General features: G+C 39.7%; 4 protein-coding genes across 18 annotated transcripts; 3 read left to right on the forward strand and 1 right to left on the reverse strand.

Annotated features, from left to right (window-relative positions):
• Positions 1–51,218: 51,218 nt before the first annotated feature.
• Positions 51,219–121,981, reverse strand: LOC127583067 (breast cancer type 1 susceptibility protein homolog). 6 transcript variants are annotated; one of them, XM_052038798.1, is made up of 24 exons: positions 121,849–121,941; positions 118,069–118,174; positions 116,735–116,788; positions 112,465–112,542; positions 111,133–111,221; positions 109,642–109,781; positions 107,007–107,106; positions 105,934–105,982; positions 105,087–105,235; positions 93,666–96,221; positions 92,586–93,326; positions 87,689–87,774; positions 83,958–84,138; positions 80,445–80,586; positions 79,270–79,442; positions 77,582–77,928; positions 75,111–75,198; positions 74,193–74,270; positions 73,545–73,585; positions 70,119–70,202; positions 68,736–68,793; positions 55,877–55,950; positions 54,682–54,742; positions 51,219–53,943 (listed from the first exon to the last, which is right to left on the reverse strand). In XM_052038798.1, the coding sequence occupies exons 2-24, from the start codon at positions 118,146–118,148 to the stop codon at positions 53,831–53,833; spliced, it is 5,562 nt and encodes a 1,853-aa protein (XP_051894758.1). In that variant the 5' UTR covers positions 118,149–118,174; positions 121,849–121,941; the 3' UTR covers positions 51,219–53,830. The 6 variants fall into 6 exon arrangements, with proteins under 6 accessions (XP_051894758.1, XP_051894755.1, XP_051894760.1 ...); XM_052038795.1 differs by having other exon boundaries at positions 92,586–96,221; positions 121,849–121,981; XM_052038800.1 differs by lacking the exon at positions 92,586–93,326.
• Positions 121,982–122,313: 332 nt separating this feature from the next.
• On the forward strand, positions 122,314–171,765 carry nbr1a (NBR1 autophagy cargo receptor a). Of its 3 annotated transcripts, none has more exons than XM_052038353.1 (22): positions 122,314–122,554; positions 130,745–130,807; positions 131,582–131,600; positions 133,048–133,070; positions 135,061–135,276; positions 136,764–136,841; positions 139,010–139,227; positions 140,333–140,491; positions 141,660–141,869; positions 143,051–143,189; positions 144,187–144,480; positions 145,033–145,107; positions 148,664–148,831; positions 149,811–149,886; positions 152,219–152,326; positions 154,610–154,738; positions 155,950–156,087; positions 157,540–157,900; positions 159,809–159,915; positions 161,324–161,402; positions 162,789–162,888; positions 167,292–171,765. In XM_052038353.1, exons 1-22 carry the CDS (start codon positions 122,453–122,455, stop codon positions 167,463–167,465), a joined length of 3,036 nt encoding a protein of 1,011 aa, XP_051894313.1. In that variant the 5' UTR covers positions 122,314–122,452; the 3' UTR covers positions 167,466–171,765. The 3 variants fall into 3 exon arrangements, with proteins under 3 accessions (XP_051894313.1, XP_051894314.1, XP_051894315.1); XM_052038354.1 differs by having other exon boundaries at positions 145,033–145,092; XM_052038355.1 differs by lacking the exons at positions 122,314–122,554; positions 130,745–130,807; positions 131,582–131,600; positions 133,048–133,070 and having other exon boundaries at positions 135,136–135,275; positions 136,762–136,841.
• A 2,862-nt stretch (positions 171,766–174,627) lies between these two features.
• Positions 174,628–220,020, forward strand: tmem106a (transmembrane protein 106A). 8 transcript variants are annotated; one of them, XM_052038360.1, is made up of 10 exons: positions 174,897–175,028; positions 183,366–183,467; positions 184,022–184,136; positions 192,074–192,319; positions 204,260–204,323; positions 204,426–204,585; positions 205,043–205,183; positions 208,978–209,021; positions 213,019–213,072; positions 213,832–220,020. In XM_052038360.1, the coding sequence occupies exons 4-10, from the start codon at positions 192,100–192,102 to the stop codon at positions 213,977–213,979; spliced, it is 831 nt and encodes a 276-aa protein (XP_051894320.1). In that variant the 5' UTR covers positions 174,897–175,028; positions 183,366–183,467; positions 184,022–184,136; positions 192,074–192,099; the 3' UTR covers positions 213,980–220,020. The 8 variants fall into 8 exon arrangements, with proteins under 8 accessions (XP_051894323.1, XP_051894321.1, XP_051894318.1 ...); XM_052038359.1 differs by lacking the exon at positions 183,366–183,467 and adding an exon at positions 185,899–185,963 and having other exon boundaries at positions 174,898–175,028; XM_052038361.1 differs by lacking the exon at positions 183,366–183,467 and having other exon boundaries at positions 174,888–175,028.
• Positions 220,021–249,802: 29,782 nt separating this feature from the next.
• Positions 249,803–253,664, forward strand: arl4d (ADP-ribosylation factor-like 4D). Its single transcript, XM_052038835.1, has 2 exons — positions 249,803–250,088; positions 251,401–253,664. The coding sequence occupies exon 2, from the start codon at positions 251,545–251,547 to the stop codon at positions 252,145–252,147; it is 603 nt and encodes a 200-aa protein (XP_051894795.1). The 5' UTR covers positions 249,803–250,088; positions 251,401–251,544; the 3' UTR covers positions 252,148–253,664.
• The last annotated feature ends 34,694 nt before the right edge of the window (positions 253,665–288,358 follow it).

The following is a 288,358-nucleotide window of genomic DNA, read 5'->3' on the forward strand; positions in this document are numbered from 1 at the left end:
TCTGCTGCCTCCTGGCACACTGCACCTCAGAGATGCACAGTTTTTGAGCTGCCAGATTACCTCTGAATCAATTCAATCATCACAGTGGTAGCACCACAGGCATGATAGGAAGTGCCCTCTGTGTGACAAAGAAACTTTGTCTCTGCAGAGTCCAAGCAATGGTCATTCCTTCCAATGGTTTCATGAGCTGATCCATCCAGGTTGATGAGGACAGGAATAAGTTGTCTTTTCCCTCATGTTGATGCTCTTACTATTGCTGCAGGCACAATCTGACTGCTTTTTACTACAGGACAGCTCAGTTGGAGAATAATAATCAAAAGACTACAGTTGTCAAAAATCCAGAATAAAAATAGAAAATTCTGGAAATAGTCAACAGGTCAGGTAGCATCTGTGGAAAGAGGAACAGAGATAAGTTTGAGGTCAAAGATCCTTCATCAGAACTGGAAAATTACTTCTAAATATCCCTTAGAACTGATCATATTGGTGGTTTTGGAGTCACATATATGTCAGAAATCATAAGGGTGGTGAAGAAAGTTTACGGCATGCTGGCCTTCATCAGTCAGGACATTATAGATGTTGGGGTGTTATGTTGCAGTTGTAAAGATGTTGGTGAGGCCACATTTGGAATATTGTGTTCAGTTTTGGTCACCCTGCTATAAGAAAGATGCCATTAAGCTGGAAATAATGCAGAAAAGATTAATGAGGGACTGAGTTATAGAGAGAGATTGAGCAGACTAGAACTTTATCCATTGGAGCATAGGAGAATGAGGAGTGATCTTACACAGGTGTATAAAATCATGAGGGGATAAAGATAGGGTGGATGCACAGTCTTTTTCCCAGGGTTGGGGAACAAAGAACTAGAGGGCAGAAGTTTAAGGTGAGAGGGAGAGACTTGATAGGAACCTGAGGGACAACTTTTTCACCCATACTGTATATGGAATGGGCTGCCAGAGGAAGTGGTTGAGGCAGATACGTTATCATCATTTGGAAGACCCTTGGACAGGTCTTTTAGAGGGATATGGGCCAAACATAGGCAAGTGGAATTAGCTTAGATGGGCATCTTGGTCAGCATGGACCAGTTGGGTTGAAGGGCCTGTTTCCATGCTGTGTGACTCTATGACTCTACTTCCTTCCCTGAATAGCATTAACGAACCAAATGAATGTTTACAACAATCTGACAGTTTCATGGTTACTGTTAGCAAGACAAGCTTTATTAAAAAATAAATCCAGATTTAGTGAATTACTTGAATTTCGCTTCCACCATTCTGATGAAGGGTCTTTGTCCTGAAATATCAACTCTGTTTCCGTTTCCCCAGATGCTGCCTGAATCGCTGAGTGTTTTGCTTCAGTTCAGGCTATGGTGGTGCTCCCAAGCCACTCTTGATAATGGACATCAAAGTCCTTCAAAAAGAGTAAACACACTTCCCTGAATGACAGTATTGAACCAAATAAAGTTTTACAACAATCTTGTCGTTACATTGTTACTGCTGCTAAGACAAGCTTTTTTATTAAAACCTGTATTTAGTTAATTATGTGAATTTCATCTCTTAGCTACCACAGAGGGATTCGAACCTAAGTACAGGAAGGATGTGGAGGCTTTGGAGAAGAGGTTTGCCAGGATGTTGCCTGGATTAGAGAGTATTAGCTGTACGGAGGGATTGGACAAACTTGGTGTGTCGGAGGCTGAGGGGTGACCTGACAGAAGTATATAAGATTATGAAAGGCACGGATGGGGTAGATACTCAGAGTCTTTTACCTAGGGTGGAAATGTCAAATACTAGAGGGCATAGATTTAAGGTGAGAGGGGGAAATTTTAAAGGAGATTTGAGAGGCAAGTCTTTTGCACAGAATGTGGTAGGTGCCTGGAACATGCTTCCAGGGGAGGTGGTGGAAGCAGGTACGATAGTGACATTTAAGAGACATTCAGACAGGCACGTGAACAGGCAGGGAATGGAGGAATATAGACTGTGTGCAGACAGATGAGATTAGTTTAATTTGGCATCAGGGTCAACAGAGACATTGTAGACCAAAGAGCCTGTTCTTGTGCTGTACTGTTCTATGTTCGATGTAAGTCTCTATATCAATGGTCCAGTAACTTAACCCTAATGTTATCATGCATTGAAGTGCTGGGCTAGACTGTGTGTCAGCTCCCATAGCTAGACATGTCAACAATACTCAAACATCACAACACTAAGACATTACAGGTTCAAACAAGATTGGTTTCCTTTCCCATTTCTGAACCTGATGCCTTAGTTGATGATGGGTCGTCCATCCAGTTTGTTTTATGCTGATTTGTTGTGGCGATTTCACTTCAGCTCCCACAGCTAGACATGTCAACAATACTCAAACGTCACAATACTAAGACATTACAGTTTAGTTTCTTGCTAAGTCATTTCGGGAACAGCAGAGAATCAAGTGGGCCAGACAAAGATAGGATGACACACTTTCTTCCCTGAAGGATGTTATGAAACAAAACATATTTTTACAAAAATCTGGTGGTTTATGGTCACTATCACCGATGCTTGCATTTTATTCCAGTTTATTTAATTCACTGAATTTAAATTTAAATGGGATTTGAATTTACATCCCTGGATCACTAGACTAGCATCTGATCCAATAATGTAACCACTATGTTCCTGTTAGTTGTAATCCATGCTTAGTTTACTAGCTCAGTAAATAGCAATATAAAAATAATTTTAAGCTGGAGAAAAGCAGTACATGTCTGGCTGTTGAAGTATCTACTTTTTTTTATATTTAACCGATGTTTAGCTTTCAGTAAGATTCCCAGAATGAACCTGGTTAGTCTGAGGGAGCTAAGTAATTGAACAGTCATTGAAAATTTAAACAAAAACCAGAAACCGGAAACCTGAAACAAAAACAGAAAGTGCTGGAAATATTCAGCAGACCAGCCAGTTCTGATGAAGGGTCAATGACTTGTTAGCTCCGTTTCCCTCTCCATAGATGCTGCCTGACCTGCAGAAAGCAGCTTCTTCACAGTGAGGAGAATAAGGGGGAAATTCTTCAGAAAGGGAGTGCACCAATGTTATCACAAGACATGACAGACAAGTGATTCATCTCATTTTTTAAATCATTGGTAATCATGTTGTGTTCATGATTATTAAATATCTTAAGTCAAAATATCTTAAAGTGTGTCATAACAAATCATCCTTAATTATTTTATGACAGTATTGTTGAGGAGGGTTTTAATGTTTTGGGAGAGGCAATGGGAGATCTCCCTCATTATGGTGTAAAAGCAAATCAAGCACATTTTCACCATTAAGTCAACATTTCGAAAGCTACTGTAACTGAAAAGCAAAAGCTGGATGGTGGAACTGAAATAAAAACAGAAAATGTGGCAGATGCTCAGCAGCCCAGGTGGCATCTATGGAGAGCGAAACAGTTAACGTTTCAGTTCGATGACTTTTCATCAGAACAGTGAATGGTCACCGCATTGAAACATTAATTCTGCTTCTCTCACAATGGACACCGCCTGATCTGCTGAGTATCTCCATTTTTATTTCTAAAGTGTTTATTTGATTATCAGACTGATGGTTGTGGGAGCTTGCTGTGTACAAATATACTACTGTGCTTCTTATATTAGTGACCACAGTTCACATCACCTCATTGGCTGTAAAGCAAAAGGCATGCAAAAGGTATTACATAAATAAAAGATTTTCTTTCTCTTTATGACCATCCTCTGTGAAAACTCACAGTGGAGGGCTGCTTTGTCTACTTATGCTGAATGCAGAAACCTTTAGTGATGAGTTCAGTGGTTTCTGAATCAAAGTGTTTGCTTTCTTCTTCCTAATAATCTGCCCTAACCTATAGGTGGGATCCTTCTGGTAAAATTGATATCAGCTGAGAGTTTCAAAAAAATTCTCAATGGTCTTTGTCAAAAGTGGAATGAGCTGATTAAGTGCTGACCTCATTTTGGGATGTCTCCTTGCATTTTCCAGTTGCCTTTCAAAATTAAGCATTTTATTCCAGCACATTTCTTGGGGACGTGAATGAATGGGTTTTTCTGAATGTTTAAGTTGCAATTGTTAATTTACTTCTGACTTATTAAATAGTAATGTCCAAATTATCTCAAAAACCCTATGCATAGCTTCAAAAATAGTCACAATGCCTATTTTAATCCATAACCCCGGAACTACTTTCACATCTTAGACAGGGCTCAAAATTTCACCTTACCTATCATACCATTTCTTTCTTATTCATCTTCATTCGCTTTCATTTGTCGTCCTTTCAGGGCAGAAGGACATTCAATCTTTCCTCACTTTGGATTTCAGACATAAGATACATAGTGTGTGAGGCAGGAGTGAATTAGGGCTGGTGGGCAGGAGTGAAATTGCTCAGGAGGGCATTCATGGCTATGGCATTATAATATTGCTTTGGTCCACAAATTCCCTCCTCCAGTTAACAATTCCATCTCATTCCTTAGCAACAAGGCCGAACCAAGCCACTCATGAAAAACCATGTCATATTTGACCCAAGATAAGCTTTCTTCCACATATCCCTGCCTCTAGCTATCTGCCGCCAAGACTTTCATCCATGCTTTATACTTCCAAAATGTTGCTGCCTGTTTCATATGTTGTGCCACCTTGTTCAACCATTTCTACTTTGCTTGTGAATGTACATTGGGCCCCAGCTGACTAATGCTTTTACCTTAATACTCTTTCCTGTGTTAAGAAATTTCTCTCCCCCTTTTCCCTTTAACATTCTCCAGCCCTCTAAACTTTTGAGACACCTTCATTGGTCTCTGGAGTGTCCTTAATTTTAATTTCCACCATTGGTGGCTCTGCCTTCAACATTGGTGTCCTGAGCTCTGGAATTCTGTCTCTAAACCTGCCTGTCTCTCTATCAATCTTTTTCCTTTAAGACGTTCTTTAAAACCACTCTTTCTTGACCAAGCATCTCCGCTAATAATTCCCTATGAGCCTTGGTGTCAAATTTAGTTTGATAGTGCTCCTATGAAAGACTTTGGGACCTTTTACTAAATTAGAGGTGCTATATGGTCTGCTGTTATTACACCATTCTCTGTGCATAACTGCTCTATGGTGAATGGAAGTATTAAGTGACAAATATGTCTTACTTGGTCTCAATTAGGCAACGATTATAAAGTACATTTGTTGAGTATTTTTAATCCTCTTCACCGTACTTTGTTCTTAACACTTTTGTTTCATCTGCAACATCATTAATTTACAATTTTACTGAAATATTGCATAAAGATGATGGTTAGTTTTTATCAGAAAACCCCTTAGTTTAATATCAGCTCCCAGCACAATCTTTCCTGTCTTCATATTATGTGTGAAATTCTAGTTCTCTCTCTTAATCCTTATTCCTGTAAATTTTAACCTTTCAGTTGGGATTTCTCAAAGACAAATGAGTTACCAGGACCTAGACTTAAAATGCTAAATAGCTGGATTTCAAAGATCCAATGTTTTACTAAAGAGGTGATTTTCCAAGATTGGGAAACAATATGGAAAGAGAAATCCAGACAAATATTTCCATTTAAACTGTGACAATTACAGAACTAATTCAAACTATTGTAGAATGAATTTAAAACAGATGTCAAATGACCCCTGCACACAGGCAGTGTTTTCTGCATGGAATAATGGAAATCAATATTAACAGATCATTCAGGAAACTGTTCAGTGCCTCAGTAAAGAGGATGACTGGATCATTTTATGTGAAGGAGGTTCTTTCATTGGCTGCTGTAGAGCAACAACTAGAATTTCATATTTAAGTGCTAAAGTTACATAATTGCTTCAGGGGTGGGAAAAAATTCTTTTTCTGAGGCAGTCCCTTGGGATTGAGGTTGACTTGCTTCCACTTTGGGTTTATGGGTTCTGAGATGGCTAATGAGGACAAGTGGGAGAGTGCAAGAGGTGGTCCCCAGGTGAGTGGGGAGCTTGTGAAGTGGTCCATTCCTACCATTGCTTACACAGGGCTTCTGTGTGCTCCTGATGCATGGCCTCAAGGTTCTCAATACCTTCATGAGTGCTTCTACTCCACTTTGAGTGGTCATGGGTCAGAGGTTCCCAGGAGTCAATGGGGATGTTGCACTTCTTCAAAGAAGTTTTGAGCACATCCATGTATCTTTTTTTCTGTCCAAATGGTAATCTCCTCCCACAGTAGAGCCTGGAGTAGAGTGTCTGTTTCAGGAGTCTGGTATCATGCATGTGAACCACATGGCCCACCCAGTATAGACAACTGAAAGCCCCAGTGCGAGGGATGTTGGACCGGGAGAGAATGCTGACATTGGTTCACATCTCCTTCCACTGAATCTGAGAGAGTGTATGTTATGATAAGTAAGGTGGCAATAAGAGACCTTCATTATTGAACTTGTTTTGAGAACTATATTGTCCCTTTAGGGGGTGCAAAATGTCATGTAAAAAAATTAAAATATAATTTTATTTTCAAATGTTTATGTTTTATAAATGAGCACCTGGGGAAAATGGCAGTGTGTGACCTGATTCTGCAGAATTGCTTTAATGGCATTTTGTTGTTTAGCTGAGAGCAGCTGAGAAGTGAGAGCTGTGGGCTGAGACTCAGTCCAATGCTAATCAGAAGTTCCCTTAAACAACAATCACAATTCACCAAGGTCGTTAAGGAATCTTAACCATGGAGAAAGAGAAAGGCAAGCCTGTATTTTCTCTGTAAAGAGAATTTATCTGAGGTTCTTTGCAATTCTATTCATTTTCTGCACTTGTTCCATATTTTGCTTCTACACAGTTTTATCTTGGTATTAATTATCATGCGGCACATTGAAAAGCACGTGCACCTAGTCCTGAGATAGTTGGCAAAGTCCCGGTGGTTTACCTACCACACATGCAGCATTTCCATTCCCTCAGTCTACCTCCCTGCACTGTCACTCCCTAGCAGCTGTTGTTTATGTGACTGCCTGTGTCCTTGTATGGGCAGCAAGGTGTAGGAGTTTGGTAGCTGCCTGCCAGGCTGAAGCGATAAGGAAGCATTGTGTGTGCACAGCTAGATATGCAGTTCATCAATTAAAATTTCATTATCTCAGAAGTCATTGGAAATAAAGTATATTCCAGGACACTGACTGGTTCCAAGATTGCAATTAGTAAAGGCTGCAGGGTTTGCATTCTTCAGCCTCAGAACTGAAATACACTGTCTTTATGCTGATAGAAATAGAACTACAATCCACACAGTTTAATAGAAATGTTTGGTTTGAAGGAATATTTGCTTTAGGACCAATTGATTGCTCAAGCATTTTATATTGCATGCTTAATGGATTAGATATGGGAAATACTTTGCTTGCTGTTGGGTCTTTCCTTTAAAACAGTGCTGTGTTCAAATCTTCAAACCCTTCTCTTAGAGAATAGTGTGAAATAGTGGGAAGACTTGAGGACAGATTAACAGCCTTTTGCTACTGTGCAGTTTCCTTCCATGACCTTCATAACAGCCAATAAGTTCACACGAGCACAAAAGTAGCATTGTGGTGCAGTTTGTAGAGCTACTGCCTCACAGCGCTAGAGACCTGGGTTCAATCCTGACCTCGGCTGCTGGCCATGTAGAGTTTGCACATTCTTCCTCTGACCTTGAAGGCTTCCTCCAGGTGCTCTGGTTTCCTCCCATATCCCAATGACATGTTGGTGGGTAGGTTAATACGGCAACTATAAATTGCCCCTAGTGTGCAGGTGAGTGATGGAATCTGAAGGGAGTTGGTGGGAATGTGGGGAGAAGAAAATGGGATTAGTATAAAATGAGTGCTTGTTGGTTAGTGCAGACTTATAGTCATACAGCACAGAAACAGGCCTTTGACTCATTCCTTTACTACATTTGTGTGCCTAGTTTTAACCTCGCCCACTGTCAGTCTGCTGAGATCAGAGCATTTCACCTCTCCCCAAAGAAAAAACAAACTGGTGGAGGAACTTGGCATGTCGAGTAGCATCGGTGGAGGCAGAGGGAAGGTTGACATTTCAGGTCGAGACCCTGCATCAGGACTGAGAGTGTAGAGGGGAGACAACCAGTATAAAGAGGTGAGAGGGAGGGGTGAGGCAGGAGCTGACAGGTGATAGGGGGCACCAGATGAGGAGGGGAACGATAGGCAGATGGAGCCAGCATCTGCAGTCCCCTGTGTCTCCATCTTACCTCCCTCCTTGGACTCTACCTATTTCCTATCATTTGCAAGTTAGTTTTGTAGGCTTTTCAGACTAATACTGTGTCTTCCTAAAGTTGCATCCTTAGTGCATGTAAATCAATGTCTTATTATATTAGTAGGACTCCTGGTACAATTTTAAGCAGGACCTGAATGGAAAAATCATTGTGTCTCTCAATGTCTCATTATTGTGTGTGTCACAGAAGAAGGAATCAACAAGGGCTCCCTTCCCTGAGCACTCTCCAGTCAACTGGAAGCAGGTATTAAGGCAATGGAGTGAGGACAGGGTTACAAATGTCCTCAGTGCTGAATAGCTATCCAACTGCCACACGTGTAGTACAGTTACACGGCCAAGACGTGAAAGGCCGACTGTTCGTTTCAACATGTTTTAACTCCCTTTGGATATTCCATTAGGTGACACTGTAAGTACTTCTTAAGTAAAGCATATTGCTTTTATTGTTTAGTCGGGTTTCTATCTGATTATTCATGATAAGCAGGTGCTGAGGCCATGGACCATGCAAGAAATATCCCAGCAGGGAGTCAAATATCTTCAGGAAAGGAGAGTGCTCAGGAAAGGGGCCTGTGCAATAGAATACTCTTAACCCCAAAGATGTATCTATTTGCATTAAAACATCTTAGGTACTGTTTTAATAACAATACCGTTGCTCCTACAGATTGATGGATGTCAGGCATTATTTACTTGTAACGTGACCTGGAACAAGAGCTGCAATGGAAGCATTTACAATCAACTGAAAATTATTCGGTTCTGTTTAACTTCAAGTTGTGTGCAGCCTGCGTTAAACACCAGGTGGCCAAGCTCCTGAAGCACAGCATCACACACTTTGACCTGCTGCAGACAACCCCACAGTGAGCACATGTCCTTGTGGCTCAGCGGTGAGTGTGAGCTGGCATCTCACCCCAGCTTCTCTAGCACAACAGATGTTGGTTTAGTTACCAACCACCATCACAGCTGTTCCGCAAGGGCCCCAACTGACAGTTCTTTGCTCGTTTATGACACCATGCCAGCCCGTATTACCGTGGAATTTTGAGACAAAGAACAGTTTTATCAGCCTTGAATCAAGAACTGTTAATTGTATAACATAGCTGCCAGATACGAAGCAAATATATTTGACTTCCAAGGCGCAAATTTAAATTCATTCATCAGAAAGTTAATTAAATTTAAAGCTGTGCACAGTTGGAAGCAGTGACCCAGCCAGTAATTCACTGCATCTGATACTCGCTCGATCATTGTTTTCCATTCAAGATGTAATGTTGAATGACATCACCCTTATCCCTCCCCTTTGCAGGGATACGTACACATTAACTTGAGTTAAAACAGCCTCTTGCTTCCAACAGCTGATGCTGGCTACTTGTTTCCAGGTACTGAGCCCTAGAGAGGAATAACACAGAGGAAAACATATTGTACAAGTACCAGAGCACAGCTTAAACATATAATGATGTGAGGGAGGTGTGATTATTCGATCAGATAACGTTTTAAATTTAATGCAGTTATTACTGTTCCTCGAGATAAATTGCTTTGAAATTCAACAATATGTTACCTTAAAGCTGTCGATCACACACTATCATTTATGCATCTTAGTTAAAGATACAGATCTAGAGACTGTAGAGTGGGTGGTAGCACGCTCTACGAAGGATCTTATAGCTTATTACAAGAGCATGAGGAAGAAATTTCCTTTCATATATGAAGTGCAGAATAAACACTGACGCTGCATTTTCAGCAAAGAAACAGCACTCAATTTCAAGAGTTATATAAGAAACACCATCTTACTTTTGCATATGGCAGAAGTTTTAAAAGCAGCAGTTCTCAGGGTGGTTGACGGTCAGCATGGACTCAATGGGTTGAAGGGTCTGCTTCCATGCTTTGTGGCTATATGACTCAATAGGAGCTGCTGCTTCAATGTGTGGGTCTGAATTGGAACCCCAAAAATTAATGGGAAGCTAGAGGATTGCGAAGCATTTAAAAACCAACAGAAGGCCACTGAAAAAGAGATAAGGGAAAGAAAAGATGAAATATGAAGGTAAACTAGCCAATAATATAAAAGAGGATACCAAAAGTTTTTTCAGATATATAAAGAGTGAAAGAGAGGCAAGAGTGGACATTGGACCGCTGGAAAATGATGCTGGAGAGCTAGTAATGGGGAACAAAGAAATGGTGGACGAACTGAATAAGTATTTTGCGTCAGTCTTCACTGTGCCAGAAATTTGAGAGAGTCAGGGGGCAGAAGTGAGTGTAGTCGCTATCACTAAGGAGAAGGTGCTTGGGAAGCTGCAAGGTCTGAAGGTGGATAAGTCACCTGGATTGGATGGATTACATCCCAGGGTTCTGAAAGAGGTAGCTGAAGAGATTGTGGAGGCATTAGTAGTGATCTTTCAAGAATCACTAGAGTTAGGAATGGTTCCAGAGGACTAGAAAATCACAAATGTCATGCCACTCTTTAAGAAGGTGGGGGGGGGGGGGGGGGGAGACAAAAGACAGGAAATTATAGGCCAGTTAGCCTGACTTCAGTGGTTGGTAAGATTTTAGAGTCCATTATTGAGGTTGAGGTTTCAGGGTACTTTGAAGCACATGATAAAATAGGCTGAAGTCAGCATGGTTTCCTTAAGGGGAGATCTTGTCTGTCAAATTTGTTGGAATTCTTTGAGGAAGTAACAGGCAGGATAGACAAAGGAGAGAGAGTGGATGTTGTTTACTTGGAGTTTCAGAAGGCCTTGGACAAGATGCCACACATGAGGCTGCTAAACAAGATACAAGCCCATGGTACTACAGGAAAGGCACCAGCATGGATAGAAGATTGGCTGACATGCAGAAGGCAAAAGGTGAGAAGAAAGGGGCCCTTTTCTGGTTGGCTGCTGCTAACTAGTGGTGTTCCGCAGGGGTCAGTGTTGGGTCTGCTTCTTTTCACGTCATATGTTAATGATCTGGATTACAGAATTAATGGCTTTGTGGCCAAGTTTGTGGATGATACAAAGATAGGTGGAGGGGCAGGTAGTGTTGAGGAAGCAGGGAGTCTGCAGAAGGACTTGGACAGGTTGGGAGAATGGACAAAGAAGCGGTAGATGGGAAGTGTCGGGAAGTGTACGGCCATGCACTTTGGTAGAAGGAATAAAGGTGTAGACTATTTTCTAAACAGGTAGCGAATTCAGAAATCAGAGGTGAAAAGGGATTTGGGAGTCCTAGTGCAGGATTCCCTAGTGGTTAACTTGCAGGTTGAGTTGGTCGTAGGGAAGGCAAATGCAATGTTAGCATTCATTTCAAGAGGACTAGACTATAAAAGCAAGGGTGTAATGCTGAGGCTTTATAAGGCATTGTCAGACCACATTTGGAGTATTTGGTGCAGTTTTGGGCCCCATATCTAAGGAAGGATGTGCTGGCATTGGAGAGGGTCCAGAGGAGGTTTACGTGAATGATCCCGGGAATGAAAGGGTTAATGTATGAGGAGCGTTTGATGGCTCTGGACCTGTACTCGCTGGAGTTTAGAAAGATGAAGGGGGATCTCATTGAAACCTACCGAATATTGAAAGGCCTGGATAGAGTGGATGTGGAGAGGATGTTTCTAGTAGTGGGAGAGTCTAGGACCAGAGGTCACAGCCTAAGAATAGAAGGACGTCCCTTTAGAACTGAGATGAGAAGGAATTTCTTTAGCCAGAGAGTGGTGAATCTGTGGAATTCATTGCTGCAGACAGCTGTGGAGGCCAAGTCATTGGGTATACTTAAAGCGGATGTTGATAGGTTCTCGATTAGCAAGGGCATCGAAGGTTATGGGGGGAAGGCAGGAAAATGGGGTTGAGAGGGAAAAATAAATCAGCCATAATTGAATGGTGGAGCAGACTCGATGGGCTGAATGGCCTAATTCTGCTCCTATGTCTTATGGTCTTATGGTCTAAATGAGTGAGAGGACAGAGATGGGAGTCAATACTTCCTTACCCCCATTGCCACATCTGACGGAAGACCTGGGATTGTGGCAGCAGTAGACAGCCAGGGGTAGTATTAGAGCAGTCAGGCCTCTGCACCTCCCTAGCCACTGCTCCCTTTCCCCTCCACACACTAAATTCTCCTTTCAGGATCAGACAAGGGTAGGTCCTATAACCTTCCTCAAACAGGCTTCTATCTTCCATTGCAGGCCTGCTGATATTGTTGAGGTCCATATAGTTTCTTCAGTCAAGAACACGGGTATCTGTAAACCCTTGTGTGCTGGCTCTGACCATCACACTTTCTGTACCCTTGATACCTGATGAGATCCATAAGTTGTTAAAAAGATGGTAACATAATAAACTACTATAAATGAACATACGCACTGTAGTGATACTTTAAGGAACATTCAGTTTATCATGCTATTGTTCCTCATTGAATATTCTGTTTAAGCCACAGATAAAGTAGAGATGCACAAATAACCTATTTAAATACACTGAAAATCAAAAAAAACCTGCAGATGCTGGAAATCTAAAATAAAAACAAAAAATGCTGGAAACACTCAGCAGGTCAGTCTGCAACTGTGGGAAGAGAAACAGAGTTAACATTTTAGATCGAAGACCTTTCATCGGGAAGGTATTAATAGGTTGGAAGAGCCCTACTAATGGTTAGGGCTGTAACAGTGTTCACTACCACTTTCCTGCACTCTCTTGCACTCATCGTTTAGTCTGTGCTGTGCAGCATGTCCAGGCTGAACTTGCATTAGAAGTAGTCAAGTGGTTAAAGACTGAATTGTCTCAGACTCAATCACTAGTTGTTGGTGATGTCAGCTGGAGCGTTGGTGGGGATATTATGTATAATACTAGCCTAAGGAAGATCTTCTGCTCTTGAATGCAACCCAGTGACCCCATTGCCAGAAGCAGTGTGTGTATGAATGTCGGGTAATGAGCAAATGTGGCTCAGCTGGAATATTATCCATTGATGGAAAGCAGGATGAGTAATTACCAGTGGTTGCTTTATTGAGGCACTAATGGATGCAGGATTCATGGAATCACATCCCAGCAGGAATTTCAATGCTTTCAAAAAAGGATAAGGGAACACTCTGTCAAACGAGTACCTGGAGAAAATCTCATGGAGATGGATAAGCAACATTTCAGTCGTCGTTGCCATGGTGACATCCTTTCACTTCCAGACTGGTGTCTTATATAGGAATCAGTTAGTAATTTATATTGATAGAAGTTCTATGTCTGAGAGCCCTATTAAAATTAATCCAATGCTTTTATTTTGCATTACTTTCACAAAGGTAAATAGTCAAACCACACACGCAATATGTGGTTGTCAGAGAACTAAATGAGTGTATGTCTGGTGGTGCAATAAACCACATTACTGAAGCTCAAGCACTTTATGAAGTTTGATTGAACTGGGAACCCCAAACATTCCTTCATTCATTGACAGGTTCAGGGCATCTTTGGCTTGGCCAAATTTCATTACCCATTGTGCTTGCCCTTCAGAAGGTGAGTGATGAGCCACCCTTTTATACTGCTGCAGTTCTTCTGGAGAAGATACCTGCAAAATGTGTTGGGTAGGAAGTTCCAGGATTTAGACCCAGTGGCGGGAAATTGCCAGTGATATATTTCTAGCTCAGGACAGAATGTGATTTGGAGGGAAACCTGTAGGTGGTGGTGTTCCTGTTCCCCTGCTACCCATGTCCTTCTTAGTGGTAGAGGTTGAGACATGAAAGGTGCTTTCGGAATAGCATTAATGGGTTACTGCTGTGCATTCTATAGATGGTAAGCACTGCAGACACAGTAAGCCAGCAGCGAAAGGAGTGTATGTTTACAGTGGTGTCAGTCAAGCAAACTACTTTATCCTGGATACTGCTAATTTTCTTGACTGTTGTTGGATTTGCACTCATCTGGGTAAGTGAATCGTATTCCACCATGCTCCTGACTTGATGCCCAGCAATTGACCTGCTCCTGGGTTCAACTCACTCCCACTTTATTTCTAGTCTGCATTACATGATCTTATAAAGTATTGTACAAACAGATCTTTAGAGGTGAGCCCTATCTTTAACAGAGCAATTCAGAATCGAACTGGCATTTGGTAGTCAGTTGTTCTGATCATGACTTTGCAGAATTTAAATGTATTAAGCAGACATGTGTCTTGCTTTGGCAATTTCAGATAATGATTCTGCTTCTTCTCTCCGATCCTCTGACAGACTGATCTTTTTCTCCCCTTTCTTTTTCCTCTGCTATCTCGTTCACGTTGCACTGTCATCAATTTTTGTCATCCAGTCTCTCCTGCCTTCCATTTATCATAGATTTTCCCTTTGTTTTCTTTTCCCCCCGCCACTTTCTTTTCTATGGTAGCTGAAGCATAGAATATAAGAGCGGGGAGGTTAAGCTGGATCTGCATACAATGCTGGTTAGGCTGCAGTTTGAGTATTGCACGCAGTCCCAGTTGCAACTTTACAGGGAAGGTATGATTGCCCTGGAAAGGGTGCAGAGGGTATAGGCAGGACTGGAACATTGTAGCTATGAGGAAAGGTTGGATAAACTGAGGTTGCTTTCTTTGGAACAAAGAAGCCTGAGGGGAGACTTAATTGGGAAATATAAAATTATAAGGGAGACACAAGAGACTGCAGATGCTGGAATCTGGAGCAACAAACAGGGTTTCAACCTGAAAGGTCAACATTTCCTTTCCTCCCACAGATGCTGTTCGACCCACTAAAATTATAATGGGTCTAGGAATAGAGTAAATAGGAAGGAACTATTTCTCTTTGCAGTGGAATCAAAAACAGATCACATGGTATAATGTAATTAGTGGAAGAATTAAAGGAAAGATGAGGAAAAATCTTTTTCACACACGAGATTGTCTGGGACTCAATGCCTGAGAGGGTGATAAAGGCAGAAACCGTCATCATATTTAAGCAGTAATTACTTGGATATGTACTTGAAAGGCTGTGAGTGACAGGGCGGCAGACCAAGTGCTGGATGGAGGGATTAGGCTGGATCCTCTTCCACCAGCACAGACACGATGAGCTGAATGACCTATTTTTGTGTGGTAAATTTTCCTTAAAACTTGTTATTTTTCCCAGTTCTGATGAAAGGTGATTAATGTGAAACATTAACCCTGTTTTTCTCTCTGCACAAATGCTACCTAACATGCCAAGTATTTTTAGCATTGTCTGTTTTATTTCAGATTTCCAGTATCTGCAGTATTTCACTTCAAGATGTTGTATTACCTTGAAGATCCTTTAGGATCCTATTTAATTGCTTCTCATTGATTTCTCATTACTAAGAGTCTTGGATGTTATAATAAGTCAAATTATAAATACACATTCACCAAAAAAAAACTTAAGGTAGCCATAAAGAATTGCAGGATAATGCTTTGTGGTGTTAAGTCATCAGGGAAAATTGACTTTACTTCCATGTTATTTATCCCTGATTATCACAATGTTAATTAAGGAGAGTTTTATGATTATGCCTTATCCGAATTACATTTTATAATATTCAGCATCTGCTATTTCCTGCCAGCTTCATATAATGGAAAAGACATGTACATTTTAAAAAAATTGAATGGGCCATTGCTAGTTTCTTTCCACACTAAAATTCCTTTGAGGCATTTGTTCCCTATACCTCTCATTCTTCTTGGGCAGTTATATTAGATTTAACAAAAAAAACCACAATTACCTTATTCATTTTTAACACCAAATTCACATTAGTAAAAGAACAAGCATTTTGAGAACATTACCGCTAATTCAGACAATCACACACAATTAAAAGTACAACTAAAATAGAGAGAGGTTGCCAAGACCCTACTTATTAAACTGGAGTTGAAAATTTCCTTTTATTTTGCAAACCTCACTCTCTAATGAAGCAACTGAGCTCAGATTGTCCACAGCATTTATTTCTCTAATGGTGTTTGGGCTTTGTGATGTCAGCTGCGGTTCCTGAGCACATAATCCTAGGCTGAATTTCCAATGCGATACTGGAGGAGAGCTGCATTGTTGGAGCTGCTGGCTTTCAGATGAAGTGATCAGCTGAGGCCCTCTGCTCCCTCAATGAGATGTAAAAGATCCATGGCACCAATTCAATGAAGAACAGAGATGCTATCTCCAGATTAGCTGGCCGTAATTTCTTTCCTATATTGTATGAGTGACTTCACTTCAAAAGTATGTTAATGGCTGCAAGGTGCTTTAGGACAGCCTGAAGTACTGAAGAATGTTATTTATGGCTTTCCTTTCTATTTTAAAAAGGAAAGGCCTCTTAAGCACAGTCATACATCAGACTTGTACATTGTACATAATACAAGGAGTAATGTTCCAATCATTCCAAAATATCATATTATCTGACTCACTGTGAGCAATACACAGGAGCCCTGCTGGTAATTGTGGACGACTTCAAGCTCCTTGTACTTCTGAACAGCTGCCAAAAGTGTTGGGATAACCACAGTACCCCAGTAAACTGGAAAGGTTTGGACCATGCCTTTACTAGTGGCTCACTGGTTGAATATTAGAAACAGAAATGTAACAGCAACAGAAGTAAAAGACGATAAATTTAGTGTAGAGTCTGTCTCAGTATATCAGATGATCCATACCACTCACCTTGTTTAGAGCATTTTGAATTGGCACGTTTTGCGTTCAACAAAATATTCCTCCATCTAAGTATTGGGAAGATTGAAGCCATACTCCTTGGTTCCCTTCACACACTCCAGTCTTTAGCCACCAATGTCATGCCCCTCTCCTGAAACTGTCTGAGATTTAGCCAAGCTGGTCACAAGCTTTGTGTCATATTTGACCCTGGGTTGAGCTTCAGACCACATATCCACATCATCATTTAGAATGAAAATTGCCCACCCCAAGCCTTGCCTCAGCTCATCTCCACCTATGCCCTCGTTACTTCCAGTCTCAGTTATTTAATAACATCCTGGGCAACTTTCCTTTCTCTATTCTCTGTAAATTCAGTTATCCAAAAACTCTGCCCATGCCCTAATTTGTATCAGGTTCCTTTCACCCATCACTCTGAGTCTGCTGAGTGACATTAGTCCCTGGATAAACAATGCCTTGATTTGTAAAATGCTCTCAGCTAATGTTTCAGGTCTGGGACCCTTCACCAGAACTGTTTCTCTTTCTACAGTTGCTTCCTGATCGTCCTGTTTTTATTTTAGATTTCTAGTATCTGCAGCTTTTTGATTATTTATTGTAAAATTCTCATCTTGCTTTCAAATCCTCACCCTTCCCTATTGCTCTGACTTCCTATAATTCTTTAAAATTTCTGTATTTCCCTAATTCTGGTCTCTTGCTTACTTTCACCTGAAAACGCTCTATTACAGGACTCCATGCCTTTAGCTACCAGGGCCCAAAGGCATTGAGTTCTCTCTCTAAACCTCTACCTTTCTTATCTTCTTTTAGATACTCCTTTGAACTACACGTTGAGCAAGATTTCAGCATGTCTTTATGTGGCTTGGTAATTTTTGAACAACAGTACTTTTGTGGAGTGCCTTGGGATGTTTTCACTACCTTAAAGGTGATATATAAATGGAAGTGGTTGTTGCAGACAAAGTCACAGGTCTGAGATGCAAGTGACTTTTACAAACACTTGCAATCTTCACCTGACCTACCCCAACACCAGATCACATCCCCAACTTGACTGCCAACCTCTACCACACCTCTGTTAGTTCTCACCAGCCAAACCTTGGGCTGACCCCTCTGACAACCCTTGACTTGACATCTCTGCCTACAAGCCTGCTCCCTGACCTTCTTCTCCACCCTTATGATTCTCTTCCAAACACAATCTCCCCACCTGCCCCAGCCCCAGATTTACCAGATTTCTTTTGTGCAATCTGGACTAACAAGTGAAAGTTTTGACTTGGTCTTTGTGGTTTACATAATTTCCTAGCTGTGGGCCCAGGACCTATCACACAGCGATCACTTAACATGGTTTTGTGGGGCTCAACCAAAGTCTGGGTCAGTGCGGCACAGAGAGAGACAGCAAGGGGGAGAAGGAAGAGCGATTGGAGAGAGGCAACAATTCTGACCTACTGCTGTAGTGTAAAATGGATGAAAACACATTAGCAGCTGTTTTTATTCTTTCCCATTGAAGTCAATGGAAATAAAAATCAGCAGCCAATGCACTGGCATCCATTTCAAACAGCCAGGCAAGGACAATAATGTTTGAAATAGATTGAAAGGTTAATAATTAATGCATTTGTAACCTAATCTGAAAGTAATGTAACAAAGAACTGTAACTACATTTTAACACTTCCAGTTGTTAAATTGTTTTGCTTCCAAAGCTTCCAGGTATGACTTAAACTGATTCTTTCTTTCAGTATAACAAGTTTGAGTGCTTGTTAACACAGATGTGCCAGCTGTTTGCACTGGGCCTATGAGACCAGCTGTCAATCAGGGTCATAATACATTGCAGCATTACTATTTTTCATAGGCAGGCACGACCCCAAGAATTAAATGAAGTTCAAAATAATCGTTGATTGAGTGGATAAGCAACTTCCACTTTACAAGGAGTGAGATGTTAGCAATACTTTAACATTCCTTTACATAATATGAATGAGGACAAACAAGATTGCTGCTCTGACTCATCCTATATTACAGTTGTATAACATATGCATTTTCTACCCCACCCAAAATGATGTAGTAAAATAAATGTCTCCAAATCCTAGGAATTGTTCCAAAAGCTTGTGATAAAACATTATCTAAGTGGCCTGCATTTCTTTGCTTCAGAACAGCTGACGGGATTTGTACTTCTCTCAAAAAAATTCAATTTTTTTTTAAAGACAGATTAAGAGTGTCTGATGAATTGCTGCCCTGTGAGATCTTCTCTGAACATAACAGAATGGTATTAAAGGCAAAAAAAAGTGCAGACTCTCCTAATTCATGCTACTGCTGTTGTCGGGTATTTCATACATGTATGAAAAGATCTAAATATACAAATTAATTTTGCAAAATAAAAGACTGAAGTGAAAGCATCTCATCAAAGGGTATTGAAATTGTAGAGATTGTTCTCCTGTCAGCACCACAGCTTGCAGTGAAAGGACAGTAATTGCACCCTACGAAGAAAAAAATTATAGTCAGCAGCTTCTGTCACTGTCAGGGCTATCAGTAGATCCAGCTGTTGGCCCCTGGTCCATGAAGCTTCCTGTAGATGGTAAACAGGTCGGTCCCTCTATTAAACAAAATCTCACTGGAGCTAATTTAAGGGTGCATGTTATATGTGCATGTGGCTTGGGTACTAGGTTTTCATTGATAAAAAGTAAAAAAGTATTGAATACAGATGTATGAAGATCATAAAAATAATGATCAGTTTGGATACACTTGTGAGCACTGTATTTCTTTCCAAGGAAGAATTGAGTTATATATGTTTAAAGTAGCTTATCTGCACTAAAATATGATTGGATGATTATTTGATCAATTCTCAGTACTCCCACTGTTAGGGTGGACTATTTCTTAAGAACGTCTCTTTTCTGTGAGTTTATATAAACAGAAGTTTAAAAAAAATTAAGGCACAGTGTACAGTGTACCTTGAGCTGCAAGGTGATGGCCTGCTGACAACTGATGCCCACCCCACAGCATGCAACAGTTCTAGTAAATGTAGGTTAATGCATTATCTGTGATGTATTATGTCATGTTTATATGGCTTTATGCATGGACAGTCCGTGAACAATTCTTGAATAAACTACACATATCTTATCTGAGCTCCTTCTGTCTCCTGCGTCTCAGCCTGTACCCTGCAGGACTTTGAAATTAAAAAAGGCATTGAGCACACATACTTTACATTGGTGACAACAATGGCATGGTAAAGAATCACAGCCGCTGAATGTGACAAAGTCATTGAGGACATCAAGCAACTTTCTATCCCACATGACTTTTAGGTGAGACTGAGAAGATCAAGATTAATCACGGCATCCAAAGTGCAGACTTGAGCTCGAGGCAAAAAAGCACCAGCAAAATTTGTTGCAATAAGAAGACAAGGTGAGAACTGTTAGCATGGAAACCAGTAGAAAATGGCAGTCCAGTCCCAGACCAATTACACTGGAAGTCTCAGTAGATACAACAAAAAACAGAAGTCCTTCCATTCAGAGGGACCTAGGAGTGCAAGCACGTGGTTCGCTGAAAGTGCGTCACAGGTGGACAGGGTGGTGAAGAAGGCATTTGGCACACTGGCCTTCATCAGTCAGGGCACTGAGTATAGGAGTTGGGATGTTATACTGCAGTTGTAGATGTTGGTGAGGCTGATCTTGGAATATTGTGTACAGTTTTGGTCACCCTGTTATAGGAAAGACGTCATTAAGCTGGAAAGAGTGCAAAGAAGATTTACAAGAATGTTGCGAGAACTCAAGGGTCTGAGTTATAGGGAGAGGTTGGGTAGGCTAGGATTTTATTTCTTGGAATGCAGGAGACTGTAGGGTGATTTTATAGAGGTGCATAAAACCATGAGGGGCATAGACAGGGTGAATGCACACAGTCTTTTTCCTAGGGAAAGGGAACCATAAACTAGAGAACATTGGTTTAAGGTGAGAGGGGAAAGATTTAAAAGGGACCTGAGGAGAAACTTCTTCACGCAGAGGGTGGCGTGTATATGGAACGAGCTGCCAGGGGATGTAGTAGAGCAGGTACAATAACAACATTTAAAAGACATTTGGGTAATTACATGGGTAGGAAAGGTTTAGAGTGATATGGGCCAAACCGGACAAATGGGACTAGCTTAGGTGGGTACCTTGATCGGAATGGATAAGTTGGGCTGAAGGGCCTGTCTCCATGCTATATTAATTTATGACTCTATGACTCAATTCATACATAAAGCAGATCAAAATGTTTTTGAGTAAATAGCATCATCAGAGTAGAGGGTGAGGGTAAGTGAGGCCAAATGCAAACCATGAAGGCAAGCTTGTTGGTAGAAAATGGGCAAAGTAATTACGTGATTTCAGCAAACAAGCACAGCCGACAGGATGGTTGATGTCCCATTTAACAAAGTAATGAAAACCTGCAAAACCATTTCAACACAGTGCTGTCAGAGATTGTAGAGAGAATTCATAATCAGAGGTTGGGAGTTAGTGATTACATTTTAAAAAATAGCTGCAACATTACAACTTTGAGAGTTTTTGTATTGTGTGCTACGAAACATCTTTGTGTGTGGACTATCTATGAGCATGTCCAATCCAAATTACCAGTCACAATAGATCCAATAGATGCAAGTTGGCTACATCTATGATAAATCTGTATCAATCTGTAGAAGAAATGCCTCTTCAATGAATGCTTCTTGATGGTCTATTGCATCAACAGTAGCTGAATATAAGTTTCACCAATGGAACAATGTTTCACATGGATTAGAATCAGTTTTTAAAATAGGAAAAAGTACTAAGACAATCAAAGTTCAGAATTTTATAGGACAAATTACTTGTAGCATGGAAAACAATGATTACTTGAAATTTTTATAGTTTCACAATTTTTGTAGTGCACTATCAATGATGTGTAATGGAACAATTTTCTACTTGAAATACTTACTGTCAAGATCAGACACCTGGGTACAGCATAGGCCAAATGTGGAGTTAATGTTAAAAGCTTCCTTAGAACATACTCTGATCCTAACTTCAGAAAACTGCTCCTTAATGCACCAGAGTGATTGCTTTCCATCACCTACACAATACACTGTGATGGTCTGTCTGAGAGGCAATCTGAATGTCTTCCAGAATTGTAGGCAGTAGTGAGCTGCTCTCACAATAAGCCTGACCCCAAGTGAATTAATAAGCTGGTCAAAGATAAAATAAAATGGGAAAGCATTCTTTACAAATCCTTAGGGATAAAGGGCAAGTGTTCAGGGTAAAAGAATATAGCAACACAAGGAAACAGAAGATAAAGGAGGTCAGAGGCAAAGAGACCCAGAAAAAAGCATCAGCAGGAAGAAATTCTTTCAACGCTATAGTAGGAAGACAGCAGCTCAAGAATAGGTAAGAAATATAAGTGATACAAACCAGGCAGCAAACCAAGGTAGTTGATCTTGTAAGTGATAACTTCCATGGTGTATTCACTGGGAAAGGCCTGGAGAACAATTCATTTCTAATCAGAGAAAATCTAAGCAAAATTAGCCACATTGAGATAAATGAGATGGATGTCCCAGCAAAGTTATATGTCCTCAAAAAATAAATATATCCCCTGGGGAAGCCAGTATTTATTCTAAAGTGCTGAGGGATATAGGGAGTAGATTTGTGAACCATTAGCAGAGCTGTTAAGAATCATTATGAAGGGTCACAGGGCACTAGGGAAGATATTAATAGATTGCAAACAGACTAATTTTCAAAAGAGGCCACAAAAACCCTATAATACAAGCTATCAATCCATTTCTCTTGCTCCTGTTCACTGCACCAAAGAAATTCAGACTCCTCAATTACAACTCAAGTTCTACACAGCAACAAGCACATGAAAAACAGTCAACATCAATTTGGAATGGAAGATTGTGAATGAAACTTCTTTCAGGAAATGAATGGTGGAAATCCTTACGAAGTGCCATTCCTGAACAAGGTACCACACCAACAGCAGTTTACTAATCTGAAAGCTGTAGGAACTCAAGATAAACCTTAACATGAATAAGAAAATAAATGGAGGTTGGTAAACCTCAGATACTCAATACAACAGTGGGGGAGTCTCAGAGGTTGGTGTCATTCACATTCACGCCAATTAGGATTCAGAAACTCCGTGCAAGCTGGTGAAAGCTGCAGTGTGGGAATGAAGGAAGCAGCTCAGAAGTTAAGTGATTTGTCGGACAAAGTAAGAAGGCAAATGGAATTTAACACAACAAGTGCAAGTCGCTGAATGATGGGATGAACTTGAAGAGGTACATAAAATCATAAGGGGCAGAGATAAGGTGCATGGTCACAGTCTTTTTTCCAGGGTAGGCGAGTCTAAAACTAGAGGACATAGATTTAAAGAGCGGGAAAAGATTCAAAAAGGACCTGAAGTGCAACTTTTTCACACAGAGGGTGGGAGGGATGTGAAACAAGCTGCCAGAGGAAGCTGTAGAGGAGGTAAAATTATGATGATTAAAAGGCATTTGGACAGGTAAATGGAGAGGAAAGTTTTAGAGGGATATGGGCCAGATGCAGGCAAATAGAACTAGCTCAGATAGACGCCTTGGTCCACGAAGATGAGTTGAGCCAAAGGGCTTGTTTCTTTGCTGTATGACTCTATGACTGTATGGGCAGTGAATATTTGTGAGTGCCTACAGATGAAGCTGTTAGACGTCCCGAAGCTCCGCAAACTTGCTGCTCCACATTTCCAAACTGTGTAGAAAGGAAACAATCAGAAGTCAACAAGTTAATAAAATCTTAATGAGTTTACAAAAGAATATCATTCCTGGCCCACTGTTACCATTGACATCCCATTCTGTGGCATCTTTGCATACATGTGGAGATGAAGCACCTGACATTTTTTTTGATAGGATAAGATTTCTTTATTAGTCACATGTACATCGAAACACACAGTGAAGTGTGTTCTGCGTAGAGGGTTCTGGGAGCAGCCCGCAAGTGTCACCACGTTTCCAGTGCCAACATAGCATGCCCACAACTTCCTATCCCGTACGTCTTTGGAATGTGGGAAGAAACTGGAGCACCCAGAGGAAATCCATGCAGACACGGAGAGAACGTACAAACTCCTTACAGACAGCAGCGGGAATGGAACCCAGGTCGTTGGTGCTGTAATAGCGTTACGCTAACCGCTACACGACCGTGCTTGCCCTCCTTTCCGACTAACCAAAGCCGTGAAATGTATACCCAGATAAAAGAGTGATTTCCTTGTAAATCTGTTAATTCAGTGTCCTGTGTTTGTTACTTAGGGATCTCTTCCACAATGAAGAGACCAGACGCGGATTAGGTGACTACTTTGCCGAACATATCTGCTCAGTCTTGCAACACTGAGCCCCAGATTCTGGGCTCCGTCACTTTAATTCTCCACCTCCGGCCTCTCTGTCCTCAACCTCCTACACTGTTCCAATGAAGCTCAATGTAAACGTGAAGAACTGCACCTTATCTTTTGACCAGGTAAATCACTACCTTCCAGACTCAGTATTGATCTTAGGGATTACAGATAATGATCCTGCTATTCCAGTTTTCACCTCTTCACCACCATCATTGCCTGGCCCAATTGCACATTGTCCTTGTTGCAAATGTCACAGACTTTCCCCTTTATTCTCCCCTCTCTGCTTTCTCTGTATTTTAAAACTTGTTTTATCCCCTATCCACTTCCCGGTTCGGAACTTCTCTCAACAAATGTAACCTGGCCTGCTGAGTATCTCTCACATATTCTGTAATTTCAAACTAAGTTGCAAGAGCAGGATGAGGGGTGCTGGGTTCAAGCAGTCACTGCCTTTGTGCATTTCTTTATAGGTTCTCCCACTCAGACCTCATGTGCAGGAAAAACAGGGTCGTCTGGCTCACAGACTTCATTTGTTGCAGCAGTTAGTGCCTGCAAAATAAACAGGGCTTGCATGAGTAACAATGCAACTCCTCCTCTGCACCTCTGACAACTCAACACTCCATTGCTATTCAATGGAGTAAGCATGGGTTAAGTTTAACCCAAGACTGTTGCTTGTTCCTAGCTGCACCTTTGCTGAGATGAGTGGAAGGGGCAGGAGTCCATAAGAACAGGCAGAATAATGAGAATTGGAATTAAGATAAGATAAGATAAGATATCTTTATTAGTCACATGTACAGCGAAACACACAGTGAAATACATCTTTTTGCGTAGTGTTCTGGGGGCAGCCCGCACGTGTCGCCACGCTTCCAGCGCCAACATAGCATGGCCACAACTTCCTAACCCGTACGTCTTTGGAATGTGGGAGGAAACCAGAGCACCCAGAGGAAACCCACACAGACACAGGGAGAACATACAAACTCCTCACAGACAGTGGTCGGATTTGAACCCGGGTCGCTGGCACTGTAATAGCGTTACGCTAACCGCTACACTGCCGTGCCTGATTGATTTATCAAAGTATATCCAAATTGTATTTTAAATGTCCCCTGTAATTCTTGCCTTTACATCCTTACCTGGAAGATTATTCCAAACATTTGTCATAAGAGAAAGAACATCTCCTTGATGCTACTTTTAAATGTACTCTTCACTCATTTCCATTTATGGACTCAGATTCTGTTCTCTTGGCCCCTGGCTCCCTGCACACAAGCCTGTTGGCAGCTGCAGTGTTGGCAAGGGCCAGAACCAGGGTGTCCATCGCTTGACAGGCTGATCTGTGGCATAATCTGCACAGAATGAGAAATAAACAATAACTCTATTAAAGAGAAATGAATAATTATCCATTTTGATACACTGAGGTTGAAGACATTAACAAACAGGTTCTGGCTGAATTTGTATCTGTTGTCACTTTCTCAGGTTTCATATAAAGTCTTGTCATAGCTATAGCCTCGTTGTCACAGTCAGTGCAGACACTTAGCCTCTCGCTGAAGGAGCTCTTCTTGTATTGAAAGTGACGAATGGTGGAACCAGTGGGAAGTGCAAAATGTTTCAGCTCTATGTCGTTGTGTTGGATCTGGATGGAACAATAAGGAAATGTGTCTGAATCAACCCAGTGAAGTGCCTCAGCTGCAGTATCAGTTGGGCACCTCTGGTTTATTGATTCTTTCACTCCTCCCACTTGGTGGAGCACGGCTGTATTACTATTAATTAGTGCCAAATGTACAGGCTGCTTTGCGCAGTAGAAACTGGCTTCAAAGTACCTAAATGCATTGCACTTGTGATCCTTAACAGCCGAGAGCAAGAGGAAACCATTATCCACCCATCTGTCTGAGTTAAATTTGAACCTAGGCCCCCCAAGGTGAAAAGGCTGTTCCAACACATTGGGCTACCCAGCCCTTTCAGAGAGGAAATTGGATTATACTGTGTCAAATCGCTGCAACAGTGACACTAAATCTGACCCACAGCATGCAAAAATGCCACAATCTCTTTTCAACCACTCACAGAATAACAATTAATTGACAGCTTTTCTGCTTGTTTGGTTTTGAGATCAGTCAGTAAGTCCCTGATCTTAGTGTGAATGTGGATTCTGAGCTGGGTGGAAGGGGAGAGACAGTGCGGGGTTAGTGTGATGGTGCTGGGGTGGCATGCAGAAAACAGGGAAGTTAAGTCGGTGTGTCAGATTTTCCGGATTCAGCCTGATTGAAGCATTAAATTTTATCTTCTACTATTCCCATCTCCAGCAGAGCAGACACAAACTAATATGAAGCATATACAGTAAAACTCCAATAATTCCACTGAGTCAGAAATCCCAATGGCTTGGCATCTGATTCAATGTATGATAGAACATAGAACTTTACATCACAAGAACAGGCCCTTCGGCCCGCTATGTCTGTGCTGAACACGATGCTGAATTAAACTAAATCTCTTCTGCATGTACATAATTCCTATCCCACCATTCCCTGCACATACATGTGTCCATCTGACAGCCTCTTAAATGCCCCTATTGTATCTGCTTCCGCCACCACCCCTGGCAGCCCATTCCAGGTACCTACCACTCTCTGTGTAAAAAACTTGCCCCGCACATCTCCCCTAAACGTTTCCCTCTCTCACCTTAAATGCATGTCCTCCAGTACTTGACGTTTCTACCCTTGGAAAAAGATTTTGACCACCTACCATATCTATGCTCAACACTGGTACACTACAAGGCTGTGTCCTCAACCCTCTAGTCTACTCCCTATACACTCACGACTGTGTGGCCAGATTCTGCTCTAACTCCATCTACAAGTTTGCAGATGATACCACCATTGTAGGCCGTATCTCAAAGAGCGATGAGTCGGAGTACAGGAAGGAGATAGAGAGCTTAGTGGAATGGTGTCATGACAACAACCTTTCCCTTAATGTCAACAAAACAAAAGAGCTGGTCATTGACTTCAGGAAAGGGGGCAGTGTACATGCACCTGTCTACATCGATGGTGTTAAGGTCGAGAGGGTTGAGAGCTTCAAGTTCCTGGGTGTGAACATCACCAACAGCCTGTCCTGGTCAAATCACGTAGATGCCACGGCCAAGAAAGCTCACCAGCACCTCTACTTCCTCAGGAGGCTAAAGAAATTCAGTTTGTCCCCTTTGACTCTCACCAACTTTTATCGATGCACCATAGAAAGCATCCTATCTGGATGTATCACGGCTTGGTACGGCAGCTGCTCTGCCCAGGACTGCAAGAAGCTACAGAGAGTTGTGGACACAGCCCAGCGCATCACGGACACCAGCCTCCCCTCCTTGGACTTTGTCTTTACCTCTCATTGTCTTGGTGTAGCAGCCAGCATAATCAAAGACCCCACCCACCCGGGACATTCTCTCTTCTCTCCTCTTCCATCGGGTAGAAGATACAGGTGCCTGAAGGCACATACCACCACACTTAAGGACAGCTTCTATCCCACTGTGATAAGACTATTGAACGGTTCCCTTAAACAATGAGATGGACTATGACCTCACGATCTACCTTGTTGTGACCTTGCACCTTATTGCACTGCACTTTCTTTGTAGCTGTGACACTTTACTCTGTACTGTTATTGTTTTTACCTGTACTACCTCAATGCACACTGTACTAACCCAATGTAACTGCACTGTGTAATGAATTGACCTGTACGATCGGTTTGTAAGACAAGCTTTTCACTGTACCTCGGTACAAGTGAAATTAATAAACCAATACCAATACCAATACCAAATATGCCTCTCATAATTTTACAGTTTTATAAACTTCTATCAGGGGTGTTTGTCCTGCTCCCTTCCCACTCACTCAGGCTCCAGTTCCCACATTCCCTTCTGACCCAGTGGTGCCCAGGTTTCTGGACTCCTTTCCCATCACAGGGGCCCCAGTATCCACACTCTATTTCCATTCCCTCGAGTGCCAGTTCCCATCCTTCCTTCTCACTTCCCAGTTCCTGCACTCCTTTTCCAGTAAATGGATTCCAGTTCCTGTGTTTCTTTTCCACTCACCTGGGCCCCAGTTCTCGTGCTCCCTTTAAACTTACCTGGTTTTAATATGTAACATCAAATAAAAAAACAATTAAAAGTGTGGCCAGCACTTTAATCCCACTCCCTATTCCCACACCGACATGTCTGTCCATGGCCTCCTCCACTGCCAGGTTGAGGCTGAACGCACATCGGAGGAACAGCATCTCATATTCCGCCGGGGTAGTCTCCAACCTGCCGGCACGAACATCAACTTCTCACATTTCCGGTAACTGCTCCCCCTCTGCCCCCTTTCCCTTTTTTTCTTTTCTCTTTCTCCTCCTGACCCACTTGGCCCCCATCACCCTCTCTCTTTCCCCTCCCCACCCTCTCCATCTGCCCGTCACCCACACACTCCTCCCACTGGTTCCCCTCCCCACCCCCCTCCTTTTGTTCCAGGCCCCACCTTCCTCTCCTATCAGATTCCATCATCTTCAGCCCTTTGTCATTCCCACCGATCACCTCCCAGCTTCTGACGTCATTCCCACTCTCCCAGCTCCTGTTCATCTGCCAGCTCTTGCTCCACCCCTTCCCTCCACCTTTTTATACTGGCTATTTCTTTCAGTCCAGATGAAGGGTCCCACCCCAAAACGTCAACTGTCCATTTCCCTCCATAGATGCTGCTTGACCCACTGAGTTCCTCCTACGCTTTGTGTGTTGCTCCAGATTCCAGCATCTGCGGTCTCTTGTGTCTCAATTAAAAATGCGTTGGGATATAAATAGATTTAACATCCACTAGTCTGGAAAATCTGCTGATCTGGCATGGCCAAATCTCGAGCTTGTTAGATTATCAGAGTTTTACTGTAATGAGCCAATGTAGAGCTAACTTTGAAGGAGATGGTGGTGCAGCAGGAGAGGTGGGGATGGAGACTTGGGATGAACAGACAAGGAGCAAGCATAGAACCTGGTTTGATTGTTCTTCCCTAGATTACAAACTGCCACTGGATTGTGAACAGATTCCATTTTTACAGATATCCGTAAATTGATTTTGTCCATAATACCTTCACAGTACCATAAAGAATCGTGCTGATGAAGGCCAATTAACATGAACATTTATGTATTGTCTTTCCTGCCAAGTTATAGAATCAGGATATCCCACAATCAATGGCTGGTTTCAGTGGGCTTGAAGTGTCAGTAGCTATTTCATTGGTTAATTGAGTATTGTTGCACAAATATCAATAGAAGCGATTGCTTGTCAACTTCCAAAGTAACTCACTTAAGTGGCCTCCCATGGTGAAACTGGCACCCTTTGGTCTTAAGAGACAATGGTGTCTGATCACTGTGAGGAGGTTACAAGCAAACTGTTTTTTTTTCCCAAGCCTGTTTCCGATTTGAATTTAATAGTTATGAGAGCTCGTTTATATGCATGTGGTGTCCATAAGTCAGGTATTCGTAACGCAGAGAGTGCCTGTACTATTAGGTGCACTGGGAGGAAGAAACCCACTGGCCTTAAGAAAGCATGTTGGAGATGGCTGAGGAGGTTAACAGAGAGGACATTCTGCCCGTTTAATGATTTTACAAAATAGTGGAAAGTAAGCACATTTGCTGATCCACCTATACCTTGTGGTTAAACAGCACTGTCTTATCTCCATCCCCTGGGGTTGTGGAGGCTGGCTGACTGGAGTTACCTAGAGAAAAATATATCTTTGAAAGATTGGGGAATTCAGGGCTATGGGGAATTAGCACAGAGGAGGAGATGAGGCCTGGGCAGATCAACCACAATCATATTGAAAGGTGGGCAGGCATGAGATGTAAGGTGGCCTAATCCTGCTCCTATTTCTTGTGTTTCTGCAACCCCACCACCACTTTCACTGGCTTGCCAAGCATAGGCCACGATATCATTCCTCACACACTTGTCTGTTTCAGCTTTATCCATCCTTCACTCTATTTCCATTTGACGTCTACCCACATCTACTTCCACACACACCTTGCATTTGTGCAGTGCTCACCCTCACTGAATGCATCGTCTCTCTCTGGAGATCATGTGAACATAACACTTTTACAAATCTGTTTTCTTGCCCTTAATGCAAGAAAAGATCTTGAAATCTGTTGGGGCACAAAATGAGAAACATTAAACTGGAAGGGGCCCTCAAAATAAATCAGTTAGCAGACATATGGGAAGAGGTCCTAAAGGCTAATGCTTAGAAACTCACCCCTAGTCAGTGATGCTAAACATGCCATAGACCACTGCCTGCGCATTGTACACTGCCTCCTAAACATGATTCCATTGACAATAGAAGGTCTGTCCATTTCTTTGGTTGGAGAATGATACCAAGGCTGAAACAATTTTAAGGATTTTGGAATGATATATATGAGAGAAGGTAGAAAAAGGGGATGCTAAAAATTCTCTTTCATTTGGGCATCCTTCAATGATTGCTGGTTCATAATCCTTCTTGGGAAGATTGTCTCCATGTCTTATATGTAATAAAATCCTAAGGTCTTTTGATGCAACGTTACAGAAGATGTCTGATCCTCTTAGCTGATGTGCACCTCCTGAAGCTTGTATCAGCATAACATCTCAGGATACCTCCAACTTCCACCTAACAACCCAGTTTCTTACTAAAGGGGCTTTTCTTACTGCTGGTTTCATTTTAACTGGCTGTGGGTATTATAGTGCCTTGATGCTGATGTAGCACTGGAGGAGCTTTCCTGCCTCTTGTTCCACAGCTGCTTTTACAGACAATTAACCTCACCAGCACTTTCCCCTGAACTTTTAGCTCTGCAAATGCTTTGTAGAATGGGGTGTGCATTGTCAATTGTCTTAGATCGGCCAGGAGAAGCAAACACACCTACTTTAAAATTCACTGCTAAAAAGAAAAATATTTCTGCAAGGTCCCAGTTTTTTGTAACTCCCAATAAAAGAAATGAATCCTGCAAGACTTTACTTATGCACTTCAGTCAGTAATCTTTGTCACAAACATTTCCACATCTTCAGAATTATATCCACTCTGCCTGCGTCTGTGCACCCGCATTAAAATGTAGCAATAAATTAGAACTGCTGCTAATAACAAGAATATGCTGCAGCCACACGAACAGCAGCAGATATCTTGCGACTGCACTGAGATGTATTAGGTTTATATGTGGAATAAATATGTTGCTAGGCAGCAAGATACGGTGAGGATGTTTGTAATGTCTTGTCTGCATCCAGCTACGGTGAGTATTTTCACGTCTTAGTTAAGCATGATCAAAGACCCCACCCACCCAGGACATTCTCTCTTTTCTCTTTTCTCTCTTCTCTCCTCTTCCATCCAGTAGAAGATACAGGAGCCTGAGGGGCACGTACCACCAGGCTTAATGACAGCTTCTACCCCACTGTGATATGACTATTGAACAGTTCCCTTATACAATGAGATGGACTATGACCTCATGATCTACCTTGTTGTGACCTTGCACCTTGTTGCAGTGCACTTTCTCTGTAGCTGTGACACTTTACTCAGTACTGTTATTGTTTTTGCTTGTACTACATCAATGCACTCTGTACTAACTCAATGTAACTGCACTGTGTAATGAATTGACCTGTATGATCGGTTTGTAAGACAAGCTTTTCACTGTACCTCGGTACAAGTGACAATAATAAACCGATACCAATACCAATACCAAAAAGTACACCATCTACCTTGTATTTGTAATAGCCTGTGAGTTCTTGCCAGTTAAGATATTTTACGACATGACGTTTTTGGTTCTGAGTTGAAACTATGTCTGTAATTTAAATTACTCTGCATAATAAGAAATGTAACATTCAGTTTATTCGGAGAACACTTTTAACTTACACTTGCTGGTTTTATTCTGCTACATGATATTTGACATTAGTGCATAATTGCAATATCAGGAATAGCTAAAAGGGTCATGGTTTCTACACGTGACTTGCTCATAAATCTTGATATAAATTGATAAACCTTAATAACCACAAGGCCAGTCATAAAGCTGCAACTTTCTGGTTCCCTATTAGGTCATGTTATTACATCACTATTAGGAATATTCCTACTGACCACCAATGACCTATTAAATGATAATGGTCTGTCATTATCTTGTGCAGGTACAAGCATTATGAAAATAGTCACCAGACTAGATTGGAGAAGAATAAAAGAGATAACAGAAAAGTAGGCCAATTAGATGGAGTTTTGAAAGCTGGAGAGAGGCTGAGTGATTTAAAGATTCCATAATTAAACAGAAAAAAATGCTAGAAACACACTCAGTAAGTCAGGCAACATTAATAAGGAATGAGAAACAGAGTTAATGCCTCATGTCAAGGTCCTTACATCAAAATTGATCAAACATTCATTTTGTTTCAGAAACTCAATTCACTCAGACTTTGAAGCCTTCTGTCCTGTGGTTTGTCAAACTTTGGCAAGGCCTTGCCTTGCAGTATCTCTCTTGTGCTTTATGGGAAAAAAGTAGCAATGGTTTAAAGTGCAGTTTTTAAAATGGAATTCTGAATAATTTTATTATAATATTGACCCAAGTATCTGATTAAGACGAAAGCAATATATATGATAATTTCAATAATCTGAAATTCACTTTCAACAGGTGAGATGAATAATTACATGATTGGGTCAACTTTTATGTTTATGATTAACTTGAAGTATAGAACACCTTGATAAAAAGAACAATAGACAGTAAAACTCCGATAATCCACTATCTGACTTTTGGAAACTGCCAACAGTTCGGGGTCTGGACTGCCAGGTGCTGATTCCCAAACTTCTTCCGACACACTGGGGCCCCAGTTCCTGTGCACCAGGGCCCTGCTTCCCACATTCCCTCTAACACACCAGAGCCCAGGTTCCCACACCCCCTCTAACCGTCCCATGCCCCCGCTAATGTACAAGGGCCCTGGTATCCACTCTTCCTTTAACACATCAGGTTCCTGGTTCCCACACTCCCATTATACTCATTGGGACCCCAGTTCATGCACTTCCTTTAAACTCTCCTGTGTTTCCTTGAAACTCACTTGGTTTTGTTTCCTGTATTCCCTTGAAACTTAACAGGTTCACTGAAAATGTATTATATTGTTGCACTGTGTAACACTTAAATAAAAAGAGAATTAAAAGGTGCTAGAGTATTAACTGGAATAACGTCCAGTAGTCTGGAACATCTGCCAGTCCAGTACCACCAAAATCCAGAGCATCCTGAGCATGCCAGATTAATAGAGTTTCAGTGTAAATATTTATATTGGCAAACATTTACACTTAACCTACTTATAAGAGGCATAGATTGAGTGGACAGTCAGAGACTTTTTCCCACTGTGACAATGGCTAACACGAGGGGACATAATTTTAAGGTGATTGGAGGAAGGTATAATGGGGATGTCAGGGGTAAATTTTTTACACAGAGAGTGGTGGGTGTGTGGAACGCACTGCCTACAGAGGTTGTGGGAGCAGATACATTGGGGACATTTAAGAGACTCTTAGATAGACACATGAATGATAGAAAAATAGGGGGCTATGTGGGAGGGAAGGGTTAGATAGATCTTAGAGCAGGATAAAGTGTCAGCACAACATTGTGGGCCAAAGGGCCTGTACTGTGCTGTAGTGTTCTATGTTCTATGTATTAAGTTAAATGATCCCCATGTTTGCACACTCTCTCCCCTCACATGCCCCTGTCATAGTCTTTGGGTCCTTCCAAATCACTCAGCCCCTCTTCAGGTGTCTAATTGGCTTGGTTTTCAGATACCGCTCTGAATATTCACTGATCTGGCTTGGTGGCCATTTTCAGTATGATTATATCTGCAGAAGACAATGACAGATGTCATAAGAAGAGGAAGAGGACAGAATCCACCCTTCTGTAATGCATCACTTCCAGTGGACCTTCAAAGGTTGACAGACCTTAAGCAACATTTTTTCAATTAGACTATTGAAAGAAAGAGCTACGTATATAAAGCAGTAAATAAAAATAAAAAGCAGCTGCTAGAAATCTGAAATAAAGACAGAAAATGTTAGAAACACTCAACAGGTCAGGCAGCAGCTGTGAAAAGAGAAATAGAGTTGATGTTAATTCTGTTTCTCTTTCCAAAGATGCAGCTTGACCTGCTGAGTATTCGCGGCATTTTCTGTTTTTATTTTACATTTATATCGTGGCTTTCACAATCTCACAACATGATGAAGGGCTTCACTGTCTACTTTTGAAGTGCAGTCTTATTGTAATGTGGGAAATGGGGCTGCCAATCTACACATATCAACATCCCATAAAAAAAGCAATGCTGGTTGTGAAGTAAGTATTGTCCTGGACACTGGTGAGAGAAGTCTTTTCTTCAAAATAGTGCCACGTAATCATTCACATCAGTGAAGGTCTGTTTAATCCATAAAATGACATGTGCTACAGTACAACAATCCTTCACTATAGCTCTGGTACATCAGTCTAGTGTCTCTGATCTAGGACTTGAACCCACTATCTTCTTAGGTGAGAGCTGATATTATGAACTGAAAGATTAAATGAACAAAAGTAAAACCCATAGATTGGCCATAATTAATCATCATAAATACAAATATATCCAGAGGAAGAATTGGGAAATAGCTCTGGGTCATCCTTTGAAAGCTTCTATTTGCTACTGCCAATGCTTCCAAGAATTAAGATGCGAATAGTGGAAGATATGCTGGTGGTGGCAAATCACAGAGACAACAGAGGCAGAGCTCAGCAAGGGGAGTAAGTAGCACTGATGCAAAGCTGACAGATGAGCAGTGGACCAGGTCCAGCAGAGGACTGAAGAGCAAAAGCATAAGTGAGTATGCGGAGGCAGTCAATTTCTGTTGTGCTGATGTACAGTATAGATTCGTTTTGTTATGTATACGCTTCTCAATTATTGTGGCACAAGGATCCCAGCTCCTGCTATAAAATGCTAGATATCCCATTTCTAAGGTAAAGTAACAAATGTCAACTTACAGAAGTGAAACCACGGGGGAGAGACAAAGAACGAGCCAGAGGGGGAATGACTATAAAGCGGCATTTTGAATTCTCTGCATTGTACAAGTTAAAAGTACAAGTTCATAGAAATCTAAGTGCCTTTTTTTAATATATGCAAATAAGCAATTGAGGTGTGAATCATAAATATTTATACCTCAATAGACTATAGTGATGCACAGCAAGTCTTGACAGAAACATGGACAGATGTATCATGTTTAAATTTAGACTTGTCATGTTCTGACTAGAAGACATTTACCTGAAAATTAGGAATAAGTTGCGCTTAAGATAATGGATGCAACATCAATTATTAGGACGTGAACAAACAATTTCACAAACTGAATGAATGATATTCTAGCCTGTGACTAGTGATATATCAAGTCACATTACATGCTGTAGTAATAGGTCCCTGGAGAGCTTGTGAGATTGAACAGCAAGGGGAAGAATTCAAAGTGACTGCTTGATATGTCTATGTCTTCATCAGAGGCACTTACACATGAAGGAGTAAAATGTACCGGCCGCTCAAGTTGGACTGTGATGATAAAAGAGGAGCTTTAACAATTAACACTTCTATGTTGCTGGCAGTTTGTTTTGGATCAACTGTGAAAATGCAAGGATGTGCAGGAAATGTTCAGTGTTGTTCTGCTCTGCATTTCCCAGTAGTGTCATACGGACAATAGAGCAGAGAACGTATAATAAGCAATCAACATCTCTAGAGAATGAAAACGATAAAAAGAAACAAGGCAGGAAGTCAGAAAGAAACAGTAATAAGAGAAATCAATAAAGTAGCAAAGAAACAGCTGAGAGGAGACAAAGGAATGGTACTGGAGAACAGGGCAAAAACACAAGTGCAAATAACAACAGATTGTGTGAGGGAGGGGACTGGGGAAGAGGACAAGTGAGAGAAATGGGGAGAATAGTTGGGGAAATCAAGGTTAAACCTAATCACACAAACTGGATCCAGATGGAGATTTTGTATTCCATGGAACATATCACTTATTCAGACCACATCTCAGTGAGATACTAAAATGACTTTAAACAAACTGGTTGAACAATGCAGATTTATAGAACATTTTTATATCTGGTGCAATTTAAATGAAACAAATTTGCAGCCTCATTCTGAGATTAATTTTGATTCAATCTTGAAACATGAATCTTCACTTCTATGAAGTACTGTGGAATGGATAGTTACAGGAAGCAACAACAAAAGGTGTGTCTCGCATATAGATGAGATCAGAAGAGCAGACAAGTTATTATGTATTCGGTTAACTCCTATGCTGAATAAATAGAGGCCCAGACAGACAGGCTAATCTTCTGTGAAAACTGGAAACAGCATAATTGCAGAAAAGTTAATATTCATATTTTCCAATTTTCACAAGAACATATAGGGTCACATCTGTAAGCTTGACAGAAATAAGCCTTAGACTGCTACATGCATTATTGGAACATGGGCATTTAATCATAATAAGTTTACATTCCCAATCACTACAGGCACACTGGTTGAAGCTTCCCTGTACGTGGATGAAGTCACCGTCTCCTGTTCAGATCCACTGTTAGTTCACAGATTGATGAACATCTGCCTCAAGCTGGCCTCAAGCTCAAAGGGTGGTTCATAGAAAATGTGAAGAACATGATCTTTAGCAATTGGTCTGACCAGTCTTTTGTTCCCTTCACCATCAGGTCCAGATGTGAAGATGATGGGACTATGGTTCAGTGAACTGAGGGCAGCAGCAAGAACACGGTGGCAAGCATAGGCATTGTGAAGTAGAGATTGGGATTGTTGGAGCAATGCTCCCTCACAATTGAGTCATTGGGTGCAATCTGCTCTTGGTGTTGCTGTGGATGGTGCAGGTGGAGCCCTTACCCTGATCCTCCACTGCAGCAGTCACCTGGGCTGGCTTCCATGTCACCTGGAGATCAAAACAGAGCATTTCCAGAGAGGCACGATACACAAATCTCCAGGGAAAGGGGAGAAGATGTGCCCAACCTCGCCGTCATCTTTGTGGTCAGCTGCATCAAACGGTGTGTAGAGTCTTGTTAGACAACACCAAGTGTCACTCCGGTCTATATCAAGGTCTATCTGTCCCTGGTGTTGTGATGGATGGGCCTGGCCATGTTGCTGTGCAACGTACCATTCAGCTGGACCATGCCATACAACCCCGCCTTTGTGGAAATCCTTGGGCAGAAGAACTACTTAGACCACATCAATCAGGCAGTGGTCTGCATGGAACGTCTTTGAGGACCTATGGGAAAAGATGAAGCTTCTGTTGGATGCTTCCCAGCAGACTGTCAAAGTCATTTGTCAGAATGACACCTTACCAGAACTTTTGGTATTGGCATCGGTATTGGTTTATTATTGTCACTTGTACCGAGGTGCAGTGAAAAACTTATCTTGCATACCAATTGTACAGGTCAATTCATTACACAGTGCAGTTACATTGAGTTAGTACAGTGTGCATTGACGTAGTACAGGTAAAAACAATAACAGTATAGAGTAAAGTGTCACAGCTACAGAGAAAGTGCAGTGCAATAAGATGCAAGGTCACAACAAGGTAGATCGTGAGGTCAGAGTCCATCTCATCATACAAGGGAACTGTTCAATAGTCTTATCACAGTGGGGTAGAAGCTGTCCTTAAGCCTGGTAGTACGTGCCCTGAGGCTCCTGTATCTTCTACCTGATGGAAGAGGAGAGAAGAGAGAATGACCTGGGTGGGTGGGGTCTTTGATTATGCTGGCTGCTTACACTGAGACCTCACTTGGCTGGTGGTGAGATGGGCCCTGCCTGCCAGCTCCTTCATGCACCGCCAAAGTTTCAGTGTCATGGCTGCTGCCCTCAAGGCAGTTGCAGTGGAGATGAGGCTATTGTCCCCAGGGTGTGCCAAGAAGGTCTGGAAAGAGGAGTCCTTTGTTGTGGTCTATCCCATAAGGCTCTATGACACAGGAATCTGTGCTCCATTGTCGATTCCCAGAGACATACACTGAGACAAACATCAATTGCTGCAGAGAGATTATAAGATCAGTGAAAGATGCCCTTTGATCTGGCAAAACCTGCTGTGCAGTGCAAGTAGCTGTACTTAGTACAATATAGTGTTCAGGTGTCTAAAGATGTCAAAAATAAAAATTTAAAGGTGCTGTGCATTGTGCATTATTATGAGAGGGGGTCTCATTGAAACGTAAAAATATTCTGGCAGAGCTAGGCTGGATGCAGGGAGGATATTTCCCATGGCTGGTAGGTGCAGAACAAAGGGTCACAGTATGCGTTGGGAGATTGAGGACCGAGATGGGGAGAAGTTTCCTCACTCATGGGTTGGTGAACTTGTGGGATTCTCTATAACAGAAGCCAATGGAGATCTTGTCACTGAACATATTTCAGAAGCAGATAGGTTTCTTGACACAAAAATTATCAAGGGATCTGGATAGAAAGCAGAAATATTGAAGTAGAGGATCTATTGACTGCATTGAGTAATGGAGCAGGTTAAAATGGCCAAATGGCCTACTTTTGCTGCTATTTTCCACGTCTATTTTATGTTTTCTGTCGATGACCAAATGTTGCAAACTGGCACTTTCCAAGGCCCATGGCTATGTGCAGAAGGGATGCACTGAAGATCGATGCTGCCATTGCAAAGAATGTATAGAAGAGGCCACAGTTTAAGATTCCTGCTATCATTGCATATTCAGGGCCTAGAACCTGTGTAACAACCTCTCCAGCCTATCCCTTGTGGACTGTATATGACAGCAAAATTGAAGCCATGCCATTGTAATGTAAATCTTGTAAGCAAATAGCATGGTATGTTTTGAACTGTGGATGGCCACATATAAATTTACTGTATTACATATTTGCAAATTTTATGAATAAAGTATACGTTTGGAAAAAATGCAATATTGTTTAATTTGTTCTGTCATTCAATAAAATCACGGCTGGTCCTGTACTTCAAATCTGATTGAAACCCTTGGACAAGAGAATGGAGGTGAGGTCATTCCAATATGAGGAAAGAGTAGGTTGAGAGAACATCAACTAAATTTGGACCAATTTTGATTCTTCAACTTGGAAATGGGAAGAGTAACGCTATTACAGCGCCAGTGACCCAGGTTCGATTTCAGCCGCTGTCTGTAAGGAGCTTGTACGTTCTCTCCGTGGGTTTCCTTTGGGTGCTCCGGTTTCCTCCCACATTCCAAAGACGTACGGGTTAGGAAGTTGTGGGCATGCTATGTTGGCACTGGAAACGTGGTGACACTTGCGGACTGCCCCCAGAACACTCTACTGAAAATAGTTGCATTTCACTGTGCGTTTCGATGTACACATGACTAATAATGATATCTTATCTTATGAATCAATGCCTACTTATTTTAAAGTACTACCCAAAATTGAAGTGACTCACATTGATTTTGAATCATAGAAATTTACTGAAGAGACCACTCTGCCCATCTTGTTCAAGTCAGCCAATAAAAATTCTGTTTAGAGTATTCCACTCTTGGCTTTCAGTTTGTGGTCATACAGGTTAGAGCTATTCAAGTGCTCATCCAGGTACTTCTTAAATGCATAGTGTTACTGCAAAGATGGAACATTCCAAATCTTTGCCTTTCTTCTGGATTAGCTTTCCCTCAACCTCCCTCTAATCCATCTATCAGTTACCTTAAACCTGTGCCTCCTGCTTTTTGACCTCTGTTTTCCAGGAAGGGTGGCAGGATGGTGATCAGAAGGGGAATTCGACATTGGATATCTAAGTCTTTCAAGCTAAGAACAGACACTATTGCAGACCCATGCAGTAACTGCTCAACTAACAGAACAGATTGCCAATTAAACTTGTGTATTTTTAAAAGAAAATACATAAGGTTGCAATTTGAAATGCTAATCATTAATTTTTAAATTGTTGCAATAGTCAGAAGTAAATCCCTAGCTGGTTATAATGGTTGATTTTCTCCCAGGTGTTCATTTCTTTAGATTAACCAATTAAACAACCCTAAAGGTGTACCTGGAAGCACCTGAGGAGAGGGTAGGGGAGAAGGGTTCACCAATAAAATATCCCAATAATAAATAGCAGCCATACAGAATTTACATGTGGCTTTCTGAATGCTGCACTTGCACTTATAACCATGCACATACTGGCCAATTGCATGTGTGGGATGCGCTGCTTAATGGTATGGTGGTGGTGAAAAATTATAGAGAAAAGCATGGGCAGAAATGGGGCATAAAACCAAAGAGGTGTATGCTTATGTGAAAGAAAATGAAAATTTTGCAGAAGTTGTTCAGGCCAAGTGATTTCTCTCCACAGTCCAAAAGAAAATTTGTGGGTAGTTTCCAATATTCAACCAAACACCAACAACACTGGTAACACTGACAGGTTTCAGCAAAAGTAATCCCATTTCTTTGCAATCTGCCAAGTTGACTCTCTTAAACTCCAATGCACGTATGAGTATAGCATTAGCATAAATGGAAAACTCCACTGCTTCCTTTAAGAAATAGGGTTAAGGGCAGTTGTATTCACTTGTCCATCAAATGACAGGGATCCTGCAGGTAATCCTCAAAAATCAGGAATGGAGATTTCAGATCTCCAATCAACTTCACCTTGTAGCTTGTAGTATCAGCAGACTAATTTATCACACAGCCCATAACTTTGTTGTTTCAAGTTAGGTGAATTTTTAAGACACCAAAGGCAATCTAAAGTTGATGCATCTTATTGTCTGTTGTTAATATCCAAAATTAACTGATTTTGAATAATAATAAAAAAACACCACAAATTGAAAAATAAAGGCAAAACATTCAAGTTGAATCACCAACAAAATAAAGTTTCTATCTCTACCAAACTATGTTTTAATAATTTAAGATCTAAAAGCATTAAGTGGCCTGCGGATTGACATCCCAATATATCACATTGTGGAGATACATTCAACTATTCAACACAATTTTTATCCACAGAGTAATCTTTCTTCAAGTGGGTTTTTAGTATAGCTATTCTGTGAAGTCATTTAAAGAACTATTAGAGAAGAGACCACCCAGAAAAGATGGTTTCACATAATTTATGTGCTGCACCCTGTTCTTTTATCCAGATCTCTTTGGTGCTATCCTCACATTATTTAATTTGCATTTAAGCATTAATCCAGTATGTTCAGCAGTTTATTGTCCCTGCTTCAGGAGCGAGGAAAATAACTAATGTCTGTCAGCCTAATATCTGAACTGTTAACTTATCTGTACTACACCAACATGCTACGACGTTCCTCCAAATTACCACAGACATCTTTTATGCAGCAAACAATGAGGCCAAATATTATTCATTTTGGAGTCACACCTGCACTACTCAACTTCCCCGGGGAAGAAGAGAGGGGGGAACAGCAGAGCAAATCTAGTGTGACGGATTGCTTCCTAAATTGCAGCTACCGAGTCAAACATCTTCCGCTACACTATTAATTCGAAGCAATCAACAGAGATTAAGATTAATGACAATCACAGATCTGCCGAAAGGCTGGTAATATAATACCAAATGAGTCACGACAGACCTGGCTCAAGTTTGAGGATGCCTGTGACATAAAGTGAAGAAGCAGGTTAATTTTTTTTTAGAGAGACAATTATTGCAGAGCATTCTGGGAATATTGCTTAGATGATTTTAAGGAGAAGGACTTGCATATAGGACACCAATTTGAAAACGTAATTGTCAAATCCTTTAATTAGAGTGGACATACAAAAATAATCCTTTTGAATATTGTGTGGACATGAGCCACAGTATCTGAAACTGTGAAACGTGCAAGATCATTGGATCATTGAATACCTGTCCCTCTAAGGACAGCCCTGCTAGACAGGATGAAAGTGCCATTCTGTTCTACATTTGCCAACTCACTGGCATGCTATTTGTGTGGTAAATTATACTAACAAGTTTTTTTTTCCCTGAGTGCTAACAGCATTTTACACAGCTAACATAGCTCACAGGAAATTAGGACCAAGACCCAACACTATTAATATTTGGCCCACCAAAAGTGCCAAAGAAAGCAATGCAGTCAGCTCATCTAATATCATCCAATAAAAACTCTCACTTTTACCTTTAAATACTATAAAAATTGAGAAAGTCTTACCTCCCACTTGTGATGTGCTCATTTTAAAACCAGTTTGTCTTTAAAAGATCATTTTTTTTTAGCTTTCCCTCTGAAATCCATGCCAGCTCAGCTTTGTCGAAAGAAATTAAGGGAGGTGTGCTACTGAAATCCCAGGTGAGACAACCTTTGATTTTCACAGCTGTCCCTGTGCCATCAACCTGGGTTCTACTTAACACATAACCAAAGCGAATGTGCCTGGAAAAGGTCAGAACAAACTCATTCTGGGGCATTGTACCTTTGCATTCCCTCTCCTTTTATTCTGCTTATAACTTAATGGAAAATGAAAGCTGTAGTTGAACCAGAAGGATAGTCCCTGCAACCATTGAAGGCTTGATGTACAAGGCAACCCTTTGGTATCCTGCTCGAGGACTTTGTGGCAGATGCTTGCTGGAGAAGGGTTAATATTAGCCTTGTTGACCTGGATAGCATCGACTAGGAGAACAAAATGGGCCAAAAGGAAAATAATTAAATCTAAAGGCCACACACACAATTTCCTAAGTGGCCTTTCTTTCCTAAGGGTGTTGTTACAAGGATAACATATGTCAAAGTCATTCAGGCAGCTTGTCAAGTTCAATCAGTCAGAGAAAAGTCCTTCAAGCTTAGTAAGTGAGATGGTGTGATCTTTAACTGGGTTCCTCATTGATTATAAACTTAGCAAACTCACTGCACTGGAACATCAACTGTTCTGACACCTCCCACTCACCAACACCCCAGTACCACATGGAATGGTAGGACTTCCGTTTACCTAGAGTGTGACTCCTTGATTTCTGCCAAGGGGTCATCCCACAGCAGGATGTAAGCAAATAATCCTGGCTAACATCCAGTGCCATGATGCATTTGTGAACAGTACTGTCTTTGAGATGAGACTTCAAGTCTCTCTGCCTGCCCAGTTGGAAATTAAAGTTCCCTAACTGGAGGCAAGTATGTGAGATATTCAATTATTTTGGCTAACTGTTTTGCCACAAAAACCAAAAAAAACACTGCTCATTTTTGATCAGACTATGCTGTACAGAAATTGCGTGCCACAAACCCCACAGCACTGACAGTACACCAATAGGTAAAGGTGTTTTGGTCAGCCTATAATAAATACCAGCTGGTACTTTATAGTGAGCCCATCATTTGTTTATTCAAACTCATTGGTTTACTCGAAGAATGGTAATAAGTGTCATGGAGTCCACCGGCTGTGATTTATTATTATTTGGTTCGAATAAGTCCTTAACATTGAGAATTCATGCATGTCACTTATTTTGTACAAAATGTTCCTGTGCCTATCTGCACATTTTCGAATCACATCAGTCAGATGAAAATGCTCACAGCTAATTCTGAATGAGCATCACATCATAATCAACACAAAATTTCAGTAGCAGTCTTTGTGAAAAGTGACTGACATGTTTCACGAAATTCCAATCTTAATGTACCCCTAAAACAGTTACCCCCCCCCCCTTTGGAGTTAACCTCAATGACAACATTTCTTAGTGGCAATGTAACTCTGATAAAAGAATCCACTGGATCCCTTACTATACAAGACACACTTAAATTACTTATCCATCAAATGATGCCGTTAAAGGTAGGTTGGGTTTTCCCTGACAGTATAATGCTAGGTTACAATATTAAATGATCTGAAAAGAAGTGTAATTTTCATCAGGTCCAGGCCCAGAGAGACAGTGATTGCTTGGCGGTCTCTGGAGACCTGTCATCTTAATACATGGCATATGTATGATGATAAGAAAATAAAACCATTGCAGGAAAAAGCAGTGACAGCAGCATTTTGCACTAATTATATATTCATTGAATTCTGGTTACAAATCAATCCCTGATTGTGTTTTGCAAAATTCAACTTCATTTAAAAAATCATTAAAACTGACAATTGTTGAAATGTCGGTTGGTTGTAAATTACAATTGGCACGTGATACCTTTGTGATGATACATGGTGGATAGGATTGGGAGGTGATTACTGCTTTTTAAGAATACAAGGATGTTTTTTCTCTTGTTTTTAAAGGAAACGATTTTCAAGGGTTGAATTGTGGACATATTGAAGGTTAAATCAGAGTTGTACAATGTAAATTGTGGAAACCCTCCAAAATCCAGAACAAATAAGGGCCTTGCTGTTTTGGGACAGGGCCACCATGAGTTTACAGCACAGGTATTCAAAATCACGACTTCGCCTTTTCATGCATTTAAAACATTGGTTCAGTGAATTATTCTCCATTCAAGGCAGGTGACCTGAGGGGTTTGGGACCTAAGGCAGACTGATGGAAACTCAAATTCCAAACATATTCAGCATGTTATATACTATCAAAACTATTTTAGGATCCATAGGGAAAACAAAGCACATTTGGGTTAAGAGTGGATTTGCCATTGATGAACAGTAAGTTCACAGTCACTCCACAGTGAGTAACAAAATATTTTAATAAGAGATGCTAATCATGTTTGACACTTAATCATGAGAAGAAAAATGAAAATAAACTACTGGATATTTTAAACATAGGCCTGGGAAATGCACAACTGACTGACCAGGATTTCAGAGGATCTGATATAAAAGATCAAGGGATGAAATGTTTTATATACTGAGTTCTACAGGTCAAAAAACATTTTCAAATCTAACTTAATTTTGGACTGAAAGATGCCATTTGCTAATTAGAAGTGTCTTACAAAAAAAATTGCAGACCTATTTCAGTCTCAAATGATTATGGGCCCATAGTATACATTTGGTACTTAAGCACGGCTGATGAAAGAAAATGGTCATAAAGGAGAGATTTTTTAAGACTGAAGGTGCATTGCATTGTCGAGAATCATTGCAGGAAGTTTTATTTTTTGTGTCATGAAACGGTAACTACGATTCTCAAGTGCCATTAAGTGACCAATGGGGGAACATGTTCTATTTTGCAGGTGTCATGTCTTTTGTCTTGATTACTATAATGTATGAGAAAAATTTGCATAATTAAAAGCACTGGCCACAAAATTAGAACCTGTCGGTTGAATGTTATACATGACAAATTGGTTCCAAATTAACCTCAATGTCCCTAATGCCTGATTCTACATAATTCCTAACATTGACCACCATATTATTTCTTCCTGTTGCCTTCTTCGTACTTGTTTGGTGGCCCCAGTTACAAAGTTATTCCTATTGTGAGATAACTATTCCCATGTCAAGATCTGAAAATACAACACAACTTTTTGGGTTCAGAATATTAACTGGAGACCTTTGTTCTGGGATTGCAGTACATTGGAGTTGGAGGAGGAACAAAATAATATATTTTGGGCCATGAATGGCAGTGGAGGTTGGGGGAACGGTGGGGGGGGGGGGGGGTGGTGGAGGGAGTAAGAGAGGAGGCGGCAAGACACAGGTCCCACTCTTTGTCCTCAAGTAAATCTTAAAACAAATTGCATTTGTGAATCAATTTCAGGTGTACAGTGTGCTTCACACACCCCCTCCTAAAGTCATCAAGTTTAATTAACTGAATTGCCCTTAATCAGAATTTACTTTATAAATGATAAGAAAACATTATAAGGGATCACATATGAAATTCCTACTAGTTTCTGATTAGAGTGCAGCAGTAAGGACCCAGAACCAGGAAACATCATCCTATTTCTTGTGGCTGAATTAAAAAACTATTTAAACAAAGTAACAGTGAACAAAACTGTCTTGGTCATTTGCCAGAAAAACTTATATAGTCTCGTCTGCAGACGTCCAACAGTCAATTAATTTTATTTGCATAATTCTAGTTTATCAGTGAAATTAGGAAGAGGACTGTGTAACAGCTGCTACACTGCTCACAGCTCCGTATGCCTTTCCATTCCAATCAACCCATCAAAAGAAAACCCAAACTGGCAATGATTTCTTGTAATTTCCAGCCAAGATTCTGGCCTAAAACAAGCTATAAAATTACACTCAGATACCAAACAAGAAGGAACACCTATGAAAAATTTATAGAACAGGTAAGACAGTTCGCCATCTCCAATTATGGAAGAAGCAACATTTAACAATTATTAAATAGAATACTATACTTTGCAAAGCTCCATAGATAGAATTTTCTTTAAATGTAAGATTTCCTAGAATGAATAAAATATGGACCTTTTAGAACTGAATGCAGTTATTAAACTTGATAAATGATAAATGAGAGCATATAGTGGATTGAATCTGCAAAACTATTACTGAATGGAAGGATCAGCAGTAATCTAGAGAAATTGTCAAAACCGATTAATGTTCACACATATATGCTTGTAAACTACCTATATTAACTTGTACATGTTTTTGAAATTCAGATACCTCCATGAAGCTTGTCTATATTTGTGGGTAGTTTGGAAAAAGTAAACTATCAAATTTGAAAGGCTATACTTGCACATGTTGGAACTCAATCAAAAAGTGCAAGCAATACTTAACAAGCCAGAGGAATTCTGTGGAAAAAAATTCAAAACCTTTGTGTGTCAGAATTTTAATTTAGTGAGCAATGATTACAATCACAGAAATACATCAACTTGTCTTGAATAAAACCCCTTCAAAAATACACCAAGTTTGACGCTTCAGTGGAAAGAGAAAACACTGAGTATTACTGGGGCTTATGCCTCAAACTACTGGAGAAAAAACTGAGACAGGTTTTTAAAATATGTTCAGATGTTCCAGTACAGAACTGAAGAATGAAAGGAAGCCTAGCGAAAATGAAGAGACTAGAATCAAGAAGAAATTGCTGCTTTTTGCAAGTAGGTTTGTGGAAAAGACTCAGAACTCATAAATACAAATGACGTTTATTAATTGTATGGTCTAATAACTGAACATTTATTTAGTTATGAGACAGAAGGTTGCAATGGTAAACACAGAGGAAGGTAATAACTAAATGTAGAGTTCTCTACCACAGATGCAATGAAAAGATGATTCATAGAAAGCAAATGCTGATCTTTGTATAATGCAGAACGTCTCCTCAGGACATTAAACAAGCAGCTTGGAACCTCTGATGGGATAAATTGGCATACTATAACCAAAAGAAAAAGCTGGAATAATGGAACAAATTACATTTTAAAGTTATGATGGCATCAGACTGGAGAATACACATTAATAAGATACTTATTCAGAGTTCTATGGGAAGTTAATGAATTGTACAGATGTTAAGATTATGTCAAATTGTAGCCCCAGATGCTCAGAATCAGCACACTTAATAACACCATTGCCATAATGCAACATTAGTGTTTATCACACACTGATTCTAATCACGCAGGGGTAATTTCATTCCATAACCAGTTGACCATAAAAGATAAAACAATTTCCCCTTTACTGCAATTACATCATAAGCAATTACTTACACTGCAACACATTTCTGGATTGTGTCATTAACTAAGTAGCTTCATTTCAGGACAAAAAACAAAACTGCAATTTCTCTGGTGCCAGACTCCAACTCTTTATCACCACTGTTGCATCAGGCTTCAGTTCAGCCAAGCCTTGCCCCATTCCTCAGTTATCTGAAAAGTAGTTTAAATGAAATAATAATCTCAAAATTGCCACTGTTATTTTTGGTGAACGTACTTAAGCATGCATATCTTTATTCTAAATGTGGCCCTTCTATTCCAACCTTAAATTAAATAAACTAAATTTTCTCTTAATTACTGGACAATAAGGTCTTTATCCAGCCATCAACTAACTGAACATAACTAAAAGCAGGATTAAGCCATCTGGCCCCTTGTGCCTGCTCCAACTTTCAATAAGATCATGGTGGACAATTTACTTCAGCGACTCTTTGGCACTAACCTCACATACTTGTATTAAAATCCAAAACTGTATCATTTTTTCTTAAATATACTCAAGGACCGAGCCTCCACAGCCCACTCAGTGAAAAAAATTACTTATCATCTCTGCCCTGAATGGCCAGCTTATTTGCAGTGACCTCTGGTTTTAGATACCCAAGCCAGGGGAAACATTAACACTGCATCTGCCTTGTCAAGCCTCAAGAATTTTGTATATTTCAATGACAGCATCTCTCATTCTCTAAAATCAAGACAGTAAAGCTCTACAGAAAATGCTGGAAACACTCAGTAGGACAGGCACTTCTATGGAAAGAGAACCAGAGTTACACACAAAAAGCTGGAGGAATTCAGCAGGTCAGGCAGCATCTACGGAGGAAAATGGACTATCGACGTTTCAGGTTGAGACCCTTCATCAGGACTGAGTATCATACATTCTGATGAAGGGTCTCGACCCGAAATGTCAACTGTCCATCTCCCTCCACAGATGCTGCCTTACCCACCAAGTTCCTCCTTTGTGCGTTGCTCCAGATTTCCAGAACCTACAATCTTGAGTCTTCGAGAAACAGAATTAACTGACTTTCTGATGAAGGGTCTCTGACTTGAAGCATTAACTGTCTGACATGCTGAATATTTCCTGTATTTCAGATATCCAGCATCTACACTTTTCTTTTGCTTTACAGAATAAAGATCATGTATGCTTAATGGAGATGCAAGAGAGACTGCAGATGCTGGAAATCTGGAGCAACACACACAAAATGCTGGAGGAACTCAGCAGGTCAGGCAGCATTTGTGTAGGGAAATGAACAGTCGACGTTTCAGGCAGAGACCCTTCATCAGGACTGGAAAGAAAGAGGGCAGAAGCCAGAATAAAAGGGTGGGGGGGGGGGGGGGGGAGGGCGGGCGAGGAGCATGAGCTGGCAGATGTATGCTTAATGCATCCAAGTATGACAAACCTGCCATCCCACATACCAGTCTGATGGATCTTCATTGTACTCCTTCTGTGGAATGTACATCCTTTATTTCAGGTATGGAGACCAAACTTGTACCCAATACTCCACATACAGTCTCACTAGGTCCTATACAATTGCAGCAAGACATCTTGACTCCTGTACTCAAATCCTCTCGCACTAAAAGCCAAAATTGCTTGCTGAACTTGCATACTAACTTTCAATGAGTCATGTACAAGGAAACCCAGATCCCTTGGAATATCAAATTTCAACAGCTCACCATTTAAAAAAATACTTTATTTTTTAACCAAAGTGGACGAAAAGGGTCAATTTTTTTGACCAAACCTCTCATTTTTACCATTTACCACTCAATTTCCCCATTTATGTAGTTTCTCTGTACTCGCAATGACCTTCCATATCCTGCTGACAGCCCACACTGCCACTTAACTTTGTATCATTAGCAAACTTGAAAATATTGCACTTGATCTCCTCATCCACATCACTGTGAATCGCTGGGGCTCCAGCACTGATTCCTGCATCATTTCCTTGGTCAACCTCTGAACCTGAAAATAACCCGTTTATTCTTACTGCTTCTGTCATTTGTTCCAATCCTCAACCCATGCCAGTACATTTACCTCTTCTTCCCATTACAGTGCTCCAATTTTGTTTAATCAAATATATAGCATCTTAATCAAAAGCTTTCTGAAAGTCTACTAGTTCTCTCTTTTTTGCTGGTACCTTCATAAATCCATATTGACTTTGCCCAATCCTGTTTTCTAAGTGCCCTGTTACCACTTCCTCAATTACAGCTTCCAGCTATACAAGTTCCCCCATTTCATCCCTCTAGATTCAAGTTTATAGCCAATAATTCTAAATTCTAACTACACTTTATTTAAGCATTTCTCTTGCCTCTACTTTTGCGGTTAGCCAACACTTGATTACCATCTGTTTAGCTAATTGAGAAAATTTCACTCTTGAAGACCCACAACAGTGGCAAATGCCCCACCTTCATCTCTTCATCCTCCAATATCAAGTACTACCGAATCTATGCTGTGCCTTTTTACTAGTTATTTAATTCTTCCTTTAAAGGGATGTCAAACACAACAAACAGTTGGCTTGCTGACGTATTGCATACGAACATTGCCACCTTTTGCATTCTTTGTCTTAATACAAATATCCTTGACTATTTGCATAGTCTGTAATTAAATGTGACAATCAGCAGATGAAAATACTCCAAAGCTCTTAAATCATACCGTCATTTCCACTCAATTACTCTAATGACCTCCTGTCTAGCCACCCATCCTCTATATCATGAAAAACTGTCTTTATTCTATCCAAGACCAAATCCTGCTCATTAATGACCTAACTTGCCTGTGGTCCCCAATATTTCAAAGTTAAAGCTCTTAATTATTGCAATTTAATAAATGCACTACAACCCTCAAATGCCTCCCTCCTGCCCCTACCCAAACCCTCTCATTGATTTCATCCCAGTACTGGGACAATACTTTTACCTAGATAAGTCAGGTCCACATCAAAATACCATCTCTGTTATTGTTCTCAAACCCTACTGGTCATACTTTGTGACAATTCCCCACTTAGCCTCTATTGTGGGCCAAGCACAGGAAAATTGGACTAGTTCAAATAGACATCTTGGTTAGTATGTACGAGTTGGGCTGAAGGGCCCGTTTCCATGCTGTATGACTCTATTTTAACTTGACCTTCCATAATAAATCAACTCAGGCAACTTTCTATGATGAAAGTGCAACAGCCAATATTCAAGAGAATAGAAAAGGCAGACATAATTTCCAGCTAATTAAATCTTTGAAGAGATTGACCATTTAATAGTTGGAACAATAAACAATCTGCTGGAGGAACTCAGCAGGCTGAGAAGTTGAGCAGCATCTGTGGGGGTGGGGGAAGGAATTGTCAACATTTTGGGTTGAGACCCTGCATCAGGTTTTGACCCAAAACAATGACATTTCCTTTCCCCTCACAGGTGCTGCTCGACCTGCTGAGTTCCTCTAGCAGATCATTTGCTGCTCCAGGTTCCAGCATCTAGCAGTCTCTTGTATCTCCATTTAATAGATGGATTTGTTCCACCATAAAGAGGGAAACAAGCTTTTCCTTGGCACAATGCAATGTGCACAAAAACAATGTCTTTATAAAGCATACCATGTTGCTTGAAAGGATTATTGAGATATAACCTAGTGGCCAAGTCTCATATTTCATCTACACTAATACACCTTTTTTGAAAACAAAAATGTAATAAACTTCTTTACATCTGAAACACTGAAACTAGCCAGCAAGATAGTACTTTACCAATTTTGTTTTTTGGAAATCAAAATAGCAGAAAATCTTAGAAATACTCTGCAGATTAGGTAATATTTGTGTAGAACAAAAGGAGTCTTAATGCTTCAGGTTAATGATCTTGCATCATTGCATTATTGTACTACTGTTATTGAAATGCACACCAGATGTTCATTTAAGTATGCTTTATTTTTAAAGAAAAAGTAGACAGTTTAATAATTTGCACCTTGGGTCACAATCTCATTTTTAATTACATAGCTGCCCCATTCATTTATTTCAAGCAGCTTCTTTCCCACAAGATACACATCTAGAACTGAAAGAAATAGGCAGATAAACAAGTTCAATTTATCTTGCTTGTATGACTTACCTGCAGTTAATTACAGTCTTTTAGCAACAAAACTATAATTGAGTGACTTTACCATGTAAAGTTTTGCAGTATTCAATCAAATTAGTTTGATCCAAATTTATAAAAGGCAGCTCAGTTAGAATGATATCTTTTTGTTTTAATTATCACTGTCGAATGCATTAAAATTTTACAAAGTTTTATAAAGATATTTTACATTTCAGTACAATTGTTATATCATGCACAAAGTGCACCATTATCTTATTTTTCGCACTATACTGGAAATGCACCCAGTGGGTAACCAGTGTCATGGACCAGAATGTTGTGATAGAGACCTGCCTTAGATCTTTGATATACCACCAGCATTCCCAAATTCAGACATATTTCAAAAGGAGGGATTCAGAACTCGGGGACTTTTCAAAGGAAAACACAGCAGCAAATATTGGTAAATAGTTCTTCAGACATTCCTCGAGTTGCATCTTTAAAAACCCAGCTGTTTCTTTGCAGAACTTACTTTGTGGACAGAGGTCAATAAAGCAAGGTGATGCATTTCAATCCACACAAAATCAACAGGAGAAATTCTGGTATTTAATCAATTGCAAACATTCTGAAAACGAATGTGTTTGAAGTTAAACAGACTTTGGAACCAGGGCTATGAACTTCAGCAGATCCATTAGGAAGAAAAAAGTCAAGTTTTTGCATAGTAAATCAACAACTTTTTCTTTTGTTTATAGTCTAAGAATTTATATTCTTCTCCCAACACATCTTCAGTGAATTTTTGACAGTATAAATTAGTCACTGAAGCCTTCAAATGAAAAATTCAATACAGCCCATGGAAGATTTCTGCTGAAGGCAGACAGCAGTTTAAACCAGAGCAAGGGGATCGACTAGATGTAGGCTTTTTTGTAGTTCTGTCAATTTTGTCACCTGTTTAATTACAATGGGTACAGATTGTCACAATGCAATTAGTGAGATTTTGCTGTGGCACAAAAACTCATTACACTAGAATTTAAAAATCAAACTGTTGCCAAATTATTTCAATTACAGAATAGACAAGTCCAAACTTTTCATTTAGACTTTTGCCATAGTCAAACACTTGACTTTAAATTGCTGACAAATGACTAAACAAAATGTAATGGCCCAAGGTCAAAAGCCAAGAGCCAATTGATTGGTAATTAGAGTACAATTAACCATGGAATAAAGCAGAGTTACAAATTTGGAATACAGAAATCATTGAGATCACAGAACACAAAGATTAGTCAGCAGATTAACCAAAGTGAATGTTAGGTTGTAGATCAAATTAGAACAATGTGGAGCCAAAGAAATCTATTACAGGAATGTATCGCATACAGATCCTATTACAACCAACATGAATTTAGATTGGCTATTCCTCCACCATATCAGCAACCTTAACTTCATGTACAAATCAGTTCTTAACTAACTTTGGCACGGCAAGTTTATATTAATAACATGTTCTGCAAAAAGAAACAACTTAGCAAAAAGGGATGGAAATATACCATAATAGCTGCCATTTGTACCAATGAGCTGCAGTACACCAGGGAAGCAAGTGAGATTGTAAATGATTAATAGTTTTCATTGTTTTAACTGGAATTGGGAAAACAAGTAATCTTGCATGTTAAATTTGATGTAGTCTTAAATATATCATTTTGGTGAAGTTAATTATGCATTCAGAACTGTAAGGCTGCATCAAGAAAAAAAAGGTTGATAGATTGAGATCCAAGGAGGAGATTAAAATCAAAACACAGTTTTTAACAGGCCAATAGGAAGACTTCTGGTGAAAAAGATCAGTGAGCATCACTCCTTCCACCTTTTTGGTCAGGGCATGTCAGGGGCAGTAATAGCAGAGCAAATGCACAGATACACAATGGTACAGTAATTGCAGGGTTTCTGGAAGGAAAGAATTCTACAGCTACAGTGCAAATCATAGAAAGCTGGGAAGTACGACAGACTAAATTTATGCTTAAATACAAAGATAAAATACACAATCTTCATTCATACTGGTCAGTAAAACTGTAACTGATAAAAAATACCTGTGCAATTGATTACATACTTTACAGAGTGTAGCTTTTCTTGTGTTTATAAGGGCAATGCACAATATTTTCCTCCATTTCCAAAGCTGAATTTTATCACTATAATGTGCACTAATAGTTGAAGCTTAAATTCTGAACCTGTCATACAACACAAATTTTGTTTTAAAACAATCAAAACGTTTATGACTCAACATCTAGCACTGAATAAGGTGTTAACACTAAGCATTTGCAATTGAACCCAAAGACAATTAAAATGTAACCTTTTGCAATGCATTAATGATCAGAATTTTGCTCTATTTTAATAGAGCTCTGAATCAGTTATTTACATTATACCCAAATAACAAATGTATCTATTTACATTATATACAAATTCAATTTAAATAACAAATACATCCTCAGAATATCCAGGTTGTGCTGACTTTCAGTCCGGAAGGCAGATCTGATAAGCTTTCAGTTGATGGCGTTCATAGCAAGCAATACTATCCAAGATCCATTCCCGGGAAACCACAGTACTATTGTATTGTCTTTCTATTGCTGTAACAAACATACTTATTGTCAATTTTTTTTAAACATTAGGAATTAAATCTTCAACTATTAAATCAAAATAAACATTACTCTTCAGAACAGTAATCAATGAATTGATTTGAGTAGACAGAAATCATGAAAAGCTAAGAGACCGAGCCTTCCTAACCTATATTAAGCTAACCACCATGTCTCCCCATCAAGGAAAGCAGGGTCGCACATGTTTGTAGAAGCTAGTTTAGTTCAGTCCAATGGAATTCAATCTCCAACACCATATTAATAATCAAAGCTAACTATCAGGGTATTCTTTTTTCCCCCCCAAGTATGACAATTTCTAAAATGAAGTACCTAGTTACTTGCAAGACCCCAATTAGATTAGTAAAGTTATAGCAAGCAATTCAATGCAAACAATTTTTGAATTGGGTTGAATAAATGAATCAAGGATTACTTTCTATTCACCCACAAAATTTTCATGTCTCTTAACTGCAAAGCACAAACACACTTCTTGGGCCTACAAGATATCAAATCCGGAAGTGTCTGAAACTATTATATAGATACTGCAGAGAAATCAGAGCATTAGATATTTTTATCTGCAATACTTGCATTTAGTCATTACAGGGAGAGATGTGTTCCAATTAATGGATATCTATCAAATCTTAAACACAGTTTGCTTTAATAGTTTAATGCAAAAAAGCATATCCAGTGCTATAAAGATAGAAGTAACTTTTATATTTAACTCTAGAAACTTACCTCTGTAGTCTGTGTTTATTGGATTAGCATCAGGCTGCACGACCACCACTTCAGTACAGTTCTAGCACACAGAATGCATATGGGATAGAAAGAGATAACGCAATGGTTACAGAAGTCATTACCGAAACCACCCTCATTCATTTGTAAGAGTAATAAAGTAACTATTTAAGGAAAATTTCTTGAATATAATGCAGTATCATTGTGGAACACAAGATATTTGAATTTTGTTGAGAAGGAATTGGTCTTTGGCTGCATGTGTGAACATCAGCTGCTGATTGTATTCAACACACATTTGATTCCATAGACTTTAATGGTGTTGAATGTGCAGGAGTACAAATGGCAGCTAATACTCTGACAAGCACTTAATGCCATGACGAAAGATAAATTTCTCACCTTTTTGTATCAATAAATTCCTCTTTATATTTTGTGCATATCAGGGACATTTGCAGCATGTTTAAATTAAAGTGCTATTGATCATTGTAAAATAAAATAAAAATGCAATAATCCGCAATCTGACCATTCAGAAATCCTAATGGTTCAGTACCTGGCAGTTGAAGCAAGGTTTTTCATGCTCCCCTGAAACTTACTGAGTTCAATGAAGAATTTATTATAATATTGGGTGACATTGTTTAAAAACAAAACTAATTGGAAGTGTGTCGGGGAACTAACATGAAATAACATCCACCAGTCTGAAAAGTCCACCAGTCATCCACCAAGGTCTCAACTGTGCTGGGTTATTGGGAGTTTTATTATATAGAGTTCACACCCAACCTGTGTACAAATAGAAATTTATTTAAATATAAAACAAGATACAAAATCAACTTGTGGCAACCCACTGATTTGCCCCACTAAGTTTCATCTGTGAATGTTTGTGGACTGCTCATAGGATTTGTTACATTAGCATGCCCAGAAATATAATGGAAGTCATCCTCAGACGCATGGGAGTACCCAAGGAGAGGTTAGTGCTGCCTAACAACTTCCAAGGGTTGAATAGGAATTCTTCACTAATGGTAACATTTAGTTGAAAAAGCTTATCCAAATCTTCAAGTCTGAATAGCAGGTGGGGAAAGTGGCAAATGTCTTAGGGAGAAATATTAATATAACATTTAATAACAGAGTTTCAGTTCCTTTCTATTAACAAATCTAATTTTCTCATTTTATAAGTATTATGAGTGAAGCATTTTCTTATACTTACAGGGCTATAGGTGAATAAATAAGGTTCCTTAATTATTGAGGCACCACATAGTTCTATCATCCATTCCAGCTGATCTGTAAGATAAAGCAATATCCACTCGGTAATACCTATGTTTCAGTAATATCAGGACCAGACTTTAATTTGAACTGTGCTGCAAGTTAATTTGTTCAATTCCCAACCTCAGCTGTGCACAAAATAATTGTGGAATAAATTTTATGCATAGAGTATGTGATTTTATGCAGGCATCGGACATTACCATTAATCTTCAACACCATGGAGCACAACCATCCATGGTTTATTTAAAAAAACGGAATATCTTCTAATTTTGCAAAAAGTCTGGCTTGAACTGCAATGCACAGAATTACCAGCACTTTATTTTTCTTAAAGATTACCTCTCACACTGGGCATTCTTAGAATGTTGTGTGGACGCATTCTCCAATTTTCCTTTTAATTTTGATGAGAATAAGTGGTTGTCTACCTGAAACTTTACTCACCACATTAAAGACTTTGCACTGGGAATCAAAAAATAGAAAATTATCCTTTATATCCATAGGAAAATAGAGTAGATTAATACATTGAAGATGGTATAATTTGCCATAATTCAAAAATAACAGCAAAATAAAGAGTTGAAGGTGGTTCTTCAGATAATCTGTTGAGCTTGTGCTTTCTCATTAAACCTAATTTCAATTCCCTATATCCTTTTCAAATACTTATCAGCTTACTTTTAAATGGGCTTGATCCTGCTAGTTAATGCAAATAGTCTCACACAGGACTACTGGGCCACGTGGAGTCAAGCAATGGAGCTCAGTCTTGCTGAGATTCCCCAGCCTTACACTGGGGGAAGAGAAAAATATTATCACTCAGATCTTACGGTAAGTTTAAACCTGGAATAGGACCAATGCTTTTCAATGCGTATTGTAGGGTTATAGATAAGGAGGTAAAAGGAGAAGGTAGGTAAGCTTGGTTTAAAAATTATCTTGCATTACGTTTGTTTTTACTGTATTTAACTATATCTAAAAATATAATGTGAATTATTTACTTCAATGTTAATAGTTGTTGACATGCCTCTGAAGAGGAATTTAAACTATTAGAAATCCACCTTAGCCAAGGGAAGGCTTTCATAGCTGTCAGAATTTTAGGGCCATTCCTCCTCAACACACCATTGGAGTACTGACTTTCTGCCAAGAGCCAGGGCAATAAGGTCTAGTCTATGCAACTACTGGATTGTCCACAAATGTCTGGTCCATTGATGCCCTTCAGAGAAGTGAGTGCGCCAGCCTTACCGGGTCTGATCTATACGTGACTACAATGTGATTGGTTCTTAACTGCCTCCTCAGTCCAGGGGCAACTGGGGATGGCAAAGTCCACGGCCCAGGAATTTAAAACTTCCACCTTCATTCCTCATGGTAATTCATGCCAGTTATCAATTTGCAAATAACTGTAAAAGTTAAAATTGGTTGCCAATCTCAAAACTCATAACTAAGAAACTCCATTTTATAAACTTTGTGTTTAAATTGGTAAAGTTGTTTCCTTTAAAAAAAGGATTTTGAATCAAAACTTATTCACAAAATATCCTGTTGAACCTTCATTACACCCATTTAACGTTTAGCTCAAAAAAATATTATTTAGCTTAAAGAGATTGTAGTTCATCAACAATGGAAGTCACATGAATGGTAGAGAAATAGGGAGCTATGTGGGAGGGAAGGGTTAGCTAGATCTTGGAGCAGGATAAAATGTCGGCACAACATTGTGGGCTGAAGGGCCTGTAATGTGCTGTAGTGTTCTATGTTCTAAATGACATGGGAAGAGATTCTTGCTAGCATAAACGTGGAAGATGACTCTCCAGGTATACATAACATTCAAAGGGGCAACATTTAATCTTAATTTTCTTCCCCAAAAGGATATATACAGCTTTGGTAAAGCCGATATTACCTCACCCCAATTCCCCTCAAACTGACTGACTTGTTAGACCAATGCAGGCCACTGAAGGGTTAATTGTATTGGTGGGCCTGGTGCTACATGGGTCAGGTCGCTGGCTTTCCTCCCCTGAAGGGTACTGGTGTATAAATATGTATACTGTAAAATAAAAAAGCATTTTTACAAATATTTCAGAAAAATTATCACCTGAGCTTTGGTCATATAAAAAGTGAGTTTGGAGAATTAATTATGGAAAATAAGGAGATGGCAGATAAATTAAATAGGTATTTTTACAGTCTTTGCTATAGAGGATACAAGCAGCTGCAAACTGGTGAATTGGATGGAAGAACTCAGGAAAATTACAATCATCAGGGAAGTGGTACTGAGCAAGCTGTTGGAGCTGTGGGCTCACAAATCCAGGATCTTGAGAAATAGCAGTAAGACAGTTATGAACTGGTATAAATTCTCCAAAAATCCCCTCGATTCTGGGAATGTTCCATTAGATTGGAAAACGACAAATGCAAATCCTTTGTTCAAAAAGACAGAAAGCAGGACAATGAGCAGAACATCTGTCAAAAGGAAAATGTTAGAAACCGCTAAAGATTTTGTAGCAGGGTGTTTAGAAATATTCAAGATAATCAGGCAAAGTCAACATGGTTTTATGAAACTAGTAAAGTGCTGTGGATAAAAGAGAATTGGGTTTCACAAAGACATTTAACAGGAATCCACATCAAATACTACAGAATAGCTGATGGTGTAAAGGTAACAATGGCATGAATAGAAGATCCACAAAACATGAAATGAACAGTAGGTTTAAGTGTTTCTTTTCCAGTTGGTACATTATATTAAATGGTGTGTCACAAGGATCAGCGCTGGGGCCTTAACATTTTAAAAGTTTATATAAATGACTTGGATGAAGGCACCAATGTTTGCTCTAATCGCTAATGGGGTAAAGATAGGTTCAAAAGCAGGCTGCACAGACAAAGAAGCCACAAAGGCATATAAAAAGATTAAGTGAGTAAAGATCTGGCAAATGGATTATAATGTGGGAAAATGTGAAACTGTCCATTTGGCAGGAAAACAACAAAAAAAAATCAGCACATTTTCTAAATAGAGAGATTGTGGAGTGCTGAGATGCAAAGGGATCTGGCAAATGCTAATAAAAAAGCACAGTGATTGTCATAGATTATTGAATTCAAAAGAAGGGAAGTTATGCTTCAGTTCCATCAGGCACTGGTAAGAATACACTTGGAGTACTATACTGGTCTCCTTATTTAAGGAAGAATGTAAATGCATTAGAAGCAGTTCAGAAGTTGTACTAGGCCGATACATGGAATGGACAGGTCGCCTATTTAGGCTGGACTCTCTAGGCTTGCATCCACTAAAGTTTAAGATAAACACAGAAGATCCTGAGGGGTCTTGGCAGGTGGATTTGGAGAGGATATTTCCTCCTTTAGAAGAGATTAGAAATAGCAGTCGTCGTTTAAATTTAAGAGATCACCAACTCAAGAGGTGAAACAATTTTTCCCCCTGCAGACAGTCACAAATCTCAGGAATTCTCTTCCTCAAAAGAATGAAGCAGAATCTTTGAATATTCTTAAAGCAGTGGTGGCAAGAGGTGAAGGATTACTGGAAGTAGGCAAGAATGTGGAGCTGAGGTTACAACATTGAATAGCAGAGTAGGAGGGGCTGTGTCCCGTTCCTGTTCTCAATTCATGGTGAACCAGACAGGGTTTTACAACAATCCAGTAGTTTTGTGGTCATAACTGATGACTACTTTATATATACACATATAATTTTACATCATTAACCAAATTAAATTCCACAACTCCAGTGATAGGATTTGAACTCATTCTAATGAAATGTCAGTGACCCAAAGTGTTAACTGTTTCTTTCTTCACAGATGCTGCCTGACCTGCTAAATATTTCCTGCATTTTTCTGTTTTTCCCCCCAAGATTTTCAGCATCTAATTGCTTACCTTTTGAACACATCTCTAGATTGTTAATCTACTAATTTAGTTTCTATGCCAACACCAGAAAAGAGGGACTAAAGTTGGATTTTTAGAGGAATTCAAACAACAAAATCAGTCTGTAAAATCCTGTAGAAATTCTTCTTCAGGAAAAACACCGCAGGAGAAAAAAAAACAGTAATTGTCTTTGCAACTGTTCATCATCATCATCTGAGAAACAAGGATCTTTCGAGTAGATAATTCATCCCCTGTAGCACGTGCTAAATGTGGAATGCATTAACATATGCATGTTGAACTTCATTGCTTAAATTCTGCTCCACTGAAGTCTAAAACTTTCAAAAGTGGAGCCCCATGTATCTATGTTGCAATATTTTGCATTTAATGCATAGAACAAGCAAATTTCAACCTTAAACTTAAAAAGCTAAACCAATATTAAACTGAATCAATACTACATTGCTAGCTGTGCTGAAAATATAACAGAAAACAAATTAATCATTACATCCTGTAGCTTCCCCATGTATTAATGATCCTTTAATTCTACTTTCACTCTTGCATGTGTTTAAGACAACACCTAAACAGCTTCAGATTAACATTCACTTGTGTGTGGTCTCCACATAATGTTATGTTCTTTCATGGAGTGGGGGGAGAAAAAAAACCACATTCAAGACATATGGAAGATAGGTTAGAGGAATACCCAAGAGATCTGTCTGTCTATGCATGGCATGCTCTTGAAATCTCAACAGAACAAGGCAAAAGACCCATAACCTCTAACTGTGATGGCACAGTAGTCACTGCACCCCATCCAAACAAATAACTCAAATACTCCAAAGCTTGCTCTGCAAGATTAACCTATACTTTAGTAATAAGCACATAGCACATTGTGCTCTTAAATTCCCATTTACAAGACTAGGATTAGAGACTTTTTAAATACAGTAAAAAATATTGCAGAGGAACGGTGGTCTTCATAACAGAGGAAAGGTAGCATTCCTAGGGCTACTTCCTATAAATCATCATTGAGATATACTTACAAAACCAATAATTACTTTGGAAGGGAGCCAATACAAAAAAATATTCTACCCAGGAAACTTACCTACTAAACAATGCTATTTTCTTTACAATTACTCTCTTTAAAAACTGTAAAAGATGTTATGAAATTGATAGAGAAAACCTTCAGAGATATTTCTGCAATCTTTTGTATCTGGCAAGATGAGGCTCCAATAAAGAACAACCAAAGAAAACTTAAATGAAGTGCATAAAAATATATTAGCTCATGATCAAGTCCTTACATCAATGAAAGTATTAATTTAACATTCTATTAATACTTTATCAAAAGTTTCAGAACTCATTTGAAGAAATACATAACCTGATAATACACAAATCAACTGTAAATTATGGTACCATTCATTAACTCTGCTGTGTGCAGCAGCAACATGGACTGTGCCAGAATTCGCATTGTTTCAATGGCAAGTATATCCATCATTTACTATCAATGCTCCCTTATTATCAAATCTGTCCAATAGAGACAAGATGAAAGTTTAAGATAAGCTGAGCCCACTGGCAGCGCACGGTATTTAATGATGTAACTGCTAACAGAGTGGAGATTTGTCGGAAAGCTTAGCATATCACAGCTTGTATAGTGGACTTAGAGTATGTGCTGGTGGGGTGGGGAAGTGGTTTTGCAATAAATGGGAAACAAAAAGGGAAAAGTCACTTTGCTCTCAGGTTGAAGGTAATATTAAAAACCTAGGACCAGTTGTAATTTAGGTTATGTTCTGCAATCAGATAACCAGAAGAAAAAGCTCATTCATTCCCACCACTGAGGATATCAGACCTGGATAGTCATTGGGGAAACTAAGCAAATCATTTTCCATTATCAGACACCCAATGATTTCATCATAACTTTGACTAATAATTCTGTAAATAAACCAAAAAGTAAAGCTCTCCAAGTCCTCTCTTGGCAAAATAGCTTAATTCATAACTTCCATGATAGTGAACAGCTCCAATGACCCATACCCTCCAAGAGCTGGAATCCTCAGTTGTAAAGTCTAAAATTACCATTCCATTTCAATTCGATACTGACACAGGGACTGCAAATGGAAAAAAAATACAATTGTTTGCTTGTGAGCTGATCAAAGTTATCTTCATACATTTTATTCCTGCTAGACTTACCATTGATGTCAAAGATTGCTCTTAATTAGCATTTAACATGTATGGAATTCAGTCCAGGGAATTGTGACAATGCAACAAAATGACAAATGAGGACATCAAGAGGGCAAAAATGAAGTCCTTAGAGTGTTTGATCACAATTCCTTAAAAGGCAGAGAAGGTGGATTAAAAGGCATATGGGATGCTTTTTTTAAAAATTAGCTGTAGAATATAAAAACAGGAATATATTAAACTAAATCTGTAAACAATACTAAGTTGACCACAGTTTGAGTATGTCATATATTATAAGCAAAGATGCACTTGCATTTGAGAGGGTACATGGGCCATTAAAAAAGATGTTTTAGAACTGCAAAACTGCAGTAAAGATGATAGGTTGGATAAAATGGGCTTGCTTTAATTGGAACAGTTGTGACCAAGGGAAGACTTGAATTGTGTGTATAACATTATGAGAGGCTCATGTAATGTGTCCTCCTTTAATCTACATAAGAACATACTTTAAATAGGGGCAGGAGTAGGCCATCTGGCCCATTGAGCTTGCTTCGCCATTCAGTAAGGTCATGGCTGATCTTGCTGTGGACTCAGCTCCATCTACCTGCCTTTTCCCCATAACCCTTAATTCCCCAACTATGCAAAAATCTATCTAACTGTTTTAAATATATTTAATGAGGTAGCCTCTGTTTCCTTGGGCAGAGAATTCCACAGATTCACTTCACGCTGCGAAAAGCAGTTTCTCATCTCCTTCCTAAGTCTACTCCCCCAAATCTTGAGGCTATGTCTCCTAATTCTAGTCTCACCTGCCAGTGAAAACAACTTTCCTGCCTCTATCTTATCTATCCCTTTCATAAATAAAATAAAGGCAGGTTCATGTATATCAGTAAAAGTGTCAGAAACTAGGGAACATGATTTTAAAGTAATTGGTGGGAGGATTAGAAGGGAGCTGAGGAAAGTAGTCTTTTCAGCTGGTGGGATCTGGAACTCACTGCTTGAAAGGGTGGATGAAATCCTCAGCACAGTTAGAACACAGAACAGTACAGCACAGGAACAGGCCCTTCAGCCCACGATGTTGTGCCAAACTAATCAAATGCCTAACTAAACTCATCCCTTCTACCCACTATGTCCATTTATCTCCATTCTCTGCACATTCAAGAGCCTCTTGAAAGCCTCTATCGTATTTGCCTCCACCACCACCCCTGACAGTGCATTCCAGGCATGCACCACTGAGTAAAAAAAACAGGGAAGGGGGTGATGGAAATCATTCTTTAACTTTTAGTCTTTGGCATTTAATACTTAAGCAAGAGTTCCAAAATCAAAACAGATGGACTGGTTACTTCCTTCTTTGCCGGCTGCCAGATTTGGCAGCGTGCAAACCAGCTGCTGAGACTGTCTGCATAACAGCAACAGAGCAACAAAATCCTAGCAGTAATTCGCCATTGTAAAGTGCCTCAGGACTTATCCTGAGGACATCAGAAGTACCCACAAAGTTCTGACTCTCCTCCCCCTGATTCACCAAACAAGCTTGAAAGGAGCACAAATACCAACTTTGTGTTAATTGGCTCATCTACACCAAGTAATTAATGTCAAATTTTACATGGGAAAGACATTGGTGAATTGTGCAGTTTTCTTCATGGTATTATACGTAATGCTTCATTTAAAGGACAAGTCCTATATCTACTATGATTTCTATTTCACATTTTGGCTGTTTCAATTTCTGCAGCAGTGAATAATGACCTAGGTATCACTGTGGAATTTGTGCTGTTTGAAAGCAGAGCAACCTTGCCATGCTTCGACTTCGGCACTTAATTTGGTGATATCATTTCACTTGAGAATGCAAGTAGAAAAGTAAAACTATTGGCTTGGAAATGATTTTGTTTGGGTCAGCTGTGTAGCACTGGTGAATTTATTTTATAGTGACATTCCAGAGTGCTTAGAGGTAATTGTAGTTCCCATGGTTGCAGCTGGAATTTAGTGATGATAAGGCCAGATGCACAACTGTTTTGATTTATTTTTAAACTGCTTTTAGCTATCATGAAAGTAGTTTAATAAGGTAGATGAACGTCTTTATTTAAACAAGTGGCAAACTACTCATGGCTGAATTTTTATATATATACACACACACACAATCAGGAAAAATTGCATCTTATTTTTCTCTTCTCCACTACAACACTGACATGGCAGCTTTTTAAAAAAAAATCTGGCAATCAGCACCATTTTTGAAGTAAATAGGTGGAAAGGCAATGCGTTTCCACACCTCTGCCAAGGTGTGAGGCTGCCACAATGGGGTGGACAGCACAGGAACACTTCCTTTAATTCCACTCTCCTTCCCTCACCATGAAGTAGGTCTCCTCTGCTGTTTCTAGCACAGTGCAGGTCACAAACACACACAGAGGATAATCACAAGCTGAAGCCAGTGTCCCTCCCACTGCAGTATGCTGCATAATTACAAGGGCTCTATGACCACGGACAAAAATCAGACATACAGCCAACTTTGAGTACTTTTTAATCCTTTCTTCTCTAATTTCCAATCCTCCAACTCCCCCAGGCAAACATAGGGTTGAGCCCAATTCATCCTCCCCACCAGGTTTTTAAAAACACTTCAGAATCGCTAGCAACTGCAGAAGGTAACAAGTTCAAGTCATGATCTGAAAATATGAATGGAAAAAATCTAAATTGATATCCCAATGCATGACTGAGAGTGTGCTACATCGTCAGAAGTGATGACTTGCAAATAAAATGTTAAACTGGGACTACAAGTATATAAAAGATGTAAAAGATCCTTTCATATTTTGAAAGGCAAGGTACAGGAGCTATTCCCAGTAACTACATTTCACCAATATCCTGAGGTCATGAAAGATGATTCATAAATACTTTCTTTCCAGTGGGAAAAATGAGTTGTAGTCTTAACTTTAAAGCCAGGCAGTTTATAAGTTAATTAAGAACATTGATTTGCACAAGGGGTGGCAGAAATCAGGAACACTCTTTCAAAAAAGCTAGTTAAAGTTTTGCTTTGAAGGCTGTAACAGACTGCACAATGGCAGAAGAACTGAAAATTTTAAAGGTAATGCAGTTGGGGGGGGGGGGGGGGGGGAGAATATCAACCATTATTTAATCCAATGGCCAAATAGGGTCTGAATAGTCTACACCCACTCTGAATTAGTGATAATCCAGATGTACAGACCTTCAGAAATATCAAACTTTGGCAAAATGTACGAAAACAAAAGATATATTAAAATATTAGCTTCCCAGAACCTTAGGCAGATACAAGATCATACTTGTATGTGGTATTTGTGGGAAATCCAGTTGAGTCTCTGGTCACTGGTGACCTACAGGAAGTTTATAGTGGGAGACTTAGCTATAATAATGCCACTGAATGTTAAGGGTAGTTCTGATTCTTTCCTGCTGGAGATGGTCAGTGTACGGCATTTGTCACTTATTTTTTTCATGCCCAAATGCAGTCCAAGTCTTACCACATGTAAGCATGTCCTGCTTCATTTGCTGAGGAATTGTGAATGAGATTGAACATTGTCCAATCATCAGCGAAATCCCCACTTCTGACCTTATCATGGAAGGATGATATCAAGATCATGCCTTGATCTATCCTTGCACAAAGGAAAATAGTTGTGGTTGTAGGAGGTCATTCATCCTTGTACAAGGTAGGACTCCAACCACTGGAGAGTTTTCCTTTTAATACCCATTGTCTTCAGTTTTACCACCATGCCTGATGCCACATTTTGACAAGGAAAGTCACTTTCACATCTCCTCCGAAACTCAGCTCTTTGGTCCATGTACGGGCCAAGGCTGTGTGGCCCTGGCAAAATGCAAACTAGGCATCAGTGAGCAGGTTGATGATGAAGTGCTGTTTGATTAATATTCAACAACAGCTTCTATTACTTTGCTAATAAATGAGAGTATTAATTAATATCCCATTTTTCTGAACAGGAAATACCTGGGGAATTTTCCACATTTTTGGGTATGCCTGTGTTGCAACTGCACTGGAACAACGTAGCTTGAGGCACAGCAAGTTCTGAGCATGGGTCTTCAATGCTATAAGCTGGGTTGTTGTCCGGTCCCATAATCTTTGCTATATCTAATGCTCTCAGCCATTTGTTGACATCACGTGGAGTGAACAGAATTGTCTGGAGACTGACTTCTATGATCGTGGGGCTCTCAGGGAGGAGTCCGAGATGGATAATTTATTCTGCCCATTTGGCTGAACATAGTTGCAAGTGTTTTAGGCTTTTCCTCAGCACTCACACGCTGGGCCCCACCACTGTTCAGGATGGGGACGTTCTTGAAGCCTGCTTCCGTTAGCTGTTCCCCACCATTCACAAACACATATGCAGAGCTCTGATCTGCTAGTTATGAGATCACTTAGTTCTGTCTATCACATGCTGGGGAGCACATATGTCACCCCAAACTGCAGTTCACTAAGCTACTCGCTCTTTTTTTTGAAGAAAGGTATGCCTGGTGCTGCTCCCAGCATGCCCTTCTGAATTCCACATTGAATCAGGATTAATTTCAAGGTTGGACAGTAATGTTAAGAGTGAGGAAAAGCTGGGCAATGAGGTTACAAATTGTAGTAATGTACATTTCCGCTCTTACTATTGGTCCGGACTGCCTCATGGATGACCAGTTCTGAGCTACTAGAGCTATTCTGTGTATAATCCACTTACCACGATTGTAGTGCTGCCAAACAAGATGGAGGGTGTCCTTGGTGTAAATATAGGACATTGTCTCCACAAGGATTAGGCCACAGATAGACTGGAAAGTCAGGTAGGTTTATCCGTAGTGTTGGTTGATTCACGACCTGCTGCAGCCAAGTTCTTCAGAACTCGGTCAGCTCAGTCTTTGGTGGTGTTCCCAAGCCACGCCTGGTGATGGTTATCAAAGCCCTCCTCCAGAGTATATCCTGTGGCCTTGCTACTGTTTTTTCCAAGATTCATCAAGCTGAGGGAGGATAGCAGTGGTAATCAGGTGGTGGTTTTCCTTGCCCACATTTGACCTGATGTCATGAAACTTCATGGGGACTGGAGTCAATGTTGAGGACTCCATGAGCTACTCCCTCCTACTTGTATACAAATATGCCACCACCTCCAATTAGTTGGTCCTGCTGGTAGGACACGATACACCCAGGGATTGTGGCTGAGTCTGGCACATTGTTTACAAAGGACGATTCCATGAGTATGACTACCATAGACTGTTGCTTGGTTAGTCTGTGGGACTGCAATCCAATTTAGATATGAGCTCCAAGCATTTTGAGGAGGACTTTACAAGGTTAATTGGGCAAGAAACAATTTTGCCATGCCTGAATTCTGTGCCTAGGCCAAGACCAGCTTGCCGGTTTTATTCCTTCTCTACCTGAACACCAGGGTGATAGTACAAATTAATGGGTTGCTAGCCCACTTCTGAGGGAACCTAAAAGTCAACTACATGGGTCTGAAATCACCTAAAGGGCAATGTGGGCAAGAGTGGCAGATTTCCTCCCCTTTAGAACATTAGCAAACCCGTTTTCACAACCAATTTTTCCAAGGTCATTGTCACTAAGACAAGTTGGTGGCCCAACACCCCTCCAAAATTCAGATAATTAACATTTTAAATTCCACAGCTGTCATGCTGGGAATTGACTCTGGCCTCCTCATTGTTAGTTCAGGTCTATGGATTACTAACCTGGCAACAGCCACTGCATGACCACTTTATCTACTATATGTGGGAAAATGCGACGTCATCTACTTCAGTGCACAAAACAGATGAGCAGAGTATTTCAAAAGGCAAGAAATTGGGAAATGTTGATGTCCAAGGGGACCTGGGTGTTCTTGCACACAAGTCACTGAAAGCTAATATACAGGCACAGAAAAAAATTTATAAGGCAAATGGTATGTTGGCCTTTATTACAAGAGGATTTATATAAAGAAGTAATGACGTCTTATTTCAATTCTATGGGGCGTGGTGTAATTTTAGTCTCCTTTCCTAACAAAGGATATACTTGCCCTGGAGGGTGTGCAACAAAAATTCATCATACTGATTCCTGGGATATTGCTGTACAAGGAGAGACTATGCAGGCCAAAGCTTTTTTTTTAAGAAGAACGAGGGGTGATCAGATTGAAATTTACAAAATGTTTACATGCTCAATAGGGTAGATACAGGAAGATTGTTTCCCGGGGCTGAGCAGTCTAGAACTGGGGGGTCACCACCTTAGAATATGGGTTGAGAAGACATTTCCTTCAGTCACAGGACTAATCTTCAGGATTTTCTTCCCTGGCTGTGGAGGCTCAGTCTGAATTCATTCAACATCAGAATCAATAGATTTCTGGATATTAAGGGAATGAAGCTGAGGTGGAAGATTAGCCATGACCTTGATGAATGGCAGAGCAGGCTTGAAGGGCCAGATGGTTGACTCCTGCTCCTAATTCTTATGTTCATTCATGTATTAGTTATACTGAACCAAAGCAGCAGCATACTGTACCAGCAATTTGTCTCTGTTGTAACAGTCATTATCCAATGAAAAACAGAAACTCAATCTTGCTGCACTGATCAAATACATATTCATCATCCCAAGGAACACCTGCCAGCACCCAAATCCATTAAGTCCATATTTATTACACCACGAGTGAAACATTAATTTATGGTTAATCTGTGTAAAAGAACTGGATAATATACATTATATAGTAACTAAACCTGATGATTTAGTGTTTTTCTTGCTTGAGAACTAGAGTAATCTACAGAACTTGCTTGGGTCCAAATTTTGGCATTAAATGGTTTTTGCCCTCATTTCTCTCACAAAAGTTTGAGTGGTAATCGAAAGCTCTTACCTCTGCTCATCCCCGTAAAGGAACCATAGCAGCAAATCTCATAATGGCTTAACAGCAGCTGAGAATTAATTATAAACAAATATTAGCTAAAATATGACGACTGATCAAAACCCATAATGTTTCAATATTGAATAGGTAAATAATACTTATGTATAGTATTTTCACTTGACACTATATAGCACTGGCACGCAAAATGCCCCAAGCTACTTTAGGAAAGGAAGGAACATAAAGTTTGGTCACATAGATGAATTTCCCTGTCAATGAACAATATGATCTATGACAGGAATAACAGAGAACAGATCTGAGGAAGTTGCTTTAAACTGTTTACATTGGGCAAGTAGGGAGCCAGCGAGAAAATGTGCAATAGTGGCTAGGACTTACCACAGGCAAAAGACAGGTAGCTGAGTTTTGAAAGAAAGTTTTTGAAGCGAATGGATGACGAACATGGATGTTTGAGATTGGAAGTGACAAAAAACATGGATGAGAATTTCAAAGTTGATGGAGCTGGACAATATTGTAGGGATTGAAATAAGTAGTCTTGGTGATGAGTGCGTAAAATCCCCATTTTCCAAACATGGTAAACGAGGGTTTATTCATCTGGCCTCACAGAAAACAAAGTCAGTAATGAAGTAAACAAAAGCAAATATTTAATTATCTGCATTTGTAATGGATAGGATAAATAAATGCTTCTAAAACCAATCTGTTTGTTTACATTTTATGAGAGTCTGCTCTAAAGAGACATAGTAATAATCTAGTAAATGTGGGATGGTCTTGCAATAAAAATCTTACCAATTTACAATTTAATCAAGAAACTGTAATAAAATTCTCCAGTTATTTGCTAATAACTTAGTAACCCATTTTATAGTCACAAGTGTAAATTGCATTAAAATTGTTATTCATTAATAGAACTCTTTAGGGAGTTTTAGCAACCAGATCCCAATAACAATCATTCTGTCACTGATTAAACTACTTAAATGACATTTGATTTTTTAAGATTATATTGAAGCATTGGAGATAGTTTTCCGGATGCCACATGTCCAGGGCCCATCAGGCTAACAAGGATTCCCTACAGAGTTCTTTGCTCTTCACTTAAAAGATGGCAACCAAACTATAATTCCCTATACACACACTTCACAGCAGTGCAAGAACAGTTTATATTATTCCAGATGACAATTAGTTGCTCAGTTGTTTCGTCAGAAGAAATTAATCAATTGACAAAAAAAAAATCAGCAGAGATAAGTCATCCTGGGGACTCAAATATTTTTTAATTGGAAAGGCAAATACTTGCTTGTTATAAAAATGTGTTCCCTTGAAAGAGGATGGGGGTGGGGGAAAGAGGGGGAAAAAAGAGCAGCTGGTATTACAAGTCACTGGTGATCTTACTTTTCCATCGACTGTTTTTCTTGCTTTTCTTGGGCCACCATGGTTTCTTCCATTGATTACATCACCTCGCACCTCAAACTCAAGCTGAAAAATGTAAGAAAAATATGCAATATTGCAGATTTTTCTGTTCAGTGCCCATTTTCCAGTGGTACATATTTTCAACCATTTTAACTTTACAACATGTATGAAATACAAAGGTGTACTAAAGTTAATGTGTGGCTTGTGTAGTTCAGAAAATAATTTCTGCCTCTGCACTGTATTGTGATGGTTTTCCCTCTCTTGGTAAGGGCCCCAAGGGGAACTTGGACACTGAAGCAGTATAGAGGTTTTATGCTACGTTGAGACAAAATTGAATGTAATATCCAAGGGGAATCAGTTTGAGGCACTCGAAAAATAAAGTTTGCATTGTTAAACTTTCTTTCAATTCATATTAAAGAAAATACATAGTAACATCATAACATTATTTACTTGGACAGTAAATGACAGGGCTCTGTGGAGTGTTGTAGAAGAGAGACCCAAGGGTACAGGTACATAGTTCCCAGGAAGTGATGACACAGGTAAACAAAGTGGTAATGGTGACATATGGCATGCTTGCCTCGATTGGACAGGGCATTGAGTGCAAGACTTGGGACATCATGCTACAGCTGCATAGGACATTGGTGAGACTGCACCTGGAATATTGTGTGCAGTTCTGGTCACCATATTATAACAAGAATGTGATTAAGCTAGAGAGGGTGCAAAAAAGATTCACAGTTGCTGGGACTGGTAGTCCCGAGTTATGAGAGAAGACTGGATAGGCTGCGATTGTTTTCCCTGGAGCAAAGAGGAAAGATGACCTTAGGAGATTTATAAAATCATAAGGGGCATAGATAAGGTGGATCATAACAGTATTTTCCCAGGGTAGGAGAATCTAAAACTAGAGGGCATAGATTTAAGGTGAGAGGGGAAAGATTTAAAGGGGACACGAGAGGCAAGTTTTTCCCTGACACAGAGGGTGGTGGGTATATGGAACAAGCTGCCAGAGGAAGGAAGTGGTAGAGGTGGATACAATTACAACGCTTAAAATGACATTTGGACACGTTAGGGGATAGGAAAGATTTAGAAGGATAGGAGCCAAATGCAAGCAAATGGGACTACCTCACATACGGACACAGGTTGCCATAGATAAGTTGGGCTAAAGGGCCTATTTCCATGCTGTACAACTCTATGACTATTATTTAAGTTAGGATGTTCCGAGCTCAAACAAATGGATTTTGCATACTTGTAGCTATTGTTTTTTTGGAGAACTGGTGGTGGGAGAATTACAAATGCATGACCAAGTAATGATTTACTTCATTTGGCTTGTTTCTCTCCACCGTGATTGCAGCCCTTCAAATTCTATGATCGTGTTAGCTTATTCTCAATTTGTTCACAAACTTTTGCTTAACAAAAGGAAATTATTAGTAAGTAGGTTTTTATTAGATAATATTTCAAATGTACTGGAAGGGTAATTTATCACTCTTAGCTGCAAACTATTGATTTTGTGTTTAGAAGTGGGAAGACAGATGTTCAGATAGCATTTGTGGATGATGACCATACAAAGGACCCTATTCTGCATATGTTAGATGTTAAATAAGTTTAACTTAATTCTCAGACAATACAAAATGTTGGAGTTATGCAAATGGAATGGAAACATCCAAAAGGAACATCAAGGTTGTGCAAGATTACAAAGCAGTCTGTGATATACTCTGACTTCCCATCACAATGCTGCAGCTCAACTCCAGCAAGTTTCCCCACTGCAATGGAATTAATCTGCAAGGCTAATGGAGAACCATTTAACCTGCGTTGACTACTCCCCAGAATTCAGGTCAACCCAGCCTCAAACAGACAACATATGCATAATGGGCATTCGGAGGCAAAGCTCCAAGTCACTACGGACTTTCACTGAAGGATGAGACAATGCACTAAACATCTGCAAAACTAAGTTTCTCCACCAACCTTCCCCCACTGTAAAATATTGCCCTCTGTGGGTGGTTGAAGTCTCAAACACATAGGAGGACAGAGACCACTGCTGCCCAGTGGACCATGACTTTTATGTTGGGTTTGAGACCTTTTCCTCAGGCTACCAAAGGCTGCTGGTTCACTGAAGGTGATGGCAAATGTCATCATTGATGTCTGCCTTCGCTAAAAGGTGGCTCCAGAGAACTGGGAAGAGGTCCACAACAAGGTTCTAGAAAACATTAGTCAGGGGTAGGAGGGAATAGTGTTTAAATTTCTGGATTAATATACAAAGGCCTGGATTACTGATCAAGAGGCACAGTCTTAATTCCACCATGGAAACACAAGAGGGACTGCGATGTTGGAAATCTGGAGCAACGCACACAAAATGCTGGAGGATCTCAGCAGGTCAGGCAGCAACTATGAGGGAAATGAACAGTTGATGTTTCGGGGCGAGACCCTTCATCAGGACTGGAAAGGAAGAGGGCAGAAACTAGAATAAAAGGGGAGGGGGAGGAGCATGGGCTGGCAGGTGATAGGTGAATCCAAGGGGGTAAAAGGGAATTATGTGGGAAGCTGGGAGGTGATAGGTGGAAAAGGCAAAGGGCTTAAGGAGGAATCTGATAGGAGAGGACAGTGGACTATGGAATAAAAAGAGGAGGTGGGCAGGTCGTGAGGGTGGGGGAGGGGAAAGAGAAGGGGTGAAGGAGCCACAAGAATGAGGGAAAACAATAGGGAGTTGGGGGGTGGGGGAGGAAAGCAGGTTACTGGAAGTTAGAGAAATCGATATTGATGTCATCAGGTTGGAGACTACCAAGATGGAATACGAGGTGTTGCTCCTCCAACCTGTGTCTGGCCTCAACATGGCAGTAGAGGAGGCTATGAACAGACATGGGAATGAGGAGTGGAATTAAAACGGCTGGCGGCAAACGGAGTGAAGGTACTCGACAAAGTGGTCCCCAATCTTCGCCAGGTCTTACTGATGTAGAGGCCTCACCAGATGCAATAAATGACACCGTTAATTCCACCACAGTAGTTTGGCATTAGCTCCAAGCAACTACAGAAGTCTGGTTGAAGAAGCTGGCAGCAGATGTGACTATTACACAATGGATTGTTGGAAAATGATATCTAGTTTACCAACTTTCTTCAGCAAAGGAAGTTTGCCATATTTATCTGGTCTAGTGTACAAGCGACTCCAATACATCTGACTCATAACTGCTCATTGAAATGGCCCAGTAATGAAGGATGGGCAATAAAATCTGGTTCAGCAAGCCACATTCACAACCCATAAAAAAAACTGATGAAGGAAACCACTAAATATCTTACCCAGCACCTGTACAGATTGAAATATACAGGTTTCTCCTCTTAGTGCATTAATTTCTGCTTGACCAGAATTATAATGTTCACACCAAATTGCAAACTAAACAGACGATGTTAAAAAAAACTTACCTCATCAATTATTGAGCCGTCTCTAAAACATTCAATGATCCCTGAAAAAAAAATTAGTGTAATTATTTTTCCAAGTGTGATACAGTATCAGTTAAGGTCTCAGCCATGCCGGCTATTTAATGATACTTAGTTTTTAGTTTTAGAGCCAATCATGGTTTTGCAAAGCTGATCTCATGATGCCAATCTTCCAACAGTTTAAATTTCAGATTCACAACCTTTGCAATATTAAGCTCTGCTCTGGAGAAGCGAGTCCATCATCTTGTGCAACGCTACAGATGGAGTGTATTATCAGGAGGTGATTTTTTTTCAGATGGAAGGTTAACCTGAGGCCTTATCGACTCTCATAGATGAATGCAAAAGGATTGAATGCAATACATGCTACAGTGGAATTCTTCCAGTACATTGGCCAACCACAGACCAACAAATAAGGTGAGCATTTCCTTTAGTAATTTATAGGCCTTTTTTAGTGTACTTCATTAGTGGTACAAAGAGGACGTAAAGGATGCTGTGTACATTTAAATTCTATCTGATGTATGTGCATTCCTGCTCAGAAGTTCTTAATTTCTCAGTTTTCAGTCAGAAGTCCCTTTTCAAGATTAGTCACCATCTTCATGTAGTTAATACAACAGTTTCCAATACCATACTTACACTGATAACTGACAACCCATCGCCTCCCTGCTATTCCCATGAAGTACTTTAGTGTCCTCTCACAAACAAAATCTGCATCTGAAATAGCAATCCAAAAATCACAGATTATAATTATATACCAATAAGGCTTTTATAAAAACTGAAACTTAAAAAAAAACAGGTTGTTCAATACATATAGTACATACATACACCCCCACCCCAACAGGCATTATATCAAATATTATAGAGGATAAAAAGGCCAGAAAATGGAGTCAAGGCCAAAGATCAGCCATTATCTTATTGGGTGGTGAAGCTGCCTGGAGGAACTGTATGACTTACTGCTATTATTACTTTCTTATATAGCTGGCTCACAGATCTCCATTTTTTACTATATTCTACTTCAACAGCTAGCTTATAATTTGTCCTATGCTGGAATCCTTAGAGCTGTTTTCCAGAGATGAACATTCATCATTTAAGCCAAAACTATCTGAGCAGCCAAGTTGCTTTTCACTGCCTTGACATGCAAATTTGCGACATATTGGGAGCCCCAGAAGAAATGATAATTAAACAAAATCATAGGTACTCAACTTGGTACAATTGCAATGCAAATCCTGACAAAATTAAAAGTATTTCAACAAATCAAGTTTTTTTTAAAAAAATGCAGCTTAAACAAATCTTCACATCAACATGCAATTTAATATTTTCACTCTTAGCTGTGTGAACATCATAGGAAGAATGTTTTACATATTTGTCTGATCTGAAGGGGCAGGAATTGGCGGGTAGGTTCAGAAGATGTTATTAGAATGGAGGAAGCTCCTGAGCAGCAAAAGCACTGGAATAGTCCAGCTGGGAAACTGTAATTCTATCTAATTCTAAGCTCCCCATATCTTTAAAATTCCGCATTATTGAAAAGATAATGCTAGCAAATTAATACTACACCTGTTTTCATGATGACATGTGTTGTACTGGGTGAAAAGTTACTTCGAAATTCAGCTCCCATTTTTCTTGCAAAAGCTTCAACCAATTGCTGTAATAAGAAAAGCAGTAAGATCAATTTATATACATAGCAAACGATTACTTCAAGTTTGTGCAGCAGGTAGTGCTGCTGCCTCCACTCCCCACCTGCAGTCTCTGTGAATGGAATTTGCACATTTTCCCTGTAATACATGGATTTCCAATTGCTCTAGTGTCCTCTCCCATCTCAAAGAGGTACTGGTGGGTAGATGAGTTAGCCATTGTAAATTACCCCTCGTCAGGAAGGAGAGTGGTAGGCAAATTACGGAAGAGTTGATGGGCGTGCAAGAGAATAAGTTACAGGGAAATGAGTGAGTGAAGTGGAATTGATTAGGATTGTTCTGAGAACCAGCACCGACTCAATGGGCCAAATGTCAAAAAGAAACAGGAGTTCATTATACAACTAAACACAGTACTTCCGCAATTAATGATTTTTTTTAAAAAAAGATATTCAATCCTGATATGTACTAATACTGTTAAACATGGAAGCAAATCAGAAATTTGTCTTCTGAGAAAAAAAAACCTCAGATGATCCATCTAGTCTACATTTAAAGAAATAAACGATCTGGGATTGGCAAACCTCTGTTGTCTAATGAATGATGGCACTTCAGCACTTGTATTGAAACTCAACTCTAAAATTTTATACAATATCACTTTAATACTAAGGTAAATTGATAAGATGGATTTTTTTTTCGAGAAAACTCAAAACCCAGAGGAAGTTCAAGAGTATAAATTGATGAAACTGTTGGTAGCCACTGCAATTACTTCAATTCATTTTTAAACGCTAACAGCAAAGACTGGTACATTTTGTAGATAATTACATCTCAAAGTTTAACAGGGTTACTAGATCAAAGTCAGCTCCCCATCACAAGTGACATTAACACAAAAATGGAGTACTATAATGTCATGGCTGTCAAGCTTTAGAATTTCCCTCATATTTTGCAATAGCAGTATTCAATGATTGAACATGCAGAACCCTTTATGCAGTTTAGTTTCAAAACTGGTTTCCTAGTTTCTGTTGTATCCAAAAGCAAAAATATCAACATGTTCATTCATATAGAGACACCTCAAAAGCTTGAATTCCAGTTTTGGTCCTCTAGCTTTGGTGGTCATGTTTTTTTTTGCGGGTATAGGGTGGTGCTGGAGAAGAAAGGGCTGTGAGAGAGATTCAACAGGTTATATGACACCAAGGTGAACGGTATACTCTTCCCACAAAGTGTGAAGTTGGAATGTTAAACTAACTGGCTTTCCCAAGAGCAAGCTTCAAATACAGTGAACGCCCCACCCTTTTCTACCTTTCATTTGTTTTATTGTAATTTCACTGGCTCCATGAAGAGCCTTTGAAGAATTTTACATAATGTTGACTGGAATGGATCAGTTCAATCTTAGCGTGGACAAAAAGTGGAGCGAAATAAATAACTTACGTATTGTACAAGAGAAAAAGACTAAAGTGAGAAAGGATGTACAGTTATGAACTAATCATCTCAGAAGATGTGTTCAAATTTTGTTTCCTACACTACTTCTTTCTTACTAGAGATCAATTTCCTCTTTCAATGGAACTAAAGCATTTAACTCCTGCCCGTACCTCAAATAGTTAAATGTTTACAAATATATTTTACAGCTAGATATCATTTCAGATGGTTTGGCACATGATAGAGTTAATCAAAGAAACAGGATTGGATTTGACAAGGTAAACTTCTGGAATACAAGTTATAATTAATACCCATCTTTTCATAAACATCTATAAATTACACAGATACTTGAAGCTACCGAAAATAAAATTGGATCCTCTAGTAAACAGAATAAAGCTGGTTTTAATATGGAAGCACCTTCAGCTTTAATTTTACTTCAATTTACTAAAATGCTGGGTTTCATTCCCTATTTTTGGGTTATATGTAATTTCAATGCTGAAACTTAGGCACTATCTAAAAATATCCAAATTTCCTCAGAGCCTTGGCAATGTGAATTTAAACAGCAAATTTCGTTAAACTTGGCAAATGCCACAAAGTCAATTATTAGAATTATTTACCCAAGTGATAACACCATCACCACTCTGCAGTCGGTCTCCACGGAATATCTTTAACAATAGCTCTGGGGAAATTGGTTTGCAGGGGACTGCTGAGCACAACAGTAACAAAAAAGGAGCTGAATTAACATGACAGCTGAACTATTTCCAGGTTAAATGATAACCATTAATTCAGCTCCCTCCTATGGTCAGGTTCAGTAATTCATATGTTAGAAAATGCTCAAGATTTGATCAACAGGCAACACAAAAAAAAGTGAACAGGAAGGTAAAAAAATTCTTTAAAGACTTTGCTAATGGTACTGTATGTCTAAATTGCATGGATTAATCATTCTTTTACTTAATTATTAAAATTGACATAACTTAAGCTTACAATTTCACATTTGTTCAACCCTGAAGCCACAAAAGACATTTTTCTTTGAACTGTTGTAATGGTGCTCTTGGACTTTGAAATCTTGTTGAAAACAGGAGATGAAGCACGAGAAGATCTATTCTGCTTGAAGCTTTTGGACATTGCCTTTCTGTTGGTCTTCTTGGTTTGGAATGGTGGCAGACTTAGGCTGCCAGCTACCCCTTGTGTATGTTGCAATGCTATCCTAGGAGACCAAATGGAAACCCTTTCTTCTGGTACCAGGACACACTCCTCCTTTCCTTCATCGTCCAATTTCTGAATCAGCGTAATGTCTTTCAGTAACTTCTCATTACCAGCACTGACATCTACTTAAAGGGTAAACACATTGTTAACAATGTTTTAAGACACAAGAACTTGTAGGATTTAGACATATTTGCAAACAGCAATGCTTAAAGGAATGCCAGAGAAGGCAAGACTAGGCAATAAATGAAGTTGTGTCATTTTAGTGCTTTAAGAAAGATTGACATTCAAAGTAACCATTAAATTTGCAGAGCATTTGAAGGAATTTGAGAGAGAAAACCGATTCACATGCATTAAACCATTTCCCACTATTGGTCTGAACCCTCCTTTTTCAATTATATATAGAATAATAGGAATAACATTAAAAAAACCTTCAATTTTGTACAACAATTAAAGTAGCAATGCAGAAAAATTGAGGAATGCAAGGGGGAAATTCAATTAAACTTCAAAAGGTAGGAATCCAACATAGCTTCAGCTGGTCAAGAGAATGGCATTATTTTGAAAAATACTGCAATTAAATGACTTCACCCAGCAGTGAGCAGCAGTAAACAAGTTATTACTGAGGGCTTCTAACATTACTTACACTCAAATTTCACTATTCAGTTAGTACTATAAATGGATTGACTACACTGCACTTGAAGAGGACTTAAGAAACACAAGGTGACTTCTTGAAACAGGTCAACTGGGACCTTGCCAAGATTAAATTTTTTTTTCCTATCCAAATTCAGTACCCATTTTACCCAACAGTAAACACTGTGCTATTCTATCTTTGAAGTCATGGGTGAAAACGAATGCTTACTAATGTGAACATTGTTTGTGGTATTTCTCCTGGTCTAGAGAAGGAATGGCAGAACAGGCTAAACAGAGAACGATCAGTTGAAGGGTGTACAGGAAGGTTAGGTGGGCACCTTCATTGTGATAATATAGGACATCTAATATCCATCAAGGAAACTTTAGCTCTGTCAGAACTATCCTTAAAGATCCCACCGAATGCTAACCAGCATTATGTTCAGGCTGTTTTCGTCATTCGACAAAAGTTGCTAACCCTAATCCTTGAGTACTAAATCCACAGTATCCGCTTTTGCAACTGCAGGCATGCTCAAATTATGAAAATCAGTAGTCAGGTCCATTAGATCATAAAGCAGATATTTAAATAGGCACATCACGTGGCACAGCACATCTTATTGCCCACGTTCACCCTTTGCTCAAAATATCTATACTCAAGGCGAGCTCAAAATTTGCAGCTCAGTTGTTCCTGTGAATCAAGACAATAGCACTTGTACCAAGTCACTTTGTTCCATTCCGAGGCAGAACCTTTCCAGGCTATACCGAGTGCTCTGTGCTAGCCATGCTTTTACCGATCATGAATGTTCTGATTCAGCATGTGTTATCTTTTATACAAGAAATACCTTCACTCTCCAAGTCTACTTGCTCTTTCATTTCTTTTTTTCTTTCTGCACTTGAAGGCTCTTTCATTTCCCCTTGAGAGCTTGCTTCAGATTGGAATTGATGGAGCAAGCCATTCACTTCTTGAAATCTCTCTGGTATTTGTCCAATTTCCAAATCCATTACAGGTTTCAGGCTGTTGCAGAAGAAAAAGTTAAAAATATGTTAACAGTAACTGGAATCCACAAGATTGTACAGAGAGAATTAACACAATGTACATACTACATTTATATATTCTTTGTTATTCCCAGGACACAGGAACACATAAATATGAAATTCTTCTAGCTTTTTTTTTGAACCCAGAATTTATTCTTAGCAATATTTAGCAAAGAAACATTTGCAATACCACAGCAAATTGTATGACAGGGATATCATGAAGTACAGCTACTGGCATCATTAAGACTAAAACCAAGAACAATAACAAGGAGATAACAAAACTATCATCCAAATAACTATATCCCCACATATTGAACTTTTTCCAGATGCTGAACATTTGCTGTGAATTTTTAGTTGTTTTATTGTGGAATGATTGAATATTTACCATTGTTTTGTTTCACTCAAGTTACCATTCGGAGCAGCCAATTACAATCAATCAGTTTCTGTAATTTTTAAAATCAAACCTTGGTCAAACTGCAGCCAACCCACTACTGACTGCACACTTATTAAGAAATAAATTTTTATCACAGTAATACACAGTAATCATTCAAGCTCAATAACTTTCAAGATTGCTCTGCATCTGGTGAGAATAAGAACATCTATAATTGCTACGCAAATACCAATAGCAAGATCAAATTCCAATGAACATCTGTGAAACACATACTCCCACATTCGTTATGATTTGGTCTGTTTCAACCCATGTGCCTTCGCAGAATGGATGCACTAAAAACATTTTTAGCTATAAGCGATAGGTACATAATTTATCACAGTACGGGAAAAGGCCACAGACATAGCAGTAACGTTACAGAGTTCAGCAACAGTTAGGTGTGTGTAGATAGTGGGGTGAGGGGAAACAGGAATAACAGTTATACCAAACTCTGCAAATTCAATATCCACATGCTGTTCCTTTAATCAAGGATATATGAAAATTTTAAAAGGTACCTTAGTAACCATTTTACAATTTTGGAAGTTGGAACCTTACCATTCAGTCTCTTCTTTATCCCCATGTGTAAAGGTTATGCTTGTGTTTAGCTGTTGTTGAGGTCTTAAGGCCTCAGTTGCTGGAAGACATTTTGATTTGGTTTGCAAAATCTCAGCATCCACCAGGGGAAAGGCAGCAGTAACTGTTAACATAAGAAACAATGGATTTGCAATTATATATTTTTTCCCTGTTTATACACTCAAGTTCCAACATGGAAGTAGATCTTTCAGTCCAATATTCTGATGTCTGATAAAATTTTAAGATAATGCTGCAATTTTTGATTTGTTACTTAAACAAATTGTCTTCAAGAATTGATTCTGTCCTGAGCCAATTTAACTGAACCGATATAATAAAATAAAATTCATTAATACTTCAAGTGGGTTATGAAGGTTTATCTGAAAACCCAGTGATTCCCCTGCGAACGTGTAGTATTTCATGTTTGTTCTTTAGTTTACACCCACAGGGTTTGGTGCCTTTATACTTCAACATCTTCTCACCAAGATTTTCCATTGTCTGTGATGCAAGTGGAGGTGTGGCAAAATAAAGGGAAATATTTAAGCAATGCAAGAGGGTTTGGATCCTCATCAAAATGATAATACCTTAAGAAAAACATATGCTATTTTAATGTAGCAAGCCAACAATTTGCAGAAAGTTCATTCTTTGAAAAAGCAGTGAGATGCCTTGTAATGCAGAACAAATAAATTATATATGGAAATATTGTATGCAGAAACTTTAAAGTTAAGAAAATTAAAACTAGGTGGCTGGGCAGGTGGGGGATAAGAGACAGAGGAAAGATGAATAAAATGGGAGTCATGGGAAATAATTAAGAATTCAAAAGTTGCAGGATCTTGCCAAAGCACTGGATGAAAACATTTAAATAAGCATTGCTTATATCCTCTCAATGATACGACTCAAGAAGAATTTTAAAATCAACACTTTCTTTACTAAAAATTTCTAGCATACATCTTTAAGATTTATCTTTCACAATCAAAACCAATTTGAAAAAGAACATTCCTCCTCAAAGAAACTGCCAATTGTTAAATCAGATGTCTCGTAATAGAATTGCCCAGCATGAGATTGTACCACATTTACTTTCTTAAAGCAAAAGTCTTCAGTTAAACACAACTTTTAAGAAGTCAATGGAAAAGCTCTTTCCAGATAAGAGATCCTTGTTGGATATAGATATCATAAATGATTAAAAGAACAAAATAATCAAATCATGTATTTGTGGACATGGACAAGATAAACTTGTGGTTACCCACTTGATGGCAATGGTAGAGCCAAAAGCCATGTCTGTAATTATCTGCTTGTTATAATTTATTCCAGATGGAATTTATCTGCAACTACAGAAGTGTTAATGTATTAAGTATATTCAACAACTAAACATCCTCCTGACTCTACAGAGAATTTAGAATAGAATAGAAATGACACCAGTTGCATAAGGAAATGATACGCAGTGCATTATTAGAATCTGAGAGGCTGTCAGGCAAGGCAGGAGCATACATGGATTGGTATTGGTTTATTATTGTCACTTGTACCGAGGTACAGTGAAAAGCTTGTCTTACAAACCGATCATACAGGTCAATTCATTACGCAGTGCAGTTACATTGAGTTAGTACAGAGTGCATTGATGTAGTACAAGTAAAAACAATAACAGTACTGTGTAAAGTGTCACAGCTACAGAGAAAGTGCACTGCAACAAGGTGCAAGGTCACAACAAGGTAGATCGTGAGGTCATAGTCCATCTCATTGTATAAGGGAACCGTTCAATAGTCTTATCACAGTGGGATAGAAGCTGTCCTTAAGACTGGTGGTATGTACCCTCAGGCTTCTGTATCTCCTACCCGATGGAAGAGAGAATGTCCCGGGTGGGTGGGGTCTTTGATTATGCTGGCTGCTACACCGAGACAATGAGAGGTAGAGTCCAAGGAGGGGAGGCTGGTGTCCGTGACGCGCTGGGCTGTGTCCACAACCCTCTGCAGCTTCTTGCGGTCTTGGGCAGAGCAGTTGCCGTACCAAGCCGTGATACATCCAGATAGGATGCTTTCTATGGTGCATCGGTAAAAGTTGGTGAGAGTCAAAGGGGACAAACCAAATTTCTCTAGCCTCCTGAGGATGTAAAGGTGCTGGTGAGCTTTCTTGGCCGTGGCATCTACGTGATTTGACCAGGACAGGTGATGTAATGCCCTTATGGTTAAAAACCATATAGAAACTTAGTGAGGCTCACACTCAAACAATGTTCATTTAGGCAAGGTACTGGAGAGCAAATAGCAACAGAGCTATATCCAGCAAGCACTCACTCTTTATACATAGGGGAAGAAAGTATATAATAAGTGGATCCAATTGCTTTATTCATTGCACGTAGATCCAAATAGTGAAAGCTCAACAATGGCAATAGATCAGGTACATTTGAAAGTTGATTGTTGGAGTGCAGAGCAGAATATTTTTCTCTAGCCTCTTGTATAAGTAGTATCAATAACAAGTGTAAGTGACTTGATCTCTTCTCATTATGCTGTTCTGAGAAAATGGCCCAGAGGCTACCCTGCCATTCAGTAAGATTCTGACAGATCCATTGCCTCATGACTCCCTTGGTCCAAAACTACATTATCAGCCTTAAATATACTCGATGACTGAACACATATACCTCTCTGGAATTGAGAACATCAAAAAATTTAAAAATCACCTGATCTCAATCCAAGATGGCCAAGGTCATATCCTGAAAATACACTTCCTTGTTATAGACTGACCAGCTTCATGAAATAGCTTCTCAACATTGAACCTGTCAACTCCTTTCAGAATCTTACACGTCTCAGTGAGGTAAATCAAAATATTTTTAAATTCCAATGAATCATACTCAACGTCTTTGTTTCAATCTATGGAAACATCAAGTACCTCACTCCCATTACACAAGGTCAGGGCCCCACGTTATTACATTCTGGTTCTACATACATCTATAATTCAGTCAAACATGCGCTGCCCAAATTCAGGCCCACTATCCAAGGGTGTGACTGCTTCCTGTATCAATTTTTTTTTAAGGCAATTCTCTCACTTTAGAATCCTGAATATTTGTCTGCAACTTTGACTCCAGATTAACTCTTGAAGAAGCATACAGAAAATGTGGTTGCTTCAGATATGTATGTGATTTACTGGGATAACATTTAATGTCAAAACTGATAATTAAAGAGATTTCTTGCAATTATTCCAATATAATAAATAGTGTGCACAAGTATATATTATACCGAAGTCCCAGGCTGATCCCAAGAAATTCAGTTTGTAAACTGGTTCATTACATTTTTAGTTTCAGCTTTGCTGAGTCAGCAGTAGCCTTTATTAGAGTGAATGGAAATTGACATCGAGAAGCTGCTGAGTTACCCAATTTAATTCATAAGCCACTTTAATCAGTTAATATTCAACTTGTACAAGTATCAGAAATATAGGAACAAACACCAGTATCTAATAAAACTCAGCATCTGCCAACGTTTTACAGTTTTATTTATGGTTTAAGAACTTTACCCTTTTCTATCAATGAACTGTTTGTTTTCTGGTCACGTTGAAGGCTCTCAGGACAGTCTTCTTGATGGTTCACTAAAAGTAAGTGTTGAGTGTCCTGGCTTCCATGTTGATCCAGGACTGCCTCAAGGACAGCCATTTCATGCTCAAGTTTCTTTATGTTATTCTGCATTGCATTCTTTTGCTTGGGAAGTATGGGGGTGGGGTGAAAACAAAAGTTTCAAATTGAAATAATGTGAACTGTTCTTGCTGAAAACACAGTGCACGAAATGCAGCTTAATTTTAACTTCAAAACATTTTGTACAATGCAACTAAGGGACATTGCATTCTGAAATTATTTTGACATACAATTTCCATGTTTCTTTACGGTAGAATATTACTACAAAAAATATTACCAAAGCAATAGCAGAAACAATTTAAAACTCAAATGTTCACCAAAAAAAATTTCCTAGAGGTACTAAATGAGAACATAAAGGGACACCATTCGATATGTATATTTACTACATAAAAGTTCACTCCTTCTAACCAGTCACAAACAAACTGTACCATGATGGGCTCTATTCAAGTAACATCAGAAATAATGTGACAAGCTGTAGATCAAATTTCTCTGGGAAATTTCTTTTACACTCTCCAAAAAACAAGGCAATGTAGCAATAATTTTTGGCTACTTATTCAATAATAATAGCTCATTTTATTGAATCCTGACCAGTTACATTCCACAAACATTATAATGCTCTATCTTCAGAAACCATGCTCCTCACAGCATTACTTGATTCCAGTTCTGTTTATGCTTATATATTTTTTAAAACTTCTCTTAACCAGATATTTAACAAGCGAGAGAAACAGGATGTTGCTTCAGATGGCTGTCTTGTATCCCATCCCACTGATCAGCTGCAAGGAAAAATATTGCCTCCAATCCCAAACCATGGGTTTTGCAATTTTTTTTAAATAGTGCAATCTAATTGAGATTATTCTGGCAACACACTTCATCATTTTAATTTGATATTAGTTAATACAATTGGCTTCCAAAGTGGATACCGATCCATTTGCAGCTATAAACTCAATTCCTAAAAACCCTCTGCAAATATCAGCATACAAATTCTCAACACATTTCCACATGAAGCCCTGTTGCAGGAATGTTACATGCTTGGAGGCAAAGCAATGCAGAAATATTCTTGCAAACAGAAAAAAAATGTGCTAATATGTCAACAATTCTAAAATTAGAAAGACATCTGATAATCTCAAACTTGTCTCCCCTTGTGGATCCACTGGGCCCAGGCTCTCCCATTTCAAATTCCATGATTTAAACAGACCAAAATGTCATGATCTAAAAATCACGAAATAATATGCAAAATATGTGCAAGGAAAAAATAATATTCAAGACTGAAGAAATACACCCAAATTCTGAACATATCGCAGCCTTTTTCCTGATGTGGGGGAGCTGGGGACTGGAGGGGTGGGTTTGGGGAGGAACCTGGGGACCGGGGGGGGGGTGGGGGTGCAACTTCTTCGTGCAGAAGTTGGTGGATGTGTGGGGCAGGCTGCTGATGGAAGTGGTTGAGGCAGGCACAATGACTGCAATTAAAATAAATTTGGACAGGAAAGGGTTAGAGGGATGTGGGCCAAATGCGGGCAAATAGGACTAGCTTAGATGGGCATCTTGGTCAACAGGAAGAGTTGGGCTGAAGGGCCCATTTCTGCGCTGTATGACTCTATAATTCTATCAATTATCCACCTTCTTATCCACCCCATCCATCTGTCCTGAATTAACTGCTGCAACACAAGGTGCAGTAGTTTGGCCCGTTGCACCAGGTTACAGAAAGATGGTGATTTAGGATGTAATTAGCTGGTGTTTTATCTGTCAGATTATGAACAGATGTATGCAGAGATTAGTATATGGTTCAATAATATCTCCAGCCAGATAGCTTGCTGGCATTCAGTACTAACATTCATGAGTAACAGCTACTGGAGTGAGTTATCACACACAGCCTATGAGGAAACCAATGGACTGAATCTCAATAAATATTTCCCCTGTGCTGAGCCATTTGAAGTCCTGGACTTAAGCTGTGTGCTTCCAAAGATGAGTCTTAGTATTCAGCCTGAGGATCTCCCAGCATTTAAGCGGGGGACAAGCGAAGTTTCTCAGATCCTGCAACACTTGAATCCCCATTGACTTCAATGAGGGAATCCCTGTTCAGAGATCAGAAGACAAAGGACATACCAAATTTCTTTCTTTTAAATGTTTCTTTGCTTTCATTTAATAGTTTGATTTAACTCAATTTTCCCCCCAATACTTCACATTTAAGCTTTAAGTGTCTGGATTTAATCATTAATACATTTCACTGCAAAGCACCATTTGCGGAAACCTTGGAGGCATTTCAGGCTGGATCCTGCAAACTGCACCATCTGTGGTTTAGCCCTCCTTCTGTCCACACTGCTGGATCCAACAGTCTGAAGGGCCAGCGAGATACGTGGGCCAGATGCAGAGGGTGTAAGTGTGGATGACAATTCTGGGCAATGGGCCTGGTTCAGCACAAACCTACCCAATATCTTCAGGTCAGCATGGACAGAAGAATAAAAATATATTTGAAAATGGTTCTAAAATACAGTAAAACTCTGATATTCCAGCATGTTCAGGACTTTGGTGATGTCGGACCAGCAAAGTTTGCAGACCGTTGGATGTTATTCATATTAATACCCCAACAGATATTTTTAATCATACTAGTATTATATATTAAAATACATTTCACAACGAACTTTAAAAGTTTAAAGTGAATGCTGGAACCCAGGCTCTGGGAAACATTATCTGGTAAACCATGTACTGAACCAATGAATTTCTGAAAGTTGGATAGTGGATTATTTGGATCTTTATTGTATCTAAAATTAATTAAATGTTGGTTATAGAACATACTTTGTAGGGCAGAAATAGAGGGGGAAAAAGAAAGCACAATTAAATCAACAAACCGATATCTATTGGGTAGATAGTCAGAGGCTTTTCCCCAGGGCTGAAATTGTGGCCACAAGAGGACGTAGGTTTAAGGTGCTGGGGAGCAGATATAGAGGAGATGTCAGGGGTAAGTTTTTTTTACTCAGAGTGGTGAGTGCGTGGAATGGGCTGCCGGAAACGGTGGTGGAGGCGGATACGATAGGGTCTTTCAAGAGACTGTTAGATAGGTACATGGAGCTGAGTAAAATAGAGGGCTATGGGTAAGCCTAGTAATTTCTAGGGTAAGGACATGTTCAGCACAGCTTTGTGGGCCGAAGGGCCTGAATTGTGCTGTAGTTTTTCTATGTTTCCAAACTAATTTTGTTCCAGTGGTTCCTTCCCCCCACCCCCATCTTTCAGGCTTAGGTGCTTAAGATGCAAAAGAAAAATGCCACTATAGAATCTTTATGCAATGCACTCTTTCTAATGCAACATTTAGGACTTGTCAATAACTTTTCAAGTACATATCACTATTTGTATATACTTGTCCAACAGAAATATTGTTGAACTCTGCAGTTGGAGGTAAACAAGCATTAAGCTAAAAGCAGAAATGAAATCAAACCATGCGTCCAATATTTTATACAACTGCCCTGAAGTCGACAAATCTAAAGGACAAAATTTAAACCTTCAACTAATAAATAAACATTTTATAATAAATTGGCAATATTTGTTTCACTTTGCAAATCATATACAGTATATAAAAAAAATGCAATTTTGACGAATCACAAAATAAAAATTAACATCTTACCTGAGTGGTGAGAAATTCACATTCTGGAGAGAAGGAATCACCCGTATGGCTGGCATCACTGTCATAATCTGGCACTTTTCCAGCTTCTGCAGTCAAACAGAGTTGTATTATCTATCATGGTAACGCTATTATCTGTTATAATCTGAATGCTGACTCCAGGATAGACAAATGCACGATTAAAACAGAAAATGCTAGAAATACTCAGGTCAGGTCAAGCACCCTGTGCTTTCTCTCCAGAATTTATGTTTCAGTAGTGAGGCCAACAGCAGGGTCCAGAGGTACTAGTTAGGTAATCAATGTACGTGGAGCTGGAGGACGTGGTTAATGTTCTTAATATTTTCCCCCCAATCTTCATAAAAGATTATATCAATGTCACACTTATGCTGATGGGAGAAACATAATACAAAGAGGAAGCACTGAGAATTTTAGCACATTTGAAAATGGATTAAAAAAACCCACATCCAGGCTGTTAAAAGTAGCATGGGATGAAACTACAGATGCTTTGACTGCAATTTTCAATGCTACTTGGAAGTTGGTGTGGTCCAGAGGATTGGAGGACTGCCAACATTGGATTATTGTTTAACTAGGAAGTAAAGGATAAACCAACTACACGCCAGCAGTGATGGTCAAATTAATGGAATAATAAAACATTGTGGGACTAAAATGGACAAAATAGGATTCAGTCCATTAGCAGAGGGGTCAAAAGCCAGGAAGCATGGATTTAAAGTAAATGGTCAAAGGATTAGAGGAATGGAAGGAAAGATTTATTCATTCTGAGGGTAACAGGGGTTGGGATTCAGCATCTTAAGAGGGTTTGTAGAGACATCTCATCACATTTAGAAAGTATTTAGATCTGAAGAGCTGACGCCTGCTGGGCTACAAACCCTACGGAAAAAGGTGGGAGTTGGGTAACTCACTTTTGATGGACAAAATGGGCTTGTGTGTTGTAAATCTGTTTGATTGTGTGATGGCCTTTCATAGAAACATAGAAAAACCTAGAGCACAATTCAGGCCCTTCGGCTCACAAAGTCCTGACCCTAGAAATTACTAGGCTTACCCATAGCCCTCTATTTTTCTCAGCTCCATGTACCTATCCAAAAGTCTCTTAAAAGACCCTATCGTATCCGCCTCCACCACCGTTGCCAGCAGCCCATTCCACGCACTCACCACTGAGTAAAAAAAACTTACCCCTGACATCTCTATACCTACTCCCCAGCACCTTAAACCTATGTCCTCTTGTGGCCACCATTTCAGCCCTGGGGAAAAGCCTCTGACTATCCACCCATTCAATGCCTCTCATCATCTTATATACCTCTATCAGGTCCCCCCTCATCCTCCTTCGCTCCAAGGAGAAAAGGCCGACTTCCCTCAACCTGCTTTCATAAGGCATGCTCCGCATTCCAGGCAGCATCCTTGTAAATCTCCTCTGCACCCTTTCTATGGCTTCCACATCCTTCCTGTAGTGAGGTGACCAGAACTGAGCACAGTACTCCAAGTGGCCTATATAACTGCAACAATACCTCCCGGCTCCTATATTCAATTCCATGATTGATAAAGGACAATACACCATATGCCTTCTTAACCACAGAATCAACCTGCGCAGCCGCTTTGAGCCCAAGATCCTGCTGATCCTCCACACTGCCAAGAGTCCTCCCATTAATACTGTACTCTGCCATCATATTTGACCTACCAAAATGAACCACTTCACACTTATCTGGGTTGAACTGCATCTGCCACTTCTCAGCCCAACTCTGCATCCTATGTCCCGCTGTAACCTCTGACAGCCCTCTATACTATCCACAACACATCCAACCTTTGTGTCATCCGCAAACTTACTAACCCATCCCTCCACTTCCTCATCCAGGTTGTTTATAAAAATCACAAAGAGTAAGGGTCCCAGAACAGATCCCTGAGGTACACCACTGGTCACCGACCTCCACGCAGAATACGACCCTTCAACAACCACTCTTTGCCTTCTGTGGGCCAGCCAGTTCTGGATCCACATTGCAATGTCCCCTTGGATCCCATGTCTTTCTCAATAAGCCTTGCATGGGGTACCTTATCAAATGCCTTGCTGAAATCCATATATACTACATCTACTGCTCTCCCTTCATCGATGTGTTTAGTCACATCCTCAAAAAATTCAATCAGGCTCGTAAGGCAGGACCTGCCCTTGACAAAGCCACGTTGACTATTCCTAATCATATTATACCTCTCTAAATGTTCATAAATCCTGCCTCTCAGAATCTTCTCCATCAGCTTACCAACCACTGAGCTAAGACTCACTGGTCTATAATTTTCTGGGCTCTCTCTACTCCCTTTCCTGAATAAGGGAACAACATGCGCAACCCTCCAATCTTCTGGAACCTCTCCCGTCTCCATCGATGATGCAAAGATCATTGTCAGAGGCTCCGCAATCTCCTCCCTCGCCTCCCACAGCAGCCTGGGGTACATCGCATCTGGCCCCAACGACTTATCCAACTTGATGCTTTCCAAAAGTTCCAGCACCTCCTCTTTCCTAATATCTACATGCTCAAGCTTTTCAGCCCACTGCAAGTCCACACTACAATCCCCCAGGTCTTTTTCCGTAGTGAATACTGATGTAAAGTATTCATTAAATACCTCCGCTATTTCTTCCGGATCCATACACACTTGCCCACTGCTGTATTTGATAGGCCCTATTCTTTCGCATCTTATCCTCTTGCTCTTCACATACTTATAGAATGCCTTGGGGTTTTCCTTAATCCTGCCCGCCAAGGCCTTCTCATGTCCCCTCCTGGCTCTCCTAATTTCCTTCTTAAGCTCCTTCCTGTTAGCCTTATACTTCCAGAGTATAAGGTATTTTTTCATTTAAAAAAAACTAGTTTCATTGGAGCATTCTGATGAAAGCTCACCGATCTTGAACGTTAACTCACATTTTTCTCTCTCCACAGATGCTTCTTGACATGTTGAATATTTTCTAGATTTTGTTTTTATTGCAGATTTCCAACATTTGCAGTTTTTTTTAAATATAATGAGTCTAAATCTTTAGATGTGATAAATGAATACAACCTGCACAACTAAAAGTAACTCTCAGTATTATTGCCCCACTAAATCTATGATGTTCTAAACGAAGACAAGTTTCATAGAGAGTATTCTCCCTAAAGAAAGAAACTGGAATTTTCTTTCATGTATTCTCAACAATTTGGCTGGACATGATTTAAGTATGTGAGCTGTAATAAAATTGGCAAAGGCACTTTCGCTATTTCCAGTTTTTAATTCTCCTCTTCCCCCCATAGGAATATCATTTCATTTTAATCAATGGTCAATATTTCCCTTAACTTTACGATTCCAGTACCCCCAACCTTCACTTTAGATTTCTATATTCAGGGTTTATCTTTAACTCTCTTTTCACCTTTGTCATTGACTGCTGGTTTATTCTCCCACCTCCAGAATAAACACATCTATTCATTGTTAATCTGTTCCAAGGAAATCCTCAGTAAACAAGACCCATAGATTTGTTTAGGCTGTGAATGATTTTGATAGGTTACTCCCAGGTTCTCCTTTTACTAAATCCCACAGAAAGGAAAAAACAGCAGATGCTGGTTTAGTTCTGTTTTTTTTCCTTGATGTTCTTTCATTATCTGATGGAAATCCCTGAACACTAAATCACATACATTTTTAATATTAGTGGCAATTACCTATAAAATGAGAAACTAAATCAGCAACGCATCATGAATAGGATCAGGTGCAATGTGCAGCATGCTGATATCCATATCAGTTGCCAAAGGAGATGGTTTAGTTAAATACATTAGTTAATATTTTTTATATATATAAAAAATTTTTGGCCAGCAATTAAATGAAGATGCTTGTTTGCAACTTTCAGTAGGCTGCCAACAAAGATCCAGTGATCTCTGATGCAGGTTTTCCCTTTCCCAAAATCAGTTGCTGTCAGGGAGCAGCTTGGGGGAAATCTCCAACGTCTAACTACACCAAAGAAGGCTGACGGCAAATCAGCATGAAATGAAAAGTGCTAGTTTTCAAGATTATGTCTTTACATATTTGACAGAGAACAAAGATTGGGACACATGGAAAAAGGCGGCAAGACTCTAAATACTAAAAACAAAAACTACCAATGAAAATCAATTATTAGTTTATAAAACAAAAGAATTTTGAAATAATCTGAAGGAATAAAGACAAATAATTTTACATGCAGATTGTTGTGGCCCAGAAAGCTGATTGAGCAGTAAAGTTGACTTACTAAATCTTTAAAACTCAGTTATGTCTCACTTAACAAGATGCAACATTTTCCAGCTTTTAAAAAAAAATGCACACAAAATATAGTAGTGGTGCAGTGGTTAAACTACTGGACTAGTACTTCAGAAACCAGATAAACAGTCCAGAGGCTAGGTTCTAAGCCCATCATGGCAGCTGCAGAATTGAAAATCATTTAATAATCTGACATTTAAAAGAGTTCAGTAATGACCAGCTAAAATACCCATGATAAAAATGCAACTGGTTCACTGATATCTTTCAGAGGACGGAATCTACCATCCTTCTCTTTCAGACTCAATGTGATTGACTTTTAAATACCCTCTCAAATGGCCTAGCAATCCACTCAGTTTAATGGCAATTAACAATGGGCAAAAAAAAGCCACCCTTTATGCCAATGAGCTAATCATGAAAAATGAAGAAATTCATAAAATTGTAAAGTTTTTTCCTCAATGTGTTGATGTTATTAGAGAAAGCTTCAACTGTGCAACTAAGGAGCAAGAATTCATTTATACTCCCAAGTCTTTGCCACATTTCCTCAATTATTATTAGTTCTGAAAGTTATAGTTCATTTTGTCAATCACCTGGAAAATTAACCAGTTCAAATGCCACCTTTGAACCAAACTTAACTCCCAAAATGCCATACCTAAAAGTTGTGGCTGCAGATCTGAAGCAGGTGTGCTTTTCCAAGTTTCTTCATTATTTTCCTCCCAAGTTTCAGATGCAGACAAATTTACAGCATTTTTTTGTTTGTGATGTGCCTTATGGCTCATTTTTGGTTGTGGACTGGGATTAGGGGATGAACCATCAGAATGAGAAGAAAACAAGTCCGGAGATTCTTCAGACCCTTGGCTTGGGGAAAGGGATTCATTTTGTGGACAACTCTTACCTTTGCTCTCATTTAATTTATTTGCTTCAGTGAAAACTGGCTTTCTAACTTCTGTATTATTATTTGGCAAAGAAGAGTTTTGATCCTGGGAGCCTTTTAAAGACAGACAAATTGTATTTAAGGGACTCTGTGATACTGACTTAGTTTTTGAACCCGATTTGTTGAATCCAAATATCTGAAAACAAGGCAAGTCTTCATCACTTGTTTCAGATTCTGAAGTTGACAATTTCACTGGTCGCTTCTTCCAGCCTCTAGTCTGACCTTGAGAATAGCTTTGCAAGCTGCCGTTCAGTTCTTCTGCCATTTCTTTATCCGGTTTTAGCTGTGTGCGATCCTCTCTCATTTCACATTCATTCTGCATTTCATCCAGCTCATTGACTGCATTTTTTGCAATATTTTTATGGAAGCTCGGCTTAGCAGAGTCAAATAGCTCATCAGGAGTTGCAGAGATCATTTGCAAAGTCTCACCAACTTTATTTCCTGCAGCATTGCTTTCGTCTGCATTGGGAAAGACAAACTGAGAATGGTAACTTGCTCCATCAGCTAATTTAACTAACTCACTTTCTACATCCTTAGAAACTCTTTGAGGTAATTCACTGTTTTCATAAAACTCTTTATCTCTTAGCAATTTATCCGATTCTCTCTTTTGGTAAATATCTTTTTCAATCTCTTCAAATTGGTCCCCAGCTGAAAACAATTCCATTTCTGGATGGACATTGGATTCAAGCTCTGGATCCAAAACACTCTGCTGAACAGCTTGGTCAATAAGTCTACCCTTAACTGGATTTGTAGCTTTAAGACAAGAATTGTTGTTTGTGTTGCTACTTAAGTGCTTACCAGTTTGGCTTGATCTATCAGAATCAAATTCTTCTTTCTCTGTAGAGGCCAAAGAACTACTTTTTGATCCTTTTTTTCCGAGCAACCTGTTATTCCTTTTCCCCTTTGTCCTACTTGACAGAGGCACCATCTGCTGGCCATGCTCTGGAAATACAGATGGAAGAGGCAAAGATGCTGTTGGAGGAACAATTTCAACAGAATCTTGATCTGCCCTGTTCATTTGCTGCACGTCATTATCCAACTCCCGAGAGCACTGCTTAGCTTTGGCCTCATTGGCAACCAGAGTTTCTTTGATCCCAGAAGCAGTTTTATCGAAATTCACTTTTCCAGTTTTTTGATGTGTAACAAAGTTTCTGTCATTCTTTCTATTTACTGCAGCTCCTTTATCTATCTCCTTAGATTTACCAGCAGACTCACCCTGGGAAGTTGGAGCTGCTCGGCACCCACCTTCCACAGATCGACGACCTGCAGCTGGCAAAAGAATAAATGATCTCCGTTTTGCTGACTTAAATGATTTTAGAAGCTGTTCAGTGTCCACTTCACTGTCTCCAGCAGTCTCCTTCAATCTGGTCTGTTTTGTAGACACTTTCTCACCACTGCTTTCTTCACTGCTCATGGTTGCTACCTTTGACTGATTCCCAGACAAAAATGTTGTATCATTTGAGCTCAACTTTCCAACTTCTGTACAACTGGAATGGAGATTCTGACCATTATGTTCTCTCTCAGGAACATGCTGTGGTGCCAGCAACAGGACACTGGCCTCTGTACCTGAATCCTGTGAGTATGTGCCAGAAGCTATTGTGACAGGTGAATGATTAGAAGACAGAGGATGTTTAGCCAGCAGTGTAGCATTACCAGTTTCTGCTGTTTTATCACACACCATTAATTGTTCTTCCACATCTCCTGATAACCCAAATGCAGCGCCATCTTCAAGTTTTTCTACTACACAGTTTCCACAAGAAGCTGCAAACTTTTCATTTGAACAATTAACATTAGATAACTGCTCACTGCGGGTTTGGGCTATAATATCCTGCATAGTTAAACTTTCAGTTTCTACACATACATCTATATCAGTGTTTTCCACACTCTGCTCTGAAGGTGCAACATCTACTCCAGTCCCGAGTTGTGAATGCAACCTGGTCAATTCAGTTTTCTTGCTCATGTTTTTGCCTTCCATGATTAACTTTTCATCCAGAAGCTTCAACCTGCTGCTTCTTCTGGTCGTCCTCATTTCCAGTTCTGTTTTCACAGGTTCTTCACTACTGGGGAAACTGTCAATTTTGTTTTCATTCATATCAGTTGGGCTGCTTCTGGGACTTGGTGTTCCAAGATGGTTGACAAGTTGCAAAGGTTTAGATCTTTTCTTGGTCTGTTTTGCCGATGACTTTTTTCCTTTGTTCATGTTTTTCTTGCTTTCAGCATCAGCCTTGGCCACCTTCAGATCAGGCTGTTGCAGATTTTGCATACAGTCTTCCACCAAATGCCCAGTTTCCACCATCTCACTATAAACAGCAGCTTCTACTGGAGTGGCAATAATGGGCTTGTCTTTCTCTTTACTATCAGATGGTTCTTCTCTCAATCCTTCATTTGTCTCAGTTTCAATGATCTGAGGCACAAGAACATGTTCCTGATCAATCTGGATGTTTGCATTCCAAACGCCATCAACATGATAACCATCATTAACTGGCGTTTTTATAAAGTCTTCAGGATACAATCCATTGCTTCTTGTTTTTCTTTTTTGAGTTTTATTGCAACTAATCTCAAAGTCAGGTTCTCTGTGGGCCTGTACATCATCACTTTTGCTTTCAGATCTGAAACTCCAGTTTACAGGAGCACTCTTTCTTTTGTCTCTCTTATAGGTTTTCCCAAATACTTTGTTTTCAACACCAGTTACCAGTGCTTTTGTTACATTTCTGTCATCTTTTAAGGGTGATGCAAGAGGATCATATTCAACTTTTTCAGTATCATCTGAACTAGAAGCTTCTTCACAAGATGCAAAATGGCTCTCTTTTTCTGCTAAAGAATCTGATTCAGTGTTCTGGTCACATGGATTAGATTCAGCACCAAGCCTTGACACCTCATCAACGTTAATTTTGGATAACCATTCACTGACTTTTCTGATAATTCTCTGGCTTTTTCTCTTGGACACTTTTGGAGCTGATGAACAACTAGATTCATTCCTATCTTTCTGAAAATCAGTTTTATCTCCGACTACCCAATTAGAATCTTTCTGATTAACGTCCTCCTGGTTATCCAATATTTCCAAGTCTTTTTTCAACATATTGTTCTCCAAAGGCAATGGCACCGGACTGTCAGTGAAAAGCTCTTTTCCATCAGTGCAATTTTCTGTATTCACCATTTTTGCAGCATGATGCATGATTTTTTCATTGACATTGTCAACTGGAGACCCATGCATCTCTCTGGGTGCCTCTGGGCTACAGAAGCTACTTTCTGATTTGTTCTCAGTCATTTGTTTTAGTCCTGCCACAGATTCAGTTGCACAGGAATAATCGCCAGCATCAGTGTTTGCAGTATCTTCTGACACTTCATTATCATCTACAAATTAAAAGACATTTTCAATCACAATCACTAAGGGTTAGGTTTGATTGACATTTTAGTCTTTAATCTCTTACTTCAGTGTGTACATCCTTAAAGTCAAATTTAAAGCCTCAGACAATATTTTCCCCTTTCACCAATAAAAACAAAATTTAAAGTCATCTGCCAGTTCTCAGCTTGGTGAACATTAACTTAATTTGATGACAGACAGGAACAAGTCATAAAGATCACTGTTTTCAAATGATCATATCTGGAGGATTAGTGCTAACTGACAGCTATGCAACTATAATGAATAGAATCTCTTTATACCTTCCAAGAGCAGAAATCCCTTGGTCTAGCTTTTTGAGTCCAGGCACACAAATGTAATCAAAGTGAATACCTGTGACACTTAAATCCATTATAATTTGATCAAATGCTTTTGTGGATAAAACATTTGTGTTACAATAAACATAACTCATATGAGGGATTTTTTTCTGAAATGTATACTATTGAAACATTTGCCTATACTTTTGCAACCTTCAGGTTAGATGAATGTAATGCTCTGTGTCTCCCTTCCTCCACAAGTTTCAACCTAGTTAGAATTCAGGCAATCGTTATTTCCCATGTTCCACACCAATTCCCCCTTATCAATGATTCCAACCTTCAATGATCCACTAGTTTCTCATTCCCCAAGCTCCAAATCTATCAATCTCAAAGTTGAATACACTGAGAGACAGAACCTCTACAGCCCTCTTGGGTAGACAATTTGTAAGGTTTACTAGCTTCTGGGTGAAATTTCTTCTCATCTATCCCCACTGGCTACTCCCTAATTTTAAGACTGATGGGTCCACACACACCAGCCATGGGAAACATCATCCCTGCATGCAATTAGTCAAGTCCAAAATGGATTCTGTATGTTTCCAAGAATTATATATTATTTTTCTAAACTCTTAGTTGGTCTAGGCTGTTTAATCTCGTCATAGGACATACCCACCATAAAGTTGGTATCAATATGGTGAACTTTTATTACCAATTTTGTTTAATAATTCTGTATGGTACATTAAAGGCCTTTTGAACTCCAAATTCATCGCATCCAATGGTTCCCTATTGCCTATCCTGCTAGTTACAACCTCAAAAAAAACTTGTCAAGTATGATTTTCCCTCCCCAAGCCTATTGTTAGTTTCTAAGTACCCCATTATCACTTCCTTAAAAACAGAAACTTGCAATTTCCCCGCTACTGATACCAGGCTAAAAGTTCCTTCTCTCCTTACTTTCTTCAATAATGGGGTTACATTCGCTATTTTCCAATCTGTAGGAACAGTTCTAGAATCAGAGGAACTTTGGAGATCGACAGCAAGTGTATTCACCACCTCCACAGCCACGTCCCAGAAACTTGGGATGCAAATCATTGGGTCCTGGGGATGCATTAGCTTTCAGTCCCTTAATTTCTCCAATACTATTTCTGATTTTACTAATGTTAATTTCTTAACTCTTCATTCATGCTGGAGCTGTTATTTACCATTTCTAGGTGGTTTTCTGTGAAAACAGAAAAATATCTTTTATTTCTCTGCTATTTCCTTTTCCCCTATAATAATTTCTCAGTTTGTCTGTCTCTGTGGCACCCTTGTTAACCTAACTAATCTTTTCCTTTACCACATTTCTAGCAAAACCTTTATAGCCCGGTTTATATTTCTTGCCAGATTACTCTCATGCTCTATTTCTTCTTTCCTGTTCAGTGACTTAGTTGTACTTTGCCACATCCTGAAATATCTACCAATCCTTAGATTTATTGATTTGACAACATTGTAAGCTTGTTTTCCTTGATCAATACCATCTTTCAGCCATAGCTAGACCACTTTTCTCATGCATTATAAACAATTAACTATTAATAGTACTAACGATATGTTATGACAGTGATCAAGCAATGGCTAAAATTTAATTTAGTTTCCCAATCTACCACTGCCAACTCACACCACATAGCTTGATAGTTTATTTAGATTTGAAACCCTGGTTTCAGATTGCACTAAATCACCTTTAATCTTGATTGAAAATTTTCTCATGAGCACTCTCCCCAAATGGCCCTTTAACTACCAGGATCATTGATAAATGCTGTCAATTGCACAATGCTAGCTTTAAAACAGCTAATTCCAGTGTTGGATCCTGATCTAGGAAACCAACTCTTATACATTATACAAATTCATCTTGCATAATATCACTAACTGGTTTTGCGCATTCTATGCGGATCAAAATTGCCTACGATTATTATCCTTGTTCCACACATTTTCTCCGTGCCGGACAATTACTACAGATGGAGGACCTATAGATAACAATGTTTTCTGAGCCTTGCTGTTTCTGAGCTCTATACACATTGATTCTGATTCCATCTCTCTCGTTTGAGATAAGAGCTTTTCTCTCAACTTCTGTTATCATCAGGGCTACCCCATCTTTTCCATTTGACCCACTTCTTCCAATGAAGTGTCCTGGAATTTTTAATTCCAAAACATTATCACACTGCAATCAGATGGTTATTAGATCTTTATTTATTTCTACTTATGCCATTAATTCATCAGTCTTGTTATCTGAATGTTAGCAGCATCCATAAAGACTCTTCAGTTTTGCCTTTTCAAACAGTGTTCCGATCCTATAAGGAGGTACATTCTTCTGACTGCATGCTCTATCCTTTCCCAGCCAATTCAGGTTTTCATTATTCATTTTGCTCGCTTGCCTTGTCCTTTAAAACTTTCTAAATTTTGGAACGCACATGCTACCAAGATTATGCCAAGTGTTTTTTTTTGGCACATTTATAATTTTTGGGGATCCTAGGAATTCGGGAGATTACAATGGGAATAAGGAAGGTCTTAAATCAAACATTACAGCCATTACACAATCATAAAAATTAAAATCAGAAAACATGAGCAGCTGGCCTTGCAATACGCTTCTTAAAAATGTAAGCCCAATTTAAGTAATTGGTTAGTCTCTTCAAAACGGAACTGATTAATGTCCTTTAAGGCATCCTAAAGGAAGATTAAGTCAGTAAATTTTCACCCTGGCCCTTGAAGTTAATTGAACAAAACCTACAGAATAGCAATCAATTCTATGTGCTTCAATACCAGGTACTTCTGTAAAATATTGATCAGGATACAGCTATCAAAGAAACATTAGAAAGAGGTAGTTATGTACATTACAATGACACCATCAGTGCAGCAGCCATTAGATTCCAAAGACAATTAATCATGTCTCTCTTTCTTAAACTTTAATCAATTTCCCTCCATTTCAAAAAAAAACTGTTCAATAGCAGTAGCAGTTTTCACCAAAAAGATGCTGCAGGTGAGGACAGGAAGGAAGCAAACTCTGGCACTCTGAGATTGTGCAGAAAGACGTAATTAATCAACGAAAGCAATGTTTTGTTCTGATGTATTAGAATAGTGTTTCACAAAACGGGAAAAATAAATGGGAACATGACCCTCGGATTAAGAATCCCATGCCCTACTGAGCTAGCCGAGCACTTAGGTAAAGTACATTTGTATTTATATGGCTACAGGTAAAGCTAATGGAAAAAGAAATCCAGGTGGTTATAGTGCATCAATCTTTAAGAACAATGACATGAGGTTCTTGGCTAAACTGAAGAGGGTGAGACTGGTTGCCAAGATGATTCACTGTTCATGGGACCAACTGATTAACAGATTAATGAGGGCAATTAGAGAGAGAGAAAAAAAACAAAAGGATCTAGCAAACTGTGAAATGCAGGTCAGATTTGTTTGCTGAAGCCAAAAAGAGAATGCTGGAAATGTTCAGCAGATCAGACAGCGCCTTTGTAGTGTGAAAAACTGAGTTACTATTATAGATAGATAGCCTGATAACAGAACCAGTCAATTGTGACAAAAATAGAAAAAGCAAATTATCTAAAACTGTTGAATTGGACAAAGTGCCAAAGGCTGCAATGTGTTCAGATCAAAGATGACGTGCTGCTCCTCACATCAGGCTTCATTGAAATGGTATAGGAGGGAGATCACAAACAGATGTCATTGTTGGAAGAAGAATTACAGGATATTAAAGGATGGAGAATTACAGGCAACTGGAAACTCGGGATCACCTCTGCAGACTCTACAGAGTTGCTCTGCAAAGTAGTCACCCCACCTGCATTTCATTTTCCCTGGTGTAGAGAAGCCCACATTGTGAGCACTGAATGCAGTACACTAAACCAAAAGCTCAAATGAAATCTCTAACTTTTTGTGTTTCTGGATGGTGGAAAGGCAAGAGGTAAAAGAGCATGTGCTCTATCTCAGTTGCATGGGAAAGTGCTGGGGAGGTGGAGGAAAGAATCAGGAAGTAGAGAAGGGAATGGGAGGGGAGGATAGAATCTCATTGAAGGAGTCAAATTGTAGAGGAGGATCCAATGAATGCAAAGGATGATAGGATAGGAGAGGACAAGGAGAACCCTATCCTTGCTCTGGCCGAGGAGAAAGGTTGAATAAAGGTACAGGAAATAGATGAGATGTGGTTGAAAGCTCTATCAACTACAACAGAGGGCAAGCTATGGTTAAGGGGCTAGGCTGACATGTCAGAAGCACCTCTCTCTGCTGATGCTGCACGACTTATTGAGTAATTTTGTTTTTATTTCAGGTTTCCAGCATCTGCAGTATTTTGCTTTCAAATTACTGATTTTAGAGAATGTTTACAATATAGGAGGCCCTTTTGACCCATCAAGTCCATACTAGCTCTATGCAACCAATTACAGGTCGTCCCCAGGTTACAGCACAGTTCACTTCCTGTGAACTGTTTGGATGACGCACAGTTCGCAAGTCATAAATGTGGCTGTAAACCAAGTTCCCAGGACTTCCCACAGTAGCTGGCAAATCCATCCTACCGGTCTCTCAAATGTTCATATGCAGGAGCTGTACATAGGTCAGGCTGCCGTAAACTGGGGAGGACCTGTATCCTACAACCCACACTCTCCCCATATCCCTACAGATTTAATTCTTTTCAGATTATTGTAACTGGATAAACAAGTCTGCCCCTCCTACTATCCCCCACATTCTAGACTCTAATCCCTCACTTCACCAAAAACTTTTCTCCTTATCTTAGTTCTGGTTCTTTTGTCAAATTCATTCGTTCTTTTTCTCTTTTTCCTTGATCACTATGCCATTGGGAACAGCTTCTCTTTATCTACATTGTTCATGTTTTTAAATACTTCCATCTGATTCCCTCACACCCTGGTCTCTTCAGTCTATCCAAGTAACTAAAGTCCCTCTAACATAAAAACAATTTAAAATCTGCAAACTCGTTAAAGCCTCGAACTAGACACAATATTCCAGATGTGGATGAACTAATGTATTACTCTCCCCGTTTTATCGAACACTAACCTAATATTTTGGAACATCACATGGCTGACTTTCAATTCCATCGTGATATCCCGGTATTCTATTCCTTCATTTACAAAGCTCAGAAGCCTCTGTACTTTTTTTTTCCTTAAAAACAAAAATCACTATCAACCTGCCCTGCCATTTTCAACAAGCAATGCACTTATATGGCCAAGTCTCTGTTCTTGTACCCCTCGTAGAGTTGTCTCCTCTGGTTTATATTACAGCTTCTCATTCTTCCTGCCAAACTGTAGCACTTCACATTTCTCAGCTGAGTGTTTCCAGCTTCTTCAGTTTTTATTTCATTTTTCCCCAATATCTGAAGTTTTTTTGATTTTCATAAACCCCAACACCTTATCTCCTTGAAGTCTTTTACTAATCTGCTTTGCAGTTTGCTACATCTTCACGTTTTGCATCATCTGCAAATATGGAAATTGTACCTTCTACACTCAAGTTCAAGTCATTAAAATATATCAAGTAGTTGTCATTGTATCAATTGCTGGGGATCTCTGTTTTCATCTCTGCTATTTCTTGTTATTTTAACCAATTTTCTAACCTTACTGCAAAAACATCCTCTTATTCCATGGGCTTCAAATCTTGATGACCCCACTGAGACACCTTATGAAATACTTCTTGGGAGTCAATAATAAACATCAATCATGTTTCCCTCCCCAAATAACTCCATTTAAGTTATTTAAGCATGATTTGCCTTTAACAAACCCATGATGATTTTCTTCAATCAATCCAGACTTGTCTAAGTCACTGTTAATTCTGTTGCTAATTATTGTTTCAGGAACAAGGTTAAAGTTTCTGATCTATGTTATCAAGTTTATCCCCACACTCTTTTTTTGAACAAGGGTGTACACTATTTGCAATTTTCTGGTGCTCTCTCTGAATCTAAAGATGTTTCAAAGATTACACCTGGGTCTCCACCACTACTTCCCTCAACAACCGAGGAAGCATCCCATCTGGACCAGGTAATTATCTGCTTTCAGAGCAACTGGCCATCTGGTATCTGTTCTATTAATTCTTAGCCCATCCAGAATCTCATCCACATCTCCCTTTACTGAGTCTTCTTTATCACCACTCTATGGTTTTCTTTTTGCACGTCTCTAATTTCCCTGCAAACTCGTTCTTCAATATACTTCCCACTAGCTGGTGGCCTACCAGATAGTCACAGAGTAATTACACCCACTATTGCTTCTCAGTTCTAAACAAAGAAATTCTGTACTTCACTGTTGCAAAACATTTTTGCTTTCCAGCACTGCAATATTCTTCTTAAACAATACTCCCACCCTACTTTCTTTCTTACCTTCCCTGAACATGTATCCAGGAATAACTAGAACCCATTCCCCCCAACACCCCCCCCCCCCCCCCCCCCCCCCACCCTCCAAAAGAAAAGCTGGTCTCTTGATGCCACAACATCATCATTATCATGATTTAGTTTGGAATGACATCAAAATTGGTGGTGTGGTTGACAATCAGGAAGATTGTCCCATGTTACAACAGGATCTAGATCAATAGGGAAAGTGGGTCAAAGAACAGCAAATGGAATTACTCAGGCAAGTGTGAAGTGATGCATTTTGGGAAGTTAAACAAGAGCAGGACATACACAGAGAATGGCAGGGCCCTAGGGAGTGTTGCAGAACAGAGAGATCTAGGGATAAAAGTACATTATTCCCTGAAAGAAACATCACAGGTAGACAGGATGAAGGCAGTGTACAGCATGCTTACCTTCATTGGATGGGGCATTGAGTATTAGAGTAGGGACATCACATTATAGCTGTACAAAACGTTGGTGAGATCGTACTTGGAATATTGTGTGCAGTTCTGGTCGCTATACGATATGAGGGATGCCATTAAGCTAGAACAGGTGCAGAAGAGAATCACAAGGATGTAGCTGGGACTGGTAGGCTTGAGTTATGAGGAGAAGCTCGATAGGCTGGGGTTATTTTCCATGGAATGAAGGAGGCCAAGGGGCGACCTCAAGAGGTATACAAAATCATGAGGGGCACTGATAAGATGGATCGTCACAGTCTTTTTCCCAGGGAAGGAGAGCCTAAAATGAGAAGGCATAGGGTTAAGGTGAGAGGGGAAAGATTTAAAGGGTGTCTGAGAGGCAAGTTTTTCCACACAGAGGGTGGTAGGCATATGAAACAAGCTCCAGGAAGTGGTAGAGGAGGGTACAACTACAACTTTTAAAAGACATTTGGACAGGTACGTGGATAGGAAGGGGTTAGAGGTATATGGGACAAATGCAGGCAAATGCAACTAGCTCAGGAAGAGGCCTTGCTCAGCACGGACAAGTTAGGCTGAAGGTCCTAATTCCATCTGTATAATGTTATGACTATCCCAAAGGGTTAACTGTGCGTGCCGCTCACCATCATTGCTTAATACATTTGAGTTAATGTACATGCAGAATAAACACTGAATTCTCCAATTTCAGGTAACCTGTTCTCCTCTGTCCCTTTCTCTCCAATGATCTACCCAGGTCCTCCTACACAAACCCAACATCCCCCCAGCTGCCTATCACCTAAACCTTCATTGCCTCCACCTATCACCTCCCAGCCTGTTGCAATTTCCATCCTTCCCTCCCCCACCTGACTCCATCTGCCGATCACCCCTCCTCACCTGGATCTGCCTATCACTTGTCAGCTCTGGCCCCACCCCTCACCTCTTCATACTGGCTGTCTCCCCACTACTCTTTCAGTCCAGATGAAGGATCCTGATCCAAAACATCGAATGTAATTTCTCTCTACGATGCTGTCTGACCCAGCGAGTTCCTCCAGCAGTTTGTTTTTTGCTACTGATTCCAGCATCTGTACTCCTCCACAGTAAACCCATCTTAGGTCTTGTATTTACTCTGATCCTGACTAAAAACTTCCCATTTCTTGTTCTGGTGCTATTTATCTCCTCCAATCCTCGTTGCATCTTTTCTTCACCCATCACCTCCCCCATTTTAATTTTACCTGCCAGTGGCCAAAATCCTGCCAAATAAACTCCCCTCTCTGCAGGTTTGTGAAGGTGCAATCCATCTGGCCTATACAGATACCAATTCCTCCTGAGTTCTTATAGCTGGAACAGACAGCATCTTACAAAATATGAGATATTCTTTAATGATAGGTTTTGATCATCTAAGAGAATCAGCACAATTCTCCAGTTTTCTTCTTAGTGTAGCTATGTGCCCAGGGGGATTTTAAAAATCGGGTTTAATCACCTCTCTCGGGAGATTTCATAGTTCTGAATGGATGGGAACTGCAGAAGGCAGCACAGATAAATGGAGAGTACGGAATGACTAACAGGTCTTTTAACAAGCTTATCTGAAGAATGGCAATATAATGAGATCTAATGTCTGTCAAGGATTAAAAACTAAAAAGTTCCTTTGGATAACAACTACATCAACCTCATTCTCAAAACAATCACAACTGTTTCTTGGATCCAATATTTAATAAAGCCTAGTTCTTTGTGGATTCTTGTGCAAAAAGAATCTAAGAAAGAAGTTTTGGCAATACTAATATAACATACCCATTTCTGATGAAAACAGTTCCTCCAACACTGGTTTAGATATTTTTGATTTCTTTTCCTCAGAACCTTTTTCATCATTGTCACATTGATCTGCTTTCTCTTCTTCAGAAGTGGTTTTCTTTTTCACAGTCTTTTGCTGCAACGTTGACCTATGGAAGTAACCAGAATTTTAACTGTGGATTTCTGTCGATGGTGAGTTAATTTTTGAACTGACAATTATTTATTTAAAAAAAGGTTAGATTTTGAAACAACACCTTACCCATACAAAAAAAACCGAAGCAAATAAAACACTAATAGATATGGACTAGAATGACTTAACTGCTGAGGCAGTAGGTTGGTACAGAAGTGTGTTATCCAAGTATACTAACAGGAGTTATACCTATGCCTTCAGACTCTGACTGTTAAACTGTTTAATTTTTTTTTTAATTCCACTGATCATTTTTCTGACCAAAAGAGACGAGTCATTAGATTATCCCCCATCTGGTACTTCACTTTTGTAAATATCACTTACTTAGAAAGGGTTACGTCACCAAAACGGCAACATTAGGCATGCTTAAACAAACCCTCAAAAACCCATATGGATGGCACTCAGTGCAACCCAACTGTAAACAAATATAAATTCTTGCAGAAAGCATGGAAATATAATCAAATTCAAGCATTCAAATCAGGCAACAAGCCCCTAAAATCAACAATTTGTCCAAGTGAAATCATTTCATTAACTTCTTTCTTACTGTAATTCTATTTTAAGGCTGATTGCCACTGTTGCACACCCACAATACAACACCATAGACTGTATGTGAGATAAATTTTATAATATACAACTCCTGACCTGTGCAGACTCACTTACTTTTCTTTAACATGTGCTCCGAACAAAGGCTCATCGGAAGAATCAGAGTCTGTAATACGAAAGACAAACACTAAACAAGTGTAGTACGACAAAACATCTGCCATCATTCAAATGATAACACTCTCCTCCTCTCAGGTTAAATTATAGTCCAGAAGTTAGAGCACATATTTAAACTAACATAAAGGAGTAATATACAATCAGCGTGAGCAACTTCCATGCAAAATGCTAAAGCACTGCCCCATCAGCTGTGCTGGGGAAGCACAGCCAGTAGATAGAATCATAGGGTAATACAGCATGGAAACAGGCTCTACGGTCCAACACAGCCATGCTGACCAGGGTGCCTACCAAGCTAGTCCCATATCCCTCTTAAACCCCCTTCTATCCATGTACTTATCCAAATGTCTTTTAAATATAGATATCTTACAGCATTGGAGATCTGGGTTCAATCCAAACTTCCAGTGCTTTGCATGTGGAGTTTGCACATTCTCTCTATGACTACATGGGTTCCTTCTGGGTTTTCCAATTTCCTCCCACATCCAAAAGACCTGTGGGTTAGGAGGTTGACTGGCCACTCTAAATTGCCCCTGGTGTGCAAGTGGCAGAATCTGAGGGGTGGGTGGTTCAGGAATTTGGGGGCTTTGTCAGGAATGTAGAGAGGTGTGTGCACGCGCACGTGTGTGTGCATGACAGGATTGCTCTGTGAGCTGACAGGGACACAAATGGGCTGAATGACAAGCAGGAAAGTTCCCCAGTCCAGCACTTGTTCTTTAATGAACACCAATTGCACAACTTGCCAGTTCATTCTTTTGTAAACTGATTCTTTAGTAGAACATTTAGTTCACAACCCAAGTTATTGAGGGAAGCAGTGGAGCACTCCATCAGAGCAAGGACATACAAGTAGGAATAGCTCACTGGCCAAATAGTGGCATTGCCAGCACTTCGGAGGCAGTCGAAAATCTATTCCAAAGACATATTTTGCCTCCTGGTTAAATTGAAAGAGATGGGAATTGAGTGACATAGTCAAATAAACAATGCTAAACAAACAAATCATGCTGAACACTTGAAATTCTTACCAATCTCAACATAAGCAGGAGCAACATCTATTTTCTGCCTTTTATTTCTTGTTGAAGCTTTTCTTACAAATTCAGTCAATGGAGGGTCAGTGCAAACATTCTGTATAAGAAAGCAGTTATTTCTTTATGTAACATAGTTAAGAAATTGTGAAGATGTGTGTGATACAGCTATTTCCTGATAAACAATGATAATTATGATGCTGAACTTGCAGTGATTACATCACAATGACCAGTATTCCTGGTAAGTATCATGCCAAGTCCATTGGCTGGCATCTGATGCTATACCTGTTAGTTACAAATCAAGAAAATAAAATCATCTCCAAATTCCAAAGGCAGAAGCATGCGAATTACACGGTAGACATTGCAAAGCTGTTTCAATTCAGTCTTCAAAGGACTTCTTTAAGAAACATGAATCCTACAATATAACTGCTGAAATGCAAATCAGTTGAGATGGGTTTGTGACTTAACAGCATTTTAAAATATAATTTTGATTTTTTAAAGAATAAATTAGAGAGATGGAGGTTTAACTTAGCAAGTGCCAAAAATGTTAAGAATTTCACCACTTTAATAGTCAAAACAAAGTTCTGGATAAAACAGCCATTCTACCAGATTCAAAGTATACTTGCGAAATAGGACTTCAGGTGAATGCAAAAAAAACCTAATAAGGTGGCCCAGAAATTACAGGGAAAATAGTGGCAAGTTTGTGGCATTTGCCATTAGCAAAAAAAAGCAGGAAAAGGTCAGCCTTTGAGATACGCCAGGAGTTGCAAATCACCACCAACTGCTGGATGGCAGAGACAGAGGAAGCAGCATCACAGAGAACTTCCACTGTGTTAGGGCTTCAATCTTCATCCTTAAGAGAGTAATTTGGTAGTGTAACAACAGATATTTGAATGCTGAGGGATTAAGCTGCCAAACTGGGTGCATGGCAGATTATGAGAAACCAAATGCAAGGAATAAGATTTTCTTGTTTTCATCCTACCAGTCTGCATGCTGCAGTTGTGTCTGTTCATGACAGAATTGGTAGGGGTAACCACCACACTAACGTACATAGAAAGATAGAACACTACAGCACAGTACAGGCCCTTCAGCCCACGATGTTGTGCCAACATTTTATCCTGCTCTAAGTTGAGCAGTGGAGACAAATTTTTGTCTTTACATGGAGGATACCTTCCATTGTTTCCTGCCTCTACCACTGTGCAGTGTGGGATGGATTCAGAATAGACTGAGCAATTCAAAACTGATCATTCAAGAATTACTAAAAAGCATCAGTAACAACCAAATTTCTTCTATCATAATCTGTATGCTCATAACGTCAAATCCTTATTTTAATCACCAACTATGAAAGACCAAACAAGAGCATCAGGCACGCCCAAAAGTAAAACACCAACACAAAAGGCTATATGTTGAACTGCAAGTTACTGCATGCAATAGATAGAGGAAAGCAATACTGCATCAAACAGATCAAGTCAAAGCATTGTGTTTCTGCCCTAGTCCCCACTACCTTTGGCTCCTTCATCTATGACCTGCCCTCTAATAGGTCATAAGATGAAGAAGATGTTTGCTGCTGATAACATCAATTTCATTCCTAAATCCTCAGAAAACATGGCAAAGTGCCAGAATGTAGCAATCTGAACATTCAGGAATAGGCTGAAAATGGCAATTAACATTTACCTGATATTTATCATCTCACCTTAATTTCAATGGAATTACTGGTGCTCAGCGCCCATCATCAATATCTTGTTGGTCATTATTGACCAACAACCCAATTGGATTAACTACATAAACACTATGGTTACAAGAAATGGCCACAGTTTAGGTATTCTGCAGTGATTTGCCTCCTAATTATGCAGCCTGTCTGACGAACATCCTATCCATTCACTCCCTCCATTATTAATGCACAGTAGCTGCACCAACTCAAAGTTTTTTTCAAAAGTACATCCCAAAACTGCAACCTCAACCACTTAGTGTGGAGGATAGGAGGCACAGGGGAATGCCACCTCCTACAAATCATACAGTATCAGCATGTGGAAATATATTGGCATTAATTCTTCAATGGGTTTAAATAAAGAAATACTTTCACCATACTAACTGCAGGAACTCAGTAGCAATAAGAGATGGGCAATAAATGCCCACTGTGCCAACCACTACAAACCATTAAGGGAAAAGAACCACCCCCATCAATATCAAAGATTGCTGTATTTGCACTGCGTGTACAAAGGTATCTCACATGGGAACTTAAGGCTGCCATTTCATATTGATAGAATTTATAGGTCATACAGCTTCCACAGGGACTTCTAAATCTGTAATATCTCAATATATGCTGATAATAATTTGATCCAGAGGCAGGTAGAGGCTCTCTTTCTTCCACTCAAATCTACTCTTTCCTTCCGTTAAGGAAGTTTCTTTCTTTGGCCGTAACATTTTAATGTCCAAGGAGACAGACCATTGTTGTTTGTTCTTGCATTTCACACTTTTGTCAATTCACATTTCCAGCAACGTGCAGCTGAAAAATATTGCCTGAAGGGAGAAGATTTAAAATAAATCCAATTCGTAACGCTTGCTGTAAGAGGCACTGCTCCAACAATTTCTGGGCCAATAACACTATAGATATAAAAACAGATTATTGTATTACCAAAGTGCGACATTTAGAGACTCCAGCAGCTACAATTTTCTGTGGGGTATTATTGCACTGGGCACTGTCGTCATCTTTCCATAACTGTCTGTAAGAGTTGACCTCAGCTGGGATTGTTTTCTGTGCGTCACCAATGGAGACTAGTTAAAACATGCACAAAAAAAACTTCAATTACAACTGCATGTATATAGCCACATTTATTCACCAAATTTAAAACAGCTTACTTTTTAAAACTTTCTCCATAAGCATACAGAATGGCAGTCTTGATTCAGTTGGAAGCATTTTCTCCCAGAGTTAAAAGGTTATAGATTTGAGTCCCTCCCCAGAGTCTGTCCAGAAAATGGACACTGTTGTGCCATGCAGTAGCAGGGGATTCTGCATTATTGAAGGTGTTATCTTTGAAATAAAGCATTAAACTGTTCCCTTAGATGGATGCACGGATCCCATAGCACTATTTCTAGGGAGATGCAAGGAGGAGGAGTTCAGAGATATCTCAACCATTATTCAGTGCTTAAATTTATTAAAAACACATTTTCCAGTCCTGGTCACATTGCTATTTGTGTGAACGAAAATTAGTGCTACATTTCCTACATTACTACACCTCAAAATAATTAATTTGGCCATGAAACACTTTGGATAACCCAAGGCAATGGAAGATATTATAAAGATGTATTTTCTTTCTTGACCACTAATTTTTTCCAAAGGGCTCAAAGAAATACTTTAATTCATATTCAACAGATACTGCAGAATTTATGGCGTTCAATACAGGCAAGGTTGCTGCATTTCAAATATAAAGCAGATAACATTCAATCGGTGATTAAAATATTATTGTCTAAGAATTTAATTTTTCAATTTGAGAGGCACCCAACTGAAATGTAAACTATCAATGCATTAGGCATACAGGCCTCAATGTCACAAACAGAACAATTTTGTAATTCCCTGGTTGAATTTAGTGTGTTATTCAGCCAAGGCGATAAAGAAATGCCATTATCCTAATTTTCTCAAAATATAACAAATGATAGGGTCAATAATGAATGACTAGAAGAAAAATCCACATGATTTAAAAACAATGAGAATTCTATAGAACAGTACACTCAATACCAGCAATGTACTGCCATAATTTCAATTCAAAGCACCAAATTATTCATGGTTGTCAAATATTCAATAGTGATGGAGTGAGATGGTAATGTCAATACCAGAACAGTTGGCATTTTTCATTAAACACCTTTCATCCCATCTTTGAGGACATTAACCCATTAATTAGAACACATTAAGTATGTCCAAGGTAATGCAGCACACTGTTTTCATCTCTGTACGTTTGCTTCTTCGAGAAAAAACATCTGAATTTTTAAGCATTGTTCTAATTTATGTACGTTTTCCTGCCTACTTGTCAATAATTCATAGCTAACATATTTAAGTGCTAAACACAATCGCCAAAATAAATTATGCAGTACACGATTAGCATGATGAGTAATACAATTAGATACTTGCATTCATAACCTGTGTCCAATTCAAATGCACGAATTGTTCTCACAATTCCCTCTGCAAGTTGTTTAAATTGGGTGCTTTCCTGGAGACTCCTGAAAAGGATTGTGACATTTAATAAATACTTTTAGGTGTACCATGAGCTACATCTAGCATAATGAAAGTGACTTTAACCTAGACATTTAAGTATATTACACAACATTTACATTAACCACAGTGAAAACCTACAAGGGAAATAAAAAGCAAACATTTAAAAACACAATTGCCACCAGTTTACACTGTCTTTATTAAAAACTATGGGTCAACCAACATACACAAACATTGGACAACTAGAGTTTGTTTCAACCCCATTTCTCAAGTGAATGGGAAATGAGTGCTATAAATTCAATGGTAGCCTCCCATTAAAATTACTGGCACTATACACATACCCAACAGAAGCACAATGCTATAGTACATACAGATTTCATTTGGAGTCAAATTGACTCAGTCAATGAGCTTTCACTAATTGTAGAGTCTTTTCCATGATGAAATTAAAATCTCTTGAATGACCAACGTAGTTTAATTTCTCTATCTGTTACGTTCCTCAAAATTGCCCACTTTGAAGTGGGGAATACAGAATGAGTCATAGTAATTATAAATAATGTACAACCAAAGGATACCAAGTTGGAGGGAAATTTAAATGAAGCAATCCATCGTATTCAATGCATAGATTTGATAATCTAAAATCAGGAGAAAAGTTCAGATGCTAGAAAAATGAACTAAAAATAGTAAGTGCTGGAAAAACTCAGCAGGTTAGGCTACACCAGTGGAAAGACAGTCAATGTTTCAGTTCTGATGAGGGGTCCCCGACCTAGAGAACTCAGTAAGTTCAGGTAGCAGAGAAGGTGGGGGGAGGGGAGGCAATGGTGGAACAAAGGAAATTTCTCCATTTGGGTGGTTTCTCCATATGGCTATGAAGAGGCAGTTAAGCTTCTTTTACTGTGTAAACATTGCCTATACTTAACAACATTTGCAATGTTTAGAGTGGCCTACTGAGATATGCAAACTATACAAATGAAAGAAAAAGGAAAGAAAAGGCTTGGCAAGCAAAAATAACCAGTATGGATATAAACAGAAAGAGCGAGTTACCCAAAATTGGGGAATTACACATCAGGTCCTGCAGGCTGCAGCATGACCAGATGAAAGACGAGGTATTTTTCCTTGAGTTTGTATTGGGCCTTATTGTAACTGTGCAGGAGGCCACTGACCTTTCAAAGAACGCTGTTTTTCTTGGGCTTATGCTTTTCAATCTAAAAAAAAGTTTTCATACTTTTTTTTAAAACCTTAGCACTGACCTACCTCTTGGTAAGTTTGTTCTTGCACAATGGGCACTGTATACTGCTTTTCTTCTTGCCAAAAAGCTTCAATATACAAAACCTTATTAAAATAAATTAACAGTAGTCATCCAGGGAAAAGAAAACACACAAGTACAGATTAAGCGTTTTAATAACTGCACGAGATTATTACCCATTAGTATCCTGCCAATGATAAATCTGCAAAAGAAAGTAGTCATATATTCTATTTTTAAAATCATTTCTAATTCTTGGCTAGTGTTGAAAACTTGCATTAAAAGTGGACAAAGTTTAAAATTCTGGTCTTTCCTCATGATGTACCACAGGGTTATTTCTGGAGTCAAGTTCTAAAATTCAACTACAACTCTGACCTAGCCATTTAAAATTACGGTAGTTAATTGGCAAAATTGTTCATAGCAACTACATGTAAATTGAGATCAGTGGGTTAAGGTGGTTAAATTGAAGATGATACATTCCAAGTTAGGACCTTGTGCAACTTGGAGAGTAACTTGGAACTAGCTCCTAGCGTTCCCAGCTTCTCTTGCCTTCCTTAGTGGGAGAGGCTATCAGAGCAGTCTTGATAAGTAATAGCAGTGCATTTTGTAGATGCATTTAGAGGCCTGCACTAACAAGCCAGAGCTTAAAAAAAATCACACCATAGTAAAGGTAGAATTTAAATTCAGGTCATAATCTGGAATTCAGAGAAAAAAATTCTTGCAAAGTTCTCCTCACAAACATTCAGGAACTGGTTTTAAGTTGAAAGAGTTTGTCCCACAGACCAGTCAAGCAATAGTCTTGTAAATCATATTCAGAGAATCATCACCTACAATGTGCCAGGCTCCTCCATCACAATCAGTTGGTTTCACTAGAAGATCCGACCCATTCGATGAGATGGTACAGTGGTATACTGACAGGATGGAGTTCTGGGACGACTTCAAATTTAATCCAAGACCTCATTGTATCAGGTCAAACAAGGAAATGTCCCCTGGATTACCAATGACCATCCTTTCTCAGCTGATCAGGCAGTGCTACTCCAGGTTGAACAGCAGTTTGAGGTCCTTGACCTTATTCCTTTTCAGAAGTGCTTGCACACCCATCAGCAAGTGCCTTGGTCGCCCTAGTACTAACAGAATCATTCAAGTCCTTAAGAACATCACTGCCAGACTGGATCTGAACCAACATGAGGGATAAACCTACCTGACTTCACAGTCAATCTACCTGCAGCAGATGCATCTGTCTGTGATAGCAATGATAGAAGTGACCAATACAGCTCTTATGGAGACAAAGTCATGCCTTCACATGAATGACACACTCCATCAAGAGTTGCATGATAATGAGTAAACCGAGAACAAATCTGTCAGCTCAGAACTAAGCATCCATGAGATATCAGTGGAACTTCATCAGCTGTTGAAATTTATACTGTTATCTGTAACCTAATGGCCCAGCATCTCTCACTCTACCAAGGAGCAGAAAACATTTGTGGGGTTTAATCAGTAGGCTCCCAGACAGCAGTTATGATGTAGGGAGTGAAATAGCAAATTAGGGACACATGCAAGAAAGGTACAACTGTAATCATGGATGTCTTTAATCTACACAGATCGGTCAAACAAAATTAGCAATAATATTGTGGAGGGATTCCTGGACTAAGAATGATTTTATTTTAAACCAATACGTTAAGCAACCCAACTAGAGTGCAGACAATCCTAGACGAGGTATTGTGCAATGGGAAAGGAATAATTAACAATTTTCGTGTCTGTGGTCCTTTCTGGAAGAGCGACTTTAACATGATAGAATTCTTTATTAAGATGGAGAGTGAGGTAGTATAATCAGAAACTAGGGTCCTGAAACGGAACTGAAAGGAAACAGCAAGGGTATGAAGTGTGAAGTAGCTATTATAGATTGGGGAACGTCACTAAATGGGTTGAGAGGGGATAGAGCAATGACCAATATTTAAAAAGTGTACACACGAGTTACAACAATTATTCATTTCTGTCTAGCACAATAATAAGTAAAGAAAGTTCAACTGTGGCTTGAGGAGGAAATGGGGAATATTAGATCCAACAAGGAGGCACTTAAAATTGCCAGAAAAAGCAGCAGGCCTGAGGATTGGGAGCACATTACAATTCAAATGAAGGTAAAAAGATTAAACAGGGGAAGAAAGAAGGGAGTAAGCTTGCAGAGAACATAAAATCTGACATAAAAAGCTTCTATAAACACGTACAGAAAAAAAGATCAGTGAAGACAAATACAGGTCCCCTCCAGTCAGAAACAGAGGAAATTATAATTGGGAACAATTAAACATATACTTTGGTTGCATCTTCACAAATTGGACGAAGTCGTCCCCAGATGAGTAAAGGAACCAAGGAGGGAAGAGAAGGAAAAATGGATCAAAATCAGTATTAGTAAAGAAAAAAATTGGGTTAATTACACACATGTTCACTGGTCTATGGAAGAAAGATAGGGAATCTCATGGAAACCTATATTTTCTTACAAGACTAATCAGACCAGATATAGGGAGAATGTTCCTGACGAATGGAGAATTCAGAATCAAGTCACAGCCTCAGGACACACAATATGCCAGTTAGAACAAAGCTGAAAAATTTCTTCACCCAGGGAGTAGTGAACCTGTGGAATTCTCTGCCACATAAGGAAGAAGAGGCAAAAATCATCAAATAGATTTAAGCAAGAGGATGATATATTTCTTAACACCAAAGGGATCATAGAACGTGGGGAGAAGGCAAGAATGGGGCACTGAAGTGGATAATCAGCCACGATTGCAGTGCATGCTGAAGCAGGCTCAAAGGGCTGAACTGCCTACTCTTGCTCCAGTTTTCTACGTTTATTATCAAGCCAGTGATCAAGCCTGGTTCAATGAAGAGTGCAGAAGGCCAAACTGGGAGCAGAAGGCAGCACATCTCAAAATGAGGTGCCAACAAATAAGTCTTCAACCAACTCAATTTCACTTTGCATGATTTCTAGAAATGTCTGAGAGCACCGGATACAGCAAAGTCTATAGGACTAGACAGCATTTCAGGCTATAGAAATGAAGACTTGTGCTACAAAACCAGATTTACCTCTATTCACACGAGTCCAATACAGTTAGAACACTGGAGTCGCCCAGCTATGTCCTCGCTACAAAGAGCAGGACAAATCCAATCCAGCTAACTATTGAAATTGTCACATACAGTGCCAACAAGCAGCACTTGCTCACCAATAACCTGCTCACTAATGCTGTTTTGGGTTTCACAAAGATCACTCAACTCTGAACCCCATCACAGCCTTGGTCCAAAGATAGAATTCTAGAGTGTTTAGACTGATTGCCAGTGAAAGTAAGGAAGCAGTTGACTGACTGACTATATATCAAGGAGCCTTGGTTAAAATGAAAGCAATGAGTTGAGGGTAAAACACTTCAATGTTTGTTGTTAAACCTCGCAGAAAGGAATGCAGTTATAGTTGTGGTTGCTGGACATCAATCATTCTAGCCCAGGACAATGCTGCAAGAGTTCTTCAAGACAGTGTCTTAGGCTCAACCATTTTCAGCTGTTTCCTTAATGATCTTCCTTCTATCAAGAGATCAGAAGTAGAGATGCTCGCCGACAATTGCAATGTTCAATTTCATCTGCAACTCTTCAGCAAATGAAGCATCCCATGCCTGCACGAAGCTAGGCCTAGGCAATAATCAGGCACAAGTAACATTTGCAGCACAAAAGCACCAGACAATGACCAACTTCAACAGGAGTCTACTTGGTACACAGGAGTGGACCAACTTCAACAGGAGAGTAACCAACTATGCTTGACATTCAATGGCATTTCCATGGATGTGCTCATTGTCAAACTCTTGTGGGGCGAGGGGAAGTGGGTAATCTCTCTTGACCAGAGAACGTCTGGATTAGTACTATGGTTACAAGATTTTGCCCAATTCTGTGATGAGTGTCCTAATGAATGCAGCACAACACTCAAAGAGTTAAACGACACCCAGGCCAAAGCAGCTCACTTGATTGGTACCCTATCCACTACCCTAAACATTCATTCTCTCCCCAACCACTGCATGGATGCACTGCAGTTACATTCCCAGGCTACTCTGACAGTACCCCCCACCCCCCAAATCCACAGCCTCTATCACTGTGAAGTATAAAGGTTTGTCACATAAGAAAATCACACAACATCTTATCTTAGAAATACTGCATATCTCTGTTCTGTCAACATCGTTGAATATAAATCCTGGAAGTTTCTCCACATAACACTATTTCAGAAATAGAAAGCACCATTTTACTTACCTACAGAACTGATGGTCACATTTTGTTGATACTGGTTCTTTCATCAATTCTAAGCTAAAATAAAAATGGGAGCATTAGTTTTGTACACAAGTATCAAACATAAAACACAGTGAAAAACAATAGCATAAGCAACCAGAAATGACAGACAAGAGTTTTAATTTCTCTATTTAAGCAAGCATATTAGAATGACACAAAAATCAGTGAAACACTGGAATCCACATGGTTAGGTAGAAGTGCATACAATATAAAAAGAAACTAGTTTCTTAAAAGAAATAACAGAAGTAGGCTATTTAGTCTTCCTAGCTTGCTCTGCCATTCAACATACTCATGGATGATCCACCTCAAAACCATTTCTCGCCCAATACCCATATCACTCAATTTCTCCACCATCCAGAAATCCATCAATCTCACTTTTGAATTAAATCAATGATCAAGTCTCCACAGCACTCCAGCATTGATAATTCTAAAGATTCAACATCCACTCAGTGAAAAAAATTTCACCTTATCTCAATCCTAAATGACCTAACATATTTTGGGACTGTAACTCCTAGTTCCCAGCAAATGACCCCAGTGAAATATTCTTCCCATATCCAGTCAGTCATGCTCTAAGAATTTTGTACATTTCAATGAAGTCCCTCGCACTCTTCCAAAGAATAGTTTTAGCCTACTCAATCTTTCCTCATATAACAGACCAGCCATCCCAGAAATTAGTCTGGTGAATCTCTGCAATATTCCTATTTTCTGCACATGTATCTGGACTGTATGATTTACTTTGTTGACCTGAAGCATCCTGGACTTGAATGTGGCCTGAACAACAGTCAGGAATTCAATGCACACCAAAACCACATCCCAAGACCACCCTAAAAGCTTGGTCAAAAATAGAAACCCACCCACCAGTTTTCAAAGCATTGAAGATTTTAATGTACAAAAGCATTTAACTATTTAGTTTTTTAAATTTTTATTAAAATAATTAAAAATCATTACATTAAACCAAAATAATTTTTTAAAAATTGCCTATCTTTGCTTTTATATCCAAGCCCCAAAATGCTCTTTAAAATCAAGGATGCCACACATCATGGCACAGGATTCAATAGCATCTGAAATATAAAATTGTCAAGTCTTGGTAAGATGCACTCTGGCAAGATTCATATCAAAAGGATTTTAAAAATTACTTTGAGAGAAAGTGTAGTCTATTGGCCTATTTGGATGGTACACCAACATTTAGTCCAAAACGACCAACTGGAAATACCTTTCTCATAAGTGAATTCAAAATGGTCAGAAGCTCACATCATTCAAATTCTGCCAATGCAGAAATGTACAAAATTGTGATTTACCATATTGGACATTCCAAATTCTTCAACATTAACGACAAAACCTTGTGCACATGTTCAATTTCTGACGTGCAAAAAGACATTTCTGTTTATTTTGTTTTGTAGATCTCTGCAAAACAACGTGTGCATTAAAGAACTTTACAACTTCTGTTTTTATCCAATATTTAGTATTATATAATTTATTATATTTTACCACTCAACATTTTAATTATATTCTTACAAATTACTCCTTATCATTTTACCATTTGAACTGCTGAGGCACTGTGAAAAGATAATTATACAAATAAAAGTACATTAAAGAAAATTCTGTGCTTGCAATGAAAATGAAACCTTATTTTCAACATAGAGGCATTAAGTAGCTGCCTGCCAACAGAAACTGATCAGATTTAGGTCAGTGTGTTCAGGAATAAAAGAGGGAAAGGGCCAATTCAGATCTTTTGTTTGTAATGAGAAAAGTTCCTTTGATAATATTGTTGTAAAGGGGCCTTTAGGCAAAACGTGATAGTAATATGATAGATATTTTATGTTGAGTTTTAAATCAATTTTGTTTGATCTGAAACTAGGGTCTTAAATTTAAATACAGAAAACCATGAAGATATGAGGAGAGAGTTGGCTGTGGTTAATTGGGAAATACATTGAAGGTACAAATGGACAGGCAAGGCTAGCATTAAATAAAGGCATAATTTGAAAAAATTCTTAAAGCAGAGAAACCAAAAATGCAACAGTACTCCATTTGTGGCTGACAGAAGAAATTAAAGATAGCATTAAATCCAAGGAAGAGTATTGCCAGAAACAGCAGTAGGCCTGAGGATTGGGAGCATTTTAAAACTCAAAATAAAATCCAGAAGTTGATAAAGAAAGGCAAGATAGAATATGAGAGTAAACTAGCAAGAAACAAAAATGGACTGCAAGCTCTTCTATAGCCACATAAAAATAAAAAGCCCAGTGTGCACAAATGTGGTTCCTTACAGACAGAGGTGGGAGAATTTATAACAGGAAATAAGGAAAATCATCGGACAGAAAATACAAAAGCTTGGGAACACGTACCATCAGGCTCAAGGACAGCTTCTGCCCTGCTGTTATAAGACTCTTAAATGGACAGCTTATACACTAATGATGAATTCTTGATAACTCAGTCTGCCTCATCACAGCCCTTCCACTTTATTTACCTACCTGCACTGCACTTTATTTGTAACTGTAGCACTATATCCTGCATTCTGTCTTCTTTTCCATTTTGCACTACCTGGATGTACTTATGTATGAAATGATCTGTCTGGATAGCACACAAAAAGCTTCTCACCATATCACGGTACACATGACAATAATAATTACCAAAATGGTTATGAAATTAAACAAATGTGTTTATGCCATCACAGAAGATAACGAAAACCTGCTGCAAATACCAGAGAATGAGGAATTTTTAACAACAGTTCTGGAAGTTAGCGAGACACAGCTGATGAATTCCTAACACCTGATAATCTACAACTCAAGAGTTTTGAAAGAGGATCTGTGGACGGTGCCAGACCAGCTACACATTTCCAGTTTTATTTCAGATTTCCAGCACCTGCGTTTATTTTTATTGGCTGTGGAGATGGTGGATCCTCTAGTTATCATCTTCCAAAATTTTATAGATTCTGGAATTGTTCCTGAGAGTAATAAGTGGGACCTCATTAGTTATGAAAGGAGGGAAAGAGAAAACAGAATCACTGACATGTTAGCCTAACAGTGGGAAAAAGAATGAACTCTATATTGAAGGATGTGATAAAGAATAAACAGGTCAGCACGGTTCGGGGGAAAATGAGGACATGACCAGTAGGATTGAAGAGGGAGACCAGTGGAAGTGGTGTATCTGGATTTTCAGAATGTTTTGATAAGATCCCAGGCAAGAAGCCAGTCAAGATTAGAGCACAGAGAATTGGGTACAATACGCATTAAGAATTGGTTACTGGACAGAAAATGAAGCATTGAAATAAATAAGTCTTCCTCAGCTTGGCAGGCTGTGATTAGTAGGACACTTCAAGGATCAGTGCTTGGGCACAAGCTATTTACAAACTATACCTAATGAACACTTGCTATAAAAGGTTCCAATGTAATTCATCACTTAATGAAGGTTTCATTTGCTACAAGGAAGAGTTGGGAACACAACTGAATTTTGACTTTCACAGGTCCGTGAAAACCATCAACATTAAACAATCTTTTGGATTGGGTTAATGGGACAGAGTCTGTGAAGTAAACAATGTATTTAAAATGTGTAAAAGCTCGAGCACCTGCGCTCAGCCATCTGGCTACAATCGCAGGTGTTCGAGTTTGGAATGACGTGCAACTTTCAGCTTGTGTGTTTCAGCTTTTCAAAACAAGCTGTTTGCTTTTGATTTACTGCATCCATACTGGACGGAAATTGACTAGCATCCGACTTCCTTCATTACAATTCTGGTATGCCCTGTGAAAGGGTTTAGTATACCTCCGCTTTATAAATTTTTGCGTAGGATTCTTTAGGAACTTAACCCCTTTGTAAACAGGGAGACATCTCAGAGGGAACCAAATGTCATTTTTCTCAAGTTTTCTGATGATACAAAACTGTATGTGATTACGAGTTGTGAGAACACAAAAGGGCTTCAAAGTGATTTAAACAAATTGCGCAAGTGGGCACAAACATGGCTGATCCTCTTCAGTAAGAAAACAGGCAGAGTATAATTTAAATGGTGAGAGATTGGGGAATGTTGAAATACAGAGAGACCTGGGTGTGCATGTACATCGGTCATTGAAAGAAAGCATGCAGATTCAGCAACAGTTAAAGCAGGAAATGCTGGTCCTCATTGCAAGAAGTTTTGAGTACAATCACAAGAATATCTTACAACAATTTATCTAGGGGTTTGACAAGACCATATCTGGAAAACCGTGTGCAGTTTTGGTCTTCTTACCCAAGAAAGGACATACTCGTCATTAAAGCATCAGCTCCTAGGATTATTATGCAAAAATAGATTAGAATCATCCAAGTATCCAAAGGAAAGTATCCGAGTAGAGAAGAATAATATGGAGAAGAGGCAAAGAGGACAATGAATTCAAGAACGTAGACAGCTAATGAGAGGGGAAGTAAGGAAAAGACGAGATATGAGCATGTGGATGAATTTTTTTGTAATTACTCAGGATCCAGGAGTCAATGTACCATTCCAAGATCAGAGGTGATAATTATTGGGGATGTGGCTAAATGTTGATTTTGAACAGCAGACTTTAGGTAATCTAACTAGATAGTATGTAGGATGGTTGCCAAGACAGTATTGAAACGGTTAGGCATGAAAAAAAAGTGTGCGTGGGGCTGGGGGCGGGTTCCCAGGAAGTCATCCTGGTCAGCGAGCATGAGTTGGGCCCAAGTGTCTGTTTACGCGCTTTACAGTACAACTCTATGACACCACGAACACCTTACTCAATAGGCAGGTCCGCTCATCATCTCCGATCTTTCTCCCAACAACATAACACACAACGTACCATAAGCAACTACATGGGGAAAACAGCAGTTTTAAAACGCGCATGGTTTCATGAAGATAAAACTTTAACAGCAAACACAGAAGTCGATTGCACAGCGTATAACAACTTCAGCGCGTTATTTTCCGCACTCAGCGATGTGTCTGCCCGCGGGCCCCACAACTCCTGCAACCCTGGCGCTCCGGCTGAAACTCCTGCGGCTGATGTCGGACCCGCACTGACGGCAAATCCCGAGCTCCGCGACCGGACGCACAACTCATCCCGGAGACTTTTCACCAAAACAAACACCAGCTCTCAGACCTGGGACGAAGTGTAACCCGCACACGCCGGACTGAAGCGGCTCCGACGGCTCCACTCAGACCCAGACCCCCTCCGCCATATTTTGGGTTTCCCGCACTTCTATCGCGTCACGTGACACAAAGCGCGCAGCCGCGTCACGTAACTCAGCGACTGCCGCCTCTCGTCACGTGCGCCCCCGGTGACGTCACATGGTGTGGTTACGTAGGCCGGACGCGGGTGCCGATTGTAAACCAAATACGGCATGACGTCAGACGGGGGGGTTAAGCTTTGAATTTCAATACATAACACTGCGGGGGCAGATTTAACATCACATTGCATTGCATAGTCGCAATTCCAATTATTCTTGATTTAACATCGTTCGTTATCAGAGGTTAACCTAATTCTAATGTTTTATAAGGTGTGGCGAATGGTCAGCTGACGTGCGGCAGCCAATGAGAGGCTGTGTTTACCTCCGGCCGCGGTGGGTGCTGGGGGATGTCAGTGGTGTGAGGTAAACAGAGGAGCGGTGGGCGGCCGGGGATCGGACGCGTTTTCCCGGTGCCGCCAACCGACCGCCGCGCCGTGCCGGCCCCCGGGGGTAGTCCCACCGCCGGCACCGCGCATCATGGAGGAGCAGATCAAACTGTGTGTCACCTGTGGCGGAGAGACGCAAACTTTCCTGATGTGCGACTCGGCGAAGACGACGTGGGCGGACCTGGAGGCGATGGTGAGTGGGAGGAGGCGAGGCTTGGCCGCGGGCCCAGCCTCGGGGCCCGGCATTTCGTGCCTCGGGTTGTTGGAGAGCCGCACCTCAGCCTCCCGGCTCAAGGCAGGCAGTATTTACACGCGTCGATCCATGAGCTGCCAACGTCAAAGCGCAGTCTGGTTTAACTAAACATTTGTGCTTTCGATGTGACATTGCCTGGTGTGGTGATTGGATTATTTTTATTTTATTTAAATTGGGGCTGTTTTCCTTCCACTTGCCCAGATATTTTTCTCTATATGTTGTAATGGTTGCAGTTACTACAAAGATCACAGAAAGGTTACGACACTTCGCGTCCTTATCGGTGGTTTGCAAGAATAATCATCTAGGCTCAACTCACTACTTCACTCTTTCTCCATAGCTCTGCATTCTTCCCCTTTCAAATGCTCATCCATTTTCCCTTGAATGCTACTTTTGAATCTATCTTCACCATTATCCTTAATTACTTCATAAAAGTTTTTCCTCATTTGACCTCTTGTTGTTTTGACATTCACCATTATATGCCTTTTCGTTCTTGACCTTCCCATCAATGGTAACTGTTTCCCTGTCTAGACTCTTCCTGATTTTTAAATACTTTTTTCGGGTCCCCTCAAATTTCTCCGACCTGGGGGAATAATCCCATTGTTGTGGGAGATTTCTTTTGCATGCTCTTTAGCTGATGGGACAGGATACTGCAGTTACGGTTGAAACAATGTTTTATTGTGATTTGTCATGGCTTCTTCAGCACTTATTATTTACCCCTGTTTATAAATCCAGGATCCCATGTGTTTTTAAACTGCTGTTTCAACCTGTCCTGTTGTGTTCTGATAATTTATGCACATATACCTGCAGATCTTTCAGTACTTGTATGCTTTTTTGAATTATTATACCCAGTATTGCTTCTCTTTATTCTTCCTACTTTACATTTTTCTGTTTTTTTTTGCCACATGTCCATTCTATCAGCCTGATTGTACCTCTTGTTTCCACCTATTACTAATCTTAATAAAAAGATAAAAGATAATAAAAAGTTAATTTCTAACTTTTGTGTTATCTGTCAACTTAGAAACTTTGCCCTGTACAGTTTTAAAGCATGCTGCTAATCCCCCTTTTATCCTATGGGCTTTAACCTGGATAACAAATCCAAGATGTAGCACTTTATCAAATGCCTTCTAAAAGTCCATACTTACCACATCAAACACATTGCCCTCCTTGGCCCTCTGCTTCATGACCAAAAAATGTAATTAATTCAGTTAAAGGCAAACCAATGCTGGCTTTCGCTACTGCTAGTGACTGTTAATTGTGCCTCTAATCATCAGTTCTATAAGTTTCTCCACCACTGGGGTGAAACTGATTGTCCATAGGTGTTGGGTTAATTCTTGCATTACCTTTTGATTAAGGATGTAACATTTGCAATTATGTGATCTTCGCAAACTGAGCACAATTGCCCACACAATATCAAGAAGTTTCAACTTCATTTCATAAAGCCAAATTATGTTTATGTTTCCCAAATCTAGATGCAACTTGTCTAGCATTTTTAAGACATTGTTAACATTTCTTTAAGGAATAAAATCATTGAATATAAATCACCTTTTTGAGTTTTTAATTAAAGGAGCCATTTTACTTAAATGAGGTGTATATCAATACATTATTCCCTTGATTCAAAAGCTGCTATCCTACTTATTGCTTTCTGGTGATTCGTTGCCTGCTTGACTGAAATGTATGATGATGTTTTCTAGGCGTACCCATTTTACAATAGAAGCATTGTGATGTGGCATTGCTGTGGTTGTTGCCAAGAATAGTGTACAATTCAATGTCCAGAATTAGTTCATGATGTTGATTATCCTGACTAATTTTGATATGATGGCTCTCTCAGCATGATATTTCCGGCTTTCTGGTGATGCTTGTAAGTGTCACTGATTTGATTTTTGGCTGAAGCTCTGACCCAGAGAGAAAAAAATAGAATGATGGTTGAGGAGCTTGGTAAAGTCCTTCTTCCATATAGGATTTTAGTATTAAATTGAAAACTCTAGAGTGTGGCATTTTAAATAAGTTATCTAATGGAAACTACTTTTGCCTTTCTGTTTAAAAAAAGGCCAGGCCATCCATTCAGTGGTAGTTAATAAATTTTTCAAATTCCAATATGGTTCCCATCAGAAAAGTGTCATTTAAGAGCCAAACTATTTTTTTCTAATATATGAAGTTGCAATGTAAGGAAGGTTTTGAGTTCCTCAACTGTCTTTCTGTTATTATTTTTAAGTGTTAAAATCTGGGGAAAAAAGTCTTCTGATCTTGCTTGGTTTTACAAAGTTTAGCTTTGCTTTTCTTGGGTAGGTTAACATTATGTAGCATAGCGTAGCTTCAGTTTACTTGATCTTGTTGTCCATTTGGATATAGTGCTGCATCTATTCTTTTACTTCAAGTGCTATCATAAAGCATCAGGAGCTGATAATTTAAATGTGATTATTTGGGAAAGATCTATCCATTTGAAGTTTTGTTTCCTTGGGCAATGGTCAAGGGTATGTGCTAAACAATGAAGTGTTCTGTTTTTACTGTAGTTGCATAAAAACAGGGAGCTGTCTGAGACTAAAGAAATGCACCAGTTATAGCATAGAATAATTCCCATAATCTAATGTTTGTTCCAACTATCCTCCTTTAGTAAATGGTTGAATATCTGGGTATTGGGTTTGGGTGTCCTGTCTGGAAAAGAGTTGCAAAGTTGGAAATAGTGGAATATTTTAAAGGAGGACTGTAATTCTTTTAGTAGTTATAAAACGTTAAGGTGCTGTTGCAGCATCTCCTGTCCTCCAGACCTTTTTTTATTTAATATTATTCATGATGTTTGAACAACTCAAAGCCACTTCCAGTGAGGTATTTTTGAAGTGTTGTTACTGATGACCCAGAGAGCTTGCCCAAAGCAAGGTCTGCAAACAACAATGCTAAAATGCTGGCGATCGTGATTATGTGATCATATTGAACAGAGATGGTTTTATTAGAATATCAGTAATAACTCAATGATCGTATTGACATAAGACAACAGTATTTTTTCTGTCAATCCATTTGAATAATCACAAGGGATACTGTGTGGTGTATGAAAGATTGAGGAAAATCTATCACAGTTTTGGCCTTGATTTAATAGTGCAAATCCTAAAGTAGATCTTGAGGAACCCTCTCGTTATGAGTGAGAATGCTTTCAGTGAGTCAGACAAGATGGTTGTGGTGGTTGGAAGCTAGTCATTTCAGCCATAGGACATCTCTGTGGGACTTCTCCAGTCAACTATTAGGTGTCCTAAGCCAACTATTTTCAGCTACTTCATCAATGGCCACCTTCCTTCATAAGGCCAGAAGTTGGGATGTTCTCTGATGATTGCACAATATTGTGATGACTCAAATAATGAAGCAGTCCACAACCAAATGCAGCAAGACCTAAATGATATCCAGGCATGGGCTGTTACGTGGCACAAATGTTATTTGCCACTTAAGTGCCAGGCTCTTTCATTATCCAACGAGAAAATCCTGCTATCGTCCCCTGTCATTTCAATGGCATTGCAATCACTGAATCCCCCACTATCAATATCCCAGGGGCTACCAGAAACTGAACTGGAGTTGCCATATGCACAATGTGGCCTACAAGAGCAGGTCAGAAGTTAGGAATTCTGCAGCGAGTAACTGGCCTCCTAACTCTCCAAAGCCTGTCCACCATCTATAAGGCTCAAGTCAGATGGCATACTCGCCACTTGCTTAGATGAATGCACTTCAACAACACTCGAAAGCTTGACAGTGTACAAGACACAGCAGATTGCTTTAATAAGCACCTGATACACAACCATTCACTCACTTCACCACTGATGCACGGTAGCAGCAATTTGTGCCATCTACGGGATGCACTGCAACATCTCACCAAGACTAAGATACCACCTTTCAAACCCACATCACCACCTGGAAGTAGCCCCCCCAAGCAGCACACCATCTTGACTTGGAAATATATTGCCAATTCTTCAACGTTACAAGGTCAAAATCCTGGAACACTCTTCCTAACAGCATTGTGGGTATACCCACACCACAAGGAGTGCAGTGGTTCAAGAAGAGAGCTCTTCACCATCGTCTCAAGGACAACTAGGGATAGCAATTAAGTGCTAGCTCATCCTGCAAAGCCCACATCCCTTGAATGAATATTTTAAAAAAAATTAATACTTGAATTTAAAATTCAAAAATTTGCTGATCATGCAACATTACACACCCAGTCCATCTGTGGAGCTAGCTCAGCACATGTTGACCATAGCAGTTCTTAATCCTCTTAGATCTGTTGTGTCATTGCTAATGCTGCATCTATTCCATTAATTTTCTAAACCTGTGAATAGGAACACCAAATTTATGAATCTAGGGAATAGGAAAATGAAAATATCTGTCAAGTCAGGCAGCATCTGTGGTGAAGGAGACAGTTACTGTTTCAGCTAATGACCTTTTCATCTGACCTGAGCTATAATTACAAAAGCTTAACTTTCCACTAACGTGCATCGAACTGCTGTCTTTCACTGAATAACTGTGTGGAAGTTTGGGATTCCCATACAATTGTACACAAATGTCAAAGTCCTGAACTTCCACAAGGTTAATTGGTGCTGTCGTTTAAACTACACTGTAATGCACTTATGCTGGGAAATCTGAAATTGCTGAACCCATGCCTGGTCTATTCTAGAGCAATGTGATTAATTGCAATAGAAGGAATGGCTGCAAGCAAGATTGTAAAATTGTGAACTTTTAAATTGTTTTAAGTGCTATAAGTTACAAAACTGAATACTATATTTAATTTTAAAATGTTTTGAATGTTTCGGTATGCCCTGTTCAATTTATTTGACAGCATTGACAGTTGATTCGGTATCAGGGTGTGGCTTAACTGGTTGTCAAAGCATTTTGTTTGGATCAAAAGTCACCAAGACTCTTTGCTGAACTGGGCCTTGCAGAACATTTTGGAATTGACTTCTTTTGGGGAGTTCAGTTCAGGGTAGAGAAGCATTTTATGGCAGCATTTTGAACATTTTGATTAAACATTTTTTGTTGATTCTTGAGGATGCTCAGAACAGAATTTATTGCAGCCTTGAGTTTTGGGCTAGAATTTTTTAATTGCTCAAACTGTATGTTGTTTTATTTAATAAGCAATCTGAAAACAAAATAAGGTTGTTGGCATTTTGGAATCTGGTTCGTTAATCCAGAAGTGGGCATTCTGTATCCTTATTATTGAGTATTGTAAATCTTTCTCAAAATTCTTGTGAAAACATAGTTATGAATCTACAAACTGGATCAAAAATTAGCTCAATGGGAGGAAGCAAAGAACAGTAATTGATTGGTATTTTTCTGACTGGAAGGGATGTTACCAGAGGGGCGCCACAGCTTTTTGTAAAGCATACTAAGACGTTTGCAGATGCTACAAAAATTGGCATTGTGGTTGCCAGTGAGGAGGAAGACCATAGACTGGTGAGAGGGGATTGATGAGAGTGTGGAAGAATAAAGTGGGATTAGTTGAGGATTAGTATAAATGGGTGTTTGATGGTTGGCGTGGATTTGGAAAACTGAAGAACCTGTTTCTGTGCTATATGGCTTTAAAAGTAGCAAATGAAATTTTAATGTGGGGAAGTGTGAGGTAATACATTTAGAGGTGTAATTAGGCTAGGGAATACATAATAAATGGAAGCATATTGAGGGTGAGGAGTTTGCAGTTCAGTAAGGTGGTTCGAAAGGCATATTAGATGCTTTCGTTATAGGGCAATAAGTGAGGGGAGTTGTGTTATATATCAGTAGTTAGATTATGGCTTGAGTATCGCGTACAACTCTGATCACACAGAAAAGATGTGATTGAATTGCATTGGAGAGGATGTAGTGGAGATTTACAAAGATGTTGCTGGAACTGGCAAAAAGTAACTATAAGAAAAGATTGGATAAGTTATGGTTGTTTTGTTCAGAACAGAGGGGACTGAGGAAGGACTTACTTGAGGTGTACAGGAGTGTGAGGTGCCCAGATGGGGTGAATAGGAAAAATTAATTTCCCTTGTTGGAGGGGCCAAGAAACTGTTAGCAAAGTTATTGGGTTAGAGGGAAGTAGATTGCTTTTTGTTTCTCAGCTAAAAAGTACTTCGTCAGTGGCGACAAAGGCCCAACAATATCTTTCCAAATCAAGATGGTGTGTGACATGAAACAAAAACTGCAGGAGATGGTGTTCCCATGTGCCTGCTGCCCTTGTCTTCTTGTGGTAGTGGCTATTGGTTTGAGAAGTGCTGTTGGAGTGGTCAAGGCAAATAACTGGTGCATTTGTGGATGGTCCATACAGTAGCCACTGTGTGCCAGTGGTGCAGGGAATGAATGTTTAGGGTAGTTGATGGGGTAGCAGTAAATATGTCTGCTTTGTCTTGGATGATAATTTTCTTGAGAATTACTGAGATTTGCTCTCAAAATAAGTGGAGAATGTTCCATCACCCTCCTGACTGGTGCATTGTAGATGGTGGAAAGGCGTTTGTGTATCAGCAGCTGTCACTTGCTGCAGAATACCCAGCATATGAACAACTCTTGCAGCTATGGTATGAATCTGGCTGATCCAGTTGAGTTTCTAGTCAATGGTGATAAGGAGCAACTCGGTGATAAGGAGCAACTCGGTGACAGTAATGCCATTGAATGTCAAGGGTGGTCAGACTATCTTTTTTTGGAGGAGATGGTCATTACTTGGCTTTTTTGGCACATGTTCCTCCTTATTAGCCCAAGCTTTAATGTTGCATAGGTTTTGCTGCAGGTGGCATGGGCCTAGTCAATCAGTGGGGAGTTATGAATTGTGTAATCATGAGCAAATGTCCCCTTTCTGACCTTGTAAAGAAAGGAAAATAATTGAAGCAGCTGAAAGTGGTTGGGCCTAGGATGCTGTCCTAAGAAACTCCTGCAGTGATATCCTGGGGCAGGGATGATTGATCTTCAACAACCACAACTATTTTCATTTTTGCAAAGTGTGACTCCAACTATGGGAGTTTTCCCTTTTTGGGCGTCATCTTCACCTTCAGATTGACCTGGGTGCCTTGATGTCAAGAGTAGGTGTTCCCAACTCGCTCTGGAGTTCAGCTATTAGTCCACCTAAGATGGTGTGGTCATGGCAAAACTGAAACTGGGCATTAATGAGCAGGTCATTGGTAATAACACTTTCTGTCACTTTGGTTGAAAGTAAATAGGCTAAGTGTTAATTAGCCTGTTTCAATTTGTCGTGCTATATCCTTCCCTGTTACAAGTTTTCTATGATCAGAAATAATTTCCAATCAGGATCAATTATAAAATTATTTTAACTGAAATATGTGCTCGATAAATGTTAACAAAACTTGCAAAACACAACAGTAGAGATATTTGTATGACAGTTTCTGGAGTATTTATTGCTAGACTTTCATTGCTGGAATAAGAATGATCTCTTTATATCCACTATTTTATTAATTGGTTTCACTCGTAGCACATTGATCAAATATAATTCAGAAGTTTGTAGGTTAATGCCTTTGGACTCTGTGGTGGGGGGGGGGTGGTGTGGGTGGGAATGGAAAGAATAGCAGATGTGCAATATTCAGATATTGTTATCAATGTGGCCTATACTTTTTACTGCAGTTAGGAAACCTGAAATGTGGGTTGAACAGTTGCAACAATATCATTACAGAAAGCTGCTATTTATTAAAGATAGCTTAAGGAGGCTTTTGCTGCCACTGATGGAGAGAATGAAAACGGTGAATTATCGCAGGCCATGCCAAGAGCCCTTCAAGAAGGCCTGCTTTCTTTTAACAGTTAGCACAGATTTGACTTTGTGCAGCTGACTTCATTTGGATTCTTCATGGAGAAGGTAAAGAGAATTACCTATTCAGCTGAAATACAGATTTTTGGAGTTATTCCACATGGTGTGGTGTTTAAAACCCTTCACATTATAGGGCTGCCTGGCTGGTTAGACTTAATATCAAAGATCCAATAATCTAGAAGCAGTTTTTTTTTATTAATCATCATTTTTGCTTGATGATTTCTGGATTTTAATTTGAAATATGAGTACCAAGAAGACCTAAATGGTCTCCTGTAAATCCAACTGTGTACTTTCTGTATGAGGTGAATTTGTCAAAGTTGGATACTGTTATATATGTGTATTACAATGGTTAACTTTTAATTTTATATTCCCAGATAAAAGTGTCATTTGATCTCAACAATGTTCAAATGAAGTACTTTGATGAAGATAATGAAGAGGTAAGTTCCTGTGACATGGCGTAAATCACTGAAGTATTCTGTACAGATTGAATACACTTACTCAAGATCTTCATGTGGTTGGCATTGATAGTTAAACATAATTAACTTTTATGATTCAACATGTAACATTTTAAAAAAAAATTAATTTCTTGTTGTGCAGCTTGGAGTGGAGAGCTCAATGCTACTTAACAGCACATACTAAACCTATGCAGATCTGTTGCTTTAATGATCAACCAATGATTATTCTTTTGGGAGTGGAAGATTAGAACCATTCTGAATTGCTGGCAGATTCAGTGATCTGATAATTGAGCTGGCACTGCAGGGCATGAGAGATGAATGATCAGACAGCCAGGTTTGTTAATGGGATTTGTTGGAATAAATCAATTAGAAGGCCAAGCGAAAGCTGAGAGATAGGATGGTTGGGTATCTAAAGAATGGATGTGTGCCAGAGATCTTTCAAGGTCATCTAGTTAAACTCCAGCACTATTCCTGTGCACACTTGAGGTCTTGTCAATCTGCAGCTAAATTATATGAGCATAAGTAAGTGAGGTTTCTTCAAAACAAGCAGACAGAAACTGCATGTGTAGTTTTCTCAGTACCTTAGATTGGAAGTTCTTGTGATGATTTCTGAAAGAATCAAATGTTCCATTCCCAGTCATATGATTAAGGAGTAAAAGATGACCACTGTCTTAGAGGGCAATCTGTGTTCACTTAATATTTTAGAATTTTGTTTAGGGTATACTTTATTTCATGATTTTTTTTCTCTTATTTTAGGTGTCTGTTAACAGTGCAGGTAGGTGTACATAAGAATCATATTTATACAAATAGGAAATCTGCCATTTAAAAAAATTCCATGCTGATTGTATTTGGCCTCAAACTTGGCTTGCATACAGGATCTTAAAAAGCAGAAAAAAAAGTTACCTGTGCCAAGACGGTATATAATTTTATAAATCTTGTAGGATTCATAAGGTAAAAGAAGCCTGTGCTAATGAGCCATGCACAGTTTTGGGCCCAGCTGCTGATTACTGTAACTAAAACCAGCACCTGCAGATTTCATGCTTAGTATTGATTAGAATTTTTTTTGCAAAGTGGTATATACATGGGCTTTACGGTCCCAAATTTCTCTGAAGATGTGGAGTGTGCTGGCCAAGACGCAGCATCAGTTTTCAGGAGGATAGAGGACGTACAGGTTTTTAGATACCTTCCTGATGGAGGAGGTAAATCCTGCATTTATAGTGAAGATAAACGTCCTAATCTGTCCTCCTCAACACCTTGGTACTGCAGGACAGAGGTACCAATGCTGGTTTGCTGTCCTTTTATTTTTTCAACAAACCAACAGGAGCCTAGCAAACATTTCCCCTTATGACTCCAGTAAGGAGTCATAAGAAGGTAAAATCTTTAGATTCACAAAATAAATGTTGTTCATGTTGAATGTCTGGGGAAAAACTTTGAGCATCTCCCTGTATATTTCAACAAATCCTTTTGAAATATCTCGTGGCAAGTGAATGGTACAGGTCATCCTGTGTTACCAGTGCCCAGTTTGTGAATGAGCTCCCATAATATTATTAAATTCAAAAGTCCAATGTATGTACATGCATTCATTTCTACAAATGGCAGAACTTGTTTCCTCTCTAAACTTTTGGTAATTGTTCTTTCTTATCAGTCTTGTGTGTTTTTGATGCCATTTATTACAATACTGTGGAGGTATGGTTACCATATCGAGTGATTTTTTTTGTGTATTTTCTGACTTGCTGACAAAATCAACCTGTGGGGATCTGAAAAAATAGAACCCATTTGTTACCTGGGGATGGCCTGTATGCCTTTAAGTAATGTTTGAAGTCCTCAGCAATGCCTTGTCCATCTCTAAGTATACCTTGTCCTAATGGCAACCAGCTAGAGTCGAGTGTTTTCCATAAAAATGCCATTTTGCCTCCCTATTGAGTACCACCAGCAAGTTGAGCAGCAGTTTAGCCTCCTAACAATCTTCAAGTAGCTGTTCCTAGCTGCTACTAGATTGAATTAATCATTTGCTGAGTTTGCAACTCAGGATCACATCTTGGCCAAATCAAAAACTCTTCAATGCTTAAATAAGTTTTAAAAAGAAAAACAAAATCACACCCTTAACCTTTTAAATTTGGCTTTGTTATGTAGTTATAGTTGATAAGGTTCACTTTAGACATTTTGGTTTTATCCTTGCCCTCTTCTGTTTGATAGTTTTGTTTTCATTTTCTCTTTCACAGAGGAATATGAAGAACTTTTAAAGGTAATTACCATTAATTCTAATTTAAGATAGCCTTGATATTTAGTTCTGTAACTTAAGTTTGCTTAATTTTCCACATTACTAAATAATTTCATTGACTTTTACACAAAGGAAGATCGTGCACTGATAAATATTATTCACATTATGTATGTGCTGACATGATTCCTTGTAAACAATTATATCAGTAAATTCATCAATTTACATCTCAATCTTCAGTCCTTTTAATATGTGTATGTAGTCAAATAGAACAATTACAGCACAATTCAGGCCCTTCGGCCCACAAAGCTGTGCCGAACATGTCCCTACCCTAGAAATTACTAGACTTACCCATAGCCCTCTATTTTACTCAGCTCCATGTACCTATCTAACAGTCTCTTGAAAGACCCTATTGTATCAGCCTCCATCACTGTTTCCGGCAGCCCATTCCACGCACTCACCACTCTCTGAATAAAAAACTTACCCCTGACATCTCCTCTAGATCTACTCTCCAGCACCTTAAACCTATGTCCTCTTGTGGCCACCAATTCAGCCCTGGGGAAATGAATGGGGAAATGTAATGAATAAATTTGGGTATATTCTCTATCTCGTTCCTTCCAGTCATTGACAGAATTGGCTGCTTAGGCTTCTTGTCCTACTTCCACATCTTTGGCTCTCTCTTGTTTCTCATTGGCTTGGGGTCCCTTGGCAACATCATATGAGGAAAAAGCTACTGTATTTCCACGTATACACCGATACCACGTTCAACTCCAGCACCACCAGTTTTGATCACGCTATTGCTTCCAAATTCCTAAAACTGCTTATCCAACATAAAACGTTGGATGAGCATAAATTTTCTTCAGTTAATTATTAGAAAGACTGAAGGCATTATTTTCAGTATTTGCCAGAGACTCTATCCACCTCCCTGAAAACTGTCTGAAACCAAACAAGTCGAGTTCTAATCTACTGTGCTGCATTTGACAGCAAAATAAATGGCTAACCACATTTGCAGCGTCATCAAAGCATTCTACTTCTACTTCTGTACATTTATTGAACTCCAGCCCTACTTCAATATACCTGTTGCTGAATCCCTCATCAATGTCTTTCTACCTTCCAGACTTTATTATACCACTGCAGAAGTGGTGGTCTCCTGCTTTTTACCTTGCATAAACATCTGAAACCCTGCTGTACAGGTCCCCACTTTCACTAAAACCTGTTCATGGTTAATGCATTGTCCCTGTACTAATAGATGTGAATTGGTTTCTCACTTAAGCAACTATTCTAATTTAAAATTATTATCCTTATTCTTGCATCCCTTTTTGTCCCTTCCTAATTCTTTAGATATCTGTATTTCTCCAATTCTGGCATCTTGTATGCCCCTGATATTAATTATTTGCTCACTGACAGTCATCCCTTTAGCTATCCTGCTCTAAACTCTGAACTTCTGCTCTAAATTCTCTGCCTCTCCTTCCTCCTTTTGAGATGCTCTTTAAAACTTGTCTCTCTATCTTGCCTGTCTTAGGTCATCTTGTATGGGTAAATCTCAGATTTTTTCCGACGTAATCCATTGGAGCACCTTCGGACATTTTGAAGATGCTAGATAAATATAAGTAGTTGTTCCTGCTTTCTTGTGAACAAGACTGTAACATCTGCACCTCGTCAGCTTGCTAAGCTAAACCACAGGGCATTAAGAATTTATAGACCTGGGGTATGATTAAAATCAAGTGTTGGACAGATTGGATAGTGAAGGCATTTTCCTTTCCTCATTCTATTAATAATCAGAATTATTGGATTCACATATACAATTTGTAATTTGAACTTTCCAACCCTGCATTGCTATAATAGTTTAGTGAACATTACGGAATATTCTGTTTGCTATTATTCCACAGTAACTTTTTTAAAAAGAAGTGAATGATGTTTGGTAATAAGTTGTTCTGTTTAATTGAGTGTTGTGTAATATGTTGCTTTTGGTATAATGCGATTTCTATCTTTGTTGTTGTTTTGTCCTCTTAATCAGAGTGCAGTTAAGCAAGGAAAACAGATTCAAATGAATGCTTATGAAGTAAAACTGAAGGATAAAATGGAAAACCATAGTGCAAAGAGAACGTTTGAAAATAATGAGTTGAAAGGGTCTCAGAATAAGAAAGCTAAGAAAAAAGAAATGAAACATTATTCACAGTTAGCAAAAGTCATTGGCCCTGAGATGAAGGTTTCACAAGAAGCTAAAAAAAAGGTAATTTTTTAATATGTATTGTATGAACAATTTATTCTAAAGGATCATCAGCATAGCTTTTTACATTTTCCCACATCATTAATCACAGTAAAACAACACAGAAGCAGGCCTTTTGACCCAACTCGTCCATGCCAACCAAGTTATCTACCTGAACTAGTTCCATTTGGCCCATATCCTTTCAAACCTTTCCTATCAATATACCTGTCAGTGTCTTTTAAACATTGTAACTGTACCCACCTCTACAGCTTCCTCATTCCATACACCCAGTTGCTCCTTGGGTCCCTTTTAAATATTTCCCTTCTCACCTTAAACCTATACCCATGAGTTTTAGATTCCCCTACCCTGGGGAAAAAGGCTGACTGTTCACTTTTTCTATGCCCCTCATGATTTTATATAACCTCTATAAGGTCACCCCTCAGCCTCCTACGCTCCAGGGAAAAGTCCAGCCTATCCAACCTTTTAATTTGAGCTCCCCAGTCCCAGATCATGAATCTTTGTGGCACCCTTTGCAGGTTAATGACCTCCTTTATATAGCTGGGCATCCAGAAATGCACACAACTTTCCAGGTGCAGTCTCACCAACGACTCGTACAGTTGTAACACAACATACCAACTCCTGTATTCATTGCCCTGACTTTTGAAGGCAAGCATGCCAGATGCCTTCTTTACCACCATCTCTACCTGCATCTCCTCTTTCAAGCAACTTTGCGCCTGTACCCCTAAGTCTCTCTGTTCTACAACACTCTACAGAGCTCTGCTATTTACTGTGTGAGTCCTGCCCTGATTTAACTTGCCAACTTAAACACCTTGCCCTTGTCTGAGTTAAATTCCATCTGCCATTCCTTGGATCACTTGTTCAGTTGATCTAGACTGGTTATAAGTGAATTGGAATGATTTGACATCAAAAGATCTGTTTGTATTTACTTCTGTTTACACTTTCTTTAATTGGAAAGCTACTTGTATTTTTTTACAGGGATTTTTTCCTAAGTATTAAGCTACTCTTGCCTCTCATTTGCTTTGTCACCCCAAGCCAATGCCAGTCTCCGATGGAAGGTGCAGATAACCTGTGTCTAGAGTATGATCAGTGTCATTATTAAGCCACCTAGCTGTTGCTGCAAGAAACTGGTGTGGAAGGGAGAACGAAGAGAAATCCTCCTCCCTGTTCCTCTATTTCTACCTGTGAGAAAAGATGCATGACTGTTTTCCTGCTACCTCCATAATCCCATGCTCAATCATTAAATTGTAAGCAGGAGATGGTATTATTGATATAGATATGCGAGCTATTACATGTATTTCATCTTTCACTTAAAGATTCCACAAATGTGGTAGAATTTGTATTGAATGAACCAGCAACAACAATTATAATATGCTGTTGTTTTCTTAATATTCTGGAATATTTTTGTACTAACTTACTGGTTGTACACTGCTTCCAACAGTTCCTTTTGATTTGCACAAATAAAGTAACTTATCCTATCGCTGTTTTTGTAGATAATGCCTAAAGATGCAAATCAAACAAAAGAAAATTGGCAGCTGCCTCCAGTTTGGTTTACAGAATACATGGAAATGGTAAGTAAAGGCATTCCTGGTATTCAAGATGATATTGAAACCTGTTAACTTCTGCCTCACTAGCTTGATGTCTCAAGTTGTGAGTATGTGCGAGATAAAGCAACAACATTGTAGGAATAATTCCATGCACCTGCTTTTATCAGAAACTTTGTGATAACAACAGCCTTGTATTTTTTTGTCCTGTAGTTCTAAAGCATTACGTTACTACTAATTAAAATGAATCTATTTCTGGGTTTATGGTGTGATATTTTGCATTGAGTAACTGATAAGGGATGGTGCTTTTTTTTTATCAGTGTTTTTATTAATCCATGTTAGTACTTTATCTTTTGTAGTTCGTTCATTTTATTCAAAGATGGTAAGGTTTTATAGTTGGTGCTGAATTTGATTTGTTTTTAAAAGTTATAGTCAGACTTTTAGTAGTCTAATGCAATAATATTGCATTATCAAACTGCTGATTTACTGAAAAATGCCCTCCTATTATTTGACTTCTTGCCTATTTTCTTCTTTCTAACAGCAGTCCTCTGTTTTGTTTCATTATGGACATTAACAAAAACTGAATTTGTGACCTCTGGACATTTCAGAACACTTCAGACATTGAAGAAATTACCATTTGCAGGGAAATAGAGCAGCCAATTTGAATGCTGCAATGCTGTAGAATTCTGTCTCCACCCCATGGCTCCTTGCATACTGCTGCAAAATTTTTTTAAATTCAAAATTGAACTAGATTTTCTATTTCTGCAGAGCATGCTGCTGTTAGATTAGATGTTTCTTTGGGGAACATGAATACAAGTAACTGAAGGCTCATAGTTTGAAAACTTTTGAATGTAGGCGGATTCTAGACATTCTCAGTCGTCAATCTTTAACTTGCTATTTTCATCCAACCTGCTGTTTACTTCCAGAGAGTTGCTTAACCTGCAGTGTACCTCAATGCTCCCATGACTAAGAGGACATTGATTTTAAAGAATAAACATGTGGAGATGTATCTTGTTTGGTAATTGGCAAGAAAAGCCTGTGCTTTGATCTATAGTTTGTGATGAGATTGCTTAGTTCATTGAGTTAATTATGTTGATAGTCAGCCAAGCAGGAGTGTTCTTCACTTGTCTTGCATTTCCAAACAGAGTCTGGGGAAGGGCCAACTCCGTGTATATTTCCTGCTGCTCACTCCAGCTTGTGAACCTTGCTGGATACTGCATATACATTGATAGCTAGAGTTGCTGTGATGCCCTACCATGTGAAATGCCCACTGAAGATTCTTGTCTAAGTTGAAGTACAACTATTGTTTCCTGTATTGGGGATGGAAGTGGTTTTCCAAAGCCTAGTATGAGTGAAACCAAAGTTAAAATTGCTGATTTTCAACCCCCCCCTTTTGTACTCCAGGGAAGCGGGGGCAGAGAATTATGTTGGTAAAACAGTGGGATCTATTTTCTGCTGTTGATATTTGCCCACCAGAATGGTAAGCTGATTTAATGCAGACATGTTTATATGATTACATTAATGGCTGCCAATTTATATAATAGTTGTTCATTCTTTTTCTCTGTTTAGATCTTAACCATCTAGTTATGGATGGATGTCAGTGATTTGCAACTCCTGAAGGTCATTTGAGTGCTGAAGTTATATAACCTTCTGTCACATTCATTCAACTTTAATTGAATTGCATAAACCTATCTTGTTTATCTTGCTGGTTGTCCAAATGAAACTCCTTAGCTTGCACGCATATTAAAATCAGAAAGTACTTTGCACTTACTAGCAAAGAACCAGAATATTAGCATTTTTAAATAATGCAATACCATTACCAGAAGTTAAATATTATCAGAAAAAATGGAAATATTTTATTTCTGTTCCCAAAATAGATTTGGAAATATAGTAAGGGTTCATTTCAACACTTTCCTGAATCTCTTGTATCTCTTGTTTCTTTTGGACTAACACCTGACTATTTCAGTTTCTTTTTTCTCTTTTCCATCTAAGGCAAGGGATCAAAAAAAATGGCACTCCAGTTTATTGCACAATTCTGTTGCTTTACCCATTGGTGTCAATGGACAGAATATCAAAGGCAGGTAGAGCAGAGTAGAAGGCTTAGAATTCTGCCCTGTTCATTATAAGCCTATTTCAGTCTTTTGTGTTTTTTTTTTGTCCCTGGAATTTCAGTGTCTGTACATCTTCATTTTCAGTTCAAAGAAACCTTTGTGAGAGAAGCTGTTGACCGGATCTGTTGCGATTTCTTTGAGAAAATGAACATTCAGCAGCGTGTGTGTAATCCTTCCAATGGCTTGGTGGCATGTCCTATCCAAGTTCCAGAAGTGCACACAACACAGGTTAACTGCTACGATTGGCTAATGACTTGTAACAACTGCCAATCTCGAATTCTTGGAATACGCTACCAGTGCAGGTAATGTGAAGTATAAATTTTACTTACCTAGTCGCAGTTAAGTAGTGACTATTACAATTGTCAGAATTTGACCACTGTGGGTAATTAAGTCTAAATGACAGATCAGGGTTTTTGCAGTCAGATTTAAACACTTATAAGGGTACAGGGATACTGGAGTTTCAGTACTGGCACATAGGTGTTTTAATTTGCGCCAATGCTGCAGTCATACTGTACGTGAAAAGTCAAACCAAGAAACAAAGCCTGGTCAGTCACTCATTCAATTACGCACTTGACTTGTAAGTTTCACAGTAGTGCAAAGGGGATTTGGTCTTGCACTTTTAATAAACTTGTGCAGTGTTGAAAGCTTTGTTAGACATTCCTCAAGTGAGTTGGCAGACTGATTTCTGAGTTGCTCCTTATTCAGTGGATCATGGCAGATATTTTTGTACCTAGTTAACTCCACTTAAGTATACTGTTTAAATTTTAATGCGTGGAGAAGACTGTCATTTCAGGAGGCTTTTGAATGTGATTACAGTGTGTGGTACTCTAAGTGGTATTCTGTTGCACCTTGGTGGTGGCATTCACTTTTCTTTCATTACACTTGCAAACTGTGATGTGCTACTTGTGTCAGTAGAAAACCAAAACCACTTTAAGGCTATGCCAACTATGCAGCAAAATTGCAAACAACGCAAGATTTTGATGTAATTTTGCAGAAATATCCTGTACCAAACATGGCATATGGGCAAAAAGTTTTTGCTTAATCATTGGCAGTATTCCTTTCCTCCTCCATTGACTGCTGGTTTATGCATATTCAGGCTAGTTTGTAATTAACTATTTGCAGAGACTGAAACCTTATGAGGTCGGTGGTGGGCCTTTTCCATCCCTATTGGGACTTAATAGGAAGCAGGAGGTAGCCAAAATTTTCTATTTGATTCACTTCCCCAGGTTACTTATTTAAAAATTTTATTTATCTTGAAGCCATCAGTTAAAAAGGAATTACTGCCTTTGGTGAAATAAGCTTGAGGAAACTTATTTATCTTAAATTTTAATTTTCTGTTATTAGAAGCATAAGAATGTATTTTTGGATGTAATTAAAATGATGTGATTTAAATTTTATTTTTCATAGCATTTGCCCTACTTATACCATCTGTGACTCGTGTGAAGCTGGTGATTATAGGCATGATCCTAATCATGCATTGTTGAAATTGAGAAAAGCCTTACCGTCAGCTGAGATCACACCTACGCAGTTCGGAAACTCTCTCCCTGGTGTAGCAGAACAAACAAGGTAATATTAATTTTCACATGCATGAGGATTACAGAATCTAACCACTAATATACCATCCGGTATGAAATGCAAAAAGGTAGAAAGGTGAAACTTTGGGCAGGTAGGTAGACACTGGCAATTTCCAGTAGCTAACGGGTTTAAGAAAAGGGACCACAGGTATGATGCTGAATATTTAAAAAAAAATAGAGTGGAGTGGGCTTAACTTGTTATAATGGCTTGGGGTTGAGGCGGGGGGATTGCAAAATTTACTTTTCTTAGTAGTGGTTGAGGGTGAAAGTGTCCAGAAGGGGGAAAAGGATATGAGAACCAGGCAAGTGAATGTAATTCAAACTAATTACTTTAAGGTTGAGTGTGGACATGGCACTCTATTCTGAGCTCCATCATGGCAAGAGATTCCCAGTTGGACACAGGAAACGATTGTGAGCCTTTCTTAAAATCCTCCATGAAAATGGATAACATCTCCTTCGACTTGTGGGAGTATCATGACAACTCGAGAAGGAGATGTTGCATTCAGGATGGGATTAAGAATCCTCTTGAGATTATTTGTCAGGACACACGCTCATATCCGGTATAAATGGCAGACAGAGACCCACCTGCCCTCTTCAAGCCCCTCCTGCCTTGCATGTGTCTAAGTCTGTGGGTCCTGCATAGGCCATAGCAGCTCCATGGAACTGGAGCGGAAGCAGATCATCCCCTGAGAGAAAAGAGCCAAAATGTTAGAGTAATGTAGTTGAGATGCCAGCTATTTATAGTAGACACAAACTGGTCGTCATAGTAACAAAAATGAAAACTGACTAGATATCTGCAACTTTGGTGATGTTCATGTCCAGTGTTTCACATTCTGTGTACAGTGTGATGTAATTTAATTTCACTATGAGAACTGTGTACGGTTTAATTTTTGAAGGAAGTTTGCTGAAATGTCACATTGTACCTCACTAGTTTCATTGTTGATTTTCCAGTCAGCTTCAAAATGCACATGCCTTTAAAGTCAATTAAAGAAATGTTCTTTGTCTAAAAGCCCATTTAAGATGTGTTTTACTATAATAGGATACAGTGAGATTTGTGTATTAGTATTTCTCCAACATTAATGTTGAGCAGATAACCATATTATTGAAATTTTGGAGAAGTTTCATAGCAAAATGTGAATTAAAATTTTTACTTTAATTAGGTTGCAGAAACAAATAGATAAAACTTTTCTGAAAGCTGAAAAGCAAAGACTGCGAGCTGAAAAGAGACAACGCAAGGCAGAGTTTAAGGAGATTAAAAAGCAGCTAAAACTGCAGAAAAAGCATCTGCAGTGGAATGGTGTACATGTCATGGAACAACTAAGTCAACCCATACAAGAGCCTAAAGGACCCAAGCATGCCACTTCTACAATGTAAGTAAAAGGATCATTAATTCTTTGGGGAACCATTGCAACATTTCCTTGCAGAAAAGACAGCGTGTTAAACATATTTTCGCTTCAATTTTCATGAGCAAATGGTACAAATTTTAATGTTGTGTATATACTTGTCCAGAAATTTGAAGTAATTGGAAATATAAGGTATCCAGGAAATGGAAAAAACAGTATATTGTTTAAATGCAGTGACAACAGAATACTGTGTACAGAAGGATCTGAGTGTCCTTGTACATGAATAACAAAGTTAGTAACCATGTAGTGAGCAACTAAGAAGACAAATGGAATATTGAATACAAATTTAGGGAAGTCTTGTTACAGCTGTATAGGCTATTGGTGAGACCATAATCTGAAGTAATGGCTGCAGATTTGGTCTCCTGATATAAGAAGAGACGTATTTTCATTGGAGACGGTTTAGAAGGAGATTCACTAAGTAGATTCTTATGAGGAATGGTTGAGCAGGTCAAACTTGTACTCCGTAGAGTTTAGAAGAAATGAGAGATGCTCTTGTTGAAGCATCTAGGATTCTCAGGGGTCTTACTGGGTATATAATCATTCCCTACTGAGGAAACTAGAACTAGGGGACATAGTTTCAGAATAAAGGTTTACCATTTAAGATAGAGATGAATCTGGAAGACATTGAAACATTGAATTTATTCAAAACTGGCGTAGACAGATTTGTCGAATACAAGGAAGTTGAGGATTAAGCTAGTAAGGAAATGTTGAGATCGGCTATGGTCGTATTGATGGCAGGGCAGGCTCGAGACCATGTGACTACTACTCTTGTTCCTTGTGTTGTATTAGTTCTTAACTATTCAATACAGTGTAACTTGGGAATCTCTAAGATGTGATTTTGACAATAGATGTGGAGCAATGAAATATTAGTTGTTTATCCAAACATATGCTGAAGGTAATAATTTCCATGTTCTCCATATGTTGATAATAGGCTGCAAGTGGATATCAAAGACCAGCTGTTTATTGAAAATAAATTGTCAAGTGATACTAACTTCATTGCTTGCTTGTGTCAGTGACAGTCTTATTTAGATCTTTAGAAAGTATGCTTAAAGATATTTGAGAATGTTTAAAATATTCTTTCTTAATACCCTTTAATTTCAATTGTGCTTCTTGGTCTGATGACTTCTAACTTTTTTTTTGTTTTGCAGGCCTGTTATGTCAACACTGAGTGCTGAATTTGTGGATGAGAATTTTCCTGATGGTAGTTGTCTTCAGCCAGGATTCAAATTTATCAAGCACTGGCGAATGAAGAACACTGGCACTGCTAATTGGACATCTGCCACAAAAGTGAATAACAGCCTTTCACTTTGCTTTGATTTTAGCCTGCACTCGTAACTAACTGATTCAAATGGAAATAGTGTAATTACTATTCTTTGTAGTTGAGTGGATAATCTCAAGATTTGATGAGATTTTGCTGATGATGCTTAATCAGTTGGGAGCAAGGTATCTGGAAACAAAGGATAGAGTAAAAATGCAGGATTAATGTTGAAATTTATAGTTAATGGCAGAGCACGTTCATGTCAGTATTCTGCCTTCTGAGCAATAAGTTCTAAATGTTCTTTCATAGGTATGCTTAGTCATTTATATAGTTCACACCTGTTCTGTTTATTTGTTATGAATTTTCTGCTTCCTCCTTCCTCTTCTGCTTGCAGCTGAGCCATTTGGTGGACTGTACGGTTCAATGACTCAAAACTTCCTTTACCCATACTAATTTTATGATCACTGAAGGGTGAAGAAAGCAAGAGGCAAAGATATTAAGAATTTGTTGGCTCAGCTTTCAAGGAGCTGATTGATTCTAAGTTTCTACTAGATGTTAGTTCACACGCAGAATAGGCCTAAATTTATTCCTCAAGAGTTTAAAAGAATCATAGTTTTAGAATATAATTTTTTAAGAAGGCTTGGAAGGGTAGATGCTAAGATACTGTTTGCCTTAGCTGGACTGTGTGGAACTTGGGACAGGTAGCAATTTCTTTTATTTTCCACATGTTGATGATAAAGTACAACTGGTTATCAAAGGTGACTCGTGGTTTAATGTTAATAGCAGTTTAAAAAAATCAAAGTCCTAGTCTTTTGTTTCAAGGTTTGTGAAACTAAAGGTTGCAAATTAATTTATAAGGGCAACAATTATTAAAATATGAATGAAGGTCATTGACTTGAAATGTGATTTTTTTCCTCTCTGCTATTATTTGCTTCTATATTTTGTTTTAAAATTTCATGAGTCATTTGGTAATAATTTTAAAAATGCAGGAATTAACTTGTATTTATTCTTTTCATCTTTTTACAGCTCCAGTTCATGTGGGGTAACCTCACCCTGGCTTTCCCTGCAAAAAAGGAAGTATCTGTTCCATTTCTACAACCAGGAGAGATTGGTGTTGTTTCAGTGAAATTTGTTGCACCAAACTTTGAAGGCACTTACACTTCTCATTGGCGCTTGGCTCACAAAGGGGAACAGTTTGGACCTAGAGTATGGTGCAGCATTGTTATTGATGCTCCATTACCCACTGAAGTTGCAGATGTGACCCCAGATGTGAATGCAAACTCTCCTTTTGGCTCCAAGACAAGATTTCCTGAAAATCAGGTAGGTTGAATGAAGTAAATACTTAAGCCCAATGTGGATTGTCTCACTATTACAAAATAGGCTTGGGAGGTTTTTATTTTTGTGCTGCTGGTTTTGTTAGGACTTCTGCATAAAGCAATTTTAATATGGATATTTTTGTAATGCGATTTTATAACTGGAGCATCTGTTTTGCGTTTGGCACCTGAGTGCACTGACACAAAGTAACTCAAGTCTAGGTTGTACTACTCGCTCCTGTTCACACTTACTCCCTGTTTAACTGTATGCAGATTATATTCCGCAACTGTGTCACACTGATAGTTTTACGGTTTTATACCGGACAACCTCTCCATTCTTTCTCACCTGTACGCCGCAGCCATAAGCCTTAGCAAAAATATAGTTTTCTTCCATCCTGCTGTCATTCTGATGGACTGGGCCATTCAGCATAGCAGACGGGGTTAGCACCAAATTTAAATGACAATTCCTGGCTCGGAATAATCCTGAAATTATTTCAGTAAACAATGATGAGGTGGTTGAATTACTCTTGGGTTAATAAATTTGGAATCTCTTCTTCAGGATGAAGTTCCCTTAGCTTCAGAGATCGAAGATCAACCTGTTGCAGAAGAAGAATCCACAGTAATGGCAACTACGGTAGTATTCGGCTATAGATGCATGCTTTAGTGAAATAAGAGTGCAGTGCTTCAAAGAATCTATTTGTTATTTGTTATATAAATTATTTGTTGGCAAAATTCTCATTGCCATGATTCTACAAATAATTTGATATTTCAAAATAGTTCTTTTAGATTGATTTTTTTTCCTTTCCTAATTCTATTCTCCCCAAGTAATTTCAATAAATGGTGGTTTTTCATGAGCTAAGATATGGGGCAAATTTAGCTTTTTTGTTTTTCAGGGGGAGTGAGACAGTTGAATACTCTGCTTTTATTTGACCTGTTTGTTTCTTCCTGTGACCACCCCCCCCCCCCCCCCCCACCCCCCTTGGTTTTACTGAAACCTGGGTGGGTGCTTGCAAATTAATTGGATTCTGAATGAACTTTGGGCACTGGCTGAGTTAATTCAGCATGAGCGTTCATCATTCTATGATTGGTGAAGGAGATTTTGGGGGTTTAAATTCTCAGTGCTCTAAGTGGGCGTCCATGCAAAGTCCCCATTAGCCCCTGTAAAATTCTTCTATTCAAAAGTTCATCCTGTTGTAAGATGGGTTACTGCCTTCTTCCTTTCCTCCTTTCCACTTCCAGTTTAATATTACTTCCTGCTGAAGGTACAACTGCTTTGCTCCTACATTTCAATTATCCTGGTGTTAGAAATTTGCCAGAGATCATGGAGCACCTCCATGATACTTGGAGGTCTGGTCCCTTCAGAGGGAGCCCCATTCGTAATCATCTGGCCATTGATTTGTCAGACTTTTTGAGTTGGGAAGCTTTACAATTGAGACCATTTCTCCTCCAGCAAGGTTCACGTATACTTTGCAGCAAGAAGTAGGAAATAACAATTAAAAGTGATAAGATCACTCTTGTAGACCAGCAATTGAATTAATGTCTTTATTGCCTATGGCAGAGCTTAATTTAATTGGTAATCATTTTTTTTAAATACTGTTTATTGACAACCCATTTTCAGTAATGTAATTAATCAATTTTTTGATTGCCCCATTTTCTTAAGACTGATTAGCCTGGAAATTCTAGTGCATTTGCTGTTGCAAACTCAGTGGCATCAGGGGTCCAAGGTCTCTGGCACCGCAGAAAGGATATTACAAACTTACTGTAAACATGTTGACAAGAGTTAAGCTGCATCCAGGAAACTAAGTGGTTGTCAGGAGAACTGGTTGGCTGGTGGTTTCAAATTTGATTTGGGCATGGAATCAAGTTGGCACTTGGATAAGTGGGTGGGGTGGAGGATGTCAGCAGCCTGGATAATTTGGAGAAGTTTACCAAGACTGCTGAGGGAGCAGTCAGCAAACAAATTTGGAGCTGGGGTAGTTGGTAGAGAGCAAGATTAGAGTAGGGGTGAAGGGAGCAAGTAATATGTGGTGCTATTTGGAGGGGTGGGGGAATGCAGTAGTTGTGGCATGGCAACAGGAGTGGGAGAAAGTGTGAAGGTTGAAGCACAGCTTGATTTAATTTGCCCTGGAATGTTCCAAATTAAGTGCAGCATTGGAAACATGTTATCATGTGTATGGCTGACATAGAAATGGCACTAGGCATACGTGTGAATTGCACCTACAGTGCTTGGTTGAATTTCCAGAGTACCCTGGTTCTGTTTGGAAACGGTTGAAGTCTTCTGTCATTCTTTTTAAAAAAAAAGACTTTTTTCAATCATGCACTGCTGTGTACAAAAAATAATGTGCATCAGAATTTCTAGGCCATTGTTCTTTAGATAATTCTGTGATTGGATCTGTTTCAGAATTTGGCTTGATCTGATCTCAGTTTACTATTGCATATAGTCTAGGACTCTTCTGCTGTAGGGTTTCCACTCCAACCTTCAACAGCTCCAGAGGAAGGGGAATAAGAAAATAGTCATTAAAGGCAATATTTCCATCATAACATCCCATTATATTTGTACAACGTGGCTTTATCATATTGTTTGGCTGATTTTTTTAAAATTCCTGTTACTTATTTGCTTATGATTTCCTTGTGAGGTTTTTTATTTATTCACTACTTTAAATGTAGCCTCCCTTGTTTTATTTCCTTAATGAGGACATCACTAAAGTTTAAAGGTGGGAATTTTTTGGGATCCACTACCACCCTTTTTAAACAGAAGGAAATTTTAGTTTCAAATTTTTTTGTAGCATCTCCAAGTTAAAAATTTTTTCTTGTTCACTGCACCTTAATATTTTGAATGAAATTGCAATTTCATTTAAAAATATTTCCTGGAGTTCCAACCTTTTCACATTTCCCTGGAACCCTTTCTGCACCCTTTGCAAAGAATATTTTTTGCTGCATGAAATGCACTTGGCATCCAGAATAGTATTCATCTGAACAAATGAAATGCTGAACTGTTATATAAAAGAGTACAATTGTGAAGAAACTATGTTGGAACACTGCAGTGCACAGGTCAGGCTACACCTTGAATTCCAATCCTTTTTAAATTATTATGATACAAGGGAGTATTCCAGCCCTAATTTGCATTAGCAAGGATACCTTGCATTGCTTTTACAACCATAAGGGGAAAAAATGCTGCCTTAGGGACTCCATGGCATATGAAAAATGATAGATAAACTGAACAGAGATAAGTAGAAAACAGCTTATTTAAGCCTGTACATGAGGGTAAAGGGTATGGATTCAAACCAAGGAAGGTGAGATTAAGGACTGTGTTCAGGAAATTATTTTGTACAGGCCAGGATCAAGAAACAGATCGAATAGCTCATCAGGAATCTCAACTGTGATCTATTTAAATGTAACATAGGCTTTTTTTAAAAAGAAAAGCCTTAAATTGTTGAGAGGGATTATGGGGTAGATGAAAAGAGGCAGTATTCTCTGGCTGGAGTCTAGAACTAGGGAGCCTAATCTCAGAATGAGAGACTGGTCATTCATTGTGATGAGAAAACCTTTCTATACAGAGTGCTGTTAGATTTTGGAATTCTCTGTTTCCTTGGGGCTGGGGATGTTCAGTTGTTAAATATATTGAAGACTAAAATCAAACCATTTTTCAACTCTTGAGAAGATTAGAGGATATGGACATTGGGCATACGGGTGAATTGCTCCTCCAGTGCTTGGTTGAATTTCCAGAGTGGTGACAGTAAAGTGGCAGAGGATCAGTTAGGGCAGGCTCGGTAGTGTAGCAGTTAGCACAATGCTATTACAGTGCCAGTGACCCGGGTTCAATTCCAGCTGCTGTCTGTAAGGAGTTTGTACGTTCTCTCCATGTCTGCATGGGTTTCCTCCCACATTCCAAAGACTTGCGGGTTAGGAAGTTGTGGGCATTGCTGTGTCGATGCCGGAAACATGGTGACATTTGCGAGCTGTCCCCAGAACACTATGCAAAAGATGCATTTTACTGTGTGTTTTGACATACACGTGACTAATAAAGATGCCTTATGATCTTATTGAATGACAGGGAAGGCTCAGTTGGGCAAATGGCCAAATCCTGGTTTTGATTTGTTTTTTCCTCGTTTGTTTATATTCCATGTCTTAATTAAATGATAGGCAAATGTTTATGTACCCAGACTGACTAAAAGTTGTAATTTCTTTAGAAAAAGACACTTGTGACAGAAGACATTGGGAAGCATCCAGTTGTGTTGGATCTTGAAGAAGCAGAAGCAGCAAAAACAGCAACCATAGCATTGCCTAAATTTCAGCCTAAAGACCAGAATGGGGAATTTTACACATTTATGCCATCTGTAGACCTTCTGACTGCACAGGTATGTATTGTGTGCAGTAAAAACTGGACCAAATAATGCATATTTCTCCTTCTTCATTCAAACTATTCAGTTTATTATTTATTGGGACAGCATTTTGGGCAGGAAATCCAAAGTCTAGGGTTCCTGGGATGCTGTGGAATTTCAACTCTATAGCAGCTACCTTTTGACTCCAGAAAGTTTCCTCAGCTGGAGGTTACTTTGAATCATAGACTTGCCTTCCTATCAGGTGCTAAGTCCTGCAGAGCAGTGAATGAAAAAAGCCTAGCCTACAATGGTGATTTCCTTTTTTTTTGCGGGGAGGAGTGTGGCCAGGGAAAGAAGGACCCACCTGTGACTCAGGTGGGGTAACTGATCTCCAAGGCTGCAGTTTTATTGGGAGGGAGGCATCTGTTAACAGAAGAATTCTGGACATCAGAGAGAAGCCCTTCTTATTCCTACTAGTTTGTAAGCAACATTTATAAAGTCACTTAAAATACTGTAAATAACACAATATCATAAAAGCTGCTCTTGCCTGCCTTCAAAAAAAACAAGTTTCCTAATTCCTGGCAATCTAGCCTTCCCACTGTAAAACCTGCAACTTGAGTAGAAAACCTCACCAACACAATAAAAAAAATACCATGTCATCTCTTGTGAGCAATTTGGTTGTCCATCTCATATGCCATCTCTTTAGAATCCAGACCTTGGTAGCTTGGAGTCAGCTTCCCAACTCATGCTGAATGTTACTCTTTGTAATCCCCAGGTGGTAACTAATCCACAGACTCGCCCATTTTAAAAATTAACCCGCCCCCACATGGTTTCTTGCAGAATAAATTACATATTAGGAATTGATGCCTGGGGCAAGTGGAAGAGTTCACTCTTGAGCCAGGCTTTTCTGCTTTTGCCTACACAATTGTGTGTTCATTCCAATGTTTTAAGTGCCCTATTTCAGATGATGACTGCATGAAAGATTCATTGTGATTATGTTTTCTCAATGTTCCAGGACCTGCTTTCATTTGAACTATTGGACATAAATATTGTTCAGGAAATGGAACATGTACCAAACAACACCCCAGTTGGTAAGATATTAAATTACTGAATATCCTAAAAAGAGTTGGGGATCATTTGCAAAATAGATTATGGGATTTTATGGTTAGCTGTTGTTGTGAAGCGGAAACTGTCTTTTTTTTTAGGGTATTGAATTAATTTTGATCATATTTCAATCCGAAAGTCGATCTAAAACTTCCATGCAAAAGATAGGTGGAATTGGTGGGTTTTGGCTGCTTTATTGGTATAGGTACATTCTTTAGTAAGAGCTTGATCTAAATTTCCCGTACAACAAGTATAATTCTTATTAAAGGAGTACGTGTGGGCATGATTCTTTATCATGCTTTATTGAAGCTGAGAAAAATCTTTAATATTTTTGTAGTAACTTTTTTTTGCAGAATATTCCCTGTATGGTAGCAGAGCAAGCAAGGTTAGGCCAGTGCCTTTCTGAACATGTCAGCTAAGGCCTAGTTGTACCACCTCCATTCACAAGTTGGAAGTTTGTGGACTTCAATTCAGCTCAAGATAATGTAAACAATTCTAGAAAACTCTTCAGTGCAGTTCCAAGCAAGTCCAGCTCTGACAGAGATGCCACCTTTTTGGATAGTTATTAAACTTAATTTATACTCAGATGAACAAAAAAGATCTTATTTTGTGGCATTATTCTGAACAGCAAAATGATATCATGGGCAATATCTGTCCTTCAACTAAAAGATAATATTATTATGATGAGATTTCGCTTGTGTGTTTTTAGATAAAAAGGGATTGCTATTTTCATATTATTTGCAATACTTCAAAAGCCCTTCACTGGTTATAAAGCACTGGAATGTCCCAAGGTTATTAAAGGTGCTATTAAAATATTAGTGCTACGTAAATACATCTTTTTTAAATTAACATTCTAAGAAGAAAGACCTTAAACTGGGTTTGTTTTATTAGAATTATTCAGTTTGTAGAGCTGTGATGTGCTCAAAATTATGAAATCATGTTGCCTAAATAATGTTAAAGACTTGCCCAATTTCATACAGTTCCATTGGAAAACAATTTATTGTTTTATGTCTTTAATGCACATTGCTGCCAGTCATGAACAACTGGCAATTTTGATGTTTTAAAATATGTCAAATGTGCTGTAACCTCTACTGGGCTTTGTACAAAAAATTGAATCTTTGCTTAACAGCAGTGGAGATCAAATGCCTTGGATAATGTGGTTGGAATACTTTCACCTAAACATCAGGATTTTGTTTCTACTAGCATTATTGTATTCATATTTGCCTTGTTCAGTTCTTCATTATTTCATGTAAAGTAGAAGTCTTTAGGCAAGACATCTTTTTATAATGTTCATTGTGGCTTTTGGGTGTATGATTATACCAAGATTGTATGCATAGAAGCACCAAATTATTCACTGGTTTGTATTGATAAAAGATGTACTTGTCTGGTTTCTGCTATTTTAAAAGAAATCATGAAAAAAAAATTCCTTTTTCAAAAAGAAATTAAAATAGTTTTAAATTATTTTTATTTATTGTCTTTAAATTTTGATAAAATGTAACTGGTCCTGACTGGTTTCTAATAAAGATTTCTGGTTTTTGAACTGATGATGGAAAAAGAGAGCAAGTCAAGATAATCGCCCTGCTCTGGATTATCCGGTCACTGTGCCTTTAGGAGCAGATTTCCTGCTGCAAGGAAATGGATTTGAAATGTGAAGAAATAAAATTTAAAAACAAAACAGTGTGTTAAACTTGTATAAATTTTGATTAGGCTGCATAGAGTTCATTAAATTTTTGGTATCTATTATGGACAACATATGGAAAAGCTATAACTAACAGAATGAAAATGGACAGGATTTCTTGCTCTGGAAAAGAGAAGGCTCAGGGGTGACTAAAAATAGAATTCCTTAAAATTATTTCAAAGTTTGGTATTGTGTATGTGGAGAAAATATTATCACATGTCAATGAAATCAAACCTAGTATTGACATTCTCAATATTAATAATTAGGAATTCAGGACAAACATTTACAATATAGAACTTATTACACAGTGGAGTATTTGAGGTCAATTGTATGGATGCATGTAAGAAGTGACTTCAGCACATGAAGAAATGAATAGATGGTTATGAGGATTAGATGAGGTTGAGTGGGGCTCTGCTCACAAGTAACGTAAACATTGGTGTGGAACAGTTGGGCTAAATGACTTAGTTTTCTGCTGTAATCTTGAAGTATTTCTGTAACGAGAATTTTCAAATTTTCGTGAAGTATTTCACTTTTTAAAATGTTCCAAGAAGCTGCACCTTGAATGTTTCTTATTACTTTACGAAGTAACTTCTCTGGATATTGTAGCTTTGCAATTTTAAAATGCTGCTTTTATTTCCAAGATATGACCCCGTGCATGTCACCTTTACCCTATGATGGTCCACTAATTGAGAGGCCTGGTCTTGTTCAGATTGAAGAGGAAAATGAAGCTAACTTCAAGTCACGGTTGGGTATGGAATACTTGATTTTCATTTAGGAATGTTGTACTCAGACTAAAAATAAACAGCAAAATAAAATTGCAATTTAGGAAAAGAACTTCTGGAATTAAATACATCTGAGGTGGAATCTGTCCTCTATAGTAACTATCTAGATTGATTGTAACAAGATTGTATAACCTGATTTGCATTTCCATAACCAGGTGCTGTATGTATTTGAAATTAAAACAGAAAATGCTGGAAACGCTTATCAGGTGAGGTAGCATCCCTTCAAAATTTCTCTTTCTGCGGATGCTGCCCAACCGTTGACTGTTTCCAGCATTTTCTGTTTATTTTGGATTTGCAATATCTATTTCTTTTGTTAAGGCCCTGGTTGCCTCCCTTTATGCACATCTTATTGATTATGTTCCATTTAAGGGTGAAATGCAAACACCAACTTCAACACTTTTACTACTTTTCTCCAATTACACTTGTGAACATCCTTCTCTTCATTCAATTTCTGACTGTGATTTTTGAAGTTCTGGGCCATTTATGAAATTCTAAACACCCAAAAGATGAATTGTAGATAGATACAGCAGTAGAGTATCCCAGGTGCAAGTGATCAGATATGGCACCTTCCAGTGCTGAAAATATGCCAGTTGATTATCATTGTGGAGACTGGACCAGTCAGCACGGTCCAGTCAGTTGGGCCGAAGAGCCTATTTCCGTGTTGTATTGCTCTATGACTGGGTGTGCTGGTTAATGGCCCAACTGGACTCGCTGGACCTGCGATGTGGCTGGAGTTGAGTTCAGGTGGCTATTATGGGTCTGCAGTTTGGAAGAAGTGGAGGTGATAGATTAGACTGGCATTTTGGATATTGTGGGGACTGGTATCAGGAACCAGCAAATTCAACACAAGGGCAATCGAAGACCAGCGTAATTGGTGTGGGAGATCAGGTACTGGCAAAATCACTAGTTGGGATCATTGGATGGTAATGCTGAGCCTTGGACTCTGAGGGTCTGGTTGTGGAATGAGGAATGAAATTGGGGTTGTTGAAGGTTGGATAGGCACCATGTATGTGCAATCCACAGGATGAAAGTAAGTAAATCTAGTTGTTCTGGGAATGCCCAATGATGGGCACTGTGGTGATCACTGTTCCAAGTTTACTTGTGACTATCCAAATACCATCTTCTCCATAGAGATGGTGGTCTGTGCGGTGATGCTGCAGAAGTTGAATCAGGAGTCACCAGGGTGACTGGTGCCCAGAGGTGCCCAACTAAATTCCAAAGGGATGTGAAATGACCCTGAGGTGGTGGTTACCGTGTTTCACTCCAGGAAAAGTTTTTTTTTCAGTTGCATAACTCAGAAAATAAGACACAGCTGTTGAATTTCTAGTCACTCTTCCCACTTGTATTTGCATATGGAGCTAGTATGTATCAGGACATTGAACTGAGTTTCTTCTGGCTACTTTGCCAAATATTTAAATAAAATAACATGATCCAAAAAAAATGTGCTAATCAGTGAAACTAAACCAATGAAGACTGCAATGGGAATACTTAAATTTGCTTGCAATGCTCCAGTTGGATTTCTACCAGTCATAATTTTCCTTCTGCATTTTTTTGAAAAATTGAAATGTTTGAACTGGAAATTTTACTGCATTCACAATTTCTATGGCTTGCAGGCAAATGAAATGTTTTTATTTTAAATCTTGGAGATTTTTTTTGAAACATGTATTCACGTGCTTTTATTTTTTATATTGGTTGTTTTTGCTAGCTTATTCTTAAATGAGGTCTTGACAGAAAATGAACAAAAGGGAGAATATTGAATTCATTTGTGGGCTAACACCTGAAAATATGATGACTATCTCGGTTGCAGTTAAATTTAAAAAAAACGAACACTGGTCTTTATGAAAAGGAGAATTTTCCCTCCCCCTCCAGATGGATGCATTTCCAGTCCACTTTGTAGTTGATTCTTAATACTCTAAAGGCTATTAATGATTGGTAATAAGGAGTTAAAAATAAATTCAATAGATGATTCATTGCCATGAATAACTGTAAATGTTAATCTATCAAGCTAGATATCACTGAACATTTATTAACATGTCAGTGGTTTGAAAAATAATTATAGTAAACAGAATGGCTTTAGCTAACAATGGCTGTTTTTATGGCAATTTTTAAAAAGTTGTTTGCTGTATTTTGAAAAATCTTTACTGAATATTACAACTATATATATAAGCAATCTAGTTTTAATTTTTTAAAATTGAGTTTAAATTAATGTAAACTGTCTTCGATTCTCATCCTACCTTTCCTTGCCAACAGATCATCCTCATTTAGAGGAAGGAGAGGAGGACATCAGCGGGACTCAGTTTGTTTGTGAGACTGTTATCCGTTCTCTAGCTTTAGATGAAGCTCCTGATTTGCTGCCACGCCGCAGGGGTAATCCAGACAGTGAGTATTTGTAAGGGACAAGAGCCTGCTTAAGCAGAAACAATAGTGGCTTAAATGTTGTTGGGATTCTGTAGGAAGTATGATCGTTTGTGGTCTGCAAAATTCAGTTCCTAAAATTGCCTTGGAGGAGGAATTTGCTGTCCTATTTATTTAACTACTTAAAGTGGTTCCTTTTGCTGTCATTTTTCCATGTTTGGCATCAGAATTGTATTTCCAATTGGGGCAAGTGCTGATTTTTTTTTGTGCCATATCCCAGTTTCTTTTGTTTTCCATTTGAGTTGCTGATTGTTTTAAAAAAAGATCAATTAATAAATCATTTAAAAATAAGTATATAAACAGATGGGGTTTCATTTTAAAACAGACCTTTTTTAATAATTTTAGATTTCTAAGTTAAGGGATGTTTTCTTTTGGAGTATTATAGTTTTGACAATTAATAATTTCTACAACTCAAATAAAATGTTTGAGAGTTGCTGTAAAATAGGAATTTTCTGAATTAGTAAGTTAGTACTGTAAAATTTGTTGCTTGTAGTGAGCTGGTCACACAAAATCCAAGAAATCAAATTTTCTCATGAGCTCTCTTTTTGTGGAACTGACCCCTCTCATGTTACATTTTTTTTTAAAGTGAAGAGGAGTAAGAGTACTGCTGTCAAACTAAAATGAATTCCGCCCCCACCAACCTTCATCAAATCATTTTGTCCTTTTATATTTCATGTTGCATGATTTGTCCTGGACTGCTTGTCTGCTCTGGAATGGTGGTTTCCAGTTTATCTCTTCTATAAGTTATTAAATTGTTTCTTAATCGTTTAGTTGTGCTTTGTGATATTTAAGCATAAATATAGAGGAGAGTTCATTCTGTTAACAATGCAGGGTAAATATGTTCTAGAATTACTCACATTTGTAACTTTAGAAATTATTTTTCTTTAAAGAAGAGGTGGGTGGGGAGACCTTTCCTGTATCTACTTCAAACACAGGAAGATTTTAGCACTTTTAAAATAACATTTGCAATTCTCAGCCCGGCGTAAATGTGTTGTACTTTAATAATCAATGAGGAAACATTGAAGCTATTAACATTTTCTATTATATGAGCTGTCATAGACAAATTAAAAGTGAAGAAAAGCAATTAACTAAATTATTATCCCTGTACCCTCAACATGCACACAGTTGTCCATATGTTCTTCAATTATTGCTGTTAATTTCTCTCATTTGAACAGGCACCTCCCAGGAAATGCAAGAAACTTGCAGCTCTGATATTAATAACAGTGAATGGAAAGCTGACAAAATCACTATGATGACAACTACTACAACAGGGCAGACAAAACTTTGCACAGAAGAGGTACTACAGAAGAAAGGTAACTGGAGCAACAATAGATGCCATTTTGATTGCATGTTATTTAGTCCATAACAGAATGTTGCAGTAAAAGGCAAAGCATATTTATTTTGGAAAGCACTGAGAATAAAAGCAAGGTAATCCTTACAAATAAATAAATAAAGCCATAGAAATATTTGTTAAAGGAGAAGGTAGGTCTTGGGATGATTTTCTACTTGGAATAATGCCAGTCCCAATATATATATATCTTTAAGAAAATGACTACATAATTGTTATAAATAGGACATGTCACACTAACTGCATGAGGCCCACTAGAAGTTTCCATCATTTCTTAACTGCTCCATGATGCAAGTTCTGGTGAGTACAGGTATATCATCAGAATGAGCTCATTTAGTGAGTGGAGGCCTGTAGTTTAGATCTACTATGGAGCCAATGCAACAGAGCAACATTAGAAAAAAAATTCTACCAAATTTTGGTGATTTTCTATTACATTTGGTGCTACACTTGCTATTGTTTTGCTCCATTTCCATGAGATGGTACAGCACTGCAGCAGTTAGCGCTGCTGCTTAACAGTCCCACTGATCAAAGTTTAATCTTGACCTCTGGTACGGTCTGTGGAGTTTGCATGTTCTGAGGTTTCTGTGGGTGCTCTAGTTTCCTCTAGTACTGTTCATATTGGTTACTGTAAATTGTTCCTAGTGCAGGTGTGTGACCAGGGTGGGGAGAAATAAATCTGAATATAGTAACTTTCACACTTCTCAGTAAAATATGAACATGCAAACGTGCCAATTAGTATCAAGAGTGGGACGCTCAGTACCTCAAGCCTACTCTGTAATTTAAAAACATCATGACTGAGCTGACCAATAACCTCAACTCCTTGTTCTCATCCCCCAGCAACAACCTTTCAGCCTTTTGCTTGTCAAATATCTGTTTACCTCTGTTTTAAAATATTCAAAGACTCTGCTTCCACTGCTTTTTGAGGGAAGATTGCAGAAGACTCATGACCTTATGAGAGGAAAAAAAATTGTCTCCTCTATCTTAAATGGGTAGCCCCTTATTTTTAAACAGTGACGTCCTAGTACTTAATTCTCTCTCAAGAGCAAGTATATTCTTCACATCCAGCCCACCAAGACCCCTCAAGATCTTGTATGTACCAATCTAGTTGCCTTTTCACTCTTCTAAACGCTAGAGGATACAAGGCTAGCCTGCTCAACCTTTCCAACATAAGATGACCTCACAATTCCATGTATTAGTCCAGTAAATCTCTGAACTACTAAAAAGAGATCAATACTGTATATTGTTGTCCAAGTGTCTCGTCAGTGCCCTTTGTAATGGATCTCTACAATCAAATTAGTGAACAGTATTTTGTAAAGAATTGGTGGTATTGATTTCCTTAGTGTTCACTTTTAAATGTAATTTTAGAAAGATGATGTGATTATTACTGGATTAATGATTATTTGCTTTTGGCCCACAGATGATGTTGAAACTGCAGCTGATGGTGTCAGTGAATGCTTTGAAGAAGAAAAGTATGAAGTAGAAAGTCAGGGGTCCTCTGACTGTTCGGAGGACTACATTATCATCTTACCTGAGTGTTTTGATACAAGTCGCCCTCTGGGAGAATCTATGTACAGCTCTGCCCTTTCCCAACCTGAAGAAATGGAGGAAGAGGAGGAGATAGAAGTGGTATCTGATGCTGACGTCCCTGAGAGTGAAAATGCTGTCGGTGAAAACAAGCCTCAGTTGCATAACATTAATGATATATTATGTATATCTCAGACACTGGAAATGGAGCCCCTTAAACCAGAGGTGGTGTCTGCACCATTGCACCAACAAAGGTAATATTTTATGAATGTTCTTTGTAGCAATTGAGCGAAAGTAATATCAGAAGTTGATTGTGTGGCTCAAAATTTGCTCTGGGACAAATTTGGCTTTTAATCATGAATAATAATAGCAAGAGTCTGTCAGGAAGGAATAAATCATAAAAATGGGAATATGCCACCAATTAAAGTTAAACTCAGAATATAGATTTAAAAAAAAGACTGAATGCACACATTTATTTGTAACAATGAATTAACAATGCAAATAAAAATGGGTACACTCTAATAGCCAATACAGAGATGAGGTTGCAAAGCATTTAAGGTTGGGAATTAAATATTCCAGGATGTGTGGACAAAATGGAAGAAGAGGCAGAATCCTGATAATAAAGGATGTGATAATGGCAGTAGATGGAGAGAATCTTAGCTCAAAATCCAGAAGTAGAATCCGTTTAGGTGGAGTTTAGAACAATAAGGGGCAGAAAGTATAATCATGTGGGATACATTTTCATGAATTGCACAAGAAATGGTTTTCAAGATCACTATTTTGTGGAATGAATGAGCAAACAAGCAATGTTTGATCTAGTATTATGCAATGAAAAGGGGTTACTTTCAACTGGTAGTTAAGGGGCTTTTAGGGAAGAATGCTTAAAACATGATAGAATGTTGTATCAATATTTAAGTGATTCAGTTCAATCTGAAAACAGCTTTAATTTTTTTAAAAAACAAGTTATGAAGTATAAGGTGTGAACTGGCTGTGATAGATTGGAATACTTTATTTAAGAGGTATGGCAGTAAAGGAGCAATGGATGAAATTTAAAGAATTAATTCATAATTTGTAGCAAGTGTAAGCCTATTTTAAGGTGTGACAATCTCAACAAGAAAAGTAGTACAGGCGTGTCTAATGAGGGAAGTCAAAATAGTATTAGGTCAAAGAAAAAGGTTTATAACATTGCCAAAAAGAACAGTAAGCCTTGGGATTAGGACATTTTGAATTTCATTAAAGGGAATCTGGGAATGGGAAAGTAGAACCTGAGCATTACCTAATGAGAAACTTAAACTGGTAAATATTTCTATAGATCTGTAAAAAGGAAAATATTTAAGTCAGCTACTCCTGAGAAAATTATTTGGGAACCAGGGCAATGGCAGAGAAATTAAACACTGGTTTTTGTGATTCTTCCTTGTGGAAGAAGAATACGAGAACTTCCCCAGAAACTGGTCTAAATTGAATGAGGCCAGGCTAGCACACTGCCAGTAAGTTAATTACAAACTGTAGCACCAACCAACTCCCACCCAACATCATTGCCACCACTACTCAAATTCCAGGTGTCCAGACAGGTCCTTGATCCTTCAGCTGCCTGAGGCCAGGTGGTGGGTTCCCAATTTATCACCTTTCCCTAATCCTTGCAATGTAATGTTGATCTTGATTCCAATTGCTTCCAAAACATTGGAGAGCATCATCTTTCTATTCCCCCTCTCCCCCTCCCCATCATATACCACCACCATCTCTTCATGGTATTGGCTCAATTGTGCCTTTTGGGTATTGTACCTCCAGTCCCAACCTCTGAAAGGAGTACCAAATGTTTGCAGTTACTGATCAGTTGAATCTCGCACATCTGAAGTTTTCAGCAGAAGGCTAGCAACAGTTTCTGTCTTTGACACCCTGCTGCTGCACCTGTTTAGTGCACTTAATTTTCTAAACAACGGAAAGACAGACAGTGAGAATTGCATTCTTTGTTACAGTGCAGCCCTGTCATTAAACTTATCAGGACCTTTAACCCTCAGTCTTTCTTGGTTTCCCTGCATTCCTATGAATCTAGAGTTTGAGGTGTTTAACCAACCATAATAAATGAATTTGTTTTCTGGTGAATGAAAGTCACTGGACAGGGGAAAAAAAAATAATCTTGTGTTCTTGCTCTGTTATTTAAGGAATGATGGTGCAACTTTAAATTCAAACGAGGTTCACTCTGATATACTGGAAATGCCTGAGGTAGAGAATCAGCCAGTTAGTTTACCAGTTCATCAACAAAAAAATGGTAATGTATATGATCATGATTTAACAATACATTTCCATTTGCAAGAATGTTTCTATGTTTTGTTGCCCTCATCCTCTTGGTTACTTCTGCGTCAGGTTTTCGGTTTCAGAATAGCTGTTATAGTAAATTTGTTGATGGTATTGCAGTGATAGGAAATCTCAAATACAAAAGAAGATTATTTTGGTGGAAGAGTGAGTTCCATACTAATAATGAAGACCTAAGTACTAAGTTCCGTACTAATAATGAAGACCTGCTTGAATATCTCATTTTAGCTTGAAGTTTTAGTCCTAGTTGCTGATGACAATTATATGAACGTGTCTGGAGGTGCAAAGACAAGCACTTTGTGTTTACCACTTGATGGTTGATTAGATGCAATACCAATACACTGTCATCATGCATATCCTTGGTCTATAAACGTGGAGGTAGCTGGCCCATCACTTAAGATAATTGGGGATGGATTCATGGAAGTAGGTCCTGTTAGAGGAGACACAGAGGAGGTTCAAAGCCTTATACCTACATAGGAAGAGAAGTCCATGTCACACTCTGTCCTTGGTAATAATGCCAGACAGAGCTATGTCAGCCATTGCAGGAACTTTGTACCATTCCTTCTGCAGATTGAGCGTTCCACTGGCAAGATGCCCATAGCCAAATAGTACCTTTCTTCTGAGGTAAGAAGAATGGCAAATAATGTGTTGGTCTTTATTTCAAGGAGGCTGAAATAGAAAAATGAGGAATATTTGCTGAGATTGTGCAGAAGTTTGGTGAAACTTCATTTGGAATGTGTGTAATTTTGGTTTCCATACCTTAAATTTGCCTTTGAGTCCGTACAGTGAATTGATTCCTTGGATGAGGAAGTGAGATCGAGTAAGACTGGTCTATGCCTGTGTTTAGAAGAATGAGTAATTATTATATTGTAACATACAAGGGATTGATAAGGTACATGCTGAAAGGCTGCTTCCTCGAGCTTGGGCAACTTCCTCGGGCAATTTAACATCTGTTTATCAACCCTCCAGTGGCCATTTCTAGTGTCAGCTTCAGATGTTACTATCTTTCTGTGAATGCAGGCTAGGTCAGTGTTTCAACTTAACACCCCATCTTGGCCACTTTGTGTGCAGTTTAATTCTCGAGTTATCTGGTAAAATTTGTCCCCTGAAAATGGTGAAAATACTCAGATTTTATCAGAAAGAAAACTTAAACCTTATCCACTGACCAATCATCAATTCCAGATCTAACAGCTGTACACTTCAGATTTAATTTGAATATATCTTTTAACCTGTGCCCAGTATATTGCATCGATGAGTCATTTAATTCAGACACTTTCAATTTAAAAAAAAATTAAAGCTGCATATTTTATGGCTTTTAATTGTGGTCTTTATTTTAAGATAATTGCCATGTTGTTTGTTCTCAGTGTCCCCAGCTTTGGAAGTGGAATGTGCAGAAGTACCAAGGATGACGAATAATAAACAACTTCAGTGTCCACATTTAAGGTGACAACACTATCTGCTTTGTTTGTTTCTGTTAATCAAAACTTGGCCTATAAATTGGATTCCTTCATTTTGGGGCGTATGGGGGATATGATTTTGTACAACTGAATCCAAAGTTAATCAGTAAGCTTTTTTGTTGTGATTTAATTTTGTAGCTAAAATTCAGTCATGTACTTTTGGAACATTGTAAAGAATATTGAATCATATTTTGGGTATGACTGTTCATTGATGGCTGATGGTTACTCTAGAATAACCATGTTTCATCAATGCTGCATTGAAGAGACACCCAAGAAAGTTGTCCATCTACTTTACTTTGTATCATAGCCTAGCCTTGTGATTCTCCCAGCCTTTCGCTGCACACCCTGGCCACCAACTCCTGAGCACACCCTGCTCTTGACCACCAATGATGAATCCACAATTTGTACCTTTTTTTCCTGCCCCCATTACCTGAAGTCTCTTCAAGAAGTCGATCCATTGATGAGCCATTTTCCTCTCCTACCCCTTACCCCAGTAGTCCCTTGCCACTGAAGCCTTGATCAGTTAAACAGACATCTCCCCACCTCCTCCATTGACTCTGCTTAATTGGGCCTAAGAGCACTGGCCCCACCCCAACAGTTGTTGGCAACACATTTTCAGCTCCTTGGATCATGCAGAAGCCCAGTGATTTTAGCCCTACTCAATGTTACAACAATTGGTCCATGGTCACAGAAAAATACAATGAGCCTGTTTTTATTCTGTTGTAGTAATGGCTTTCTCCATATCTAGACCAATGTATGCTTTTGTAATAGAACAGTAGGGCCTGTTACCTGATTTTAGTGGAGTTGAATTGCTCAAGGTAGTATCTGTTTTTATTGATAACTTTTATATGCCAGAGATCCAAATTCCACTGTGAACCAGCAGAAATATTGCCCACTATTACTCATGGTTCAATTGCTTCCTACCTTAAGCTCTAGCCATTGTGGGTTCAACTAGGTTGAGCATGTAGGTTAGACTAGGCCTTCAGTGCAGAACTAAGATGATGCTGCAGTGCCTGAGGTACCAATGTTAAAATGAAGTCTTCTGTCACATGGACAACTCAGAGGAAGTCAGGATAGGATTCATTAATGATGTTGAATACTCTTCCCAGCATTTGCTGACAGGCCTCCCATGTGAAAAGGCCATTTTGGTGGGTGGGTTGGGGTTGGGGGTGGGGGGGAGCAAACAGATGGTGACTAGATCTTTGGCTATCGGTATGTCTGCAGTCAATCAATGTTTTCCAGGGAAAATATAAGGTTGTGTGAAAAAGGGAGTCTTTTTTTTAATTGCCCAATCTTAAATTTTGAGTAGTAATTCACATTAGAGTCTTTTTACAAACTGAAGTCTGTTTTCTATATTTTTTTTAATTTATAGACACCATAGTGGCATTGCTGGTGACCTAGTGAAGGGAGCCCTGTCTGTGGCGGCTTCTGCCTATAAAGCTCTTTTTGCAGGGGATGCCAATGTGGTACAGGTATATATTTTTAAATATTCTTTAATGAAATCATTTGAGCACTGTTGTGTATTTGCACAATTCAGAATGTCACGAACCAGCAACAAAAGAAACACACTGAGCATGATTCAGTGTTTAAAAACTATTTTACTAATTACTACTTATGATAATATGTAAAATAAAAGTAAAAATGTTAGTATGTTAGAATTCAAAAATGTTAAACCTCGAACGTTAACCCCAAAACTAAACTCTTCGTGTGTGTGTGTGGCAAAGTCCAAAACTCCCAGTTCCAGAATGGTTCTTAAAGTTCAGTTCCGCAAGCCATAAGGTGAAACATGAGCAAGGGCTTCTTCAAACACCACCGTTGTCTGAAGATAAGACGTAGATGTAGAGAACATAGAGAGAGTAAATATGAAATCCAAATGTTCCACGATGGAACCCCAGCGACACTTCAGTGTTTACTCAGTAGTGACTTCCTCACCCCGAAAAGCATCCGAATTGTGGTCGTCCACACACAAATACCTGTTTCCTTTTACAGGTCAGCAACAAAGTGAACTCCACCGGATTACTTCCAACTTCCATACATGGATTTCAGTGGCAAACACAGTTATTGTTTCTCATCCATTGATAGAGAAAACAAGCAGGCTGGTGTCTCTCTCCCTTCTCTCTCTCTCTTTCTTTCTCTCTCTCTCTCTCTCTCTCTCTCTCTCTCTCTCTCTCTCTTTTTTCTTCTTCTAACTTCAACAATGTCATTACGTCCTTTATCTTCTATTGACATAAGCATGCCCCACATACACACACACTCTCTATCTTAAAGGGACTTTCACTGAGTCCGTAACAAGAATATTCGCAAGACTTCATTGTCTTTATGCCCAACGCAAGCATTTATGCAGATAATGAGGTTATACTGGTAATTAAAAGAAATTGGAGTCCTTAAATAACTTCAGGTCTATGCTGGATGTAGTACTTCTACCTGCTTTGTATTTGCATTACCCATTTATATATGATATGGTGGAAGTCAATTGTTCATGGGTCCTTCTTACTCGACCCAAAGCCCCTTTTTGTGTTTTCTTTTGCTATTGGAAAAGTTCAATTCTATCCTGATGATCAACATTCCAAAAATAGTATTCAAAGTTGGACTGGAATTTTCCATTGGTTATGAATTATGTATTAATGCAATGCACTGTGGCTTGATAAAATGTGCATTCGCTCCTGAAATTTACCTTGTCATATAAATTGTTAATTCTAAACATGTCCCTGAGGGAATTGGCATACTGTGACTAAGGAGTTCCATTTATAGAATTGATCTGACTATTATCTGGCACCATTATTGTAGACAATAATAGTCACGTACTATTAGCAGAACCGCAGAACTCTTTGCATGCTTTCTTCTAGACAGATTATGGTATTCGTGGGTAGGAGTAGGGAAAATGAAGGGGAAAATAGTTTGCGGATATTATGACATGACCACAACAGGTTTGTGCGATATATTCAAATACTGATAATCCCAACAAACATGTATGACACAATATTAGCAAAGTCTTTAATGTTTCATAGTATTTTGCCAGAAAGAATTCTGATTTTATTTTTTTTTCCCCGCTAACATATTCTTTCTAACAGTAGAATGTGATCAAAAGAAGGTACAAGCATAGTGACTGGGGATGAGCTGGTGGCTTTATGTACTTGCACTTGATGTTGTCCTCCCTAAAAGGCTGCTTGGTTAGGATAGTATCAAATGCAAGGATGTAAATCTGCTTGTCTGTTGTTTGATGGATGGCTCTAAATTTTAGTGTCTGAGAAATTTTCTTAAAGATACCTGTGCTTTGTGCTTTGGTGTTTAAAATTTTGTGTTTTGTAAGTTTTATCAATAATTTTGAAAGATGGAGTTGTGTCAAGGTGACTAAATTTAAACAAGACTCCAAATGGAGAGCAATGTCAAATGACAGTTTGATCAGTGTACATAGACTCGGAGAAAATCAAGAAATACAGGCTTTGTAGAAAGTAAAGAGGCAGATCCAGTTAAACATGATTACACATTGATGAGATTCTGCACAAGAATTAATATTGTAGCTTGTATTCCAAATAGAAAGGTGACTATGCTTCCTCATCAGGACATGTAATCAGGGGTTTTGGTGATCAGTTATCAAAATAGTTGGTATAATGATAATTCAATAAATTAACCTATAGAAATAACAGGTGCACAGATTGTTGGACTTGTGGCTAGGATTTTAATTTTAGAATTGCTTTTTGGCTTATAGATTATCAGTCCTTGCCAGTATGGAATACTCTGATTAATTTTGGTCTTTATAATTTTATAAGAAAAATTTTAAAAGGATATATAGATTAATTTCAGGACACCAAGCTAGGAGTAGATACTGGCAAAACATCCAAATTGTAGTGCACGTTAATGAATGTGCCAGTCGTACCCATGAATGCTTCAGCCATGGGTGTCACTGAATGGACGTTACATGTTTTCCCAACCAAAAATGTTCTTCAGGGGACCAAGATCAGGTTGAAGTGGAATTCAGGGTTGCTGGTTATTGGCCCATTTGGGGCTTGGGTTCAGTCAGCTTAGAGCAAAGTGGATGGAACAGGAAGGTTTGGGGTGGTGGGAGGGCATGTATTTAAGGTGAGAGAGGGAAAGTACAAAGGAGATGTGCGAGGCAAGTTGTTTTACATAGTGGTAGGGGCCTTAAATGCACTGCTGGGGGTGGTGGTAGAGGCAGATATACCATAGGAGAGTTTAAGAGACTCTTCAGATAGGCATATGAATATGCAATAAAGGGAGGGATGTGGTCAATGTGCGGGGAAGAGGGATTAGCTTAATTAGGAGTCATTGGTTTAATTAGTTTGGCACAACATCATGGGCCGAAGGGCCTGTCCTATACTGTACTGTTTTATGTACCAGTCAGTTAAGGGACATAGAAAGGGGTTGGTCAGCACAAGAGTAAGACAACAGCAGGTGAAGTGGCGATTGTAACCTTTATTGGTGGCTGGAGATCCCATGGTCAGGGGACTGGAAGATTGCAGGGAAATCGGTGGATAGGGAGTTTGTTGGGTCTAGGCTGGTCAGAGAGGGAGGCACGTGGGTAGAGAGGGGGAGGATGAAAGATTTGGGACTTAATGGGGGCTGTTGGCAGTGTATTGGTAAAGCACAAATATCTCAGAGGCCAATAGTATTTGCTACTGAAACAACTTTTGTCTAATTTCTCCTGCAATGTTCCAAAAGAAGTGTTTCTATAGCACAATATAATGTAATTTGATCTGTGTTTGCGTCAGAAGTGTAAGAATAGTCATTACTGCACTTCTCCTTGTGGTAAATACATTTTCAGTCATGTATCCCTGATATTAGCTGTGGTTCATGGTCTTATTTCCAGACCATTATTTTCCCTCAGCCCCACAACACCAAGGATCTGAGTTCAATCTTGACCTTGTGTGCTGTCTGCTTTGAGTTGCATGTTTTCTTTGTGACCATATAAGATTTCCTCGGTGCTCATGTTTTCTTCCATGTCCCAGAGATGTGCTGATAGATGTACTGTATATACCTCTTAGTGTAGGTTATTGGCAAAAAGTCAAAGGGAAGTTGATGGGCATGTTGCTGCAGCACAGGGAGACAAGGAGAGGAGGAATGGGACTAATGGGATTGCCCCCATGGAAGCTGACATGAACTCAGTGGGCTGAATGGCTGCCTGTCTCTTTATGAAAAGATGGAACAAATAAAAGCTGGAAGACCAAGTCTCATTTTGTTTTCATTGAAGGATATTTATGTTTTGTAATGATTTAAATGGAAGGTAAATTGGCAAACTGATTTGCAGATGAATGATGGAAATAATGGAAAAGGTTAAATCTAATGATTTGTAAATAGGCTGAGTAGGAATATATTTAAAGTTTGGCCACCATTACTGTTGAAGTTTAATCAGACTATTCCTTAGAAATTCAACCCCAGTTAGTACTTCTAAGTACACAATATAATAGTAGCCCTATTTGTGAATTTACTGGAACTGAATTTTGAAATCTGTCTAAAACATGGTTGTTATTAGATAGTATGATTCGTGCTGCCAGCAGAGAATGAATTGGTAGGCATAAACAACTTGAATGTAAATGATGATCTACTAATGGTGTTCAGATAATTATGCAATTAGTTAATATTTATGGAAATACAGAGACTGCAGATGCTGGGATTTGTAGCAAAAAACAAACTGTTGGAGGAACCCAGGTCACAGTTGCTACCTGACCCGCTGAGCTCCTCCAGTAGTTAAAATAAATGTTATAAACTAGTTTAGAGAGCTTACATTTAAGTTGATCAGAAAAGCATTTAAATGAAGGTCATCCCATGCTGAATGCTCATGATAAAGATTGGCCTTGAGCTGAATAGGTTGGAAAAAATACTTAACTCTTTATTCAACTTCATTCCCTCTGCATAGGCTGAAGCAGCAGAGAATCAAACAACACCCCTGATGGATATTCTTTTTGAAATGGGATTTTGTGACAGACAACTAAATACGAAGCTCCTCAAAAAGCATAACAACAATCTCATTGAAGTTGTCAACGAACTTCTCCAGATCAATGATAATGACTGGTACACTGGACGCCACTGAATAAACATGAGAGATGTGGACTGCCACTTAGTTAATATGAACCTGTTGCGTGTGCTAAAAGGAAATTGTACACAACAGCTGTAACTGAGGACATCCACAGGACAATGTGATCTGTGAATTCATTTTCAGCAATATGTTTCATTGAATTAACACTGAGTTCAGTTAATATTGGGGAAACTGTATTTCTCCAGTTCATTAATCCACATTATAGATTATGTGGGTTTATATAATGTTTAAAAAAAAAACTTCTGGAATAACAACAAATCCAAAAGAAAAGGGGATCAAGATGTGTCTGAGTCTGTTTGATGAATTTTGGGAAATCCACATTGATGCTGATATCTTGAGTTACACTACACAAAAGACATTAAGTGTCACAATATATTTTGAAATGTAATAATCCATGAGTTGGACTCTGTACAACAAAATACTACAGGGAACCTACAGTGAACCTATATCAATGCAATGAGTATACCTTAAAAGGCTCTATGTCAGGAATATGATTTTATATTGATACCTGCATTGTAGCATATTGTACTTGAGAAAGAAACAATTGAAACTTTATTTTAGATCAGCTTGGAAGTAATGCAAATTATTTCTTCAGTATGATTATATATTGATACTTCATATTATGGTAGCCTGCAGCAGCGAGTTGCCATTAGGCAGACCCTTTGCAGGTCTTCTGTTGGAAATAGAATACTGGATCATGAGAAGTAGAATGTTTGTAATATGTGAGGTTGGTTTGTGTGCTAGATTGTCCTTCCACAGCCAAATTGTGGACAGCATAAAACTGAGTATTATAATCGGATGGCAGTAGGACAAACTTAATTTGATATTTTTCTGCTGAAAGCAAATTTCATGCTTTTACTAGACTTTCATTTGCATTTTCTTCTAATAACTCCTGTAATGGAAAGTGTATGTTTAGAAATGATCACTGCAGCATTTGTTGGCAGTCTCTATATGCTTTGAAGAATTTGGTATCCAGTAAATTAGTTTCAGCTGTATTGCGTAGTTGATATTTTCTTAGGTTCTGACTATGTTTTGTGTCTGGTCAAAAGCTGCACAGAATAATGCTTGGATTGAAATCCATGCAATTGGCCTCTTGAAGCTATGTAGCACCTTTCTTAAAATTCCTGTTATTCTTGAAAGGCTGAGGTAGATTAACAGTTATATATTGATCAGCCACAGAGAATTACAAATTTTAAGAGCTAGAATTTGCAACTGTTGCAATTCATCTGACTATAATTATATTCAACTAAAGAACTTTTTCTTTATCCTGGAAGATATGGTACTACTTTTGCAGTTTTTCATTAAATGCTTCTCAAAACAAAAACTTCAGTGAATACAAGTTTGGACTTGGAATTGTAATGATTTTTTTTAATGCATCCAAGTTGTGTGCTCACTGTGGCAATGGAGCTTTCATTCAACAGTTTAACATTTATACTACATTACAGTCAATGAGCATTAAGTACCAACAACTACACACATGTACAAACATAGAATTCTTCTTGTTATCCAGACCCACAGTATCAAGGATGACTTGTTTCCATTCTAGTTCTGAGGAGCAGAAAATGCCTATGCATTTACATAAAATAACTAAATCCATGGTCACATGTCCTTTTCTGTTTCTTCTCTACTTCACCCTGACCTTCCCTCCCACCACTACAGCTGTTGGATGCTCACTCTCCCAGGATGTCTCCGACTGTCCCACTCTCCCTCTTCAGAAGCCCCACCCCAGTACCAGCAGCCACACTGCGTGGTCTCCAGCCTAGCCAGATCTCCTGGGAGAGGTCTACACTATTCCAGCTAATTTGGTTTACCCAGTCTATATGCAAATTAGTCTCCTGTGATTGTTGTATTGCCTTTTCTGCCCTGAAGAGAATAAAAATAAATACAAATTCTGCCCTTGTATTTACTGTCAAATAATGACTTCTAGAGATTACGTAGTATTATTCATTGTACGTTACAATATCTTGACAATATCAATACCCATAATGTGAGGATAGAAAATGAGGCATCCACAAATTCTTTGAGCACATCAAGAATATCTAAATGTGCATTTTGGATTATCTCTGCTTTCAGTCTAGAAGAATAATTTAACTTAAAAATTGTTCTATACGAGGAATTGGTCTTTTGTTAAAGTTGTGTGTTGTGAGTTGTACGGCACCGAGGGACACTAATGCAGAACAATTATTCAACTATTCCATTGGTGCAGGAATTTCCATTGGAATGGAGTGAAAGGTGTTGTTCACCATATTAATGTTTTTTTTAAATGCAACATTCTACAAAAGACTTAAGAATATTAGTGAGAAATCTGGTTTATATATTTTTTAAAAAATTACAAGAAACTTGGAATTACATGGGTAGTAGTACAACCCAAGCTGCTGCTTGGTGAGAGAAAGTCACGAATAACCCTATAATCTTCACTTTAACAATGTATTTCTCACCCCCCTGGCCCCCCCCCCCCCCCCCCACCACACCTCTTTCTCTGCTGAAACCTTTGATTCTACATTGACTGAACTGAGGCCTCAATGATCGAATCAATTTGCCAAGAACAGATATTGCTTGATTCCTTCATGGACTTAAAATCAAGATAGTGTGCGGGATATTGAAGTGTTGTCCTAATTTTGAATTAACAAACCTATTAGTAATGTGGATGGTCAGTCTTCTCAATAAAATAAACTTTAGCATAAAAACAGCTTGCTGTTTTTTTTTTGCAGTCTTGTCATTGGTAAAAAAACATAAAAAGGAGTACTTTAAACTGATCTAAACACCTGGAAAATTAATAGACAAATTATGCAAAGTTCAAAAATTACTATTTACGATTAATAAAAAAAATGTTTGCGTATGATTTTGCCATAGAAATCCAGCTAACTATCAGTTGTAATTTCTTTGCTGCCAAGGGGGTTTCGTGAGATTTGACCTGATCTGTAAACAAGATTTTGATTTGGAGATTGCACCAATATTTACACATTTACAGTGTTGATGTACATCTTTTTAACTTTGCTCAAAAACAGTTAAAGCAGGGAATTTCTCCTTTAGCTGCCATTGGGATTTGCCATTCAGCAAGTTGCATTGAAGTGTTGTATGGTTATGAAGACCTTTGGTGTTTTGGGTTTGATTTGCAATCTACAGTTTTAGTCTGTGCCCCAGGTTATGAGCGCGATGTACCAAAATGTGTGTTGATGCTTTGTTGAGATAATTTTGTGGTTAACTTAATATCTTTCAAAATGGGTTGCAAGTGTGTTGTGGGTTGCAAGAAAAAAAGTCAGATTTTCTTGAACCTGAAAACCCTTTCACCACAAGCTTAAATTTAGCTACGCTTCAATAATTTTTTAAAAGCCCAGCAGAATAACTTTTTGACAAAAGCATTAATATCAGTTTACTTTAACAGTGTAAGGTTGTTAAATTAGCATCTTATCAGTATTTTAACTGATTATAAAGCTCAGATATATGTTGATCTCGTATTGCACAGGGGTATCTTGGCTCAGCAGATATTTTATATTGACAATAGTCCACAGAGCAAAACTTCAAACCAAACTGGATTCACTGGATGCCAAACTTGCATTTGGCAAATTAACAGGTTCTCTCGGTACCATTTCATCATTGGTATAAGAATCCAAAGAGGGACAGATAATAAACTGGAGTCAAAAATCTATTGCCATGTTTCAAGTGTCTGAAAGATGCACCAAGAAGGGATCCATTGAACCATTTCTGCAGTTCATCTGCATTCTTTTCGTAAATTACATACAAAAAAAGGATTTATGGATTTACTGCAAAATTTACAGTACTTTTAAGATTGAAAATTAACACTTCAGTAACTTCTGATGGCTTCATTTGCACATTGTCTACATTTGCATGTAATTGTCCTCAAACCCATTTTAGAGTATGTATTATTGCATAAAATTACCCCATTCTCTACAAATCTGTATTTTTCTGTTCCTTTGAAATGTGATGTAAATGGAATATGATTCCTTTTTAGATGAATAAAAAATATTGTTTAAATGAAGTTCTCATCATTAATTCTCTTTTCACCATTTTTATGATGACCTAAAACTCAGAATGGTGTTGTGGAAACTGCATTCTGTATCTTCATTAGAGATGTAGGTCAGGATAGATGTGATGCTGACTCTTGACCTCTAGGCAAAATGTCCAGCTGTCAGGCAAAATATTTTCAGATTAATAGGTTTCAATTATATTTGAATAAATTGTGTTCATCTTATTGACCACCTGAAATATTTATGGTCTTTTTTAAAGTATTAATAACTTTGGATTCTGTACTTGTGCAGGGAAATCTGCCAGGACTCTGCCTTTCTCCCATTGCAGAGGTATTCAGTAATATGGGTCGAACCAATATTTACGCTATTACACACTGTTAACCCATTTCCCATATTAGTTAAGGGACAGTTTTGTTAACCAGTCTTAGTTAACATGCCTTCCTGAATTGCATTTTGTTTTGGGTGTTTGAACAATTTTGTTTATGTTGAAATCTGTAGATTCTACTTTGAAAACAGTTCAAAATTAAAACAATACATGGAGGATTCATTAGTATATTAGCAATAAAATGAGGTTAAAACCCACCTTGGACATTTTCATTTGTCTACCAATTATGAATGTATACAACCTGTAGATAATGTTGTTTTTAAGGCACTTTAATATGTTTTAAGTTTAAAATTTTCAAAGTATTTCAAATATTCTCAGATGTTTACAAAATAATTAAGTCTTTAATAGCTCTAAATTGGGGGTGCAACGTGTTTGACTCTGTTCATATTTTGTGGATGGATGTAGTTTATGGCTATAGCACGTGATATCTCTTTTACATAGGCCATCGTGATGTGGAGGGCCTCTTAGCAAAGGATCCTCCCAGCATTTGCTCTTCCAACAAGGAGGATCTTGTTTCCAAAATCTAGGTCAAGTTGACATGTGTGACTGCTCTTTGTGTGGGTGTAGTTTGAAGCTCTGGCCACGTGGTGATGATGCAGAGCATTTGTGAAAGAGCATCCATTATCTGCTTTTGGAGCACAGGAGAAATATAAAGGTGGCATTAACAATACCTTTAGAGATTATATTGCCTCTTGCCTTTATCAGTAGCAGGCTTAAGTGACCACTATGTCCGCTACACTTTGGAATTATGGGTCATAAAAAGCTCAAGATTACAGCAATGCAATTTTTACAATGTAGAACTATACTGTATGTGTTCAACCCATTCTCTTACCCCACCCCCAAATCACCTATCAATAACAACAAACTTGAAAATTCTCTGGATTTGATTTGGAGTTTCAGGCAATTTATGACAATTGCCTGGTCTCTTGGAATTTCGTCTCACAAATGAAGTCTGGGGTACCATTGTCAATTATCCCTTTTACTGCTATTCGAAGTCAAATCTGAGTTTATTGTCACATGCATGAGTATATGAATACACAGGTGCAATGAAAAGCTTACTTGCAGCAGCATCAACAATGCATGTAGAGGAATCTTCCCAGTAATGTCAGTGCACCAGTCATAGGACCATGAATGTATCTAACGGGATGTTTCTTTGGTAGTTGGGAGAAGAGTTTTTTTAAAAAAAACTGGTCTGTACATCAGATTAATTGTTATAGTTTTTAGCCCCTGTGATGTTATCAGTATCCATTTCTCAACTATTCCATGTCCCATTTCATTTGAGCTCATTATAGGTACTACCCTTATCAAATGATAAGTAACTATAAGGACATTTCTTCCATCATCTCACCATTCATTGTGGAATAGAGTTTTGTTGTAACGTCTCAGTGCGGGTATAACAATACTCGATTTCAACAGGAATCTGAAGCAATAACCGATCAGCTGGAGGAATTCAGCAGGTTGAGCAGCATTTGGGGGGCGGGGGGGGGGGAGGGGCGGTAGAACGGAGGTGGGAGAGATTGTCAGTTTTGGGATTGAAACCCTGCATCAAGACATTGACAATTTCTCTCTCCCCCCCCCCCCCCCCCAAACAGATGACCCACTGAGTTCTTCCAGCCAATCGTTGTTGCTCCAGATTTCAGCATCTGCAGTCCCGTGTGTCTCCTTTCAGCAGGAAATATCCCTGTCAACTCTCTGTTCAGGAGGGGTTGTGAAGCTAACAGCGATCAGGAGAATTGCTTGCAGTTGGGATGAAATGTAGCAATTTTTCTTTCAACTAAACTAAATATTTGCTTAATATCTGCTGTAATTTTAAACTAAGGTGGGTTCTAAAACTGCCGCTCTATATAGCAGTTTTATTCCCGCACCTTCAAGATCACTGCATTAAGCTGTGGTTCGCAGAGTGGAACTCCCATCCCTGCTAAGTAGGCTAAAAGAAGCCTATAACCAGGCTGAAAAGGCCAGGACTTTGGGCCTTTTTTGTGGAGGTTAAGAAACCCCATAAGGGGAATTTGAGTCTCCCAGCATACTTGGATACTCTCCAAATTTATTGTTGTTGTTGCTAGAACCTGCGGGTCTTGGCTCGGCTAAATCCAGAAGTTCCCAGGTAAGATATACTGCCTTTAAGATTGGAACTTCATCTACGGTGTGTTACTGAAGAAATTATAAACAAAAACTTAAGGTGCTATTAAGATGTCCTCTAAATTACTGCAAAAGTACATTGTGGAAAAATGATCAATTCCAGGCATTCTTACAGTTCACTTACAGCTGTAGATCCTCTGGTGCGTTCCTGTAAGATTTTGCATTATAGATAAAAGGTGAATGATTTAAATCCTATACTCTTTCGGGTGCCACGGGGACCTACTCAAAGAGACTTTTATTTGCATGGTGTATTCCATTATCTTAAGAAATCGCAAAGAAGTTTCAATGAGATATCCTCTCAGTTACTTAAATTCTAAAGAACACAGAGCTAGTCAATTCAGTCTCTTCAAACGGGAACCCGTCACTCCCGGAACCAGGCTACCCTCCCTCTATGGCAAGTGTGCCCTTTCTAGGTGTGATGTTCAAAACTGTACAATATTCCACGTGTGCTCTCATTAAGCTTCGTTACAATTGCAGTAAGACTTTCTTCCTCCACTATTCAGAACCTTTCCTAATTTAAAAAAAACTAACATATAATTTGCCTTCCTAATCCCTGCATGTTTGATTTTAGTAACTAGTTTGTAAATATTAACATGTGTATACCTTTAAGAACTGTAGTAACGACTTGATACATTGAGGTATCAGCCACTGAGGCTTGTTGACCTGCAGTAGAAGATATTTGTTTAGTAGCTCTATCGTTTATGCGTGCCTTACTTACGGAATATACATTTGAGTAAGTATACACGTGTGCTGTGTACACATTGTTAACCTGATTCATTGCAAATTGCACACAATTAAAATTTCCAACGCATGCTTCGAGGGTTAGCTGGGAAGATTTTATTGTTAAAGGAAGCCACTGCTGGAGCAGTGGGGAGACCTGGTGCTGGAGTATCAGGGGTGCGGGTGCCTAACAGATTGGGAGGCGCTGCAGCTGCGGTTAAGCCGCCCCTCCGGCGGCGGCGCCACTCAGTGAGAACGGGCGGCGACTGGCGACGGAGGCAGGAAGGAGACGGAGAAGGCGAGCGAGAAGCCGATCCCGCGGCCGTGAGTAAACCAGCCCCGCGGGAGGGGCTCCGCCGTTGGACGGGCGACGCGAGTCAATGCGGCCGGGGAGTGGAGGAGATGGCGGCGAGGGCTGACACGGACTCCCGGGCCCACGTCCCCCCACCCCCCGAGGTGACGCTGACTGGGGCCCCGGGGCCGTGTGTGTGGGGTGGGGGTGCCTTGTTTATTGACTCCACGGCCAGGTGCACCTGGGCTCCAGTCACCCTGCAGCGCAGCCCCCTCCTCCCCGGGGTGGGCTTCACGGGGACCCGGGACCCTGAGCTCAGCCCCCTTCCTGCTCAGTGCAGGGAGCGAATGCCTTCATGTTTATTTGCAGGGCTAAAATCCGATGCATTTGTCTTGATTATTAATTATTGACATCATGTTTTAAACGGAAGATACAACCTTCACGCTTCCATTAATAGATACAAGCATATCTTCACCAGCCGCATTTAGTTCCTCATTTTGCTTTTCAGTGCTAGGTGTGAGATTTGCTGTTTTGCAGTCTGGTAGCACCCTACCAAAAGCAATTATCCTTCTTCTAACGCCACCTCATTACTCGTTCTCTACACCATTGAAAGCCGTTCACGTAATCACAATGTTCTGCTTTCAAGAGTTCTTCGTTAAAGCCAGTTTGCACCACTACCCGATTCCTTGCTGTCAAATGTTCTTATTAGAAGCTCTCCCTGCTGTTTTCATGCTCATTATCCAAATTTCCAACTGGGTTAAGGCCCTTTAATGTGATAGAGGCTGTAAGACTATGATAAGGTTTAAGATAGAATGTAGAGGAAAATGTTTTTGTTTGCTTAAGAGCTGAACAATGAGCCATAGTTATAAGATGTTTAATAAATCAAGCACTGGATTCAAGAAATTCTTTATCCAGAGGATGCTTAGAATGTGGAACTTGCTGAGGTGACCAGTACAGGTGCATGAAGGGGACCCAGATAGGTATAAAAGGGAAAGCAGTGGTGCCTTGTGTGGAATATAAGAACAGATGTGGACTTTGGTTTAGTAACTATTATGTAATATTGTGCAGTTTGTTGAATCTGCCTCATCTGTTTACATTTAAGTGATGTTGTTAATGTGGGAAAGATATTCAATGATGTTTGTAGGATCAGATAAATAAAAATGCCTGCTGAGTGAATATTTGTTGAATGAACTTGAGCAGAGTAATTGAAAATATGTTTTAGACTTTTGGAACTTTTTGGAGGTTGGGATAGCAAGGTGAAAAGATGAAGGAGAACAGGTAAGGCAAATGGATCTTGAGAATATTTTGAGAGACCTTGTCAACTGATTCTTGTGATGACGGTGATGCCCTATCGAGAAAGACTAGACAGTTTGGGTCTATTCTGTGGCATTTAGAATAATGACTAGTGATCTTATTCATACATATAAGATCCTAAGGGGGCTTGACAAGGTAGCTGTTGAGATGCTGTCACTAGTGGGAGAGTAATGAACAAGGGAATGTAGCTACAAAATAAGGGGCTGGTCATTTAACGCAAGTGCGTTGAAATTTCTTCTTTCAAAGCTAGTGAATCCCTGGAATTCTCTGCCACTGATGATGGTGGAGGCCAGATCATCAGAGATCTTTAGGTGGACATAGATAAATATTTGAAAGATTGAGGATTATGGGGAGCTGGTACGGAAGAGGAGTTAAAGCCAGCATAGGTCAGCCATGATAATATTGAATGGCAGGGCAAGCTTGATGGACCTGATGGCTTATTCCTGCTTCTACTTTCTTGTGTTCTTGTAGTAATGATTTTTTTTCCTGAATATGTAACTGCAATGCAGATCATGAAATCTCCCAGTCTGTACTTTGTTAGCTAATCTTACCTGCAGCCTTAGCTGGTTCAAACTAGGAAAAGGAAAATTTAGGTGCTATTCAGTTGCGGTAGATTGGAAAGCATTTGGGTGCAACAAAGTTTAATCATTTAAGATGTGAAGCTGAGATAAAATTCTAATTATTCATAACATAACTAGAAATTCATGCTAAGCTTTGCATTTATCAATTGCAGCCTTGAGATTAACTAAAGACTGGCCTGTTGGATTGTAAGAATCTCTTGAGTATTTTAACTTTCATATTGATGTTCCATATTCAAGTTTGCTTTTTGTTATGTGGAGCCTCAGTAACCACTATGTTCCTTGATACTGCAGCGGAAAGTAACAGAGAAATGTAAAACAGCCAAGAATAACCCTTTCTTCTATTCTCTCTGCAGCATGAAGTGACTCATAACCTTCCACGCTTTTTGAAAAAACTTCTGAACAGGAAAATAGGGGAAAGTTTGTTGTGTTTGACTTTCAGGAAGGAAAACAATATGAGTAATGGCAGTTATGATCTTGAGTCTGGATACAGATTTCTTAATTTGGGTTTGGTGATTATCTTTGGAAGAAATCAGTACCACCCTGAGGAGAGATGTTACCTCTGTGTCCAGTGTTCTGAATCGAAGAGCTTCAGAGCTGGCAGCTGGTAACCGTTGATTTTTAGAGGCAGTACTATGATGTTCCAGCTGAAACAACTGAGGTTGTACATGAATAAAGCAAAGCTTTGACATTTTTTATGGCACTTAACCCAACCCCTGAAACATAGAATCATGATTTTTTTTCTTAATTCAAGTATAAACCATAAGTTTTGTTGTAATGTGAAACATAATCAAATGGGTGAGTTGTCAGACGGTTGACATGAAACTTGTTTCCTGAATCAAGTAATCGGATTTCAGAATGCTTAAAATATTAATACATTTAGCACCAGTGTTAAACTGGATCTCTTAAAATAGGTTAAAAATGTTTACATGTTTTTGGATGTAAACCATTGTAAGATGGTTTAAATCCAAAAAGGTGTGTCCAACTGCAACCTACATGGTTCCTGATACTTTGCTGTGCAGCAGTCCATCTTGGTCATCATCCCTTAAAGGCATCGTCCCTAAGTCACACAGCAGCAACACACGTAATGGCAGAAGCAAAAGAAGCAAAGTGCTGGAGGAGCTCAGGGGGTCAAGCAGCATCTGTGGGGGGAGGGGGGTGGAAGGAATTGTCAATGTCTCGGGTACAGTCCATATCTGCAGTTTCTTGTGTACACAGTGTGGCTGCTTTGGGAAAGGGAGAGAGATCCCAGATTAATGTGGAGAGATACAGACATGTTCATAAATGAGATGCATGCCAGGATGGAAGTCCTGTGTCTGGGTGGGAGTGGAAGGAAGGGGGTGGGCCAGGAAACCTGCCAGGACCAATGTACGAAGAGCCTGGTAGGAGTTGATTCAAATGTTCTCCAGAAGTTCAAATTTTTGCACAGTTGAGTGGTACTGTAAAATATTTCATGCCTGAATGTAACATGACAAACTGAGCTGTATGCCACGAAAAAAATTACCCTTTCAATCAGGTGCATTTATTCAGACAGAGACACAGACAAACAGAGACAACAAGAAAGGTCACTCATTGTCATTCACCCCCTCATTTAGGGTAAAACTGGGGAATAATGGGAGGAGACTCACTTAACAGGCAGATGCTCAAGTTAGCAGTCCGCTGGCCTGGAAGAAATGATCCTCCTCCTCATCCTGGTGGGCAGAAGAGCCATAGAAGTGCATACTGCTGGGTATCATCATTAACTCTCTTTCATTGAAATGGTTAATACAAAGGCTTGTATAATTTATGACTAGTTTTGTGTGTTGTCTGGACCCATGCACCTGTGATGCTGCTGCAAGCAGGTTTTTCATTGTACCCGTATCTCACCGTACTTGTGCACTTGACAATAAATTCAATTTGACTCTACAAGATGGTTGGCATGTTGTCAGGCCTTCCTGGCCAAATACAGGAGGCAAAAAGAAGCACAGAGGTTGTGTGGAGCCAGGAGACCATGACTTCCACTCTTTGGAGAATGTGCACACTTCTTTGCAAGGGCTTGGCAGCAATCTCATCACATGGACAGTGGCCACACACTGCTTAAATGCAATCAGCCCATGATCCAGCAAGAGTTGTGGTTTCTTCTGTACAAGAGCAGTTTGAAACCCTTCAGGAAAATCAACTTGGCAGCAGGGAGCAGCTTGATATTCCCATTGAGCAGAGAGGTGCCACTCTTGAGCAATTACTGTCTTTATTGGGCAATGAAATGCCATTGATAAGTAGATTGCTTCCCACAGTGCATACGGGAATGCAACACACAAGCGGCTTGTGATTTTTCAGTTGTAAAGGGATGCTGCACATGGGCAGATTGCTAAGCTGCTTGAGCATAGAAGTGCAACACACAAGCAGGTCACTCTGCTACAGGAGCAAAGATATGGCACATGTGAGCCCATCACTCTTTTACAGGAGCAGACATGTCCTCTCCATTCCCCATTCACACACCTTTTCATTGTGAGTAGAGTCCAGTTGTAATGACACAGAATGCTGACTCAGTAGAAGAGTGAAGACTGAAGGAACCTGACAGCTGTGAGTCAGGGTCTGTCAGCTTCCTTCCAGTCTGGATGTTGAAACAATGGTAGTGGTTTCAACTCTTAGTAAAACCTCTGGGACAGCTCGGTCATCTGTGCCCAACAGCCAGTCATCTATTTCCTCCAGTTGACCGTGGGCAGCAGCTGAATCCAGCCCACTCGGGGCACGAGCTTCTTGTCGATCATCAAGAATTAATGTGGACTCAAAGGGAGCAAACCTCCGCAGCCACATAGAGGACACTGCGGTGTAGCATTAGGACATCGAAACTCACCTATGTGGTTGTCAAAAGGCAAAGGTACATTAAACAACAGTTATGTTTCTCTGATGTCCATACTCTCAGTGCCCTTTTCTATGTACAAGTTTGAACACAATAGGAGTAGGTAAGAGCATTATTGCTTGTGCAGGCGAGTGTGATGCTACATCGATCACATCCAGCTGTGTTATATTCACTGAAGCTGGACAAACGAAGCAAGATGTGAGTGAATATTATACTTCCTAAGTGTGTGGAGAGAGTCACTCGGTTTGCATTGGAGACTGATTTTTGCATGCTTCTTTTGAGAAACATTTCACTATCAGCGAGTCTCTTATTGCTTATGTGGACAATGCCTCCTTCCTCCATTTAGCCAGGAAAAGAGGCTGGTAATGTTAAGCTAGGACATCCCCTTTGGTAGTCTTCATCCATTCCAGCTTTTCCTCCAGCACTCGCTGCTGTCTGCAGTTTATAAGGCTATTCAGCATGCAGCACACTGTGGTGAAACCCCCACACCTGCTTGACCTGTACTAGACTTTGGAATCTCTTCACGAGGACACCACTTGATGCTTTGGTGGCTCTTGGTTTATTAGCTGCTGTGGTTGAAGTGACTAGCTTTAGAATTAGAGGGTTGTCCAGGTCACATAAAAGCCATTCCTCAGGGCAGTGCTGCCTGCTGAAAATGCCCAGTGTTATGGATCCTGTTGGGATGGACCATGGATTAACCAAGAAATGAGAAGTGAGTTTTGTATGCAATCATTACCTTCTAAGCCATTGTTTCTCAAAATGGGGGCCATGATCCTTGTGTGGCATACTTTTTAAAAAAAAGAGTCACTCTCTCTGCTCCTCTAAGTAAAAGCTGGTCCATGATAGTGCACCATGATCTCCAGTCTCATTCATAAAGTTGTAAAGTTATACAGCACAGAAGTGGGCCCTTTGGCCCAGCACATCCATGCCAATCTTTTTGTCCGTCTACAACAATTACATTTGCCCGCAATAGGTCTATATTTTTCTGTGCCTTGTCTATTCAAGTGCCTGTTTAAATGTCTCTTAAATGTAGTCTTTCTGCCTGATTCCACCTCTTGCTCTAAATAGTGAGTTCCAGGTATCAACCACTCACTTTAGTTGGGGGGTGGGGGGGGGGAAGCTTCCCCTCAAATTCCCTTTAAGGTCCTCCCTCCAACCTTAAACCTTGTGCCCTCTTGTTTTTGATACCCCTGTTATGGGAAGAAGATTTTGACCATCTACCCTAATTATGCATCTCATTTTATATACCTCTATCAGGTTACTCCTTGGTCTCCTTCACTTCCAGGGAAAGAAACCTAGTCTTTCCAGTCTCTTCCAAAAACTAAAATCTTCTAATCCAGGCAATATCCTGGTGAATCTCCTCTATACTCTATCTCCAGCGCAACTGCATTCTTTCTATAGCGTGGCAACCGGAACTGCTCCAAGGGTGGTCCAACCAGTATTTTGTAAAGTCGCAAAATGAAGTCTCACCTTTTATATTATGTGCACCAACCTATAAAGGCAAGCATGCTATATGCCTTCTTCTCCACCCTATCTACCATTTAGGACCTTGCCCATATTCCCTGGCTCCACACATAGATGGCCCCTTTGGTCCACTTTTTCCCTGGTTTCCCTCTTGCTTTCTTGATATGGAAAGAATGTCTTGGGATTCTCAGTCTTTAATTTGTTTCTGGCTAATACAGAATAGTCCTGGGTGTTCATGTTATTACAATTTTTTTTTCACCATTAGTAACAATTATCATGAAACATGAGGTGATTAAAATCTCATATTCTAAAGTGAAAAATCGAAAGGCGGAGGTGAGGATAACTTGAGGAAAAATACATTTGCAAAACATTCATTAATTTCTTTCTACTGTTATATACTTAAGGCACTGATATCTCTTCTGAGAAATTGGTTTGTGTATTTTCATGGCATGGCCACATGGATAGAATCATCATTCCAGGCTAAAAGCACCATGAATTATTACATCTGTCTATTAGCTCATTAAAATGAGGGGTCTCCCACAGTAAGCTCCTTCACTTAAAAACACTTTTATAAATTTATTTTAAAATAAGATATATTATCACTGTCTTGTGATGTGAAATGTGTTGTTTTGCAACAGCAGTACAGTACAAGGACATAAGATTACTATAAATTACAAAATAAATAAATAGTGCAAAAAAAGGAACAATGAGGTAGTGTTGATGCGTTCATGGACTGTTCAGAAATCTGATGGTGGAGAAGAAACTTTTCTGAATCAATAAGTGTGGGCCTTATTTCAGAATCATACAGAGACTGAACTGAAGAAGTAGAATAACTCTATTGAAGTTTATTTAGTAAAAAGGTGTGTACTGTAAGAACTCTATTTCAATTTAATCGAAAATAAGGAACTAAAAAGGGAACCACAACTTTGACATTTTTTTTGCTAAAGGCAAAGTTCCACAAAGAAGCTGGATTAAAATTAAAATTTACCGAAGCACAAAGATTACATGGACAATGGGCATATTTTAAAAAAAATAAGTGAAAGGTGACAACAAAAAGGAAGCAGTGGAGAAGGAACTACTGGAAATCAGAGGGAGAAATAGGAAGCTGCAAATTTATGAGAAATGCCACTTTTAATTTATGCTGTTCACCTTATTCCACCCACAGACCTTGCTGGTCTTTTAGTGCACAGCTGTGTACATCAACCCCCTCCACATGATATGGACAGATAGTTCTCTGGCCAAATCCACTCCTACCCAACCATATCCATCTTTAACATGACCACTGTTGTAACTGCAGGCTGATTGAGAAGCACATGACAGTGGTGTGACATTCATTCTCTTTTTCCTTCCTGATATATAGATGTCTCAAAATATAAAGGTAATTTTGAAAGATGTCTTTTTGGTTTATGATTTTTCTCAAATTTTACTTATCAGAAGAAAAGGCAATTATTTTTAATGTGCACCTCTGTGATTTGAAGTCTTGAATCAAGGGAAGATACTACATAGTTTAAAAAGCTGCTTGTACTTGGGTGCAGGTAACAAGAAAGCCAGATCATCTTGGGGCAGTTTGAACACAGCTGGCAGAAAATTTAGCCAATTAATCATGAGTCATGAAATGGCACTTAGGCATCAGAACTCAAAACAAAATTTGATATCAGTACTTTTTTTTTCTAACTTATTTCTAGAATATTGTGAATACATCTCAAGCTCATTTGAAAAATGTGGCAAATCAGGTTTTTGGTGTTGCGTTAAGAAGTGATGTTTTGAAGATGAGGTGGTGTCGGTGAAAGAATAAAAGTGTTATATCCTGAACATAGGAAATGCTGGGAAAAAATAATTTCATCGGTTGGCATTTGTGTTAGGGTCCAACAGAGTTAATTTTTCATTTGAGGTAGAAAAAGTTAGCAATGTAACATACAGTATATAGATACCGTATATATACAGTATCTGCAGTTTTTGTGTTAGCCAAATGTATACAATGCATGACAGTCAATATAATTCTTACATACACTTTTATTCTTCATATTTTAGCCCTGAACCACAGGGGATCTGCAGAGGATTTGATGGCGAGGTTTAGAAGGCCATTGGATTTTTGATAATTTTCTCTATAGGTTTCCAAGTTATTTCTGCTGCTGTAGAATATAGAATTTTCTGTGATTGGTGTATTGCAGACGCACCACATGATTTTGCACTCATGACTATCAGTGAACAGGAAATTGAAGAGAGAAACCATGAAGCTTGTGAATCACCACTGACAATGATAAAACTGAAAGGTATTGTGCAGCTAGCATTGTTTTTTTTCAAAGTGAGAACAAGGTCTTTCCATTTTCATGGCAAAATTTTCTGGTATCTCTTGAAGTGTGTCAATACTTAGAAAGTGTTCCTGAGGATCTGCAGGGGTTTAAAGGTCTGCAAGCTTTTTTTTTTGACATCTTAAAGAGGATCTCCTGACTTCTCAACACTTCTAGATGTTCTCCCACACAGAATAGTTTGAAAGCACAAATTTTTAAATTAAAGAATTTTATTCTCACATTTTCTCCTTACATTTTGTTTTAGTTTTAAATATTATGTTGATTTTTTTTGTCTCTCCCAATAATAACTATTACACCTAAACCAGCTGAGTTCAGCACAGACTGGAAACAGAACAGGCTCTTGTTCTGTGTTGTTAAGCTGTTTTACTGAGTACTTCGAGGTGTTTAACTAGTTTAGCAACCACATCTTTGTAAGTAACTTCTAGACTTGTGTCTACAGGAAATGGACTGTTGGGGTTTTGTCACGACTGATATATTAATCTATTATGTGAACCAACATCTGTGTCCTTTCCCAGGGCAACATCCCTAGTATTGAGGCCTTACTTACATTGAATTGGGTCCTTTGGACAGGACACGTTGTTATTTGCTTGATACCAAACTCCTTAACAAAAAAAGAAACTGAAATAACAGGTAAGTTAAACTAATAAAATGCTTTATTAAGTAACAGCACGAGCTTAAGCATGCTGTTCAATGATAACAACTTCATGATAGTCATGTGGTACTATCCTTAAAGTAGTACACAATCCTGTCGGAGGAAGAGATTACCAGGCAGAGCAATGCACACAAAGTGCTGGGGGAACTCAGCAGGTCAGGCAGCATCTATGGAGAGAAATGAACAGTTGATGTTTTGGGCCAAGGCCCTTCATCAGGACTGGAAAGGTTGAGGGCAGAAGCCAGAATAAAAGGGGAGGGAGAGGAACGTTTGAAATAGTATTGAGTACCTGGAATTTGTGTCTCTGGAACACACAAAAGCCCTGCTTAAATTGTAGATGGAGTGCACTACCTCATAAACTAACACTCATCCACCTCATCTGGAATCTCCTGCCCCATCTGTGGAAGAATCTGCTGTTTCCCACATTGTCCTCATCAGTTATCTGAGAACCCATGAAACTGGAGTGAAAGTAAGTCGTCTTCGATGCCAAGGGGCTGCCGAATAAAAATGTTCATCTATTTTAGGATCAGTTTTCTATTGATGGAATAAATGATTGTTCACCATCTTTTGCTTTCTTGCCAGGAGTAGTGCAGTGATCTGCAGTCATAATGCCACTTGGTTTAAAGCAAGAGTATGGGAAGTACAGTGTTATGTACATAAGCTGTGCCAGCTGTTACAAGTTTTAGTGCACTAATCAGACAACTGCTGGACCAGGCAGGACAGTATTCTGCTTTGACATATGCTATGGCAAGTGTGGTTGTTATGAATGCTTCTGCAGGTGGACCCCATGTTGTGTTAGATGTTAGGGACAGTAATGTTTTCTGATCTCTTCAGAATTATGTGCTTCATTGGTTTATGGATAACACAGGACAAACAGAGAGATCGATAATTCTTTGAATTCACTTGTGATTTAAGAATGGCATTTACATCAGCTTTTCTCCAAATTTTTGGGAGTCTGTTGCTTTATAGACAAATAGACATGGACTATGTAGCTGTTGTTTTCATTGTGATACCAAGCTTGCTAACATGATCTGGATATGGGCTGTCTGGTCCACTGGCCTGCAGTTTTGATCAGTGCGATAACCATGTCAAACTCATTGTCAGAGATGAAGGTGATTAACTTGAGGTTTACAGTATGTGGTTTTATGTTGTTCGTGGATTCATGTCCGGTTATTTCTTTATATTATTTGCTTAAGTGGTTTTATTTATTCTTATTGCATAGTATTTTTAGAGGGGCTTATCTAACACATGACCTAGATTTTGTTTTGGTACCCTTTTCAACAAGGTGGTTAATGGTGTGCCATGCTTGCTTTTTGAATGTGTCAAATACAACCCTTCCATAGAGATGAGCCCTATATCTTTTTTTGATGTAGTTCAAGGTAGCAGCCAACTATGTTACAGTCACATATACTGAAACTCTGATAATCTGCTATCGGATTGTTCAGAAATCCTGATGACTTGGCATCTGGCTCAGAGTCCTGGTTCCCGCGCTCCCTTCAACCACACTGGGGTCCCAGTTCCTGCACTCCCTTTAAACTTGCCATGTTTGCTAGAAATTATTATTATTCTACTGTGTAGCATTTTTCTAAAAGAAAAATGAATTAAAAATGGATTGGAATAATAATTGGAATAACATCTAATAGTCCAGAGAATCTGCTAATCCACTACCAAACTCCTGAAGTTATTAATAAATTTTATTTATTAACAAATTAATAAAGTTTTTTACTCTTGGTATTTAAGGTGGGTCGCCTTTCCACTAGGTAAGAACTGGATTTGTCTGGGTGTTCCGGTATAGAGAGTAGAAGGTATGTTGCTCCTTCAGATCATATGCGAAAGTTATATCACTCTAGTTTAGAATATAGAATAGAACAGTACAGCACAAGAACAGGACCTTTGGCCCACGATGTTGTGCTGAATTAATTAAACACCTTACTAAACTGATCCCTTCTGCTTACACAATATCCATATCCATTCATGTGCCTATCTAAGAGCCTCTTAAACACCTCTGTCGTATTTGCCTCCACTACTACCCCTGGCAGTGCATTCCAGGCACCCACCACTCTCTGTTTTTAAAAAAAACTTGCCCTGCACATCTCCTTTGAACTTGCCTTCTCTCAGTTTAAATGCATGCCCTCTAGTATTAAACATTTTGATCCTGGGGAAAAGATACTGGCTGTCTATCTATGCCTCTATTAATCTTATAAACCTCTATCAGGTCTCCCCTCAACCTCCACTGCTCCAGAGAAAACAACCCTAGTTTGTCCAACTATCACGTCTTCTAATCCAGGCAGCATCCTGGTAAACCTCTTCTGCACCCTCTCTTAAAGCCTCCACATCCTTCCTATAATGGAGCAATCAGAATTGAATGCAGTGGTTTTCCCAGGACACATTGCAGTTGTCAGCGGAATGGCCACAGTCTTGATATTGCCTGCATGTATTTTTACTTTGGCAGGTGGAAAGGGATGTGATTGAGAATTTGACAGGACGTGGCTTGTATACACCTATGATTATTATGCTGTTCAATAGAGTGGAATACTGAACCACATTCCACTCTGTAGCACTCTGGAAGTGTTATATCCTTTGATAATTTATGACAGGTCATGCATACTGAAATTAGCAAACCCAGGAACCCTGCTACCTACAAATTTGTAAGATTGCAGCCAGAGCACCATCTTTTGCTGCTATGTTTCTTGCTAAGGGGAGTGCATGGGGTTTAATTTCCCTTGTGATGCATTTCAGCATTGATTGTTTGAAGGTAATGTGGCCTCCAATCTTGTTGGAGAACGGTTACAATTTCCCTTTGATGATAAGTTGCTTTGGCTTATCATTTTGTGTTAGTATATTGATACTGGGAGATTGAGTCCTTTAGCCTTGGCTGTACCTTTAGCTTTACTTTGCAGCAGCATCCAATAGTTTTGATCTTCACAGAATAGCATAAACTAAGCTGAGCAGACAGATATCTGGATGCAAAAAGAAATATTTAAAAAATACAGCAGATGCTGGGAATCGGAAATAAAAACAGGAAATGCTGGAAACATTCAGTAGGTCGGGCAGCTTTGGTGGAAAAAGAAACAGTCTGGGACCCTTCCTCAATGCAATTCTGAAAATTTCTCTTTTCACAGATCTTGCCTGACCTGCTGAGTGTTTCCAGCATTTTCTGTTTTTATTAGTGATCTGGATATGGTTGCTTTAGAGCGGCCATTTATAAGTTGAATATCAAGAATAGTTCAGATATGAGTGTGATGTCCACCAAAATATGTAGTATTTAGTTAAAAACTGCAGTCTTTAAAATTCCCTTATGCGGTATATTGAATCTACACAAAAGAATGATGACTGCAGAGAATAGCTCATTGATTTGAACATTGATCCCTTTCTAAAGAGGTGTAGACTTGGTGTCATTCAGTGTTTGATTCAGTTCTACAACCTTTGCAGGAGGTCAAGCAGAGTCAAAACCAGAAAGTATAACGTAGGATTGGGTGGTTGATGGCCAGAATGGACTCAGTGGGCCAAAGGGCCTGTTTCTGTGCTGTATCTCTCTCTGACTCAAATGAAAAAAAAGTGTCTCCTCAGTTACCAGGAGACTTAAATCATGCACGGTGAAATAAAGATGGGGGGAAAAGAATCTAGTTAAGAGCGGGAATCAAGAAATAGGAAATATTTTTTTAAATTTTTAAATCTCTAAAATTAAAGGAATGAAAGTTCACACTTATTAAATTGAATATTCAATAGCAGCATGAACGTTTGACAATAATTAGAACTGATCAAGCCATTAAAATTCAATTACAGCTGAACACATCAGCCCTAATTTCTTCTGTCAAGCTTAGTGATTTATTTGGAGTCACACCCTTGACATGCTCCAATACAGTGCTTTCAGGCAAGATACCTGTGGAGAGCAGGATAACATGACTTGCAGATTTTAATGCCTTAGACAAGCATCTTGGAAGTAACGATATTACCTCCATTGTAACTTCCTACATGAATGGTCAGGCAGCATCTATGGAGGGAAAGGGACAGTCGACATTTCAGTTCGAGACACTGATGAAAGGTCTCAACCGAAAAATAGACTGTTTCCCTCCATAGATGCTGCCTGACCCGCTAAGTTCCTCCAGCTTTTTGTGTGTTGCTCCAGATTCCAGCATCTACAGTCTCTCATGTCTCCATAACTTCCTACATGTTGAGTTTAGTGTAATTTCTCTCCTCCAGTTGCTTCGAGTGTGATGTGTTTAACTCCGAGCCAAAGAGAGGTATATAAAATCATGAGGGTGAGAGGTCCTTCTTTCCAGGGTTGGGGAATTGAAAACTTGAGGACATAGTTTTAAGGTTAGAGGTGAAAGGTTTAGTAAGAACCTGAGGGGTAACTTTTTTACACAGCAGGTGGCAGATATATGGAACCAGCTGCCAGAGGAAGTGGTTGAGGCAGGTACATTAGATACAGGTATATGGATGACAAGAGTTCAGAGGGATATGAGCCAAGTGCTGGGAAATGGGATTAGCTTGAGTATACATCTTGGTTGGTATGGGCAAAAGGGTCTTTTTTTTTGTGCTCCAGGACTCTAATTGCTGAGATAAAACTTGCTGGATAGACTAGTTGTGTCAAATTCATTTTCCCTTCATAACTTGAAGCACGATATTCCATTATCAGTTCTGTTAAAAGGTCTTTTACTGCTCCACCTTAAGTTTCAGATATGAATCCAAGATAAATAAAAAGCTGAAATTGCAAGGAAAAGTCGGGTGCAATCCTTGGAAGTTTTTCTTTGTATATTTAGATGGCCAGCTTCTACTTTATAGAACATTACAGCACAGTACAGGCCCTTTGGCCCACGATGTTGTGCAACATTTTATCCTGCTCTAAGATCTATCTAACCCTTCCCTCTCACATAGCCCTCCATTTTTCTATCATTCATGTGGCTATCTAAGAGTCTCTTAAATGTCCCTAATGTATCTGCCTCCACCACCTCTACCAGCAGTGCATTTCACGCACCCACCAATCTCTGTGTAAAAAAAAAACATGCCTCTGACACCAACCCCCCCCCCCCCCCCCCCCCCAATACCTTCCTCCAGTCACCTTAAAATTATGCCCCCTTCTGTTAACCATTTTCCTTCACCCTGGGAAAGTCAACTCAATCTATGTCTCTTATCAAGTCACCTCTCATCCTCCTTTGCTCCAAAGAGAAAAGCCCAAGTTCGCTCAACCTATCCTCATAAGACATGCTCTCCAATCCAAGCAGCATCCTTGTAAATCTCCTCTTCACCCTCTCTAAAGCTTCCACATTTTTCCTATGATGAGGCAACCAGAACTGGACACGATACTCCAAGTGTGGTCTAACCAGAATTTTATAGAGCTGCAACATCACGGCTCTTGATCTCAATATTCTGACTAATGAAGACCAACACACCATACACCTTCTTAACAATACTATCAACCTACGCAGCAACCTTGAGGGATCTATGGACGTGGACCCCAAGATCCCTCTGTTTCTCCACACTGCCAAGAGTCCTGCCATTAACCTTGTATTCTGCCTTCAAATTCAATATTCCAAAGTGTATCACTTCACACTCTTCTGGGTTGAAGTCCACTTGCCACTTCTTAGCCCAGCTCTGCATCTTATCAATGTCCTGTTATAACCTACAGCAACCTTCTACACTATCCACAACACCACCAACCTTTGTGTCATCTGCAAGCTTACTAAACCACTCTACCACATCCTCATCCAAGTCATTTATAAAAATCACAAAGAGCAGGGGTCCCAGAATAGATTCCTGCGGAACACCACAGATCACTGACCTCCAGTCAGAACATGCTCCATCTACCACCCCCCTCTGTCTTTTATGGGCGAGCCAATTCTGAATCCACACAGCCAGATTTCCTTGGATCCCATGCTTCCTGACTTTCTGAATGAGCGTTCCATGAGGAACCTTATTAAACGCCTTACTGAAATCCAAACACCACACCCATTGCTCTACCTTCATTAATATGTTACATCCTCAAAGAATTCACTCAGGCTCGTGAGGCACGACCTACCCCTCACAAAGCCATGCTGACTGTTCCTAATCAGCCTATGCTTCTCCAGATGCCCGTAAATCCTATCTCTAAGAATCTTCCCCAGTGATTTGCCCACCACTGAAGTAAGACTCACTGGTCTGTAATTCCCAGGGTTGTCCCTACTCTTTTTTTTGAACAAAGGAACAATATTTGCCACCCTCCTATCATCTGGCACTACTCCTGTGGCCAGTGCAGATGCAAAGATCGTCACCAACGGCGCCACAATCTCTTCCGTCGCTTCCTTTAATAACCTTGGATGTATCCCATCCAGCCTCGGTGACTTATGTATCTAAATGCTTTTCAAAAGATTCAGCACATCCTCTTTCCTTGAGTCGACATGCCCTAGTGTATCAGCCCGTTGTACGCCATCCTCATAAACTACGAGGTCTCTCTCACTGGTGAATACTGAAGCAAAGTATTCATTAAGGACCTCCCCTACCTCTTCCGACTCCAGGCACGTTTCCTCTTTTATCCCTGATCAGTCGTACCCTCACTCCAGTCATCCTCCTTCATGTGTGTAGAAATGCCTTGGGGTTTTTCTTAATCCTGCTCACCAAGGCCTTCTCATGCCCCCTCTTAGTTCTCCTAAGCCTGTAATCTCCCTCCTGGCTACCTTGTAACTCTCCAGAGCCTTGTCTGATCCTTGCTTTCTAAACCTTAGGTAAGCAGCTTTCTACCTCTTGACAAGATATTCTATGTCTCTTGTCGACCACGGTTCCTTCACTCTACCATCCTTACCCTGCCTCAGTGGGACAAACCTATCCAGAATCCCATGCAGGTACTCCCTAAACAACCTCTACATTTCTGTTGTGCACTTCCCCAAGAACATCTGTTCCCAATTTACAGTCCCACGTTCCTGCCTAATAGCATCATAATTCCCTCTCCCCCAATTAAATACTTTCCCATATCATTTACTCCTATCCCTCTCCAAGGCTATGGTAAAGGTCAAGGAGTTATGGTCATTGTCTCCAAAATGCTCTCCCACCGAGAGATCTGAAACCTAATCAGGCTCATTGCCTAGTACCAGATCCAGTATGGCCTCTCCTCCAGTCGGCCTGTCCACATAGTTTGTCAGGTATCCTTCCTGGACACACCGAACAAACTCTGCCCCATCTATCCCCTTTACACTAAGGAGGTGCCAATCAATATTAGGGAAGTTGAACATGACAACAACTCTGTTATTTTTGCACCTCTTCAAAGTCTGCCTCCCGATCTGCTCCTCAGTGTCTCTGCTGCTGTGGGGGGGGTTCTGTGGAGCACTCCCAATAGAGTGATCGATCCCTTCCTGTTTCTGACTTCCACCCACACTGTCTCAGTAGACGATCCCTCCAGGACACCTTCCCTTTCTACAGCTGTGGTACAGTCCCTTATCAGCAAAGCCACTCCCCCACCTCTTTTACCTCCGCCCCTGTCCCTTTTGAAACATCTAAACCCAGGAATATCCAGCAGCCATTCCTGCCCTTGTGACAGCCAAGTCTTTGTAATGGCCACAACATCATAGTTCCATGTACATCCCATGCTCTGAGTTCATCACCTTGTTCCTGATACTTCTTGCATTAGACTCACTTCAGCCCATCCAACTGACTGCAATTTTGCCCTTTCAACTGCCTTTATTAAATGTACTGTATACATTAACTGGAGGCAGAATTTCAAAGCACTGAATTTAACAGTTGCACATTATCAGAACTAGAAATTGGTCTAGGAATCATGACCAATAGGAAGCTTGCATCATCTTACCACCGACCTTCTGTGTAGTTGGCAGATCCGTTCAGTGATGCTAATACATAATGTTGCACGGTTATTACAATAATTGAAGATGAATGTTATCTCCATAAATAGAATATAATTCTTTGTTCTGAATTCATGTTACAGGGAAAACAGGGAAAATACAGCAAACCATGGGTAAATCATTCTCTCATTTACCTACTTTCTCAAGACAAAACAAGAAAGAAGATGCAGAATCTATTGTGTCAGAGACAGATAGAAAATCTATAGAAAACACAGATGAAGTACAGGGCAGTAATGGAGAGGCCAGTTCTCATGTTCCTTACGTAGAGTTTGTGGGAAGAGAAAACATCACATGTCCCACATGTCAAGGGACTGGAAGAATACCAAGAGGTAGGTGGTTTTCCACGTAATAATTGTGATGTTAAGCTAGTGAGATTTGCTTCATCCACCTTTTCACTTGAAAGGTATCACCCTTCTACCAACATTTGATGAAGAAGAAAGTTCCACTGTCGACGTAACAAAGCACCATGACTCCAAGTACTTCATGCAATAATGAGTCATTGTGAGAGATTCTTCCATCATTTTGGGAAAACTGGGCATATTACAAAATACTGATGATGCCAACTTTATAATCTGGCAAACTATTCAGCAATTTATTTTAGTGATTTTTTTCCCCTTCCTAGCACTATTCATTTTCCATCAGCTAACTATGCTTCTGTTCTTAGCTGATGTTACTCGTAAGCTAGCAGTTGTATGATTCAGTGTTAACCAAATATTTTGGTTAACTTTTTTATGAATTGGGCTCCATCCGGTTAGCCGTTGTTCATTTTTAACCAGTTTCTATAGGAATCCAAATGTGACACTTTGTGATTCTTTGGGAAAGCAATAAATGCCTTTTACCACTGAGATATAGTTTGGAAATACACTCAATCCTCATTATCTACTGATTTTTCTATCTGTGGATCTACGTAATTGAGGTTGGCTCCAGGCCACAACTTGAACTTTCAAATATATTTATATACATACATGTATTGAGGTATCATTTATTGTCTGCATAAGTATGGTGATCAGTTTCCAGACCACTTGTGTTAAGTGGCTCCCGCTGTGTACTCCTCTAACAGAAAGAGGTCTTTGTTTACACAGCTGCATCTTATGAGTTCTAAACCAAATATTGTTTTTAAGTTTCAATGGAAGTAGTTGGTTATCCAATATCCTTTCCTTTTAGGTATTTAAATGTTTTAATGTGTTTAGTAAAGTGTGTCAATGCTTTTAGAACATTATATTTGTTATATGCTTATTATTTTTGGGAGTTGTGTCTTGGATACAAAGGAGAAGTCCTTTTGTTTTTTGTGGGAAGTCCATGCCCCTATCCCTTGGGTATAACAAGGATTTAGTGTATTACACCAAATACTGTACCTTTCTAATCATTCCAAGTAAAGAAAACACTACATTGTTGGTGTGTATTGACCAGCACTCTAATCTTTATTAAAAAGTAAAATTAAATACAGGAAAAAATATTTGTAAGATGGACAGCATTACTTCATTTTAGTACCTCTATTGTACTAAAAGTTTAATGTTTCGTTCTGTACAATAACATGACCGTGTATCTTTGATAAACCTTAAATGGGATGGAGCCTTCAGATTGCAGTGACCCAAAAAATTGAGTAATTGAAGGTCAAAAGCTATCACCTTTTTTATCTGTTTACAGTGTTAAAGCAAATATAATAAAAACATATTCTTGTAATAAGACTGTCAGTCAAGATAGGTTGTAAAGGCATAAAGTTTGAATCCTGATTCAAAAACAATTTGCATATTTTCAGGCAAACCAGAGGTCAGGTGGAACTTGGGGCATATTGATGGGCATGGGTGTGAGATTGTAGGGAGAATAAGAAGGTCAATATTAATTACTTCTGTAACTTGTGTCCACTCTGTGTTATGTAACGCTTGTCAAATAGAAATAATTCATCTGGCATTTTTAAGTAGACAGTCCCACAATGGGTAGGGATGTCAACTACACGGAATGTACAGCATAGAAACAGCCCAATAAGTTCTTACCATTATTTATTTGACAACAGGGCCTTCCTTATCTATCCCTTTCAGCATTACCCTTGTGCTTATCTTAGCCCTCCATTAAATACAACTCTTCTATTTCTTTCAACCACTCCCTTTGGTAGCGAGTTCCAGATTCTCTGAATTTTCTGGGTGAAGAAGATTCTTTGAAATTCTCTCATTAATTTCTTAATGTTGACTTTATATGAATGGCTTCTAGTCTTAAAATATTTCTTGTCTACTTTATCTAAACCTTTTATAATTTTAAAAATCTCTGTTCAATCACACAACAACCTTTTTCATAAAGGAGTGAAGAGACACTGAGTGTAATTATTTCTTGATAATATAACTCAATTCCCATTCCATCCTTGTAAATCACTTTTGCACCCTCTTCAGAGCATCCACAGTAAAACGCTGATAATCCACTACCAGACTATTCAGAAACCCCAAGGTTTAGCATGTGGTGATAGTTGTCGTGCTCCCTCCCAACTCACTAGGGCCCCAGTTCCTGTACTCTCTTTAAACTTGCTGGGTTCACTGGAAAATGTATTATGGTACTGTGTAAAGTCTTAAAAAATTAAGTGTGTTGGGGTAGCCAGTGTTCCATAAAATCACAATCCTGACACCACAAAAATCCTGCATGTGCAGATTATCAGAATATTACTGTATATCCTTTTTGTAAATACTATAACAAGAATTGTACACAGTACTAAATTGTGATCTAAATAATTTGCAATAACAGTTTAGTATAAGTTCTCTTTTTCAATTCCTCTCTAGAAATTAACTCTTTTGCTTGGTTTGCCTTTTCAGTAGCCTTATTAACCTGTGTCATTTTCTAAGGTATCAAAATGTGATATTGAGATCTCAAGTGTACTGAAATTTATTTGGAAATAGTATGCCCATTTGTTAATTTCTTCACGTTTGTAGCAGTCCTCTTTAATGTTGACTATTCACCCAATCTATTTTCAAATTTAGAAATTGTGCTTATGGTTTCAGAATCTGAATCATTAATAAAAAAACTGTGAACAGCTGGCCTGCTTTTCACCTTCAGCCATTCTGAACTCTCTAATCTTCGCTTTCTATTTTAAAACTAGCTGACTATATGTACTTGTCCCTTGACTCTGTGTGTGGTACCTGTGGAAGCCTGTAAGAACTGCATGCCATGCATTACACTTCTTGCATTACCCTTATCTGCTCTCTGATACTTCAAGCAAGTCATTGTGATTAGTCAAGTTAAATTGCCCTTGTTAAAAATCAGTGTTGACTAATCCATTAATTTTGGTTCCTAGATAATCTTTTACTTTGTCCTTTTGTTGAAAATTCCATTATCTTTCCTAACACACATATTTGGACATGTTTTATTTCCCCTCTTAAATATAAAGTTTATAATAGTTTTCTGCTGTCCTCTGGCAATGTACTTTTTTCTAACACATTTTCAAATGAATGTAATAGTGCCCCCGACATCTCTTCCCAAATATAATCTTTTTGGATGGGTGATTTGTGAGTTTGAATGTTTTATTTACTGTTTCTCATCTTTTTATTTCAGAAATTGTTAGTTTATTTAATATTTCCCTTTTTTTTATTTTCAAATTCTGATGTCTTCAGATATTCTGTCTAGTGATCTGTTACACTGGAAAGTACTGAAGCAAATAGTTCTTTTTATGCCTCTCCTATTAGCGGCTCTATTTCTATTCTAACAAGCCTGTTTCTCTTTTACTTTTGTGCTGGCTGATAATGTCATAGTTCATTTTTATCTTTTTTTTTAATGATGATGTCTCTCAATCTTTGTATTTTCCCATTCTAAGCAATCCTATGATATACGGTATAAAATTAAAAGCCAAATCAACTATGGGCAATCTGAACCTGATGAACCCAAGTTCATAATTTTTTTCCATGCCTAATTGATCATTGCTGTAAACATAACGATTTCCAACATGCTATGCACATGCACTAAGGAAATCCTCCCAGCCTGGATAAAGTACTGATCTGTATTGGCATGATGTGGCCCAACCCAGCCTGACCATTGGAATCTATCCTCAAAGATGGGGTTACGGAATACCTAGAGGTGCAGGGCAGGATAGGTCCTAGTCAACATGGTTTTGTGAAGGGAAGATCCTGCCTGACCAACCTATTGGAGTTTTTTGAAGAAATCACAGGTAAGGTGGATAAGGGAGAGGCGGTAGATGTTGTGTATTTAGACTTTCAAAAGGCCTTTGATAAGGTGCCTCACAAGACACTGATTAATAAGATGAGAGGTCATGGAATTACGGGTAGGATAACAGAATGGGTGGAGCATTGGCTGGTTGACAGGAAGCAAAGAGTAGAAATAAAAGGATCTCGTTCTGGTTGGTTGCCGGTTACTAGTGGTATGCTGCAAGGGTCGGTGTTGGGACCGCTCCTTTTTACCTTGTACATTAACGATTTGGATGATGGAATAAATGGTTTCGTGGCTAAGTTTGCGGATGACACCAAGATAGGTGGAGGAGTAGGGAGTATTGAAGAGATAGGAAGGTTGCAGAGGGACCTAGACAGTTTAGGAGAATGGGCAAGGAAATGGCAGATGAGATTCAATGTAGGGAAATGTGCAGTTGTACACTTTGGAAGCAGAAATAAGCGGACAGATTATTATCTAGGAGGAGAGAAAATCCAAAGCACGGAAGTACAAAGGGACTTGGGGGTACTCGTGCAGGATACCTTAAAGGTTAACCACCAGGTCGGATCGGTGGTAAAGAAAGCGAATGCTATGTTGGCATTCATTTCGAGAGGTATAGTGTATAAAAGTAAGCAAGTGTTGATGAGGCTCTACGGGGCACTAGTGAGGCCTCATTTGGAATATTGTGTGCCGTTTTGGGCCCCACATCTTAGGAAGGATGTGTTGACGTTGGAGAGGATTCAGAGGAGATTTACGAAGATGATTCCAGGAATGAAAGGGCTTACGTATGAGGAGCGTTTGTCGGCTCTTGGACTGTACTCGCTGGAGTACAGAAGAATGAGAGGGGACCTCATAGCGACATCTAAAATATTGATAGGTGTCACAAACCAGCAACAAAAGAAACACACTGTGCATGATTCAGTGTTAAAAACTATTTTATTTATCACTACTTATGATAATACGTAAAATAAAAGTAAAAATGTTAGTATGTTAGAATTCAAAAATGTTAAACCTCGAACGTTAACCCCAAAACTAAACTCGTCGTGTTGTGTGTGTGACAAAGTCCAAAACTCCCAGTTCCTGAATGGTTCTTAAAGTTCAGTTCCGCAAGCCATAAGGTGAAACATGAGCAAGGGCTTCTTCAACAACCACTGTTGTCTGAAGATAAGATGTAGATGTAGAAAAACATAGAGAGAGTACATACGAAATCCAAATGTTCCACGATGGAACCCAAACGACACTTCAGTGTTTACTCGGTAGTGACTTCCTCACCCCGAAAGCATCCGAACCGTGGTCGTCCACAAACAAATACCTGTTTCCTTCTACAGGTCAGCAACAAAGTGAACTCCACCGGATTACTTCCAACTTCCATACATGGATTTCAGTGGCAAACACAGTTATTGTTTCTCATCCATCGATAGAGAAAACAAGCAGGCTGGTGTCTCTCTCCCTTCTCTCTCTCTCTTTCTTCTTCTTCTGCCTTCTTCAACAACGTCATTACGTCCTTTATCTTCTATTGACGTAAACACGCCCCACACACATACACACACACTCTCTATCTTAAAGGGACTTTCACTGAGTCCGTAACATAGGAAAGGACAGAGTAAATGTGGCTAGGCTGTTTCCCTTGGTGGGTGAGTCCAGGACCAGAGGGCACAATCTTAGAATTAGAGGGTACAGTTTCAAAACAGAGATGAGGAAAAATTTCTTTAGCCAGAGGGTGGTGAATTTGTGGAACTCCTTGCCATGTACAGCAGTGGAGGCCAGATCAGTGGGGGCGTTCAAGGAGGAGATAGATATCTAAATAGTCAGGATGTCAAGGGATATGGGGATAAAGCCAGTAATTGGGATTAGAATATTTTTTTTTCTCTTCTTCTTCCCCCATTCCCCATTTCTCATTTCTATTTCCCTTTCCTTGGAGCAGACTCGATGGGCCGAATGGCCTGCTTCTGCTCCCTTGTCTTGTGATCTTGTGACCCAAACCTGAAGGTTTTATCAGAATGTAAATCAGAACATAAACATGTGGCTTTGGGCTTGAGTTGGCTCTACTCTGATAATCAGGCCCTCAAGGTTGGCCTATATATTTTAATTTATTTTGTTATGTCCTAAATTATCCATTATGTCCAACTTGTTTTTAGAAGAGTGTATTTTTCCTGGACTACGTTGAGAACCATTTTAACTTCTTTGCTGTTCTACATTATAACCTCAAGGGGGAAGAGGAGAGGAAGAGCAATCATGGTAGGGGAATTTGTAGTTAGGGGAGACAACAAGCATTTTAACAACCTAAGATGTGAATTCAGGATGGTATCTGGTCTCCCTGGTTTCAAGGTCAAAAATGTCATTGAATGGTTGCTACAGGGCATTTTGAAGAGAGAGTGGACTCTGACCTCTGGCTGTTCAATGACCTAGATAGAAAGAGTGATGAGCTCCTGCAGGCAGAGGTTAGGAAGCTAGGAAAATAGATTTAAAAAAAACAGAACCTCAAGGGTAGTAATTTCTGATTTACTACTAGTACCACATGTCATTGAGTCTGGAAATAGGAAAGTAAAGCAGATGAGGTGTGACTGGAGAAATGGTAGAGGTGGCAGGGCTTCAGTTTCCTGAAGAAGTTGGACTGTTTCTGGAAGAGGTGGAACTTCTACAAGCCAGAAGGGTTGCACCTCACTGGAATGAAATTGGTATAACCTTGGTGGGGTTTTGCTAGTACTATTGGAGAAATTTTAAGTTAGCTTGGTAGGGGAAATGGTAACCTAAGGGTAGAATCAGAAAGGAGAAAAGCTACGCTGGAAATAGAACATAGGTTATCGTTACCCTGGGGTGTGCTTCACTATTGCCTTCTCCCTTTTTCTTACCTTCTGTGAACTCCTATCAGGAAAGGGTGGTGCATACAAGCATCAACAAATAGACTCAGAATAAGGAAAAATATTAAGATAAAATTAAAGGCTCTCTATCTGAATGCATACAGCATACCCCCATGTTATGGCAACATAAGTTCGCTCTGCAAATTCCTAAGTCACCACCAAAAAAGTTTGAGAAATAGAATAAAAATTTGCTCTTGTGGAATTTACGTGAGATAAAAATAACTAAATAAACACAAAATGTGAAAGAAACTACAAATTTTGTCAAGGGTTTGCTTTGCGGAAAATTGCAATACAAATGTTTCTCTTGGAATGCAACCTCTCTGTAATGTGGGGATGTACTGTAGAGTATTCATAAGATAAGATATCTTTATTAGTCACATACATCAAAACACACAGTGAAATGCGTCTTTTTGCGTAGTGTTCTGGGGGCAGCCCACAAGTGTCACCACTATTTCCGGCGCCAACATAGCATGCCCACAACTTCCTAATCTGTACGTCTTTGGAATGTGGGAGGAAACCGGGAGCACCCGGAGGAAACCCACACAGACACGGAGAGAACGTACAAATTCCTTACAGACAGTGGCCGGATTTGAACCCGGGTTGCTGGCGCTGTAAAACGTTACGCTAACCGCTCCACTACTGTGCCTGCCCAAGATAGAAGAGTTGATAGCTCAAATAGAAATAAATGGTAAACTCAGTCAGTCAGATAGTGTCCGTGGGGGGTGAAAAACAGACAAAGTTTAATGGCAAAGACTCTTCAACAGAACTGGGTATGTAAGAAAACAAATTAGTTTTAAATTGCAGAGAGGATGGAAGAGGGATGGATTGGACAAAGGAACTGAGGGTGAGGCCAGGGTTGCCTAGGTGATCCCAATGTTTAGAGAGTGTCCAGTTAATAGATTAGTGAGGGAAGTTAGACAGAAACAAAGAGACATGTTATCATTGAAATGCAGGTCAAAGTTGTTGCTGAATTCTGAAGCCAACATTAAGGGAACTCTATCCCTTATCTCCATTATCTTCCAGCCAATTAATTTATCTCAAGGTTATTATTCTATGTTTTTGTTTACTTATTTTCCCATTTTATAATCGATGCCTGCCTTCCACAATGTTTGATGAGACTTCATTGCTTTTGATCTTTCTCTAACTGGATTCTTTTTCCATCTTATTATGAGCTATGTCACTTTTCTTTTATTAACTTTGTTATCTCCAGTGACTACAGCTACTGCACTTCTTTTCCCCTCCCTCTTTCTTAAAAAAAATTATAATCTGTAATGTTTAATTATCAGTCCATTTTTTTCTTTTGCCATGTTTTGGTATGTTATTCTCTTACCTTTATTAGTTGAAATGTGTTGCCTCCAATTTGGTTTTAATGACATTCTGATGTTTCTGTATTGATAATTTAGCTATATTTTAAAGCATTTCCTCTCTCTAATTTAGCTATCATGTTTAATTCCTATTTAATCATAATTTCTTTCCTCAATTAATTTAATCTGTTGTGTGCTTTACCTTCCTGCTTCTATATTTAAGCTTAAGATTTGCATGTTTAAAGCCTTTGCCACCTCCCTTTTTGCCCTTTCTTCTAGGACACTGATTCCATTCTGGTTCAAAGGGACTCCATTCTATTGGTCCTCAAAGCTTTTCTGCTATTCAATAAGGTCATGGCTGTGTTTGTAACCTTCACTTTCCCATCCACCCAACATTAACCCATTGCCCCCTTGCTTATGAAGAATTTATTTTCTTTTGCCTTAAAAATATTTAAAGACTCCACTTCCACCACCTTTTGAAGAAGTTACTAAAGAATCATGAACCCATGAGAGAATTTTTTCTTCTCCTTTCTTAAATGGGTGATCCCTCATTTTTAAGCGGTGACTTTCTAGTTCTAAATTCTCCCAGGAAAGGAAATATCCTCTCCGCATCCACCCTGTGAAGACCCCTTAGTACCTTGTAAGTTTCAGTCAAGTTCCTTGATGTTCTTCTGAACTCCAGCAGATACAAGTCAGCCTGTCCAACCATTCCTCAGGAGACATGAAGGAGAAAATATAACTAAACCATAACCTTTTTATTATGATAGTCACAAAGCTGCAGATGCTGGAAACTTGAAGCAAAAACAGACAATGCAAGAAACACTCAGCAGGTTAGGCAGCCTCTGGAAAGAGAATTAAAATTTCTGGCTGAGGACCATTTGTGAGTCTTTGTTTGTCTTTGCAATTAAGGAATGTTCCTTTTCTTAATCTAAGAGCAATTACTTTGAAGTGACTGTACAAGTGAGATATTGTGGTTTTAAAAGGACTGGGTGAATAAAGTATGACATTACACCATATAACAATGTAATCTTTATAAAACACTTCATCAAAAAAAAACTTGTTGTTACAATTGTAGTATAAGAAATTAACAGTTGATGTGTGTGCAAGAATTTTCCACAAACAGTACTGATATATGGCTGCCTTTTCTGTTCTTGGTAGTGTTGGTGGAAGAATAACAGACCAAGACCTGTTGATGATTGGCCAATGGGTCTGTAGCTAGATGGAGAGTGTGGTACTACCAAGCCACTCTTGGTGATGGACATTGAAGTCCCCCACCCAGAGCACATTCTGTATGCTGTGAGTTCTCCCAGCTGGTGTTCAAAATGGATGAATGTGGATTCATCAACTGAAAGAGGACAGAAAATGGTAATCAGGAGGAGGTTTCCTTGCCTCCATTTGATGTAATGCCATGAGACTTCATGGGGTCTGGAGTCAGTATTGAGGACTCTCAGGGTTGCTTTTTACCCCCTGTAAACCACTGTTGCTCCCTCTTGTGGATTTGATCTCCTGATGGGACTGAATGTACCTTGGGATTGTGATGGAGGATTTGGCATCTTCATATGTGGTGTGATTCTGTGAATGTGATGACATTATCAGGCTGTTGCATGATTAGTCTGTGGCTCTCCACTCGTCCTTGGAGTATCTAGACAACAGCAAAATGCGTCAGGCTGCTGTTTATCGATTACAGCTTGGCGTTCAACACCATCATCCCTCAGTACTGATCAACAAACTTCAAAACCTGGGCCTCTGTACCTCCCTCTGCAACTGGATCCTCAACTTCCTTATCAGGAGACCACGGTCAATGCAGATTGGTGGTAACGTCTCCTCCTCGCTGACGATCAACACAGGTGCACCTCAAGGATGCATGCTTAGCCCACTGCTCTACTCTCACTACACTCATGACTGTGTGGCTAGGCACAGCTCAAGTGCCATCTATAAATTCGCCGATGACACCACTGTTGTTGGCAGGATCTCAGATGGCGATGAGGAGGCGTACAGGAGTGAGATTGGCTGGTTGAGTAGTGTCGCTCTAACAATCTCACACTCAGCATCAGCAAGACCAAGGAATTGATTGTGGACTTCAGGAAGGGGAAGTCGGAAGAACACACACCAGTCTTCACTGAGGGGCCAGTGGTGGAAAGGGTGAGCAGCTTCAATTTCCTGGGTGTCAACATCTCAGAGGATCTATCTTGGGCCCAACACATTGATGCAATCATGTAGAAGGTACGTCAGCAGCTGTACTTCATTAGGAGTTTGAGGAGATTTGGTATGTCACAAAGACTCTTGCAAATTTCTACAGACGTACGGTGGAGAGCATTCTGACTGGTTGCATCACCGCCTGGCATGGAGGCTCCAATGTGTAGGATTGAAAGAAGCTGCGGAGGGTTGTAGACTCAGCCAGCTCGATCACAGGCACAACCCTCTCCGCCATTGAAGACATCTTCAAGAGGCCCATTAAGGACCCTCACCATCTGGGACATACCCTCTTCACATTACTACCATTGGGGAGGTGGTACTGGAGCCTGAAGACCCACGCTCACTGTTTCAGGAACAGCTCCTTCCCCTCCTCCATCAGATTTCTGAATGGTCCATGAACACTACCTCGTTATTCCTTTTTTGCGCTATTTATTTATTTTTGTAAGTTATAGTAATTTTTATGTCTTGCACTGTATTACTGCTGCAAAATAAATTTCACAACATATGTCAGTGATAATAAACCTGATTCTGATTCTGGGAAAGCTCTTGCAATTTAGATGCCACTCTCCAGATATTTGTGAGGAGGACTTTGCAAGGTTGGCTGCGCTCGGGGCGAACTTGGTGCTAGGCGGTCCCTTCAGTTTTATTTTCTCTGTTTCAATGTAGTGGCTATGGCACAGCTGAATGGCTTGGCAGACCACTTTAAAGGGCATTTAAGAGTTAACCTTTTTTTTGGTGACTCTTGGGTCACATCTAATTGGTAATTGGTTTATTATTGTCATATGTACTAAGATCCAGTGAAAAGCTTTTGTTTACGTGCCATTCGGACAGATCATTCCATTACTTAAGTACATAGAGGTAGTACAAAAGGAAAAAAACAATGCAAAATATCATGTTACAGTTACAGAGAAAGCGCAGATAGACAAAAAAAGGACCATGATGAGGTAGATTGAAAGATCAAGAGTTTATCTTTAGCTTGTGAGAGGTTTGTCAAGAGTCAAATAACAGCAATAGGAACTATCTTTGAGCCTGGTGGTACGTGTTCTCGAGCTTTTGTATCCTCTGCCTGATTTTGGGGGTGGGGGGCATACACGTGCTGCCTGATTATGTTGGCTGCAGGAAGAGCAGATTTCTTTCCCTGGGTAGCATGATAAATCAATTGGGATTTTATGACAATCCAATGTTTTGTTTTGTGATCAGCATTACTAATGACTAGTTTGTTTATTTTTAAATATCAGATTATTGATTGAATTTAAATTGCACAGCTCCCATGCAATATATCCCATTTGAACTCTGGTCTCTGAAGTGGTGATCTAGGCCTCTGGATTATTTGTGCAATGATTTAATCACTGCTATGTTTAGAGCTACAGATACTTACCAAGCATGCTCAGACAGCACCTCCCAAACCCTCAACCTTTACCAACAAGAACAAGGGCAGCAGGTGTATGCGAACACCAGTGTCTGCAGGTTCTCCTCCAAGTCATAAGTGGTCCTGACTTAGAAAACTATTGTCATTTCTCATCATCACTGGGTTTAAATCCTGGAACTCCCTTCCTTCCCAATAGCACTGTGAGAGTACTTCCACTAGAAGTACTGCAGCAGTTCAAGAAGGTGGCTCATCACACATCCTCTCAAGAAGACCAGTTAAGAATGTGCAATAAATACTGGTCTTGCTAACAATGGTCCCATGTCATAAATGAGTGACATAAACTGCTGTGTGAAATCTGACTATATTTTTAAGATTTTGTTCTCTGTTTTACATTTCCAGGCCAGGAGAATGAGTTGGTTGCCCTAATACCATACAGTGACCAGAGACTGCAACCACAACGAACGTCAGTATCAATGTTTTACTGTTGCAAAAATGCTATTTTACTAATAGAGAAGGAAAGCAAAAGAACATCACTTCCAATTCTGTGTTTTGATTTACTTTTCAGGAAGCTGTATGTGGCAGTTGCTGTGGTGATCAGCCTTTTGGTCAGTGGGCTTGCGATCTTCTTCCTTTTCCCACGTTCCATTGATGTTGAACATGTTGGTATTAAGTCAGCTTATGTCATTGATGACAAAAAGGACTACAGAGTTATTCTTAAAATTACGGTAGGTTTGTTGTATATTAAATCCTGTGTAATGATCAGTTGATAACAAAAGGACTGAATCGTGTAATATGGCTTCTACTGTCAATAGTGTCTAATCGTCCATTTCCTGGAGACTGGATACACATTGAAAGGAAAAACAAGAAAGCAGCATGTGGACATTGCAATCTGAAAATTGGATTGGATGCTCATTTTTGCTTTTCCTGGTTGTAATAATGATTTGGACAGTGTCCATTAAGCCTTCAGGAGATTTGTAAGTGCTATACAAAACTAGCCACAACTTGACACTAGTTGGTACCAGGTTTCTATTTCATTCAATGAAACTACCATGAAGGCTACTGTGAAAAATGGAAAAGTGCCCACTGGTTGAAGAGGGAAGGAACTGTGAGATTAAGGTTGATGCTTTTCGTTGTTATTTTAGCCTCTTCATTGCCACACTTTTTTTGCTTTCTCTTTTGCAGAATATATTAAATGTAACAAACTACAACTTCTACAGCATCAGTATTACTGATCTCAATGTACAGATTGTGTTTTTTAATGAGGTCCTTGGAACTGTCAACATCAAAAATACCACAGTCTTCAGGCCTTTGGGAGGTGGCCAGGTAATGAGCATTGCCTCTGGTGTGAGTGGTGAATTGACTTGCTATTTTAACTGCGGTGTTAAATTGTGTTTTCAGCAAGTTACACCTGTATTATAGTAGCACATGGGAATATCCCATGAACATGTAAAGATGGTATCCTTTAGTGTATCACAATGTGGCATATCTGGCCTAATTATTTGCTTGCATTAACCTTTGCTTTGTACCTTGCCAGAGAAGATGTGGGAATTTTTTGTAACTAAATATTGGTGTAGTTGAATCTTTGTACATCAAATATAAGGCTGCATAATGAACTTTGTGCACAGTGAATGCAAAACAGCAAGTGGATCTTTGTGTGGAACAAAATGCAGACAAGAGACATCTGGTTGAATTAAAGTGGTAGATGCTGGTAAGGAAGATTCACGCCTGAGCCGATGAAGACATAGATTAATATTCCTACAGTGGTGGGAGTAGATACAGATTGAGACAAGTGATGCTGTTTGGAGTTGGAGGTAGGAGGTTGTGACGGTGTTGGACTGCACTTCGAATGTGAAGCTTTGCTCAGGGTCAGAAGAACCATTGCACAATCGTGGGTTGAGACTGAATGGACAGCTGGAAGAAAAATGGTTTTCTTGTAAATGCTTAGATTTTCAACAATAAATATTCACTGTTCATCTATGATTTTATAGGATTAGTTTCCTTTTTATTTATAAACTGTAGATAATGCAAGATCTGGGAAAAGAATGTAGTCATCTGCTGAGTTTCTGTTTCATAAAAAAGTGAACACTAAACCTTGTAATACAGTAAAACAATGAAAATCCTGAGCATGCTGGATTTTGGTGCTAGACTAACAAATTTTTCAGACTACTGGATTCCTATTAGTACTCCACAACACCTTTAATTGACTTTATTTAGATGTTACAGAATATTATAATAAATTTTCCAGGGAACCTTAAGTTTAAAGGGAGCAGGGAAAATGGGTCCTAGTCAGCTTAAAGAGAGCATGGGAACCAGAGCCCCAGTGAGCTGAATGCGGGTGTGGGAACTGTGGCCCCTGGGAGTTGGAAGGGAGCAGGAAAGCATGACCTGAATGCCAAACCACTGGGACTTCCGAATAGTCAGATAGCAGATTATTGAAGTTTTAATGTATTCATTTGGGCTAATCACTAGGGCAGTAAATGAGTGCAAATTAGATCCCGGACTCAAATGTTTATCCACAGCTTCAGTGAGACAGGTTAGTTTTACCCTGTTGGTGGTGTTATTGCAATAATTATCCTGCTCAGTACAAGAGGAACCGTAAGTTCAGACATTGGGTGTATGTGCAAAGCTACCATCTGTGGGACTATATCTGAACGACTTAGTCAGAATCCCACCCAAATGTAAAGATGCCCTAGTGCTGCGGATTACTGCGGCTGAAAATGCAGTGAGTTGAGCAAAATTACACACAAATTGTGGGTAAATTGATTTAATTTATGACCGACAGGGATAGTGATGTCACAGCAGGTAACCCTCAATTATTGTGAAACTTAGTGCCCAAAAGCCATGCCAAACATTTAATTTTAATGTATGTATATTTTAGTTGAGCAGGAAATTGCACTACAGATATCCATGCAGCATGGGATCCTGACTGCCATTTTTAGCACCCAGGGATAGTTTTGCAAATCGGACTGGCCCTTTCACTCTGACAACAGCCTTCTATCTGTGGTTATCTTCTGTATTGACAGCAGCTGCAGGCAGTTCTTCTAGATTGAACTGCCAACAGAGTAAACAATTCTAATTTTCTTCCAGCATCAGGGAAGGGCTTTTTCAAAATGCAAATATAGATAGAAATTTTGTTTGTAAAATTTCCCATTCTCTGAGTAAAGACATTGACCAGTGGATCTCTCAGCTGTTTGAAGGTGAAGATTCTGTCATGAATTCTAAGTCTTTCATATACATAGAACAAAGAATAATACAGCTCAGGAATAAGCCTTTCAGCCCACCATGTCTGTACTGACCATGATGCCAATCTAACTAATTAAATGATTCTTAAACTTTGCTGTCATATCTGCTTCTACCACCTCCTTTGGCAGCACGTTCTAGGCACCTACCACTCTGTGTGTGTGTGTGTGTGTGTGTGTGTGTGTGTGTGTGTGTGTGTGTGTGTGTATAAAAAAAAAACTTGTCTCACATTTCTCCTTTAAACTTTCCCCCTCTCACTTTACACTTGTGCTCTCTAGTATTTGCCATTCCTCCCTGGGAAAAGGTTCTGACTACCTACCCTATCTATGTCTCACAATTTTATATATTCGATCAGCCTCAGCCTCCAATGCTCCAAAGAAAACAATCCAAGTTTGTCCATCCTCTCCTTAAAGCTAAAACAGTCCAATTCAGGCAACGCCCTGGCGAACCTCTTCTGCACTCTCTCCAAAGCCTCCACGTCCTTTTCTGTAGTGTGGTGACCAGAACTGCACATGATACTCCAAATGTGGCCAAACCAAAATTTTATACAGCTGCAACATGACTTGCCGACTTTTATAATTGATCAATAAAGGTATGCATGCTGTACACTGCCTTTAACACCCCCTTTGCCACTTTCAGGGAGCTATGTCTATAGATATTTATTAATTAAGCTACAGTCAATCTTGGCATTCCTGAGCTAAGTAGGAGAAATCTGGCCAAAATTTCCTTGATATTCAATGACATTTCTACTGAAAAGTGCAGGGGTACAAAAGTAAGGCAAGTACAGAATTCATCACAGCCAAAGTTGAATAGCTGCCTGATCTCAGGGAATTAAGTGGATATGGGCTTAATGCAAGAAAATGGTACTGAGGTAAAAGGCATGATCTCTTTAGGTGGTGGAGCAGGAACAAGGGACCAACTGACCTGCTCTTCTGTTTCTTATCTTCTGCTCACTAACTTTGCATGTAATAATACCAGTTTGGTGAAGTAGCAGAAGGTAAACTTTGTTGATGGAACTTTATCCCAACAAAAGGTCAGAGTCTTCAGAACAGGGTGAACGTGAAATAACTGGTAAAGCAGGATACTGGGTGTAACCTTGTGAGAAATCTAAACCAGAATGGAGTACAAATAACGGATGGGTTTTTGATGTAATCGTCACATTGATTAGCGTTGAAGGTTGCAGTAAAACATCAAAGAATATTTTGAAACCCTCTGTTTGCTTTCAACTGCAGGGGTTTAGTAAGATGGATGTTTGCTGTTCCTGTTCTTTTGCATAGTGTCTCTTACTGAACCAGAGGGAATGTGCAAGAAGTCGAACTGTGCATCATAGATGTTTATATTTTGGATTAGATCTTTTATTAAACTACTGATATTTCATTACTCTATTTTAAATTGTTTTTTTTTTCTCCAAAGTGACCTACCAGCCTGAGATGTGAGGACGTGATTGAGACAGGAGCTTAAAAAAAAATGGACATTATAATCCACCTTTTGATTCCCAGTTTTTCTGATGTGTGAGCAATTGCACACAAATAACCCTCACTAATTATTGATTGTCACTGATATGAGTCCAGTGCACAGTTTATTCTGTGTAGATTATTTCTGTTTAATTACGGACTTGGACACAGAGACCAAATCACAGTGCAACAAAATTCCTTCTGTTACTGCTGTCAGAATACCCAGAATTTCAAATTCAGCATTCTTTCCCTCTGTAATTCAAACCCTTAACTGAATTGGATCAGCATAGGTGAGATTTTGAGCTCCATTCAGTCTATCATCTACATCCATGTATAACACAAGTTGCATGTACTGTTTCTGTTTACATGGTCTCATGGGCTTCTTCTGGCAAAGTAAATTGATCATATCTTTACTCTTTTCAGATTTTCTATGCAGTGACTGCTACACTAGATGATCTTGGCATGTAGTGAGTATTATGAAGATTGTGTTTGGGAATTACTACCATAGGAATGAAATGGCAGTGATAAAGAGAAACATTTTCTATTTAACTGCTCAAGTGAACAATATTACCTTTATTAGCTTGATCACAAACTAAAATAACACTAAACTTTTAAAGAAATAACTTTGATTTAAGTAATTATTTTCACATCTTTAGTAAATCCCAAATTGCTTCGCAGCCAGTGAGGTATTTTCAAAGTTTTGTTGGTAAACTTGAGAGTCAGTTAGTGCTTACTGAGGTCCCACAAATAACAGTAAGATGAATCACTAGTTAAACTTCTGTGTGCAGATTGAATGTTGGTCAGGTATCAGAAGTTATGTTCCTCTTAAAAGAGGTGGTGTGATCTTTTAGGCCAACCTAGTATGTCAGGGAGATGGGAATCCATGCAGAAAGGCAGAGGGAAGCAAAGCGGAGACCAGAGCAAAAGTTGGAAAAGAGAAAAGTCAGAGTGGAGTACAGAAAAGTTAAACACAAAGGACACAAAGGTTACTAGATTCTAAAAGGACAAAGAGTGTAAGGGCACTTAATCTGAATGCCCGTAGTATTCAAAACAAGGTCAGCAAACTTGTGGCACAAATCATAACAAAGGGGTATGATATAGTGGCCATTACAGAAACATGGTTGCAGGGTGGAGATGAGTGGGAATTAAATATCCAAGGGTATCAGGTAATACTTAAGGATAGGCATTAAGGTAAGGGAGGTGGGGTAGCACTCTTAATTAAGGATGAGATCAGGGTGATAGAGACGATACAAGATTGAGGGAGCAGAATGTTGAGTCCATCTGGGTAGAGATTAGGAATAGCAAAGGGAAAAAAAAATCACTGGTGGGAGTTGTCTCTAGGCCAGCAAATAATATTACAGTGGCACAGGCAATAAACCACAAAATATTTGGTGCCTGTAAGAATGGAACAGCAGTTATCATGGGGGACTTTAACTTCCACATAGATTGCCTCGACCAACTTGATTTGCCCAGTCTTGAGGAGGACTTCATAGAATGCATCCGTGATAACTTTCTTGAACAGCATGTTAGTGAACCTACAAGGGACAATGCTATCTTAGATCTGGTCTTGTGCAATGAGACAAGTAAAATTAATGATCTTGTAATTAGGGATCCTCTTGGAAAGAGTGATCATAATATGATTGAATTTCTTGTACAAATGGAGGGTGCAATAGTTTGATCTAAAACCAGTGAATTGTGCCTAAACAAGGGAGACTACAATGGGATGAGGGAGGAGTTGGCTAGTGTAGGCTGGAAACACAGGCTGTATGGTGGGATAGTTGAGGAACAGTGGAAGACTTTCAAAGAGATTTTTCATAGTGCTCAACAAAAGTATATTCCAGTTAAAAGCAAGGACGGTAAGGGTGAGGAGAGCCAGCCTTGGATAACTAAGAAAATAAAAGAAGGCATCAAGCTAAAAGCTCATGCATACAAAGTCGCCAAGAGTAGTGGGAAACTGGAAGATTGGGAGAACTTTAAAAAGCAACAAAGAACCACTAAGCAAGCAATAAGGAAAGGGAAGATAGATTATGAAAGTAAACTAGTATAAAATATAAAAACAGATAGTAAAAGATTTTATAATTATATAAAGTGGAAAATGGTGGCTAAAGTGAATGTAGGTCCCTTGGAAGATGAGAAGGGGGAATTAATATTGGGTAATTTGGAAATGGCCGAGACCTTGAACGACTATTTTGTGTCGGTCTTCACGGTGGAGGACACGTCTAACATGCCAAAGAGAGATGTTATGGATGCGATGGGAGGTGAGAACTTCGATACAATCGCTGTCACTGAAGAGGTAGTGATGAGCAAACTAGTGAGCCTAAGGGTAGACAAGACCCCTGGTCCTGATGGGATGCATCCCAAGGTACTGAAAGAAATAGCAGAAGTTGTAGTAGAGGCACTTGTGATAATTCACCAAAATTCCCTGGACTCTGGGCAGGTCCCGGCAGATTGGAAGACAGGGAGTGACATGCCACTGTTTCTAAACAAAAAAGGATATAGGCAAAAGTCAGGTAACTATAGGCCAGTTAGCTTAATGCCTGTAGTTGGGAATTGCTTGAAGCTATCATTGAGGAAGAAATAGCGAGACATCTGGATAGAAGTGGTTCCATCAGGCAGACAGCATGGATTCAGAAAGGGCAGGTTCTGTTTGACAAACTTCCTGGAGTTCTTTGAGGATACAATGAGCGCAGTGGATAGAGGGGAACAGGTGGATGTTGTATACTTGGATTTCCAGAAGGTGTTTGATAAGGTGCCACATTAAAAGACTTATCCATGAGATAAGGATGCATGGAGTTGGGGGTAATGTAATAGAATGGATAGAGGATTGGTTAACCAGCAGAAGGCAGAGAGTTGGGATAAATGGGTGTTTCTCTGGTTGGCAATCAGTGGTGAGCAGGGTGCCACAAGGGTTGGTGCTGGGCCTGCAACTGTTCATGATATACATTAACTAATTGGAAGAGGGGAATTGAGTGTAGCGTATCTAAGTTTGCTGTTGACACTAAACTGAGTGGAGAAGTAAACTGTGCAGAGGATGCAGTGAGATGTAGATAGGTTAAGTGAGGGGCAAGGGTCTGGCAGATGGAGTACAATGTTAGTAAATGCAAGGTCATCCATTTTGGAAGGAAAAATAGAAGATCAGATTATTATTTAAATGGTGAAAGATTGCAGCATGCTGTTGTGCAGAGGGACTTGGGAGTGCTTGTGCATGAATCACAAAAGGTTGGTTTGCAGGTGCATAAGGTTATCAGGAGGGCAAATGGAACGTTGGCCTTCATTGTTAGAGGGATTGAATTTAAGAACAGGGAGGTTATGCTGCAACTGTACAGGATACTGATGAGGCCACACCTGGAGTAGTGCGTGCAGTTCTGGTCTCCTTACTTGAGGAAAGATATACTGGCTTTGGCGGCAGTACGGAGAAGGTTCACCAGGTTGATTCCGGAGATGAGCGGGTTAGCCCTTGAGGAGAGATTGAGTCACCTGGGACTATACTTGTCAGAATTCAGAAGAATGAGCGAGGATCTTATAGAAACATATAAAATTATGAAAGGGATAGCTAAGATAGAGGCAGGAAGGTTGTTACCAGTGGTAGGTGAGACTAGGACTAGGTGACATAGCCTCAAGATTCAGGGGAAAAGATTTAGGATGGAGATGAGGAGAAACTTCTTTTCCCAGAGAGTAGTGAATCTGTGGAATTCTCTGCCCAGGGAAGCAGTGGAGGCTACCTCATTAAATATATTTACAACACAGATAGATTTTTGCATTGCAGGGGAATTAAGGGTTATGGCGAAAAGGCAGGTAGGTGGATTTGAGTCCACAGCCAGATCAGCCATGATCTTGTTGAATGGCGGAGCAGGCTTGACAGGCCAAATGGCCTACTCCTATTTGTTGTGTTGTTATGTAACCTGTAGATGTATATGGAGCCATGGGTTAACATTATATCCAGAAGATACAGCACTGTGTCTGATAATTCCTCACCACTGCACTGAATCAATCCCCCAACCATGTGTTTGGTTTGTTCTGGACTCTCACCCATGAGCTTCTGGCACTGGTATGAGATTGCTATTAACTGAACCAACCTGATCCATTTGAGTCATTTTTAGAAGCTTCTGAAGAGAACTAAAATATTTTTCATTCCTACCAAAAACCTTAATGTTTTGGGCATTCCCATATACAAACACATTTTCCAATTCTCTCTCCACCTCTCCTTGTGATGACAACTTGCGTAGAGATACAGTTTGATGGCCTCCAGGCTCTAAACTATTGGACATTCTTCATTTTGTGAATCCTGGGTCGATTACATTGATGAGTGTAAAGATTAGTTTAAAGTCAATTGTGCAATAACATTTCAGCATAAGTAGCAATTTTGGGGAAAGGGTAGGTAGATTAAAACAATATATGTTAATGTGTAATGTATTACAAACGTGTCAGATAATCTGTAATATTCTTTCTCATTTTGTCTTTAAGCCATTATTGCACAATGCCTGAAATCAAAGTCCACAATATTGTGATCTCAATACAGTAAGTGTTCTAGATTACACCTCCTTCACAGAATTTGTATTAGTATAATCCAGTTGAATTAAATACATTTTACTTCATTTTAACCAAAATCACTTTTTCCTTATGCAAAGCAAATTGCTTTGTACACCCCTCACCTGAACAGCGAACTAGAATAATCCATATACTTGTGTTAGGTGTTCCCTCCTTTCTTGAAGAATTATTTTTTTTATTGTAGACAGCCACTTTCTTTCTGTGTATTATGACCTTTTTCTCAGTTTTGAACTGGATAACTTGGTTTTGGAGATGGGTTCTAAGTAAATTAGATAATTGTGTTTAAAAAGTTTAATTTGTATCACTGGTTTAAAGTACTTTGAGGTACATGCGGGTACAACTTTCACACTGCAATTGGTTCCACTTTGCACAAACAATGTGATCTTTTGCACAATGTTAAGAATGTGCTTCTCCATCCAGATGGGGACATGTATTTTCACCTTCGTTATTCTCCTGCTCAGAGATTCCTTATGGTTTCAGTCACACTCTTCTGGTCTTCCCCATCTTCATGTATTGTTGCACTTTGAGAAGACATTGTAACTCATAAAATGAATCCATTTGTGCAACCAAGTTGTTTAAATATACCACTGTTAGCCTAGAAGCCTTCCTTAAATGTAAACAGAACTGCATCCACCACTTATGGATCACCTGAAGTAAATGCAGCAATGGATTTCCTCAAGGATGAAACAAATTAGAGTTCTATCATTTGTTCTTTTCCATCTCTTCCAGAGCAACGGTAACAGCCTGGTATTTGTCACACTCTGAGCAAGTCTCTGTTGATGCTTACCAATACGTTGACTGTGGCTCCAACACCACCCGTCTTCACAGCCCCTATTACCCTCCCCAGGGCAAACATTTACAAGAGGTGCTCAGTTAATGCAAATGGCGTTACTGCCCTTTCACTGAAGGCTTCCAGCATGGCAGAACTACATCCTTCTCTTTGCGTAGATACTGTGCTTCTGATCTGATGAGAAACTCCATCAACCAGTTCTGTACCCACCTGCTTGATTATTTTATAGTACCCTGTGTAATAATGTAACATTTCTGAGAGGAGTAAATGAACTAGAATGTTGAGTGTATAATGGTGATTTGATAATCTGACAGTTCTGGTAAAAGCAAATTCTGCTGAATTACTGAAGCCGAACAATAACTTAAATCTAGCTGGGAAGTAAATCGAGACAATTATCGTCCAAGTTGCTTAATTTTGGATATGATATTCATACTTATATTGACCTCCAAATTTACGTGTGTGGTTCCTTAATTAAGACCTCTCATTCTCTGTCTCCCATCAAAAGTGATAAGAACATGTCAAAAGGTTGTTGTGTACAATGTCTATGGGCAGCCCTCTGGATAATATTTGGGAGACTCATTTATATTTATAGAGCATGAAGGTTGAAACTTCTGAGAAAAGTGTAAAATTGTCAAAGTATTTAAATGATAGAAAAGCAAGGTGTTCATTAATTAATATGGATTGCTTCAGAATAATTAAGCAAGCAATATTAGAGTAAATGACACAAATATTTTATTAGAAGAAGGCCACTTCAGCCTATGAAGTCTATGCCAGTTCACAGGACAATCCATTCACCACTAATTTTCCCCGCAACCTATTCTCCCCATATTCCCATCAACTTCCCTCATATTCCTGCATTCATATACACATTTAAAATTGCTAACTAACCTACCAACCTGCCTGTCTTTGGGATGTGAGAGGAAACTGGAGTATCAGAGGGAACCCACATGGTCACAGCAGAATATGCAAACTCCACATACAACAGCACCGGAGGTCAGAATTGAACCCAGATCGTTGGAGTTGTGAGGCAGCAGCTCTGCTAGCTGTGCCACTGGATTCTAGAAGTTTCTGGTTGCATTATTTAGTGCATTCCAGTGAACTACACTGTTGCAGTTCCATAACTGCAATAAAAAAGTAAAGAGAGGTAGTTTAACTGCAATAAAAAAATAAAAAGAGGTAGTTTTAATATACTTTTAAAATATTCAATTCAAATCCCTCGTGGTTCAGCAGATAATGTTTTGTGGTTTGTAGTTCTGAACCATATCAGAGAAGCTGGTTCCAGGTATAGCACCTGGCTTCTGCTTATTTAGATAATGTTAGTTAATAAACAAGGATGAAAAAGATGGAAATGTGTGGAAGAGCCAACTGTTCTTTGGTTAGGACAGGAAATGTACGCCAAGATTCCTGCTCTGATTGCCAAGTAACAACCCGTGTCAAAGTGTATTTGTGTGAATATTGCAGAATGATAGAAATTCATGGCAGCGTGGTAGACCATTCAGCCTATCTTGTCTATGCTGGGTGATAAAGAGCTCCTTTATCGCTCCATTGCCTTATGTGGTATTTTTTCAGCACCATTAGGGTTTTTGCCTTCACCCAATCAGACGTGAAAATATGTCTTCCATCCACTGCCTTAAATTTATGTCCCCTTGTTATTGAACTCTCTGCTAAAAGAAATGGGTACTTCACCCTAACCAAACCTCTTGTAATTTTACACATCTTAATTCAATCAATAATCAGCCTCCTCTATTATGAAAGAATCAATTTCAATGTATCCAGTCTTACCTCCTAAACTTAACCAGTATGGTATCATCCTCGCAAATCTGTCCTATACCTTGTCCTATGCTATTGCATCCTCCTTGTAAAGTGACCAGACTGAATGCCGCACTCAATCTTTGGTTTACCTAGTGTCTTGTACAGTTCCAGCACTGCCTTCCTTCAGACAGTGTTTGACTCTGATGCTCCCCATGGTGGAATAGTCTGTGGGCAATTAATGGCAAACTCATATTTACATGAGCAAGATGCTAGTGGAACTATATTATTGTATAAAGCAATCATTTCAACAGAGGAGAAAATATATTGCTAGTCATTTTATGTACCTGACCCCAGGAAGTGTCCCCAGCTAAGAGCACTAATGGTTTTTGTGTACAGCTATTCTTGATGGGGATTGTATCAGCCATAAAAAGCAGATAGAGCTATTTCAAAAGTTTTAGATTAATATATTAAAGGAGATAATTCAAGTTTTTGTCAATTAAATAATCTATCTAAAGTTCTCTTTTTCTTTATTAATTAATGGCAGTGTCATCCCTAAATTGGCCCTGAACTGAGGAGGCAGTTAAAAGGCAATCATGTTGGTGGGTCTGGAGTCACGTATATGCAAACTTAGAAAGGGAAGACAGATTTTCTCCTCTGAATGATGTGTGTGAACCAAATGGCTTTTTATGACAGTCCACTAGTTTTATGGTTATCACTACAGAAGCTATCATTTTGTTTAGTTCCAGATTTAAATTTACTGAAATTTAAATTCTTGTGTGGTAGAGCATAAGGTGATGCAATAGTGGAGCCTGCTAGATATGCATCTGGCACATCCTTTTGAGTGTATGGAATTCCTAAGTATCCACATTCTATCACAAATATGGTCGCCCTCTAATACATGTTGAGTGCAGTTGGTCATTCCAAATCCTTTTAATCAAAGAGAAAGATATTTTGTAGGATATCATTCTTTCCCCAAGCCATCCCATGGAGACCTCAACAAACTGTTTACCGTATTTAGTTTTGATTGATTTAGAAAACTCAGCATTCCTGTAAGGCCTTTTGTTGCTTCTTGCATTGGCTTGGTGCTGAAGAAAAACGTTCTTTGAAGCAAACTTGTTTACTTTGGTTGAGATTTCATTGGAAATGTAAAGGTTAGAAAGTGACTAGATTGGAAAGGATCTGCTTATGACAAATCTTTGCAAGCGATGCAACAAATACTTTTACTGAGGATTCTCTACTTGTATAGAATCATACAGCATGCCAGAGGCCTTTCGGCCCAACTCGTCCATGCCCACCAACGTGCCCACAATTATATGACCACAATTTGTAACTATACACAAAATCTTTCAGATTATTTCCAATTGTCACTTTGTTCTCAGTGTCCTAGCCACTAGTTGTCAGTTGCTTCAGGTCGAATTATAATCTTGCCATTTTCACAGTTAAATTAGATTATGGTTTCTTCAGCCAAACTTTATGAAAATCCTTTATCCATCGATCTTCTCCCAGCATCGGGACACTAGACATAGCAGTTGTTATGTTTTTTGGAATTAAAGTATAAAATCAAGTAGTGGATGAGGCAATGTAGAGGGAAACATTTTTTTGTAAGTAGATTTTTTTGGTCTTCAGTCCCAATGTAGGCCCTGCAAAATGAAAAAGTAGACCATAGAAGTGTCATTTAATATTATAGTACCCTGCAGCCACTTGTATAGTGTCAAGGTGATTAACCGAAATAAAATTGTATTAAAGCTCATTTGAAATAATCTATTCTGTCCCTTGTAGTAGCCTCCAAATGTAACTGTCAAGAATGAAGACAATTTGTCCACATTCAGCTAATATCAAGTTGTCCCTTATATGATGCCCGTAATTTTATATCCAATTTCTTTAATGGACCAAAAATATTGGGCACGTCTCATATGTCCTGACAACATATAGGAACCTTCTGGTACTTGAGGTTCTACCTTGTACATTTTTATGATCAAATTTGGTTAATCTCAAAAACACTTGGACAGAGAGGGAGTAAGCTACTGTTTTCGGGTCAAGAGAATTCATTTATAATTTCACTAAAGGGATAGGTGAGAGGAATACTTTATTTTCACTTTTATGATGCTGATACTAAAATCTCCCTGTTACTAGGTGTGTTTCGATGCATATCATGCTCACTCATCTTGGTAAAATTAAGTATGAAGGTGCAAATGTATTTGGAGATTCTTCACTATTTGAGAGTATTATCACTTTTGTTTCTGTCACTATGGGGTCTTTTATTGTATGATGCAAGGACATCTTGTTTTGCAGTGAATGGCTTTTTAATGATATTGATACCATCCATAATACTTTGAAGGCCGCAAAGTTAAAATGTTAAATGTGTCTGCCACAACATTTTTTCTTTCATTATCATGGAATAATTGTCTCTATCTCTTCATCTTGTCCCATGTATTAAAAAATAGCTTGTGTGTAGTAAATGTATTTAGTACTCATTGAAATGACATTGTGCTGTAACTTATTGATCTGTAACTTCCTGTATGCATATTTAACTATGCCTGACACTACAGAATTGAGCAGCAGATCGAAAAGAGTACACCTGAATGGTGCTAGACATGCAACAGAACAACAAATTATTTATATTTGAATTTTGAGCCCCAGTGAGTCAATGTAAGTGATACAAAAAAAGTGAGTAAATTATTTATAGATATTCAGTCAGTAGATTTGTGGCCTTTTTGTGATACTAACTCTTGCAGATCAAGAAGGTAACGGACTCTGATTCTAGTGTGCATTTGTCTGAATTTGTGCAGCTGGCTTCAGCATCCCTGATCTCAGAAAATGCTGCCTTTGAACTGCTGTTCCTAATTAGTCTATCAACTCCTGCTAGTAACTGCATGGGTGGGTGTAGAAGGGATCAAGGTCAGGGTGCTGACCTGCACAGCGGAATGGCTGATCCTCATTAAGTCAAGCATAGAAATTAGCCTCTTGAGCAAGATGCAAAAGCGTTTGTGTACTTCTCCCTTAGTAAGCACCTTTAGGAAATTTAAGGAGAAAAGGGAAGTGTTTGAGAACTTGTTTGGATGCTCATACCAACACTGGTAACTGAAGAACATTAAACTTGGTATGTAAAGAAATTACATTTTGTCCTAATGAATGTTTTGGAGATCTAATAAAATGTTTTGGTGTAACTATTATGTTAGTATTAGACTATTCCACTCATTATTCACAGAAAAACCTGTGGCAATGTAATGGCAGAAGGAGTGCAACATTACTGTGCATGGAATTTGAGCTTGCACTGTTTCCCAAATCATGACCATTTACGAAAATAAAACAATGTTGATGAATTTAAAATGCAGTTATCTTAAAATGCTATTTCTACATTTTTTATATATTTTATTGAAAACGCTAGATCTGAGGCGGTGAGTTAAGACCAGAATTTAAGATCTGAGTTTTGTGAATTGAAACATGTTATGGTTTTTGATGTCATTGGAACACCTGGATTAGATTAGAGTGTTATAGTTCCTTCAAAGATATTCATTACCCCAGATAATTAAGAATTTTAGAAATGCCTTTCAGAGGTGGCCCAATTAATCTTGTGCAATATGCTGTCACATTGCAGTCAACATTTTCAGTTTGTATAAATCGTAAAACACAGAAGATTATTAAAGTGCCCTGAATACTGTTGGTAAAGCATAATTTGCTTTAATCAGCTGCTGTCCATTATTTCCCCTTCCCAACGTTCAGACTTAGTAGGAATGGAACCATCCAGTCAACTAGATAGCCAAATCACGGATTTTTCTTCGTTTTGTGTCTTTGAACTTTGGGAAAGGTGTAATGCAGTCCTGAGAACAGCCTGTGCTTAATATCTTTTCAATTACTGCCATGTTCACAATGAGAAATACTAGTCCCAAACTGGACTTTGCATTCATTATAATGCAAAACTTTCTGTGTGGAATTTATCTTCTGTTATTAATTTACATTGTTAAAAGAAGTACCACTTTTAATTGAAGCCATGACATCAATATATTATCGGTCATACCAGTGAGCATCTAAGTGTATGTAAAGCCAGTGCCATTTTACCATGGTAACTGTGTTCTTGTGAGATTAGACACTTAAAAGTATGAACTGTTCTGATCTTAATTGTACTACTGCTGTAAGTATGACAAACATGCTATGTGTTCAAGATTTTTTTGTCAAAACCCAATGTGTATAGCAAAAAGCTAATGGTTATTGAATTTTTGAGGTCTAACTTAACTATAAATTATGTTATTTTAAATGAGTTCTGTAGAAAGTCCTGCATTATACCTTGTTACTTTAGAATGGTACCGCCCTTTGTCTTCAAGTGAATTGTCTTGCAGATGTAGCTTTGTTGCTAATTAAAGGATAATTGAAGTTTCTTTGTGAAGTTGAATTCACTTAAATAACTGATTTTCATTGCTAATTGTTTTGTGGTAACTTGGGTAGAAAAACTGTGTGATTTGAATTGCACAATGCTGCCAATGTTCGCATTTTATTTATGAACTAATTTTTTGAACTACTATGGTAAGGAGATAAATGCCCAGGTGACATTAATTTCTCTATTTCCTGGGACAAATTGGGCTTTAAATGCATCATCAGTTGCAATTCCCCATGTTTCTTTCTGCGCAAAAGAGAAGGGTTGGTCGTTAATATGATGGTGTGTTGATCAAGCAGGGCCTCTGTGTATGCCCATTGTATGACTTTGAGGTTCTCAGTACCATCCCGTAGCCTGCTTCCTGACTTTGAGTAGGCGTGAGCCAAGATTCCCATCAGTTGGTGGGAATGTTGCATTTCTTCAAGGAGACTTTAAGCACATACTTGAAATTTTTTCTCTGGTAATCTCTTCCTGTGACAGAGCTTGGAATAAAGTGCCTGTTTCAGGCGTCTGGTGTCCATAAGACATAGGAGCAGAATTGGGCCATTCGGCCCATTGAGTCAGCTCTGCCATTCGATCATGGCTGATTTTATTTTTCCCTCTCAACCCCATTCTCCTGCCTTCTCCCGTCACCTTTGATGCCCTGACTAATCAAGAACCTATCAACCTTTAAATATACCCAAGGACTTGGCCTCCTCAGCCGTCTGCAGCAATGAATTCCACAGATTCACCACCCTCTGGCTAAAGAAATTTCTCCTCATCTCTGTTCTAAAGGGATGTCCTTCTGTTCTAAGGCCTCTGGTCCTAGACTTTCCCACTACTGGAAACATCCTCTCCACGTCCACTCTGTCCAGGCCTTTCAGTATTCGGTAGGTTTCAATGAGATCCCTCCTCATCCTTCTAAACTGCAGCAAGTACAGACCCCAGAGCCATCAAGTGCTCCGTTAACCCTTTCATCCCTGGGATCATTCTCGTAAACCTCCTCTGGACCCTCTTCAATGCCGGCACATCCTTCCTTAGACATGGGGCCCAAAACTGCTCACAATACTCCGAATGTGGTCTGACCCAATGCCTTGTAAACCCTCAGCATTACATCCTTGCTTTTATATTCTAGTGTTCTTGAAATGAATGCTAATGCATTTGCCTTTTTTACCACTGACTCAACCTGCAAGTTAACCTTCAGGGAATCCTGCACTAGGACTCTCTAGTCCTTTTGCACCTCCAATTTCTGAATTCATTCCCTGTTTAGAAAATAGTCTACGCCTTTATTCCTTCTACCAAAGTGCATGACCGTACTCCTCCCTACACTGTATTCCCTCTGTCACTTCTTTGCCCATTCTCCCAACCTGCCCCAAGTCCTTCTGCAGACTCCCTGCTTCCTCAACACTCCCAGCCCTTCTACCTATCTTTGTATCATCCGCAAACTTGGCCACAAAATCAACAATTCTGTCAACCAGATCATTAACATATAACATGAAAAATAGCAGACCCAACAATGACCCCTGTGGAATACCACTAGTTACCGGCAGCCAACCAGAAAAGGCCCCCTTTATTCCCACCCTTTGCCTTCTGCCAGTAAGCCAACCTTCTATCTATGCTAGTACCTTTAATACCATGGGTTCCTATCTTGTTTAGCAGCATCATGTGCAGCACCTGTACAACATGACCTGCCAAACATTGCTGAGTGTGCGCAACTAGGTCCTTGAAACTGAAGATGTTGGCATGGGAGAGGACACTAGCATTAGTTCACTCATCCTTGCAGTGAATTTGGAGGATTTATGAATGTTGGTGGTATTTTTCATGTACCTTAAGATACCTGCTGTAGGTAGTCCAGTTCCAGAAACGTATGATAAGATTTCTTTATTAGTCACATGTATGTCGAAACACACAGTGAAATGCACCTTTGTGTAGAGTGTTCTGGGGACAGCCTGCAAGTGTTGCCACGCTTCCGGCACCAACATAGCATAGCCACAACTTCCTAACCTTTGGAATGTGGGACGAAACCGAAGCACCTGGAGTAAACCCACACAGACACGGGGAGAATGTACAAACTCCTTACAGACAGTGGTCGGAATTGAACTTGGGTTGCTGGCACTGTAATAATGTTACTCTGACCACTGGCAATCACTCACTTTTTAATCAAACTCCAGGTTTGTAATTGATCTATTGTGCTTTTTCTAGGAAGATTTAGTAACCCAATAATCAGACACATTATTAATGTTTCTAGATCAGCTACCAGTAGTACATGTGCTTAATTATTACTGTATGAACAATAGACGTGAAATTTGGCAGGTATACACGGGAGCTAGCATGGTTAACTGTGCAGATGGAACTTCAGACCTTGTGGTTAGGTATGGGGCTGAAACCAGAGACCAGGAATGTGAAGAGGTGTACAACCAGAATTGGGAACTGAGATGTAGTTAGCTGTGTGGGTGGTGGATCCAAGGCTCAGTGTTCGATGTGCAGCTGAAGGTCAGGGATGTGAAGCCAGGGACCAGGAATGTGATTAGGTGTGTAGCAGAACCAGGGATCAGGAACAGGACCAGTATTTGGCTGGGCTTGGGAATTGGGAATTGGCAACTGGGGTGTAGCCAGGATCGTGGGTGAGAAGCCAGGAGGGAGGCAGTGGACAAGAGCTCCTGTGTGTGCGCGCATGGATGAGTGGGAATATGCCAAGTACCACCTACACGTGTGGCCAATGATACCCATACAGCAGAGTTTGGTCTCCAGGGCCTTCTGAAGCCAGTGTGCTACAGCTAACCCACGTTAAACTACACGTGGGTAACTCAACTCCATAAGATGCATAAGGGAACTGGAATGTCAGGATCCTCAAGGACAATCCTAATGGTGACGTGCCTGAACACTGTTCCACTGCAGTAACTGGCTTTGACAGTGACATCGCTGCACTGATTGAGACGTGGCAGGTAGGAGATGGCCAGTTAAAGAACAAAGTGGGTGGCATACCTTCTGTAAGGGCAAATTGGAAGAGGAATCTTTTCACAGGGTGAGCTTCACCATCCAGAATGAGCTTGGCATCTAGAAAACTCGCCTTCAGAATTCTAACCCATCAGCTCACTCTAACACAAAATTAACACACTATGGTGATCAATGTGTATGCCCCAACCTTTGAAGCTTCAGAAGAGGCTAAGGAGAACTGGTCCAACAATGAAAGAACCCCAGTCTATATTGCCAAAAGGAAACAGACTGATTCTTCTGGGTAACATCAGTGCCAGGGATGGAAGGAATAGGGAAGGCTAACTCCAGTGGGATCCTTCCCTTGACAAAATGCTTGGAGCATGACCTTGTCATTGTTAGGGAGTAGTGAGCTGTAGTCAGATGGGATAGCATAATGACCATTGATTCAAGCAAAATGAGCCTTCAGATTACTTCCTATTGTAACTTTCAAGAACTAATCAATTTTGAAATGACAAGGATGGCTGCATAAACAACCACTGCTGTCAGTGATGGGAGTCGCTGGCTGCAGTAGAAGGCCACACAGGAGCTATGCTTTGGAAACTGACAAGACAATGCTTGATCTCTCAACAAATACATGCATAATGATACCTTCTTAAATATTGGGTAAAAGCAAATGTGGTTTAACCATGAAACATTTTTGTATGCATTGACCAAATTTACGGATAATGGGGTTATGTTAATTAGATTACAGTGAAAGCCAACCATGATTGCACTGAGAGGGAAGTGTGACATCCAATGATACTGAGAAACAATGGGTAAAGATCTAGATATTGGAGGCAGGTATTATTTTGCCGATCAAAGCTTGGTGTTTGTGCTTCCAAAGAGCCACCCTTCATCATACTGTGCTAAAACAGGGGTGTTGTGGATGTCTGGGTTTTAGCCTCAGAAGCTTTTGGAATATTGACGTGAACGACCTTGCTTCAACAAAGGCGTATGAATGTTCAACGCGCTCCCATTGTAAATGTAAATGGATAGATGGTTGGCTGACTGGCAGAAGGCAATGGGTGGGGATAAAGGGGGCCATTTGTTCACACCCAAAATCTTGAGGTAAACAATGCATTGTAACTATTGAAATTGTATTTGGTTGCTTGTTGTTATCATTGTACCTAAAGGGTTAAAAACTCAGTGTTTTTTGTATTTGAGGGGATTGTTCCATCACGTCTCCTCAGCGAGTTTGCTTGTGCAGAATAAAGATGTGTCACATCTACCATTCGAACTCCAAGTATCTCTTAAACTCACAACAGTCATAATGAATGCCCTGTTTCATCAGTATGGTTAAGTATGTAAGTGGAACCAGGATATGGCAGGGAACAGTGTAGTTAGGTTTGTGTGCGGAGCCAGGAATCAGGAACGCAGTTAGTTGTGTGGCAGGAACAGGGTCAGTCTACAGCCTGTTTCATCAGAGTGATCAACAGGTGGTGACAACACCCCTGGTCCAAGCACTGGCACCTGCCATATTATATCACTGTCTGAGGGAGAGGCTGCAAAGATATCTGCATCACCTGTACCATGACAGGCACCAATGGTTATTGGAGTGATCACTGCCTAATTTGCTCTATTATCTTTGGTCCCAAAACATCAGCATCATGTTGAAATAGGTCCAGGATTCCTCACACAGTATACTCCCAATCACAACTATTCGAAAACAAACTGATATGGAGCATTAGTCATTGTGAGGAGGAGGCATAAATAAAAAAATAGTATGCAATACTACCAGCAAATACGTTAATGTGTTCCTTTTCAATGTGAGTAGAGAATCATGTAATATCACACTGTAAACAAAGGTTGTTTACAAGCACTTCCAAATGGTTTGAAAGTGTTTTGGCCAATTCTGGGAAGAATGTGTGTTACAATGGGAATGTTCAAGAGGAAAGGAAACACATGATGCATTGTGTTAATATAAGCTGTTTAAATTTGTTAACGAGGATTCATACCTCTAATGAAAGGTCTCAGACCTGAAGCATTAACCTTTGTTCTTTCCATAGGTGCTGCCTGACCTGCAGAGTGTTTCCACAATTTTCTGTTTTTATTTCATACCCCTTGCATAAAGTCAAAATAGTAACTTTTCAAATTATACACAGATCTCACATCAGAGTTCAAAATAATTTGAATAGTTTCTTAAAAAGAAAAGTGAGGCAGCATTGTTTTAGGGGTTAACAAATAACAAATGTTGTTGGAAGTATTTTATTGACGTGCTTTGCAGCCTGATATTTAATCTCTCAATATATACTGTTTCACTTCATTGTACTCTGCATTTGAAACATGTTGATCAACACAGGACTTTTCTCAGTTAGAGCGAAGGTTCTTCAATACCTTGAGATTGTGATGCCTAATCCATTCTTTCACCATTGTTGACTGTAGTCTGTGGACTGAAAAACATGAAGAAACAGGAAAGAAAAAGAAAACAAAAACAGTATATTAAGCTCAGTGGCTTTCACATGACATTTTTAATGAGGAATTTTTGTTCTGAGGATATTCTTCTAATTCTCCTTCAGCCTTATTGACATAGAATCATGTTGAAAAGGCAATTTTACAGCTGGTCTTTTGAAATAAATATGTAGAGGTGGGGAAAGACCCAAGAGTTTTAAAAATGATCCAAGGTTGCACATTCAAAACTCTGGGTAGATCGATTATAATTTCTGGAGAGAGTGCTAGGCATCCTGCACAGCCTCTGGTGAATAATCTAATGTTTAAAGGATCATCGTTGGTCCTGTTGAGTGCTTTCATGTCAGTACCAGGGAGAGTGAAAGTTTCTGTTCATAGAATGTGGTTGTATGTGTGAAACTGTCTTTGTGCTGTCCTTAAATTAACCGCTTACCAGTATTACAATGTTCCCATGTGGACTTGAGGTGTATTTACAAATTATTCATTCCACCTTTCACCATGTGGTGACTACAGCTCCAGTTTATATTCATCCATGTTTCCTTAGTGTCCTCAATGAGAAATTTTAAAACTCCCTCCCTAAAACATATTACTCCGGTGCAGTAATGATACAGCAATTTTCAACCAGCTTTTGAAGAAGGAATGAGAAATTGTTATAAAAACAGAAGATGCTGGAACCATTCAGTTTCTCTTACCATGGATGCTGCCTGACCGGCTGAGTATTTTGAGAATTTTCTGTTTTATCACAGATTTCTCACATCTGCAGCTTTTTTGATTTTCAGTGAGAAAATGTTTATTGCTATTGGTTTATTATTGTCACTTGTACCGAGGTACAGCGAAAAACTTGTCTTGCAAACCGATCGTACAGGTCAATTCATTACACAGTGCAGTTACATTGGGTTAGTACAGAGTGCATTGATGTAGTACAGGTAAAGACAATAACAGTACAGAGTAAAGTGTCACAGCTACAAAGAAAGTGCAGTGCAACAAGGTGCAAGGTCACAACAAGGTAGATCGTGAGGTCATAGCCCATCTCATCGTGTAAGGGAACCGTTAAATTGTCTTATCACAATGGGGTAGAAGCTGTCCTTAAGTCTGGTGGTACGTGCCCTGCTTAAATTGTGACCTTTCACCTATGATATATAATATTAACAAAGTTCTTATTATCATTACCTGCATTTGCCCCAAAAGACAAGACAATGAGTCTGGTGTTTTGTACCAATCTACACTATGCAAACAGCACAGCTTTTAAACATAAAACAAGCCACTGGAGGAACTCAGCGGGTCAGGCAGCATCTGTGGAGGGAAGTGGAGAGTCAACATTTTGGGTCGAGACCCTTAACATGTTTCAGGGTTGTGGCATAGAATTAGTGTTCTGAATCCTACGTTACTGCCATATTAACAAAACCTGCTTGTTAAATCTGTATCAGCTGAATATGTCTTCCCAACAATATGTACATTAATCAACAGTTGATGACTACTTCTGCTATTTGGATGAAAGAAAGAAAAAGTTAACCTAGTTATTATAAAAATAATTAAATTCAATGGTCCACCACAAATCTGCATCACTTGTTGGCCTTGTAGCTAGGTACCGATCATGGCTGTGTTGTATGAGCAAGAGCCACGTGCTTCCTCATAATCAAGTGGTGGGTGAGGGATAAATCCAAGTCACATTTTGTAAATCAATAGCAGAGGCTTTGGAACAATCCACATCATTGGATCAGAACTAATTCTTCAAACAAAGCGGCAGAGACTGATATAAAAAACCATTAAAATCTGGTACACCATAACATTCCCAGTTTGATATTTTAAACTTTATGTTTTGACATTGGGTTTAAATGCTCTTTTTTAAAAAAGAGTCAATGTTGTGTTTTAATAAAATTATAAATGAGAGAACTTACAGTGTATCTTCTAATGGGTTTGAAATCAGGTTTCTCAGTTCTGGGTGAAACTTTAGGCTGTGGAACTTCTGGGAAGAGAGAAAATCATGTTAAATATAATTTTACTTTTCCTTGATATAAAAGTGACCTATTCACAGTTTATCACTGCTTTGGTAAATAAAAACTTAAAAAGCAGCAGATGCTGGAAATCTAAAAAAAAGGCAATGAACCATTACCATTAACAACACAGTACACACACAAAGTAGCTTAATCTGATTTTAATCATGACATTAGGTCATCCCGTCTCAACCTATCAGAGAAATTCCCTTTATTCCACCCATCCCCCTCGCCACCTTCTCTGCTACCCAAAATTAACTTGCTTCTCTTTCCCTACTCTGAAGGGTCCTGGAACTGAAATGTTAACTGTCTCCACAGATGCTGCCTGACCTGCTGAGTGTTTCCAGCATTTTCTGTTCTTTCTTACCATTTCTCCCACATTCTTCATTCTCCTTTCCTGAGATTGTGAAGATACTGTTGGATGTTGGACCCTGTCTTAATATTACTTTCAGAGTCAGAGAGTTATACAGCACTGGACCAGGCCTGTGGCCCAGCTCATCCGTGCTGACCAAGTTGTCTATCTGAGCAAGTCCCATATGGCCCATATCCATCTAAACCTTTCCGATCAATGTACCTGTCCAAATGTCTTTGAAATGTAGTAATTGTACCCACCGCTACATCTTCCTCTCGCAGCTCTTTCTACATACCCACCACTCTCTGTGTGAAAACATTGCCCCTCAGGTCCCCTTTAAATTTGCCCCCCTTATCTTAAATCTGTGCCCTCGAGTTTTGGACTCCCCGACCCTGGGAAAAAGACTGTGGCCAGTCACCTTATCTATGCCCCTCATGATTTATGTACATCCATAGGGTCAGCCCTCAGCCTCCTACGCTCCGGGGAGAAAAAAGACAGCCTATCAAGTCTCTCCTTACAGCTAAATCCTCCAGTCCTGGTAACATCCTCAGGAATCTTTTCACCCTTTCCAGCTTTGATGATTTGAATAGAAAGTATTAGCAGGCAATTCAACAGTGTATATTTATGCATTTCCCCACCTAATTAGGATCAGGGGTCCAATTCACAGGAACTGTAAGGTTTCACCTGTTACCCATGTTTCATTTCAGCCCAATTGGTAGACTGTGTGTTATTCTTAAAGTCTTCTCATGGATGAGTAAGCATCACAGTGTGTGGAGCATGTATCTGCTCAGCTCTATGGAAGTTCGTACTCAAAATCGAAGTCATTCTGGCATTCAATTGGATGTTCAAAAGAGTTTGCTCCATTTGTACTTTGTTTAATATATAAAATAATGTCAGGTTTGAAAAGAACGTCCAAATTTGCCCTCTATTTTGTATTGTATGTTCATAAGAACATAAGAAATAGGAGCAGGAGTAGGCCATCTGGCCCGTCAAGCCTGCTCCACCATTCAATAAGATCATGGCTGATCTGGCCATGGGCTCAGATCCACTTTCTTGCCTTTTCACCATAACCCTTAATTCCCCTACTATGCAAAAATTTATCTAACCGTGTCTTAAATATATTTAATGAGGTAGCCTCCACTGCTTCCCTGGTCAGAGAATTCCACAGATTCACCACTCTCTGGGAAAAGCAGTTCCCCCTCATCTCCGTCCTAAACCTACTCCCGGGAATCTTGAGGCTATGTCCCCTAGTTCTAGTCTCACCTACCAGTGGAAACAACCTTCGTGCCTCTATCATATCTATCCCTTTCATAACTGTATATGTTTCCATAAGATGCCCTCTCATTCTTCTGAGTTCCAATGAGTATAATTCCAAGCGACTCAATCTCTCCTCATAGGCTAACCCCCTCATCTCCGGAATCAACCTGGTGAATCTCCTCTGCACCGCCTCCAAATGCCTCAACTAACTCAGTCTCCATCTGGACACTTGGTCGGGGCGCCAGGACCAGCTTAGAGATAAATAGGGTAAACGGTTCATCGGGACTCAGATCTCACACAAAGTGACTGGCACTCCCGCAAGCAAACCCATAAAACAGGAACAGGCTGAGGAGGAGCGCAAGATGCCGTGTAGGAACCTGCGGGTAACACAGCCGGACAACTGAGTAATCTTCACCACAGAACATATCACAAAACCTAAAGTAAGCAGAATTTAGTTAAAATACGCAGTACATGCTCTACAGTGTCTATGTACCTTTGTATGTCTTCAGTTGATCTGAAGGATTAGATTGGTTGCTTTTTATAAGTTCAACCTGAAATAGTAACAACCAAGTTACACGTTGCGACTTTGAACAATGGGAAAGGCAAACGTTGTTTTGAGATGAATCCGTATACTTTTATCAGCTTTAGTTGATATGAGTCGCAATTGAAGTGATAGGTTTGCTTTGATGAGGAAGTAGAAGAGTTGTGAGAGTTATTGGCGGCTCTGGACTCAGACTAACGGTTAAGCTTCATTGTAAACATTAGTGGGGAGGACGAGCGCTGGTGAACTGTCCTGGTAAAAACCGATACCTGCTGCATGTGAACTTTCCTGTCGATAATCCATTGCCGCCGGCGTCCTTCCCAATGGTGTGCAGAAGACATTTCAGTGTGAGAAGTTACAAAGTGTCTGAGCTTAATATTTGCTGTAACTTGAAATGTAAACCGTGCACGGAGTGAGCAAGGCAAACGGATAAAGACCGCACAGAGGCCGACGCTCCCGGAGCAGAGCGGCCTTGGTTGATTGACAGCTCCCCAGGGCCCGTCTGGAGCTGCCTGGAAATTACACCCGTTGCTTAGCAACAAGACGCCAAAGAGCTGTCATCAGCTGCGGTTAAAGTCGGGTTTTCCGCAGCAGAGGTATTGGTATTGGTTTATTACTGGTATTGGTTTATTATTGTCACTTGTACCGAGATACAGTGAAAAACTTGTCTTGCATACCGATCGTACAGGTCAATTCATTACACAGTGCAGTTACATTGAGTTAGTACAAAGTGCATTGACGTAGTACAGGTAAAAACAGTAACAGTACAGAGTAAAGTGTCACAGCTACAGGGAAGTGCATTGCAGGTAGACAATAAGGTGCAAGGTCACAACAAGGTAGATTGTGAGGTCAAGAGCTGCTTTCAATACAGAAGTTTTATTTTCACTCACAAGTTGACACCACTGTGTTCTCAGTAAACACATTCTAACCTCACTCTGTCCCCTGGTTTCATACTTGGGTGCCACTGCAGCGGGGAACAATGCAGGATGTGTGATATTCATTCAGGCCTATCCTAAACATCGGCGTGTACATTCACCCACACTGCCTCCTTTGTGTTATGTGCTGCTTCGGACATGTCTGCCTTAAGGGGAGTCAAACTGTGGGGGAAACAGTGAAAGAGAACGTGCAAGAATACTTGGAGGAGACTGAGATACACGTGTGTGTGTGTGTGTGTGTGTGTGTGTGTGTGTGTGTGTGTGTGTGTGGGGAGGAAGAGCGGTTGGTTTTGAGGAAGGTTATACATGCTGGGTCTGTGGGAGAGTCAGTGGAGACACAAGAGACTGCAGATGCCGGAATCTGGAGCAACAAACAATCTGCTGGAGGAACTCAGTGGGTTTCGACCCGAAACGTCGATAATTCCTTTCCTCCCACAGATGCTGCTCGACCTGCTGAGTTCCTCTGGCAGATTGTTTGTTGCCGTGGGGGAGTGCTCGGTTCCCACATCGGCCTTATCAACCACTTCAGCACCCACAGGAGTGGAGCTGAAGGACATCACCCTCGTTTCTGAGCGACTGGCTAACGACACGCCGGGTTGTGTCATGGGTTGAGGGAAAGTTGGCAGCATCAAGAAAATAAGGTAGGAACTGGGCAAAAGACACCAAATGGTCAGGATTCATGGTTGGAGTAAGAACTGATGACAAGTAATCAATTCCAACCACCTGCCGTGTGCAAAGACATATCCAGAACCTGAGGGTAACACTAGCTGTCCAGCTACCCATATTTGCTACACCTGACTACACACTGGGAACACTTACACTGTTGCTTATCATTATTTGCAACCTGGCCGGACTTTGACTGCAGAACATAAGAAGACAAGAAATTGGCAGGAGTTTGCCATGCAGTCCTTCCAGCCTGACCCGCCACTCCACAAGGTCATGGCTGATCTTCCACCTCAAAATGGTTTTCCTGTGTTATCCCCGATCCCTTGATTCCCTTAAAGCCCAGAAAACTATTGACTGAGCGTCCACCCCAGTCCAGGGTAGGGAATCCCAAACAGTAACTAATTCCTGCATTGCAGCTTTAAAGAGGAAACGTTGGCCGAGGAGGGGATACGGAGGGTGGTCAACTCCAGATTGATTCTGGGAGGTTTCGACATGAGTAGACTGGACCGAGGCTCCTGACCCAGGTAGGCACCGACTTTCAGACCTTGCTAGCAGTGAGGAGCATCTGTCTCCTTCATTCTCCCACTGCCGATCACCTGTAAACTCCTGCTTGAGCATCTAAACCTGAAGGTAGGGGAGGGAGAGAAAAGAGGGAGGGAGGCAGAAGGGAATAAGATGAGAGGGAAAGGGACGGAAAGGGGGGGAGGGATGAGTGGGAGGGAGGGGAGGGAAGGAGAGGGGTGGGTGGGAAGGGGAGGGGAGAAGAATGAGCGAGAGGGAGGGGAAGGAGAGAGATGGGGAGGAGGAAGGAGAGGGATGGGAAGGAGGGAGGAAGGGAGAGTGAAGTAGGGAAGAGACGGATGGGTGGAATGGGAGAAAAAGAAGGGAAAGAGGGGAAGGGGAGGGAGGGAGAGTGGGGGACGATTTCTATGCATCAGTTCATCCATCAGATGGGTTTTTCTCAGGTTGGCAGTGACCACTGGGGTATCATAGGCATCAGTACTTGGGCCACAGCTCTTCATGATTTATATCTGTATCAAGGGGACCGAATGCCATTTTCTAGGTTTACCAATGATTCTAAATTAAGCAGGATTGTAAAAGGGGAGGAGGATGTGAAGAGAGACGTAGACAAGTTAATAGAGTGGATAATAACACAGCAGATGGAACGTAATGTGGAAAAATGTGAGATTATCCATTTGAGTGCACAAAACAGAAAAGGAGAGTTTTTTTTAATATAAGAGACTGGAAAATGCAAATGTTCAAGGGACCTCTGTCTTTGTACGCGTCACTGAGGTCTAACACACAGCTGCAGCAAGCTGTTAGGAAAGCAAAAGATGTGTTGGTCTTTATCATGGGAGGAATGGAGAATGGATTTAAGGTGTCTCACTGAAATTATGTAGTCCTTTGGTGAGGTTGCACCTGGAATATTTTGTATAGTTTTAGTCTCTTTCCCCCCAAAATGGTATATTTTCCAGAGAGGGAATGCAACATAGATTCACCAGACTACTTCCTGAGACAGCTGTCTGCTGGATGAGGAGAGATTGGTAGACTAGGCCTGTGTTATTTAATAAATGAGAGGTGATCTCATTGAAACACACAAAATTCTTACAGGTCAGCCATGAACTCACTGCCTGAGAGAACAGGCTGAAGTGACAAATCATTCTACTTCTGATTCATACACAGAACCCATGTGTTTCACTGGATATCTGTATACAAAGACCACCAGCTACTTCTTTCCTCAGTGATGGTTCATAGCGTCTGGGATAGGTTATAGATTCAAGAGGCAAGTGCAAACTATAGGCTGAGAGTTCCGTGCAGTACCCGTAAGGACAAGACTGTGCAGTTGCTGACTCCTGGATGAGACATTGGACTGTGTTATGTTTTGGTGTGGGTGGTGATTCCTTATGGAACCACCATCCATCTGCCCTTCACTGGCCCTGTGACCAGGGAGGATTAGAAAATGATGAACAGAGCAGGGGAGCACAGATGGAAGGTAGTAGGAGCTTAACAATAGGTGAAGGCTATTCAGCTGTCAGATCATGGCTGGTCTGTGTTTTAATTCCATCCACCCGTCTCGGTTCCATAAAGATAACTTCTGGGTTGTAAAGATGCAGGTGAGATCAATGACACCGAGCCTGAGAGCAGATCGGTCATTGTAACAATGACATTTGCTGCCTTTTGTACCTAAAGGTTCACATCTTTTTTGCTTCCTTTCAAGACTGTGGAGTTCATAACCTGGACTTTAAAAGTTAGGATCCTGCTGCATGGCTTGTTTTGTCTTACTTCAAAAGTGAAAGACTTCTAATTGCGTATACATTTCATATCCCCTTCCCAAGTGCTTTACAGGCATGAAGCACTTTTGAACTGCAGCTACTACTGTAAGGTACAAGGCTGTCCATTTGCACAGACCAAACTCCTACAATCTGCAGATAATGACCAGAACATCTGCTTTTCAGTTTAAGTGAAAAACAAATATTGGCTGCACACTGGCTAATACTCTATTCTTCAAACTAGTGCAATGGTATCTTTATGTCCATCCGAGACAGCAGGTAGAATGTTGGTTTAATGTCTCAACACTTAAGGCAGTGTTGAATTGCCTATTTGGTAACTTAATGTCCTGAGCCAGGTATAAACTCAATGTTTTATTTATTTGGAACACTCTATAGCTTTAGCTGGCTTCCACTAATTTCCCAGGATCACAGAGTGGTTACAGCATGGAAGGAGGACATTTGGTGCTATTGAGTGTGTACTAGTTCTATCTAAGAGCAGTCCAGCTCCTCCCACTCCTGTGCCCTCTCCCAACAACCCTGCATTATTCTTTCTTTCTCCAGCGCTATTTTGTAGGCCACAATTGAATCTGCCTCCACTGCTACTCTTGGCAGTGCATTTGGACACCAATCAGTCGCTACATTAAAAGAAATCCTCATGTACTGTTGGTTCTTTCACCAATCACCCTCATTCCATCTCTCCTGGTTCTTGATCCTTTCACCAATGGGAACAATTGCTCAACATCAACTACACATTAATTTTAAATATCTTTGTCAAATCCTCTGAAACAACATTCAGTCTGCCACATAATAGAACATGGAACAGTACAGCACGGGACAGGCCATTCAGCCCACAATGTTATGCTGACCTTGATGCCGATTTATACTAAATGTCCTCCTCCTGTGTATCATCCATATCCCTCCATTCCCTTCATATTCATGTGTCTAGCTAAAAGCTTCTTAAACTCCACCAAACTGCCTGCTTCCTCTACTAGCCCAATAATCCATTCCAGGCAGCTACCACTCTCTGCGTAAAAAACTTGCCCCTCACATTGCCTTTAAACTTCCTTCCTCTAACCTTAGAAGCCTGTCCTCTGGTGTTTGACATTTCTAACCTGGGGAACAGATTCTGACTGTCTAGCTTATCTGTGCCTCTCATAATTTTAAGAACCTCTACCAGATCTCCCCTCAGTCTCCAATGCTCTTAGGAGAACAACCCAAGTTTGTCCAACCTTTCCTTATGGCTCATACCCTCTAATCCAGGCAGCATCCTGGTAAATGCCTTCTGTAACTTTTCCACAGTCTCCACGTCCTTCCTATAATAGGGTGACCAGAACTGCACACAATACTCCAAGTGTGGTCTGACTGAAGTTTTATGTAGCTGCAGCATGACTTCCTTACTCTTATACTCAACACTCCTACCAATGAAGGCAAGCATTCCATACGCCTTCTTTACCACCTTATCTCCTTGCGTAGCCACTTTCAGTGAACAATGGACCTGGACCCCAAGATTCCTCTGCACCTCAATGCTATTAAGGGGCCTACCATTAACAATATACTTTCTCCTTTCATTTGGCCTCCCAAAGTGCAACACCTCACACTTGCCCTGATTAAACTCCATCTGCCACTTCTCTGCCCATATCTGTAACTGATCTATATCCTTTACACAACCACAACTCCACCCATCTTGGTGTCATCCGCAAACTTGTTGATCCACCCATCTACACTTCCATCCAAATCATTGATGTATATCACAAACAACAGAGGTCCCAGCACCGATCCTTGCAGAACACCACTGGTCACAGACCTCCAGCCAGAATAACAGCCTTCCATTCCAACTCTATGTCTTCTATGGGCAAGCCAGTTCTGAATCCAAACTTGCAATTCACCTTGGATCCCATTGCATCTTCTGAATCAACCTATTATGAAGGACCTTATCAAATGCTTTATTGAAGTCCATGTAGATAACGTCCACTGCCTTCCCCTCATCAAGCACCTTTGTCACCTCCTCAAAAAACTCAATCAAGTTTGTAAGACATGCCCTGCCCTGCACAAAGCCATGCTGACTGTCCCTGAGCAGGCCATGTCTTTCCAAATGTGCATAAATCCTATCCCTCAATATCCTCTCCAATAGCTTCCCTACCACTGATGTGAGACTCTCTTGCCTATAATTACATGAATTATCCCTATTTCCCTTCTTGAACAAAGGCACAACATTTGCTACTCTTCAGTCTTCTGGGACCTTACCTGTTGCTGGTGAGGACACAAAGATCTTTGGCAAAGCCCCAGTAATCTCCTCACCTGCTTCTTTCAATATTCTGGGATGTATGCCATCAGGCCCTGGGGACTTATCCACCTTAATGCTTTTCAGCACTACCTCCTCCTCAATCTCAAAATGTCCCAGCATATTAGCATGCCCCATTCTGTTTTCACTGGTGTCCAATTTCTTCTCCTTGGCGAATACTGATGGCAAAGTACTTATTTAGTACCTCAACCACTTGCTCTGATTGCAATCACAAATTTCCTCCTTATCCTTGAGTGGACCTACCATCTCCTTACTTATTCTCTTTTTCTTAATATATAAAATATCTTGGGATTATATTGGCCCTGCTCACCAAGGACATTTCATGGCCCCTCTTGGCCTTCCTAATCGCCTGCTTGAGCATTTTCCTACTATCTTTCTATTCCACAAGGGCCCAGTCTGATTTTAGCTTCCTAAATCTTACGTATGTTTCCTTTTTCTTCCTGACTAAGTTTAGGACCTCTTGAGTCATCCATGGTTCCCTTACCTTACCATCCTGTCCTTACTCCTTACATGCTGATCCTGAACTCTGATCATCTGGTCTTCAAACAACTTCCACATGTCAGGCTCCCAATCAATGTCCCTTAGCTCCTGTCTTATCTTGTCATAATTTGCCCTCCCCCAATTTGGTGCCTTCCCACAAAATCCAATCTTATCTTTACTCATAGCTATCTTAAAACATACCCACGTGTGGTCACTATTCCCAAAATGTTCACCCACTATCAGGTCTGTCACCTGACCTGGCTTATTTCCCAAAACTAGCTCCAGTATGTCCCCTCCTCTAGTTGGATTCTCCACAGACTATTTCAAGAACCTCTCTTGGATGCACTGAAGAAATCCCACCCATTCTATGCTGCTTGTATTAAGGAAATTCCAATCAATACTGGGGAAGTTAAAGTCCCCCACTGTGACAACCCTTGTTGTTTCTGCACCTTTCCATAATCTGTCTACATATCTGTTGCTCCACCTCTCGGGAGGTCTATAGCATAATCCCACTGGACTGGAGTCCTTCCTTGGGAATCATTTTAGTAAATATCTCCTGTATCTCCTCTATAGCCTGTATATTTTAATATAGTCAATTTGTTTTCAGAGCCCCCATGGCTTAGATCCTTTCAAGTTGAACTTGCTTAAATGCCTTTAGCATAGGAATATCATCTACTGAAGCCTTTCTGTTTAACAGGAATGTAATCTGGTGCAAAAAATAATCACGATTATGGACCTGTCAGGCTCTGTCGACACCATCTCATTGATGGTGTAGACAGAGCCTATTATGCTGTTAATTCTCATATTCATTAGTAATTACCTGCTGTATCCACATGCTAACTTTCATATATGAAAACTCTGTAAATCTTTGTAGTTATAAACCTACCATTGCATTCCAACCATAAAATGTAAACATTCATAACTAAGATACATGAAAAATTATTGATTGAAGTATTAATTTACACTCTCCATAGATGTTCCCTGATCTACCATCTGCAAGTGTCTCATTGCCGATCGTACTTCACAAGAACACAAGCAAACAGGAGGAGTAGGACACTCGGCCCCTCAAGCCTGACCTAATCAATATGATTATGGCTAATCTACTCCAGTCCACAACTGCTCCTCTGTGCCAGATCCCAAAGCCCTTCTTCCCGCAAATGTATCAACCTCCACGTGAAATGCTTCGAATGAGTTCAACTTTCTGAAGTAGAGAACTCCGATTCACTAGCTCTGTGAGAAGATTGTTCTACCTACTTCGGTTTAAATGACCAGCCCCTTATCTTGAAACTATGTCCCCTCAGTATTTCAGTGTTCATTTCTCCCACCAGTTTTACAAACATTGGGTTAGGGTTATCTGGGAAGGAAGATTTCTGAGCTGAATATCGTATGATATTGGGAGAGCGATGTGGAAGCATTTCATCAGGCAGATGGATGCGTTGGCATTGAGAATTCACCAGGCGGCGCTCAGAGCCCGTTGTGACGGAGCGAATGGTGCAGAGTGAATCCTTTGCTTTGGACAGTGCTTTCCTGATGCGCCGCTGATCTTCAGCTCAACGTAATATCCAAGGGCCAAGACGTGTATGTTTATGACAAATGCACACCCCACTTTAACGTACTAGTCTTTTAACGCTTTCAGTAATAGCTAAAATAGCCACCAACGCTAAGAGTTTCTGCATTTAAGTTAATGCAGGGCATGTTCATTCAAAGTTTCCATAGAAAGCCAGGAGATAACACAAAAACCAAGGCCGAGTGACTCGTGAGAAGTGATTAGGGCGAACAGTACGTGGGATATAACCCTTCCGTTTTTTTTAAACCGTTCTCCAATACTCATTGTTCTCGCCGATGGAGAAAGATGCACCCATTTAAAAATATGTTGAATATGTTACACGCATTGCCGAACAGATAGTTTGCTGCACTTGGATCTCTGGTGGAGTTTGATCTGAGGAACGGCGAGTGCATCACTTGGGCTCCTCGCAAAATTTTAAGCGACACCTTTTCAGCTGAATTATTGTTCGTTAGAGTTAAAGGCGTTGTGCAAAATTGCTAAGTTTCTGAACGGCGTTAATGACATAAGAAAGCATTGACTGTGTGGAAGGTATTGTGTTCCAAAAGCAGGCCTATCTTGATGGCCGTTGTGCCAAATTATAAACATCTCTTAATGTAAATGTTTACCATGTCGTTAGCCACACTGATAGGAATAAATAGTTTCTTCTGTACTTCAGTCGTGGTTCCAACACCTCTCAAGAGTGTGTGCGACCAGCAAGGGGAGATTTCTGCCAGCAGACCTCCAAAAACGGCTTAATAGTTTTGTGTTCAGGCAACTGATCCTCCTTACCACTCCTCGCTCTGCCACCTCTCCCCCACGCATCCCCTCCACCTCCCAACAGGGTCCAGTTTCAACACTTACAAAGGCTTAGACTCTATTGGCTCAAAGGTGGAACTCAAGGCTGAATCTGCACCTTGAGTTCTAGTTAATACTTCAGTACAGAACTGAGGTACCAACTTTCAGTTGAACTGATGAGCAAAAGGCTTCTCCAATGAATGTAAACTGAATTATTGATGCTTTGGCCTTAGTTAACCTGCAGCCCATGCTGCTGAAATAGATCATGTGTTTGGTTTCATTCTTGCTGTTCGTGAGACCTTGATGCACACAAATTGGTATTTACAAGTCAAGGTGAGTCAAGGCCTTTAAGATGAGAGGGGTAAGTTCACAGGAGATGTGCGGGGCAAGTTTTTTTACACAGAAGGGTGGGTGCCAGGAATGTGCTACCAGGGCTGGTAGTGGAGGCAGATACAAAAGAAGTGTTTAAGAGGCTCTTAGACACATGAATGTGCAGAGAATGGAGGGATATGGACTGTGTGTAGGCAGAGGGGATTAGTTTAGTTAGGTGTTTAATTACTAGTTTAATTAGTTCAGCACAAAATTGTGGACTGAAGAGCCTGTTCCTGTGCTGTACTGTTCTATGTTCCAAGTTCTATGTTCCATGTTTTATGTCCTATGTTCTATGTTTCTCATTGGCTTTATTGTGCTATCTCAAAGTTAGTTTTCTTTCTTAACATGATACAAAACCTTTGCTCGAGAATGTATTTGTGAAAAGTATGAGAAGGATTCAGTTTGGTTCAGTTAAACAACTGAGAAAAATTAATGATCTCAGAAGTCAACCCTCCATTATATGGTGTTTGTAAATACAGTCATTAAGTCAATTCCTTAGTGTAATCATCTCCACCCATTCAGCCTGAACCTGTTGTACCTGGAGCTGCAGTTGTGCATAGTTAAGACAGGGTTTCCTTTCCAAACATGACCGTTATCGATTTATGAGCCGTGTTCCTGGTTTGGGGAAGAAGTGATCAGGAAAAGGAAAACAAATAAAACTACAGATGCTGGAATCTGAAACAAGAACAGAAATGCTGGAAGAACTTAGCCAGTCAAGCAGCATGTGGGGAATGAGAAACCAGTCAATGTTTCGAGTCAGTGACCCTTCCATAGAACTGGGGGGGGGGGGGGGGGGGGGGGGGGGAGGGGTTTACAGAGCTGGGGGAGGAGTCAGGTGTAAGACATGCCTAGATGGAGAGAGGTTAAGACAGATCAGGCCATAAGGAGCATCAGTACTGACCATTAGCGAGGTATTTTAAAGAAACAGGCTGAGAAAGAGACAAAAAACACAATGAATTCCAGCAGGCCAGCCAGCATCCATGGAGAAAAGCAGGTGGTCAATGTTTCGGGTCAGCATCATCATGTTTTTCATCTAGATTCCAGCATCTGCAGTCCTTTATTTCTCTGAGAAAGAGACATAAGCATGATAATGGGAAACGAAATGGCTGCTTTGTCAACACTGGGGATAGGATTGCTGGGAGAACTGTAGCTATATCAATTCTGCTCCAAAAATGATGGTTTCTGATACCTTTTAGCAATTTATCCCCTATTTTAATTTTTTTGAATAAATATATATATATATATTTGGATATACAACATATACACAGATTTGTATATGTATATGTTCCTATGACTAGACAATATGATGCAATAATGGTGATGCTGTGGCAACACTGATGATAGATTATAACATATGATACATATCATCAACTTTGCAATGTTCTACTACTCACTGAGTATCCAGGCAACATCTTCAGGATTAAATTTTAAATAATTTGGGAGGAAAATAGTTGATTCTTACTTATAAAATATAACTCATTGTGAAGAATAAATTCAGTATTAGCCAAAAAAACAATTTTGAAACAGACCAAGTCTTTTATTCGTCTAATTGATCTCACTTAAAGTGGATAAACCACCTGGTCCAGATGAGATCCATCCCAGGTTACTGAGGGAAAGTGGGAATGGAATTGCAGCAACTTTGGCAATAACCTTCCACAGTTTTCTGTAGCTTCAGGGGTAGTACCTGAGGACTAGAAAGTTGCAAAGGTTATAGTTGTGGGGAAAAATCTTGTAACAACAGACCAGTCAGTTTGACCTTAGTGGTGGGGAAAGTTCCAGAAGCAATAAACAGATACAACATTAGAACTCACTTGAATAAGCATGCATTGATTAGAGAAGACCACAATAGATTTGTTAAGGCAAATTGTGTCTAAATTGATGGAGTTGCTTGACAAAGTATCGAAGTGGTTTGATGAAGAAAGTGCAGTTGATGTCAGAATCAGTTTTATTATCACTGACATATGACGTGAAATTTGTTGTTTTGTAGCATTAGTACAGTGCACGGACATAAAATTACTATAAACTACAAAAATAAATAAATAGTGCAAAAACAAAGGAATAACAATGTTTATATTGACTTCCAAGAGACATTTGATAAGGTGCCAAAGTAGGATTGTCATCGGGTTTGAAGGTCATAGAATAGAAGAGATTGTAGCATTGTGGTTAGGAAATTGGCAGCCAGGAAATGGTGGTAGTGAAAGGTTTTCCAGTGAGGAGGGATGTATACAGTGGACATGCCCAGGGATTGGTACTGCTAGGTTATTGACTTGGACTTGAGTGAATACAGGGACAAGGAAGTAATGATGACCCTTTATAAAGCACTAGATCAGCCCCAATTGCAGCAGTGCACCCAGTTCTGGGCAGCGCATTTCAAGAAGGATGTAAAGAATTTAGAGAATTTGGAGCAAAGGTTCACTAAAATAATTCCAAGTGGGAAGGACTTTAGTTGTGTGGATAGACTTGAGAAGCTGGGGTTGCTCTCCTTGAAACAGAAGAGGTTGTGTGGAGATCGGATAGAGTATTTAAGAGCATAAAGGGTCCAGCACAGAAGGAGAGAAACTTTTCCCATTGGCTGGAGAGGGTCAAGAACTTGGGGATGTAATGTGAAGGTGATTGGCAGAAGAACCATAACTAAGATGAGTAACTATTTTATGCAGAGAGTGATTAGGATCTGGAAAGCACTGCCAGGAATGGGAGCAGGCTTAATGGTAGCAAACAGTCGTGAGTTGGATAAGTATCTGAAACAAAAGAATTTACAGGGCTATGTGGAGAGGTTGGGGAGTGGGATTAGTTCCATTGCTCTTAGAACCAGTACAGACTTGACAGGCTGAATGGCCTCCTTCCTTGCTTTAACTATTTCATGATTGTGTGAAACGAAACCTACTGGTATCCCTGGTAGCCAGAGTGTCCTTTATCACCACTGGCGATAAACAAAGTTTAATTCGATGTTTATTGATATTAACATATCTTATGGCAGGCACGGTAGTGTAGCGGTTAGCGTAACGCTTTACAGCGCCAGTGACCCGGGTTCAATTCTGGCCACTGTCTGTAAGGAGTTTGTATGTTCTCCCCGTGTCTGCGTGGGTTTCCTCCGGGTGCTCCAGTTTCCTCCCACATTCTAAAAGATGTACAGGTTAGGAAGTTGTGGGTGTGCTATGTTGGTGCCAGAAACGTGGTGACACTTGTGGGCTGCCCCCAGAACACTCTACGCAGAAGATGCATTTCACTGTGTGCTTCGATGTACATCTGACTAATAAAGATATCTTAAGGTGCTAAAATTATTCAATCTTGATGTTTTAATTTAAAACTAAAGTAACAGTGTCCAGAATGGCTCTCTGTCGATTTGCAGATCCATGGTGAAGATAAAACACAAGAAGTATAAGTGCAAATGCAGGATCTGAGTTCTGGCATACAAGATGTATATAGTCCATGGGTCAAACATCACAAACTCAGTGAGCCTAGTCCCCTGGCTTTGATTACTTTCCTTGTCAGGCCACTTTGTTCTGATGTCTCCTAAATTCTAACAGTCCTAAACTCACAAGTCACAGGAGCTTTTATCTAGTTAAAGGTGAAAGCAAGAAAAACAGAAAATGCTGAAAGTACTCAGTGGGACAGGTAGTGTCTGAGGGAATGGAAACATTATCAACCTTTCAGACCCAAGATCTTTCATCAGAACTGGGAAAAGTTGGAAATAAAACAGGTTTTATGTTATATAAGAAGGAAAGAAAGGAACAGACGACTTAGGGGTAAGCCTGTGACAGGGTGGGGATAGGAGAGATTGGTGGAGGTGCTAACTGAAAGCGGATGGTGAAAAAGTGTGTCTGAAGGAGGTGTAAATGGAAGTAGGTGATTGAACCCTGAAGTTGTCAACAGAGGAGAGGAAACTCGTGAACCCTGGAGATGTGAGAGACCAGGTTGGAAAGGCTGATGAACCGAGGTTGCTGAATTCTCTTGAGGCACAAGAGACTGCAGGTGTTGGAATATGCAGCAATGAACAATCTGCTGGAGGAACTCAGCAGGTCAAGCAGCATCTGTGGGGCTAAAGGAATTGGTGCAGGGTTTTGAGCCAAAACGTCAACAATTCTTTCCCCCCTTCACCCACAGATGCTGCTCCATCTGCTGAGTTCCTCCAGCAGATTGTTTGTTGCTGAATTCAGTGTTGTGCCCGGAAAGCTGTAATGTGCCAAATCCTGCTTCTCAAGTTTACATTCAGCTTTGTTGGGAAAGTGTAGGGGACCAAAGGTCAAAGTGGGAGTGGGATGGAGGGACAGGTGACTGGAAGCTCAGGACCACCCTTGTGGACTCAATGGTGGGATTCCTTAGAGCAGTAACCTGAACTACGTTCTGTTTCTCCACAGTACGGAGACCACATTGTGAGCAACTAGTGCAGTACACTAAATTGAAAGAATGACAAATAAATCACTGTAGCAGTAACATTATCTCTTTTGGCAAACTGTTCTTACAAATGCAAAACACAGTATCACAAATTGTTTCAAAATTGGCCCAGCTCCCCTGTGTATGATGCCAAGGTGCTGCAATGGCACATGTTGTTTCACCGTTACCACTGTTCCATGGAGAGGATGCCCCTTTTATGTGTAACATACCTCAGTCTCTGCCTCATTCTTGCACTACCAGCTGCAAGTCTGAGAAGACAGTGAGTGGGTGGGAGGAATGGAGGTAACTGAAGAGCAAATGGGAAACATCCATCAGCGAGACATTTATTTCTCCATGTAATTCAATGGAAGGGATTTTTTTTTGAGGATCTTTACTCATCTGCTGCTTTCCAAGCACTGTTAACTGTTTTGTGTATGTTACTAGATGTATAGCTGCACATCAAGCAACTCCTGATCCCCTTGAAAGAATTGCTAAATTCAACCTTCAATTATAACAGCCTGTCAGTGTTCAAATGACTTTGAATAAATAAATTAATTATTTGTTCCATATTTGCAGAATAATGACTTATTAATTTTTTTTCACCATTAAAGCTCCATGCTGACAACCTTGCAGAATTTACCCGCTCATTCATTTTGTTTTAAGAACGTCACACATGGCTTTCAAGATGCTCATGCAGATACTGACTAATCTCATTTCTTGGTGGGATGTGCTAGGTAACGGAGTGTGATGGTGGTGGAAGAAGTCAGCAGCAGAAATAGGGCAAAAAACCAAAGGTGTTCACAGTTTCATGGAAGGAAATGAAGGCTGTGTTATAGATGTTATTCAGGTGAATCCTGAACTAACCTGTAATTGTTATTACTACTGATATAAATTTACTTGTGTTTTATTAAAATCAAAAATTGAAACATCTCTCGAATGAAGTTTTTTTAATATCTGAGAATACCAAATTTTGTGGAACACTTATATAATCCAAAAAAGATAAGGTAAGATATCTTTATTAGTCACATGTACATTGAAATACACAGTGAAATGCACCTCTGCGTAGAGTGTTCTGGGGGCAGCCCGCAAGTGTTGCCACACTTCCGGCGCCAACGTAGCATGCCCACAACTTCCTAACCTGTGTGTCTTTTGGAATGTGGGAGGAAACCGGATCACCCGGAGGAAACCCACGCAGACACGGGGAGAACGTAAGACTCCTTACAGACAGTGGCCGGAATTGAACCCAGGTCACTGTCACTGTAAAGCGTTACACTAACCGCTACACTACCGTGCCTGCCCTTACTTAACTAAACTTAACCAAAAATAATCCCTCCCCCATAAAACTCAAGCCCCAATCACAAGATATAGTAAGAAACAAAAAATAAGCTAGTTGTCTTCCAAATATTTCAACTGTTGACCCTATGTGAAGGGATAGTTCACTGAATGATGGTTTCAGCCTTCTTTTGTCTTTAGTTCAGATTACTCATGAAACATTAGCACTGTCTCATACAAGAACAGACCTGCTCAACCTTATGCATTTTGCTGAAGGTTGTCTGTTGCAAGTTGCAGCTCGCTATTGGAGTAATATTGAGAGTGGGCTTGCAGCTACAGTAAGAACAGGAGACTTGTAAACATTTCTCAGCACAATCAGCACTGCTGTTTTCATACCTTCCTTCAAAACATCAGCTGTTTTCTGTCAGGGCTGATTACATTGCAAAACTTAGATTTATTTACGGCTTGAAGTACTGGAAGATTATGACTCAGATCCAAATTTCACAAATGTCCTAACTTGTCCTAAAGAGATAATGGGAGTAAGGGGGCTGAATTTTAAATGCAGTTCAGAGTAAAGAGATTTGACTATTCGGAGCATTTATTGGGAACTTATTTTGCCCATGATCTTCTATCTACTGGTGGTCAGGGTTTCCTGAAATGTACTCCCTAGGCAATGTTCTGCAGTAGGAGTTCACTCACAAAACCAGACCAAAATAAATTTCCTCCTCTCTTGAAGGTGTTGACCACTCTCTGGGGGAGCACTTAATTTGCAGCAAGTGGCTCTCACCTTTTCCTTTAGGGTTAATCTAAAAAAGTCAATGCCAAGATAATGAGGATGATGTTGATGAGGAACTACTGCTGAGCCTAACTCTGCCTCATCAACATCTGTAAATGTGCACCAGCCAGCAGAGGCTGCTGCATTGAGATCAAGTGTAGGAATGGCTGATTCTTCCCACTGAGGCTGATTGCCTACATCAGCCTCAGTCGTTGTCCTTGCTGTGATCAGCTAAGTGAACAGAAAAGGGATTAAACCTTCACGTTCAACCAACAATCTGCTGGAGGAACTCAGAAGGTCAAGCAGCATCTGTGGGAGGAAAGGAATTGTCAAGGTTTCGAGTCAAAAACCTGCATCACCTGCACCTATCCTGCACATTCTTCTCCTGACTGACCTTCCATCCTCCATGTTCCACCCTCCATAAATTCAAGTTCAACCAGAACTCTGCTGCTGGGATCTGTGCTCACGCTGACGTTCATGTGAGCTGCTGTATCTTTCACCCCATCAATATGGGTCCTGTGGTGAATTAAATAACATATTACAGTGCCTTTCTTCACCTTGGCAACTTTGATTTTCAACCTTAACCTGAAAAATACATCAGCTCCATGACCATCAGTGTAATGATGTGGCTCCTTGATTTATCCAACATGGATTTTGAGGTAGCTTTTAAACAATTATTTTTGTACTGGCACAACACACAATCTTTTTTTTATCACTGATCTGATCGCTCACTCTAAAATGGATGATGGGTTAGTGGGGAAAAATGAAGTTTGAAGCTTAATAAAATTTCTAAGCAAACCTAAAAATATTAGAAAGAACATACCAGGTACAACAACATGCTGAATAGAGAATATAAAAGAAGCACGGGGAAGACCAAGAGAAGGCAGCACACTGGCAGCCACGGTATCATTTGAGAACAGCAGAGAATTAATTTCAATCTGCCTCTCACCCACATACTCCTCCCACCGGTTCCCCTCCTCATCTCCTTCCCTTTATTCCATGGCCCACTGTCCTCTCCTATCAGACTCCATCTTCTTCAGCCCTTCGTCCCTTTCACCTATCACCTGCCAGCTCTTGCTCCACCCCTTCCCCCCACCTTTTTATACTGGCTATCTCCCCTCTTTCTTTCCAGTCCTGATGAAGTGTCTCAACCCGAAATGTTGACTGTCCATTTCCCTCCATAGATGCTGCCTGACCCATTGAGTTCCTCCAGCTTTTTGTGTATTGCTAGAGAATTAATTCCATTGGTGTCCTGACCAACATTCCACCGCCATTCAATCCGGAACAACATTCCACCCTCAATAACTTCTGCCCAAGCTTCTAACCTCATTGGTCCTGACCAACATTCCTTTGCCAACCAATATCACCAAAAATAGACCAATGTACCTGTTGTGTTGTTGCTGTTATGGGATGTTGCTATATGCAAAATAACTGTGGTATCTGTTTATATAGTAACCACTGCATTTCATAATATTTCAATATTAACTTCCTGACTTCATCTCATGCCTTTAACACAGGAAGAAAACAAGGTACTTGTGGGGATTTATAATCATACAATAATCAAATACAGAATCATGGAAGGTTATATAAGGATCATGGATGGAGTTATGAATCTGAACTCTTTGGGTGAAACCCCAGTGTGTAGGTGAGACAGAGCTGGGAGCTGAGGACATGTTCCTGAAAGGTTTCCTGTGTAATTGTTGGGTTGGGAAGAGAGGCCATTGCAGGGGACTCTCTGGCAAAGCGCAAATGGATAATTTGAAATTGCAAATCCTGGTTTCCAAAACCCTTGCACCTCTCTACCTTTCTAACCTCCTCAAACCCTCCAGGATATCTGAGCTCCTCTAATTCTGGCATGTGTATATTTCTGACATTAGTCACCTCAGTTGCCAAGGTCCCAAAACTTCTACACCTCTCCATCTCTCTTTCTTCCTGTGAAATGTTCCTTTAGCCAAGATATACGTTCTAATAACTCCTGAAGTGACCTGGTATCCATTTTTGCTTGATAATGTTCTTCGCAGCACCTGGGGATGTTTTACTCCTCAACATATGAACACATGCTGTGCCAGATGAGCAAGAGAGGAGAGAGTGTTGACATCCTCGAAACTGAGGATGCCTACTAGGTCATCATCACAGAGTTTGCCATTTGGACTTCAATTTTGATGAACAGCAGGGAGAGAAGTACCCTGATTGGAGGACTTCAAATAAAAAGAGAAAATGCTGGAAATATTCAGTAGGCTGGGCAGCATCCATGGAAAAAAGAAACAAAGTTAATGTTCCAGGTCCAAGACCCCTTGTCAGAACTGGAAGACTTGCTTGCTGAGTGTTTTCAGCACTTTCTGTTTTTATTTCAGATTTCCAGCATCTGCAGTGTTTTTTTTAATATTTTCATTTACTGAATGACTTCAAACATATGGTTGCAGCAAAGGAAGGCACCAATACATTGCCTGACAAATTGCTGAGAGGTGTGATCAATCCCAGGTTTGTTTTTAATGATTTACTATAGATGATTATTCAACCTTACAACAAATACACAAGAACACAAGAAAACAGAAGCAGGACTAGGCTGCCTGGCCCCCCAGTCCTGCCCTGCTAATCAATATTTTGATTAGACTGACCTACCACAGACTTCAACTCCTCCTCTCTGTGAGTTCCTCAATGCCCTTAATTCTCCAATCTTTAACTATCTCCCCGTATAATAACCCAGCCACAAATCTCTGGGGTAGAGAATAGCAAAGATTCACCACCTTCTGTAGAAGAAATTTCTTTGTGCCTTGGTTTTAAATGACTGGCCCCTTTCCTTGAAACAATGTCCCTTTGTTCGAGACTCTCCCACTAGTGAAAACATTTCAACATCTATCCTGTTAAGCCCCCTTAGGATCTTATATGTTTCTTATAGGGGCATTTAAAAGACTCTTAGATAGGCACATGGATGTAAAAAAAATGGAGGGTTATGGGCTGTGTAGGACAGAAGGGTTAGATTGATCATGGAGTAGGTTTATATAGGTCGGCACAACATCGTGGGCTGTGCTGTACTGTTCTATGTTCTGTGTTCAATAAGATCACTCTTACTCTTCTAAACTCCAAAGATCTCTGAACCTACCTATTTAGATAAGATTTCTTTATTAGACACATGTACATTGAAACACACAGTGAAATGCATCTTTTGTGTAGCGTGTTCTGGGGTCAGCCTGCAAGTGTCGCCATGTTTCCGGCTTCCGGCGCCAACATAGCATGCCCACAACTTCCTAACCCGTACGTCTTTGGAATATGGGAGGAAACCCACGCAGACACAGGGAGAATGCACAAACTCCATACAGACAGTGGCCAGAATTGAACCTGGGTCACTGGCGCTGTAATAGCATTACGCTAACCGCTACACTACCGTGTCTATTTAGCTTCTTTTTTTTAGGACAACCCTCTTAGCCCAGGAATTAACCTGGTGAATATCCTTTGGACTGGCTCCAATGCTAAGGAGACGAAAACTGTGCACAGCATTCCAGGCGTGGCCTCACCAACACCCTGTACAATTGTAACAGAACGTACCTATTTCTAAACTCCAACCAGCTTCTTCACACAGAGGGTGGTGCGTATATGGAGAGTGGCCAAAGCAAGTGGTTGAGGCAGGTACGATAACAACAGTTAGAAGACACTTGGACAGGTACATGGATAGGAACGGTTTAGAGGGATATGGGTCAAATGTGGGCAAATGGGACTGGGTTGGTTGGGCATCTAGGTCAGCATGGATGAGTTGGGCCTGTTTCTGTGCTGTGTTACTCTGTGACTCTAAAATATTTTTTAAAAGTGGGGTGGAATTCTTCCTAGAAATGCTGGTAAATGAGCAGAGCTGGAGGTGTTGGGGTTACAGGGACAGGGGCAGGCACTGTAGTGTAGCAGTTAGCGTTACGCTGTTACAGCGCCAGCAACCTGGGTTCAATTCCGGCCACTGTCTGTAAGGAGTTTGTACGTTCTCCCCGTGTCTGTATGGGTTTCCTCCAGGTGCTCTGGTTTCCTCCCATATTCCAAAGACGTACGGGTTAGGAAGTTGTGGACATGCTACGTTGGCGTCGGAAGCTGCCAACCAGAACACTCTACGCAAAAGATGTGTGTCACTGTGCGTTTCGATGTACATGTGACTAATAAAGATATCTTATCTTAAGTTGCTTTCATTGAACCCTGCAACAGGAAAGTGAATTTCGAATGGGGAGTGTGTGCAGGAAATGCAGAGTCTCCAAACACTGCGATTTTCATATCGAGGTTCACCAAAAACAGTTGCAAACGAGTTAAAACTGTGCGCATACCCAGAAAATATTTTCATATGAACAGCATATTATAATGTAATGCGTTGGCGACAATGCTACCTGCCTAGTCTAACACGAAATTGTCAGCACATTCCCATAGCTCGTTATCCAAATAAATACAGACTTTGCCGGAGGGTCAATTTGAATAAACCTGTCAAATTTAGAAAAGACCAGTTTGGAACTGCGTCTGTGTGGGACTCTGTTGACGTCAAGAAGGGGTGGCCACTTTAAGAAATTTCTTTCTAGGTGTTGGCCGGGGTTAAGGCGACGTCAGGCTGAATGTGTTTCAATCGCCTCTGGTGTGAGCGAGTCACTCGGAGAAATCCCGAGGATGTGGGAGGTTCTCGGATCTGTCAGTTCTTATTGATAGTAGCAGAGGCTGCCTTACACGCTGTCTTATGGCAAACCGAATCCGTGGAGCCTACTTCACTGAACCGCCACTACTAGAACCGCAATAGGTTCCCTGCAACAGGACAAAGGTAATGTGTAATCACCTGTTTATTTTTACATCGGCTTCCCTCTATTCTCGCTTAGGTCTGCTGATTCACTTAAATTAATCATTTTTAACAAATACTTAAGATGCTCAGTCTTAATGTTAAAAGCCTGTCAGTTAGTTGATGCATACCGTGTCTTTCCTGACTTTATATCCAGTGTGAAAATGCACTTGGCAAATATACGTGGATTGCCGCAGCGTTAATGTGAGATTCAGACCACAGAAGTGAAGTTTATTGTGGGCGCTTTTATTGATGGACCTTACATGATTCCAGCTCCCCACTGTAGGACCGGTAGCTCACACATGTGCCGCTGGGTTTATATGGCCATATTAAAACCATCTGGGTTATAATATGGTCATATTAAAACTACCCTTTGATCTGAATTTCTGGGCGTGTTTCCGATCGGTTCGTGCATGCTCCGAATTAAAGACTTTTGTTAATTAAAAAAAATAAAATATAGTTTTGAGCACTTTCTTTAATGCCATTTCGACCTTTATATTGCCCCATTAATATTTTAAGTGTTAACCAGCTCTGTTAGTGTTTGTGGATAGCAATTTGCTTTAGCTGAACGTGAAGTACAGTTGTATAAATACTACACACACACACACACACACACACACACACACACACACACACACACACACACACAATCCATTTAAATTAATATAACTCCGAGGCGTGCTATTGGTATGTCCTTGGTGTGACGCTAGGACCCAGAAGGAACCCCGAAAGCCTTGGTGCGGGCAGAGCACTTTAGATTGATGTGTTAATTTCATGTTTGGTTTTCTCTGACCCCAATGGGTTTTAGCTGAGTATAATCAGGAAGGGCATGATTAGTAAATAAACAGGGATCAAAGGCGTTTTATGCTTAAAAACATCAGCAATCTAAATAAATCCTGCTCAGTAGTGAATGACAAATTTAAAAGCTGCAGCCACACAGGCTAATGAAATGAAGGTTTGTTTTGAGCTTTTAAATATAGGTCAATGTATTGATTGAATTTCACCGTAGGAGTTCGCATTATTATTCCCATATGAACGCAGATTTCTTCAGATGTACATGGATCAAAGATATACTGGGAGAGCATTAATAATTATGCTTGAAATGACAATTACATTTTAAATTGAATTTCTATTTAAAATGCATTATTAAAGGCACTGCGAAGTTTGCACGTAATAAAGAATTTTTCATCTTTATACCAGCGTGTTTTCACCAGCCGATGCCTGTTTCAGTAAAGGTGCAGTAGGATGCAATGAGAGCATTGTAGGAATGTTAATGTATCGTTTGTTTAATGTATAGATCTTAGTCAAACTGTGTCCAGCGAATTGAAAACCGGCTTTGGAGAAGGTGCCACCATCCAACGCCTTCAAGAATTAGAAGACATCGGCAGTTAAGATTCGGTGTACATTTTAAAGGGGCGGTGAAGAGGATATTGTATCGACAATGGGAAATCAACTTTCGGAGCTGACGCCCAGCGGTACCTTCTTGCCTCCTTTCCAGTCTCTACACGTTGTGGTGATTGGATTAGATTCAGCAGGAAAGACAACTTTATTGTACAGACTGAAATTAAAGGAGTTTGTCAACACAATTCCTACTAAAGGGTTTAATACTGAAAAAGTCAAAGTGCCAATTGGGAACTCGAGGTCCATCACTTTCCAGGTCTGGGACGTTGGTGGCCAAGAGAAGTTGAGGCCTCTGTGGAAGTCCTACACCAGGCGTACAGATGGCATTGTCTTCGTCATAGATTCCTCTGAGCTGGAGCGAATGGAGGAAGCCAAGGCTGAGCTCCACAAAATCTCCAAGAGTTCAGAAAATCAAGGAGTGCCCGTCTTAATTTTTGCCAATAAACAAGATTTGCCTGGGGCAGTCTCAGTGGCTGAGATGGAAAAGTCTCTGGGTTTAAACGAACTGGGAGCTTCCACTCTGCACCACATCCAGAGTTCCAGTGCTGTGAATGGCCAGGGATTGCAGCAAGGACTGGAGAGGTTATACGAAATGATTGTTAAACGGAAGAAGATGCTCAGACACCAGAAGAGAAAAAGATGAACTATTGCCCCAAACCTATAATTGATTAAGACTTGAATCTGTGCTCTTTTTAGAATAGTTCGTTAATGGAGGTTCCTAAAAGAGAATCTAAATGGTCAAAAGCACACAACTTGCCTAGGTTATATTTTCCAGGTTTTTGGGGTAAGCCCAAATTCATATTTTCCATTTTCTGTTCTCCCCAGATATTGTGTAGTGTGTACCACAGCAACAGGACACAGATTCGGTGATCCAAATGCCAATCTGCACAATGGATTGTACTACAACAGAGACAAGTGTCAAACTAGGAGAGGAGGGACTGGTTGGTGATACAAGGCAACTATTGCCATTAAACAGCATTGACTCATGGCATTTTACATGTTGTTTGGAGAATATTTGTGAATTGATAGTTATAGCAAAGGTCCTCGGTGTACTGGAGTCTTTTAATTTGCATTTGCAAATATGTTCCTGTTATGATTGATTGTACCAGGCTAAACCCTCTTCACATAAACTGATAGAACATCACTAAGAATTGCCAGGAAAAATTGGTCAATGGAGACAAAACAAAAGTTGTTTCTAGCTCTCTTTAGCTGTCCCATTTGTCAAAAATCTTCGTCATTTTGCTCCAGTGGAGCTGAACATAACACAACGTTTTGATATTCGCTACTGTTTCTTTTTTCTAAAGGATTAGAGACTTGCGCAAATCTTTGTTGACAAATAATGTGCAAGTCAAGGACACTTTTGATGAAAGCTGCAAAAGACAGTTAGCATGTGATGACTCCTCTGCAGAGATAACAAGTTGACTGAGGGAGGTGCTTTTTAGATTGCGTTTTTGTAGCTATGATTCAGCTACACATTCCTACCACATGGGACTACCTAAAGCAGTATTTCATTAAATGAGTAGAGGAGTGGAGTAAATCTTTAATGTTCCACCAAAGGGAAGTATTTCCACTCCAATACCAGAATATGTCGAGGCCAAATGATGTGAGGTGACTCCAAACATGCTTCTCATCATCCAGCTGTAGTAAAACTGTTATGGTGCAAAGCTACATTTTAACAGTGTTGGGATGGAGAAGTCTTTGATGTTGGGTGTGACTTGCCTTCACACCCTGATCTCCTCTGGTCCAAGTAAGTGCAGAGTTTCTTTGAAGTTTGATAATAATGAGATTGGTTGGATGCACAGCCAGCAGTGAAACTCTAGTCTGGCATTGCATGTTACAATTCACTTGGTACCTGGTTTGAAGCCAATGTCAGCAGTGTAATTCCAGCCATGGATATTAGATTGTGACACTGTACTTCAATAAGAGGAAACATGCAAACGTCCACATTTTTTTGTATTAACTTCATTAAAATGTTTTCCAGTCAGGCTTTGACACAAAAAAATGGATCTTGTCAACACTTAAACTGTGAAACTAAATGTTGATTTGTATATATAATTTTTTTGTACTTTGTTACCATTTTTTAAAAGCAAATTTTGTGTTTAGTGCTGAAATAAAATGCTGTAAGATCAGATGAATTAAAGACATGAGTCATTTTTCTTTTTGTAATGGTTTACCCTTGAATTTTTAGTTCTGTTTCCTGAGTGATTCTTCAATTATCTTTTAATGGATACAGCAGAACACTTCACTTAAGTCACTGGGGGAGGGGACGAATTAAAAATGGACAGCTTGTGCCATCGAATGCTTGCCGCACCAAATCAATAAATGTATGTGCAGGGATTAGTCCATTTTTGTTACTTCTCTCAACTACTGTAAGTAGACAAAATTTAATGCTTTCTAATTCTTGACAACAATGCAACTTATAACTCATTGCTCAGAGGGTCTGACAGCTAAGAAGAGTGCCTTTAAAAGGGGGGCCAGAGATGTAATTTCTTAAAGGTCTACCATCTGAAGGAATTTATAGCCTAGAAGCTATTGGTCGATTAGTGGGATTATGGAGACTAAAAACATGTCATTGCAGAAGAAAAAGCCTGCATGGATTTACAGGAAGAGATTCTTTCCATCAAAACTCCTTTTCTTGTTCAGGTAATTTCACAATAGATCAGTAGTGACATAGCTTTGTTTAGAGTGTTTCAACTTGGGCTTTCTGACCGTTTTTGTACACATCATGGTGAGCAATGTCATTGATGGGAAATGAAACACACTTTTAGACATCAAGCACCACCAGGTTGGATGTAGGATGCAGATGAAAGTGTATCCTTCTTTGAAAGCAAAGTGGGAGTGGATTCTTCCCTGAGCTTGGGGCAGAGTGGATGTGGGGATGTTTAAAAAATGGTTCACTTTTTCTGTCCCTTTAAATACAGACTGACCAAGTTGCTATTATTACATGGGTGAAAAATAATTTGAAATCCACTGGTCTACTGTGCTTGAGAATTCTACTTCACTTTTCCCATATCAATCACCCTTATTTGTGTTTGAGCAGTTTTGCCCAGGACAGCTGCAGTAAGGGCAGTGATATGGTGCACAGTCTGGACTGAGTTTGCCAACAACAATTTCACACAAGCTAGCAGATAGAGAGGCCAATCTTCCTATCACTCCAGTGTGAGTTTGAAGGTCAGCCCAGTATTTAGCCCACTGGAAGACAATTAAATCTAGTTCCTTATTTTGGGAGCCATCTCTCAGCGAATGCAGATATTGATGATGAAAATGAACCGCTACCTCCAATGCACGAGCACAGTCTTTGGCTGTCTGAGGAAAAGAATGTAAAAGATCAGGACCTCAAACTCGATATTCTCTTGGTCCACTAGATAATAGAGATCCCTCCTCTGTGCCTGAGAGATGGACTACATCTAATGAGGTCATCAAGGTTCTAGAGAAACCAGAAAAGCTGTCTTTCCAAATTCTCCCAATCTATTGGCACATGGATGAATTAACAACATTGTCCTCTCCCTGGTCAACGTCCCAGGTATCAAGGCTCTAATTACAGTCAATTACATCATTCACAAGACAGCACTAAACCCCTGAAACATGGCAAGGGATTACCAAGAGGACAAGGGAAACACTTCAAGGATCTTCTCAAAACCTCATTGAAGAACTGTAACATCTCTGTCGACTAATGGGAATATCTAGCCCATAATTAATCAAAATAGAAGAGTATTTGGGTTGGTATTGAGAAATTTGAACCTCTTTGTTGGGAGTGCAGAGATGTCCAGTGAAAATGGCAGAAGGAGTGCACCATTCCTCATAATGCCCAGCCACCCACCCCATGAAGCACCTCCTGCCCCATTGGCAGCAGAGTCTGTGGATTCCACTATGGTCTTACCAGCCACCTCAGGATCCACAGAACTCGAGTGGAAGCAAGTCATCCTCAGTCACAAGGGATTGCCTAAAATGGAGAATAATTAAAGACCACTGGAACTTGAGCAATATAGATCCAAACAAATAATGGGTTAAAAGGCATAAGACACAAAATGTAGGAAATTGAAAACATGGATTAGGGGAAGAATAGGGTCACAGGGATTATTGCTTTGATTTCTATGAATTAAGATGGTTATTGAAACCAATGAATGATGCCACAAATTGTAACAATGGATAATGAGGATACAGCAGAAAAATTAAATCAGAAATGCAATGAGCCTGCACATGACAAAGTACAAGATACAAATTATTACACAAAGGTCACACCATGTGGGTCATAAATAAAATGTAATTGAATCTCCACACAGAGACTAAGATTGGACTTGACTGTAGTACTGCCCAAAGATACAGTGTTCAGATAATATGGGAAGCTCTTCAAAATAGCATATTGCTCTAAGAGATCAGTACTGATGTACAGGAATTATGCCAAGGATTTATAAAGCACTGGTCAAACCAACTTTAAAATGTGTGTGTTTGAAAAAGAAAAAGCAGTATCACTCCCACATATAAACAGGATTAAAGATTAGAAAAACATGTGAAAAAAATGTGATACAACTCATCAAAGCGTTAAATGGTACCAGTGAGATTATGACGAAGTATGTGGGAAAGAGGATGATTAAGAAACGAAATAGAAATTAGACAAAGTAAATTTGGACAATTATCAAGAACGGCACATTTTGGATTCTGTGAAAATTATTTGGAACAATTTAGAAAGCAGGCTATAGGGGAAAATTATTAGGATTTTCAAAATAATGTGAAGAATGGGGACCTAATATGGAGAGACAAAATCTGATCTGACAAGTACTTTCTTTCATCTTAACCTCTTCCTACACTAAGTGTTAGATTTTCACCTTCACTGCCTGAGCACAAATGTACCAGCTTGATGGTACAGTGAGCATGTCTCCATTAGGAAAAGATTTACTCTTGTTTCCCTATTCTTGTATAAACTCATAAGAAAGAGGAAAAGATTACATGGCACCTCGATCTTGGTCCATCAGTTGATGAAATCATGGCTGATCTGGCCTTAGTTCCACTTCTTGGCCTGTTACCTGCCATCTCAATAGATTACAAAATTGTCTATTTCAGGTTTGAATGGAACCAATGATGAGGCTCCACAGCTCTCTGGGTTAGAGAATTCCAAAGATTCACAAACACCTGAGAAGAGAAATTCCTCCTCATCTCTATTTTAAATGGACAATTCCTTACTCTGAAACTATGCTAGTTCTAGATTCCCCCCATGACAAGAAATGTCCCCTCAGCAAATATCCTGTCAAGTCCTTAAATGTTTCAATAAGATCACCTCCTACATCGCAATGAGTTCAGGTCCAACTGCTCAAAGTTTGTCCAATAAGATTCAGGGGTGCTGACCGGGTGGATATGGGGAGGATGCTTCCTCTTGAATGAGGGAGTCACTATTACTACACTATTATTACTATATTGCTACTATACTATTATATAAGGGGTTTCCCATATAAGACATTTTCTTCTCTCAGTGGGGTGTGAGTCTTTTGAACTCTCTTGCTCAACATGTGGTGGAAGCAGTTCCTTTGAACATTTTTAAGGCAGAGCTATCTGGATTCTTGATAAGTGACGGGGCTCAGTGGGATTGTAGGAATTAGATCAGCCATGATCTTGTTGAAGAGCAGAGCAAGCTCAAAAGGCTGAGGGGCCATTCCCACTCCCCATTTGTATGTTCAACCCCTTCATACCAGGAATCAACATACCAAACATTCTCTGAACTGTCTCTAATGCCAGTATATTAAATGAGGAAGCCAAAGCTGTACCCAGTATTTCTAGTGTGGCCTCCCCAGTACTGTGTACTGTTGTAGCAAGACTTCCCTTTTTTGTGCTCCTTGAGAATAAAGGCCAACATTTCATTTGCCTTTCTAATCACTTGCTGTACCTTCAAGTGCAATGACACCAAAATCCGTCGGTACTGCAGTTCCTTGTAGTCTCTCTTTATATAAACAATATTCTCCTCCAAAGGGGATAACCTTAAATTTACCCAGAGGATAGTTCATCTGTTATATTCCTGCCCACTTACTTAGTTTATCCCTTTGGTTTGCTTTCTCCACAAAACTTGCTTCACACCTATCTTTGGATCATCATCAAATCTGCCTGCAATGCATTCAATCCCTTCATCCAAGTCATTAAGACTGTAAATAGTTGAGGCCCCAGCACTGATCGCTGTGGCATTGAATAGGTACAGACTGCCAATGTGAAAATGACCCATTTATCCCAATAAGCAAAAAAATAGCAGATGCTGGAAATCTGAAATAAAAACAAAAAGGCTGAAAATATTCAGCAGGTCAGGCAGCATCTGTCTACTATAAGATCTATGTAAGAGCAGCGAGGCAAAAGTAAATCTTTTGCTGGCCTATATCTGGCCAGGTAGTTCATAGGTTCACTGCACAACCAACTGATACATTTCTACTCAGGAGATGAAGATGAAAAACTACCTCTTCCCTTCTTTCTATCATTCAGGGACCTTCAAAGTGATGGACTGATCACCTCTTCCAAATTAATGAACTGTATTTGGTGTCACAAAGTTGCCTCCTCTACCAAAGGAAAACCAAACCCATCTGCGTGACTGCTTTGCAGTCCAGCTCCATTCTGTCAGCAGGGTTGACTCTGAGCTTCCAGTTGCTGTCACTTTAATTCTCAGTTCCATTGGTAGCTTTCTGTCTTTGGCCACTAACACTGATTCAATGAAGCCTAATATAAACACTTAGCAGCATCTCATCTTCTGACTGAGCATGTCACAGCCTTCAGTACCCAACACTGAATTCAAAAATTTCAGATAACCAGCCTTTCCAGTTTGTGTTAGAAAAGTCAGCAATCAATAACGTTAAATTCATTTTTTCCTTTCCAAAGATGCTGCCTGACCAACAGGGTATCTCCAGAATTTCCTTTCATTCTAGATTTACAATGCTCACTATACTTCGTACCTCATAGTTTCCAGCATTGTTTATTTCTCTCTACTCTGTCTGTATTCATCTCCTTCAACTTCCATCTCCTCTGGATGGATCAGCAGTGATTATCAAGTCTTCACACTCTCTCTCAGCCAACATCATGAAACATTAACTCATGGTCATGAAACATTAACTCACCTCACAGATGCTGCCTGGCCTGCTGAGTATTCCCAGTATTTTCTGTTTTTAATCAATTTATTCTGACTCTGTTTTCTGTTTATTAGCCAATCCTCTACCCATGCTAATTTATTGCCCTCAACATCATGAACTCTTACCTTGTGTGGTAACTTTAATATGAAACCCTCTTGAATGTCTTTTTGAAATCCATTTCTCTTTAGCCTTGTTTCATCCTTAAAGAACCTTAATAAATATGTGAAATGTGATTTCCCTTTCATTAAACCACGCTGGCTCCACTTGATTGTATTATGATTTTAATTCTGCTATTATTCCTTCCTTAACAGTGTCTTCCATTGTTTTCCCAATGCCAGATATTAGGCTAACTGACTGAGAATTTCCTACATTCACAAGATCACAAGATCACAAGACAAGGGAGCAGAAGTAGGCTATTCAGCCCATCAAGTCTGCTCCAAGGAAAAGGGAAAAAAGAAAAAGAAATGAGAAATTGGGCGGGGGGGGCAGGTGAAAAAAAAACTATTCTAACCCCAATTTCCGGCCTTATCCCCATATCCCTTGATACCCCAACTATTTAGATATCTATCTATCTCTTCCTTAAACGTCTCCAATGATCTGGTCTCCACTGCTGTACCTGGCAAGGAATTCCACAAATTCACCACCCTCTGGCTAAAGAAATTTCTCCTCATTTCTGTTTTAAACCTGTACCCTCTAATTCTAAGATTGCGCCCTCTGGTCCTGGACTCACCCACCAAGGGAAACAGCCTAGCCACAACTCTGTCCAGTCCTTTCAACATTTTAAATGTCTCTGTGAGGTCCCCTCTCATTCTTCTGTACTCCAGTGAGCACAGTCCAAGAGCCAACAAACGCTCATCATACGTAAGCCCTTTCATTCCGGGAATCATCCTCGTAAATCTCCTCTGAACCGTCTCCAACATCAGCACATCTTTCCTAAGATATGGGGCCCAAAACTGTGCACAGTATTCCAAATGAGGCCTCACTAGTGCCCCGTAGATCCTCGTCAACACTTCCTTACTTTTATACACTATACCTCTCGAAATGAATGCCAACATAGCATTCGCTTTCCTTACTGCCGATCCAACCTGGTGGTTAACCTTTAAGGTATCCTGCACGAATACCCCCAAGTCCCTTTGTGCTTCTGTACTTTGAATTTTCTCTCCTTCTAGATAATAATCTGCCTGTTTATTTCAGTTTCCAAAGTGTACAACTGCACATTTCTCAACATTGAATCTCATCCGCCATTTCCTTGCCCATTCTCCTAAACTATCTAGGTCTCTCTGCAACCTTCCTGTCTCCTCAATACTCCCTACTCCTCCCCCTATTCTCCTCCCTCCTTTCTGTAATAGAGGGATACAATGAATAATAGAGGGATACATTCAGAATCTTGAATGATCTCGTAGGATCATGATTAATGCATCCACTATTTCTGTAGCCACTTCTTTAAACACCCTAAGATGCAGGCTATCAGGTCCAGGCAAGTTGTCGTTCTCTGTTGGTGTGCTGAATTGCTGAATGTTTGCAGGACTTACACTTTGGTTGTTTTTTTATGCTGTATGTGACCCTAATTATTTAAATATAAATTGAGCTTGTGTTTGTGAGTTTTACCTTGCAGGAGTCTGGACTTGGAGTGGGATTTTGAAATGGGATATTTGAAAAGAGGTGAGTCTCTGTGCTTATGCTTGGGAGCTTCACCTTGCAGGAGTCTAAAAGAGGCCTATTTTCAAGTTGTTAATAACTGATTGGCTCATTGGCTAGTTAGCAGCAGCCAATAAAAAGAAGGTATGGCTGAGCAGTGTGGCCATTTTGGAGTAGCTATTGTGTGAGTGGGCCAGTGTTAGAGTGGGGGAGCTGAGGCCAAGGAGTTGGTGACTTGGAGTGGGAGAATTGAAAAGAAGAGTCTCCTTGCTTGCTTGTGAGTTTCACTCGCAGGAATTTAAGGGGTAAGTCAGCTAATTGTTAGTTAATAGGTGATTGGCTAATTATAGCAGCTAATAAAAAGAATTTAAGGTCAAGCAGAGTGGCCATTTTGGAGCAGCCAGTTTGAGGGGGCTGCTGTATAGTCAAAGTGCTGCTGGTTGTTGAGGTGTGGGCTTTGGTGGATATCAGTCTTCAGTGAGGAGGGTGAGCAGCACTAAGGTAAGGTTCTTATTCTCTTTTTTCCTGTCTTTTTATTTTCTCTCAGCTTTTTAGTTATGGCAGGTGAGCTCAGACCTGTGACATGTTCCTGTGCAATGTGGGAACTCAGGGATGCTGCCAGTGTCCCTGATAATGTGTGCAGGAAGTGTCCAGCTGCAGCTCCTGACAGATTGCATGGTGACACTGGAGCTGTGCATGGATTCACTTCGGAGCATCTGTGATGTTGTGGATAACATATTGAGTGAGTTGGTCACACTGCAGTTTAAAGGCCTAAGGAAAGGGTGACCAACAGGCAAAACAGTAGCAGGAAGGTAGTGCAGGAGTCCCCTGTGATCATCTCCCTCCTAAGCAGACATACTGCTTTGGATACTGCTGGGGGAGATGGCTCATCAGGGAAAGGCAGCAGTAGCCAGGATCATGGCATTGTGAGTGGCTCTGCTGCACAGGAGGGCAGGAAAAAGTGGTAGGGGATGCCATGATAAGGGGGAATAGACAGGAGCTTCTGTGGCTGCAAACTGGGCTCCTGGTTGGTGTGTTGCCTCCTGGGTGCAAGGGTCAGATATCTCAGCATCTGCAGGGCATTCTGGAAGGGGAGAGTGAACAGCCAGTTGTTGTGATGCATCTAGGTATGAATGATATAGGAGAAAAGTGGGATGAAGTGTGACAAGCTGAATTTAGGGAGCTAGGAGATGGATTTAAAATGTAGGACCAAGGGTAATAATTTCAGGATTACTACCTGTGCCATGTGCTAGTAAGAGTAGCAGTATAGTTAGGATGAAGATGTGGCTTGAGCAGTGGTGCAGGAGGGAAGGTTTTAGATTCCTGGGACATTAGAACCGGTACTGGAGTAGGTGTGACCAGTACTAACCAGATGGTCTACACCTGAGCTGGGCTGGGATCAATGTCCTTGGGGGATTGTTTGCTAGTGCTGTTGGGGAGGGTTTAAACTATATGGCAGGGGGAATGGGAATCCATGCAGAAAGACAGAAGCAAAGCAGAGACAAACTTCCTGGAGTTCTTTGAGGTTATGAGTGCAGTGGATAGAGGGGAACAGGTGGATGTTGTATACTTGAATTTCCAGAAGGTGTTTGATAAGGTGCTGCATAAAAGACATCCATAAGATAAGGATGTATGGAGTTGGGGGCAATGTATTAGCATGGATAGATGATTGGTTAACCAGTTGAAGGCAGAGTTGGGATAAATGAGTGTTTCACTGGTTGGCAATCAATGAGTGGAGTGCCACAGGGGTAGCGTATCTAAGTTTGCTGATGACACTGAGTGGAAAAGCAAATAGGTTGTGAGTGGGCAAGGGTCTGGCAGATGGAGTACAATGTTGGTAAATATGAGGTCATCCACTTTAGAAGGGAAAATAGAAGATCAGATTGTTTAAATGGTGAAAGATTGCAGCATGTTGTTGTGCAGAGAGACTTGGGAGCACCTGTGCATGAATCACAAAAGGTTGGTTTGCAGGTGCAACAGGTTATCAGGAGGGCAAATGGAATGTTGGCCTTCATTGCTAGAGGGATTGAATTTAAGAGCAGGGAGGTTATGCTGCAACTTGGTACTGGTGAGGCTAAACCTGGAGTACTGCATGCAGTTCTGGTTTCCGTTGAGGAAAAATATACTGGCTTTGGAAGCAGTACAGAGGAGGTTCACCGGGTTGATTCTGGAGATGAGGGGGTTAGTTTGAGGAGAGTGAGTTGCCTGGGACTATACTCGCAGGAATTCAGAAGAATGAGAGGGAATATTTTAGAAACCTATAAAAACTATGAAATAAGAGGCATGAAGGTTGTTTGCACTGGTAGGTGAGACTAGGACTAGGGGACCTTAACTCAAGATTCAGGGGAATAGATTTAGGATGGAGATGAGGAGGAACTGCTTTTCAGACTAGTGAATCTATGGAATTCTCTGCCCAGAGAAGCAGAGGCTACCTCATCAAATATGTTTAAGACACGGTTAGATTTTTGCATAGTAGGGGAATTAAGGGTTATTGGGGGGGGGGGGGGGAAGGAAGCCAGGTAGGTGGATCTGAGTCCACAGCCAGGTCAACCATGATTGTATTGAATGGTGGAGCAGGCTCGATGGGCCAGATGGCTGACTCCTGCTCCTATTTCTTATACTCTTATGTTCTTTAGAGATACAAGAGACTGCAGATGTTGGAATCTGGAGCAAAAAACAATCTGCTTGAAGAACTCAACAGGTCAGGCAGCATTTGTGGAAGGAAATGGACAGTTGGTGTTTTGGGTCAATACTCTTTGTCTGGAGTGTCATTCTACAATCCCATTAGTTTGCCTGGTCTCATTTCTTTGGTAATAGTGATTATTTTGTTTTCCTTCCCTTGCTCCCTTTTTAACAATTGAGATACTTTAAGTGTCTTAGTCTGAAAACCAGAAAACATTTTTTTAAGGTCTTTGCCATTTCCTTAATTCCCACTATTAATTTCCCTAGTCTCATTCTTCAAAAGAACTTAGCTACTTTTTCTTCTTTTGTCTAAACTCTTGCTCTGTTTATTTCTTGTAGGTTACTCTCAGAATTCATTTTCTCCTTGTACTTTGGTTATCATTTACTGGTTTCCAATGTTCCCAAGTTTCTGGTCTACCATTAATTCTGGTAACATTGTATGCCTTTCAATTCAATACCATCTGTAACTCCATTAGTTAACCACAGATGGATCAATCCTTTTGTCTTCATAAGAATATGCCTTAATTGAGAACTATGAAATAGCTTTTTAAATGCCAGCTGTTACTTAACTGCAGTATTACTTTTTAATCTATTTTCCCAGACCACTTTAGCCAACTCTGCCTTCATAATTCTACAATTGCCTTTATTTAAATTTAAGACTATTTTCAGATCAGTTTTTCACTCTTGTGTCTTGTCCCATGTTTTTTGCTATCTTCTATTCTTGTGTCTGCATTTACTACTAGTCTTTATCTTTGTTTTCTGACTCTTGCATGTTGAATCTTGTCTGTGTTTGTGTGTGACTCTGCAGATTTTTGCTTTCCCTTTGCCTCAGTCACTGCTGGAGCTGTTCTGCCACATTACGCTAGACTGACTTTGATTTTCTTTTACACTCCTTGAGGAGGATCACCAACCAATTGCTTAGCACTTTTCCCAGATGGCAGGACCAGAAGCTGGGAATTGTGAATGTGAGCCAACTGACTTTGGCACACTATAACTGCTCTCATTTATTAATTATAATCACTAAGAAACAAGGCTAACAATATTACCTTCAAAATACCAATTAATTTTCAATCTGCCTTTAACTTTTTGCAGAGCCTGTCAAGTAAAATAACCAAATGTAATTTCTTGGAATAGAAGAGTGTTGCTTCCAAATGAAGATGACCCTTTTTGACCAGCTTTCTGAACTAAGCATGGAGCCAGTATTTATAGCTTAAATCAACATGAAACTGAGCTGCCTTCAAGCAAAACAGAATCTGGGGTTTTGGTTGTTTTAAGTGCTGGTCTCAGAGCAGATCCATCTGGGAAATGGAGCAGGTGCAGGGTTTCTTAATCTGCTGTAGTTTAAGAACTGTGATATACAAGCACTTTTTTCTTGTGTTAAATATGTCACAGTATGTAAATTTCTAATAATTGAGCATTAGAACACTACACATTTTCTTAAAGATTTTTCTCTAATTTCTGCATTGTGCTTGAATGACACCATTCAATTTTGACCAGTGCTGATGGTCAGCAGATTGTCCAAGGGTATGGACATCACTGTTGAGAGCGATCATATTTTCTCTTGGCATTGCAATTGTGCACTTCCTGTAAGGATCATTACACTGTGATCAGACCTGGGAAATGGAGTCGCAAGAGACTGCAGATGCTGGAATCTGGAGCCACAAACAATCTGCAGGAGGAACTCTGGATTGAACAGCATTTGTGGGAGGAAAGGATTGTTGATGCATCAGGACAATGGAAAATGGAATGTTTCTTTCTCTACCCCAGGAACACTACAGTCAAGAGTCTTTCCCAAAACCCTGGCTATGATCTGCTAATTTGTAAATGTCTGTGGCTTTACTGTTCTCTACTGAACAGAACACTTACCTTGGCTATTGGCATCAAAAGTACCATGTGGATATGCAGATCAGGAAGTAATATACTTGTGTAACTACTTTCCCATCCCAATGAAGATTCAAAATTCTTTGTAGTTCATGAACTACAATTGAAGGGTATTCAAAGTCAGATGAACAAATGCAACAACTAATTTGTGCACAACTGGATTCCACATGCAGTAAATGAGTGACCAATTAATTGAATTGGATTCAGGATAAATATTGCCCATAGTTCTGTCCTTAGTGTAGTGGGTTATTTCAGACAGGCAGACAACTTTGCAATTACTTGGCACCAAGAACAATGCACCTTGCAATACATGATCAATATGTGCACTTTCATTCAAAAATGTATTTCTTCAAAATGTGCAAATATATTATACAGGACATTAATATTACATTCAGTGTATTTATTGATGAGATTTACATTACATTAGCATGACATCAAAGTCTGAGTGATAATCCAAGTGTTTTGTACACTCAGACTCTTAGTGCAATGGCAAGAGGCTGTTAAACTATGGCCTTTCCCTCTAGATCCTTTGTGGTGGCTGCACCAAGCTTCAGTTTGTTCCCTGTGCAGTTGTGGACCATGGAATGTTGTGTATTCCCAACAAATAGGGTTGAGGGTGTGGTCTTGAGACTTGTTGGGTTGCGGTGAGATTGTGCTCTCTTCACAATGAATGCCACCATTGGGATAGAATCCATAAATATCAAACATGGTGTTACCAAGAGCCAAACTGCAGTTTAGTGAGGGGTTCTATAGCACACAGTCTATAATAGCCTTTTAGAGAGATGCTAATGAAATAAGTTGGTGAATTCAATAAGACATTAGAAGAGGTGTCATCACCTGGTTCCCTACCTGTGCAAGACAGTATAATTATTGTTTATGGAGGAGGGGTTTATAATGGGTAAATGAGTATGTGAACATGAGCAGAAGGATACTAGGCACCTTCTTGAACCTGTTCTACCATTCATTAAGATCCAATCTTGTTTCAACACCTACTGGGCATAAACATCCTGAGAATGCCAGAAAATAACACATTAAATTCACTGCTAAGGATCCTGCAATGGGCATTATTGATTGGAAATATTCATCTTTCTCTACCTTTTCTCTTCATGGTTAAATATTGGATGAGTCCTCGCACTGGTAAACATGAGTGGTCTCTGCATTGAGAGCCTGAATAATTTTCCATTTTCTTTGTGCAATGTCAGTAGTCAAACTCTCAGGTCATCTCTTGTATTGAGCACCAACAGAGTTGTATTTGCTTTAAGCATGATCACAGAAGTTAAGCTGCACTACCTCAGCGAGAGTTTCTTTTATCTCCCATGAGTATAATGATTACACAATACACAGCATGTGGCAGTTTTGCCAATTATGTCTTTCTCTCCTTCAGTCTCTGCATTTTTATTTATTTTCCTCTTCCTCCTCCCTTAAATATTGGGGTAAAATCCAACACTAGCAAGGGTAGAAGTTGTGCAATACAAGTTAAATCCTATTGCTTGTGAACCATCCATTTAAGTAAGGCAAAAGGATGCATTTACTCTGCTGTTGTTTGTTCCCCAGTCTGCTGAAGTTGACTTTTACCACCAGTGATTCCTTTCAGGAGTAATGTTTGACAGACCTGTCACTATCCAGTAACTCTCCAAGATCCCATTCTTTCTAAGTGTCTAAATAGAGGAGGCTGAGAGGAGACCTGATAGGAGTTTATAAAATTGAGGGTCATAGATAGACACCTAGTATCTTTTTCCCAGGTCGAAATGCCTAATACTAGGGAGGAGGAAAGTTTTGTTTTACAGGGAGAGAAAAGTGGGTGCCTGGAATGCACTGCCAGGGGTGATGGTGGAGGCAGATATGATAATGGCATGCAAGAAGCTCTTAGCTGGGCACATTGGAGAGATTGGAGGGATATGGACCATGTGCAGACAGGGATGAGGTGTCAATAGCTTAATTAGTTCAGCACAACATCATGGGCTGAAGGACCTTTTCCTGTGCTGTACTGTTTTGTTCTATGTTCTAAATGTACCCTGACTATTCATGTCATCAGATTATCTGGATACAATCACCTTCTGGTTGCCTAGCTAAAGGAAGGATGTCATTAAACTGGAAAGGGTGAAGAAAAGATTCATGAGGATGCTACCAGGACCAGAGGGCTTGAGTTATAAGGAGAGGCTGGATAGATGAGTTTTTTCCCTGGAGAGAAGGAGGCTGAGGAGTGACCTTAGAGGTATATAAACTCATGAGGGGCACAGATAAAGTCAATGGTCACAGTCTGTTTCCCAGGGTAGGGGAGTCTAAAACTAGAAGGCATAGATTTAAGGTGAGAGGGGAAAGATTTAAAGACCTGAGGGGCAACTTTTTCCACACAGGGTGGTGGGTATGTGGAATGCGCTGCCAGAGGAAGTGGTAGATGCAGTACAACTACAATAAACATCTCTGCCATGATTATTCTCAATACTGGTGCCCTACAGGCTACGTTCTCAGCTCCCTACTCCTCTCTATACACCACATCTGTGTGGCCAGATTCTGCTCTAATGCCATCGACAAGTTTGCAGATGATACTAGCGTAGTGGGCTGTACCTCAAATAACCATGAGTCAGAATACAGGAAGGAGATGGAGAGCCTAGTGACATGGTATAATGACAACCTTTCCTTCAATGTCAGCAAAACAAAAGATCTGGTCATTCCCTTCAGGAAGGGAGGTGGTGCACTTGCTCCTGTCAATGATGCTGTGGTCAAGAGGGTTGACAGCTTCTAGTTCCTAGGAGTGAATGTTACTAATAGCCTGTCCTGGTCCAACCACATAGATGCCACTGCCAAGAAACCTCGCTGGTGCCTCTACTTCCTCAGGAGGCTAAATAAATTTGGCATGTCCCTTTTGACCCTCACCAACTTTTATCGATGCACCATAGAAAGCATCCTATCTGTATGCATCACAGCTTGGCATAGCAACTGCTCTGCCCGTGACAGCAAGAAACTGCAGCGGCTTGTGGACACAGCTCAGCACATCACGGAAACCAGCCTCCCCTCTAGGGACTTCTTGCTGCCTCGGTAAAGCAACCAGCATAATCAAAGACCCCACCCACCCTGAACATTCTTTCTCCTCCCCTCTCCTGTTACACAGAAGATACAAAAGCCTGAAAGCACGTACCACCAGGCTCAAGGACAGCTTATAACCTGCTGTTATAAGACTATTAAATGGTTCCCTAGAATGATAAGATGGACTCTTGACCTCTCAATCTACCTTGTATGGCCTTGCACCTTATTGTCTACCTGCACTGCAATTTCTCTGTAACTGTAACACTTTATTCTGCATTCTGTTTTGTTTAACCTTGTACTACCTTGACAATAATTAAACCAATTTACCAATGTTTAAAAGACATTTGGACAGGTACTTTTGATAGGAAAGGTTTAGAGGGATATGGGCCAAATGCAGGCAAATGGGACCTGCTCAGGTAGGCAGCTTGGCTGGCATGGATGAGGTGGGCTGAAGGGTCTGCTGATTGGTTTCCCTCCCTGTGTTGGAGGGGCTGAAGTAGTTCACTTTGGCCCTCCAGTTTCTCCAGCTGATTCAGCTAATTAGGAGTTACCCTGCTCTTTTCCACCCCCCCCCCCCCCCCCCACTCACACTCACACTCTCTCTCTCTCCTAAGGATTAGGTACTCACTGCCTTTCCTGACTGACATGTTAGGAAGCTGATATTGTCAGGAATCATTTACCTGTTCTCTTTCAGAAACAATTCCATTACCACTTTGGCCTTACACATAAGATAATTGTCCAGAGAGTGCTGTGTTTCAGTGTGCCATTACACAATCTGACATTCCACACAATCTGTGCCTCACTTCTGGATGCAAAAGCAATATGTTTCCCTCTTTCTGAAAGCAATCCAGGAAGGCAGAAATTCCACGCAGAAAGCATGGTGATACTTAGCAATGGTGAAGGTCAAAAAGTGTGTCACAATTTCTAAACTGGTAATATTTTAATGACCTATTATAGCCCATTAAAAAAATCTGTGCAATTTTGTTATTGTTTACTGAAGAAAAACTGAAAGAACATTGCCAGCTGGCAACATTGGAGTCCCTCATGCAAGATATTTAATTGTACTGACTTGGAATGAGGTCACCTTGATTTTGCATGAGTGATGGTAGGGAACATAAAACCACACATGATCCTGTAGCAACCCGGGTACAATGGTTACATCATTCCATGTCAAAAAGACATGAATATTGGGCAAGCAGGTACTGCATTTATTTGACGGGATGTCAGTCCCTGAGGCTAATCTCGTTACATGAGAAACAGAGTCAGGTGACAACTTCTATCATAAATCACCTAAGGGATTTCCAGTGGTTGCTTTACTGAGTTTCGACCTTCATAAATTGTCGTACTAAAAAGCCTTATTTCCCCCAAGGTGCTTTGAAATTAAACTTATAAAGGATGTTTTATAAAGGTGCTTTGAAATTTAACTTATAAAGGGATGTGTTTCTTGGGGGCAAGGTTAGGTGCTGACAATCTCTACACAGAGGAAGCTGTAGGACACTGTTTACAAATAGTCATTTGTGAAAGGTGATGATTTTGCTGTTCATTATTAGTAACTGTGCTTGAGTTGATGTGACATGGGCTGTATTTATATGGGATTATTGAATCCTGGAAAGATTGCACATGCTGAACAACAAAGACCACACTGTTCAGTGTCTTTACCTTTTCATGCTGGGAGGCACCAGATCAAAGCCTTTCATGTGGGTGCCAGAGAAAGTAACAAAAATAAGCAGAGGGTAGAAGGCAGGCAGTAAGCTAAAAAGCAGCAATTCAGTTAAATGATTCTGAAAGTCTTTATTCTGTGATTCATATCAGGAAAACAAGATATTTACTTGGATACTTGTGTTCTTCTGTAAATATTTATTATAATATGTGTAACATTCCTCCAGAGGTTTACCTCCTTTCTCCCCCATCTTGCTTCATGCTGAGATGCTTTCTAATGGATTCCACCTCTCTGGTATCCCACATGTATCTGGTATTCAACATTAGATCATACAGCCAGTTTCTATGAGTGTTGGGGGGTTGGTATTATAGTCAAGTCTAATACTGCCTTTTTTAACCTACCCACAATCTATGATGCACTTTCTAAGGCATGCAAAATTATTGTTTGCAAAAAGAAAATTTGACTCTGCTCTAAGACCTGTGCATAAGATCCTGCCAAAGTCTGTAACTCTGTAAACATGCAATGATGTCACCTCAGTGCTCTGGCTATTGTTAGGAGTGAGAATCCTTCTGATTTTTAACCTGAACAATCTGGAGATCTAGGCTCAAGAGCAGTTGTGATTCATTGTAGTTACCCACCTTCTCCATGTTCCCAATCATTTAGTAAGAAATCTCACATTCATTTTGCACTTTTGGCCAAGAACTTACAGTCAGCAATGGTAAAAAGATTCTGTTGAACATCTAGTGATCTTTGCTCTGAGAATTTTCCCTTTTCATGATGCCTGCAACTGTCAAGTGGAAGTTCAAAGGGAGTTCTGGTACCCAGTAGCTGTGATCTCATCGATCAGGCTAAGCTGCCAATCACTTTAAAGAATTCTCACAGACAGGAAACTAACTAAATTTTTAAACATTACCGTGAGTGCAGAATGATAACTGGAACAGGGAGATGCATTAAGTGGCCGCAGTAATACCATGAATAAAAGTTGCTAAAACTAATTTCTTTTTATTTTAAATTTTATTTTATGAAATGGTTATACAAGGAAATGACAAGCACAAAATAAAATGAACTTCTCAGAGCCAGATAGCTTGCTAAGCAGTCATTATGGGTCAGTAATCTCTCTTAGATCCCATAAGGCTAGGCATAACATTTTTAGATTATTTTATAGAGGGACTTGAATGTAAAAAGCCTAATTCTACATCAGTTCAAGTAATTTCAACGTGATTGCTTTGGAGGAGGCTGTAAATAGTGCAGCCTGTAAAAGGCACAATGGATCACTGATAGCAACTTGAGGATTTCTGTGTTAAACTACTTGTGCATGAAAATCCCACGGTTGGTATTATATCCATAGTAATGGTGATGAGCTCTGATAGCTTCAATGTCATTGTGACCACATTCTCAGTTTCTGGTACTTTACTGTGGGGAGATGGCGATAGGGGATCTGGGCTTTGTGGACATAGAGTGTGGGAGTTGGTGAGGGGGAAGGATTACTTTGTCAGTAGAAACACAAGAGACTGTCGATGCTGAAATCTGGAGCAACAAACAATCTGCTGGCTGGAGGAACTCAACGAGTTGAGAAGCATCTGTTGGGGGAAAGGAATTGTCGAAATTTAGGGTCTAAACCCTGCCTCAGGATTGCTCTGTCAATGTGGTGGGGAGGAACTGGGGTGGGGAGGGGGAAGAATTAGTGAACAGAGGCCCAGATATTGGCTGTGGCTAGGGTTTGTGGGACTAAGGGGTTGGATATAGACTGGGAGCTTCCTGGAGACAGATTTAATGCAGTGAAGGGATAAAGATTTAGGTAAGCGTTTACCTTCAACTGAAGGTGTTCAATCTGGCACTATGTTTGACAGACTGTGCTTCCTGGGAATGTTCCATGAAGCCCATCCACCTCCCCCCCCCCCCCCCCCCCCCAAACCCTCCAAGACAACACAATCCAAGTCCCCTGCGATGCTTCAGAGTTCACAAAGATGCCCACAACAGCAGGTAGCTGGTTGAATATTCTGAGTGATACAAATGGACTTATACAAATCTCTTCTAAGATTATTATTATGCTTTATTCATAGAAATATCTATTACATATTGTGGAAAAAGAATGTCACACAATCGAATTTTCAGGCAATAACATCACACTAGATCATAGAGTTTCTCACTTTATTTTACAGGATGTAGGCATGGATGACAAGGTGAGCAAATTTATTGCCTTTCTTTAATTGCCTTTGAGAAGTTGGTGATGAGATGACTGTCCTTTTGGTGGAATTGGAATTAGTTTATTATTGTCACATGTACCAAGGTACAGTGAAAAACTTTGTTTTGCCTGATACAGATAATTTCAAAATATTTATATTGCATTAGTACAAGGGAAATGCAATAACAGAATGCAGAATATAATGTTACAGTTACAGAGAAAGTGCAGTGCAGGTGGACAATAAGGTGCAAGGGGCATGACGAGGTAAATTGTGAGGTCAAGAGTTCATCTCTAAAGTGTAAGAGGTCCGTTCAAGAGTCTTACAGCGGTAGGATAGAAGCTGTCCTTGAGCCTGGTGGTGCGTGTTTTCAAGCTTTTGTATCTTCTGCCCATTAGAAGAGGGGAGAAGGGAGAATACCCGGCATGGGAGGGGTCTTTGATTACACTGGCTGCTTTTCTGAGGTAGCAGAAAGTGGTGAAGGTGAAGATATTCCGATAATATTTTTGGATGGAGAGGTCCAGGATTTAGACTCGGTGGTCATGAAGGAACAACAGTAGATTTCCAATTCAGGTCACTTAGAGCGGAGCCTACAGGTGAAGGACTTTATTGCAACTGTTGTCCTTGACCTTCTTGGTAGTACAGGTTGCAAGTTTAGGAAGTGCTGTCAGAGTAGCCTTGGCCAGTAACTGGATTTTGTAGATGACACACACTGCAGTCACTGTGTGTTGGTGGTGGAGGGAAGAGTATTTGGGGACCCAATCAATTGGACTGCTCTTGTGCTTGCAGAGTAGACTAGGTGAGTAACTGCACTGCATTTTGTAGATAGCAGTCACAGTGTGCTAGTGCCGAGAGGAATGAGTGTTTGTGGATCCAAGCAAGTGGGCTGCTTTGCTCTCACTGTCAGAGGACACTGTTCCGTTTAATTCTCCTTCCCTCTACAAACTTAGCATCCAGCAGTTTCATTTGAGTTGTCAGAGTCAGCAGATGCTTCCCAAATAGGCAGAGAAATAGAATAAACTATAATTTAGAGGAGTGAGTTGTGTCCTTTGCTGCTGTGCTTTCAAATATAGTTATGATTTCTCAGTTTTTGTAATATTATTGATCAGAAAATTCCTACCCATTATTCTACATCACTTTTACATTATTGTGTGACCTTTATTTGACTCCTTGTGAGGTAGTCTAGATAAAAGCTCAAAAAAAGGTTCCAATATCGGGCTCATTGCTCTGGAGAGCAGTTCTAATCAGTGAATTGGACAAAATTTACAAGATTTGCTGTACTTGTAATTAATTCTCCTGCCCAGATTGTAGAAGTGAATTCCAAGGCTATGACCTTGCTGGCATGCTTGGTGTTCATTACTAACAATAAGAAAACCTTTTGTTATAACTGAATAGCTTGCCAAGCTACTACAGAAGGCACTCAAAACCAGAGCCATGCGTAAGTTTATGTCTGGACAAGGACGACAGAATACTTTCCAAACAAGGCCCCCAAGGTTATAAGGCAGAGGAGACAAAACATTGAAGTGACACTTATCTAACTGTGGTTATCAAAGTTATAGGTACAAAGGGAATAGAAAATCAGAGGGAATTTCTACTGTTGATGTGAATCCCAGTTATGTTCACAACCATTTGTGCTACCGTGGAAAATTGCTTCATTGCTACGCCACTTCTAAACATTATTACTCTAAATTATGACTTTATATCTTGAAAGTTTTGTAATTAATTCTACAACATGGATTTAAGTCATTCAAAATATGAAACATGAAAAGCTATTCAGAAATGAAATGGTTAATAAATCACTTTTTTCTATCAAATGTGATTTTACTCATTAAGGAACTACACTGCACAAGCTGTGAATGTTAAATAATATGGGTAATGAAACATGTCATATTAAGCATTGCTTACAATTTCACCATTTTTGGTCTCTGCATCCTTCCTCCCGCTAATTGCTGGGCACACCCTCTTACTGCTTCTTGTATCAGTGTATGTACAGCTAATGATAGATACGTGCAGACAGTTCATTCCTGTTCAGTGAATAACCCCAGCTGTGATTGCTGAAGTACACGCAATGGCCACACATGTCACATCATCTTATTCAATGATTAGGAAACTTCCACTGCAATTTTGTTGCATAGTTCAAATCTCAATGGAATTTTTTTAATATACTAATTGGTTTCGCAGCTATAAATGTGACTTGCAACAACGTGATTGATTTTTGAAATAGTAGAAATTTAGGAGAATCATCCAAAACAGGTCATGCCACAAAAAACATAGAACTCATCAATCAAACATATTCAACACATAAACACAAGTAACAGTGATTTCTATGTGTTGACAGAAAATGTTAATCAATTTTCAAATTCTATCCGTTTAGTAGTGACATTTATTTATCCAATGTTTAATTATGTTGAATTGAATGTCAGATCAATTGAGTTGTTACAGATAGAGCCTGCAGAGTGCAACATGGAGGAAACTGGTTCTGGGACCCAGTTAAGAGAGAATGAGATTAAGAACTTGTGTGTAGTGTAAGCAGCATAACTAATTCAATACCATCTGTGCTTATGTAATTAATTGAACCCAGTTTAAGAACTGAGGACTTAAGTAATATAAATAAATAAGACACCTGGTCACAGTAGATTTGGAAGTTTAGAAGGGAAAGAAAAGATTGATTAAGGATAGTCTGCATGGCTTTGTGCATGGGAAATCGTGTCTCATGAATTGTTTTGAGTTTTTTGAAGAGGTGACGAAGAGGATTGACAAGGGCAGGGCAGTAAATGTTGGACTTTAGCAAGGCCTTTCACAATGTCTCACGTGGTAGGCTGGCCCGGAAGGTTAGTTCACATGGGATCCATGGTGAGCTATCTAATCGGATACAAAGTTGGCTTGATGGAAGGAGTCAGAGGGTGGCAGTGGAGGGTTGTTTCTCAGATTGGAGGCCTGTGACCAGTGGTGTGCTGCAGGGATCAGTGCTGGGTCCAGTGTTATCTGTCATATATATAAATAAAAAGACTGTAGGTGGCATGATTAGTGGATGACACCAAAATTGGTGATGTGGTGGACAGTGAAGATAGAGGTCTAAGGTGACAATGCCATCTCGATCAACTGGGAAAGTGAGCAAAGATGGAATTTAACTCAGGTAAGTATAAAGTGATGCATTTTGGGAAGTTAAACCAGGACAGGACATACATGGAGAGTGTTGTAAAACAGAGAGACCTTCGGGTACGAGTACATAGTTCCTTATAAGTGGCAACACAGGTAGACAAGGTGGTGAAGGAGGTGGATGGCATGCTTGCCTTCATTGGACGGGGCACTGAGTACAAGAGATGGGACATCATGTTACAACTGTAGAAGACGTTGGTGAGATTGCACCTGGAATACTGTGTGCAGTTCTGATTGCCATACTATAGTAAAGATGTGATTAAGCTAGAAAGGATGCAGGAAAGAGTCACAAGGATGTTGCCAGGACTGGAGTGCTTAGGTTATAAGCAGAAACTGAATAGGCTGGGACTGTTTTCCCTGGAGCGCAGGAGGCTGAGATGTGGCCTTACAGTGATTTATAAAATCATGACAGGTATAGATAAGGTGGATGGTCACAGACCTTTCCCCAAGCTAGGGGAAATCTAGAATGAGAGGGCGTAAGTTTAAGGTGAGAAAGGAAAGATTTAAAGGGGATCTGAAGGGCAAGTCTTTCACACAGAAGTTGGTGGGATCTGGAATGAGCTGCCAGAGGAAGTGGTAGAGGCAGATACAATTACAATGTTTAAAAGACATTTGGACAGGTACATGGATAGGAAAGGTTTGAGGGATATGGGCCAAATGGAACTAGCTCAGGAAAGCACCTTGGTTGGCTTGGATGAATTGGGCTAAAGGGCTGTTTCTGTTCTGTATAACTCTGTCTCTATGACTCTGTGAAATGTTGCCTAAATTCTCATGTTGGACTAACCCCAGGATTATCTACCAGGGTGTAAATGGTGTTGAGAAGACATGGTCTCGCTAGACCTTTTTCCAACATCTGCACTACCTGATTCAGGAAACAACATTCATATTCACGCCTGGGGAAGAGATGGTGCTGCTAACTTGCTTTGCTCTCGATGCAAAGCAACACAACTAATCTGACACCACACAGTTCAGAGGTGGAGGAGAAGTGTTGCAGCATTGAAAGTGGTCAAATGGTCACAGTAGTATTAGAAATGACTTGGCTTGAATTGTCAGCTGGTACAGAAACAAACAACAAGCTTAGCTATGGTTGATTTTTATTCTTGGGATTAAGAAGGAGACAAAAAACAGTAATGTTTATCTTTCTGAAAATTCTAACGTCATTCTCTGTGCTCTTATTTCCACTGAATTGTTGCATCCATTTCAAGAAGGACATGAAGATCCTGAGGAGGAATGAGAAAAGATTTACCAGAATAGCTCCAGAAACTAGGGATTTCAGCTGTTAGGTTAGCATGGATATGCTGGGGCTGTTCTCCCTGCAGCAAAGAAGGTTGAGAGGAGATTCAACTGAGGTGGACATGATCATGACTGGTTAAGACAGAGTAAAAAGTGAAAGTTGTTCAAGGGAAATGGTTTAAAATGTAGTATTGCATTTATTTCACTAAGATAACTGTTACAATCTAGAATTCACTGTCTGTGAAGAAACTATATTCATCGGTGGCTTCACAAAGAAGTAAACTAAGTACTTGGGAGGGAATTATGTGCAAGACCATGGGAAAGCAGTGCGATAATGGGTCTGCAGGCATAGCCTTGATAGGCTGAATGGCTTTTTTTATGTTGATTCCCCAGCAAGTACTGTCTCCTTTAAAACCTTTGTGCTCTAAACAATACACCACAGCACATTAGGTTAATGTTTAATGAGCTCCTGAATTTGTCAATAATATTGAGCAATTCTAATGAAGCTCTGAGTGAAGTATAGTCACCACTTAATATCGTCCTTACCTTCACACTGATTTTCATTTTCAACAAAATTGTGGCATTATAATATGGGTTATAAACTGGAACTTAGCAGACTCCAGAATCTACTAATTTTATAGGCACATGTTAATGATAACTTATGTACATTTTACCCTCTGGTCTTCAGCAATGCACAGACATGCTGTCATACCTGCTGTAAATTCCATCGGAATACAATAAAAGGAGCAAACATAAGGTTGTAAAGCAACCACTGCCAGGCTAGTGCATGCACCAAATTAACTGACAAGCATAAACTCCTTCTTGCCTTTATTTGCTTCCATTACCTTGGTTCAACTAGGCACAGTTCCAGCAACAGTTCAGACAGACAGGCTCATTTTTTCGAAACAGCCTGCTCTGCTGCAAGTCCTGTTTTATGATAATTACATGATAGTGAATTTTCTATAGCTGCTACCTGAAATAATTTTGTCCTGCTCCTCTGAGGATTTCGTGGGCAAGTTTCCAGAGCACTAGCAAACCTTTCAGGGCACAAAAGTTCAATTTCTGGTCTAAGTAACTAACTTGTGTCAATCATTAGAAGAGTTGCAGCACAGTGCCCCGGGGCAAGTGAAAGAAAAATAAACCAGGGCTCCCATTGTTCCTCATTATCCGGTAATCCCCGCTGGAAAAGTGTGCGTTCATGCATGGACATTGTGGGGGAACAGAGCCGTGATGTTTCCTTCAGTCTAAAGGCTGCCACCACTCACTGTCAAGGCTCACACATGCAGAGTGACTCCGGTTACCAGTGAAGGAACTGCTTCCTCGGGACTGTATTGGAAGCACAGTTAGTTTTTAAAGTGAATGAATTAGGGGAGTGGAGCAAAGTGGTGGAAAGGAAGGAAAAAAACCAATAAAAAACCTGATATGCTAATGGAAGTCCCAAACTACATGTACTTTATCCTCTAGTCATACTCAATCAGCAAAGCAATTGAAAATACATGTCGCAACTATTGCCTGCTTAATTTATACAAGAGAACACTGAAATCAGTGGATTTTCCTGCAATGAAAATCAGTAGAGTAATAACATACAACGTGAGAAGTTAATGTGATGTAATGTCCAGATAGGCCTTGAAATGGCTAGCCCATGTGCCCACCCCTATTGTGAGCCTTATTAAAGTATTTAGATTGGGCTCTTACAAAATCCATGTGTTAATGATGATACCCTAACAATGAGGTTAAGTAGAGTTCTGGTATTTTTGCCTGGTGATCTAAGTGAATGGCAGTAAATGTCCAAGGCTTGAAATTGTGTGACTCCAAGGGGGAATCTGTCATGATTTTATTTCTTTGCTCTTGGATTTCTCAGGGGCAGAGAATTCTGGCTTGAGAATTGCTAACCTCAGTGTATGGCTGCACTCCTGCTGACTGCTCACTATGCTTGTCCTGCATGGTGTCCAGCTTCTTGAGAGTGCTGTTGGAACTATACTTATTCAAGTGGAAGTGAGCACATTCCTGAATTAAAACCTGTAGATACTTGGAGGGGCTGGCGATGAGTCACTATTGGTATTGGTTTATTATTGTCACTTGTACCGAGGTACAGTGAAAAGCTTGTCTTACAAACCGATCGTACAGGTCAATTTATTACACAGTGCAGTTACATTGAGTTAGTACAAAGTGCATTGATGTAGTACAGGTAATAACAGTAACAGTACAGAGTAAAGTGTCACAGCTACAGAGAAAGTGCAGTGTAATAAGGTGCAAGGTCACAACAAGGTAGATCATGAGGTCATAGTCCATCTCATTGTATAAGGGAACAGTTCAATAGTTTTATCACAGTGGGGTAGAAGCTGTCCTTAAGTCTGGTGGTACGTGACGTCAGGCTCCTGTATCTTCTAATCACAGAGACAGAATCCTTATCGAGCTCTTTTGGTCAATAAGACCACTTAAGCTTCTAATCAATCAATCATAGACCACGATGGTACCACTGACGATGATGGGAAAGTGTCTGAGCCTCTCCTTGTTCTAGAAGGTACTGTTTGCCTTAAGCTTTAAGAATTACTTGTTAGTTACCATGAGGTCTAGGTGCTCACTGAATCTTGTGGTGGGTCAGTTTTGGCTTTTTTTGTTGGAGAAACTGTGAGTGGCACTTGACATCTTGTCCTCAACAGCAAACAGAACAAACCTTGTGCCTTGGGATTGTTGTGGAGAGAGTGCCTCCCCAAAGAATTCCTACTGCAATATCAGGGGTCTCAAAGAATCCAAAGCAGTTTCCTTTATGCTTTGCATTTGTCAAGCCACTGGAATCTTTCTTATGCTTCATTCAACTGCTTTGTTAACTGTTGTATTCAGTTAAATACTGTCCTAATGCTAAGAGTAGCAGTTTGCTCACATCCATCAGCATTCATCTGGACTTTGATGGCTCACCCTAAGCTATCGTGTGTACCGTAACTTCTAAGAGAGTCAAAAACAAACTGCTGAGAAACAAACTCAGCAGGTCAGCCAGTGTCTGTGGAGGGAAATGGACAGTCAATGTTTCGAGTTGAGACCTTTCATCTGGACTGAAAGATAGAGGGGAGATAGCATTCCTCTCACCTCTTTATATTGGCTATCTCCTGTCTATCTTTCAGTCCTGACCCACTGAGTTCCTCCAGCAGCTTGTTTTTTGACCCAGATTCCAGCATCAGCAGTCTCTTGTATCTCCATCCTAAGAGAGTCAAGTGATTTTCAGTCACACAAGATTAAATAGTAATGGGCTAATGGTATCCTTAGATGTCCAGAGCTGTATGAATGCTATGCTTGTGAAGGGTCATTTTATTTCCCTTAGCTATATGCTCTATGCTGTATCAGTCAGGAAAATCTAAAGCACATGGGGGGGGGGGGGGGGTTAGCAATTTCTAAATCTCCAAGATCTGTTTCTATATTGATCTATGACCCTCAAAAATCTCCTCGGGTTGGAGGTCCTGACTTTGGGAAAATTGGGTGTCTACAAAGTGATAGAAGGCTATTCAGTCTATTTCCCTGTACTTGCTCCTTGAAATAAAATGATTACTTTTATATCGTACCTTTCATGTTTTGAGTGTAATGCAGGAAATTTAGTAGACAAGATGTACACAGCAATGTCTTGTGATTGTCAAAGTGATAATGACCAGATAAATTATGTTTTCTTAGAAATGTTGATTAAGGTTCAAACATTAGCCAGAACTCTGGGGATACTTCCCTTCTTCCTTGAAATAGTGCTTTAGCATCTCTTTAGCATCAATAACCCTTGAATGCAGAGGACCGGAGTTGACGACATAGTAATGTTTTTTTTTCTTTTTAACTGAAGAAATATCAGTCCAGTTTTTGAAGTTTTTGGTTTATTATCAATTTTTTTTTGATTTGGTGGTTCTTTCATATAATTAAATTTCATTTCTTTGTAGTCTTTCCTTTTGTATTTGTTCACTCAATAAGAGAATGGGAGGTCTAGATTACTCTTTTTTACTCCTTGTGATTTTATATATATATTAACTGTTATGACTGCTATCCTGATCTCTCTGCACCATACGTATAATTACTAATGTTATATATTATTTTGTACTAATTTGAAAATTAATAAAAAAAGGTTGAAAAAGAAAGAAAGCATCTCATGTCCTATTGCAAGAGACTATGGGATCTGAACTCCATCTTGTATTGGCCAAGGTTTTCGTGTTCAAGCCTTTGAAATGGGATTTGAATTCAGAACTTCCTGACTTGAGGCAAGCGGGCATTGACTTTGTCACAGCTGCCAAACCCATACACTGTCCCTACAGTCCTGCTAATATTTACCCTTCAGGTATTTGTCTAATGCAATTGAATCTGTTTCCACCATCCATTCAGCTTGTGCATTTCCGATTACTGCATAATATTTTGCACCGTGGTGTAATCCACAGTTCTTCAGCTAATTATTTTAAATAAACGTCTTCTGCCACTGGAAATAGTTTATTTTTATTGACTTTATCGACACCCTTCATGTTTTTATATATCTCTATCAATTCTCATCTTTATCTTCCCTCCCTTAAGAACAAACCTAGCTTTTCCAGTCTCTCCACATCAGTTCTCTTTTGTACTTATACTGAAATTTAAATGGGGCAATTCAAGAGCTTATATACAGCCAAAATAAGCAGAACCATTTCTATCTACCAGCTGGCTTCCCTGATGGTGCCTTTCGACACCTACTGTTTAAACAAAAATGATGCCAAAGTACAAAAAAAGGTCACACATGATAATCAAAGAAAATATCGAATAGTGTGTCAGAACTGACTACAATTCATCTGTTTAATTGCAGAGGCAGTTGTTGATGTGACCGTTGCCTAAAATTACCACCCTGACAGCTCTTACTACGAGTGCAAACTGGTTGTGGAGAATGGGAGGAGTTTTATATTTGAGAGATTAATGGAAGATCGTTGTTTTTACAGCACAGATTAGATTTGTTCCCTGGAGCTGCGAGGTGTCGTCAGGAATAGGGTTGCAACAGATATCTATGCACTCACAATTGGGAGTTTCCTGTGAAACAGATGGCAGTTGTAACAAATGTTAAATGCCAGCTGAGGAGCTGAAAAGATGATGAGCAGTTTGTAATCCATTAAAAGGGCATTGAAATCCATGCAACAGTACCTCTGAAAACACTGGAAAGATATGGGAATACATACTGATGGAGTAATGGGATCTTTATATTGCAAAGCAATAACAGAAATAAGTGGAAACACTCAAAGTCTGGCAGCATCTGTTGATGAAAGGTCATTGACCTGAAACATTTACTCTGGTTTTCTCTCCACAGATGCTGCCTGACCTGCTGAGTATTTGCAGCATTTTATGTTTTTAGCCCATTAATCTCAACTGTGTTTTCAGTTCATTAGCCAGTCCTCTACCCATGCTAATTTATTACCCTCAATGTCACGAGCTCTTACCTAGATTCTGTTTCTCTCTCCACAAATATTTCCCGACTTGCTGAGTACTCCCAGCATTTTTAGTTTCTGCTTCCCATTTCCAGCTTCTGCAATATTTTGGTTTGATTATTGATTTTGCGTTAACTTGTAAAGCTTATTAACAGTCAGATCAAAGAAAGAAACAGGTTGTTAAATTCCAACAAATATGTGTCATTAGAATCATAAAGTCATAGAGTAGTACAACATGGAAACAGACCTTTCGGCCCAACTGGTCCATACTGACCATGGTGTCCACCAAACTAGTCCCATTTACCTGCGATTGGCCCATATCCCTCTAAACCTTTCCTATCCATGTACCTGTCCAGATGTCTTTCCAATGTTGTTATTGTACCTGCCTCAACCATTTTCTTTGGCAGCTCATTCCGTATACGTACCACTCTCTGCATGAAGGTTGCCCCTCAGGTCTCTTTTAAATCTTCTACCTTTCACCTTAAACCTGTGCCCTCTGGTTTTTACACTATGAAGCTGGAGGAATTCAGCAGGCCAGGCAGCATCCGTGGAGAAGAGCAGGCGGTCAACATTTTGGGTCTGGACTCCGAAGGGTCCTGACCCAAAACATTGACCGCCTGCTTTTCTCCATGGATGCTGCCTGGCCTGCTGAGTTCCTCCGGCATCATAGTGTTTTTCATCACGATTCCAGCATCTGCAGTCCTTTGTTTCTCTGGTTTTTAGTTCCCCTTTCCTGGGAAAAGGACGACGTGCATTCATTCCTATCTATTGCCTCTCGTGAATGCATACACCTCTATAAAGTCATTGCCAGTGTTCTTCATCCAGTTTGTGTCTTTATTGTTTAGCTCCTCCAGCATTTCCTTCAGTTCACAGCCCATTTTAAAAGTTAATTAGGACCCCCCTTGGTTTGTTATACCACACTGGGATATGAAGATGGGTCAAGTTTATGTTTTAAGGCCACAAAACTGCCTTTGCAATACAGTCATCTTTCCACTATGTGTTAAATGTTGCCTTGTTGTGGATTTGGCTAGAGATATCAAATGGTATTCAATATTTTTTTATACATCATTTCTGTAATTTTTTTGGAAATTCAACTTGGATCTTGTGCACTGTAGCAGGCCTTAACTGGAAGTTTTGGGTTTGCCTTTTGTGTTGGTTAAAAGGGACCTAATCTAATTGAGCTTATACTGGGGAGTCCAAGGCATCCATCTTTCACCTGACAAATTCTTAAAGATGAAAGCTGCTCCTTCTCGTACATCTCTCCTTACTCTTACCTCCTTGTCATCCCCTTTGGAACACCCCAGTCATTGCTTAGCTGAGCACCCTTTCCACTTCACAATCCCACCTAATTGTTTCATAGAGTCATTTCCACACACATCCTGGCAAATTTTCTCCAGACTATCAGGAGCCTCTGAATGTTCAGCTCACCTGTTTTTCGGTGGCTGAATAGACTCCTGAGATTCACTGTCATAATTTATGTGTCGTGATACAATGGGAGTGTCTTACAGCATTTCAACACCTATCCAGCTTTCTCTGCAATAATGTTCTGGCAATCCCCTTTCATTTTGTCCTATAGTTTAATCATAAAATTGGACAACAGGTATCTTGTACCAATTCAAGCAGAACATATTTAATGAGTACAAATTGTAGTTTCCACTTGCGCAGCAACAGGAGATAAGTGCAAAGGAATGCAGACAGACCTTTCCAAAGAATTTACCGTGTCATTCAGGTTCTCTTTAAGGTTCCTTTCATCACTATTACATGGTTTTAATTCCTTAAAGTAAATTGTGTTTGGACAATAGCAAGAACTGGCATGAAAACCTGGAAAACTGGAGAGGCAAACGTGTAGGGTTAGGTCAGGTAACTGAACAATTGCTGAACAACAGCTTAACTGCAAGTGAATTGAATAACTCAAAAAGTCGCAAATGTGCATTGAAAATCACCTGATCAAGCAGCCAGTAAGGAGAAAGGACTTTGTCACATTGCAGCCCATCTGAAGGCATTTATGCTGTGAATCTTGATTTTAGCAGAGGAGTGGATGCAGAGGTCAGATACCATAAGGTTCGGAGGGGAGTCACACAATCGTTAAAACTAATGGAACAGAACTGGAAAAATACTTAATAAAGAAGTCGTTCTAATGGTTTCATAGGATTATTATTGATGGAGATCAGTCAGTTAACAGGAATAATTTACATTTATATAGGAACTTTAACAAAGAAAAACATCTTAAGGTATTTAAGAGAAATAAAATCAGACAAACATTGACATCCAGCCAAATAACTAACTTAATCCTTTGTCAATTTTTAAGCAATCTCAAAGAAAACAAAAGACGTGAAGGGTATTGGAAGTTCACTTCACCACTGCACTGATGTGTCACTGTGCTGCCCAGTGGAATTCAAAACCCTGAGATTGTGAAATGAGAATGGACCTCTTGGTCCATTGATATCACCTGTGTTCTCGGCACTCACAAACTAATCTCCTGATAGGTTTGGATAATGACAAGAAAAACTTATGAAAAGATTCTGTGAAATATTTCTTTGGTGCCCGGAAGTATTGAAGTAAAAGCACCTTGCTGTCAATTGCGGCTGTTAACGTTGTTAAAATGATCTCTTCTCACTACCTGAATCTGAGATGACTACATCAGTGTCGGCATCCATAGTATAAAGACAACTCTTAATCATCAGTGGTGTATTTATTTTTATAAGTTCCAGTCTTAAACAATTATTCAATGCTTCTTTTATAAGAGTTGGAGAACACATCATTAACTGTATTAATCAGAAATGAAGTTACACAGCTAGGGATTTTTTTTCATTATCCCTCATTTTGTTTGAAGCTTACCAGTTCTCTCCTGTGTGTTGAATTATGGTTATAATGAGAATGTAGATAGCTTTAATGGAGCTAATGCTAATGTTGTTTGCTTGGATATTCAACAATCTAAGTGTGATCTGATTTTCTTTTCCTGAAGAGCATATTATGAGCTTCTCATTGCTAATTCTTACATGATATTAACTGCTGTTGTTGTTTTTACATTCTTGTTGATGCTGTGCATTGCTGGCTGGCAGGGAGTACTTCAGTGAGTTTTCTGCTTGCTGTTTTCTCTACCTTTGTGGTGATAACTGGGTCCTCTGCACAATATTATGTCTCCGACAGGGAATTCATTGGAAAATGATAGAAACCTTTCGCTCCCTCTGCCCACATCAACCAGTTATTTCCCAAATGTTCCCTTCTTCTCTGGAAGGTAGTGACTTAAGTACTCTGTGTGATGGTTTCTGTGAAATCAGGATCATCCAGTATTCTCCCCAAGCAGCTGTAATTAGCAAGTGAGCAGTATAGAATGAGGTAGCCATGATAATAATGCAAATTTGTTTCATTAGAAATTAATGAAACATTGGAAGCAAGGAACAATGCACACCCACTACTAATTTGCATGTACGACAGGATGAATCGCTATTCCTTAGATTCTTACCTAACAGAAGGGACCCATCAGCCCATCATGCCTGTACTAGCTTTTTGAAGCAGCTAATAGAATGGTGCCATTCTCCATCTCTTTTCCCCCCAGTCCTGCAATTATCTTTTCAAGTACTTATCCAATTCTTCGTTGACAGTTTCTATTGAAACTGCTTGCACCGCTCTTGCAGTTAGTGCTTTAGCACTTTCCAGCTCCTGGGTAAAGACAACTCTCCTCCTCTCCCCTCTAGTTTTTTTGCCAATGATTTTAAATCCATGCCTTGTGCTTATTAACCTTCCTGCAAGTGACAATGGCTTCATTTTACTTGTTCTGTCAAAAACCTTTCATAATTTTCAACACTTCAATTACATTTTGCTCTAAGGGGAGTTCTCCCATATTATTTAGTTCCTCAGTATAATACTTTTGTCCCTCCCAAGCTAGACTGTTGGACTGGCTAGCTGTATATCATGCGGGAGCTTGTGGAATGGGAATGTTTTTGTCTTGTAGACTGGAGACAGAATGTTCCACAGCTGATAATATTTTCATAGACACATGGACTCAAAGGGCTGAGCCTATTAAACATGCTCCTTGTTTGCAGAATGCTGTATGTTGCAGCTGTCTGTGTGGGAGTATGGCCTCCTCGGAATGGACAAGGCTGCACACTTTTGAATGCTCTTTATTCAGGAGAAAGGGAGACTTCAACTTCCTTAACACTTCCGTTTGTTTTTATAGTGAGCCCAATTCTCTCAAATTCTTGCCTCCCATTATATCCGATGTTAATGAGTATTCCCAAAATCTTCTGGGAATATTTTCTTGATTGACAAAGTAATCTTGGTCAGGAAGCCATTCACTTGCAGGGGTCAGAAAATAGAGCTTGATTCTTGTTCAGGATTTACAGTGAAAGCAAGTTCTTCAGGAATGCTGGTTAATAATGAGAGGGAACTTCACCTGAAACCAGATGAAAGGTGGCAATTCAAAATGTCAACTATCCATTTCCCTCCAATAGATGCTGCCTGACCTGCTGAGTTCTTCCAGTGCTCTGTGTGTAACTTCACTTGAGTGGTACTTAGGTTGATTAAGGCTACTTATTGCAACCCAACAGCTTAAAGTCAACATAAGCTGCATTTTACTTAATTTTAAAGCCTCCAAAATGTTTCATATTGCAGCTGGCTGGCTGGTTGCATTAGGAGATGCCTACACTGGTACAATATCAAATATATATTATAAAAGCATCATCTCATCTCGGGCTAGGCATTGAATCCTGTTTGTCGTCAATGATAAAATACAATAAAGCAAACAATCACAGCCATTACTCATTATTAAATTGCATAAAATGAAATGATTTTCTTTAAATGTTTATTTGAGTGCAATCTAATACCTTAACCAATTATGTATATGCGTGCTGGACGGACAGTTTCAGGGAATCAGGTCCAGATTGTTTCCTGATAAAGTCATTATTAGTGACGTCAAGGACATTAATTGACATGTATGAATGTCATCCTCTGTCAAGGACATTGGGTACAGCCACAGCTGGTGTCTACTAAGCATCAAAGCTGGCCCAAAGTGGTGCAACATCTGAATAAACCCACACATAAGATTGAAACAATCTACATAAGTAAAGATTAAACTGTCACTATTTGATATCCCTCATATATTTATCAGTTTCAACCAATACAAGCAACATTCACCATGTGGACAGAACTGGAACAATAAGAACCACAAGGCAAAGTAAGATAATAAGCAAAGGAAACTCCAAAGAGTTACACAGTATGAATGGAACTGAATCCTGTACTGGAAGACATAAACCAGACCAAGGCAGTGGCAGAGGTCATCAAATTCAGAACAACAAGCACCACTCAGCTGAGTTAAGGGCAGAATAAATCCCAGATCTCATGTTTGAAAAAAGTCCAGATTAATTGGGCAACTGTCTTAAAGGTTAATATATAAAATACACCCAAATCATGAACAGATCCTCAAAAGACCAAATCTGCATTGGAATGGTTGATGAAAGAGAGGAAGTGAATTTGCTTTAATTGTTCAATTTAGATATAATCATGCATTAATTAAACACTATACCTGGTCACATCAGTCTGTTATTGTACCCATCATTGAGATAAAAGAAAACACTGAGAGTGTGTTCAGTTAACACTATTGTTCCACGTAGATAAGAATGGTAACGGGTAGGGATAGTGGGGGGGGGGGGGGGTTGCATCATTAGTTATTTAGCACAATATATTTTGTGTGTTGGATGTCAAACCATCTCATACTGATAGGCCAGAGTTTTGTTTCTCTACTGGCTGTAAAATCTGTGAACAATTTAAACCTATCCCAAGGATCATGGATAACCATATGACCTACTTTTAAGTTAGTACAATATGGAAATAAGCTTAAAGATGCACTCAGATATGCCATAGAGTTGGATGGGGCAGGAACAATGCTTGTGAGATTGACACTGAAGCATGTTACTGGAGAAAGAAAGGAGATTTCTTCAGCATCAAACCTGTTAAAAGTTGTTTGGATTAGGCACTTACATTTTGTATTTGGAGCAAGATTGTCTACATTGGCTTCATTCGACTTTTCATACTTCTGACATGAAAGAAATGAATAGCATGACAATGTGACCTTTTGGTTCTAGTCTGCAAATGCCTAATTCCTTCTGGTCTTGCTAGCTAAGCAGACTCAGGCCTCCCCCTAATCTTGTAACTATGTCCACTTGTTCAAGGTTCTCCTGTTAGTGGAAACACCTAGACATCTACCCCTTCTTGCCAATAAGATTAACCCTCATTCATCTAAGATCCAAAAACTATAGATCTAACTCTCTCATCCCAGGAATTAGTTTAGTTAATCTCTTTTGGATTGCCTCCAAAGGCAGTGCATTCTTTCTTAAATAAGAAGACCAAAACTGTGCACAGTACTCCAGATCTGGCCTCACTGGTGCAGTGAACAAAGAACACAGAATAGTACAGCACAGGAACAGGCCCTTCAGCCCATGATGCTGTGCTAAACTAGTTAAACTAATAATTAAGTGCCTAACTAAACAAATCCCTTCTGTCTACACAATGTCCATATCCCTCCATTCTCTGCACATTACCCTGTGTAATTGCAACAATACCTTCCTATTTCTAAACTACAATCTTCCTGCAATAAGGGCTAATATGCCATTTGCCTTCCTAACCACTTGCTGCACTTATGTTTTTCTGTTTAAATAATGGTCTGCCTTTAGATTCCGCTTACTGAAGTGCATAACCTCACTTTCCCACATTAAACTCCATTTGCCAGTCACTCACTTAATCCAATCATACCCAGTTGCGGAAATGTAATATCCCATCACGGTGTGCTCTCTCACTACACCAAAGGAATTATTGGTTTGATGGTTATAAGAAAACTGGCTATTTAAATTGCAAATAACCACCTGAAAAGCATATTTTCATAGGAGGA

This window comes from Pristis pectinata, chromosome 25, assembly GCF_009764475.1.
Source record: "Pristis pectinata isolate sPriPec2 chromosome 25, sPriPec2.1.pri, whole genome shotgun sequence".
Taxonomy (NCBI): domain Eukaryota; kingdom Metazoa; phylum Chordata; class Chondrichthyes; order Rhinopristiformes; family Pristidae; genus Pristis; species Pristis pectinata.

Excerpts from the sequence above, each read along its gene's own strand:
- LOC127583067 (XM_052038795.1), bottom strand. The coding sequence starts at position 118,148 with ATGTCTTTTTGCACGTCAGAAATTGAACATGTGCACAAGGTTTTGTCG. Across the intron at positions 96,222-105,086 it reads ACTGTTTTCATCAGAAATGG|ATGATAATGAAGTGTCAGAA; the intron begins GTATGTTATATT and ends TTTAATTTGTAG. Across the intron at positions 79,443-80,444 it reads GATAAAGAAGAGACTGAATG|CCTGAAACCTGTAATGGATT; the intron begins GTAAGGTTCCAA and ends CTTCTGCAACAG.
- nbr1a (XM_052038353.1), top strand. The coding sequence starts at position 122,453 with ATGGAGGAGCAGATCAAACTGTGTGTCACCTGTGGCGGAGAGACGCAA. Across the intron at positions 141,870-143,050 it reads AAGCATGCCACTTCTACAAT|GCCTGTTATGTCAACACTGA; the intron begins GTAAGTAAAAGG and ends TTTGTTTTGCAG. Across the intron at positions 162,889-167,291 it reads GGGATGCCAATGTGGTACAG|GCTGAAGCAGCAGAGAATCA; the intron begins GTATATATTTTT and ends CCCTCTGCATAG.
- tmem106a (XM_052038356.1), top strand. The coding sequence starts at position 183,389 with ATGACTATCAGTGAACAGGAAATTGAAGAGAGAAACCATGAAGCTTGT. Across the intron at positions 192,320-204,259 it reads GACTGGAAGAATACCAAGAG|GCCAGGAGAATGAGTTGGTT; the intron begins GTAGGTGGTTTT and ends TTACATTTCCAG. Across the intron at positions 204,324-204,425 it reads AGACTGCAACCACAACGAAC|GAAGCTGTATGTGGCAGTTG; the intron begins GTCAGTATCAAT and ends TTTACTTTTCAG.
- arl4d (XM_052038835.1), top strand. The coding sequence starts at position 251,545 with ATGGGAAATCAACTTTCGGAGCTGACGCCCAGCGGTACCTTCTTGCCT.